At 43.4% G+C, this 284,319-nt stretch overlaps 10 protein-coding genes, 1 long non-coding RNA gene, 1 other non-coding gene and 1 pseudogene across 26 annotated transcripts; 7 read left to right on the top strand and 6 right to left on the bottom strand.

The window, feature by feature from the left end:
- Positions 1–46,547: 46,547 nt before the first annotated feature.
- SOD2 (superoxide dismutase 2) lies at positions 46,548–57,462 on the bottom strand. The gene is made up of 5 exons (XM_030022930.2): positions 57,330–57,462; positions 55,972–56,174; positions 51,553–51,669; positions 48,437–48,616; positions 46,548–47,059 (listed from the first exon to the last, which is right to left on the bottom strand). The coding sequence occupies exons 1-5, from the start codon at positions 57,356–57,358 to the stop codon at positions 46,914–46,916; spliced, it is 675 nt and encodes a 224-aa protein (XP_029878790.1). The 5' UTR covers positions 57,359–57,462; the 3' UTR covers positions 46,548–46,913.
- Positions 57,463–60,868: 3,406 nt separating this feature from the next.
- On the bottom strand, positions 60,869–90,742 carry LOC115344512 (WT1 associated protein). 2 transcript variants are annotated; one of them, XM_030021940.2, is made up of 8 exons: positions 90,479–90,733; positions 86,454–86,491; positions 86,316–86,371; positions 78,384–78,442; positions 76,489–76,616; positions 68,985–69,163; positions 64,004–64,158; positions 60,869–62,092 (listed from the first exon to the last, which is right to left on the bottom strand). In XM_030021940.2, the coding sequence occupies exons 2-8, from the start codon at positions 86,481–86,483 to the stop codon at positions 61,509–61,511; spliced, it is 1,191 nt and encodes a 396-aa protein (XP_029877800.1). In that variant the 5' UTR covers positions 86,484–86,491; positions 90,479–90,733; the 3' UTR covers positions 60,869–61,508. The 2 variants fall into 2 exon arrangements, with proteins under 2 accessions (XP_029877800.1, XP_040980978.1); XM_041125044.1 differs by lacking the exons at positions 60,869–62,092; positions 64,004–64,158 and adding an exon at positions 67,907–68,773 and having other exon boundaries at positions 90,479–90,742.
- Positions 90,743–90,746: 4 nt separating this feature from the next.
- Positions 90,747–94,543, top strand: LOC121233460. 2 transcript variants are annotated; one of them, XM_041125046.1, is made up of 3 exons: positions 90,747–91,942; positions 93,989–94,221; positions 94,534–94,543. In XM_041125046.1, exon 1 carries the CDS (start codon positions 90,759–90,761, stop codon positions 91,455–91,457), a length of 699 nt encoding a protein of 232 aa, XP_040980980.1. In that variant the 5' UTR covers positions 90,747–90,758; the 3' UTR covers positions 91,458–91,942; positions 93,989–94,221; positions 94,534–94,543. The 2 variants fall into 2 exon arrangements, with proteins under 2 accessions (XP_040980980.1, XP_040980979.1); XM_041125045.1 differs by lacking the exon at positions 94,534–94,543 and having other exon boundaries at positions 93,989–94,354.
- A 4,404-nt stretch (positions 94,544–98,947) lies between these two features.
- On the top strand, positions 98,948–107,415 carry ACAT2 (acetyl-CoA acetyltransferase 2). The gene is made up of 9 exons (XM_030021233.2): positions 98,948–99,087; positions 99,168–99,302; positions 100,567–100,748; positions 101,626–101,743; positions 102,518–102,661; positions 103,735–103,857; positions 104,583–104,737; positions 106,451–106,561; positions 107,170–107,415. Exons 1-9 carry the CDS (start codon positions 99,039–99,041, stop codon positions 107,335–107,337), a joined length of 1,185 nt encoding a protein of 394 aa, XP_029877093.1. The 5' UTR covers positions 98,948–99,038; the 3' UTR covers positions 107,338–107,415.
- A 185-nt stretch (positions 107,416–107,600) lies between these two features.
- On the bottom strand, positions 107,601–116,206 carry TCP1 (t-complex 1). 2 transcript variants are annotated; one of them, XM_030021232.2, is made up of 12 exons: positions 116,034–116,206; positions 114,396–114,481; positions 113,530–113,658; positions 113,139–113,236; positions 112,684–112,794; positions 111,802–111,983; positions 111,039–111,165; positions 110,533–110,708; positions 109,650–109,773; positions 108,616–108,808; positions 108,141–108,304; positions 107,601–107,902 (listed from the first exon to the last, which is right to left on the bottom strand). In XM_030021232.2, exons 1-12 carry the CDS (start codon positions 116,104–116,106, stop codon positions 107,689–107,691), a joined length of 1,677 nt encoding a protein of 558 aa, XP_029877092.1. In that variant the 5' UTR covers positions 116,107–116,206; the 3' UTR covers positions 107,601–107,688. The 2 variants fall into 2 exon arrangements, with proteins under 2 accessions (XP_029877092.1, XP_040981043.1); XM_041125109.1 differs by lacking the exons at positions 113,139–113,236; positions 113,530–113,658; positions 114,396–114,481; positions 116,034–116,206 and adding an exon at positions 113,098–113,116.
- LOC115345264 lies at positions 115,051–115,186 on the bottom strand. The gene has a single exon (XR_003924783.1). It is a non-coding gene; the product is annotated as a small nucleolar RNA SNORA29 (small nucleolar RNA).
- A 765-nt stretch (positions 116,207–116,971) lies between the features above and the next one.
- On the top strand, positions 116,972–119,774 carry MRPL18 (mitochondrial ribosomal protein L18). Of its 2 annotated transcripts, none has more exons than XM_030021235.2 (4): positions 116,972–117,140; positions 117,914–118,070; positions 119,079–119,313; positions 119,572–119,774. In XM_030021235.2, exons 1-4 carry the CDS (start codon positions 117,077–117,079, stop codon positions 119,641–119,643), a joined length of 528 nt encoding a protein of 175 aa, XP_029877095.1. In that variant the 5' UTR covers positions 116,972–117,076; the 3' UTR covers positions 119,644–119,774. The 2 variants fall into 2 exon arrangements, with proteins under 2 accessions (XP_029877095.1, XP_029877094.1); XM_030021234.2 differs by having other exon boundaries at positions 116,974–117,140; positions 117,890–118,070.
- Positions 119,775–120,155: 381 nt separating this feature from the next.
- PNLDC1 (PARN like ribonuclease domain containing exonuclease 1) lies at positions 120,156–135,301 on the top strand. 9 transcript variants are annotated; one of them, XM_030021226.2, is made up of 19 exons: positions 120,156–120,171; positions 121,139–121,196; positions 121,300–121,391; positions 122,358–122,391; positions 122,515–122,638; positions 123,352–123,440; positions 123,733–123,833; positions 125,151–125,227; positions 126,107–126,244; positions 127,179–127,248; positions 127,504–127,589; positions 127,817–127,872; positions 128,950–129,014; positions 129,882–129,935; positions 130,152–130,194; positions 130,767–130,866; positions 131,348–131,523; positions 131,696–131,794; positions 132,367–135,300. In XM_030021226.2, exons 2-19 carry the CDS (start codon positions 121,147–121,149, stop codon positions 132,437–132,439), a joined length of 1,527 nt encoding a protein of 508 aa, XP_029877086.1. In that variant the 5' UTR covers positions 120,156–120,171; positions 121,139–121,146; the 3' UTR covers positions 132,440–135,300. The 9 variants fall into 9 exon arrangements, with proteins under 9 accessions (XP_029877086.1, XP_029877087.1, XP_029877090.1 ...); XM_030021227.2 differs by lacking the exon at positions 120,156–120,171 and adding an exon at positions 120,262–120,299; XM_030021230.2 differs by lacking the exon at positions 120,156–120,171 and adding an exon at positions 120,283–120,299 and having other exon boundaries at positions 121,318–121,391; positions 132,367–135,299.
- A 20,556-nt stretch (positions 135,302–155,857) lies between these two features.
- Positions 155,858–158,860, top strand: MAS1 (MAS1 proto-oncogene, G protein-coupled receptor). The gene is made up of 2 exons (XM_030023027.1): positions 155,858–155,954; positions 157,686–158,860. The coding sequence occupies exon 2, from the start codon at positions 157,723–157,725 to the stop codon at positions 158,710–158,712; it is 990 nt and encodes a 329-aa protein (XP_029878887.1). The 5' UTR covers positions 155,858–155,954; positions 157,686–157,722; the 3' UTR covers positions 158,713–158,860.
- Positions 158,861–171,997: 13,137 nt separating this feature from the next.
- Positions 171,998–233,241, top strand: IGF2R (insulin like growth factor 2 receptor). Its single transcript, XM_030021887.2, has 48 exons — positions 171,998–172,257; positions 180,087–180,220; positions 186,170–186,294; positions 187,978–188,076; positions 188,480–188,609; positions 189,718–189,838; positions 191,732–191,846; positions 193,394–193,556; positions 193,711–193,891; positions 194,720–194,823; positions 195,240–195,404; positions 195,718–195,858; positions 196,241–196,387; positions 197,303–197,434; positions 197,844–197,991; positions 199,198–199,375; positions 199,960–200,075; positions 200,495–200,657; positions 202,217–202,396; positions 203,424–203,525; positions 204,261–204,362; positions 205,012–205,186; positions 206,552–206,719; positions 207,299–207,442; positions 208,149–208,327; positions 208,690–208,777; positions 210,252–210,458; positions 211,443–211,573; positions 212,280–212,377; positions 213,237–213,373; positions 214,001–214,191; positions 214,850–214,976; positions 215,358–215,480; positions 216,506–216,768; positions 219,014–219,226; positions 220,148–220,297; positions 221,369–221,530; positions 222,058–222,265; positions 222,667–222,813; positions 223,261–223,495; positions 224,494–224,630; positions 225,661–225,775; positions 226,702–226,848; positions 228,279–228,463; positions 228,964–229,150; positions 230,235–230,399; positions 231,023–231,092; positions 231,559–233,241. Exons 1-48 carry the CDS (start codon positions 172,091–172,093, stop codon positions 231,958–231,960), a joined length of 7,467 nt encoding a protein of 2,488 aa, XP_029877747.1. The 5' UTR covers positions 171,998–172,090; the 3' UTR covers positions 231,961–233,241.
- Positions 233,242–235,606: 2,365 nt separating this feature from the next.
- LOC115344489 lies at positions 235,607–236,510 on the bottom strand. Its single transcript, XR_003924535.2, has 2 exons — positions 236,278–236,510; positions 235,607–236,019 (listed from the first exon to the last, which is right to left on the bottom strand). It is a non-coding gene; the product is annotated as an uncharacterized LOC115344489 (long non-coding RNA).
- On the top strand, positions 235,760–246,530 carry LOC115344488 (solute carrier family 22 member 2-like). 3 transcript variants are annotated; one of them, XM_030021889.2, is made up of 11 exons: positions 235,760–236,170; positions 238,417–238,520; positions 239,610–239,764; positions 241,945–242,113; positions 243,043–243,157; positions 243,263–243,369; positions 243,486–243,700; positions 244,097–244,205; positions 244,583–244,695; positions 245,771–245,870; positions 246,381–246,530. In XM_030021889.2, the coding sequence occupies exons 1-11, from the start codon at positions 235,760–235,762 to the stop codon at positions 246,445–246,447; spliced, it is 1,665 nt and encodes a 554-aa protein (XP_029877749.1). In that variant the 3' UTR covers positions 246,448–246,530. The 3 variants fall into 3 exon arrangements, with proteins under 3 accessions (XP_029877749.1, XP_040981077.1, XP_040981076.1); XM_041125143.1 differs by lacking the exons at positions 245,771–245,870; positions 246,381–246,530 and having other exon boundaries at positions 244,409–244,610; XM_041125142.1 differs by lacking the exons at positions 245,771–245,870; positions 246,381–246,530 and having other exon boundaries at positions 244,544–244,590.
- Positions 246,531–252,138: 5,608 nt separating this feature from the next.
- LOC115344817 lies at positions 252,139–263,321 on the bottom strand (annotated as a pseudogene).
- Between the last annotated feature and the right edge of the window lie 20,998 nt (positions 263,322–284,319).

Here is a 284,319-nt window from a genome sequence, read left to right as displayed (position 1 = left end):
GGCCATCAGCCACCTAACGCAGCTTCCTCCCCACAAGCAATCAAGGACGTGAGCTGTCAGTCACAAAGACCATGACACGTCCTCCCTCCGGGGCAGCCCTCGCCAGGGTGGGCACCCCCTCGGGGGGCTCCCGTCAGCACCGTGGACCGGGGCTGCCCCGGGGCGGGGGTCGCTCCCTGTAAGGACACCGCAGGACCGGCTACCTCACCGCCGGCAGCGTGTCCCATCATCGCTGCGGGTGTACCTACATCAGACATCGGCCCGCAAAGACGGACGAGAGGCGGCAGAGCCAATTCTCGCTCTCAAAGACTTTGCCGCTGGGGCTGAGCGATCCCGGCTGGTCCCTCCGCAGAGGCGCAGCAAAGGAGCTGCGCTGCTGGGGCAGCTGGAGCCTGCTCCAGGGATGGAGCACTGTGCTGCCAGGTGGGCATTCTGCTGGCACGGTCAGCACCACCTGCCTAAAACTGTTGCTATATGGTGTGCTCCTTCCTCAAGGAGCACAGCCTCAACGTGGCTGTTCTGGCAGAGCTCCTCCGTGCAGGAGAGGCCAGAGTTTAACAGCCCATCCTGTCACATTCCCTACACCAGTCAGAACAGGATTTTATGCAGAGGTAATAGGTTCAATACCCTGGGGCAGCTCTTTCAAAATAAATCTACAGATCCTATCTGCAAACAATATCTTCCAGTGTATAGAGAGACAGAGAAGTCAATCAATCAGTCAATTAGTGTATCTATCTATCTCAATCAGCATCCCCCATCTTTTACCCTCTGCTCAAATGAATATTCATTTGCAGTCAGGTCAGTAAAGGGCAGTCTCTGCTGCAAGTCTACATCAGACTCACACCTCTGGATCTGCCACCATAATCGTGCTGCTATCACATCTGGCCAAGTGTGATTTTCTTCACACACACTCTGCCAGAAAGCATTGCTGCTACGGTCACCTAGGAAGGCAGCTCCTGCAGCAGAAAGACAAGAATTCAGCTGCCAAAGGAGTCATGCACAAAGAAATTTTCCCAGAAAACATATTTCCCAGCCCACATGTTGCATTATTTGAAAATTTGAAATTCATATAATCTTCAGAAATGGATAAAAGCGTGCCCTTTCCTAAATGGTAAGTGACTTCAGGGACAATCAGAAAACTAGCTTTCTATAGTGCAAGTTGCTTCTTTTCCTAAACTCCTGAACCATGAGGCTTTGCATCCAGTATCTATTTCATTTGCTAGCCTGCTCAAAGGTCTTTATTTTCTGTTAGATGTTAGAAAGACCTGCAGCTTGTTGAAATTATACTGTATCATAGTTGCTTGGAAATTCCTTGTGCCTTCCCTTGGCATTCAGTCAAATAAGCAAATGTGTGTATAACAACCTTTTCCTTCTTAACAAGAAATCTTGTAAACAATAGAAAAACAAATTACATCTCTGCAAGTACTAGATAAATAGAGCTAAGAGTTTGTACCTCCTGTAGGAAATGTTGTAAGCTGTTTACTCTGAAAAACAATTGATACCATTGACTCTTCAAGTCTTTCAGTAGGCTAACGTTATGGAAGAAAGCTGCAGCAGTGGAAACTGTTTCAAGGCACTTCTGTGACGTACATCAGCCTTGTTGAAGTATAAGCCACCCTACAGATGAACACAACAAACCTAGCAATGAACATCTCTGCCCATTCCGCTTTGGGTCTGCCTATAGGACCTGGGAACACAGGAAGGGTACCAGATAACACAATAGCTTCTGTTCTGTGGGCAACACTTGTAAGTAAGTGGGATGAAACCACAAAACCTTTAGACAACCACCAGTTGCTATTTTCCTTCATACTTAACTATGACCAAGCCTTCAGATCATGGTGGGTGATGCTATTTGGACCTGGTGGTTCTCCACTCATTATGCCCCATTTCCCAGGAAATCTGAGGGTTGGAGTCAGCCTGGGCAAACCTTCCTCTACAGAGGTGGCTGTAACACTGGTGAGGTGGGAGGTGTTTCGTCCTGGTCTTCCTCTGTCATAGCAGCTTCAGCTCCGATACGCTCAGGCCATTTCTTGCGATGAGGAAGGAGTGATGCCAGCCATGGATGTGGGAATGGGAGCAAGGCCACCCCTGCAGAGGAGGTCTGTAGAGGTAGCCCCATCACAATTACAGAGAGGGGGACCAAGGGAGGGTATGCTTATGAAGACTGAGGTTCATGAAGTAATTTTAAGAATATGAAACAGAACATCTCTAGAAGAAACAACTGACCGGCTGCTATTAGACACATGGTACAGCTCACCACCTGACGTCCCTGCATTAAGATACCAGCAGCTCTGTGAGGCTGATAGAGCAGTGATGACTTATACCTGCTGAAAGACTGGCACCTTTGTTTCGTCTCTGGAGCAGCTCAGATTCAGAGAGATCAAAAACATTGCAAGAAAAAGCCTGCATGTCCTTTTCCAGAGTGGTGCTGATATTTTTGATATTTTGCACTGATACAATGATATCTGACTGAAGGTTTCTTGCCTAGTCCTATCGACATTATAAATGTTCTGCAAGAGGAGTTCATCACTTTTGCCTCAAAAACATAGAAGTGGCCATAAATACATAGCAAAGAAGGGATCCACCCTGAAGTCTGTTTCCCTAATATGTGCTAGAAATATTTGGGCAGCTCTTGATGCAGTCCCATGGAGTTAAGTCATTATATGCTATTGACTTTGATGTAATAAATTTAGTATTATCTACTGTCACATTTTATGAAACTTCATACCCTGATTGACATAAACTGCTATAAAACCTCATATCTGAACTCAGATCAAAAGAGATTATGCACTAGCTCAGACAGATGCTTTTTATTCAGTTCTTTCAGAAATGCCTGGAATTTCTACTGCAAGCCTTCTCGGGACTTTCCGCAGATAGCTGGTCATCCACTGAGCAGCCTACAGATTTCCAGGAGTTGCTGCAGACCTTATGAGAGCTGGAAGAAAACTAATTTTCCATAGCTCAGGCCACATTTTTTCCCGGGGAACCCTGCATTCCACAGGTTTCACTGTCTGAATTTGATCTATGTGAAAGCCAAGCTTCTAAACATGTTCCCCATGAGAGATTTATTTTTTTGCTACCACAAATACTTTAAAGCAGGCATCACAGTAGAAAAATACTGGAGGAGGAGAAGTGTTAGAACAGACGATAGAAGGGCAAGGTAACAGTATCATAACTTCCCAAAGGCTGAGATACTCAAAGCAGTCTATACACGCTAGTCATTCATTAAGAAAGGAGGGTTCATGGGAGGTAAGTGCCAATTCTTTTGCTGGAACCTGAAAATCCCTACCCCTAGTGACCACCAGCTACCCCTGGCTTCAAGGCTTCACAAGGCGTGACACTCCTCCTTACACCAGAAAAACCTCTGTGTCAGGAGAGCGGACATGGTGTTTCTGACCATACTGACAATTTTGACATTTCCTGACAATACCAACAGTCACAGGAGGAGTTTCCCATGACCACAAGCAGCAAGTGCCCTGTATCATAAGCCTGGCACATGCAGTTATTTAGATCAAAAAAAGATCTTGCCCTCCCCTCTCCTACATACCAGTAAGACTGGGGTTGAGCACTGGGATTCTGAAGTGACCTTTTGTTTGACTTGTGCTCCTAAATCTCTACAGTCATTTGTAAAAGCCTGCTACCTCCATATCAGTGCTTACTGCAAGCATTGGTAAGATTCAGCAGCAAGAAACTGCTAAATGTAAAATGACAGTGCAAGTCAGCGTCTTGTTTTCTGCGCAACGCGTGCCTCTAAACTTGCCTTGCTGTGGGAATTCTGCGTGCAAAGCTCGGTGGGAGCATTTCTGAGTGGTCCAAGAGCAACAGAAGGGCCTTCCACCTCCTTGGTGGCCCCTCAGCTGGACCAAGGCAAACACACAATCCTGGAAAGATCCTCTTGCCAGACTAATGTTACCCACCATGTCCACAAATACCCTTATCTCACTGACCGTGTCGGTAAAGCTGGGAGGAAAAGCGCAGCTGTAGGAACGGTTACCTGAACTTGTCAAATGCTACGTGACAGCTGCCTCAGCTAACCCTTAACACCCGATGCCCTTCCCAAACGTGGTGCTCTGTCAGCATACAGCTGGAAGAGTGGGGACCCCGGGCTCTCCTGTGCCTGGCCCTGCCAGCGTGGAGGGAAGAGCCGTGCACAGGGGGAATAAGGTCGCCCAGGGCTTGGACTTGGTCATGATCCAGCCCCTCCCTGCACACAGACAAGGGCACTGAAATGGGCAGAAGAGCAGTTCTGCCTAAAACACACTTCTCCGCAGGCAGCAGCAGCGTGGAGAGTGGGCTAGACACATGATGTCATCCTTTTTATCATCCATAAATCTCCTGCTCTCCATACCCCTAGCCAGATCTATGACATGGTGGATCAAACTTTGCTAGAGAAGGACTAGGAGCCCACTTGTTATTTCTTATGCAATAACCTGTGGGTCTGCCACAAGGGATGTCAAACATTGTTTATCCAAATCTATAAATCTTTTAAGACTTAACATGGGGATTAGGCTGTACCTTCGGAGCAGCTCTGTTACATATTCTGTAAGAGAAACAACTTTGCCCTGAAGGGACAGCACTTGCAAGTCTTGAGAAACCACTGACGTGGAACATGCCCTTTCCTTCATATAAATACGGTCACTAAAGATTTGAGCTTTTAGCTCTGCTGAAACCATCAGACTAGCAAGTACCTGTTGTATCCAGATAAGCACGATGGGGATGGATGTGTCACCTTGAATTTTAGGGCTGGTTTCATGTAAATGCAGCAGTGTAGAGCAGATTAGAATAAAATGATTCAGGAGACATGTAGGAGGAAAAAGATAAGATATGTCCACAAATAAATATCTTTTTATCTAAGTATTTAGATCTTATAGGACACAGCAAAAATCCAGGTCTGGACAAGATCAAAGAGCAGTTGACCATTACATTAAAAAATATCACTCAAGAACACGTTCTTCTCCATTGCAATGTATTACCTCAGTTTGGAGAGTTAAAAGAAACATGTAACTTGTAATACGAATGCAAAAATGTGGATGAGCTGAGAGGCCTCAAACCCTCCAAAGCAAACATGACAACCCCTGACAGCAGTCCTAGCCCAAAGCATCCCCCCGCCAAAGGCACCGTCCTGGAGAGAGGTAGGCTTTTACCTGAGGCACAGCCTGGACCTACAGTCTCCAGCATTCCCTAAATACCTTTGTGCAGAAAAAAACAAGGGGCATTTTCAGACTTGAAATTGCTCTCAGAGCCATGCCCAACTCCATCTCTACTATCTGCAGCCCTCTGCCAAGTGCAGAGCAAGTGTCTCTGGAGGGTCCGAAGGAAACCAGCCAAGGAGACCACTTAACCTCCTGCCCAATATCCTCTTCACAGAAAACTGCCTCTCTGCCAGTGGCATCTTTGTCTTCCCCGGGGGAAAACACGGTGGAAAGGGAGCCTGGGGTACAGGTGGAAGTACAGCTGTATTTTCATGAGGAAGGGCTGGCCAGGTCCTCTGCCTTCTGAAGGCTACAGCATTTTTTACATTAAAAAACACAGGGGAATCAAGTACCTCCTAATACTGTATTGGAAAGAAATGGTGGTAAAAGGACTTTGAAAGGGCACTAATAGGATATGAGAGACAAGTCTGTAGTCAGTAGCTACAGCTAGATTTCTGTGCGTGGTGGAGCTCATAAAAGTATTAAATGAAGTGAACCATGAAATTTTTCTCCAGCCTTGTAGGTGCTCAAGATCACATCTTCACTCAGATGCTGTGTACACCCATTTTCAATTTTTCAATGTTTACTCATTGTAAAGATGAGCTCAACAGTTAATGCATAAAGCATCGTTCCGTGTAAGTATCTCCTAGGATCCTGAGAGCACTATGTATTCAAATATGGCCAGATTGCTCAGCCAAGGTTAAAATCCCAAGAAATTTTATGGGCTTTGTGTGAGCTGCAAAGATAATGAATTCCCAGGGAAGGAAGCATGGCTTTTTATTGTGTAATGTTGAAAGGGCACCTATACTTAGATAAAATCAGAAAATGCAACTGGCATTTAACTTAAGAGGACAGGAATTACTAGTAGGTCACAGTTTTGGCCTTGGCAGGACTAAGGCTGCAATGTTCATAAGGATGGCTTGAAGGAAACATTTGTTCATAGTAATAGGAGAAGAAACCATGTCTTAAACACCTTTTGAGACACAGTCATTTCTGAGCCAGCAACAAGAGTGTCTGAAAGAAAAATCACATAGCACAATGTTGTACTTGAAACCAGAAAAACCCCACTGTGGGGACTCACTGACAGTGCCCCCAACCCTACCTCCATTGCTGTGGTACCTTGTACTTGTGACTTTTGTACATTTACTAAGAGTTTGCCAAAAGCTATTGGAAAGTCCAGGAAGCAGTTGTGGGTGTGGGGTTGATGCATGTCAAGTGTGGGGCAGGAGGAACAAGTGTTCTGCAACCCTTTCCAGGCTGAAGCCTGATCCCTGCTGCTGGTCCTGTGCGACTGGGCTCCACCCCACCACTTCCAAACCTGCATTCTCCAACTAAAGAAGAAATTCAATTTTAGTATCCTTATTCACAATATATGTGAACTTAGCCATGGAGAAAGGTGCCATACAAAGTACCTGAGCCTGAAGGTGCACTTGTACGTTTAAGAAGTTGTTGAAGAATTGCTCATACTTATGAAACTATTACTGCTAAGGGCCTGCCAAAGTTATGGTTTGCACGGTTACCAACAACATAAGTGGCACTTGCATAAAGGAAATGTGACTTTGCAGCAGGACTGGCTGCCAGAGCTAACTCCTGTAAGCATTTTCTGACTCATTCGGTAGCCTTATCCTTGCCTGTCACCCTTGCCAGGCACAGTACATAACCAGCTTTCCATCTCCTGCAAAATCAGCAAAGTGATGAGACTGCAGGTGAGACAAACATTGGAAAGAACAGGTGTATCATTTGGCTTTTGCTGGGTTACATCAGTCCTGAGCTGGACTCTCACATACAGGAGCAATCTTGCCTTTGAGCCAAGAGATCTGTACATTAGTATGGACCGACATCTATACGTGAACGGTATTAGCAAAATCACATTCCCTTCCTCACTTCAGTTCGGCTTAGCGGTCTTCCCTTCCCTCCAGGACAGACACCTTTGATTCCCATTATGTTTAAAATCAGTGTGAAAATCTATAGTGTTTGTCCAGACTTTGCAGGAAAGGAATTTAGGGTCTTTTTTTCTGAAGAGCTGTGCAGAACATTTTTCGATACAATGAAGGAAAAAATCATCCTCCAGTTCCCTGCATGATCTCATGGCAGTTCTGCCTCCTGAACACTAAAATTAGGCTTCTCTTTAAAAAGTAACATAACATGGACAACTGAATCTTCAATGGGAAATGTGTATCAACCTTTCTTCCCCCGCAGCAAGGATGGAACAGGAGCTACCTATGTTGCATGACAAGGCAAACTCCGTCTCCTTACTACAGGGAAAACACTGAGGACCAAACCCGGGCATTCTGTGATCCACCAGCATCCCCATGCCTGATGTCTCCTCATGGCACACAGTCCTCGACAGGTCCCTGGTCTCCCCAGAGACCCCCAGGCCTTTCTGCTAACAGGTGGGATTTGCTGTACATGGCTCAGGGCTTGCATTAAGTAATTCAACCAACTGATTTAGTCACCTGCATCCCAGAGTATCCAGTTCTAAGAAAAATCTGGAATCTGCTGTGATCATGGCTACCAGCATGCATAAAGTATTTTTAAAGGAGTCTTTTTTGTGGAGGAAAAGCTACAACACTGTGCCACCATGGACAGGCAATGAATCTGTTCAGAGCTCAGGGAGCACAGTACAAAGGCACTGTCTTGCGTGGATGTGGAGTCCTTGTGTCCTATGCCTGTCCTTGTGTCCTACAGCCACCACCACGTTATGCCAGAGTAAATGCAGCACCAATGTAAGGGATACACGTGAGCATGTCTTGTGTGCAGGAGCCCATGCTGGGTGAGTCAGTGCAGAGGCAGGTGCTGACACTGCTCAGCCCTCTCCCTGTGTTTTGTTACAGCACCCTCTTCCCCTTTACCTCACCCCTTATCTCACCCAGTGTCAGTGGGTATCCAAAGCCATGTTCTTAGTAAGCATATGGTATTTAAGATCTGGATCACAGAATCTGTAACTATTTAGGCTGTTATTGTTGATATCTCTTAAACAGTGCATCTGGCTAATTCTCACGGCCTGTGAAGACTGGAGCTCTGCTATTTCTTACTTGGGATGTTTACATGAACATCAAACTTACTGGTTTGTGGCTTTTTTCAGAAGTATAGATTATTAGTATTTATTTATATCAAGGAAGTGCCTCGAAATTCAAGGCACGGACCAATGCTCAGCTTGGTAAGGTATTACCCAAACACATAATAAAATGACTCTCCACCCCTCTTCAAGTCCATGATCAAAGGAAAAGAGAAGAAAGAACAGGCACATATGGAGCATAAGGAAACAACATCTATGTATGACAAAAGTTTACTGTAAGAGTTGCTGGGTTTGATTGATTAAAGACTGTGAACGTAATTTTGAATGAAACATCAGAGTTAAACATAAGAATGGGGTCAGAACAGGCTGCTGAGCTTTTCCTCAGTCCCCTCCTCACCCTCATGCATGATCTCCTTGCTTTTCCAGGTCCAGGGTCAATGCCCCCTTGGATGCCTTTGCTGGACATCTCCATGGCAATGGCTGTTCATGCAAGAGTGACAGCACGTTCCCATCTATCTTTTGTGGCTAGTGCTCCACGTTCAGATAAAGTTCACCATGACTTAGACACCAACCCCAGAGGGAGCTCAGATCCACACACAGCTCCCAACCCCAGCACTTGGGAATTGCCCCTGACCTGACTGACTGCAACAGAGCCAGAATTTGATCAGTGTATTTTATATAAGCTGCACATCACACTCAGGAGACTATGGCATGCAACACTCTCCGAGGAATGTAGTCCTGTTACTTATTTACATAGCTGCTCTGCAAAAAAATGGCTTGCCTGCCTTCCTTCCTTCCTTCTTTCCTAGCCAAGCTGTGCTCAGTGAAACATCTTGCACCCATCTTTTGGCTCATCCACTTTAATCAGAGAATTTAAATATAGTAGAGGAAATGCAATTCCTGTAACAGTGTTCACTTCCATAAAGATACTCATGCATAAGAGATCCAGGTGTGCATTTCTGTCTATGTGTACACATCAGCTGCTCTTTCGGAGAAAGAATCCAACTTTTGTTCTTAGTTTTCCATTACTATTGCTTCCCCTCCCACTGGGTTTCAAAAGTTAATAGAGCTTCTTCAAAATGATGATATTGTTCCCTTTTCTTGAATACCAGGAAAATCTGATACTTGCAGTAATGATTTATTTGAAAAATCTTTCCACTCACCTACAGCTATGACTAATACTTAAACATACTGTAAGATCATCAGTCTGAGACATCTGAGGCCAAATTGCTCTTTCTGTGATATTTTGGTATGCAACTGAAGCTGATGGAGTTTAACAAAGACATTTATACAAAATGAGCAGTGTTGGAAGAGAGTGCAACAGCACTTCCCAGGTGCAAAATGTCTCTCACCTGGGCACCCCCTCAGCAGACACAGGTGGATGGCTCTGGGGATGGACATGCTTACAAACATGGATCTCACATCCTGCAAGTTTGAAAAAAAGTAGGGGTCCATCGCCTTCCTCTCAGGTTTTTTGTTTGTAGCTGTTCATTTCCTTTCTTTTCTTCTAAGTGCCTGAAATGACACATATAATCTGGAGTCAGAAGGAGTGTTTCCTGCCAAACTACGTGGAATTAGTTTGATTCTGCTTCATTGGGTGAGAAACAAAACTTCTTCCTTTTTACACTACTTCAATCCAAAGCCAAACCATTTTTTCCCTTCACCTGGGTGTTTAAACGAAATGCCTTGACATAACCTTACGAAGAACAAAAAGCACAGCCATGTCCCACACAACCATAAGCTCAAGTGCAAGAGGAGAGGCAGGAGATGAGCACAGCCCTCTTGACTTCTCTTGTCTCTGCAGAGGTGACAAGAGTGGACATAGTCTGTCCTGGTGCCCATATCTATGGCGAGTGCTGTTGTGCCAAATGCCGCTTGTCTTGGGCAAGATGGCTTTTCATCCTTAATTCAATGACGAACCTTTGCATGGTGTCTGCCGCTTTATGGGCACCTGGGGTGAGACAATGACTTGAAAGACAATCTCTTTTCAGATGTGCCAGAGATCAAAACAAAACTGGCCGACTGACTAAAATAATGAGGATCTTGGTAGTAGTTTCTGAGTTTCTTACATCTCAGTAGCTGCATAGTTTCTGTACCTTAGAGCTTGGCATTTAACCCCATCAATAGAGTTGTTTCCCCCTTACAGGTGAAAGACAGCAATCTCAAACTAAAAGGATGTTTGCCTCGCATAGTGGTGAGGGACATACATCTCACACAAACACATAGCACCATTTCTTGCTGCTCAGCAGGCATATGTGTCCCAATCCCCTCATGAGCTCCTGTGCCTTTCTGCCTGGGACAAGTTTTCATTAAACAAGCTAAATAAACAAGCGGCACAAAAAAAAACCCACCAAGACAAAACCCTGGCTGATGCAAGTTGGACAATAGTCATTGATGTAGCACCCAAAGGAAATTAAAAGGAAAAAGACAGGTCAAGACAGAGTTTAAGCCACTGAAACTGGAAATCCCATTCCTCTTCTGGACTGTTTTCAGGCAAATCTGGGCTAAGTGGAAGTATTTCTCAGTTGGCTAGATCACAGGTTGCTGCATTGGGAGGTTCAGGGATGCCAAGATGAATGACCTATCTACACTGTACTGGCCTTCAAGGACTGGTTTGAGGTTGGTGTGTGTTGGCTATTGGCCTCTGTAGGCTCCCCCAAATACTGTTGAGCCTCAGAAAAAAAGGTGCTCATAAAAGAGGAGTGCAGAATGTGGGTGTGAGGCCCCAAGAGCATCCTGGCCTGGACTTGCTGCCTGGCAGATTTGGGATGCTGTTCAGGGCATTGGTTTAGATCTACCACGTTTCGCGCTAAGGTTTACTACAAAGACTTCCTGGGCAACAGTGTCATCTTTGCAATCACCAGAATTACAGAGGAGAAGTTTCCACCTCTTGGTTTGTGGGTCTCCAGACACACGGAGAATCCTGTCTTTTCTTTCAGGCATTTGGAAAGAGGCTGGGACTAGTGGGTTATGGCTAGTTCAGCATAAACACTCATTTCTTGCTTCTTGGCTTTTTCCAGACAGCTTCCTCTGGAAAACAGCTTTTCTAACAGCCAGCATCCCTCCAGGCTGCCTGTTTGATGTCTGTAGATGCTGTCTTTTCATCCTTCTGATCCTAGCCTTGTCTCCTCTGCCGGCCCTCTTAAACAAACCTTTGCCACCATATGCTGAGGATGTGAGCATTGGATACTACCATGAGGAAATGGCATTCCCTGAATTAACCAGCTTTATATGAGCAGCGGTGCCTGGAGTTGTTTAACAATGGTGGTCCTTGCTCTGTGGTTCAAGTCTTAGTGTCTCCTCCAGCTTTGTCTCCCAGCAGCCTAGAAGACTGCCTTCAGTTTCTGGAGGGAATTTCGGATGTGGCAATTCAATTAATACACTACTGGGACAAATTTTGGTACAAGGTAAAAATCTCCTGTTAAATTCTGTAAAGCAACGAGAGTTTGCTAGTGCTGCTTTAAGATACCTGAACACACTGTGTGGCACAGGGCTGCTGTGAGCATCACTTCTGAATTTCCTTGGATTACATCAAGACTGACTTACTAGTTTCACCTGCAGCACTAGGCACATCTTTAGCTGTAACACCTCCTGACAATGTCCTAAAACATTCTCTCCGCAAAGATCCAGCTTTTGTTTTGCCTCTCTAGTCTTCATCTCTTAGGTAGAGTGGACAAGGTGCATGTATGCAGGACCTGCCTCTGCACTGTCCAGCCACCCCGGTGTGCAGGCAGAATAACCTCTACCACCATGAGCAGGAGAAACCACACCAGTAGTCACCTCATGGCAACCCTGTCCTGTGTTCCCCTTAGCTTGTGGGTGGCTCTGCCCTGGTACAGAGGCTGTGGTGTGGGCAGAAGGGAGTGGAGCTTCCCCCCAAGGGTAAAACAGCTGCTCCCTCTCTTGTGCTGAGCATCTATAAGCACCACTACAACTGCCCCAGCCAGCAATATAATCTCCTCCAGGCTGCTCAGGAGCAACACAGCCCTGTAGCCTGCACTTAAGTGCAGGCAGCTCACAAAGGGCAATAGCAATTTCCATGGCGGTAACAAGTCTCCTCTCTCTAGAGGAAATCCCCCCGAAAAGCTTGACTCAGGGTCTGAGTGCTTGGGGGTTTGGTTGAGGATGTGTAATTGCTACTGAAGAGCAAGATGGCCGGTGGCTCAGATGCTTGTGGCTAGAGGGGCAAATGGGTTGGCTGAGGCAATCCCCACTGTTTATAGAAGTCTCTGTAATTAGGAGGTTAACGCTGTCCCAGGAGACCAGAAAAGGAGCTGGTTTCCTCCAGGGGTCAGCAAGGAATTTTCCCCACCATCACCCGCCATGCAGCACTGCGCTGCCCGGGGGATGTCCCGGCAGACAGGCACCTACCCTCAGCCTTCACCCTTGTGACCTGATGGCCAGCAGGAAAGCACAGCAAATGACCAGTGCTCGCTCCAGCCCTCAAGGCGAACATTACAAACTCATGACCACCATGGAAGTGAGCCACTGGAAACTTTTGTCTTAGACCAGAAACCATGGCCGTGCCATTGCAGACCATTATCTGGACTGTTCCAGCAGTAACCACCCCAGCACCCTGCTGTGGCTCCCCGCATGGCCCAGCATTGCTTGGCTTGCGGTACAGCAGTGCTCAAGCCCTCTTGGCAAAGTCACTCCTGTTTACCCAGACAACAATTCCAGCAACCTCCTCTCCTTCTCTTCCCCTGGCCTGCAGCAAGGCGGCATTTGGGGAAAGTGCAGCTGAGGCAGGAGACATTTGTCCCACAGCTGCAGAGGCAAGTGACAGGCTTGGGCAATGAAGCCACAGGTCTTGTTCATGGCTCTCCACCTTATCCTAGTCCTTACCAAGACTTGGTTTTGAGGTGAGAGGTAACAGTGAGAGGGATGGGATGAGTTGTCTTTAGGACTTAGTAGTCAGGTATAGAGCTATAAAAACTGGCAGATAGACTTGATTATACAGAAATTATATACGTATGCATAAATATATCTATATGTACATAATTATATATGTGTGTATATATAGAAAAGATCTCTATACATGGCAAACCCATCAGTGAGCAGTGCTTATTCTTAAAGCATTTGCTGCCTCCCATGGGATACTGTTTAAGGACGAGCATGCTAAGACCTTGGCTCAGATCACATTATCTATAAAGAAGTTGAACATTATTTTTCCAGCCTGTAGGCCGAGGTGACTGGCTGTGTTTCCGCCTTCAGTGGAAGAACACTGAAATATTCAGAGGTCCCACATGAAGTATAAATATGCCAATTCCATTAACTTTCTTAATCATTACCACAGCATCAGCCTGAAAACACATTTGTCCAGAGGTGAATTTTTCCCTAATGGGATAAACAGAAATATCTGTAAGTGTCGTGCTTCTGCCTCCTCCCACAGAAAAGCTGCTTGAGAGCCCAGCGAGGACAGGACTCTGATGTCCTCAGAAGAGCCCAGTGACAAAAGCAAAGTGCTCTCTGCAGTGGCCAAGAGCCTGGACCCAACCAAAACCTGCCAGCTGTTCTGGTTTACTTTCAGCGAGAACATACCTGCCAGAGGTAAAAATGGAGAAACATCGTGGAAGTTGCTGCTTAGAGTTCAGGTCTTCCCTTCCCCACGCCCTCAGTTCCTTCGGGTCACACCGACAGAGCTTTTGCCTCTTCCTGCAAGCCACCATCAGGCTACATGAATAGATGACGACAACCAGCTCTCTGAATTAAAATGACAGGCAAAGACTTCTAACCAGCCTCATAAATGCCCTGTTTTCAGTGTAATGACCTCAATTTTTCTTATTAAATTATCTGTCCACTGCAGCTAATCAACCAGTAGAATTTCTCTCATTTCATGTTTTCTCAATGAGCCAGGCAAGAATTTGTTGTTGGTAACAATGAAACACAACAAACCCACATTTTGCCTTAGGTAATTCAAGATTGTACAGCCCAGTGCGTCAGTGAAATTTTCAACCTGCTTGACAGTTATGGTCCAAATCTTCAGCTGTGACTCTGTTAAAAGGTTGGAACAAAATTCCCCTCAGAAAACATCATCAACACACTATCTGCAGATACTAGATTTGAGACATGAAAACACCACGGGATTGCTGCAGTATAAATCTCTAAACAGCTAAGGAGAAAAAATAAGTTTAAATAAGTCGCTAAGAACCAATGGACACACTGTGAGATTTTCCCAGAAAAGACCTGACAAAAGGGCTTAGTAGGCATTGCAATAAATGTAGAGGCATGTAGAGAACATAATTCAGGAGTAGCAGACCTACAATAAATGCACGTGTTGAATACAATTAAATTGCAGGGTGGAAAGCGGTTGAAAAGCCAACACTTTAAAAAGCCACGTGGTCTCCAAGGGGAGGCAGGCAGAACAGGCTAATAACCAGACTTCAAGGTATCCGTATCAGGATTCCTTAGTATTCATGTTGATGTTTCTGAATTCCCACTTAAGCCACTGAGGATAGGTGTAAAATATCAGTCAGCAGATGCCGTAAGTCAAAAAATATGTCTTATTCCAACACTTTGGTAGTAAGTTACAAACAAATTTGTTGTGTAAATGACTTACATATATTTGTGTTCAAATGTTTTATTTAATTTAAAAATCATTTTTCACCCTCAAATAGGGATTAGAGTGTAAACACTTTTAAAATTCTGTAATAAAATCCTTTCCTCGAAGCACATTCATAAGTCCAGTGCCTGACTGAACTTTTAGCCAGGCTTCAGCCAACCCAATAAAAAAAGGTATTGGCCAAATGCTAATGATGAATAGTATTCTGTTGATAGAGAACATTTCAGGCAAAGCAGGTCCCGTTCACTAGATTGCAAAGAGAAAGCCCTAGAAGTCCAGTTGCTTGTTGAAGTGTTCACACCCTCATGCCGCTGCGCCTCTGGAGAGGACATCATCTGTTCAGAAGTGCCACGTTTTCAGCACTAGAGCTAAGAAACCTCTTAGGCTTTTTTAAGACTCTTATGTTTTGAAGCAACAGAAATAATTCTTTTTGGCAAGCATTCTCTCCAAAATGTGCAGATAATTCCTATACAGTAAAAATGAACGATAAAATTGCACTGTACCAAGAGGAAAACTTATAAAACAGACCTTCCTGAGAGGAGCCAAGCTAAACATGTCTAGCACTCTTCAGGAACCTGCCCTGCTTCAGCTCCTGTTGCCCAAACCACAGGGCGGTGCTGGGCTGGCAAAGCCCTGAATGTTTATGCTGACAACCTGGTGTTCCCAAGCGGCTGCACCCCTCCAGGTGCACCTGGTAGCCAACACCATTGCCTTTTCTACAACAGGGCCAGGGGCTGCCCCCATCACACAGCTTTGCCTGTAGAGCACCACCTCTATATATCTACAGGCTCATACTCTTTGTTTATTTCTAAAATCTCTAGTGTACTTTCTCTGAACAATTTCTTCCCTTGCCTGTTGCCCTGCCAGGTCTTCATAAGCCTGCACATAAAAAACCATCCTCAAGCTTATCCTTCTTCCTACTCCTCCAGTGAGTCTACACCTTCCCTTATTGCTTCTTTCACAGACCTCACATCCACTCTCCCGGTGACTGTATGAGCTCAAACATCTGCCCAGGTCTTAGATGCTCCACTGAAACACTTCATTATGCATGATCCCTTGTCTGGCCTCTGGCAAGCTTACGTCTTCCTGTTCTTACTGGGTGGCATGTGTCAAACCTGCCAAGGTGCATCCATCTGCTTTCATGAACCAGGTGAAACTGCGAGTTTCTCATCACTTTCTCGTGCAACCGGAACCAGTTTCTCTCACAACCAGGCTTGAGTTTATCCTAACCGTTCAAAGTAGAGCTTTTTGTGGAGTTAAACAAAGAAGGTGAAGAGTCTGAGGTCTGGAGTCCCCTTTCCAGATGTTTCCACTGTTGTAAAGAGGATGGAGGACATGCGGCTTGTTGCACAGCTGCAGCTCCGCTGAGGCCTGACCCACCTGCTGCTGCACTTCGTCTTTGCAGTCATTGCCGAGTTAATCTAAACCATCTGGCTGCTGCCATCTTCTAACAGCCGCGCGTTTCCTGCATATTTTCTTGTCATTGCCAGTGCTTTGTTCCGGTGTCTTTGAGAAAACATCTGCCCTGAGGATTCCCCCTTTTATAATCTCTTTAAAATATGTCACCATCTGCTTGCTCTTAAAACCTCTTCCTTGATCCCGTCACTAGTGACTGGCCCCTCAATGACCTCCCATTTCGTAGCAAGGCGCTTGAGCAGGGATGTTCATTCCTTTGCTTCACATCGTACAGTATTCTGTATCACGTTTTGATCCAGTGGTTTGTTCAGTGTATAGCAGAGAATGGCCTCTGCTTTAGCAAATGCTTCTTCTCTTGGCTGTTGAAGGCTCTCTGCTTCTTGGCATTTGTACAGTGTCAGAAAGCAGACCTCCACCCTGTCTCTCCCTGCACCAGCCCAGCTCCAGGCATACAGTCTTTGTGTTCTTGCATCCTAACAAACCATTTCCTTCACTGCCCCAAAGCCCATCCGCACCACACACCCGCACATAACCACTCCTGAATCTTCACTGGTTGCTTTTGCCCTTTGTCACCTTGTTTCTTTAACTCCTCTGCTGGGTGCATGCCACACTCCTTTGCCGCGCTCTCTGCGTGACACCTCACCACGTGCTGTCTCCATTTACTTTACCTGTTTTCAGCCTCATTTTGTTCAAAGCCAAAAGTGTTTCTTTTCAGCAGCAGCAGGATCCACAAGAAGTTCCTCTTCCCCTTTTGCCTTCTCCAGTCCAGACTCCCACCTTGCCTCTGCTCTCTAAAACCCTCATGAGATTCTTGCTTCAAGATTGCTTTCTCCTTTTGCATAACACATCTCCAGACAAACCCCTACTTCTGCAGTGACTCTGCCACTGATGTCACAATTTTTTTGACTGTCTTAGCTCTTCCTTTCCTCATGTCTGCCTGAGGTTCTGCTATTCCATAAACCAAAATGTCACTTCAGGTTTTCCCACATATACAAGAAACATAACAGCACTATAAGCTCCTATTGCTATAGTGGCCTTCATTTTTTAAAACCTTCCCAGATACTCCCCAGTTAACTTTATGGTCTTCAGCTTTAGTTGAATGCTATTATGCATTTCTCCCTTACATCAGTTTGCCAGTGTTTTTGTACTTCTGCAAATAGTGTCTCATTTGCTCATGCTTCTTAGCTCCTCTCTCCCTTCTTGTTATTTTTAATCACATTATTTTTTTTCACATGATTACTTTGCAGAATTTTGGACTCAAAGATTGGAGGGAATATTCTCTGTTAAATGTTAGTGACATCAAAAACAGGTCCAAAGAGAGCCAGGAGTGACCACTCCTGCCCTGCTTGCCCTGAGCAGCCCTGTCTGTGGAGGTGCCTTCTTGCTTCCAAGGGTTCTCTGAAAAATAATTTGGTTTTCAAGACAGGGACTGGGAAACAGAAATTCATATATTTTTCAGATCCACCTGAATGGAAAGCTGAGCTGAAACAGTCATAAGCGGAGGTAAATTGTCTGTGGTACTTGACACAGTGGTTATGATTAAAGCCAGTGTGTGGATGATGTAATATATGCTCCAAGAGTTACTCTGTAATAGGATTTTACTCCTTTGCTTTCCTCCATGCTAAGCAGCTCTCTCCTGATTGCCAAACATGGCTTTGAACATCCTGAGATTCTCTGATATAGGTTTGGGATCCCAGCAGGACCCTGGTAGGACCCCACTCTGTAGACCGCTCCTCTCCTCCATCTGTGCTTAGCATTTGTCTGGTCTTATCTTCACATGTCCTTCCAAATGCCTTCTTCCTAATTAGTGATGGACTGCTACACAAACACGTATCATCTGGTTATGCAGCAGTCATCTGTACTAGATTTTGTGCTGCTTGTGCTTGTGTGGGCAAGCAGCTTCGGTCTGATTTTGCATGAAGCACACAGCTGCTGTAACCATTGCATTGGGAACTTTGGCTGATTCAACAGGCACAACAGCACGTATATGTACCGGGTGATGATCCATTTCATACTACTGTTCTGGCAGCTCACATCAGTTCACAGCAGCAATGACAGTGTAAGTGCAGCCTAATCCCCACCAGGAGCAGGTAGGTCTGTACCCACCTCTGCTGGGGGATCCTCGAAGGAAACCAAGTTATGAGAGCTATTGTGCTAGCTTGTTCTTCTTCTGGGATCCTCAGCTCATAGCTGAACATAGCAGGAGCCATCTGTGCATGTATTTTAACCAGCAAAGGTAAGCACTGGAGAGATTAAATCTGACTCTAGCATTTCACAGTCTCAGGGTGTCTTGCAGATGGTGACCCAGCATCCCTGAACTCCTGCCTGTTGCATATGCCACCACAGAGGCACGCAGGTGGTACCCAGGCTAGCCAGAGCAAAGCATGCACAGTACCCACTCCCCTCCCACCTGCCTCCCTCCAGACCCCTGGCAAAATGCATGGTCTGATAAGTCCTTTGGACATCACAGAGTGCCTGATTCTTTGTACACCCCTGGGCATTTCATGCCACCAATAATTCCCTATACTGAAGAGAAAAAAATTATGAAAATTGATCGTGAGAGCCCAAAAGCTGTTTCCCCATGCACAATGTGCATGGTTCCCCATGTAACTGTTATGTTACAGCCAGTTCCTGATAAGAACAGTTAATACCTGCTTTAAGATGAAGAGAACTTATTCCCAGGCCTCCTCCACAGCTCATCTTTGATTTGGGATTTTCTTATGTCTCACAAAGCAAGCCAGCAGGACTGTCACAACTGCTAGGCAAACTGTTAGTATTTTGGCTCCAGACTACCAATATCAAGAAACACAATCTCTTTTTCCAAAGGTTTGAGAGGCATGGAAACCTGTCTTGCTACCACCTGAAGCAGGGAACCAGGAATAAACCTGCCCTTGCGTCTGCCAAAACACTCACTTTAGGAAGTGCTAAATGATCTGGTTTGCATGTAAATACAAGAACAGAAAAACAAGCTTTGATTTCCTCAAGAAAATCTATATACTAAGGCTGATTGGCTTAGTTAATTTGAAAATGTGAAGCACGGAAAGGGTAAAACAGTTCTGTAAGAACGTATCCCGGGTGAACAGCAGGGAGGAGAAGGAAGTGCCTGAAGAGAAAGATGTCGCTGACACTGGCACAAAGGGGCACAAACTGGACTGTAATACCATTAGGTTGCAAATTAGGAGAAATCCCTGGACCGGGGTGCCATAAGGATGCAGAAGAGCCCCCACACTCCGCTGGGACAAGCAGTCGACCAGGTGCAGGGTAGAGTCTTTTTGGCTCCCCAAAGGGTTTGTTGCACACCCCACTGCCCACAGTCCAGGGAGCTGGACTTGTCGTGCCAGAGCATCTCTCCCAGGCCTGTGCTCACCTCCAGCACACCGCCCAGCTTTCCTTCCTCCGCGGTTCAGCCTGCTCCCCTGGCGTCAGGACGATGGCTGTGGTCCATCTGCTCCACAGACAGGCTTCCCCCTTGGCAAGGAAGCGTGTGAGAAACCCCCCAGAGTTCGTCTTATTGCAGAAGCACCAAAGAGAGCACCACGTTGCTTTGGCCAGGGGTCTGCTCCGGCAGCTGTGGGCATACAGCTCCTTTGGTATCACTCAGCAGAGCCTGGGGCTGATTTGTGGCAGAAGAGGTGTCTTTCTCCACCTGGGAGCCCTACCCCAGCAAGCCAGCTGGCCCTGGTTAAGGAAAGCATTGCAGTATGTTAGAGATAATTTTTAACGTCTTAGAGACCCAGAGAAAGTTACTTCTGTCATTGGATGTTATTTTTGTTTGTTTGAATGCAGCATCCTAGAGCATTACTTGTGCGACTGTGAGGATCTGAAACTGGAATCTTTGAGATGAAAAGAAAAAAATCCGTTGGATTTTTTTCTTTTCTTTTTTTCCATTTGCTTTTAATTTATTCAAATACTTGTGAATCTGCCTGGAGATTCACCAGGAATAAATCCAGAGGGACTAATACTCATCACTTTTCTGAATCCAATTAAATCTAACATCCACTGCCCTCATCGCTAACATATGTTAAACAGAGCTAAATATATCATCTTATTGTAAATTGCATATAATTTGGCTTCTTTTGTTTTTCTTCTGTGGGCGCTGATACCTGTTTTCTGCTCTGAATTTGTCATCAATAAACCAGAACTCCTCCAGAGAGAGCAATTAACTGCTTGTATGAAATAATCTATCAGAAAACATTACCAAAGAATGTCAGCAGGTGGGTTCCATGGACATTACAAAGAGTTACAACCATTTCTAAAATGGGGAAAATGTTGCAATTCCTGCCACTGTTCACTGCACAACTTGGCTTCTAAGAACACTGGCAAACTGAAATTCGGCATTGCCAGCATTTGCAATTGTATCATGAGTTGCTGATACTGAACTTTTTAATGAAGTCCCCACTCCTGAAAGCATCTGGATTAGATGAAAATGTAAACTTCCATTTCTTATAAAAACACTGTCTTTCTAACCCACGTGCTTAGAAAAGCCTGGCAAAACATGGGTGTCATCTCATCTCATTTTACTGTCTGTAGCTTAGACACCTAGTGCAAGCAGGTCAATCTACTCTACTCTGCAGTCCCTGAAAGAAGCTGGTACCTCCAAGAGATTAACCCGCCCCCCTCTACTCACTGCCGACTCGAGCTGAGCCTGTATAATAGCTCACAGAGGTAAGGACAGGGCTGCTCCTCCTCGCCTGCGCCCGCACTCCTTCTTCTTTGACCCCCCCAGCAACTTGATTTAGCTCACAGTAACTTCGTTTCAGATGGAATCCAGCAGTGGAAACAAGAAGTTTTGGCCAAAGATCAGCCCAAAGAGCATAAAGTGAAGCGGTCTCAGGTGGTAACTCCTGGGGTGTCTGAGCTGCAGCCCTGCTGTGACAGCCATTTAGCCCAACACTGGGGAGAGTGACAAATCCAGGCGGCTCTGTGGCCCCACCAGCACCAGCACCCCACCATTACCTCTGGTCAGGTCTCGGCCTGAACCCCGAGATGGTGCTGGGTGCTGCCTAAGCCACAAAAAGCATCATCTGCACAGGCAGAAAGCTGTGAGCAAAGAAAGAGTATGGAGCTATGAAGACAGCAGAGCCAAACCAGTTTCACCGGTGCCAGATGATACAAAAGAGGGCAACGACCACAGATTGTGATTTAGGAGATTTCACTCAGCATCAGGAAAAAATCTTTTCCTTTGGAGGCACTGCAGCACTGGAGCAGGTCCCAGGTACGGGGGGACTTCCCGTGCTTCCCCGCCTTGGGGCTTACCCCAGGACTGACCTGTTTGTCAAGAGTGGGGCTGGACTAGGTGACCCTCAAGGGTGCCCTCCTACCTGGGTCTGGAAATTTTATGATATCCTCACCCAGAAGGAAGTGATTTTCCCATGAGTGGTTATTCCAGCCCTCACCACAGAGGACTCATGGCACACTCTTAGGAGTCAGCAGAGACCCTCTGTTTTTGAGAGGCATGGGTTGTGCCCCATGTGCTGATGCATGCTCCATTTCTTTTTCTAATACTCCACTTTTGTCTTCACTTTCTTACAGCAGCTGTGAAATAAGTTATAATGCTTTAAAAGCTTCCTTCAAAAAATGGTGGTGGCTTTTCTGTTTTCAAGAACCTTTTGAGTAAGTCAACAACATCCCCCAGTCCATCTGCCTTTCCCTCTTTTTCCATCTTTTTGTGAACATCTCCACTGTTTTTCCCTTCCCTTCCCTTCCCTTCCCTTCCCTTCCCTTCCCTTCCCTTCCCTTCCCTTCCCTTCTCTTTCCGTTCTGGTTTTCCATCCTCCAGAAGCCCAGGGAGGTTGCTCTTTCCTAACAAAACAGGGAAGTAGCTATACATAAGGCATTTTCAAAGGGCTAAGCGCTCTTTCCAATTCTTAGATGTGTCCAATATCCAACATGTTCTCCCTTTGCATCCCTGCTGATGGTGCTTACCCCTCCCTGAGCAGGGAAATCCCTGTGCTCATGATCTGGATGTAGTTCTTCCACCAAAGCTGTAAGTAGCTTCAGACTGGTGTCAAGCAGAACCAACACACCACCCAAATGGTAGTGATGTGTTTTGCAGCAGGAGGTGCTCATCCATTATGATCCCAGTACGAACGGCACTCATGCTCTGTAAGGTATCATTTAAAATGCTATTTGTTAGAGCTAATGCTATAAGAAGAGAATAGTATAGAAAGCCTTATGTCCCTTTTAGATGCTGGGAGCCCCAAGTGGTGTATCATTGAACATGACTCCAACCCATGCACTGCACGCTATATGCAGACCCCATCCACAGTAGAGACTCTCCCCTTTCAGTAATTTGAGCTATTATAGGATTTTCTTACAAGGAAACAGCTCTACAATGGTCTGTACAATGGTCTTCTGGTCAGGATCACACCATGTCAAGCGGAGTGCCGTATGCTAGTGAGAGAGACGTAAAACAAGAACCAGCACTCTGGCTAAAATGAGTGTTTAGCATGGTAGAGACTCAAAACCAATGAGCCAAATGGCAACAAGAGTTGCATAGATAGGATTAGAACTGTTTCTATCGCTGCCAAAAACTTTTATATCCCCAGAAGGCTTGTTAAAGGTGGGGGAAGTTTGATGTTGGCTGGAAATACTGTGTTAATAGAGGGAAATGCAAGTTCTGTAAAAGAAGATTACTATGCACTACACAAATTTAATAAAAGGCTATTTGGAAGACAAATACAGTAGTGTATCATGGGTAGAGTAAAAGTGACTTTGAAAGAAGTGATGGTTAAGAAAGCCCAGCACTTGCTCTCACTTTCTAAGACAGATTCAAAATAAGAAAACAGCGGACAAGCTGGAAAACATGTATGTGTTTCTATGTAAGAACTAGCTGGACATGGAAATTCCCAAAATATGTTGTTACTGGAGGAGTGGGAAATGCCATGGGAGGAAGAGGAAGAACAGAGTGATTTCACAGTTTGAAGCCCAAATGTCTATCTACATGGGGAATGCTTCCCCAGATATCTAAAAATCTGTCCATCCCACAACCCGTGCTGGTGGGCAATTATAGGGAACACTGGATTTCTGCTTCACGTAAACACTGGATGCTCAAAATACTGCATTTGAAGAAAAAAATGCGGAACAAGAAAAATGTCACCAGAATGCAGGTAGCAGGCAGCTATCTGGACACCAGAACTGGAAAGCAAACCAACCTTTCTTTGGGCTAGAAAAGCAGCCGCACTGGTTTTGGGGTCCAGCATTTGAAACACCATTAAGCATCTGCTGCAGAAAGGATGCAAGGCTAGGAGTAAGAGAAAGATTTTTTTTTTTTTTTTTAAGTCAGAAACTGGTAGGAAAAAGAAAAAAAAAGAATCCAATCAATTGCACTAAATCAACCAGCTTTCCTCAGAAACAAGAACTTGTTCTTTAGGAGCCCACTCAGCCGTGGTGTAATGGAAGGGCCAAGTGCGGCTGAGCGAGACTGCTTCACCGAAGAAGTGCCCAAAACCTCCCCTGGCCCAGCAGCCAGCGGCTGCCTCCCACGCTGCTGCACCTCGCTGCCTGGAGGGGCTCCTCGGCGTGGCAGGAGCCCGGCTCACCCGACCCCCTGTATTGGGGTGTGGGGCCCAGCAGCACCCTGCCGGGGCAGGAAGCCTGGAGAAGGGCTGAAGGGGCGAAGGCAAGGAGGAGCAAGGCTGTGGCACAGCTGAAGCAGGGTTATGGCACATCACTTCTCTTGGCCGTTGCGGTAAAGTCCCACCACCCTGTCTACAACCCGGGCCTCACTTTCAACTCACGCTTTTCTCCAGGTCCTCGCACCTAGGCCATCTGCATCTTGCACGTGCAGCATGCTGACCTGCACATCTGGACAAGTACCTGTAAAAGCGGTTTCTCACTGTCTCACATCTTAATTAATGCAGCGTTTTTTCCTCCAACCTGGACAAAAGCTGTTCTGATCCATCATTTCACACAGCTGTCCTTCTCTCAGCCCATCATTGTGTGGTCTTACCTCTCCCTTGGCATGTCCACAGCAGCATTCCCTCATCTTGGCTATTTTGGGTTGTCAGTTGGACTCAATGATCTTAAAGGTCTTTTCCAACCTAAATGATTCAATGATTCTGTGATTGGTTGCAGAAGGGCAGAGGCAGGAACGTGCTCCTGAGGGCACGTGCAGACTTACATTAAAGTGTACCTGCATCGTAGCCAGCAGCAAACAACCTCTGTCCATCTGAATTTGCTTTCAGTCGCCATGTGTCCAGCACGTGCTCCCCTGGGGAATCAACACAGTTAAGGGCAGAATGCACAGGAACAGGAGAAGTAGCAAGCACCAGTGCAGAATTCAGCCTTAATAATCTGGCTATTTTTCACAAACTTGAAACTGAGTTTGTAAATGCAGAGCTCCAACACCCCAACCTTAGCAGGAGTAGCAGGGTCTTGGTAGGACATCTTCACTCTGAAGGACGACTGTGCCGCTGAGCAAGTTTCTCCCGGCACCCAGCTATTGGACCTTAACTTAAAATGGCCGACACGATGTTAGGCCACCCTACCCTGCGCAGCCAGCCTTTTCCTTGTGGGGAAAGGTTACGAATCAAAATGATGACAGGACTTTTACGCTCCCAGGTTTGATCACTGCTCACAGCTATATTCTTTATAACACGGCTAACTACAGGAACTGAACAAAGCGGAGAACGGTGCGGGGCAAACGCACCGCGGGGCAGCGGGGGGCAAGGTGATGCCCAGGTGGGTGGCCGGGCGGGAAACGAGTTTCACCTTGCGTTCCTGCAGGCACAGCACTCGCATTTGCTCAGGAAATATTGCCAAGGAGGTCTAAAAGCCCTCCTGTAGTTCTGACGTTCATGAACCCGAGACTAAGAAACGGCAACGCTACCCGTCTTCGGCCGCAACAGGAGAGAGCTGCCCTGGCTGTAGGGGGGCCATTTCCCCCTTCTCAGAGGGATGGGGCAGAGAGACCCTCACAATACCCACATGGGGCTTTTGGCGGGGAGCCAGGAGAAGGGCCAGCCACTGCCGGACAACGAGCAAAGCGAAGAATGCTTTGAAGGGTATCTTCCTAATGTTTTTTACATTACTTTGCTGGCTGGACGGCAGCACAGAGCATCTGTTTCCAGCTACAGAACTGCTCATGGAAAATACTCTGGCGGCTGCAGAGGCTCCCTTCCCCCTCCCCGAGGCCTCCCCCCAAACCGCACCAGTGCTGGATTGCAGGCTCCATCGCTCGGGGCGTTTTGCCTGTAATCACTGGCAATAAATTTATACGTGGAGTCCAATTATGTCCTCAAATTTATGATTATAATGGAGCGATTTATACTGCAAACAAAAGAGCTAATGGGTCACAAGACTTATCTTCCTATGTTTCAGTCTATTTCCCTGATGTTTTTTTTTCTTCTTTCACTTTTGGGGAGTTGGGCTTTGGGTTTTTGTTGTTTTTCTTCTGCCAGAGAAGCTGCTTCCTCGTAGCTTGACTGTACAACAAGGCAAGAAGGAGGAGGCAGGCCAATAGGAAACAGTGACTCGCCGTGTCTTGTGCATTTAATTGTTTTTGATTTATGATGAGCTGTAGGCAGACGGTGACTGCAGTACATTAATGTTTCTTTAGGAAATAACACAAAGGTTTTTCCCTCCTGTCCCTGAAAATCTTGCATCCTGAATAAAAAGTGTGAGAGAGTGCAGCCCAGCATCAGCACTGGCGTAGCACCTGCATACAACTGATGAACCTTAGGCTCCCTTGTTGCTCAGGGCTTTCACTGCATGAAGGCAGCTACGGGAAAGTACAAGAGCTCCAATGAAATCAGAAAAACTGATGACAGCGGATGCTTGCTCTGAAGGCGTGCACTCCCTCTCACCCTGTGCAACACCATCTCCATATCCAATTGTGTTCCCTGAACTGGTGAGAAGCCTCAAAGGAGAAAGAACAAAGTAAAAAGAAACAGGATCTTGGAAGAGAAGAAGAGCTGCTGCTATGAATAAAGGACTCCAGATGGGAAAATCACCACACAGAAATGCAGTGTGAATCACTACAACAGGAATTATGGCTCTTTTGGTATACCTGGACCTCAGAAAGCAGACATAGCTGCAGACACTGTGTGTCAGAAGCCTGGCATATATTATTACTATTACTAAATATTTCATCTCAAGTCATTTGGAACATCTGGTTATAAAAAAAATCCCTGCAAGAAGATTGAGTAGCTCTCTGGATCTCACTGCTAACAACAGTGAAAAGACAGATAAAACCTTTAATTCTGTTCATGACATGAGGAATCCACCATCAATACCTTTCCACCCCAAATACGCTTGGCACAGGATGCTGCAGTTATAAAAGTCTACTTGGGTTCAAGGGACAACTTTACAGGTTCATGAACCAGAAATACATCAAGAGCTATTACATACAAAGGCACTCCTTTCTGGCTCAGACACAAGTTGCTGGAGGATGGGGGGGCTTCGCATTTGGCTCAGTCTTAATACCATTCCCTGACTTCCAGTATTAGCAATGGTAGGGCACAGCTTGCTGGGCTGGGTGAACCTCTTGGTCCTAACCCACTTAGTTGCTCTTATGTTCTTGTAGATGTATTTTATAGCAAGTCTAGTCAATTATTGGTAGATCATTCCCATACCTCCTCTAAGATCTTCCTTCCATGAAAGAGCATCTCAGGTCTTACCTACTCAGTAGTTTGCACTGGTGTAGCTATTAAGTGTTTTAATGAGTCTGCTTGAGCCAATGAGAGCTTATACACAGACACAGATTAAAAGAAATCAGAATAAGCCACTCTGAACCCCCAGTAGCCTACATCTACACTGTCCTGTCTAGCCACACCAGCTAAAATACACAATGATAATTAGTCCCTGGTATTTTGCACGTAAAACAGGCCTTTCTTGCAGCTCATTGGGGACACTTTGCTCAGCACCATGAAACTGCTGCTGCTGTAGACAGGACTTACTTTTTGAGAGAATATATAGAGGTGATGTAATGCTAGGGTCTAGCATGTCATTCTGCATGCCACCAGGGTGACAGCAACCCCTCCCTGGTCGTTCAGGAGTGAAATACTGCAGCATCGAAACTCGGCACTCGCGCCTCAGATTCGAGCCTTTGAGGAGGTGGAGAGCCATCTTTTCCCTGGAAAGGCTGCTTGGAGCAATAGGATGCCTTCGAGGCATCCAGGCCCAGTATGGGATGAGCACTTTGTTCCACTTCGTTAGGAAGAGCAAACTTAAACTTAGATTTTGGACTGTTTTGGAATACAAATATAAATAGGAATTATACCCAACACATACTTTGCACCTTGCAGTGACAGAATGTGCTCAGAATTGTTCTTTCCATTTGTGCGTCCCTGCTTCCAACAAAATGATTCAACCTTGCACACCATTCAGAGCTTGAACCTTGCGGGGGTTATTTTACATCCACATGTTTGCAGCGATGAGAAAGTCTTTTGGCCATAAGGCCATACTCAATGTTTAAAACAAAATCATATGGAAAATATATTGCAAAGAACCACATTGGGAATCTTGAACCTCTGAAAAGACAGTATTTAGAGCAGCTGACTTCTATTAAAGTAGAGTGCAGAAGAAGTTGGTAAAGACTCGTTGTATCCCAAACAAAGCTCCAAACTGAAGACAACCCCTTTCATAATCCCAGTTTGATGTTAACCAGCCTCCTAACACTACAAGCAATATACATATCCCAAGGTCAAGGCAACCAGCTTTCCCAGGTCAATCCGTTCACTCCACCCTTGCGCTCAAGAAAGGAAAGCATTGAAAGCCTCCCGGGCTGATCCCAAAGAGCAGGGCTGTGCCAGTCCACATCATTAAAAAAGAAGTGGAGCAGCAGCACGGTTTTTGTTGGCACCGCTTTGTGTAACTCACTCCTCAGCGTTCGCTGCTCTGGAGCGAGAGCACAGCCGTCGCGGGCAGGCCGCTGGGGAGCCGTCACGCAAGCCCACGCCAAACACACCGATGAGGGCTGGCGCTTTCGCCCATCGGTGGCATACCTCCATCCACGCCGTTGACACCTGCAGGTGGGACGGCTGCCTCGCCCTTCCCTGGGCCCACAGCTCTGGCGCAGCGGGGGAGAAGCCAGCGGAGGCTGAGCCACGTCCCTGCCCCGGGCACGGGGAGAAGGGAGCAGAGCCTGGGGGTCCCCTTCCCAAGGGCTGGCTTTCCGGGAGCAGCGCGGTCCCCGTCCGGCAGCTCCCGCCAGCACCGCTGTTTTCTGTCCCGGCTGCTCTTGGCTTCCTCCCGTGCAGCTGTGCTCTCCACATCAGAAGGGACTTTTCAGAGAAAAGTGAAATTAGTAAAAATAAAGATAATTGAACACATTTTGTTTTACCAGAGAGACTGTTTGTGGTTAGCAAATAGACATGAAATGTTATAAAATATTTTCTAACAGTACCCTATAGAGATGACTTGTCTGTAAAACATGAAATAAAACTGGCAGGAAACCACCACATTGACTTAATAAAACATAACATTAACTGACACCAAAAAGCAACCTATTTAAGAAGTAGAAAACTTTACAACCTCAGTTATTTGAAAAATACAGAGGTAGCCCAGCTATTAAATCAAAAGGGATCATTAGGGCAATTTGCACTATTTGGTTCACTGCTATTAAACATGATGCCATGAATGCATTGGGTTGGAATTTCTTTGACTCTATTATTCTCCTGACTACTCCTGCTTAAAAAAAAGTAAAAGACTAATTCCCATTTTAAAACCGTACAATGTTTTGCAACACTCATTTGGAAATATTTCTAGCTGAACCAATCAAGGCTTCAGAGTTTATGGAGCATATATCTTCCCGGTGCATACTGGTATGTACATTCTTGACATACTCCATGGCTCAAACCAGGTTACTAGAGGTACTGCCTGGGTCTAACCGAGGCCCTGGAAGCAGGTATTGTTAATCCTTTCTGTCTTTCAACTGGGATTTTGCAAGAACATCTGTGCACAGAAAAGGTGAAAACAAGAGTAGGATGCTAACCTAGAAGACAGTTGTTTGTTCACACCTATTTTTTTTGTATTGATGTAGTCCATAGGAACCCTGTGAATGAGCCAGGACTCCAGTATGGCTGGCACTACACAGGTGTGAGACAAATGCAGAGCCTGGGAACAGTCCCCTTGGCGTGCTGTGCTGAGCTCCTGCATCAGATGCATGAAAAAGAAAGGAAAAACAGCTGAAGATGTTCTTAGCCTTTTTTTAACTATTGTGGCCTTCTGGGCAATAGCTCTTGAGGCAGCCCTAAAGCACCTCTCAACACAAACAACAAAAACCTTAGTCCTGGCTTAACCCCTTGTGCCATGGGGCCCAGGAGAGCATCACTGTCTCTGCTGTTATGCATGTCATCAGCAGCTTTCTGGAAAACCTCAGGGTGTTCAAACAGCTGGTGAGGTGGGACCAACCTCTGTGAAATCACAGAGAGAGGTGAACATCGTTGCTTGTATTGCAAGCAAGCCCTTGTGATGCTGCAACTGTTCTTATTTTACTTGCAATACCGTGGTCCCATCTCTTGAGTCTTTGGGTTGGGAATTTAGGGTACCAGATCATCTTGATATGACTGGCAGCAAAAGGCTCCGTATAACCTTACCTGAGGTGGTGCATGATTCTAAAGCCTTGCTGAAAAGGCCTATCCCATAACTGGATGGGTCCTGACCCTATTCCTCTCTATTCTCCTCACTGTCTGAAGCATCTCCGTTTTATGATGTCTCTTCTAACAGCACAGTTAGTCATTTGTTCACTTTTAGATGTACAACTCCCCTGGGAGAGTCAGCAATTTCCCCATCTCTTTCTAAAGACAAGCACAGCACACGGCGGGATGTCAGGGATGCCTCCAGCTGCCTCTTCACCAGGCAGACACAATGCTTGAAAGACACCTCACATGCAACAACAAATACGGCTACCATAAACTTTTTTCCCAGTACCTTCTCAGCCACAGAAACAGAGAAAGGTGGGGGATTTTGTTGGTGGTGTGTGTTTTAAGAGTGTCTAGTACCATGGATTATAGCAAGTAACTAAGTCTCCTGACTGGTAAAATAATAGAAAGAGATTAATTAGGAGAACAAAGTAGTTATATGGAGTAAATGTATAAGAGCAATTGATTCAGCCATCTCCCTTAAATTCTAAACTGGTGTGCCATTGTTCTAAAAAGAGGACCCTGAATGCCAACATGCAAAGATTTAATATGCTCTTTCCCTTAGGCTAAACTAAAGAAAAATTGGCTGCACTTTCCTGGAGTTAACAGCAAACAGGTCACATTTATCATCCTGCCACTTATGTTCAAGAACTAGCAATTTAACTGTTCCTAAATGGGTTGGTTTGGCCCTCCTGAAACTGCAGATGGGTTGCGGTTTATGTGCAATCTTATCTGCTAGAAGTGACTAATATTAGAATAACATGGCACTGCAATCTTGGCATTCTGGAAAGCTGGTGAGATCCTAGCCCCAAATTCTCCTGCTTAAATGCTGCTGGTAATTTTAGCAGTGTTTGTGTTATTACTATGATTGATGTATATAGATCCCAGATAATTTACCCACGAAGGAAAAAATAATTGACAAATTCTCCACTAGTCTGAGTTGTTTTTTCCCCTCCTGGGATCAAAATTTCTTCAGAAAAAAGATTATTATTCTCTCCCCACAGCTATAAATTCTTCAGCCAGCTCCTCTGTTACCATGCAGTCTGCTGGGCATATTCCAGAATTATTTCTGAAGTTTTCTCAGACTTCCATATAAGTCCAAAAATTCCACAGTCCTGTTCTGTGCCAGTGTGACAGCCGACCCTTACTGCTTGGTATAAATTTTTGAAACACCCAGTTCTGCTGATGCTGACCAGCCAGTTACACTGATCGGTAAATTAAGGACATGAAATTCACGCAGGACTTTGGGCAAGCACTGCCACAGTAATCACACCCGTCTCTCCAGCAGCTGCAGTGCTTTGTAGCAAACCATCCTGCCCCAGAAACGATGGGGACAGGAAGCATCCAGCCATCCCCTCATGGTCCAGCATTGATCACCTCCAGAGAAAGCAGTGTTGTGAGCCAGTTATAAAAAAGAGGGGGGGGAAAACCCCAATATCTGTGCAAAAATACATGAACGGTACAAAACAAAATAACACTCCTCCATTGGAGACAAATACATTACTCCCAGGCTCCAAGTCAAGCATGGCTTGAAGCGCTTTGTGAAAATAGATGCAGTGGCCTCAGCGCGGTGCTGTTCACGGTGAGGGCTTCCTACAGGGACCTGGTGTCCCAAGCGTGGTGTGGCTTCCATGCCTGCCATGGGCTGGAGGTGCAAGAAGCATCTGCTCATGGCCTGTGCATCCCTGTTCCCTGCTAAAAGAGTGAATTAGCCAACAATAACAGTGTTTATTTTGTTGCCATCTCAGTAGACGCTCTAATAGAGCTAATAGGAAAAAGAAACCTCACCAGAGAAGGGAAAGGTCAGAAGGCTAATAAAATAAATGCAGCTATTGTGCATTCACTTGGCAATTCATAAGGGAGTGTGATTTTCTTTTCTTTTCTTTCTTTTTCAGTAGTGAGAGAGTACACTGACAAAGTCAAAATGAAATTTCAGCTTTCACATACGGTTTGTTACTGACAGCCATGTCATTGCAGTCAGGCACTTTACATAGGCTACAGATTTAGGTTTACACTTGCTAGACTCCCCCTTCATTTCATTTTGTTGTTTTTTGAGTTTTTCTTTCAATTAGTTCTGGCTATCAAAGAGAAGCAGTGTCATCGATGAGAAAATGTTGGCCAAAAAAGTAATTTTACACTGAGAACACTATAGTGTTCTTGAAGGGCACAGCTGGCCAGCTGCTGCCCTTTGCTAGTGTTTCCCAGCTAGGTAGTTCATGGTGTTTAAGCTTGCAAGGGTTCCTCTGCTTATAATCACACACCTGCTAAAGTGTTTGGCTGGACTGGGGCTTCGAGTTGACAAAACACGGTTTGATAAATGGTTTACTTCCGAGCACACTCCTCTCCAGCACTGTATTGACACCGTGGCACTGCTGGATTCAGCGACTCTCATTCCTGTGTGTCTAAGAGTACATGGACAACATGTATACATACACACATATCGCATGTATCCGAGAGTCACCAGGTACACACAGGGCTGGAATCGGATCCTCTTAACAGTAGCGAAATCACTACAGTGCTGGAAGAGACGTCCCCGTGGATAAGGGATTTAAATGCAGGTGCTGCCCCTCTCTGGGAAGGCTGCCCCTGCGCTCCCCTGCCTTCCAGCAAGGGTCAGGGCTCAGAAGCAGCAATGGCAGCCTGGGGCTGTGAACATGTGGGCACCTCAAGAGGACCTACCAGCACCCAGGCAGGACACATGACCGAGGCAACGTGTCCTCCTGCGCTGCCAGACCTTGGCTCTCTTCACAGTCAGTGGAGAGAGACAGAAATGACTCTGAAGCAAGGCGGCTGTTGTAAGGCATCTGAACGCAGGCCACGGTACTAGACATAGCTGATCACCAGCACAGCAGAAACTGGGGGAGAAAGTAGCCTGAAAGGCTGCAAAATAAGTTGCATGGCCACACTTAAGACTGCTAGTTTGTTCCCAGGAACCAAGGCAGAAAGTCACCTGCTGCAATGAAATTCTCACAGGTCTGCAGAAGGACACACTCGGGATGGATCCTGCCTTTCACGTCGGCCAGCACACTTCCTTGCTACGGACTCCTACACAGTCACCAGCTGAAACAGCAGCGTCTGCAACTTCCCTAATAGCCCAAAGAAAAAGCCTAATTTAAAAATCATGAGTTTAAAACACATGAGAAGGCTCCATCCTGACTTCTTGTAGAGCAGGCTGATGCAAGTAAACACCCAGACCTGTGCCCTGCGGTGGAAGAAGGGCAGTGTTTTGGTGGGATGCACTTCCCTTCCCAGCATACTAGAGAAGAAATACTAGAGAAGAAACTCACCATACTAGAGAAGAAAGAACATCTGTCATGCCAGCCATCCCTCTGCAGCAGTGGAGCTTTTTCCTAGGTGATAGGTTTGTTGTTTTAAAGGGTCCACTTTGGGGTTTTCATGTCAACCCTTACTGAAGTTATACCACGATCATGAAAAACTACTTTTGTACTCTATCTAGTATATATGTTTCATAGGTAACAATATATTCTGCCTCAACTTCTCTTAACTTTATTTCTCTAAAAAACTCAACTGCTTGAGATTCTCCACAGAGTTAATGGGATGCTGTGTTAAGTAGCCAGGGGATTAAGCATCACTCGCAGGTGCTTTTACTTTCTGCACACAGTACTGGTGAAGGCAGGACAAGGAGAGCTGTGAGTACCAGGCTGACAACGATGCGTACAAAGGGATGCTGGCAAACTGAAGCAGGCTCATAGATCAGCTACAAGAAAAATCTCATCTTTGGTTGGTGTCCATGTTCATGCAATTGGTGACAGACCATATAGGAGACGCCTTTTGGCAGCTCAGTTAAATAAAACAAAGCATGGGAACATGAAACTGGCTTGTGAACATCTTAAGTTTTTACTCTACAGAAAAAAACCCATTGCTCACCACATATAACCTAGCTTCTTGGCAAACTCAGTCTCCTGCCTACATTAGTACTATGGCTCCTTAGTTTTCCCATGAGAGTTTCCTATCCAAACTCCTCATTCTACTGGAAAATATAGATTATGTTACATCAGTGTGATTCAGATGGGGATTAGTTATTGCTGTCTCTAAAACAGAGGTAACCTTTTTTGAGGTTCTCTTGTATCATTTTTTTGAGTCTCTCTTGTATCATATGGGATTGTTTGGCCTTGGAAAACCTGGTTGTTCCATACACTTCAGTGCAGAGGCTCAGACTAGCCACAGGAATCCTACTAATCTACAGGGTTACACACATTAGTAAGAGTGAGGCAAGAATTTGATCTAAGGTCTCAACTTCTAGAGAGAGGAAGAACTCAACTTCTCATTGGGGAGAAAGACAAGGAGAGTAAAGCAAATGATGTGGGAATTGAGAAAGGCAAGAAAAATATATTAAATTTACGGGCTTTAAAACACAAAGAGACACTGTGATCATCCATTTCATATAAATTCCTGCATAAGCCAGGCCATGACATGATTGATTACCTCCAAACAAATACATGGTTAGTTCCTCTACAGCTGTAATTACAGGTATCTTCAGAAAAAGAGCATTTACTTGCATGTCAATATAGCAGTATTTTACCAGCATCACCTATTCACCTTTTGGGAATACATTCCTATACCCCTTGCCAGATGCTAGATGTGAATTCTTGTGTAAAAATACCTTGGACATGATCAATATATTCACTAGAGGACCTTAGAAGAATACAGGATGTCCCAGACCTCGTTATTAGAGAACACATATAGCTATTCAAACTTCTTCTAAGTCAACATCCGTCAGAGGAAGAACTGTCTCAGATTTTTCTGCAAGCTCTCATTACTACAGCGATATTTATGGCTGTACCTTAGGGGAGCAAGCAGACAGCCTAGTCCATCCTACGCACAGCCAGCGGTCCCTGGGCCTTACTTATACAGAGTGTTCTTTTAATACAAATTTCATCTCAGGCCAAGGGTTCAGGCAGCGACCTTCTAGACACCACCACAGCCCCAACAGTAATTGCTTGAACAGAATTTTACGCCACATTAAGTTTCTTGACCTTAATCTGTTAAATGGTACTGAAAGAAGAGCACACAGTCCATTTGCTCATACCTGTTCTAATCCAGCGTTATCAATCAGACATTCACAGACTGTCATCATGCTGGATGGGGCCCCCAAGGACTCTTTCAGTTCCCAGTGAAAAAATACAAAACACTTCTCAAGATATTCAAGCTGTCTCCAAATACGCACAAATCTGCTGTGTTTTCAGAAAGCAGCAGGAGCTGAAGCATTTTTCTGGTCTCTGTTGCTTGTGTTACTTCTGAAGTATAACAATATCCTGTCTCTTAAGGAAACTGCAACTGAAATTTCTCAGAGGACTCCTGAAAAATGAAAGTTTTACATGCTGGGGACACAGGACAAGACCAGCAGGCAGGACCTCATGGACTTCTGCAGCTTTAGAGAAGTGTTGAGGCTTGCCTGATATCACGATCACTGAAATACAGCCGACTTCTTACTCCATGACACTCCTGGCTATTAATACCACATGTCAACATTTTAACATAAATTGGAGGTAAATGTATTTGTTCAGAATTTAGACCTCTACATACTGACATCCCAAACTCACTGGTTTCCTGAATTCATTTTTTATCAAAAGTTTCGCTAGCTTCAGGAAATTTTCACCTGAATCTGGGTCAGTTTAAGTTTTTAATTGCAATGCCTTGTTTGGATTAGTTCCAAACCAAATTAAGTTTATTAATTATTCATTGTAAATAGGATCCACACAAAGCATGAAACTCAAAACCAATTTCAGAGAATAAAGGTGTCATGCCAAATTTGTAGAAAAAATTTCAACTGGCTCTTGGCAACAAAAATATTTTGCAAAGGAAAGATGACATACAGATCAATCATTTTAAATGCAAAATATATATTTCAGGGCAATTTTCTCATTGTTTTCTACATAATGCCATTTTCCCAAAAGTACCACATGATTATTTGCCAACTGTATCAAGCACCACTTCCATTCTGTACTATGTTGCAATACTTCATCCTACTAGGAAGAACACAAGAAACTTTTACGGTCAATTTTGTTTGCATTTTTGGCCACCTTGAATGATGGATGAAGCACAGTATTGTGAAACACCTACATGTCCTCATAAACCAGAGCATCCTGTTGGTTAATGGTAAAGTTGAATTTGATTTTTATTTGGTCCTGCTAAGAAGCAGAGTCCCAGTTAAAGGCATACGACAAAGAGCAGAAAATAGTGCACAGAAAGGCTATAGGGAAAGCAGTAGGTCTGCCTAAGTTCCTACCAGAGCAATGCAAGGCTAGACTCCAACAAGAATGAAATGAAAGCAGGTCACTTCAGCATGACAGCTCTTAGTTTTTTCGTGTATTTGAGTTGATAGTGTACCATGAACAACAGTGGGGAATTCCTGGGTAAAAAGATGAAGAAGATTTTTTGTTCAAAAACTGATTTTTTTAATTTGCATGGCACCATCTGCACAGTTTTAGACAGCACAAGAAGCAGCCAGGAGTTATTGTCCTGTTCCCTTCTCTCTTTTGCCACACGGCAAAGAAAGTGACGTAAAATGGATTTTTTTTTTCCTGTGGAAATAAATACCATCTCCTGCTGGAAGTGCTCTTCCCTGCCTATGTAGATCATGTCTCAACAGACAGCTGTCTGCTGGATTCATCCAGCTGCCTGCTTCGCCAGAATCACGGTGATCTGGAGTGTGCAACTGCCGTCAGTCAGGAAAGGTGGACGTTTGAATCTGGACTGTCTATACATCAGACAATAAACCCCAGAAGCAGCTACAGGCTCTTCTGGGAGCATTTTCTTTGGTGAGAAGGAGCAGCTGCCTCTAGGAGAGCAGAGAGTCCATGCATACGTTAATGCTGCTTAGTTTAATGTTAGTTCAAGTTGAGAACGAAGGTTATTGTGGCAATAGGATATTGTTTGGTGTAGGTGAGGCATGTCTTATCTGGCATATTCTTCTTAAAGATTAATGTTAGCAAGGCTGAGGCATTCTTGATTATCCTTGACTGCAAGCTGAGAACTTGACAGATGAGGTCAATGGAGATGACTGGTTGTTTCAGGTAGGTGGTGGTGATACTAACTCCTGTGGGCAGCTTTTAAACTTCACCAAAAAAATACCGTAACAGATAACCAAATAACTGGCTTTCTACAAGCACAGTTTTTTTGGTTTTGTTGTTTTCCAGTTACATGCTTTTTCTGATTCCTTGTTTTTTTCCAGAAATTTTTTACAAGTTTCTCACCATTGTCAAGACCAGCATACAAATTAGTACAAAAGAAAAAACAGAGGCTCTCTCCTCTCTCTGCCTCTTCCACTGCATTTGTTTTTCTGGTCAAGGTGAAGGATAAAACCTGATCATTTCTCCAAGAGAAGCTGAGGTTTTCTTGCTTTAAAAGAGAATGTGATTATCCCAATTTTCAGCCTATATTCTTTTTTTTGCTTTTCCCTGAGAAAAATAACATTAAAAACTGGCTCTGTGACTTTCCAATAACTCTCTCCTTTTGATCTGCAGTCTTACACGTAGTTCGTTCTTCTTTTTCACTTACTTTTCATGTTGCTGATTCCTACTTGGTGCTATATTTAATTTTGTGCTCATTAACATAACCCTAATGTCACTGCCAACTGCCACCACGACAGTCGTTCTGACTTGAGAAGAACAAATTCATTGTGAATTCCTTTGGAAAAAAAAAAAAAAACAAACACAAAAAAACACCACTCCACAGGCTAAATATCTGTAGAAGATGAAGTCTAAATTTTATCCTGACGAAAATCAGTAAATCAGAGTTCTTGTTTAGCTGCTGTTACATGTTCTCTGGCTCAGTCAATAAATTTATTTCATTCCTGTTCCCCTTTCAAGCCAATAGAAAACAGTTTCATGGAGCTGGAAAATGCTTTGGGCAAGACTGGGGGAAGCAAATAACTTATTTACTGAATACAGGGTGTTGACTGATTCAGAACGTCTTGCCAATTCATCCGAAGTCACCAAGCGCTTGGAGCCAGAAAGAGGATGTGGGGCTCAATTAGTGGAATAAGACTATGGTGAGGGCAGATGGCTCCCCTCGAGCAGTCAGGATACTGCCCACAGCATTTTTTGGAAATCCAGAGTCTCTCTTTTAGGTGAGCATCTCAGGCACTGGGCTGGAGGCGGTCACCTCTGCCTGACTATCCCAGCTAACGAGCATTTCAGTAATTTTGGCTGCAGGAACTGAAAATGCTCAAAAAACCCTCCAAAATGCTCCTGGCACAGCAGACAGGGCACTCCGGTGGGAGATATTCGTTCAGGTCCACTTGAGCAGAAGAAGAATTCAATGCTGCTTTCCTGCATTTTGGAGGAGTGTCCAAACTGCCCACTCAGAAAGCAAAGGCAAAGCTGCAGCACCCACCTCCTCCCTCCTTGCATGAACAGTGCTGTCATCCCACCCTTTTTCATTCATCCCAAAGTAAATCAAGGGGGACAGACGCAAGGTCTTATTTCCTTGGCAGGGGTGGGGGAACAAAACATATTTTTCCTGAATTTCAGCTCAGAGCCTAACAGGAAGCCTTCATTTTTTTATGACATTCATAGTGCAGGACTAGCATTTCACCTCTACGGTACATCTGGGTAACCACAAAAGCAGTTCCAGCCCATGCAATAGCTTTTTAAGGCCAAGGCTTTAGCGATGAAGCAATATGAGAATGATACACATATACAGCCACTTGGATTAACCTGTAAACAAGGTAATGTAAACAAGGTCTAATGGTGGACACCTTCTGTCCTTCCAACACATTGTCAGCTCGCACTCTGCCATGAGGGGCGAGTTCCTCTCCAGTGCTCGGCCGTAGCAGGGAATCAAAGCATGGAAACCACATGAGCAGAGATTACACAGCCTCTCAAGTCTGGCAGCCAGATGTCTATTTGCAACAGTGAGCATAACCAGATGGTTTTTCTGCCATTTTTTCTCCAAACACCCAGAAGAGGTTAACAGAATGACACACACAGAGATAAGCTCATGATCACATTTGTGTATTTAGACACATACACATATTAGCCTCTCCAAAACTGTAATCCCTAAGGATCCATCATTGGATGGCATGGCTAGGATTTTCAGATGTCAGGTCCAGCTCAGACTCTGCAAGAAGCTCCAAGTGAGTAACAGCCAGACTAGGACTTCTCCATGTTGCTGCCTTGATGCCAGCACCAGCCCAGGGGTGCCGTCCACAGAATCCCTCTGCAGCTGGCTCCAAGCGTGCTCCTGGGTGCAGCACATGGGGACGGGTTCTCAGCTGTTGTGGCCATGAACAGCTTTGCTCTTTTCTACCCATGCAAAACTGCCCTACAGCGAACTCTTCGGGAATTGAGTAACAAATACAGCAGGAAGGTCATTGCACTGTTGTGACGCACTGGCTGCTGATGCAAAGGTCTCAGGCAAAGGAAAGAGGGCTTTGATGGGATAGTCCTACATCCCAACATGAGTTAGCTCCTTGGATACTTCTCTGAGGCCACAGAAACAGGCTTCTTTCTAATGAAGCTGACATCAGAGCTCACTAGGGAGAAATCTGGGCAGGTCAGCCCAGAATCAGTAGATGCAGATGTTACTTTCAAGGACAAGTTTCAGGGCTGAACCCTCATCACCAGCCCACACCTGTATCTGTCCCACAGTGTCTATGCCAGACAGCCACATCCGGAACAAAAACATTTAGTTCCATTTAATATCCTGTGCTTTCTCCCATACAAAACATGGATTTGACACTCGCACACACAATGTGCGTTGCACAGTCCCACACCAGCTGGAGAGAATGCATTTAGGACAGCAATGAATATCAGCAGGTGGACAACAACCACCACTTAACTGCTGTGACTTACATTTAAGATAAAGCAAAATCCAGGAACAACTCCAATTCCCGGCTAGGTAATACAGAAAAGCAGCAGTTCTGGCTCTGAACTGTTTTTGACTGACCTGGATCTCATGAAGGCAAGGGGAAAACTCCCACTGGAGCTTTTGACACTCAAACAGGCTAATTCCAGTTGATTGTTCCCATTTTACTTAGTTATGCAAACAAGCACCAAGCCCTACACTTAAGATCTCATAAATAATACTCCTCCATCTGCAAAAAATTCTGGTGAGAGTTTTAGTTTTGTGATCCTTATTCTTTCATAAGAAAAATAAATAAGCAGAAATTCACAATCATTTCTTCCCTGTAAATACCCTACGGCTTATTGTAATTAAACCCAAGGACTTTTGAAATGGCCTGAAATCTTAAGCACAGGTAGGGGAGCCCAGATGGAAGAAAAGAGTAAAACTCATTCTGACACAAGTTTCTCTCAGCATCTTGGGAAATGAACTCAAACACTCAAAGCACCCAAGAGTCAAGCTCTTCTCCTGGCAGGCTGGCCGGGTTTGCGTGCATCTTTTACGGGAGGGGGAAGTCAAAGACAGTCTGATGATGCATCCTTTGAAAGCTTGCATTTCCCCTCCTCCCTACAGCCTCTTAACATGATTCTGCTTGAGGGCTAAGAGTGGCTGGAAATATCCCAGTGAAGCATTTGGTCAGAAGACAGATACATAGATACATAGATACAGAGAGGGAGAGCTTGCTTAAACGCTACCTTGGTGAGCCCAAAGTGCTTTGTTTGAAACAGCTCTGAGTGACCTTTGGAGAAGCCTAAGGCTTGAGGCCCATGACAGCTGCCCCGACAGACAAGAACATCAGACTTCCCCAACAGCTGTAGGGCCTGGGGAGCTTCTGGATTCCTGGAAATACTGACAAGTTTTCAATTCTGGCCAGTTTTCACCACAGCCAGATTTTAAAATGCCTGCACACTGGAAGCCCTTGCTTTTAGCTACCTCAGGTCTGTATTTCTAGAGGCATAACAGGGGTTGCAATATCACCCGTTCCTGTCAAGTCCAAATACTGAAATAGTACAAATCAGCCCTTCTCAGAATTGTGACATTACCTTCAAACCATTACACTTAAAATTAACAGATGTTCTTTCTCTTTACCTTCTGGTTTGCAGACCTCTGATGTGCCAGTGATAATTTTTGCAATAACAGTGTGAAAACTTTTAACCTTCTCTTAAAAAACAAGGAAAAACTGAAATTCTTGTGCAGTAGTCTTCTGGTACTGCCAGTGTTGCAAAACTAATGGATAAAAATAGCTGAATTACCATGCTACTTGCTTCTAGATCTGACTTTTTAGAGCTACAGCTCTATTGTCAGTAGCATGAAGGACAAGCCCGTAAGATGCAGGCACTATGGAGCAGCCGGTGGGAAGGAACACAGCTACAAGGAACAAAAGAACAGCAGAATTCACTCTGAGGTAGGGAGAAGCCAGGGAAACAGAGACTTGGTTCCTCCCCAGAAAGAAGGTGGCAAAACCAAGAAAGGACTAAGGAATTGTAGTCCAACTGAAGACAGACTGGGACTTTTCAAAAGTTTTTACCTTCCCTAGCAGGGCAAAACTCCCCCAGAGGAAGTCAGATTTTGGAAGCCCCCAGCCTGTCTGCAAATACCTAGTGCAGTAACCAGCAGCTTTTACATGTTTCCCCAGAGTTTTGGAGAAATTAATACTTTCAGAAAACTGTAATTTCTTCTGCAAATTTATGTGCAACAGGAGCCCACAACTATGGGACTGCCAGTCATTTCACATAGCCCTAACACCAAGACTTCCCAAGTGCTGTACTGTAGGGAGTTCTCTGCATTCCAGGTATTTGCCATCAACCCAGACGGATGCTTAAAAACACTGCAGTGGGACATGTCTGTCAGAGCTGCTTCAGTGCTGTCACAAGGCTATGTGGGTCCACCACCAGCTCTGGCAGGTCCAGGCAGCAGGTTTGCTGACTTGGCTCCGTGCTAATTTGTCCATCCATCTCTTCAGGTGAGAAGATCCAGTGAAAAGCTGGAGTTTCTCTGGGGCAGCAACAGCCCTATGAAGCAGCACAGTTGTAACTGTAAACCTCTGTGCCTCAGGTAGCCGGCCTGCAGTCTTGACTTAATTATAGCAATGTAACAGACTTCGTCCCCTGCAGTTAAATCTCTGGTCTCTGGGCTTGAAAGACCATTCCGGATATCATGGACATTGTGTGTCCCTACACAGACATAGTTAGAGCCTGATGAGGCAGCAAGGTGGGAACCCTAGAAGCATCTTCATTTTAATTAGAAGTACCTTCGTCTAGCCTCTGCCCATCTGGCTCTAGCTATAGTAAGACCTGTATTTGACTGTATGTATTAAAAGAAACTGTCTTCTCCACAGCAGCATTGCCTCCTCCCCACATACTGTTTACTGACAGGTAGCTTCATAGACAGGGGTTACCTTCATCATTTAGAAAGTGGAAGCCCAAACAGTTCCCCTCCTGTGCAGTGAGAACACACAAACTGCTTCTTAACCTGCCTCTTGCAAACTCAACGCAGAAGCCCTAGGGACAACCGAGTAAAGCAGATATACACCCCCACCTAGTGGGGAACGCACAGCTCTGGTTCTCCAGGACAGGAGCAGCTTCAGCTCTGCAGTTAAACATACACACCTATCACAGACCCCCAGAGCAGCTTTGCTTTTTGAATCAAAGGGGTAATAACAGCTATGATGAAATCTGAGGGCATTACTTTTAATCATTAAGCAGAAAGGACTGTGAGGAGAAGGCAGGTTAAGCCTACTGTTACCAGTATTTTACCTGCTCAATATTAGGCACGACTGCAAACACAAGTCTTTTGCTTTATACTAGTGTAATGATTAACTTCTGCAAGGTCAACGCAATAGGCATGTAAAATGTTAGCAGAATGGCATAGAAGCATTTTAAACCTATTTTGCTACACTAGAGAGAACTAAATTCTTGAATGCAAAGCAAAGACAAGTAAGTCTTCTGTAAATAAAGAGGTTTTAGTATGTCTGGAAGAGCCTAGCAGCTCACAAGCCGAGTCACTGACAGTATTTTCTGGAGACAGTCTGGGGTTTACTAGTTTGGGGGGGGGTGGGGGTGGTGTTAAATACATGCTCTAGATAAAGGCAAAATAAATTACTGTGAGGTGGAAAGTAGAAGCTGGAGGGAAAAAAAGCGTCTTTGATCTATTTCCGTTTCTGACTGCTCAGTAAAGACCTCGACAGACCCCTCCTGTCTGAAGAGCAGGATGAAGGCGCCATCCTCCGGGCTCGCTGGGACCGGCCACGGCAGCAGCCCGATTACCCACCACGGAGGAACAGCAGAAAGACTGCAAGAGTTTGGTTTGGCTGGCCTTAAATTACTTTAATCTTTTCTAGTACAGAATGAGACACACATGCTTTGCAATACGTATTAGCCTTCAAACGTCTTTTCACAGGTCAGAAAAAAAAAATCACGAACGTGCACTTGCATTTCGCAGCAGCATATTGTCCTTTGGGACGCAGTTGCGTCTGTTTCTGAGTAGAAGTTCAGCCACTGAAAACTGTTTGTAGTCTGCAAACCAAAGTCTCTACGCACAGCAGCTTTGCCACCCATAAGTATTGCTTATGGGATCACCCTGATGCACTTTGTTCTTCCAACTCATAATATGTAATCATTTCCAAGAGGATTTGGGTTAAATGCTGCACTTTGTTCCCCTCTTGAAAATGATTCCAAGTTCTCGTTTTAACATACCGTGGCCTACACACAAATTAACTGTGTATACATACACAGCAACTTCATAAGCAACACAGCTAAGCAAGGACTGACAAAAGCTAGGCTCAAGGGGACTGTCAGGATGCAATTCTTCTGCAACCTGTTTGGCCCAGGTCAAAGCCCAATTCAGCTAGCACTGAAGTTAGAAAACTCACTGTTCCTGTCATGCAGATCAAGCCCACAAGTAATTTCAGGCTTGTTGATGAGAGATACCCTGCACAGTTCAGGTTGGAGATGACTTTACACACACAGCTACTATTTTTACCATTAGGGTCAGGAAGCTCTAGGTAGAACAAACTGCATTAATAGTTTAGTTTGAGTAATGGGTCTTAGACCCGCCCATTCAGACAGGGCATTTGGCTGTAATGATTTACCTTTCCGTTTCTCAAGACACACCTGCCCACCTCCACAGCAACTTCTGTAACGCAAAGTGCTAGTTCTGAATAGCGCCAGCAGTTCCAAGTTTACTGCCTAACACAGATTAGCAAGAGGTTTATGCACTTTTGCTGCCCAGACAGCCGACAGCTTTGCTAGCAGACTTGCTAAATTACAGGCACGCACTCCAGCTCCTAGTGTCACAAGAACCACTAGGACTTTTTCCAGTTTTTGTAGAAGTTTGGAGTTAAGAAAGTTTGACCAAGCCTTTCCTTCAAATGAACCACACAACCAACCTTTGTTTGTCCTTCATAATTGTCCACCAGAACAAGTATGGAATCATTTTCATTGCTTCAGTGTTCCTACTACTTGCCTTCAACATTGAGTATGTTTTCATCTTCCTATTCCACATTCCTATTTGTACACAGCTTTGGACTTTCTAAATTGACTTATAGACAGGATACAAGGCAGCAGGATAAGCTCAACAGCTGACTGTAAGCAGGAGATGAGCAGAGATCCTTCTTAACCTGATGCACAGCAGAAATGGAGCCTTACCAGCACATGTTGCATCTCACACTACTGGCTTTAAAGCCCCAGCAAGACTGGTCCTGCTTGAGGAGCTCTCCGTGATTTACCTCCTCACTACCTGGAGTTAACTCAGGCTTCCTCCATAGCTTAAGCATTCCCTTCCAGAGCACCAGTGTATAGGCACATTTACCTCTCTGTTCTTTAAGAGCATGCAGTACCAAGAAGATGCCCAACATACACATTACAGCACTCGCCAACAAAGCCCTGCCTCAGCATTCACTCATTATGAGGACTCTGCTATATAGTATTTCACCATCTCATATAGTCTTGACTAAGGAAAGAAAAAAAAGACTGCTGTTTCCTTCATCTTCAGGCAGACTCCACTGTAAACACAACATGCCTCCTCTGTACTTTGAAGGTACTTCTGGAAAGTAAGAAACTAAGGATCTTCTTCATATCTGAAGTGCCTGTTCCTCTAAAAAAATGCCACTGCTTCACTCCCACTCAATCCACCTTATCTGCAGGATTTCAGTAAACTGAAGTCTGACAACTAAAACCGAACTAATAGCCTTTACTAATCCAGATACCAACCCAACTTGCTTAAATTAAGCTTTGTATCTATAGCTAGCTACACATGATTTAGAAGTTATGGTAAATACTGTTCCTTTCTCTCCCTAAGAACTATCAACAATATTAACACTAGTTACAGAGTTGATTAAGTCCTTAAAAAGGATTTGCCTCAATAGCCTTGCAACAGGAATATTGTGGGCTACACGATGTATTTTGCATTAATTTAAACATGCTGAAGTGCTTTGAAGGAAACACTCAAGGACAGAGGCTGGGAACATTAAGTTAGGAAGATGGGTTTCAAAATAAAACTGATCACCTCAGTAAATAATTACAGCAAAGATTTCATTTTGAATTGCTACCTAGGAAGTATAATTCTTTCTGCCAGAAGCTTCGGGGGGGGGGGGGGGGGGGGGGGGGAGGAATCTATGTGATACTAGTGTTTACTCATCAAGACCCAGGCTTCCTCTCCAAGAAGAAAAGCTGAGCATAGTTTGTGAGAGACTTTATTTACCAGCTCCCCACACCTGCAGAGGATTTTGCAGACAGCAGGAATATGGATGCTTCAGTAGGCTTTTTTTTTTTGAAATTCAAGTCAAAAGCTGTCAGACTGATTACCAATAATCTTATTTTTCTTCATCACTGCTCTCACCCCCTCAGAGGCAAACCACAGATATGAGGGAGGATGCTACAAGTTTTAAACAAGATTATGAAGCAATTCAGACGTAAGCAGAAGCTCAAGCTGCATATCCGAGATGAGAACTAGACCTAGAGAAAAAATATCCCACAGCAGAATAAAAAACCAAACACTTTAAATGTGAAATAAGCCACGTTTGCACAACTCGCTCTCATTCACAACATTCTCTCACCAGACGCAGCTTTGGTTAGTGACTAAAGACTTTTCCTATGGTGGTGGTAGTTTCTCTCCCTCCATTTGCTAAGGAAAGGCATTTCTTTCTTCTTCCTTCTCCCCTTAATCTTACTTAATACTAGAAAACAGCAGCCTAGCAGTACAGTAATGTAAGCCTATTCCTTGTTTCCCTGAGAATCCATCTTGAACTTAAAGAGGCATACTGAGAAAGCTCAAAGAAAACTTACGCACAAGGTACTATGTATACCCAGCCGCATCCAGTCTAAAATACTTGCAACAAAACTAGCAAAAAAACCAAAACACACCAACTATTTCTTGTATTTTTTAAGACCTTTTGGGCATGCTCCTTTATACCAAATAGTACTTCATTCCCGCCTCAAGCATTAAGTTTAACTTGTTACAACTGCTTCGGGAATACAGCTATGCAGAGACAATTTAGACTTGATATATGCATGTAATCAGTCCCTTAAGTTAAAGGATGTTTTAGGATATACTTGAATGGCTAGTATGAAATGAGTATCACATGCTCTCATTCAGTTCCTATACGAACAATTTAGCCTGACCCAGTACTGTAATCTCTTGCCCAAGGTAACACCTCAAAAGCTAGTGCATCAGTGCAATACATGAAAATCTTGCGTAAGAGATCCAGGAACAGGTAGGGATGACTGAAGACAGTCAAGTCAGGCAGGCACAGCAACGCCTATTTCCCATTTCACCCATCTTTTTAATATGTAAGAAGCTCCATAGCCTGTAATATAACAAATTAAAAAAGGTGTTTCTTTTCTCCATTCATTTTTAAATAAAGTAACTGGACCAGCTATTACTAAAAATCAGTCTCTTACAGACAGTTATAGAAGATTCTTGAGTTTTATTTGTTTATAGCAACATTAGTACATGTTTCCACTTAGGTATTTTAGTGCAACAAGGAAATCCATTACCTCATTAAGCTTCAGCAAGGTGATCTATGTTTCTACATGCAATGGAAACAATTAAAGTGTCTCCCTTTGTTGCACAACAGTTTAAAACTTCAAAAATCTAAGTAAATACCTCTCACAATTAAACAAGCAGACACTTTGCTTGATTATGAAATGCTTTGGTTGGATGAGCTAAGTGTTATCTGCAGTAGAGCAATTCATTTGTAAGCCACGGGCACTACTACAAGAGTGGTATCAGAGTAGAAGTGGTGACATTTTAGTAGTCTGTGCAAGAATTCCAGTCTACTTTTTGCAAGTTGCATATCTTGAAGATACATTCTCCCAGTTGATCACATTCCAGATGGCTTTCAAATAATCAGGTCGAACATTTTTGTACTGAAGATAATAAGCATGTTCCCATACATCAATTCCTAGCAAAGGAATGAGACCTGTAAAAAAAAAAAAAAAAAAAAAGACACAATAAATCTTGTAAATCTATGAAATCATGCTTTACATGTAAAGTCTTATATTGCATCCCCAAGTTGTACCCAATTTCTGAGTCTCTATCTGCAGGGAAATAAAAAGCTCTCCAGCACATAAGTGCTTATTGCAACATTTTACAGAACTTTTTGTTCTACACACACACACACAACTAGCTCTTTCAGTTTATGCAATAAGATAAACACCTATGAATACTCTAGAACTACCTTGAAGACATAACTGAAACCAGATACAGTCATTTTTGAAAAGTTTACATCTTTTGCACAGTTATGCAAACATTTTCATGAAATGTTACACCATGAAGGAGTCTCTTGCCATGCCAGTTTGCTTGCAATATTTTAATTACAAGTTATTCATTCTCTAATTACTTTCCTTGCTTTTGTGCTAAATATCCTTCTCACTGTCTTTTTAATGGGGAGTTTTCATGGGGGACAGGGGTAAAGTTTACCCCCATTATGCTCTAAGTCCCTATACTAAAATTATTTTTTTTCCCCCTACTGAGAAGCAATACAGGGACTGCTGACAATACATGAAATTCCTTGCCATTCTCTATGAATTCTACAGAACATCTTTTAAAGATAACTGCAATATGATTTGGATGAAGAGCCACTGCAGGCAGTATTCTTATTGGCCATGACCTCTTCCCTCTGTGGAGGGTGTCCAGCCTGACATCATCACTTCCATGTCTCTCTAAGCAAGTAAAAATATCTTTAAAAGTGATCATTGCTAGTATTATGCTCCTTGCCTAGCTGTAAGATTTATCCACATCCAAGGTTGATTTAACTGATACTCATTGCTTCCTTAATATTGGTGAAGAGTAGATTATAAACCTTCCCTTTCAAACCCAGCCTACATAGTAACAGGAGTTATTATGTACACCTTCCCCTCTCCTGTTGTCTAGCCTACACTGACAGTTCTGTGAATAGCCCCTCTGCCAGACAAAACAATCTAAAGGCAAGAAGCTTAATCTTCCTCGACACAGGCAAGCTACTCCAGTTTACTCAAAAATAATCCATAGGAGCCTAAGCTAAAACTATTGTCTAAGAGAGAGTGCTTTCACAATATGCCCCATCTATTTCCCCTTGGACTAGACAGACGTCAAACCCTACTGTTCCTCACAGTTTTTAAGTCGTGCTTTACTAATGCTGTTTTAAAAACTGCAACTGTTTTTCACTTCTGCTAGTAGTGATATTCAGTTTTCCAGCCCTATTTATCCACCAATTTCTTCTCAATTCAATTTGTCCACAAATCCCTTTTTCAGATCTCATACACTTGCCTATGGAATCTACAAAGAAAGAAGCAGAAGGGAAGGAAAGAAACCTGACCTGTTGTTCCTTGCAAAGGGTCCTGATTTGCACAAGCTGCTATTTGTAGGCGGCCCTGCTCTTTGTTATAGCCAAGCCACCCCCAGCCTGATCCTTGAACACCAACTGATACAGCTGTCAGCTTCTCCTTGAAACTTGCAAAGGAACCAAAGTCACGCTTGATGGCTTCCATCAATTCTCCTTTAAAAAAGCACAGAAAGATCACAGAATGTCAGGCACTTAACATCTTTCAATTTTCCAGATATCACCTGGAAATAGAAGGAAAGAGGATCAGAAGCATTTGGGCTCTATGCGAAGAAAGTATCTAGACAAACAGAGTAGTTGCATCATTAATTAACAGCTCTGTCCCAACCTGCTTCAGAGGGCAAACAGACTGGAAAGAAATTAGTGTAGTCATCAAACGTGCTGTCCTCAAAGACACAGTCAGGGTGCTATCAACTGGACATTCAGGAGTTGACATTCTTGTCTAAAAGCAAAGTGAACACCACAGAAGACTAGCAAAGAAGGTAAGAAGCTAGTCTGCATACCTAGAAGAACAACACTAAGTGGCTGTGGTTTCTTTGTCTTCATACAAAGAAATATTTAGACATCTTTGATATCACTATAATGAATCTACACATCCTAAGAGATATTTAAGCACTCCCCTCAGATTTTAGATTTACATCTGCTTCTACAGTTAGGTAGTCTATTTGATATGGGTAAATAGGCTCCATGATTAGATCCCTTTTTATTAAGATAAACTGTGCTGGGGCAAAGGGAACAGAAACTAGGATTGCTTAGTGTAACAATGCGCTGTCGAACTACTTCCTTTCCCCTACACCCTAGCACACTTGTAGTTTTCAGATACTTAAGTGTTTGCTCAAAACCTGAAGGTGTCTACGCTCCTTTCTAATTAGCATGTTGTGCTGGTTTTGGCTGGGATAGAGTTAATTTTCTTCATAGTGGCTAACATTGGGCTATGTTTTGGATTTGTGCTGAAATCAGTGTTGGTAACACAGGGATGTCTTTGTTACTGCTGAGCAGTGCTCACACAGAGCCAAGGGCTTTTCTGCTCCTCACCCCACCCCACCAGTGAGTAGGCTGGGGGGGCACAAGGAGTTGGGAGGGGACACAGCTGGGACAGCTGACCCCAACTGACACAAAGGATAGTCCAGACCATATGGCATCATGCTCAGCATATAAAATGGGGGGAAGGAGGAAGAAGGGGGGGGACATTCGGAGTAATGGCTTTTGTCTTCCCAAGTCACCGTTATATGTGATGGAGCCCTGCTTTCCTGGGGATGGCTAAACACCTGCCTGCCCATGGGAAGTGGTGAATTGTCGTGGTTTAACCCCAGCCAGCAACTAAGCACCACGCAGCCGCTCACTCACTCCCCCCCACCCAGTGGGATGGGGGAGAAAATCGGGAAAAAGAAGCAAAACCCACGGGTTGAGATAAGAACAGTTTAATAGAACAGAAAAGAAGAAACGGATAATGATAATGATAACACTAATAAAATGACAACAGCAATAATGAAAGGATTGGAATGTACAAATGATGCGCAGTGCAATTGCTCACCACCCGCCGACCGGCACCCAGCTAGTCCCCCGAGCGGCAATTCCCCGCTCCCACTTCCCAGTTCCTATACTAGATGGGACGTCATATGGTATGGAATACCCTGTTGGCCAGTTTGGGTCAGGTGCCCTGGCTGTGTCCTGTGCCAACTTCTTGTGCCCCTCCAGCTTTCTCGCTGGCTGGGCATGAGAAGCTGAAAAATCCTTGACATTAGTCTAAACACTACTAGCAGCAACTGAAAACATCAGTGTTATCAACATTCTTCTCATACTGAACTCAAAACATAGCACCGTACCAGCTACTAGGAAGACAGTTAACTCTATCCCAGCTGAAACTAGGACATGAATGAACTCCTTGTTTTGCTTTGCTTGCATGTGCAGGTTTTGCTTCATCTGTTAAACTGTCTTTATCTCAGCCCACGAGTTTTCTCACTTTTACCCTTCCGATTCTCTCCCCCATCCCACCAGGGGGGAGTGAGCGAGCGGCTGTGTGGGGCTTAGCTGCTGGCTGGGGTTAAACTACAAGACGTGTAAGAATACTTCATACAGTGCAATGCTGGAGAACTCTTCATTCCTTCCACCTTTGGACGGATGGTTTTGAAAATCTCTTGGCGAAAGGTGCAAGTGCATCTTAAGACAGGCTTTAGCAGGCTTCCTACAAAAGCCTTGAACCATTCAGTTGATACTGAAAGATGACATTTGAGACTTGCTGACTTTCACAGAAACTTCACAGAAATTGGGAAACAAAAATCAAGGCTTTAAAGCATCTTTTCTGAGAATGTTATCTGACAACAAGCTCTATCAGAAATGGACTGGTATCAGAACTGCTTGTTGAAATTTCAGCATCGAAGCTTCAAAACTTTATGCTCCATTCTTAACTAGATCATCTTCAGAGCATCTTTGTACTTCCATGGTAGAGTCAAAAGTCACAAGCAGATGTCACCTGTGAAGGCTGAACTGGAGTACAAAGCACCTGAAGCGCACCAATTTACAGACAGGCACATAAACCTCATTCAAAACCCCTCAAGTTTATCACAATAGCTTTTATGAGATCTGTACTATAGGGCCTTTACCTTTAATTGTAGGTCACTTGTAGATAATCACTACTCTATCCTCCCGAAGGGGATTTCTTCCTTTAGGCTCTAACTGCTATACTATCCCTATTCAAATTGCAGCATAAATCCAGCCACTAGGTTGGGTGGTCTGCAAGCACATTTCTTCCCTTCCTGTGAACCAAGTACATATGGTAACTTTATTAGCATAGCTGTGTACAACTGTTTTCTCTTATGAAGATGGAAAGGACAACATACAGCAGTAGCCAAGTATTTTGCAGCGTACACATAATCAGCTTTAGAAATTAAAAGTACTTAGCTAGCTTTTTACATTCTTGGCTTGCATCCAAAAAAACCTGAATTCCTGAGAATTGTGGTAACTGTCATATAGAAAGGCAAATTAACTCTGAAAAACAAAGATCCTTTAAGACTCTTTCAAAGACAGACAAGATCATCAGTTCTACTGGTCAGTTAAAACTGATGCAATAAATCACTGTAACAAGCACTTACCTTTAGGCTCTCCTCCTCCATTAGGAGAAAGGTTTGTCCAGAAGATGGTGTGATTGATATGACCCCCACCATTGAACTTCAGTGCAGGCTGAAGTGACACCTGAGCTGTAACATCACCTAAGGATGCAGAAGATAAAAGTACATAGATAAATGAAAACATCATCATCACCACAGTAGTCACTAAGTTGCCACTAGGCCTCCATCAATCTCCAAAATCTTTAAGTCTCACTAGCCTATAACATGTCTATGGAAAACATAACGCTTGTGACTGTTACCCACTTTTTAGATAGTCACTGACAAACTACATTAAAGATTTCTTTATCTCTGACCTTTTCTTATGCTGTGAAGATATGTGATCTGCCAATATTGCAACTATCAGGCAACCCATACTACACATATAAGATCTACTGCCATTCTACAGCAGAATAAAGCAACTAATACTGCCAGAACACTTCAAGGACCCAGCATGTGTAAATTGCTCAGTATTACCACTACAACACAAAACATTGTTCATCCATTAGCTCACTGATTTGCAAACTAAGAATTTTTAAACTTCTTAAACAATTTAGAGGGCTAACTGTGCTTGAGAGAAAGTTGATGAGTACAGTTAGCACATACACAAACAAGATGTTCTTCTCCCTCCCATTTTTTGTTTCATTTTGGTTTTTTTGGAGGGAGGTACTTGCAGGAAGAGATAGTGACCCAGATTTTACTCCACATGACAGAACCCTGCATCTCAAATCAAGATCAGACAGCCCTGTACTTCCTCCCGCTCCACAAAATGTCATATTTCTTAAAGAATTCACTGGTGCCTTGTGCCTCTGAATGGTGTTGCACCACTTCAACACAAGTGTTTTGAATGCTATTTTACCTTTTAAAAGAACTGAAACATCTCAAAGGTTTTTGAAGCTTTCTCCACCACTCCAATACATTCTCTAATAAAAAATCAGTGGGGGCAGCTGTTTCCTCCACAGTCTCTCAGGAATGAGTGGTAGAAATCTTCCTATAGCAATAATGAGTCATCTTAACACAGATGTTGAGGCAAACCACAAAGCAGTAGAACACCTGTTACTAAGGTTTTAATATAGGATTCCATGTTCTCAGCATCTCCTCATACACTTCAGAAACTACAGACAGGTACAGGACTGGAACAAAGCATCCAAAGCAGTTAGTAAAAACACTATTTGCTGAATTCAGGTAGCAGGTTAAGGATGAGACATCTCTTGTACCCACTCAAATGGCATCTTTGGGACATTTTCCTTGAATTTTGCATGTCTTAATGACACTTTTAAGTTCATCCAGAGCATACAGCATATCACAAGCCAGAAATCCAAAAATAACCCAGAATGTCTTTAATGTCTTCATCACTCTTTATTCCACTATTCCTTAGAGGAACCTATTCCTCAGGACCACTGAGAACCAGAGATGGCATTTGACCATTGTCCTTAAAACACAGTATTTGTGGTGCTGTCAGATCAGTCCTGCTGAACTTTGCACTGGAAAAGGCAATGGGAAAAAAAGTAACTTGCCCTTAAGTTACAGCGAAAGTATCCTTGAATTTATTTGTATACAGAGTCCCTGGCCTTTGCTCCAGCTTTCCACACTCCTCAACATAGCCACAGAGGACAATTCAGTAAACCAAGACAGGCAGCTTAGAGGTGCTCAAGAGACCAGTCAGCTCAGTTTCGCAGTCTGCAGAGTCCTTTGTTGCCTTCTAAGAGCAGTTAAGTAAAGCACCACAGGTCACATGACAGTCAGAAAAGAACAGGGAAAACTGTGGTAGGCACAAGTTTTCACTGAAAATAAGTTTCAAGTTTATATCCTTCAAGTAGCAAATCTTGCATGTTTTGATGGACCAGCAACCAGAACCAGGTTATGCTGAAACAAAGTCCTCTGCTGCACCCTATCACAGAAGTGCATACCCATTTTCAAATTAGCTGACAACATAAGCCAATGGGACTCACCTCAGGACAACTGTTACTTGAGTTTTCTAAGCAGATATAGATAGGTGAAGAACATGTTAAAGATAATCTGAAGAGAATACTTTACTTTCTATTGCTGAACAAAAGCCATTGAGAAGGTTCTGTTATCCAGAAGAGATATTAGATAGTGATCAGACACGCTATGTAACCCAACACTGAAATGCAGCACAAAAACATTTTTTATCATGCTCAGTTTTTAAGTATGGAAAAAGAATGACAATACTGAGAGAATGAGGTGGCAGTTCAGACTTTGCCCTTTCCTAAGGCCTGGTCTTAGAAGTTTTTCTAATGAGGGTCAAAATACTACACACAGTAAGCTGGGATACCAGTTAGAAAAAAAAAAACCAAAACCACACACTCACAAATACCTCAAGTAAGTATTTGTCTGCTTTGGTGTGCACAACCACCACCAATACATCATCCATTTGCAAAATAATGCCTACAAAATCCTTAAGGAAAGATTAACCTCTACTTCTAGATAGACGATTTCCAACAGCAAGCAACAAGATGCTATCAAAGGACAGTATTTTTAAAAAATACCTCAAAGGATCCACAACACTGCAGGTGTTTCTGCTAACCGGAAATTCCACCACCATTAGTGGCTGAAGCCTTGGTCATTAAACAGCATTAGTAACAGCAGCAACAGATACAGTTTTCTTAGAGTTCATGTTCCCTCCTCAGCTCTGTTTGCACTGATTAAATCACCGGAATACAACTTTCTTGGATCCACCACTGCAGGACAACAGCAGGCAATCATGATTGCCTGATTCTTAATCAAATGTCATTTTAGTTCATTAATTTAGACTGTAGAAGTTATTTTTAGGCTTACTTAGGCACTTGAAAATCTCTAAACTTTCATAGGTAATGAACATTCTCTATTCAAGCACACCGGCAATTATCAAGGGATACAGGGTTCAAGTTTACTCAGATACTGACAATTCTCACTTTCATCCATGGCCAAGCAGTTAAATTACACTGTGAAGCCATGTGGCAACCAGACAGAAGTGAGTCTATAGAGTAACTACTTCTCATAGGTAAATTGATACTCTTTAGAAAGATCATCACAACAGAAAAAAACTCAGAAAATAATTCCACCTTCTGTTGTGGTTTAACCATGCAGCTGCTCACTCACTCCCCCGCAGCCAGTGGGATGGGGGAAAGAATCGGAAGGAAAAGGGTAAAACTTGTAGGTTGAGATAAGAACAGTTTAATAGAACAGAAAGGAAGAAACTAATAATCATAACAATAATAAAAAAAGGATTGGAATATACAAAACAAGTGATGTACAATGCAATTGCCCACCACTCGACAACTGATGCCCAGTTAGCTCCTGAGCAGTGATCCCCCCAGGCTAACTCCCCCCAGTTTATATACTGGGCATAACATCACATGGTATGGAATACCCCTTTGGCCAGTTTGGGTCAGCTGTCCTGGCTGCATCCCCTCCCAACTTCTTGTGCCCCTCCAGCCTTCTTCCTGGCTGGGCATGAGAAGCTGAAAAATCCTTCACTCAGTAAAAGCACTACTTGGCAACAACTGAAAACATCAGTGTGTTATCAACATTCTTCTCATACTGAAGCCAAGACATAAGGCTATACCAGCTACTAGAAAGAAACTTAACTCTATCCCAGCCAAAACCAGGACACCTTCTTAAAAAGAAGTACATGTTATTTCACACATTTTCATCAGTCCAACTGAAAGATTTGAAAAAAAGTATTTTGTGTGTTTCAGTGTAGTCCTGCTACAACTGTAAAGTCTTCATAAAAGTCAGCATATCTCAGGATTCAATTTGAGATCTTAACAAAAAATTCCATGAGGGCTTACTACATATTTTAGTGTCTAACACTGGCATGTGACCTACATGACCCCTGAATCTGACCCAATGGCACAACTGACACCCAAACTCAGATCTCTTCACTGGGTGTTGTATACATTAACTGCACATTTGTCTTATCTCCATCTGTAGGCACTAAGATTATTTCTCAAGAATCAGCAGAGCATCTGATGTGAAAACCATCAAGGTGCACAAATTTTCCTTTATATAAGTTTGTTACTAACCTTTCATCACAAAGTATTTGTTTAGTAAAATGACTGCAATTTCGTATTGACTCAGTCTTTGGTTCAAGTTACCAATGTAAATAGCACTAAATCCACAACAACCAATGAATTTTCTTCCAGTTTTACAGTACTACAGAGAACAGAATTCATGCTTTTTAGTTATATCTAGTTTCCAATTATCAGCACCACTAAAGTTTACAATGAAAGCTTATTCCTAGTAATATTTCACTTTATTTAAAAAAAAAAAAGCTTGAATTACATAATCCGAAACTTTTAAAAGAAAATATTTCCCCTGAAAAGAAGGGCTATCTATTTTTTTCTCCTGTATCATATATGTCAACAAGCTTCCATCTCATCTGTTGACTGTGGATATACAAACCTTTTGCCAGTGCCTCTTTGTATTTCTCCTCTGCAACATTCAGGTTGTTCACGTAGGTGGCATGATGTTTGCTGTGGTGCAGCTGCATGATCTCTGCGTTAATATGAGGTTCCAGAGCACCATAGTCATACGGGAGGTCAGGAAGAGTGTGCTTTTGCCTAGAGACCAAGCATCCCAATGGTGCTGTCAACTTGGCACTGCTTCTAGAGAAGAAAAAACAGAAGGGAGTAGTCTTATTCAGTACTTCAGCTTTACCACTGAAGCAGACTGAAACCATGACTGTTATGATCAGCTGCTTTAAGTAAATGGGGTGATATCTTAGGTAAAGAAGTCAAATTTCCATTTTTCAAGAGCTCAAACCAAGCATACTCTGTAGCTTAATTGCAAAGATGAATTCACATAAAGGTCACAGATACATGGCTTCGCAAACCAAGCCCCCCAAGCCACTGTAAAGTCACATACCCTCCCATGCATGCAGGCAAGGCAAAGCTGCAGATAGGAATGGAAAGCCAGCGGGTTAACATGCTGACATTCAAAGCTTCACCTAATCTTTACTGATTAATAACAGAAGCCAAGATGTCCCTGAAGTATCCTTCCCTCACTATCCACAAGGTCTCTGTACAGAAAAATAAAAAGGCTGAAAAACACAGTCACCAGGTTCCCAGGCCTGAACCTCTCTAGCATTAACACCAACATGTGTGCTTCCCTGTCCCTACGGTGGGTACTGGAAAACCACACGCTGCGTGATGACAGCGCAGCCACAATGTCCGGAACAGAAAACCACACATGTTCTGGTTACCCTTCCCCATTTTAACATCTCGCACTTGTCACAAGACGTGACAATGACCACGATGAAAGGAGAATCACTGGGCTGGAGGGAAGGTCAACTCCTGAAGCCCTTTTACGTTTCGCTGGTGACCTTGGCGTAAACCAGGGACAAACCAAGAGCAAAACCCTCGGGGCCCTGAAAAGTAGCCGAGTACGGCGACCCTGCCTAGCAAAGCCAAGAGGATCTGGCAGCAGCATGTCAGGCGACAAAAGTCCCTCGGCGGAGGGTGAGGGCAGAGCCTGGGAGGGTGAGAAAGCACAACCGCCAGCAGCTCCCCGGCCGCGCCGCTGCCCGCACCGGCGCCGAGCCCTGCGGAGCAGTCGGCAGCAGCGCGACCGCCTTACTCCCGAAATGGCGGGGAGGCGCTGAGGGGCGAGGAGGGGGCGACCCCACCGCCGCCTCGTCCTCCTCCCCTCCCGCCCACCGCTCCGCCGCGGAGGGCGAGGGCGGTCCGCCCGCCCGCCCGCCTCACGCTGAGGGGCTCTGACCGACATTACGCTCCCCCACCCCTCCGCGGCGCAGCTCTCACCTGCCCGCCGAGGCAAAGCGGCACAACATGGCGGCTATCTCGCGGGCGGACGTTACACCGACGGCGCAACCGCGTCTTCGCCCGCCCGCCCCCCCTCCAGCGGAGCTGGGGCCGATGGCGGGGCGGGCGGTGCCGAGGGCGGGCAGCTGCGGAGGGCGGGCGGGCCCAGCTTCGCCGATTTGCAGTTGACGTAACGCTGCAGTCACCCTATTTCTTCAAATTGAGAGAAATACCTTTTTTTTTTAAACTATCTATGTAGCACAGTATTATAAACAGAACCACTCTATAAAGCCGTTATCATCTTAAAACTCAGGCCCTCAGTACTGCAAACCGAGGTGAAGTGCCGCTGAGGAGGACCAGCCTAAGAGGAGTCTCTACCAAGCAGAAAAATGCCTGCCAGGAGCTTCTGCCTGTAGTGTAGCTGTTGGGCACCAGAGGACAGGGCGGCACCAGGCAGCTGTATTAAGCTCTGAAAACCCGCCCGGCAAAGACATGTTTCTGTCAGTTTACTGACAGGACCAGCAGCACTAACAATTACTTTTTCAGCTATTTTGTCTGACTTACTTGTTTTGGTTCATTCCTGTTCTTTTCCTCATTTTTGTGCACGTCTTGTTTCCCAACATCTGTTTTCCTACTGGTAGCAATTCAACAGCCTTTAGTGCTGATGAAAATCCTTTGTTTGGGTACCTTAACCCCATCAGCTAAAATAATTGGTATAGTTAGTGCAAATGAGTTCAAAGACCCATTAAAAATTGGTTCTCCAGAAAGGTCAGTGAGGACAACTCTCCCCTCAGAGTTAGGAGGCACTGCAGACAAGACAAGCAATAGGTAAAACTTGAATTGTATGGAAATCATCTCTGCTACCACAAAACCCTCAATCTTTTGGGTTTTGTCTTTTTCAATAAATACTGATATTCTAAGATCTTACAGAACTCACATTTACCAGAGTATAAAAACACAAGTTACAAAAAATCAGTAGGGGTTAGGTCTGAACAACCTTGTTGAAAATAAATCACCTTATCTTGGAAATTGCCAGGAAATCCACCTGGAGAGACCCACACAGGCAATCTCAGCCCACAGAGAGGCACAGTACAGTAGCATGTGTCCATCCCCCTGCTTCTTGACAGACACTAGAAAACGACATTAATTTAATCTCGCCTATCAGTCAGCAATACTCTCTGGAAAACTGAGCAGTGAACTGCTTTATCAATAGATATGATAAAAGATGAATTGTTCAAAATCAACAGAAGGTTTGGAAACAAGATTTCCCCCCTGAATGCTGAAAATATATACAGCAAGATTTAAGCAGTATCTAATTTTAAAAAGGAATGTTGTATTTATTGGTGATCAATAAAATGTCATCTTTTGTTAAAATGAACCAACTACATTTAGGATTATTAAGTGTCATAATAGGCACTGACAGCCAGTCAAGCACATGAGTATTACAGGTTTTAGCATTTCTATATGTATTATTATACTGCAATTCACTAATGCTTTGGACTAAGTGTTCCATGAAAGCAAGTCAATTATATGATACATTTTGTTATTATGTTCCATGAAAGCAAGTCAATTATATGATGCATTTTGTTATTAACTGCTGCAGTTGCTGGGTTGCTTTCATTTTGAAAAAAATCAAACAAATAAAACACCCCAGCCTGCTTATTTAGAAGATACCCTCTAAGCACAGAATGCCAACAGGAATGGCTTACCTTGCCTTACAATTATTTTCTTTCAACAAGTTCAGGTAACTTCTAGTCTGAGGGTATAATTTGTATTCATAATTTTTTTTAGCTCTTCAGCTAAGCTTTGATTTTTTACCATTTAAAAATTAAGTACCACACACTCTTGAGAAAATTAAAATCTTTGTATGAGGTTTTAAGACACAAATGTCCTATAGTAACTAACAGATTTAAGTAGCAAGTTGTCACCACCTGAAAGCTATGCATTTTTTTTTTTTTTTTAACCTCAGCACAATTAATGGCAGTTACTATAACTCCAAAGATATTCTATATCCTCCTAATTCCTTACACTAGGCAAAAAGATGTCTACCATTTTCTTGGCATGAGTTGCTTTCGTATTTCAGACTGAGATTTGAACCACAACCACAGATTTCCCCACAAGGCTTTTCACCATCTGTATTACCAAATAAAGCCATTGTTAGAATCTATTATCAGCATTTTAAGCTTCTTACAAATATTATATTCTACTATGTACAGGATCTAGGATGTACATATACACACACTATGGATAATCAAGCAATACAATACCAACCCCAAATATAAACCACCAGCAACGACAGATATAGATCACAATCAGGGATTTTTGTAAACTTTGGGTGCCAGATGCTGGTACTTTTTTTGTACAGATACTTGTCACTTCCCTTTCATGCATTCAACTAATAGCTGCTATTTTTCAGGCAATGAGGGCTAAAGTAATTTTCAAAAAACAACGAGGTATTGCCAATGGAATTTACACTTCCAGTGACAACTACTAAGTGGTTTTAATACATTTAAATGAACCCTATGAAACTAAAATAGCAGTGGTACATGGACTAGCATGTCTCTAACACAGATGACAGCAGCTAGTAGTATTTTAATTACATCCATTTGTCTTGGACAATACTACTGCAGATGCTAATTCTCATACAATATGCCACTTAAAAATGGTACCACAGAAACCCTTCTATAATCCAGGAATTTATTCTATGTAAATTTGAAACAAATTCAAGTACATCCTAGAACTTTGGAGAAATACTACTTTCAAACCACCTCACTGTTTCCACAGTGAATTGCAAAGCTCTAAGCTATTTACTACTGTTCTACTGACTACATATGAGATAATTTTGTCAGTCCTCTGGTAATTAGAAGATTCACAGGTAGAAAAATGTTGAAACTGGACTTAAGTCTACCCAAAAGTATACTGCTAAGTACTTTTATTTTCCCTTTGAACAGTGCTTAAAAGCCAGTGCTTTTTCATCTCCTTGCTTATGTGGTACCATCACTAAACTAGTAGATAGAAAATAACCACCAGAAATTCAGGTTCTGATTGCTACTGAACAATAAAAGTATGCTTAATTGAAGGTAATTTTTTCATTTTCTGCTCATGTTAAGAAGTCAGTTCCCTCAGGTAGGCATTTAAAAACAATAGGAGTTACACCTGGTTTAAGAGGCTGAATTACTACCCCCTTAAAGTTTTGTAGTTTAATTTGTATATTTACCTGTTGGATACTTCTAGCTTTTGGGGTTTGGGGTTTTTTTTTTTTTAATCTTTATAAAAGCCAGGTTCCAACTCTAAGGTTTACTTTTACTAACTTTCTTTTTTTCCCTCTTGTCTGCCAATAAGGACAAAACCTGTAGAATAAGCACTCTCAGGCTGGCCTGAAATTAGTATGATAGTACACACCTGTAAACTTTGGGTATTTGGCATAAGCTGTATCAGATAGGATTGACACAGGAACAAATTCAATAAAAAAAGCAAGTACTGTAAATACACTGTGCATACAAGTAAGCCATGTAAGCCAATGCAGAACAATGAGGAAATTACATTATTAAAAGTTTTTATTTAGGTTTGGTCAGTACAGGTAAGATAATATTGGAGTCACAGAGCAATATGCATAAACAGGATACAACAGTTCTTAAAAACTGAGTAACTATGCACACAATTCATAAACATTCGGTCACCTAAGGAGAAAATGCACAGATGTATGGTGGGAAAAACTGTAATTAACACTGAAACTACTACAGGACTCCTTCAGTAAGTCCATCTTTTAGTGATAAAACTACTGTACTGGGCAAACTTGGCAGTCATAAACCCACAGCTATTATGACAAATCTTGAAGGTGGTGTAAGTATAACAGTATGAGTAAGAATGCCCTTACACAGCACAGGTTCTAGATATACACAGATTTGTACAGACATCATTTATGTTATACTTTATGGAAATAATTTCCATTTCAACTTCACATTAACTCATATAAAAATAACTTGAGCTACACAAACGTCCTTTTAGCAACATTCAACGTAATTAACTGTTAAAATTTCCAAAGTGGCAGAGGTATTGAAGCAAAAAGAAACCCACAAAAAGGCAAAATTGTGACAAGTATGCACTAATTTAAACGGCTTCTGGACAGTATCCTCTCCCAATTTAAATGACACTGTATAAAAATGTTGCAGAAAAATGTTACAAAACTGAACCCTGCACATTTACACTGGAGTCCAAACCATTCTGGACATGACGAGAACCCACAGTTCTGTTACCTTTCATGCTCACTGTTTTCTCCTCTTGAGGATCATGATTGGAGTCTGTGTCATTTGAGTGGTGAGTGAGAGAGTTTTCACTGCCAGTGGGAGAGTCTACACTTTCATACCCAGTACTGAGCTGGTTTATGTAGCTACCACTTCCTCTACCAGTTCTATCTTCAGAGTGGTTGGACAGCTTATTACCATTCCCTGGAGAAGCCGGGAAGTCATCTTCTGTGCCGCTACCCTCCCTATAAAATCCAGGCCCAGACGTCCGCTGGTGGGAGGAGCTACCATTGCTTGGTCCGTTTGCCAGACGGCTGCAGTCTTTACCGACAGCCTCTCCCTGGTCTGTGGGCTCAGAAGATGGAGTCCTGCTGGTACCTGGGTTGGAGGCCTGGGACTGCTGCTGCTGGTACTGCGCCAACTGCTGGCGAGTCTCCTTCAACTGCTGCTGAAGAACTAGAATGGTACTCTGCATACCCTCTACCTCCTCATCAAGCTGGATGATGAAGTCATTCAATTCTATGTAAAGAAAACACATTTGTTGCAAATACTTAATAGCCCATATATAGCTTGCATCTCAGACAAAAAATTAAAATCCTGTAACTCAACATTTTATGCCGAAATTTTTCAACAGACTATTTTTCAGCCATCAGGTATGCACTGGTTTTGATACTCTGCCTCTGAAGGAGGAAATGCTTATCATCTACATACTTTCTATACTGTTACTCAGAATATATGAGAAGAAATTAACTTCTCGGCAAGAAAGGAAGGTATCTGGAAAAGAGCTCAATTCTGGCAATTAATATTTTGCAAGTAGATCCTTGTGTATCTACTTTTAATCAAGTATAAAACCTTAGCAGAAATACTGTAAACCATGAACCACATCACATCTGTATGTAACAGAACTAATAATTACAAAAGCCTATTCAGTGAAAAAAGATTTTAGTCACATTTCAAGCAAGCTTCAGCTCTTACTGTTTTTAATCCTCTAAATCCTGCATAATGTGACACTAGAAGACTTTCTTACCAACAAAACTGTTAACTAATTCCACAGGGGTTTTTAGTACTTATGTACCAAGGATTTTACAATTAGGACTGCATTTTGGAGCAAAACAAATTTGACCCAAAACAGTAAAAGAAACACTGATTCCCTTAGTCTTCAATTCAACTGCACCAGTGATACTGACAAGGCAAATAAAATGCAAACTACTTATTACTGTAAAAAAATCATAAAATTAAAGTGTTCTTGCTGCTATGGAAAAAAATCATCATGAAAACTGCTATTGCAGGATTATCGTCATTGTTCATATGGGAAGAAGCAATAGGGGCTAAAGAACACATCTCAGTTCTGGAGCTTACTTTACTATACCACATTCAAAAGCGGAAATATTTAAAGAATGTCCACGTTTGCTTCAATTATGAACTTGATAAATTTAGATGAAGTGCATTATCTAAATAGCAGTTAAGAAGCAAAAGGGTAACTATTCCAAAAACATGTCATTACAGAAAGAATCATTTACCTTAAGAATTCTAGGTATGATAAAGTATTTTATACTGCTACTTTCTCAAAAATATGATCCTATGGGCAGAGGGGAAATCTATCCTTAAAAATACTGGATACGTCAGACTTAGATAATGCCTAATCAAGTCTATGCTATCTTACAGACTTCAGTTATAAAACAAACACATATCCAGGTTTGTGTGATGTCTAAATAGTTCATGTTCCAAGACTTACTGTAATAAGATAACCTACTTTGTAACATTCTACTAAAAAAAACACCAATTCTATGCAGAACTCGTAGCTGAAGATTGGTTAAATTTGCATTTTCCCCTCCATTTAAATTATACAAGAGGTCAGAGTTTATAGGTAATTCCAACTTAGGTTTACAATGCTGTACAATTTGGACTGTGAACACAATAATGAGATAGTTCATCTGAGTTACCTAAGCACAACCCCCCCAAGTCTCTTTTTCTTATTCTTAGGCATTGTTAAGAAGTTGATTTTTTTAAAAAAATAATTTCAAAATCAGAGTGAACAAGAAGCATTCTGTTCTCAGTGCATGCTTAGCTTCATGCAATGTTAACAGCTTTCATCTTACCAATTCACCAGTAATGTGTGCAGCCTAAACATGCCCTATTAAATAGCAATACCTACAGTATGAAATCTGGGAATTTCAAATTCAAACACTGCATTACTGGAGCTGCAAATCCCACCAGTCCCCCAAAGTTAAGTGTTGTTTGGGGTTTATTTTTTTTCTTTTTTTTTTTTTTTTTTTTTTTTTTAATTAATTCTACCAGTGAAGCAATTGTCATTTTACTTGATACTGCCCTTTCATTCTGGCAAAGATTGTTTTACAGTATGTGCATCATCAGGAAATTAAACTAGCAGAAGTGCAAGGCAACTTCCATTTTCTTAAAAAAATCCCTTACCATCCTGACTGCTTTTAAGTTCCTCACTATATTTCTTCTGTAAAGCCAACTCTGCCTCAAGCTGTGCAATACGTCCTTGGGACAGCTGCCTTCCAAGCTCTTGATTCTCCTGGATAAGCATTCGACACTTCGCCATTAACTTTTTGCCTGTTTGGCTGCAAAGGAAAGAGCCATCTATCACAAAATGAATATAAAACCTTCAGTTATCTTCCTCAATCACAATTACAAACAAAAAGGAGATGCAATTTCTGCATGTTACAATTCAAGGAACATTATGCCTCAACATAATTGTCATAGCAGAAAGTCTCCCTATAGTTACCACATGCTGTTCCAATGCCAGTTGATCTTCTGTCGCTGTCCCATAAAGTGGAAGACAAGTTTTATTACTGCAAATACGAATAAGCATATTGTTCTTTTTGGATATCAACATCTGGATTATCAGTATGCACAATCTTGCATGTGCTAATTCTCAATGGAGTTAAATATTTGATTAAAGATGTGCCTTGTAATTCAAAAGATCAAGTACTGCATAAAAATTACACATGTAAACTGAATTGTAAACAAAAACCTTCTTCATTTCTTGTACTAGCAAAATTTAATAATTAAATTTGGGTGAAGAGAAGAAAGTTGCTTGGGGGGAAATATAAAATTCCATGTTAATTTTTCATAGTGACATCCATTTTTCTTTAAGAGGCTTAGACATTCTTTTGAATGCTGTCCAGGTACTCTTCTTTAAAAAGTTAGATGTCTGTTTTTTCAACTCAATTTATATATTTGACAGTAATGTACACAGTCTGTTTCATGATTTCTATAGTCAGCATCTTGCATGGTGAGGATGAAGTAAAACGTAGTTAAAAATTGGCAGGAAATTAAGGAATCTACTTCCTTTAGAATGACAGAATTTGGATCATGAGTAATGATCATTAGGATGTCCAGTTTCTGAAAGAAATGGGAAACAGGCAGGAAAAAAAAATTTTGAACTGACAGGATTTTCTTTACTAAATGGGTAACATCACACATCTTTAATCTTCACGATAAAAATGGCATTGTAAAGCATTATAGGAAGTAGTATGCAAATTAATATATAGGCAATACAGCTGACTCCATAAAAGAGAAAAATTAAAGTTCTTTAAGATTCTTGGTCTGCCAAAGTCAGGATAGCAACCACAAACAGTTCTCCTTTTAATAGGCTCAGCAACATACTGTAGCTGTCCTCTTTTCTACAGAAGAGTAAGCTCTGCCAAAAAAAAAAAAAAAAGAAAAAAAGAAAAAAAAAAAAGAACCACCCAAACTTGAACAGGTTTATTGTGAATTCAATGGCAGGACTTGCATTACTTTTCAAGACCAAGAAGGTCATTTAATTTTTTGTTTGTTTGCTTTTAAACAAGTGACAAAGATTGAAAGAAATTTTGAGTATTAAAGAGGTAGAACAGGAAATTTCAGCTACAATTCACAGCCACGGTTCTCTCCTGCAACCAAAATACCCAACCAAAAGAATTTAAAATAATAATTTCCTTATCAGCTACCTTTTAAGCATTCAAGCCTTAGACAACTTTTAAGTTCTGCCAACTCTGCCCCATTTAACATTTTCCGACTGACTCTCCCAAATCTTTCAGATGGGCTGCTCCAGAAGGAATCTGGCTGTGTAAAGTCCTGGAAGCCTGAAACTGCTAAAGGCAGCAACCTGTTTTCTTTCTTGATGTGATGTCCAATGCCAGGTCCTTGAAGTTTAAATTGTGCTGACCTAATACAGTCCAAGTCGCACACTTAAGATGCAAGTTTCCTTAGAGATGTTCATTCTGTGTAAAGCAGGACCACTTTGGAGATAACCAATGTGACATATCCCAAAAGTTATTAGGCAGACATGCAATGATTTTTAGCCATTTGCAAATTCCTGTTACTGTATTCATCATCACTACAAGTTGAAGAAGTTCACAGTGCTTAAGTCATTTAATGCTTTTCTCTTCACAAAACAATGTCAACTGTAGTATTAGCAAGTACCAGTTACCTTGGAATTGGGACCATTTTAGAATCCCATTAATTTCTTCATATTAACTCCTGCCAAAATGTAAAATATTTATTACCTGTATAGAAATTTGCATAGTTACCTATAATGCTATTTCTTCCCATCAAAATTTTTCCAGATGTTCTGAACTAGTACGGCACCAAGTAACCTCCCCTTGCAATTTACAAAAAAGACAACACATGCAAGAATATAAAATCCAGTAACTATTAAAATAACTCCTATGAGCTGTAAAACTAAGTTTGGCATTGTTTTCACAAATCCTCTTGAACATACATGCAACAAAACCTGTAAGAATATAAGTGGTTAAATTTCAGAAGACTAGCGTTTGTTGTACTAGACTTACTGTAAATGACATTTCTACTACTTTTTAATCCAAGTGTATACTCTATGATTAATGATGGTTGAAATGGCTTAGCATAGCCATTTCTTTAATTACATGCCCTTTTATTTCTCCCTCCAGACATCAACAATGACTATGCTGTACACCCTTATCTATGGTTAAGGCCCAGAACTAACATCACTTAGGGTTGCAGTTAATATGTTACCCTAAGAACACAAGTTAGGGATCCAAATAGGAGCATCATCTCTTTCAAAAACTAGGTCAGATGCCATGAAGTAAGAGTAGTTGCATACAAGGATGGACAATTAACGCAATTAAAGCAGGGGGTTGGGGTGCAAAGAGAATGAAAAATCCTATAAATACTTTAATATCAGTCTTCATTTCTTTACCCTTCCAGAAATAAAAATCAATAAGATCTTAACCCAGTTAATGAAGACAGCCTCAATTATTTACCAGGAAATAACTGTAATTTTCTGTATTCCAGCTACTGCATATATGAATTATGCACATTCACACCACTGACTTAAAATTATATGATGCATATTAGGGTATGTTGTAGCTACAGAAATAACAAAATTTTCTTTTGATACTTTTGCTTGAAAGTAAGTGGCAAGTTACTTGGTCTCTCCTCAGCTGTACACACACATTTAGAGCCTGAGGACTTAAGGAAACAACCAGCCTGTGTCTAAATGTATTAAATAATTTTCTGAACTCCAAGTTAAACAAGCAATCTGCACGGCATGCCTCTATCCGCACATTATAGTGAGCTTTACAAATGGCTTGGTAACACGTTAACAATTTTTTAATGCAAGTCTTACCTCTGTTTTGATGCTAGATCATTAAAATCTTAGATACTGCTATAACAAAATCATTCCAGATGTATCACTTTTAAAAAGGTAAAGTTTTTCTGTAGGCTTTTCTTTTGCTGTTAAGTCATTACTCATGCAAAAAAAATAAACCTGCATAAATACACTACTCTTCAATCCCGTATTAATCATCTGAAGCACAAACAGTTAAAATACTTCCGACTTAAGGTACTTCCAAGTTAAAAATACGTAATGCCATCTTAATAAAAGACATCAAAACAGTTAGAATACATCACCTTCTGTGACAGCTGGATGCCTTTTTTTTTTTTAATTTAAAACTGAATTTTCTAGGAGCAGACTGAGTCATAAAATGTTGCCCAACTGTTTTGAAAATCAAAACCTCAGATTACTAAATAGAACTCAATTTTCTAAGGAAAAAAACAAACACACAAATGCTATACCAAATCTGCATTTCACTTTACACACCTCAGACATGCACTCCCAACTGTCCCGGATTGCTACTCTTACAAGTAACTTGGGACAACAGAACAGAGGCATCAATAGAGTAGCAAAGGCTCCTTCACTGATTCCACCAAGGAAAATGCATGCATTTAAGTATTTTTGCTTTGTTGAAATACTGACTTTGTTTTCAGAGAACGAGACAATGCAGAAATAACAACCTGTTCAATTCTCGTTCATCCCAGGAGTTTCACAATACAACAGATAACCAGTAGTGTTCCTTGAACTATATATTACAACTATTTCAAGGCACATTTTATATAGAAGTGCAATACAAAAAAAAACAGGTGTACAAACGAATAAAAACACCCCACCAACACTGAAGACAGTTGCCATTGTGTGCCTTCTGTATTGAGCATTTGAGATCAGTTCTTAGAAGATCGAAAAATTCTCATTTCTGCATGAAAACATGCAGTGAAATACTTATCACAACCAGTTTTTCTTATACATGCTAGTTGTGATCAAATGTGTATTGCTTCCAACAATTTTAAACCTGCAATTAGATAGAACGTACATTTTCGTACAGTCCTAATTTTGAGGCGTCCACAGTATTACCAACCATCCAGAAAACAGTTCATTATTTAGCAACATTGACTTAAGGCTCCATCAAGTGCTAGAGAGCCCAAAGGCTAAACAGTCAAATGTGTACACTACCACTGTTGTGATATCAAATAGCACTCTCGTGGCTATTCAAAACTGGTTAGCAAGTAAACTCTTTAATGCAAAATTCACCTCATTGAGTTTTGACCCAGCAGTTCAGTGAACAAGCAGGAAGTCCACAGTCTTATTGGCAAAACTGACTTACAGTGTCTCTAAGTCACTAGGCTCAAGGTTAAGAGCGAAGCATATTCCACTTCTACATTTTACGGGAATTTTACATGTTCAATTCATGATTTATAATCTCTAGGTTCTCTCTCCTCCAAACTGTCTGTAGACACAGTGTGCCACAGACTTAAGACTTCTGTTTCTCCCTCTATTTTCTTCAAATAGAACAATTTTGCAAATGTCTACATGTTCTAGAAAAGATTTTTTTTTCGAAGATGGCCATTTCTTCAGAATAGTCCGACGCCGTCAGGCCTCTGAAGCAAAGGGGGAGAAAAAAGCTGAAACACAAGGTTCATCTGGTAAGTTTTACATTAAGCATTACAAGCTGGACAGTATAAGAATGTGGCTTTTGCCTCAAAACGTCTGAGTCTTGGTGTGGAAACGAGTACTTGGCTGTCCCACCATAGCATTCTCGTAGTGGGACTGTCAGGGAAGTCTTGACTGGGGAGTATTTGTTTTGTTTACCTATCAGGCGTAAATTTCCAGGCACTCAGTTCATTTTGGGCTTGTTCCAGTTTGTCTTTAGTCTGTTCCAGTTCACCTTTCATTTTTAGGAAAAACAAGTTGATGGCTGGGTCCACCATTGTTGATCGCAGTTGGGCAACACTAGGCTGCTGGACTTGCTTGAGGTACTGAATCTGATTCTGCATAAAATAAGAAAAAAGACTGTTAGACATACAACATTAATTTTGAAGTCATTTAGATACAAATAAAAATAGTTATTCCAAAGATAACATCAAGGAAGCTTGCCTTCTTTCAACACTGTAACCTGAAAAAGGCAGGATAAACATCACTTTTGGCCACCTGTATCCTATCACTGTGCATATTTACCCAATCCCCCACCCCACCACCTGCCAAGCTCAAACTTTCAAGGCCTTTTTTTTTTTTTTTTTTTTTTTTAAACCCACTCCCTCCACTTCAAATTGTTTTCTACATGTCAGTTTGCCAAAGCAATGATCGGACCATTAGAATCCTCCCTTTCTTTTATATCTTTTATACCTGCCTGGACTCTTTTGGGAAAAAAAAAAAAGTATATGCAAAGAGTTATCTACTTAAAACAGATAGCTAGTTTCCATGTAACTTCAGTGAAAGTTATTATGGAATATTACAGCTAATATTGACAAATAATATTTTTTAAGCAACTACTAAAAAGGTTTTTACTAACTTCTAAGGTTTTTTTTGCAAATGTGATAATCACGATGCAAGTTTGCATATTTATTTTTTAAACAAAATAATTTAGAAATATTAACATCAATTAAACAGATTTTGGTTGCATTATATCAAATAAGTTTGCAATATACAAATATAGCATTCATTAGTCAAAATTGTATGTATTTAAATAGGATTAACTTTTTTGAAAGTTTCTTATATTTTAATCCCATCACAACAGACAATCTTAAAAGGTACTAAGCAGTACGTGTTTAGAATCCAGCTAATCACTAAAATCACATCAGCCTACACAGAGTGTTCATTCTTAAATTAAATTTATTATACTCCCTGTATCACACACATTTCTTCGTCAGCAAGACGTGAACAAAATTACATGAGATTAAAAAAAGAAACATTAATTGAAAGTCAGGGGTTTTGCCTCCCACTGCATGCACAAACTTGCAACCAGACTTGATAGCAACAGAGTTTCACTGACAAACAGTACAAGGCATCACCAGCAAAATGGAAGGGAAGAGAGTCTCCCTCCATACTTTGCTTTACTTGGAATAAGCAGCACAGTCAAAAGCACTGTCAGTTTAACGCCTTTCCTGTATATACAGTTACTTTGTTACGGGGTTCTTTCTCTTCACCGTTGCTGTGTAAGTACAAACATTTTATTTACCTTAAAAATGTGCAGTAGTGACCTCAGTCACCTCTTGACTGAGGACAATGCATGTTTTAATTTATATATTGTTAAGTAGCAAAAATTCTTGGATTTTATTTCAAGTGAGGGATTTCAAAGTTATTTCAATAACTGAAATACCTCCATTGACTTCTCATTAATTTGATATTATTAAAATAAAAATATTTAGTTACTTACAAAAAAAACCTGAAGTAACCATCATACTTTATGTTTTAAGTAGACAAAATTTTATGTGTCCAGAAAGAAATATAACGGGAATAAAACACTGCATAAAAATATTTTCAAGAATTAAAGCACTCAAGAACCCACCTACAACCACAACTTAGAAACAGGAAGTCCAAATAAAGATTATCCTAACATTTCTTGGATGGCATTTTACCCCCATGGCTCCTTTGCCTCACTAAATGCACAATATGTTGTTCACCGAATAAAGATCTATTTAATTTATTGTTACTGATATACCTTTTCTATCCATTCAACTTTGACGCTTGCACTACTGTAAGTATTTCAACAACCTGTCAATTCTTTGTAAGGGCTAGCACTAGTAGAGGGTAAAACAGCTAGTTTAACAGATGTCTGCACACATACAGACACTCCAGCTGGCAACGTATTCCAGGAATATAATTATGTTACAGCAACATGGTTCCCAACCTATTTTTAGACAGGCATCATTGAAGAAACAAAAGACCATGTTCCTTGTCTTACCTAGGCCCAGCTCCCTCCTCCTACTGCCAGCCTAAGAACTGTAACAGATTGCTTGGATCAGTAGCACAAAGAATTGCTGCCACCTGCTCCTCACTCATGCCAGAAATGTACTAGAACACTAAAGAGGACCCAGCTGATTCTGTCCAATGTCAGTTTTTTAACAGTCTCATTTGGGTATCTCTAGCTCATGTTCCTAGGCCAAGCAGAAAGCACTTGCATAGGCTCCACATAACACCTCAACTGTCATTCCTAAAACAGTAATGTAGAAAGAATTTATTTAAGCTGAACAACCCTTGCTTATTCCCTCCCAAAACCTGAAGACCATTTATTCCTCCAGTTTTTCCAACTCAATTTTTCTCCATCCTTCAACAAGCGCTTTCTCTAGTTGTAACTCGAGTTCTCACCTGCCAGTCTTTTCATCCACCCATACCTAAGCAACCTCCCCCCAATATTACCCACTCCCAAAGCAAGCCCATACCTCTTAAGCCTTCTGCCTACTTCCTTATTCCATTCTTCTTCCTGCTTAGCCAGTCCAAGTCTCCCACTCTTGCTCCCTCCAACCAGTCTCTAGTAAGTCTCTCCTCCCATTGATATTCTGGGCAGTAAGGAGTGCAGAGCAGAAGAGTTTGCCCGCATTCAGGACCAACTTCAGGCTAGAGCTGAATATACAGCAATAGTCATGTCCAATGCTAGACCCGAGGACATGCCTGCTCTAACACTTGAAATGCCTTCTGGCTGTTCATATTCCCAAACATGAAAGCACACTCTAGCTGGTATTTTTCAAAAGCCTGTCAGATGGACAAATAGGGATGAATTTTCACAAACAGAATAAAAACCTTGGTATTGGCTTTCTCTCTGCTCTCACCTAAGGCAGGAGAACACCAAAAGCAGTCTATTTAGAGGACATCAGGCTATGCAGGGTTTTGTTTGGGGGGAATTTTTTTGTTGTTATTGTTAAGACAATAACATTTTCAACCCCCTGCTTCTCACATTCTTGGAAAAAGCTGAATCCTTTCAGCTGAAGCTGTCCAAAGACATCCACAAAGAACAGACCCTCTGACATGAAGAATTTAACAAAACAGAACGCAGGTGCTTAACAGAAAATGTAAGCAATCTAAGTACAACTATATATCCTTCTTGTAAGGAAAGAGCAGGAGGGAAGAAACTGCATAACAAAGAAGAGAAAAAACACAACAGAGCTGTAACCTAAACCACAAGTAGGCTATTCAGAGTAATGGCTATCTAGGTACTGTATTCCAGCTGCACCCACAGGAAGCTTCCACTCATTGTTATCTGTTCCATGGAAAACCTATTTGAGAAGCAAATACTTCCAAATGCCTGTCCACTTACTGACCTACAGTAGCTGTGCAGCAGCTTGGGAGGGGGTTAAGACCTTTCCCTAAGTAGCAATAACTTCACCACCACCTCTGCCAGAAACAAAACTTTACGTAGAAACAGTAGCCAATACCTTACCCACACTTTGCTAAAAACAGCAACCTCTTTTAGGGGGGTTGTTCCTGCTAGGGGGAAGGTAACTCAAGGCTGCTGCTGACAATAGGGCACACGAGCTATTAAACACCTAAACTTCAATCAAGCCCTTTAGTTACCCACCCTAAACTACGCAGAGTAAGTTTGCAACACCGGTCAGACTCTCAGTAAGCTCCTAGCTCAAAAGAAACTCACATATTCTGCTGCTAGACTCTGCAAAGAGCATGAGAGAGAATGGAGCTATGCACTCAACTACCATCTTTGTTTCTTCAAAGAGAGTACTGAAATGGAATCAGGACAATGATTCTGCTACTGCTACTCCAACATGCACACCCACACTTTCAAAATGATGACAGGTGACTTTTATAAGCTGAAGTAGGTTTTGCTGCGTTTTATCTTTTTAAAAGAAGGGTACAAATTAAAACAGCAACCAAGACAAAGTCTATCACATCTTATTTTAAAACAGAGCTAGTATATTTTAACTAGCAAGGTGTTTTACATATTAGTAATCAGAGCATTCACTTATGTCTTTGTCAACTACTACCATTTTAATATGGTATGGTATTTTTAAGTTTTTATCAAATTACATTTGAATGTGACCTGAATGTGATAACTTTGTAAGTATAGAACATCCCGAAAATACATTAAGAGTAATATGAACAGTAAGCATTGGTAATATGGTAAATATTCATCTGTAGTTTTCAAAAAACTTGATGCCATAGATGCTCAGTCTTTCTAATTAAGATGTGACAGGAAACATTGAAGGCTTACATATAAATAACTGTCACTGGTATATTTTACATGTAAATATGTATTACAAAAAATGGTTAACTACGCTAAAAATAAATGTTATTTTATGGACTAAAAATTAGACATGTCAAATAACTTACCATATGGTGAACAGTTTTTGTTCATTTATGAAATGATTTAGCAACCCATAGCTTAGCTTTGCATCCCATCCAATGTGATTTATTTTGCTACTGTTACTTTACTGGAAAAAACACTATCTAATACAAAGCCGAGTAGTCCTCCAAAGCTTCTTGAAACTACACGCATTTAAACTTGAAAACACTTTAAGGTGCCGATGTCTCCATTATAGCTTTTACCCCGCTTCTTCAAGGGTGCACCTTCCTAACTCTATGCACTATGGAGGAGATTACATCCTTGATGTTATTCATGTGTCAATACCTAGAAAAATATAAGCCACTTGGGTGGGCGTGTTTGGGTTTTGTGTCTTTTTGGTGGGTTGTTCCCCTGGGTTTTTTTGTTTTGTTTAAGTACACTGAAATTAATAAAAGCTCTTCAGAAGTTCTAAACAGATGTTCTGGAATGCCTATACATCACAGCTATAAACATCTGTAAAGAAGTGCTGCCAAAAATCCTATGTCTTCACAATCTTGTCAAAATTCATAGCCTTAAATACTTGAAATTTTTGTCTAACTCATTCTTTTAGAAATAGGGAGGAAGAAAGGTGAAAATAGTACAAACAAATTCGGTTTTGGTGGAAAAACTTACATTTCTTTTAATTTTTTTAGTATTTATTGTTTCAGCTATGTGCTCAGAAGTTCAAAAGAAAAAAAAACTCTTATTACTGCTGTTCCTCATAGCAGAATTTATCAGTAAAACTAACAAGAGAAGCAGGATCAATATAGTAGTCTCACTACTAGGGAAGTGTTGTGGTATAGCACCAGAACAGATCTTCGTTAGCATCCTGGGCTGCATTAGGAGGACTGCTGCCAACAGGTCAAAGGAGGTGATCCTTCCTCTCCACTTGGCACTGGTGAGACATCTGGAGTAATGGGTCAGTTCTGGGCTCCCCAGTACAAGAGAGACATGGACATATTAGGGTGAGGCCAACAAAGGGCCATGAAGATGATTAAGGGGTTGGAGCATCTGACATACAAGCAGAGGCTCAGAACACTAGGGCTGTTCAGCCTGGAGAAGGCTCAGGGGGATCTTGTCAATGTGCATAAATACCTGATGGAGGGAGTTAAGGTGGCAGAGTGTCCTAGTTTCAGCTGGAATAGAGTTAATTGTCTTCCTAGTAGCTGGTACGGTGCTATGTTTTGAGTTCAGTATGAGAAGAATGTCGATAACACTGATGTTTTCAGTTGCTGCTAGTAGTGTTTAGACTAATGTCAAGGATTTTTCAGCTTCTCATGCCCAGCCAGCCAGAAAGCTGGAGGGGCACAAGAAGTTGGCACAGGACACAGCCAGGGCACCTGACCCAAACTGGCCAACAGGGTATTCCATACCATGTGACATCCCATCTAGTATAGGAACTGGGAAGTGGGGGGCAGGGAATCGCCGCTGGGGGACTAGCTGGGTGCCGGTCGGCGGGTGGTGAGCAATTGCACTGCGCATCATTTGTACATTCCAATCCTTTCATTATTGCTGTTGTCATTTTATTAGTGTCATCATTATCATTATTCGTTTCTTCTTTTCTGTTCTATTAAACTGTTCTTATCTCAACCCGTGGGTTTTGCTTCTTTTTCCCGATTTTCTCCCCCATCCCACTGGGTGGGGGGGAGTGAGTGAGCGGCTGCGTGGTGCTTAGCTGCTGGCTGGGGTTAAACCACGACACAAAGCCAGGCTCTTCTCAGTGGTGCCCACTGAAAGCACAGAAGGCAATGGGCACAAACTGAAACACAGGAAATTCCACTTAAACATAAGAAAATGCTTTTTGCTGTGACCGTGGTTGAACGCTGGCACAGGTCACCCAGAGAGGTTTTGGAGTCTCCATTCTAAGAGATGCTCAAAACCCGACTGCGCGCAGTCCTTAGTAACCTGGTCCAACTGACCCTGCTCTGAGCAGGCAAGGTTGGACTACACAAACTACAACCCTTCCAGCCTCAGTGATTCTGCGATTCATTTTTTGCCACTGCAAAGTAAGCTTTACCCCCTCTTTTTTTCTCTTTATACCAGTGCTTACTATGAACTAAAGTCATCTTATGTCTTAAGAGCAGTGAAAATAATGTGTACAGAGTTAAGTGTCACACTACTATACCTTGACAGCTCTGAACACCTACAGGAAAAAAGAAAGGAAGGCTAAAAGAAAGTAACAGAGGAAAGCTACAATACTAGTTATTAGTTTTGCACAGAGCTTGTATTTTTCATGAGAGAAGCTCTCAGGAGTATGTTACAGAAACTAGTAATAAGCAGCTTTCTACAATCTTCTCTCAGGAGCTGCCAAATTAAAGCAGCAGGTGAAAATTATGTTAAGGTAATCCGAAAAAGATCAATAGTCCAAAAGTGGTAGAAGATAGCTTCAAGAAACCAAAACTAAACACAGAAGAAAACAGCGTCACAGAAAACCCACAGAAATAAAGGAGAGAGAAACGTAAACAGTAACAAAAAAAGGTATTTAGTATAAAGAACATTAGAAACCCCCAAAAGCAGACCTGCCAAATTTTGAAAGAACTTCCTCTGAAAAAGTCAGTAGCTCTTTCCCCTACCTAGCCAAACAGATGCGGAAGCTTACAAATACCTTGTTATCCAAATCCAACTTAAATATCAGTCTAAAGCCTCCTAAATGAAACCCTGTAAACTCAATCCTATCCTTACACTTCAATTTGTTCCTGCATCCGATGATAGTCAGAAGTAACATTTTTGATAAATACACACAGTTGATAAATGTTAGATGAAAGTAAGCATGGCTTATGTAAGAACTACCTTGGTTCTGAAGCAAAAGTCCTTCCAAGCACAACTGCTGCTGAAAATCAACTGAAGTAACTAATACTAAAAAAAGCGAACTTTAAGAAGTGATGTTTACTAATTCAGTGAAAGTTTAAGTGCCCTGCCGTTTCTTTAAGCACAGAAAACGTGTTGCTATAGATAATACAAAAAACCTAGCACAAGGGTACTGGCTCAAAAGCTGATACTCTTGTAATAGTCTGAAAACACCTATCCCCTCCAAACACTTACAGTACACTCTTGCATCTCCTGTTCCTTAGTTGCCAGCCTCATCACCAGAATATTTTCTCTTCGGGCAGACTCTTGCTGTTGCTGTTTCAACTTCTCTTCAGATTCTCTCAATCCCGTCACATCATTAGCTAATATAAGTAATAACACACAAAAAGCATACATTTTATAGCATCCTCTCATGAACAGTTTTTAAAGATAGCTAAAATAATCTAAAAAACAAATTCATAAACAGCAAGAGAGTCATAAATAAGCATGACTATAATAAGCATAAATAAGAAAAAAATCAAAATATCATTATTAGAAAAGCTTGACAACAGTTGGTTTTAAATATCTCTTTCTGATCCTTCCTTAAGACTTACTAAACTTTTGAAAATGTTTTCATGTTTATATAGGCAATAACTTTTAAATTGCTTGTTTAACCAACTATTACTACAACTTGCAGTCTGAAACTCAGGAAGTTGGAACTATCCCGTTATCTATAAGAAATGTTGAGGCCAGAGTAGGGGATGGGGAAATCTACACTCTGGCAAAAAATTATCTGCAGTCTGTAAAACAGTGCTATTTGTGGTCAATCCTCAAACTGATCTCAACACTCCATGAGTAAACAGTAAGACACTGGAGAACTTCAGAAATGGCAGTTCAGTCACAACTAGAATTCTTCTGACCCATGAACATTTATGAAAGTTTATATACAAAATATGAGAAAAGGCAGCACAGCACATTTCCAAATTATTCAAACGGGAACACATGCAAGCAGCCTGATACAAACAGTATACATTCACTCTGCTACTTGCCATGTATAAAACAATGGAAAGTTGGAATAATTAAGATTTTTATTTTTTCTAATTACTTGAGAACGATTGGCTATAAATGTGAATTCAGAACATCACAAATTGCTTCAGGACAATTATTTCAAAGTAATTCTTTGCAGATAATTCAATAATACTGATTACTACAGCCTGTATTAGGGTTTCAAAAATTGAGAAACTGAAAATGTTAAAACAACTTATTTATCAATGTTAGGACAGTTTGAGACTAGAATAAAATCAACTGCTTCCATCTGCTATATTTTAGTCTCTCCAAAACTCAAACGTTATGGGGTGGCAGTAGAAGAGGGATGTAACAACAGAGAAAAGAGAGGACATCTGTTTGGGTTGACAGAAAAATATCCTTCAAACTCAGTGGTACTAAGTCTTTAAGTATTTAAACTGGAAATGTGAGTGGAAAATAGGAAAGAGCCTATCTCTACCTGCCAACACAATTTTTAAAAGTGACTTAGGATAGGTGATTCCGTCACTTCCAGAACGTGTTCAGCTTTTCCCATTTGAGAGTAGGATGTTTTTCCCATATTCTCTTTTGAAACACTGAACAGACCAAGTTTTAAAGACCACACAAGACCGACAATCAAATAGTTAATTCGCCTAATCAGATCAAACATTACTTGGGGATACATTTTAGACCTTCACCTCTACAAATCCTATATGATTTAGAATCCTGTGAGACTACTGAAGGCACAAACATTCATGGAGTATTTTGGTAGAGGATAACATTTCCTTTCTAATGGAAAAGTCCTGAAAATACACCTATTTGTGGGGTTATGTTTTGAGACTTCCCCCCTCCCTCCAGCAGTCTGGGTACAGATGGTCCTACAGATGCAAAAATAGACTTTTTAGATACTGTGTAAGATCTGCAAAGGAAAATAAGTGGCTGAGAAAGTTGGGAAAGGCTGAAAACTTACACTAGAAAAAACAGGGACTTTTTTTCCTGACAAATAACTTACATAGAGATTATTATCTCATTTCCAAGAGTTTTAGAAAGCACAGACATTACTCAAACATTCTGCTTTATACAAACATTCAGGTAACTCATACCATTTTGAAACTTAGCTAACTTACAATTAAGGTCTGTGTACTTGCCCTCCAGAGCTTGCACATATGCTTCATACTGTTTCCACCTATTGCAGAGACAAAGAGAAAAAAGAATTTTCTGAAGCTCAGTTTATTAAATCAAGGCATCTCATTCCTAAACTTTCAGAGTATACTTTCATACCATAATCAGAAAATGTCAAGAGGAAATCACACAGTTGCATAAAAGGCAATTCCAGTTTTAAAATAAGGGGCTTTAAATCATGGAAAAAGTTAAATCCACTTTGCATATCAAAAGGATAAAAAGGTAGCTGTGCATTACTCTTAAAATTGGTATCTTAAAACTTATTGTAATATTTTGGACAAACATTGGGATCAAACACTTAGTTATCTGTGTAAAGTACCTAAGGTTCATCTCATTCTCAAAGCAGAATAATTCAAACAGAATTCTGTAACAGAAACCATAATACACAGACAACATTAAGTCTGTTACCAAGCAGACGTATATTATAATACACTAGAATCAGCAGTCTAGATTAAGTAGTTATACCAGCTCATTCAAATCAAGACCATACTCTGATTATATTCATCAACCAGAAGCCAAACAGTTTAATAACTCTTTGAATGCATGTTATTTCAGCAATTCATACACAGTCAGAAAACCTCACACTTAAAAACAGTATTGCATTTGATACAAACTATCAAATCAGTAGCAAATAAAGTCTGCAGTCAAGCTTAGCATGACATGCCTTACCAACAAAGTTCACAGGATGGTGTTTTGGGTTTTTTGTTTGTTTGTTTTCAAATAAATACTTTGCTCCAAACTATGTGCCTTCCTCATGGTGGTACAATTCCACATCATGAAATAAATTCATCTAATAGCTTACCACTATAGAAGAGGAAGGTTTCTGCTCCCTCCTCCCAACTACCCCTTCTCCCTGACATCTATTTTATGCCAGACTCATCGTAACTGCTCTATTGTAACTCCCTAACCTACCAACATCACTATCTCAATCAAAACAATAAAATCTAACTCTAGACCATTTTTGACCATTTAGTGAATTCAAACAGCTTGTTAAAGGGTCTAAAAAGCATCAGGTCTGCAACAGCAAATGAGATCACATCATTGGGAAAAGCAAAAGTAAGCACAAGATCTCTTCCTTCTAGCAGCAACAAAATTTTACATCTTTTCAGCTGAACATGAAATGAGCATGAATGAACTCTCAAGCTCTGTAGAAGCAAGACCACTTAACCCTTATCTCTCTGCTCCAAAAAGAGCATCATTAGAAACACAAGTGTCACTGACCACTATGTCAGTGAAGTTCTATGTTAGTTCAGGAGATTTCAATCCCTCAAAAGTAAAACTGAAACAGTCTACTAAATAGCAAAACAGAAAGAACCTAATTTTTACATGAAAGAATTACATAAAATTAGAGTTGGTCTTCAAATACAGCTGCAGGATTACTTGACTTCTAAGCTACATCTTACAGACTGAAAACAGTAATTCTGTCAAGATCATAATACCACCCCACCCCCCTTCACCCCCCGGTAATAGAAGCTATACAAAGAGCAAGTGAAATGAAGACCTGAAACATTAGTTGACATGACAGACCACCACTGGAGGAAAAAGAAAAAAAAAAAAAAAAACCAAAAACACACAAACACCACCCTCCCCCCCCCCACCACACAGCCCATGGTCACCAAGAACATCAGAGATAATACCTCTAAGTCACCTCTCAACAACAACTAGTATTTAAGCAAAAACTGAATTCCTGGAAAAGAAAACCCAGCATGCACTAGGCCGTATGATGGATTTCTCAAGTCATGTGCCTGCCATCTCTTCTAGAAACATGACTCTTCAGACATAATGTTTTGTCAAAAGCCTGGTGAAGACCCTTGCAGTTCATCTTCAAGCAAGTTGTACTGGATCTAGCTGGCTGAGATGGAGTTAATTTTCCTCACAGCAGCCCTCATACTGCTGTGCTTTGCATCAGTGGCTAGAAAGGTGTTGATAACACAGCAGTGTTTTGGCCACTGCTGAGCAGTGCTCACACAGCATCAAGGCTGTCTCTCCCCAACATGACCCCCACAGCAGTAGGCTGCGGGTGGGTAAGATCTTGGGAGGGGACATCACCAGGACAGCAGAGCCAAACTGACCAAAGGGATATTCCATACCACATGATGTCTTCTCAGCAATAAAAGCTAAGAGAAAGGAGGAGGGAGGCAGGGCATTCATTATTACAATGTTTGTCTTCCAGAGCAACTGTTACACACACTGAAACCCTACTTCCTGGGAAATGGCTGGACATTGCCTGCTGATGTGAAGCAAAGAGAATAAATCTTTTGTTTTCCTTTGCTTCCATGCACAGCTTTTGTTTTATTAAGCTGCCTCTATCTTGACCCACAAGTTTTTTTCCATTTTATTTTCTCCCCCCAGTCCTGCTGAGGAGGGGAGTGACAGAGCAGCTTGGTGGGCACCTGGCATCCAGCCAAGGTCAACTCACCACACAAGTTTACGAAATTGTATGGAATAAACTTGTGACCACCACACTGACATAGTCAGAGAACTATTCAACAATCAAGCCATCAGTTTTAAAACTTGAACATTTTCTACCACAGTAGCTTTACTTTCACACACACGCACTGCGTCTCAATTTTGCTACAGCTACAGAAGATCTGGAGCAATTTTCTCTTCTAGCAATTGACCTGGTTTTCACCTCACTTCAGGCAAACCAGAAAGCTAGCAACTGGAGACAATTGCTTATTTCATGCAATAGATTTAAAAAAAAAAAAAAAAAATTAAAACAGACAATCAAATAGACTTAAAGCATCAAAACAAAAAGTAAAATAGTGAAAATTTAAAAACATTCACATTAATGAAGTAAACCATTCTTATAAATAACTTTGGCTCAAAAATAAACAAATACATTAGTAGGCCCTTACTGAAAAGGGACTGATTCCTTTTCAACTGAACTTGCAGTTGTGATTCTTCATCTGATGTGTATATATTTTCGTAGTGATCTCAGTAATCCTGAGGACTAACATGTCAAAATATTTACCAAATATATCAACAAAACAGTTTCTCAAAAACTTTCATGAAACCAAGTTAAAGGAAGAAAAACAAAGATCATCTTTTTTTTAATATATATATACACACACACTTTGACTAGTTTTAGGTATATTAAAAACAGTCTTGTGATGGCCCTGATAATTTCATTTTCACTTAAGTGTCTATTTCCTGACTTAAGACTTTAAACACCTTTTGAAATTTTTAAATTCTTAAGTCTCCTCTTGTAGTAACTTTTCTTGCTCAGTACCTTTAATAATCTATTCTCCTAGACACTGTCTTTTCCAGCTTATTTTGCTATAATCATTTTCCCTTGTTTACAGTAGTAGCACAGATCATTAACAAAGGGAATTAAAGTGGAATTCTGATCTTTGAAAATCTGAAGCTACAAAGTTGTAGCTTCTGAAGTTACACAAAACAAAATAAAAAGGAAGGAACTATGCCAGAACAAAGCTTTTTAAAAAAAACGAAGATGCTGAAGATCATTGACAATATTTTTGGTGCTCCAACTCTGAACACTGTTAACTTTTATCTGTTTACTCCTCCTTCTCTGTTTATTATGTCTACATTGGTAGAAAGGACCAGATGATACTACAAACAGGACAGGTGTAAAACTCGGTATTTCTAGGTCTCAAATGACTACATGAATGGTGTTTGAGTCTGTTAACACCATTCTCTAAATGAACTATTCTCACAAAAAATCTGTTTTTACCTGAACAATAAAAGGGCAGTATTTCCAGATGCACGACTTTGGTCTTACATTGTACAATTGAATCTCCATGCACAACAGTTTTGCTTCTATGCTTTTTTCAGTAATATGGACTCCTAGCTGCTGACATGCAAGGCTGAGGTGAGCCTGCATTCCCATTACATGAATCTCACATGCTAAGTTTTCACACAGAGCCTGAAAGAGGTGACAAGGACAGCAAGTTTGTGGAATGTTGAAATGATGCCTTTGCTCAGTGGTGGCATCTCAGCCATGTCATGTTGAAACTAGACAGCAGAAGCTGAGACTAGTCTAGCAGTGGATGTAGTAACACCTAGAAATCCCAGCTACCAAGCACAACTCCAGGACAGTCCAAGAGTTCAGAGCTACAAATTAACAAAAAACCCAACCAACCAAAAAAAAACACCCCACCACACAAAAAAAGGGCATAAAAGCAAGTATGATCTGAAGCCTCCATGAGGCCCTACTGCTATCAGGAAACAGAAGAAGTCAACTCACTGGTGTCACCATATGCCACAGGGTAGGGCTTTATTTCAGATCCAGTTAGAAACTTTAATGAAAACTGTATCCAGCAATACTGTAATCCTCTGCATAAAAACATGCAGCTTCCCCATAAGACACCAGAACACATTAAAAGACCTCTGATAAATTATGAAAGTTTCCATATAAATAGCATTCCTAAAAATTACATACTTCACACGTTTTCCAGCTAACTCACTTTACAGGCTCTTCAAGGAAAAGATTTTTGCCCCTAAATACCTTCTAAAGTTCAGTAAAAGAAATGCGTTCAAAAAAAATCAGTACCGATACAAACAAATATCTTTCTTTCTTCCCCCCTGCCCTTATGTCAGAATTAAAATGTCAAGATGGCTACTAGCACATCTTCAACTACAGGAGGAAAGCTTTCCCCTCTGGGAAACTGTTTTGCCTTACTTGAAGATGATATATCCCTTCTACCAGGTCTCATCTACACATAATACCTGCATTAGTTTAAACTTTTTTTAATAGACATAGATAAAATCAACACTTACAGTGACATAAAAATCCAGTTTTGGGTTAAACTATTTAAGAATTTCCACATAATTGCAAAAGCTTCTTTAAACCAACCAGTGATTTATAGGAACTCACTGGCCAGACCTTAAGCCTGAAGCCTTTCTTCCCAAGATCCAAGAAAGAGATGGCTGTCCTCTTCACACATGTAATCTAAGAGATGCACTGGTTTAAGCAAATGTGAGAGTTGCCTTAACCTACTTGTCCCATATTGCCCTTTCTGGTACATCTGCAGGCAACTCAGGCAGCTCATCAGTGAACTCAAGTGGGAAAAAAGACAAAGGCTAAAAGCCAGCTTTTTTTCCTGCAGTCAGTTTGGTTTCCACTCAATACTGGCTTCTTGATTTGTTTAGTAGTTCGTGTCAGTAATCTGATGGCTAAACATTGACAATCTGAAGAGCTTCACTAAAGTGCTACTTGCAAAGGCACTGAAGAACAGAAACAGAGCTGTACACAGAACTAGGAAGACAGTCCTGAATTCAATTTACATTCAAGGGGTCACTTACAGTCTCACAAGAACTGGAAGGTAATTGAGCAGCATTATGTAGGTTAGTTAATTCCCTCCATTCTCTAAAAATATTAAGCAGACTTTAAGACTCCAAGGTTTCAAAATACTTCTATAAATCCCCCTATTTTTCTTGGAGCACCCCTTTTTTATGCTGAGCTTTGGGGTTCACTTTTTCCAGGAATAAATGATAAGCACTTATGGGGTAGGGCACACCCAGCATTGCACCTAAGCCGTTCCAAAAGTGACTGGTTATATGTCCATGTTGATTGAAGTTCAGTAAAAGCACTGTATTTGCTCAGAACTGCTCATGTAAATCAGGGTGCTTCTGTGTTTTACAGACTAACCACTAGGCTAAACGATCAGGGCAATACTGATCAGATTTTTAGCTATGATCCACAGAGTGCTTTGTTATTGTGTTCATGGCTCTTCTTTCTCCACAGAAGCTCCTACACCTACACAGAAGCTAAGTAGCTACTGCATTAAAAAGGGGAGGGCAAAGATGAAGGACATGAGTCCACAGCAACAAGTAATGAGACAAGCAGAAATTCCCAAAAGGCCAGACTGAAAGGCATCTTGTTGATCCTGCTCACATTTAGTCAACAGAAGTTAAAATGAGTAAATCTAAATTATGTACTTCGTGAAGAAGAACAGTGAAATTGGGATTCATGGCACAGGAACTGATAAAAAATAATTAATACTTTCTATGTATGTATTTTATCAGGGCAATTGTACAGCAATGATGACATATTACCTAAAACCAAAAGCAGATGACACGTGCCTGTATCTTAAAAAGCATTTGCCCCACCAAAACATGGACCCCAAAAAAAAACGCATTCCAAATCCTAATTTAAGACAATCCAGTAGTGGCCAACACATGCTTTTCTAAGTTTGAAAGTAGTAGAGATGCCTTTGATTAAAACATGATATACCTATTATAGTGTTGTATTTTATTCCAAAATACAAACAAAGCCAGCAGTTAGTGTAGTAACTGCTAGTTTTATGTGAAATCACAATTAAAGGTGAACTTACTGTAAATCCATTAAATATGCACCCCATTCAAACAAAAAACAACAGTGTTCGTAGGACTGCGTAAGGCAAACATAAAATGGACATGGCCAGAATGGCATTTAAGTTTCCACTTCTGGGTATAATGGACAATTATTCCCCTTAAATCAACCTTTTCGCCACTTTGAGAGCAGAAGTTGCTTTGTCTACACTAAGAAGAAGATTCGATAGCAACACAGCTGTCATTGGCAAATTCCCTCCCATCTCTTCATTAACACAGTTTAGCTGCTGACATACTTTACCTCCTTGAGTGTATTCCATCACATTCCCACTTAAATATATACTGGACATGGATCTCTTCTATGGTAGCAACTAATCATCGCAAGTTACAGAAACTGGTTACAGTTGGAAGCCTTTTTTGTTTTCACACTATCAGTCAGAAAGCAAGTTGCACAAAATCTATGCTTCAATATTTTGACAGGAATTTTCTAGCTGGAAGTAAGGGCACAGCTTTACAGACTTAGGAGTTCACTCTTCCCAGGGATAATCTTGAGTACAGAAGCTTTCATAAGAAGGTTCACAAGGCCTAAAGCACTTAACATCAAAGAAGCATTTTTTTCCTACTGTTTAAATACATTATCCTTTACTACCCCAAAGAGTAGATACTTGGAGGAAGCCAGAAACCAGTTTTAAACATACGAAGCCAGACTATGTTGACTCCCCTGGAAAGAACTGTCATCTCAGAAGTAGCTGGCAGGATAGTTTGCCCAGAAGAGGGAGTAGCTGCTCATAAACATTAAGTGTTGCACTTGTAGCCTCACATTTCTACACAGTTTAGTCTTTGTTCTATGAAATAGCAGTTTTTAACTTGAGAGACCCCAATAATGCTAGTAACTTACAGTGTACAAAAAGCCAAGAACTAAAGTTTACCAAAATGCACACACAAACTACTCCAGCAGATAAACAGATGACCCACATATGCCTAGTTTAGTTAGCTCCTTTTTTACAAATCAGGAAATTCAGGTATACAGAGACAAGTGGCTTGTGTCCGTTTCTTTCAGCAGGTGGTCTGCGTGACAGGATTGCCTATTATTTTTTCTGTGGTGACACTAAGCTTTCTAAAAGGTGAAAAAGATGGCCAGGCTCTTCTTTATGCAAGTTCTAGGAGATGAAAACTTCATTTTAACATTTTACTGTTAATATCTGAACTTGCTGAGAAGACGACTGCACAGACTAAGAAAACCTAAAACTTATTGCAGGAGCAAGGAGTTGACATTTTTCTCATGTTTAAAAATAACTTGCCATCTAGCAAGGAACGTAAGCAACCGTATCTTCTAAAGTTACAAGTGAAGAAAAAAAATTCCTACTCAGGTATTACAAAATATCGTTCAGGATTTTATCTCTTTGGAAAAAGCATTTTTTCCCCCAAACTATACATAAAAATATTTCAGACAAGATTAGAACTTTACAAAAGAGACATACCATGAAAAGGATAAAACAGTTTTTCAGAACAAGGATGCAAAAAGCAATGGAAGAGAGAGGTCACACATCTTCCATTAAAAGTTCACCAAAATGCTGAAATGAAAAAACTGCGTTTTACTTTACCTTAGGATGAGCTCGTCTCTAGGTAAAACCTTAAAATCTGCTTCACTAAGGCGAACCTATGGAGCAAAAGGAAAAGCACACTTACCAAGCTGTCATGATTACCCAGGGGGATAATCTCACAAGTATTTTTAAACATACCTTCTTTGGGAGAGGTTCTTCATTCGTCATTGTGAACTCTGAAGGGGCAGAAAAAAAGGAGTTTTATTTAGTGTAGTTACTAGTGTATACAAGATACTGAACAAGTCAGAAACTTGTACTTCTAGCCTTTTTTTTTTTTTTTTTTTTTTTTTAATTTGCAGTATTACACTACTGAAATACTGGCTCCACACGATGCAGAGCCAGAGTACAAAACACTATGACAAGTTTGTTGCTGTAATCTAGATATAAAGCTAACAGACATTTTTTCTAAAAGTTCACAAAACTTCCTTTAGATGTCTAAAAAGCCTAACAGTAATCAATTCTTCCTATTTAACTACGCAAAACCACCCAACTTTGTCCATATACATTTAGATCAAACTGCTATTTCCTATGTGCCTGCATCTATTTAACATTGTATTTTATGAGGCAGAGGCTAATCAGGGTCTGAGGAAAGCAATCTATACTACTACTTTGGTATCTCTTTGGAAAAAATGTTGGTCATTTGTGAACATTACCACTAATGTTTGGGTTATGTCAAAATAACATGTTCTTCCGAGTACTAATTCTCTTACTTTTAAGATTCAGATACACAGGAAGTATTAAACAGTTATTTTAAAACGCTTATGAACATTTTTAAGAGAAGATGTCAAATAGATGGCTTGGATACACCATCAAATTCAATTCCTCTTGTGTGCATTTGGCATAATAGGATTGCATTGTGCTAGGTTAAATATTCATACTTCCTTGAATTACAGGACATGCTTCCTTACCTCAAAAGGATAATACATAGTATTTCCTGCAACTATGATTATATCAAAAATATCGAGTCCGCAAAGATTATAAGTATACAAGTAATGAATGCAAGGTTTGCTAGAGGAATGCATCTTTGCAACATGCTTTCCAAGAGAAAAGTTGCATATAATGTACGATTTATGTAAGATATATAAGATATATATATATATAAGATTCAACAAGCCTGTAAAACTGCTGCGATGCACATATACCAGGGAAAGGATGTGTCAGCTCCTTGGCCGTGAACGTTTAGCTTCACAAAAACAATGCTCTTAAGTAGTTAAAAAAAATATTTTATTTTCTCAAAAAGACTTTCACAGACTACCTTAGGTATTTTCACTATGACACCCAATGAACTAATTTAATTTTTCCAAATCCTACGACAAAGAAATCCTAAAATTGTTTGTCAGTAAGACAAACAAATACACACCAAATGAAGTAGAGCCTCTTCAGTCTACACTAACCATTGACAAATACACTTTACCGAACAAGGCCCTGGTTAAAAAATAAAAATAACAAAAAAACCAACTACCCAAAAAACCCTACCAAAAAAACACCACCCAAGTACAGTGCACAGATGAAACAAATTCTAAGTCATAAAATAAAAACTGACATTAGAACCCACAGAAAGGTTTCCAAAAACATTCAGTAGAAGCATCTCACTGATGAACAGCAGCTTCCTGTTCCTAGTCTTAGCAACACAGAGGCACTTAAGTGCTTCCCTAGCCTGAGTCCCCCCCACCCCCACCACCTTCCCTCTCACACACAAGAAGTTACTCAAGCATTTTGCTTTAACTTCTGGATGCATCTCCTTATTTGAGACTGTTATACTGAAAACATACCTTAAATATATTCAAGCAAAGAGGCTATCAATACAAACTGCTGGTGCCCAACTCAGTCATCCAAAATAACACAGAATAACTTGAGATCACAGGGGGAGTGCTTATGACGCCTGTATTTAGGTTGCCTACCTCTCTCGCTATAGTTTTCCTAAAGATTTTTAGAATCTTTTAACTCCTTCAGTGTTTGGAAGTAAGTCTTGAAGATCTCAGCAAGATTTAAGTCCTTGACGGACAGAAACACGCTTTTCAGACATCCCACAGAACTACAGCTAACACTGATTAAACTGTGCACAGAAGATGTTATTTGTGTGTTCCTCAGAAAAGTACCAGAAGCATACAAATACCAAAAAAGGTGAGTTTCCCCAAAGATTTGGCTTGTGAACCCTGCAGCAGCATAAAACAATGACAAACACTTAATTGCTGCCACAATCATGACTGAAAGAAATCAAAGGCTGATGCTCCATCTAAGGGTAGTCTACCTCTTATCGTCTGACTTTGTGCAAGGTTCCAGCACCCAGTTCTCTACAGCACCACCAAACCTACCTAACTCTAACCTACCTCTACACCCAGCACACCACCATTTACAAAGCCATCTCCTCCTTTCAGACAAGAGCACAAAAGTGCTGAAGACTGAGGTTACAGGCCAGTGCATTACAGAAGTTACTGTTATAGTAGGTGGCAGTAAGACTTGTAGTGATAAAACTGTACACTAAAAAAAAAAAAACCCGCTAACTAAAAATATTCTACACGTTATTTTAGAAAAGCTAGATAGATCACATCTACAGATAAACACTAGCACTCTTTCTGTATGCGTGAATTTCACCTCACTACTCCCATGCAACTGCTTTTTTGGCACCTACAGTAACCTACCAAAAGCTTACAAATTTATTACTGCTATGTATTTCTACCATTGTGCTCAGTGTTTTTCAGAAACATTAAGAGCATCAGTTGTCACTGTGATTTGCTTTAGGTTTCTGTTCATTAACACATGAATTTGTATGCTACAGGCAATAACATTACAACTGAAATGTTCATCCTTTGAATTTAACACAGTAACTTTCCAAGTACTGTGCAGCAAGAGGTGCTTCTCATCATTCCACTCTCCTCTAAAAGAGATGATCTCTCTCCTATGCAGATCAGAAATATTTTGCAAGGGCATGATGAAGTGATATTTTCTACAATAGAAAGAATCAACATAAACAACATTCCTGTATAACTGACTAGAATTAACACGATTATATTTTGCAATTTATATGATGAACAACTTAACGGTACTATCCTAACTAGGCACTTTCATGATTTTGGGGAAACGACAGCTGCTATGTGCCACTCCTTCCACGTATCTGCTCCTGGCAACGAGCAATATAAAAACCATATTCCATACTTAAAATAACATTGCCATGATCACTGGAAGAGTTTTTTATGTAATCTCATCATGTTTTAGGCTTTTATGGCACTTTAAACATGAAGAGAGGTGAAACGGGGAAAGTGCATTTTAATTTTTGGAACTCCAGTAGTCTGTATACCTTCTGCTACAATGTTTGGAAAACACAGAATTTAAGGATTAAAGAAACCCTAAGAAACAAAGTAATTAAATAATATCAGGTATGCTGCTTTACTAGTTACACCTGAAGTAACCGCCAGGTATTTTAACGATATGAAAAAGAGTTCCGTGGGGAAAACCCCGGCACAGGCTCCAGGCTCTCGAAATATGAAAAAAAAGCTTCAAAATAACACCCTGACTGGGCAGACCTCACACTCGCCTCAGCAACCGCGGTCTGAAGCCGGGTCCCGCGGCCGCCACCCCCCCTCCCCACACACACTCCCCCGCAGACGGCGAGGCCCCGCCACGCAGCCCCGCCTCCTGCGCGGAGACCCCGCCGGCGGCGGGCCAGGCGCAGCTGCAGGCCGCTGGCCGGCCGGCTCGCCGCAGGCGTTTGACAGACCCCGCGGCTGCTGCTGCCGCCGCCGCCAACCCCCCCCCCCCCCCAAACCCTCCCCCCGCCCCGCCAAGCTCAGGCACTGCCCGCCCCGCCGGGCTGCCCTCGCTCGTCTTCAACAAGAGAGAAACGCGTCTCCCGCGCCCGCGGGGGGCGGGGGGGGCGGCGGCCGTGCCCAGGCGTGGCGGCTGCCGAAGGGTGAGGGAAGAGGATCCCAGCCGAGCAGCCAGGCCGGGCTCGGGGCCTCGCACAAAATGGCTCTAAGTGCTTCCGCTCCTCCCCCCCGCGGGAGGTGAGGGACGGAGCCGCCGCTGCCGGGGTTTGGCGCCCCGGGACCGCGAGGTGCCCGGTCCCTCCCGCCGGCCCCGCTACCTCCCGCGAGGGGGGGGAAGACGGCGGTGCCAGGGGAGGGGGCTCGGCGGCGGGAAGGAGCGCTCGCGCGGCCACTCACCTCCCGCCCGCGGTGCCGAGGCCTCGCTCTCCCAGCACGCTAGTTGCCTGGGCCGCACCCGTCACATCGAGGGCGAAACGCCGCCACCGCTCGCGCCTGCCGCCACCGCTGCGACCGCAACCAGCTCTACGGGGACCGCCGCTCCGGAGCCGGGGACGACGTCGTCGTCGTCGCTGCCGCGCCGCGCGCCCCCCCCCGCCCGGGCTCCCTTTAGCGCGCCGCTCCCGCCCGCTCTTTATTTGCGGATTCTCTGCGCTACAAAATGGCGCCCAAGGAGGAAATGAGCGCCCGGCCGCCCCGCCCACGGGCCGCCCCCCACGTTAGGGGCGGGGGGCTGCGCGCGCAGCCAGCGCGGGGCGGCGGGAGCCGCCGCAGTGGGGCGACGGGCGAGGTACGGCACGGGCACCCCGGCAGCGGGCGGCTCGGCCCCGGCCCGCTTCTGGCTCTGCCCCCGGGGAGCTCGCCCCTCGCCCGCCCCGCCGGCCGGGCGGTGCCGGAGTGCCCCTGCCTGGCCGGTGCGGCGGTTTCCTGGCGTTGTCTGAACGTCGATTTAAAGCCTGTCAAACAGGCAGAGGGGCGGGGCGGGCAGCGAGACGCGGCGCATCCTGGGGCGGGCGGAAGGATACGGGCGCTGCGCGGCTACCTGCCGGCGGGAGCGGGAATCCCTCTGGGGCGGGCGAGCGGGCTGCGCTGCGGCTGCGCCGCCTCCGCCTCGAAACCCGCCGACGGGGAGCCGAGGCGGCGGGAGGGCTCCTGGGAAAGCTGCTTGGCGCCTTGTCGGGAGGCTGACGGAAAAGATGGCATCTTCGGCTGGGAAAACTGCGCGCAGCAGTTAATAGCCTGCAAGATGGGCGCCGGGCTTTTCGACGTGACTTCTGGAGCTTCCTGGCCGTCTGCCAGGCCGGGGAATGAACGTTTGCACTCTGGAGAACCGAGCTCGGCGGTGCCGGCGCAAGTCAGTGCCATCAAACAACCATGAAAGAAAAGGGAGTTAAATTCCACCTGCTTCTGAAGAAATGAAGCTTCAGTTTCACCATTTGGCAATAATAAAGAATAGAGCATAGCGTTTGCCCTTAATTGCAGTCTAGCACTGAGCTGCTACTTTAAAGTCAAATTTATCATCCTTACTATCTGTGATTTCTCAAGCAACGCTATTAGGACAAGTAAATACTTTTCCCCTCTTGCCAGCAAAGTCATAAAGCTTCTGTAGGCTAAGTTAGTCTGTCAGCTGGGTTGCACAGCTGTAATTGATTGTCACTCACTACATCACTGATGAAGATGCTCCAGAAATCTCTCATGACTCTCGCTGGTAGCAGAAATAATACATTCGCTACAGAATAGATTCTGATGTACTTGTCCCCACATCCATATATATATGAATACACAGATTTTTCAGTGAGAACTTGAACGATTTTGAAAACCAAGCCACCCTACAAGTGATTTGACATGGTTACCCATAAAAGGGTAAGGATTGTGTGATTAGTGACCGCGAGGACAGAGGGCTTGAATTAATTCCTTTGAAGACTTAGCTCATTTCTAAACTGAAAAAGATAAGCTTTGATTACTGTTTGGGGTTTCCTGCTCCTGCCTCTGCTTTCCTCCTCCTTGCAGGTATTTGTTTCAAGCATTCAAGATACTAATTAACAGATGAAGCCATCACAGGATATGGCAGCATAGAAGAGGCACTGAAATACCAAAGTAGTCCTTAATATGTACATTAATGTAGCAAATTGACTTGATTTCCCCATGTGCAAATGTAAACATTACAATACTAAAAATGCACATCAGCCAAGCAGGACAACAAATTTAAACTTTTTCCATGTAAAAGATGGCAGAGATATACTGTGCTGCTTCTATTCTGTGTATTTCTATTCTGTATATAAATTACCTAACATTTTCTGTATATCAGTGGCGATTTAAACACAAGATATCCCAATATTTGCCTGGGACTTGGCTATTTTTTGTTATGTTCAGATACTAGGCCTCCCTTATATCTTTTTAATAGTACAGATAAAGGTCTAGCTCAGATACACCGTAAGGTGTGGGACCGTAAACCTTCCACCAGTGCTTGTTGTTTGTGCTCATGAGCATGTAGAAAATATTCCTGCAGTTTTTACCCCCTGTCAGCACTTAGTTATTTTAAATTTATCTTTACATGTGTAGATTATATTTTGGGAAAAGTGCTAGCTGAGCAAGAGGCAGCCAGCCAGAGACATCTAGAGACAAGCAGAATCAGTCTGGAGAGTTTTATATTCTGGCCTGCCTTCCTTCTGTCCCTTCAAATTAACGTGTATTATCAGGCTACACTTAGAATTTTTGTTTGCGAAAATAAGAGCAGCAATTTGTTAACCAGTCCTCTGATACCTTTGGGAAGAGGACATTTAAGTGAAATAGTCTTTTATTCTCTTTGCACTTCACCTAATGCAATGAGAACTAACCTGGGACTTTTTGGTGCTACTGGAATAAACGTGTTGACACCTGCATTGGGTTGTGTTTACAGCATGATAACAGGAGTAAATTTGCTTTTCAAATTATAGGTGCTAGCATAACCCCCAGCAGCATCGTTTGTCCTCAGATGAGAGGACATGTAACGATCTGTCCAAGCACCAACAAAAAAGCAAACTGTCCTGGTTTCAGCTAGAATAGAGTTGATTGTCTTCCTAGTAGCTGGTGCAGTGCTATGTTTTGAGTTCAGTATGAGAAGAGTGTTGATAACACACTGATGTTTTCAGTTGTTGCTAAGTAATGTTTAGTCTAAAGTCAAGGATTTTTCAGCTTCTCACGCCCAGCCAGCGAGAAGGCTGGAAGGACACAAGAAGTTGGGACAGGACACAGCCAGGACAGCTGACCCAAACTGGCCAAAGGAGTATTCCATACCATGTGATGTCATGTCTAGTATATAAACTGGAGGGGCGGGGGGGGGGGATCGCAACTCAGGGACTAACTGGGCATCGATTGGTGGGTGGTGAGCAATCGCACTGTGCATCATTTGTATATTCCAATCCTTTTATTATTACTGCTGTCATTTTATTAGTGTTATCATTATCATTTTTAGTTTCTTCTTTTCTGTTGTATTAAACCGTTCTTATCTCAACCCACGAGTTTTACTTCTTTTCCCAATTTTCTCCCCCATCCCACTGGGGGGGGGGGTGTGTGAGTGAGCAGCTGCGTGGTGTTTAGTTGCTGGCTGGGGTTAAACCATGACACCCTTCTACGTTTGGCTTTGATGGAAAAGTTGATTAAAAAAGAGGAAGAATGTCCTGATGAGACCATCATTTGGCGTTAGAGTAAGGCCCCTGCACTCCTACACCACTGCCCACCCTCCTCCTAGCGCCACTTTCATGCCCAGGGCCTGCTCAGGGGATATTAATGGAAATGGTTCTCATTTTTGTCTTAAATCTGTTCATATTGTGTCTTGTTTTAGGCTCCTTGAATGACAGTGTGTCATTCATTAACTTAATTAACCATTAACTGGAAGGCTTGTAATTGTTCTTACCTGCTCAATTCCAGGTTTCAGGAACTAAAGAAAGGCTAATCAGCTCCTGCAAAGGTTCTTCTTGACTTGTAAGGACATGAGATGGAGGAAGGCAAAACCACAGTACATCTGCTGCTGGAGCAGATAATGAGCTCTTCGGGGGGGGGGGGGGCACTAGCAAAGGCTGCTGTACCCTACAGGTATGGGGGAAAGGTAAAATGTATGGATTGCTGTGTTGTGAAGAAAGTGATACAGAGAAGTCTTTCAGGTAACTACTAGGTAAAGATCTGGGCAGCAAAAAGCCCAAATTTGACATCCATGAACTCTCCTTCTCTTACAGAAGCTTCCTGAATACTAGGCTGCAGGCTTAATGCTTTCTTTATATCCCCTGATAAGATGTTTTTAAGGGTCTTAGTGGAATTATCACATATTTTTCTTCCATTTTTAAAGCAAGAAGTTACTAAACTCCTTCAGAAAGCTCTTATAAGGGCTTCTCTTTTAATTACCAGTAATTTTTACAATTTTACATATTATATGACTCTATGAAAGCATATACAATCAGCAGTATGATAATGTACAGCTCCACAGAGCCAATTTGATTTGCAACTCTTGTCTCCAAATGGCAGCACTTGCGATGCTACTGCACAGCTGTGAATTGGTGTGTGCAACACCATGGTCAGGAATTTTGTTTCTGTTAGGGGCTGACCACAGCGGTGAGTGAACTCCCGAGCCTCTCCTGAAGACATCCCCTGATTGATAATCAGTCAAGATACAATTACAGGCAAATGGTGACTCGAGTTAAATTCAGTTTTGGGTTGCTTGATAAATACTGCAAGCTTGCATTTGAAGTACGGGTGTGCATATAGTTGCTACAGATATAAACCCAGGTATTTACGTTTTTTTAAGCCATAGAAAGGCCAGGATGGTTTTAATAATGCAACGGTTCTTCAGTCTGAGGGGGAAGACAGCATTTTTTATTGAACACTGATTAGATTACGAGCTTTCCCTGACAAAAATAGATTCAAGGAAAACACAGATTGCTCTTAACACAGCCAAGAACATTTTTGCCCATCAGGAATTTGATTTCCAAGGACCCAATCAGTCAGGTTGAAGTTTGAGGTTGAGGAGTTTTAGAAAATGTAAATCTCATCCCTGCTGGGAAAAGTTTGTTCTTTGAGACATACTTTACATGCTGAGCCTACCCATAGACAAGTGAGTGTCAGTCCACTGGAAAGAAAACCTGGAAAAAGAAAGAATTGTCTTTCTAGACCTGAGAAAGGGCCTTAATGTACTAAAGGTGCCCAGCAAGCCTGAGTGCCCTATATATCCTGACATGATGTCACAGTATGTGGACAAAGGGAAAGGCTTCCTCAGATCTTTTCCACTTGAAAAAGGCTCTGGTTTTCAGGAAATTATGCTTGTTGTAGAGCTTACTTGTTTTGGCAGCTGATATTTAATTTTTTTAAGGAGAGAAAGAAAGGGTGACTTTGCTGTCCCTTTGTCAAAGAGCAAAAAGCTGGCTTTTTGCTTAGACCAATCAAAGAACAATTCCTATTCCCTATCAGGAATAAAAATAATCCCAAACACAGACAAAGCACAGAAAACCTGTATCTAAAGGGTGAATGCCTCTTAAATGCTTTCAGATGAGAACTATGGACCCCCAAAGTATCAAGAATTATGAGATGTCTTACATAATTACTGTGGCAAGGTTTGACTCTTCTCTTTGAAGATGCCGGTTTTTATGCACACTGCTGCAAAAGTAGTCACATGTGCTCCATGCTGCTGGCAAAGAATAAAAAACACAAGAGAAACAAGGAAAAACAGGATACTCTTATCAGTATTAGTAACATTTTGGTAACAACACTGATCTCTGTAAAGGTTAAATTTAGAAAACATTTTTTGTAGAAGAGTAAATTAGCGAACACTCAAGCGCTCTAAATTTTAGCCTATTTCTAATAAAACTGAGCCACTATTACCAAATGAAAATGCCAGAATCTGCACTTTGAGTATTTCACATAAGGCATGAGTCCATTTCATTGTGTTCATAGAAAGGTAATAAATAAACTTTGCGCAACATAGCCTTAGCCTTTTACTGATAGCAAGTAAGCTGTCTGTTCTGAATTGACGTCCTAATTTTTACTGACTTACTTAATTTCCCAGAGCTTAGATTTCCAAGAAGTGGTAAAATGTACCAGCACAGGGCAGTAGTTTGCTGTTGAGTATTATGCTGCTCATTGACTACACTGAATTTAAAAGCACAGCTGCCTAGTCACATTCAATAGGGTTTTTTTCTACATTTAAATAACTTTGATCTGTACCATACATGTTTCATAATTATTTGCCTTTGTGCAATTGCTAAGTTATTTTGTTCCTTTACATGTCCCTTTTATCCATTTGGATCTCAATCCTGGACATTGTCCAAAGAGAGTTAAATAGGATACTGCAAGTCTGATAAAGATAGCAAGATAAAACTCATTCATCTCTGTCATTCAGGGTGGCCCAACATTGCAGCCTGGTCCGTCACTCGTGTTGGGTTGCAAAACAGTCCCGCTGTTTGGGGCTGAGAGCAAAGGTGCAGCAGGTCGGCTCGTTGGGGTGACCTGGCCTGAAGTCCCTAGGGGTGCTTCACATTCACACTCTTTCTTGTCTGTTAGTGGATTAAAGGTGAAGTGTGGGGAGGGAAGGGGCTGAAGCCTCACTTTATGTTCTATTCAGTATTTATGGTGACTTTTGTAAAGTTTTAAATAGAAGGGCATCTGGTCCGTAAGCCTTACTTCAGGTGTAGTGTCATTATTGGACTTTGCATACCTGCTAACATTTAGTGTTAATCTGAGGTCATCTTACATTATTGATTCTGTATCTGCCTTGATGACCTTAAGTTGTAATCAGTCAAACGTTACATTAAGAATGACGTATTGGTATAGGGTACAGTTGATAAACTAGGTTACTTGGTGCTGCCCTCATACGTCTATATCACTCATTCTCTACTGAATTTTGAAAAGGTGCAGGGACTACATTCAGTCATATCAGGTTGCTCAGGAACTGTACAACATTTTTCTAAAACAATCACTCTGTATTTCTTAAAATCATATATTCCTGAGTTTTGCTTGTATGGTAGACCTACTAATTACTTACTGATGAGTCTTTTGAAAAGACACCAACCATGTTTTTCCCATCCAGATTTAATCTGAGGTTTTTGTTAGTGTTATCAGCTGCCCTGAGTGCACAGCATCATTAAAGAAAAGCTGTAGTGCATGCTTGTTGCCAATTAATGCATCCTTAGGAGACTGGTAGATCAGTCCACCCGAGCATTTGGCTGCCCATGGGATTTTCCAGAGGTTCCCTTTCCTGAAGATACCTGAGGGGATTCTTCTCTTGCTAAAAGCTGGAAACCCGAAAGTAACTGAAGAAATCTTATGGCACATGGTTCCCTCCTTTGGCCTTATCCTTCAGTCAGACTGAAATATCTGAAAGGAGAAACCTATTCCAAGTGCTGGAGTTACTCTGACCAGCGTGGTTTAACAGAGTTATCAGTGAAATCTAGGCGAACAGTCTTGCTTTCTGTAGCTGAAGTGGGTTTTTCTCCTATCTAGTAATGCTGTAGCTTTTTACGGTGTAAAGCAAGAATAGCGACTGACAGGAGCCAGAGGAATCCAACCTGTGTATTGTATTGCTCCTGTTGCTCAGTGTTTCCCCACAGAGGGTTCAGATACATTTTATGCATGCAGATTTAATACCACCAAGTTCAGATTAGCCAACATGCAGAATGTGATCACCAATGTATCGGTGCATAGAAGTCATTTAAGTTTGTCAGTGTTTGCCATCATGTCTTATGTGCTTTTCTAGGACTTAATTTGTCCTTCTTCCACCACCCAAAAGAGATCCTACTAAATTTTACTGCATGGATAAAAAAATGTATCTCCCAACTTCGTTGATACTCTAGCTAAGGTAGGAGTGACAGCACATTTTCTAACCATCTTATTGGCCTTCAGTTGCAACTTCAATGCGGTGCTTTGGCTGGCGCTTCTGTTTGTTAGGCTGAGTATCTGTTCTGGAGACAAGTTAGTACAGGACTCGGCACAGGAAGGAGTAGGGACTGAAGATCTAGTCTGTGAGATAGAGTGATTTCGCCCCATCAATCCTTTTTTTTTTTCCTGCTGTTACTTTCTTTGACTTACGCTCTTGGTTCCTCCCTTTACTCTGTCCCTTCTTCCTCCAAATACCTTAACATTGTTGCTCCCCACCCCACACCTCTAGGCTTCCCAGCAACACTTCCCCACAGAGAAGCACCTCTGCCTGCCCGCCCTGCTACGGATCGCGGCCATGGCTGCTGCCGCCTCCTCTCCTTCCAGCCTCTGCCTCCCTGGCTGCCGGGAAGCTCCAGCTCGGCCATGCTGCCTTTCCCCTCGCAGCATTCGCCTCCGGCCCGGGAGCAGCCCCCTCCTTGCCTCTTTGTGCGGGTCAGACAGGAACGGCTCTTGGGCCGACGGCACACCACCGCCTATGCTAAAAATTATATATATATATGTTAGGCTTCTGTTAAATTAAAAAAAAAAAAAAAAGTCCACGTTGGCTGTCGGTAGTCTCTGGGCGTCAGTAATGGTTGCCGAGCAGATCAGCGATAGGCAGTTTTGTATAGTTTGATTTAAATCATTATTATTCTGTTGGGTTTTCTTCTGCTCCCGTACATCCGACGAAACGCCACCGTGCAATGAACAAAGGGCCCTTAAAGCCGCCATCTGATAACGGAGCGTTCGATCTGCGCGTTTTATTTTGTAAAAAAGCTAAACCGAGTACGAGCGGGAGCTGGCAGAAGGCGCTGAAGAGACCCCGGGGGAAGGGCCCGAGCGCCCCGCCGGAGGGCCCAGCAGCCCCGGGCGCGGCCGCTCCTCCCGCCCTCACCCCTGCGCTCGCCCCCGCTGCCGGCAGCGGCCCGTCCCGCCCGCCGGCGGGCGAGGGGGCGGGGCCGGCAACACGCGAGGGGCGGCCCCGGCGCCGGCTCCGCTCTCCCTCTGGCTCCGGCCGCGGCCGCCGCTCCCGCTCCTGCTCCTCAGCGCCGGCTCCGCGCCCGCCACCGCTGCCGCCATGAGCGCGGACCCCGTCGTCTTCGTCTCCGCCGCCAGGACGGCCGTCGGTGAGGGGCCGGGCCGGGCCGTGCGGCGGGTGTTCCCGCCGGGGGCCGGTGCTGAGCTCTCTCCCTCTGTGTCCGCCCAGGCTCCTTCAACGGCGGCCTGTCGGCGCTGCCGGCGCACGAGCTGGGGGCCGCCGTCATCCGTGAGGTGCTGCGGCGGGCCGGGCTGGCCGCCGAGGAGGTGTCGGAGGTGATCCTGGGGCAGGTCCTCACGGCAGGTAGGGGGGCGGCGGCGGGGATCCCCCCTTCCCGCGGGCGGGGGGGGGGGGGGGGGCTCTTGCTCTCCACGGCCACATCCCTCCTTAGCTCCCCCGCGGAAAGAGCCCGTGGAGATGGCTCAGGACGCGATTGCTGGCCGTAAAGGGCGCGGCTCGGTGTTCACAAAGGGCTCGAGTGGCGGCGCGGCCGCTTCTCCGTGCGCGGCGGGTGACCAAAGCCGCTGCTGGGCTTTTGGGAAGGATGCGGCGGGGGGATAGTTCGGGGCGGGGGGTTAGATCCCCAGAGCAGCTTAACAGTCTACGTGTGAAGGTCGGTTTCTTCTCTGTGTTACAGCATCCCTTCTTTCGCGTTGGTCGTCTCCTCTCCTAAATTTAACAGCCTAAGCAGCGATAACGCTGAGGTGCGAGGCCTGCATTTGTGTTTATCCGCAAGACCGACCTGCCAGATCTGTGATGCCACTTGCTCCGAGACAAATGTTTTGATTTAAAGGAAATGCGGCTGATAGGGAATTGTTTGTTTTGAATGGTCCCCTGCTTTTGCCAGGGTAATGTTTAACCGGTAGAGTCATAGGGCAGGTTTGTATTTTTAAAGATGGTGGAAGAAAATAAAGGAAATAAATATTTTTGTCTTACTTAAAGCTGATCCAGATATTTTTAGCTCGCTGAATGATGTGCTCTCTTTATCTGTTTCTTTGCATACAAAGAGCTGGCATTACTTTGGCCTGGGGAGATGCAGATGAAGAATGTTTTCTTTGAATATAGCGCTCCTATTCTCTCCCATCAGTATTACAACAAAGAATGGAAGCTTTGGGGACTGTATTTGCATAATTGTGCCTTTGGTTTCTGTAGGAACTCTTAGGGAAAGTTGTCTGCTGGTGATGTACAGAAGATGTCAGAGAAACCCTTCAGCAAGTAGCAATTTAAATGAGCTCTCATTTTATACACATACAACAGGCTAGTGCTAATTTGAAGTTGGTGTTTCATCTGACCTGCCATCAAAAGCAGCGTTGCAGATATGAAACTATCAGTAGCAAGTCCCTGACCTTGCAGGTATTTTATTGATCAACAATATGCGTGAGTGAGGTAACTGAGCTCTTGTTTACAGATTACTGCTGGGAACTTTTCTCACCAACTTCTCTACCAACTGAAAATAGGAGCGAGCACTAAATTTTGGTGGAGTCAGGGTACCTGTTGTGAAAAGTGACAAGGCTGACATTTGTTTTGTTAAGAACAGACAAAGGAAAAATGCTGCCTGTTCCTGCAGGTGCTGGCCAGAACCCTGTCCGGCAGGCGAGTGTTGCTGCGGGAATCCCTTACTCTGTGCCTGCCTGGAGCTGCCAGATGATCTGCGGGTCAGGCTTGAAAGCAGTATGTCTGGCTGCTCAGTCCATACTGACAGGAGACTCCAGCATCGTGGTCGCAGGAGGCATGGAAAGTATGAGCAAGGTAAAGCAAACGATTGCACTCGCATTGCGCTGATGTGCTGGGAGCAAACAGCATTAAGCTGTGTTGAAACCCTATATTTCTAGGCTAACTCTCTGGAGGCAGATTGAAAGAGTAGCTTTAGTTTCTGTACTTGGGAATGAATTTACATGTGCAACAATTTACTTCAGTAGCTTTTTTTTTTTTTTTTTTAAAAAAAAAAGGCCTGATACTCTAGCTACTGAAAAGGCGCCATGCAAACACACACCACACATGGCATTTAGAATTCCATTTTAATTTCCATCTAGCCCTGTTGTGGTGGATAATTTGCTTGTGACAGCTGACAATAGACAGTTTTTTTGTGTTGCAAGAAACCCAAAGAAGGAATAAGTGGAAATGCTATTGTTCACCAAGCAATTTGTGAAAGGAAGCATAGGGCTTTCATTTCAAGGTTTTCAGCCCAAGGTCGTACCGAGGAATAGAGCTGGACTGGTGATCAGATGCCTTACAAGTGAGTGGCCTCTTCTGCCAGGGCTCGCTTGCTGCCTGCGCTGAGAACGATGTTGGTGTTGGCTGGCAGTGGAGTGCAATTGGGAACCACTTAGAGGTGACTGGTAGGATGGGGAACCCACGGCCATACGGCCCCAGGGATGATTGATTCGGCCTGTGGAGAGAAAACACTCGCTGCCTGGTGATCTGCTGCCGGGGAAATGCACAGGCCAGAGACCACACCAGCTGGCAGACTCCAGAGGGAGAGACAGAGCGGGCAGCCAGGGAGACTGCTGGGATTTGGGGTAGCTACCTGCAGCCGCATGGCAGGGGTCTGTCTCTTCAGCTCTCTGGCTGTATTGTGCACTGGAGATATAAAACATCTAACTCCTTTCACAATACCTTCTTGCAGGCACCTCATGTGATTCACATGCGAGCTGGGGTGAAAATGGGAGAGGCTTCCTTGCAGGACACTGTAATCCTTGATGGCCTTACAGATGCATTTTATCAGTATCATATGGGTATAACAGGTAAGTGGTGACAGTCCAGAAAATGAAATGATTAACTGGGAAGGGGGGAAGAATTCACTGACAGGAAATTTCAGAAATCTGAAGTTTCAGATAAGGTGTTTCAAGCTGCCCTTAAGTTGTAGTCATGAAAAAGAAAGAAATCCCTAATATTGAAAGGCATTGAAGGCATTTTCTGCTTTGTTTGTAAAGCTACTGGGTTTTTTTCTGTCTGAGCTAATCTCGATGCATCTCTTTTGCATCTGAGCAATTTATTTAATTTCAGCAAAAATAAGCAAAATAATCCCTGTATGTAACTGAAGCATTCAGCAGCACAGATTTACAGTCGGCAGGAATTGCGTAAAGTGTACTGTGGATACACATGGTTCTGCAACTTCAGATTATTGCATCCTGGATGGGATAGTCAGCCAACTGCTTTTTCAGACCCTGCTTATGAAACAGAGTAACTTCCAAACCATTCCCTCCTCTGAAGTAGCTGTAGAGAGACCTGAGCATAGTAGTCCAGAGAAACAATAAAATAGAAAAGCTTGTCTGCATTTGTATTTAACTTGAGATACCATCTGGGTGGGAGGAGATCCCACACAGAAATTTTTACCTTCCAAAGAAAATACAGTAGAGAATCATGAGCAAACAAAACGAGGAAATCAGAATGAAAACTGTTCAACAAGCTTGGCTGCTTGCTACAGTAAACATTAATGACTACCTTTTTGCTTACAATTTTACAACTTAAAATTTTAGCATTTCCTGATGGCAATTTGCATTTTGTTCCTATTTCAGCCGAAAATGTGGCCAATCAGTGGCAAGTCAGCAGAGGGGAACAAGACCAATTTGCTGTACAGTCACAAAACAGGGCAGAGGCAGCACAGAAAGCTGGCTATTTTACAAAAGAAATTGTTCCTGTTCTTGTACCTTCTAAAAAAGGTAGGTGCGAATGGATAATGATTTTACAGAAAAAAACCCTGTTTTCTACTATGTCTCCTATAAGCAGTGGATGGTTTCCCACTTACACAGCCTTTTCTGTAAGCTGTTCTGTAAGTGTGTAGCCTTTTGCTCTCTTTTTCACCTTTCAGTGGTTATTTTTTAGATAAGAGAGAAGCAACGCAAATGTGGAATATCTAAATGTAGCTCTCTGCAAATACTACTACTATGTTTTATTGGAGATGCAATTACTACCCAGGCAAACTGCTGACTTAACCTAGGCTTGGATGAGGTACAAAAATCAGTATTTTTCATTTCGTTAGAGTCCTGCTGCACCAAACTTAAAACAGTCACGTTGATCTGGCAAACCTTGCCACCTAGTAAAATACACAGAGACAATAATTAGGGTTACTAGTTAATTAACTAGGTCAAGTTACATATATTAGGTATGCTTCTCTGTAGGTCTGTTAGGGATATAAACAGACCTATTATGGTGCTTGAGCCAAAGGTCTGTTTCTAGAGCAGGGGAATTCCCCCAGCTGCTTGTGAGGTGGATGCAAAAACTGAATTTTCCAAACAGAAATCAAGAATCAGTTGTTCAACATTTACATTGAATAGACCCTGTGGGAAAAGTTCTGGCATTAGGCTGGTTACAAACGAATGAAGGGCTTTCCTGGTACCAGTTTAGATAATAATAATTAATGACACTTGACTACTCTTTGTGACAAGATTCCTACAAGTATCTTTTGGGAGATAGCCTTCTGCTTGGAAGAGAAGCTACTGGCTTAGGAACAGCAAGAATACGATCTGCTTTTGTACAACTAGACAGTATTTTAGTTGTTAGTGTTTGTCTCAGAAAACCCAGAGCTGTCTGTCCTGCTAGAAGCAGCTGGAGGGTTAGAGCAATTGGTTAAACTGCACTGAGTCAGAAGGTATCTCCGACACAAGGATGGCTTTTTGGTTAAAAGGAATATGGCATATATTCCCGATCAGCCTGTTGTTTGTGGTGGCTTTCTGTTCGAGACATGTGTCCGTGTGATTGGACCCTCCTGCAAGTATAACGCTCTGTTTTGCAGGTCCTATAGAAGTTAAAACGGATGAACACCCTCGACATGGGAGCAACTTGGAAACAATGGCAAAGTTAAAGCCCTGTTTCCTGACAGATGGAACTGGGACGGTAACAGCAGCTAATGCTTCAGGTTGGTCCATCTGGCTAAAACCAAAATGGAAAACAGTAGCTGCTTGTGGCTCAAGGCAGGGTCTCTGCGAGGGGTTAGGCTGCTGTGTGGTTACTGCTGAATATATCTTGCAGGAAATGGCAATGTGTTTGACAACGTAGATAGAACTTGAATATAACTGTGGTGGAGGAATTCTTTAACAATGAGTTGTCTTTTGCTTGCTTTCTATGAAGCAATACAAGTGTTTGGACAACAGCAGCAATATTTGGTAGGCTGAAACAAATAGAAACTACATCCTCTGTTTCTAAAACTAGCTGTCTAGTGGTTTCTAATACTGCAGGTCTGGACAAAGGAAAACTTAACAATTCACATTTGAAAAATGTTAGTCCTGTGGGACTAAGTCTTCTGCCTCAGGCAGCTTTGAAACTTCTTCCTTGGTCCTTATGCTGCCTCTTCCAAAGTCTACCTAATAAATCTGATGTGGTCCTTTTTCACATTTGCCTCAATTCTTACACCTGTTGGTTTCCAAAGAGAAATCACAAACGTCACATTTACGGCAGTATAGATATGTTACCGATTTTAAGTGTTTGTGTCAGAGGTCAGACTTGGCTGATCTGAACAATACTTAGCTAAACCAATAAAAGATTTGCGATTTTTGTTTTGTCTAGGATGTGAACAAGCAGGAAAAGGTGGTACAGTAAAAGCCATAAACCCAAACAAATGCATACAAGTTTGTCATTCCACAGGTATAAATGATGGAGCTGCAGCTGTAATTCTAATGAAGAAATCGGAAGCTGCTAGGAGAGGTCTTATGCCTTTGGCTCGGATTGTATCTTGGGCTCAGACAGGCATTGATCCATCTATAATGGGAGTAGGGCCCATTTCAGCAATAAAGCAAGCTGTAAGTAATTATCTATGTATCTATTATTTAAAAACTCTTGCTTGTAATTACTTTTCATTTCCTGGCCATGAGTTGTTTTTTCTATATTCTAAGGAAAATTCAGTAGAAAAAATAAACTAAGTGAAAACAAGACTTAAAATAGCGGAGCGAAAGTAAGATTAAGGGTTCTAGCGCTACCAGGCTAGTGCTTACTCACTGGAAAAAAAATAAATAAATGTATAGGTCTATGAATAGAGTTCAGAGCATAAACTAGGCGGGTTTGTGAAAGGCCACCTAGATAATCTGTGAGGCTAAAGATCAAGTCTCATGGATGTGTATGCTAACCTAATTTGGGGATGATTTGGTCCTGCCGTGATACGGTTCTGATGCTGTCTGGCTGGATTAATTTTCAGATCACTGCCTGGTTGTATTTGCAATAGTACAACACTGAGAGAAGGGTCAGTGAGTGCCTCTGCCTTAGCAAATGCGATGGTGCCCTTTGTGTTTTAGTTTGCCCTGTGAAAGGGTTGGAGCACGCAAATTGGACTCCTTTCAGATGAAACTAAACAAGAAGGTACACTCCAGAACCACATCTAACGTGCTCAGACCATTATTGCACCCACTGATGCGCTCTGTGTTCAGTCCACAGGACAAGGGTCTCAAATAAAATGCCCCACGTGAGCAGCCCCTATGGCACCACACTGCTTGCTAATATAGACGTAGCCCAGGGCAACCCCAGCTGATTATATTAAAACAGCTATGAAACTGAGCATGAAAAGAGCTCTTGTACAGCTGATAAGGATAGATTTGCTTTTAGTATTACTTCTTAGTTTTATTTATACTGTGAAGGCCTTATTTTGTTCATCTCTGAAATGTTCTGGCAACGTAGAAGCCTAACTTGAACTCGCCCAACCTCTGTGGCTTTTCATGAGAAAAACTGTAATGCTGAAGCTTTTTCTTACCAGATCTCAAACTGTTCTTTTACATCAAGAATGCTATAAACTTATACGTAATATACAGTTTTAGTTTAACTTGTAGAACAGACAACCTGTATTTAACAGTACCTATAATTTTATAGGTACTTTAAAAAAGGGCACACTACTTCATGATGTAAACTTTGTGTGTTATCAAACACTTCACACCCTCCATGTATTATCAGTATATCTCTTCAGAATTTCATAGTAGCACTTTACAGTGAAAGAATGACTAGGCCATGCGTTTTAGTGTTACAACAACACAGTAAATCTTGAAGACTTTTCCCAGAAGGTGAATGTTTCCATACTGTCCCTACGGGACAAACTACACTTGACACCCATCACTAATGGTCATTTCACTATTTCCTGTGTAAAAATCTGATGGAACCAGACTTACGTCCTGAAAAACTTGTTCTTATATCTGTTAAAACCTACTTTTGAAAACAGTGCTTGTTCTATTAAAGGCACTACATACAGTTTGATTCCCACAATTGCAGCACCACTATGTATGTAAAATGAATCAACATTTTTTAAGAGCAGCCAGCATTTTATAGCACACTGTACTGACTTCTGCCAACATTGAAATCTTGTCTGTTGTCTTCAAGAATTCTGTCATCAACCCTGGCTATAAAAAATGTGTTTCCTTCAACTTGTTAGAAGTGGTGGCTTCAAATCACCAAATTTGTTTTACAAAAAGCTTCCTCTGGTGCTGAGGAAGACCTAAAAGGTAATAAAGCCTCTATGTATTTTGTTTTCTCAGATTGACAAAGCCAGCTGGACTCTGGAACAAGTTGACCTGTTTGAAATTAATGAAGCCTTTGCATCGCTGTCTGTTGCAATAGCAAAAGAACTGAAAGTAAATCCAGAAAAGGTAACAAGTATGTTTGAGGCCATAATTAGTTTGCCTCCTGTAATTTGAAGTTGTTCCATTCTGTGTATCTGGATTGTATTCCAAAGAGGCGAGGAGGGTCCTCTTGCAATTGCTTTGCCATATGCAAAAAGGATGGGAATGCCAGTAGGCATTTCTCTACGCTACTCTGCTGTAGCCTGGCTTTGCTGGCAGGCACATCCTTTCCTAGCTGAACAGCCTACAACTGTGTTACAGTGCATTTGTATGCAAAGCCAGGTAACTGCCTGAGCACACTTGTAATTAACTTCAGCAGTTGAACTTGCTGCTGGAAGTGTATTTGCCACTGCATCCTTCCAGGGATGGCAAAAGGCGTGGGCATTACCCTCCCCTCCCTAAACACACCTCGATTATCACCTGAATTATCTTCAGAGAGTAAAGATGGGCCCCTTTCAGAAGAAATACTAACAGCTGTTGCATCCATGTCCAATTTCTCCTTGAAATGGTGGTAGCAGTTTCAGGCTTATTCACAATCAAGGACTATATCCAGTGAAGTCATTCACCTTGAAACCAAACTAAGCCAGTTAAATGATTTCTTAACTCAATATTCTGTATTGGCTTTTTTTTTTTAGATTAATATCCAAGGTGGAGCTATTGCTCTTGGCCACCCTCTTGGCGCCTCTGGTTGTCGCATCCTTGTTACTCTTCTACATGCCCTGGAACGAACAGGTGGAAAACGTGGTGTTGCTGCTCTCTGTATTGGAGGAGGAATGGGAATAGCCATGTGCGTCGAGAGATGAATGTTAATGAATGAATGAATAGCAAGTGTTAACTAGCTTTGAAACAGTTTACTAATAAACTTCTAATCAAGGCGCTTACAGCTGTTTGTTTTGCCTAAAATTAAACAATAAGCTTACTCCATTACTTTTTGCCACTCAATCACTGCCTTGACAAAATGGTTAGTGGCTACTGCAGGCACTCTAGTTATTAGCAGACGCTAAAGCTTAAATTATCAACGCAAGTACCAACCTCACTTCCAAAAATTAATTTGTTCACAAGAAAATAGCAGCAGCATTCAACCACTTGTTTTATTAACATCTTAGTTACAAGAGTGGGAAGTGTAAGTTAGACAAACATAAATAAAAGCTAAGTTATTCTTCAAGTGCTCCAGAGTGAACTGCATCCTCATAGCACCCTCTCTCTTCTTTAGTTTCAGGGTGCAGTTTAATAAGATCATCAATTCGAAGAATAGTAATTGCAGCTTCTGTTGCAAACTTCAGGCTCTTAGTTTTAACCATGGTTGGTTCAAAGACACCGGCTTGCTTGTTATCACGAGGTTTCCCATTGATCAAGTCAAGACCAATCCTGCAAATAAGAAATAGTCAGATGGAGAGGTAGAAGAAGCAGAAACACAGCTGGAGTATGCTTTCTAACTACTACTAGGTCCCAGTGACACATGCATAGGACTGAAGGACAGAGGGAGAAAAGTTCAGTGATAACCTACACCCTTTTTTTACATGCAAATCATGATTCAGTAAACAGGCAGAACAATTTTCCATCTAAGTCACCAACCCACTTGGCCTTCCTACAGACAGATACTTGCCATTTCAGATTTTTGCGATCTGGGTTAACTTGAGCCTCATTGTGGAACGCTCTCAACTTTGCAACAAGATCTGTCGCATCTTGAGCTGCATTTACTGCCAACGTGTTTGGAATTATTAAGAGGGATCTTGCAAATTCCGCTATTGCAAGTTGTTCACGTGATCCCTAGAAAGAGGAAAAAGTTTTTAAACCAATTGCTGCAACAAAAGAGGAAACAATACAGCCATGATCAAGAGTGTCAATAGCAGGTAGGGGTTTTGACATGCAAAACCTATTCTTTCGTCAAAGGAACATCTAGCCTAATTATCAGAGGAAGAATAACTCATCCTCCGTTTTAAAGCAGCAGCTTGCATTCTGTAAGATGATTAGGTTTTCATGAACCACAGAACCCACTTCTAGAAGAAAATAATTGCTTGAAAATTCACATTGTCCTAGTTTAACACATGCACACTGTTACTTCTTCGTGCAAGGCTTACCATGCTGGTTGCATAATTTTCAAGATATATTGAAAGTGCTGCCTCTACAGCACCACCACCTGGGACAACAGACTTGGATTCCAATACCCTTTTAACAACACAGAGAGCATCATGTATAGATCGTTCCATTTCATCGCACATGAAGTCATTAGCTCCTCGTAAGATAATTGATGCTGAAGTACGAGCCTTTGTACTAGGGGAAAAAAGGAATCAGAAGTTAGCTGTGTTGAACAGAATATAAACTAAACCTCTTCTTGCTACAATTTTTCTTCTAAAGCCAAGTTCAGTTGAGCCAGATTCTTTCAACGTTTAAAAGAAAATCTTAATATTGTTATGTACCCTTCCAGGATATGTACATTGTAACTTAGTATTTTAATTTCTAATACGCAAGAACCTAGTCTGAGTTTTAGTCTTAGAGAAAGCTACCTGACAGAAGTATGACAGACAAGACGTTTTCCCATCAAATAGGGGGGAAATGTAACTAGATACTAAAACTTCTCTTCTGCATAGCCATCAAGTGAGCTGATGACTGCCAACGTTACAGTATAAGCAGTCATGTAACTTCCACACAAGTTCCATGGTCAGATTATTTCATTCACACACAAATGAGAATACAGGAAGCTGAACACTGAGAAGGGATATTGAAGCCGTGGAATAGTTAAAATCCAAGCTATGTTCTTGTTAAACAAGCTGATACTCAAGTCTTCAGCTAGCAGACTGCAATGGCATACTAAAAACTTAAAGGGAAAATAGCATGTGTGTGGACAGTTAGCAATTGTTACTCTTCTTACCCATTAAAAAAACCCCAAAAACCAAAAAAACAAAATACCCTTTGATGAAACAGGTGTCCAGCCCCAGCAAAAGAGATTAAATACTGATACTTTCACCTCTAATCTGCAGTGGACTTGTATACTCTTTCCCATGCATATAACTACTCAAACCACTGAGATAGCGTGGAAGTAAATAAATGGGATTTTATCTCAAACATAGTAGAAAGTGTATACAAAACTGAGTATTTTAAAAAGGATCCTTACTTCTTGATTAGAATCAGCTCATCGTCACAGATTCTCTCTTGAATCACCTCTTCCGCCTGTCCCAGCATTAATGCCTCAAAACTCTCCTCACCTTCAAGGTTTGCAAGGGTCGAACATATGGTTGCTTTAACAAACAAAAAAGTGAAATTAGCATTCAATTCCAGCACATCCTTTGCCGACTTCCCAGAACAGGCACACAGGAAGAAAAGTAGGAATTGAAAACAGAAATAAAAGCAGCCTAAGCAGGTTTTTCTTAAATTCAACAGCACTTCTCAGCAATTCAATATTCCACAGTTTATAATCCATACTGCTCTTTTTGCCTAACTTCTACAGCATATAGTTTTCCACAGCTAGTACAAGCTCCTGTGCTTTACCGTAATGAAAATGCTTTCTTGCAAATTTAAGAATTGACAGATAAAATCTGTCAAGAACCAGAATTTTTTTCAATATGTATTTAATGATTACGTAGTTCAAGACAAATTAAGAACTCCTAAAACAATGTGCTTAACACAACTCTCCAAACAGAGGCTTATCAATGTGTGCTTAATAAAGACTCGTAAGTAACTACAGATTCTGGCTCCCATTTCCACAAGAGGACAGTCTTCCCAGTGCAAGGCATCATTTCCCCCCCCCCCCCACTGTAAATCTTCAGCAGTCAACTCTTACAGTACTCATCTACCTTGACAGAAGTCCCTTAAAAGCAACAGTGAAGTTAAAACCTTAGAAGAGTGGCTCAGCTCTACTCATCCTCCACTTGCATGGCTTGCATGTTAAAAAGCCAGATTTTGAAAATTAGTTACTAATACCCTAACAACAGCCTTTACTTAAAAAAAACCAAAAAAACACCAACAACCCAAAACCAGATATTTTTATATATACATACCTCCAGATGCCTTAGCAATCCGTTTAAGGTCCTTTTTTACAACTCTTCGTACTGCCATAGCACCAGCATCAACAAAATACTTCAGACACATATCATCAATACCTCCAGTGGTGAGAATAACATTGGCACCAGTGGCCAAAATCTTCTGGATCCTTTCTTTGGTAATGTCTGACTCTCTGAGAGGATAAAGTCAAATTTATAAAAATGTGTTTAAAAATCGACAATCACATTCTGTCAACCCATTTTCTGAAATCTTAACGCAGAGCTCTGCAAGAAGGGACCATTGCACAAACATACTTGGATTTCTTGAAAACTCACTTAATTCTAGTTCTGCCTCCAGAAATGAAGACTTCTACCATTAATGTTTGGTATTGTTGGGAAATGTTAACACTTAAGACATTTTTACCTCTTGCACTCAGCAAAAATTACATCAAGCCACCTCAACTGAAGAGACCAAAACAAGCCTGTGAAACCCCACTGTCTCAGTTACTCGAGCTTCCACACACCTCTGCCTTATCTGGTCCAGCTTCTCAGGGTCTGAGATAACAACCTGAACACCAAGCTTCATTTTGGCTTTCTGCAGGCTGAAATCAAGGCATGCAATCTTCGCATTAACTATTCTCTTGGTCATACCTGACGAGAGGAAACAAGAAAAAAAAAAAGGACTTTGTCAAATCAAGTTAACAGCACATAAAGTTAGCATTAGAGATTAAAACTAACGTTAATTTCACATTTCACATTTCTATTCAGTTTGCTTCTTCACTTCCAGTTCTGCCCTACAACAGAAAAATCCTAATAGACTTTCACAGAAAGGACTTTTTTTTTTTTTTTAAAAGCCTCTCCTGTAACCTCTGTTACCTTTTTACAGATGCTATCCCCAAAACGTGAATGACTGCAAAAAGCTAACAGCCTCGCATCCGTTAGGTTACCTGATCACAACACAGCTCTGCTAAACGTTAACCGTTCCCTACAAACTTGACATTGGCTCCCCACAAGGGAGGCATTTATGTTCCAGAAGATCACAGCATTACTATGCTGCTACTGAGCTAGGGAAACTACAGTCACTCACCAACACTTTGCAGATCACTACTAGCTGGCAGACCCTAGCCGAGAAACCACTGCTGAAGCAGTAAGGTGTTTTTGTTTAATTGTTCTGGAACTGAAAACCCACATGATTTGCTACTAATGCAGTCAGTAAGAAGATCCATGCAGAAACACTAAGAGGACTGAGTTCACATAAAAGCTTTATGAAACATAGCACGTTCTTACCCTGTGAGCCCACCACGCAGTTCAGAGCATAACCGTTCACAAGTATGCTCTCTTTTTGGCTGCGGCCATGTGCCTTCAAAACATTAACTGAGTTGATTGGATACCGAGCCTGACCTTTCTGGTCTGTATATTTAACTGCCAGTGCAGCATCCACCACCATATTAGCAAAGAAATCACCATCACTAAAATGCTGTTAAGGTTAAAACTGAAGAAGAAAACTAGTATTATGCTGAAGAAAAAAAAAAAAAAAAAAGTCACTGATAGTACCCAAACTAAGAGTAAAAAACTGTTTCCAAAAAACAAACTCCAGAAAGTCATGGAAGTGCTAGCTTTCTTTACCATTGCCTTAAATGAACGAGTAATTCTTAAAGCTGAAACACTGGTAAGAAAATTAGGACAGGCTAACGTGATGTTTGCATTTTACATGCCTTTTGTTCCTTAGCAAATATACCTATCCTATGGTCAGTCTGTATTCCCTTGTTAGTGCAAAAGCTAAAAGATGCAGGTTTTTCTGTGACTATCGAGTAAAATGCAACCTTCTTTCCTCTAGTTTCACTCACCAGGTACTTGACATTTGTAACAGCTTCTTCCATTCACGCAATTCCTTATCTAGTCTCACTAACACGCCATGTCGTAAGGAAACAATATACTGTTAAAGCTACTGTTACGTGCCTAACCAGGTTTAAATAAACTGGATGAGTCTGAACATGTTTTCCCATGCCACATAATAGTACCTGTGAAATATTTTTCACACCCCTGTTATAAAAACAACAGCTTGCATACTATACCCCATTCATAAAAACTGCTGTGAAGGAAACTAGCCTAGCTACTCAAGCTCTCCAATCCCTCTCACCTAACTAACTTGATCAAATTAAAGGATACATTCCTATAATTTTAGAGGACATTGATGTTTTAGCAGCATTAATTAGGCACTCCCTGCCCAATTCATCTGTGTTAATAATAAGATTTTCATTGATGTAGCGAACTGCTTCCCTGTAGAATAAAGACAAAAACTGGTAAAGAATTCCACCCCCACAAAAAGACAAAAATCTTACATGTTTTCAGCCCTTCTAAATGTTACCTCAAGGAACACAGGGATGAAATCAATTCAGGTTCTAGGATGGGAATATGACATTTTTATGGGATTACAGAAACACAAAATAGACACCCCCCCCCAAACCTAACAAACCAACACCCCCCCCCCAAAACAAAACACCATATCCACTTCGCACCAAGAAGCCTGTATTAACGCAGTCACAAATAGAGAAATAAACAAAAAGCATGCACTTATTGTACCTTAAAAAATGCAATGTACTTCAACTGTATTAGTTTCTTACTTGCAAGCAAGTCGGTATCCACCAATAATGGAGGTAGGATGAATTTTCTGTTTCACAAGCTCATCTGCATTTTTTAGAAGTTCTGCAGCAATAATCACCTGTTTGAAATACAAACACTAAACACATGTATTCCATACAAGCAAAATAACTATCTATTGCCATTAAGTGGAAAGTAGAATCACAAATAGTTGTCCAACATCTACTTGGCAGAAACAAGTACTTGCAACCTAGAATTATACCTGCTTATATTCAGTCAACTGCAAAGTTTTTTTATTCTGTATGTATAGTTGTTCGACACTGCATCAAGATTCGTAACAGATATATCAAAAGCGGCACCGTGATAATGAAACACTGACTTTTGGTGTACCTGCCTGTAAAACTTTCTACATACCACTGAGGTTGTCCCATCGCCAACTTCTTTGTCTTGCAGGTCTGCCAGCTCACAAAGAACTTTTGCAGCAGGATGTTCCACTTCTAGCAGCTTCAGAATGGTTGCACCATCATTAGTAATGGTTACATCCTAATTTTCAGAAATCAAATGTTAATACAAAGTATATTTCTATTATGTTTTGACTGATGTGTTTCATAACATTCATACAAACAAAAGTTAACTATTCTTCACAAATGTCCATAAAATAACTACTTATACCAAATGTTTACTAATTCTTTTTAAACAGGAGTCCTATTCCAACAACAGAAATGTTACCAGTGCAGAACCTGCACTTTCATTTTATCAGAAAAGTCTTTGTTACAGAAACTCATCAAACATTTTGCACGTACCCTCTAACACAGTATTTTGTTACAACAGCCTGTAAAATGGCAAACTTTCCTCATTTGCTTGAAATATTTTAAAATACGAAATACTGCTTTAAAATTGTTATAGGATTATTTTAATTCTTTAGTTATTCCTCCGAATGTGGAGACCAAGACATACAAGTCAACACCACCATAAGGCCTGACTTCAATGGTGATATTAATTCCTGTGAATTTGACCAATACTTGTAAGTGGTGACAAGAACTTACATGTAGAAAAGAGACAACTCTACCACATAAACTACAGTACCAGATTAAATTAAAATGATGTAGCACACATTACCCAATGCTCAATTTTACCACAGTTCTCCTCCTACCCTGTCTCAGAACCATGGAAAAAAAACCAGGCATGTGCACATTAAACCTATGAAGCACACTAAGCGGAAGCACTTTTACACAGGAATATAAGTCCTCCTGACACTTTCTTAAAGACAGCTTACTTACCCCAATATCATCCACCAACATCTTATCCAGACCAACTGGCCCAAGAGAACTCTTCACAATATTGGCAATAGCAGACGCAGCAGTAACTGAATAAATGAAAGAAAAAGTATTATCTTTCCAACTTGAAGGTGATTCAGGTTTACAAGAAAATATTCCAAGAACCTGCAATTCAGAAACTTGACATAAAGTGACCTAATTTACGATTAGGTTTCAGCCTAGCTAAGCTAGTAACAGTTTGCTGCTACTCAAAAATACAATAAGTGCCAAACCTCACTCTTCCCTCCAAGCTGGTTCAGCTAACTAACCTGGCAACGCTAACTTATCAGAAAAAAAGAATAGTTTTCTGCTGGCTTGGTGAGATGGAGGACACTACTGAGGTCAGAAGAGCAGTGGTGGTAGCTCAGTAGAGGTTGGTAGCACTGTTTCTTTTGGCAGCAGCAACTCATGGCATGAAACTTCACTCTCATTTACTCCTCAGTTCTAGGCAGATACAGAGCAATGGTATCACCATATATCAATTGGTAACATATCTTTTTGTCCCAACTAGGTCCGTGACTGAAACAAAACAATTCTTCTGTAACTAAGTTCAAGAAGTAAAAAATGACCTTCTAGTCACAACTAAAGTAACATGAAACGTCTAACACAGTGGCTTTTTTAAAGGATGTTCTGCCAATTTCATATAGGAAAAAGATACAATCAACCTTTTCCTTCAGACCATGGCAAGTTTTCCTTTATCCCACAAGCATAGCCACTTAATCTGGAAATTGAAAAAGTGGTAGTATAATGGGAATAGTTACCACTCAGACCCTCACTCTGAACTCCAAACAAAAGTAACTATTTCTTTGGCTTTGGAGAAGTAATGGCAGCTTTCTGAAAGAAATAACCGTTGTACCAAAGGTGCCATTATCAAGTAGAATCTCAACCGTAGGCTAAGGTAATTCTAATTCTAAGTGTTCCGTCTCAAGCATCATCAGAGCTACGCGACTGTCGTGATCATCAGGAAGCAGGTCTTCAGCTTCTTCCTTCGTCTTTCATCTACTCAAAACTGAGAACAGTCTCGGAATTTGCAGCCTTCCCCCGCGACTCAGCATAAAATCCTGAGAAACGTGGAATGTTTTTGAGAACTACAGTTAAAGACACCCACCTCGAGGACGGTCCCCACTTTCAGAAACAGATTATTTCCCTGTGCTGTTGACCAGTAAGCTTCCCCGGCCGCGCCTTCACCACCAAGCCTCCTCAACCAGTCTGCAGGCCTTGCCGGCTCAGGCCCTACGAGCTCGGGACAGAACCGAGCCGGCCTCTGGCCAGCTGCCGCCCCCCCTCCCGCTGGATGCTTCTCCCCAGGAAGGGAGGGGGGACGCGGGATCACTTCGCCACCGAGACGCTGGGGAGCGGCGCGGGATGGCGTAAGCCTCTCCTCTCCCCCGGGCGCTGCGGAGAAAGAGCAGTGCCACCCCCCCCCCCCCGGGCTCCTAGCGGCTCGGGGCTAAGGGAAGCCGGCGGCAGGCCGAGACCCTTCCCGGGTGGGGGCAGAGGCGGGTGAGCACATGGCGGCGGGAACGGCCGCGCCATGTTACCTCCTTGCCGCCCCTCCCTCCACCGGTCATCAAGCCCCCGCCGGCAGTTCGCGGCCGTTACCGTTTTGCGTGCGGATCGTGTCGCCGCTGGTCCGCTCGCCGAAGACAGCCAGGGGTCCCTCCATCGCCGCCATCTTCCCGCCCGGCCGCCGCGCCAAGCCCTGCGGGACGGCAGCGCGCGGAGCCACGGAATGGCCAGAGGCGCCGCAGGGAACGCTGGGTACACGCCGCCCCACCCCCCTCCACGCGGGAGCGGGTGGAGGGAGAGGGGAGGGCCCCGCCCGCGCGAGGGGCGGGGCCACGCCCTGCCCGCCCAATCCAGGCGCGCGGTGCGGCCCAGCCTCAAGCCGCGATTGGTGGGTGCGGTTGAACAAAGCCGTCACGCCCCGGTGGGGGGGGGAAGCAGGAAGGCTTCCAGCAGGTTCTAGAAGGTAGTGCGGGCTTGCGCGCATGCGCGTCGCATCTCTCCTCTTAGCGGAGCGGGCCGGGGCGGAGGAGGGCCGCCGCCTTCCCCTCGGCCGAGGGTGCCGGGCTTGTAAGCGGTCGGGATAACCCTGCAGCGGCCGGGGAAGGGGCAGCGGGCTGGGCGGCTCAGCGCCCGCCGCCGCTGTGGGGCTCGGCGGTATCACACGCCTCCCGGCGCTGCTTGTGCCCGAGGGAGTAGCGGTAGATCCCTAGTCTGCAGCGCAAAAGGCGCAGTTTTGCTTTTAATAACTGTAGGCAGTTTTTGTAGCGGCTCTGGTCTCTCATCCCGTGGCTTTTGAGAGGCGCCGGGGGCCCGCTGCAGGACACATTGCCCCGGTCTCTGCAGTTCGGTGTCTCCTCGCGCCCCTTTTCCAAGGGGAAAAATCAAATACCATTTCCGAGTCGGGAAAGAGTTTCCCGCTTTACTCCGTTAAACGCATCAGACACAACCAGACCCTTCCCCGGGCAGCTTGCCGAGGGAACGCTGGGCCGGCGGTTCTGCCTGACCTCATTGACTGCGGGCGGAAGTCCCTGAGGCCGGCTTCCGGGGGAAGTGCCGCCCTCGCCAAGATGGCGGCACTCAGCTGCCCGTGAGGGGAGGTGACTGCCGCCCGAGGCCGTGGCGGGCGCCGGCTCCCTATGGCGCTGAGCAGCCGCAGCCGCCTGCTGCTGGCGGCCGGCGGGCTCCAGGCGCGCAGAGCGGGTAAGCTCAGCCGCTCTGCGGCTCGCCATGCCGGCCCTTCCCGGCAGGGAGGCTCCGCGCCGCACCCCCCGCGCCGTGCTGCCGGCGGAGGGGTGATGCCGGGGTGATGCCGGGGTGATCCCAGGGCTGCTCCGCCGTGCGCAGGCCTCAGTCGGTGCCGGTCTCCCGCTTGTAATAGCCATTCGGGTTGCTGTGGGACTGGGCCGCTGCTGGGGCGTCTCCGGCCGGGGCGGGCGGTCTGACAAGGAGAGACACTGCCCGTCGCTCTGATGAGCGGTTCCCGCTGCTTCTCTGGACCGAAAAGTTGTGTAGCAGACTGAGTGTGCGAGCCTAACTCCAGATTCCTCTTTGTTAGGTTAATTAGTGACGATTAGGCTGACAGTATAGTGGATTTTTACCTTGTTATTTGGTAGCGCTGTTATTGGTTCTTTCTGTACTTCCAGTGTTTTGTAAAGCCTTAATCCTAGGGATCTTCTGGTCATGCATGAGTTTATACTTCATGCGTGAGTTTTGAACCAGTGTTAATATGGTTTTCATTTTTAGCTTACAGTTCACTTCATGAATTGCAGAAACAGGTTGAGCTCTGGTAATCTATCTATTAAGTGTTTAAAAAAAAAAAAAAAACAAAACCCCAGATTTTGCCCTGCTAACTCTTACAGGCTGCATCATTCTGTCTTGTATTCGTTCTACTGTCTGCATTATATTTTTTTTTTAAGTCTGGGGGATTTTATGTTCTGTTTTTCCCTAAGGTCTTCGTTTTGCATCAACTACAGCCACTCTCAAAACTGAGACCGAAGTGGACACGAATGAAAATGAGGTTGTTGCCCCAGACTTCACTAACAGAAATCCTCGGAACCTGGAGCAGTTGGCCCTGGCTAGGAAGGAGCGTGGCTGGAAGACAACATGGCCAAAGCGTGAATTCTGGCATAGGTGAGTCAGAAAGTCACCAGCAGAAACAAGGACTCCAAAAGAAAACAAACAAATAAACAAGACAAAGCCAAACCCCAGAAACCCACCAGGTGGAATGTCTACAGAGTGCACTTCTTGAGTTGTTGAATCAGTTGCCCCCTTAGTTGTTCTTAATCAACAGGTATCTTTTGTGCTCGGAGAACAGTAGGCTAGCATCATGTCAAAGTTAGCATACATGTTGAAGATCTTTCTGTCTATTGTTAAGGTAGCAGTAATATTGCTTCAGCAACTGCTGTTTAATTTAGGATTCTCCTAGTCCTGTGTTGACCATGCATCATTGTTTTATTTGAGGCACTGTAATAGTTTGGGGGTTTTTTTTTGTTTGCTTTTTTTTGCTTGTCATCTGGAAAATAAGTTCATTTTAAGCTGAGGATTCAAAATCATTATTTTGTTCTTGAGGGGAGAACCACATTCAGTTTGTTCATACCTGGAAGTCTGATTTTGTCTCAATGTGATAAGAAATAGTTGCTCCTAGTACTCTGTGGTTATGTGTTACGGCTTATGAAGTACTGCTTGACCACTTGCCGATCTTGACAAGTTGTTACCTGCTGTGTAAGCACAAGCCTTTCAGAGACTGCGTAGCGAACCTGAAGTTACATTTCTGCTGGAGCCGTTCCCCTGGTCTAGCTCATAAGCACCTGTACTGGACTGTGCAGGTGGACAGTGCTTGGTTTGGAGCGCGTGCTGGTGTGAGGCAGCGTAGGACTGTGCACCTGAGTAACTGGTGAAAAGTTGCTCTTGGAATTTCACTCTGCTGAACTGGTAATATGAGTCCTATTTTATGTCCTGACAAGTAAAACCCTAGATAATAAAAGCAATATCCAGATTTCATTATTATATTAATAGTTCTAGTACATTCAATTTTGTTTCACAAAGTGAGTTACTTACACATTTAAGCATTTGAATGTGTTCTCTCTGTACATCTGGAAAAGACATCATAATCCCGTGTTCATTCTTTCCTTCACTCAGATTACGGCTTGAGCGGACACAGCATTACGTAGAAGCCTTCGTTGAGCGCTGTAACGGGGATGTTGTGGTATCTGCCTCTACCCGAGAGTGGGCCATAAAGAGACATCTCTACAGTCCCAAGGGAGTAACAGCATGCAGAAACCTTGGCCGCGTAATGGCACAGCGCTGTTTGGAAGCAGGAATCAACTTTGTGAACTTTAAAGCTGTTATCCCCTGGGAATATCGTTGTGACTCGGCAAGTACCCATCTCCTTACGCTTATTTGGCCCTTTTTAAGCATAATTTTACTCCTCTTCACCATTAATTTTCTTATGTGGCTTGACAATCCCTTCTTGCAACACTCAAAAGGGTAGCTTTGACAAACTGCAGTTCCTGGCATTGTGCTTGAGTGAGGCTGTTAACCTCTGCCCCTCCACATAACGTGTCCCCACTGATACTTCGGTGCTGATGGCTTTTCTTTGTATTCATTCTTGTCTCTCTGTCTTTTAAACAAGATTCAGGAATTTGAAAAAGCTATGCAGGAGGGTGGTGTCATTCTGCGTGAGCCACGAAGAATCTATCAGTAAAATGGAGACCGTTGGGAAAACTTTCCAAGGCACGACGATTGCTTTTTTAGGTGTGTGTGCCGGCACAGTGAAGGTCCAGAGCTGGAAAAAGGTGGAACGTGGCATCTTACAATAAAATATTTTTAAATGGACAGAAGTGTGTCATATTCTTGATTCTAAAATTATCAACACCTTTAAGGCTAGAATAAATTGTTACCATAGTTCAGCCTGACAGGTTAACAGCATTTACTTCAAAATTCTGTAATTTTAGGGTATATTTTATTTTTAATATTTGGTTTTGTGTCTGTTCTAACCTGACCTCTGGAAATGCTTAGACATTTGATCCCTGTACACTGCCCGTCTAATTTAGCGAAGTGCAGTCATTAGGTGAATGTTTAGAACTGTAACAAAGTTACGCGCCAAACCTGGTAAAAATTAAATGCCCCGAACACACCTTTGCAGCTTTCGTGCAACCCTGACCTTCGAACTACTGCGCCCTCGCAGCTCTCGGAGGGAAGCCGCGCAACTGCCGGCGGCGGCAGGGACGAGGTGCCCCTTCCCCTCTTTCTGCCTCCGCCTGCTGCTTGTTCCCCGGCCGCAGCCGTGTGTCCGTCCGTCTGTCGGAGGGACGGGCAGAGCCCCGCGGTGCGCAGCGCCCGCAGCCCTTCCCGTTCCGGGTCCGAACCTCCGCGGCTTCCAGCTCGGCGTCCCCGCGCGCGGCCTGGCACTCCCCCCCTCCTCCCTTACGGTCAACCGCGGGTTCCCGTGCTGGGTTTTTTTTTCTTATTTTGCCTTTTTTTTCGTTAATTACGCCGGGGGGGTTTGTGTTTTTTTTAAAGCCGGGTGAAGACCCGCCGCCGGCGGCGCTGCGCGCAGGGCAGCGCGGAGGCCGGCGATGGAGGTGGGGGCGGCGGACTTCCAGCGGGGCCTGCCGCGCCTGCGGGGCCGCGTCCGCCGCGCCGCCTTCCTGGGTGAGCCCCGGCGGGGTGGGGGGCGGCCGGTGGTGGGTTGCGGGCCGTTAGCGCTGGCCCCGGCCCGCCCGCCCTGCGGTGGCTGAGGCGAGGCGGCGAGACCCTTGCCCGCTGAGGGGGCGAGGCGGCAGCGGGCGTTGAGGTGTGTTTTAGCAGGTGATGGCGCTGGCGCGCACCAGAAGAGCGAAGGCTGAGGCAGGACACGGGCGGCAGAGGGTTGGGAAGGGAGCCCTCGCTGCGGTGCTGGCCTCGGCTGGGCGGGCTGGGGGCTCTGGATGTTAGTTATGGGCCGGGGGGGCACGCACGTCCTGCAGAGGGCGAGTCGGGCCCCTCCCGGGGGGGTGTTTGGCATACCTCACCCTGCCACAGGGATGAGGGAGCAGGAGACTGCACAGCGGTCGGTTGCCTTTTCTCTTGAGCTTGCTGCCACTGGGTTTGACACAGAGGTTACGGTGGACAGAGGTGCTTTGGAAACCCTTGACCTGATGCCAGTGGAACGCATGCCTCATGTTTAAGTTTTTTTTGTGTTTTTTCCACCTCAACAGCCCTTGATATGGAGTTTACTGGCTTACATTCAACTTTCCCACAAAATAACCAGCCCAGGTAAAGCTGTTGGACTTGAAATGTGGGGGAGACTTGCTGCTCTAGCTCTGTGAGAACAACCTGTGCATTGCAAACCTTCTTGTTTCCATTCCCTTTCCCCCAGTTCTGGTTTTGTTCATAGCCTGTTTGATTCCCCTGCGGAGCGGTACCTGAAGGCCAGGCAGAGCGTCCAGCGCTTCACTGTTACTCAGCTTGGTAAGTGCTGTTATGACACAGAAAAAAATTTCCCAAGGTCCCAGTGGTAACTGGCCTTTTGCCAGCTGGTGAGCCCTGCGGGTAGCTCTGGCCTTGGTTCACTCATTACAGAGCCATTTGTTTGCTGTGGTAGTTTGTTTTTTTGTTGTTGGTTTTTGGTTTTTTCCCCCCTCTGAAGTATAATACTAACAACTTTTTAGTATTTTAAATAACTTAAAATCAGGTGGGCTGTATACTTTTTGCTGGTCTGAAATTGTTCATATTTAAAGATTGCAGCTACAAATACAGGGCTTTTAAAACAGAGGGTGCAAGCAAGAAATAGGTGCCAGCAGCTCCTATTCATGGCTGTGTCATTTGATACAGTGTATGAGTAAGGTGACTATCGGAGAGGAAAAGGCTAGCATTTCTGATATTCCAAAAATAATTTAAAAAATCAATGCAAGAACAGGCCTGTAGTGGTGGTGGAGGGCTATTGACAGTTAAGAACCAGTTAGAGGTCAAGAAACCAGCTCCAAAACTGTTTAAAATATTGTTCAAAGCCTTAGGCTTTTTAGGGATTAATAGGAAAAAAAGGAACCTAAGTAGTAAAAAACATGTTTCAGTCCTCTGTGGTGCCTAGCTCCTTCCAAATGCTTTTGGAGTGTAGTTGGACCCGCAGACCTGTGTATGCATAGTTGGAGATTTTCGTCACCAACTTGCCTCTTCTCACCTGTTGCTCAATCCATTTGCTATTTAATCAGGCTTGAGTCCTTTTCCCACCTGGCACTAGAAGCTTGTCCCTGTTCAGCTCTTGGGGAGCTGTGGAGTGGTCCAGCAGTTGCTGTTAAGATTTGCACTATGGCGTTAGTGAGTGGAAAACACATACTCCATCAGGGGATCCCCACATCCCTTACCTAATTTTCACAGTATCTGTAGATACCCAGCTAAACATTGCCATTTCAATGGAGGTTTCTCTCTGTCTTGCAGGGCTGGCAATATTCTCAAATGAAAATTCAAACAAGTAAGTAAAAAAGCAGTTTTCTGTTATAATGAAGACAGTGCAGTTGAGATTTTATGCAGAATTCTCTTGGGAGGAGCTATTTCTTGTAATTATCTTCTAGAGAGATTTTTCTTTTCATTGTAGGTATGTGGTGCATTCATACAACTTTTTCCTCTTTCCCTCAATGCTGGGAGTTACAGATGTCGAATTCACCCTTTCTGCATCTAGCATTCAGTTCCTGTCTCATTATGGCTTTGACTATAATAAGGTATATAATCTCTCTGCCAGAAATCTAGAACAGAGGAATTCTGTGCAATTACAGGAGAAATTAGAATTAGTATCCCTAAATGCTATGTTTCCAGGGTAAATAGCATCTTACTAAAGCATGAATGCATCATGTGGTTCATTATCAACAGGGAGAGCAAGTGCTGGTTTTTCTGAACAGCCGTAGAGGTGATAACCACATCTTTGTCAGTCTAAGACAGATTTCCCCACCTCAAAAAAAAGAAAACCTGTCTCTGGTGAGCTGAGGCATTACTAAACAGAACCCAGTGGGAGTCTTTATTAGCCATGAAGGTGGGGAAGTTTACCTGCAGCTTATGTATTGCCACATTTCCCATAAAATTCAGACTATGTCATTGCATGAGAGCACTGTTTAGCAATTTTGGACAGGAATTGTGATATCTTGACACTTGAAGTATATCATTAAAGGAAAGGTAAAAGCAGAGCAAAAAAACCTGATTACAGTTGACAAAAATCTTTTTCTTTCCTCCATACATAAACACGTCTTCCCTTATGTAAGAACGCATCTTGTGTTACCTACAATTTGTATTTTTGAAGAGGATATTCTGAGAATGAGGAACATCAGCATTTTCTAAGTATATGCCAGTTTTGAACCTGGCTGACCTGCTATTCCCTAATTTGCTGCAAGAAAGTCTAGAGGAGAGTAACTAACCTGGCATTTTCCCCCTCCCCCCTCAGTTCCTCAAAGATGGAATCCCATACATGAATGAGGTACAGGAGAAGATCCTTAGCCAGCATCTCTTGGAGGGTAGCTGGAAAGTCAGCAGGTAAGCGCTAGTCAGAGATGTGGATCCTCAGTACTGACTGTATTGACAGCTCATCTTCACTCAGATCACATTTTTTCGAAATATTAAAGCATATTGGTCTGAATGCCTCACCGCCAGCTGTTCCAGCATGCTGTGATCTGTCTGAAGGAAGACTGAGATCACAGGATACAATCTGGAGAGTTTGGTTAATGTTGGGAAGTGATGCTATTGCATTCCCACAGCAAGGCACAAGGCTGCATTTGTAAAGAGCTTTTTCTCACACTCTGCCTCGTTCCACCTGATCCTACTTTAGTGCCCTGGACAGGGATGTGCTGAAGAAGGCTATTGATGAAGTGACCCGTTGGATAGGTGCAGCAGAGGAAGAGGAGACTATGATTCTGCAGGATCTGAGTGGTATGAAACAGGGTGTCTCCCTTAGGCACCTTGTGCGCTCTGAGTGACTTCATCACTTCTCCTGAACCTCTGGGGCTGCTACTGTCCTTTGCTGCCTGTTCTGTTAAACTGCTCTGTTGAGAGTGAAACCATCTGTGCCCATCCTGCCTTTACAACTCTTTGCCCCTGTCTACGCCTCAGTTCCTGTCAGGCATTCATCTCTGGACTCTGCTTTGCTGCTCCATTGGGGTGGTGGGTCTTTCTGTAGTGGATGTCTAGGTGCTTGGAGCATGCTTTGTGGTAACTGACTTCCATTTTATGCTGCTTCAGAGCAGCAGCTGGAGAATTTGTAGTTACTCTGGATCAGGACAACTTTTGACTTGTTTTAAATCCTGGGTGATCTGTGTCTTGTTTTCTTCCCCTTGGAGAAGGGAAAGGTGGGTCTCCTTTCAGAGTTTGTTTCTTCTCATATGGTGCGACAAGGAGCCCCATGGAGACACATATATATGCCAGTGGGGATGAACAGGCCACTTACCACCTGTGTTAGCTTTTGGGAGCACTATAGAAGAGCTGAGGAATTTCTGTGCTTTTTTGGAGGAGTTGAGGGACAGGGAATTGTAGCAGAGAATAGTTTTTATGTTTGCTCACAGTAACCAAATCTTAATCCTCTAGGTCAGGGAGTAAAATACAGAGAAGGTTAGGAAGGACAGAAAGTATTTAAGGCTTTGTCTGTTGATGCTTTTTTGCAGAGTGTGAAATACAGGGGGTGGGGAGTGTGTTGTGTTTTGTATTTGCTACGTTAGCTGTAGTAGATATGATACTGATACTTTAACAGGGTTTGGCAATGGTTGAGCACCTGTGACAAGACAGACATTCATTTAAGTAAGCAATAAGACTGATTAAGGTGTCTTTTTTGAATGCTGTTCAGAAGAGGACTGGGTTAGTTCCTTATCAGCTGTGGGGGAAAATGCATTGGTACCTCTCCTGTACTTGGCTTCTGGGTGTGTTGCTCTGAAACCTTCCAAAACCACAGACAGTCTTTTTCATAGTAGCCTTCCTTCCTCTTCTTTTCAGTTAGTCTTTTCCTTTTTTCTGTGTCCTCACAAAAGCTCATTTGCCTGAAGTTCTCACTGTGACTTTTTTTTTTGTTTTGCCTTTTTTTTTTAATGTCATTGTGTATGGTAATGTACCAAGATCATACATTCAGGAGTATTTTCTGTACACTGGGGGATAAACATCTGGTCAATCCTTCTGTCTAGAAAAATATGTTTTTCTAAATAGGCTTGTCTGCACCTCTGAAGTTTTAACTTTTTTTTTTTTTCTTTTTTTTTTTCTCAGGCTCTCAGATATTTGAAGTTCAGCTGGTTCTGAGACAGGCTCTCCCAAATGTTTGGACACAGCCTCTTGGAGACAAGGTGAGATGGAAATGTGGACCTTTTGAAAAGAGAGTTTGTATCTAGACAGATAAGACTGGCATTCTTGCAGGGACTCTGAAATGTTGCTTGTACTTTCAATGATAGCGTCCTGGAGGAGGAGAAGACAATGACAAAGGAATGTTCTGGGAAGTGTTGATTGTGGGATCCCAAGAAAAGGGATCCAGAAAACAGTAACTTTGGTTTCTGTTTGTCCCGTAGCCACAAAATACCTTAAGCTGGAAGTGCTTGTCCTTGGGGCACTTCCCGAGGGGCGCTCTCTGCGTCTCCAGGCTTTTAGATCTCTCCTTCAATACTTCCACAAGAATGTACAGTTTTTAGCCTTTTTTGGTTTTTTTTTTTTTTGTGGTTGTCCTTTGCTGACTTTTGCCATGTAGTTGCTTTGAAGAATTTTACTCTGTCTGTTACATGGCTTGCTGTTTTGCTATTTGCTACTGCTGTTTTACATTTGGTGCAATATTTTCTGAATTAAATGTATTTACCCAGCCTTTTTACCTGAGGCATAGCCTTTGGGGACTCAGTTTGTGTGACTGCTGTTTGTTTCTGTTTTTTGGTGACATGAACTTAGCATATTGGTGTCAAGTTAAATTGAATTCTGTCCATCTGTGCTCCAAAAAAACCTGTGGTAGGAACCATCCTCTTAACAAGAGAAGCGTTAATAAGGCACCCTTAGAGCAGGTCTCTCTTGTTACTGGAGCACTGATCTCCATATGGAAGAGAAGTGAGACAGTCCTGATGCACTATTTCTCCATCCTTCATAGCCTAGAAGCTGAACATGTCCTCAGCATTACTGAACCCCAGTAAGCAATGTGCATACAACTAGCATGGGAGGCTGAGATACCCAATGACTGTTCTTTTCAGGTAATGGTGAAAAAAGTGAGTCCACAGCATCGTCAGCTTCTGGAGAACTCCCCTGACGACTGCTGCCAGAAGGAGCTCATTCTCCTGTCTGCCCGGGGCTTCACCAACCTCTTCCAGACACTTGTTAAAGCCAAGAAGGTAAAACGCCTCTTCCCTCCTCTCATTTTTCATCTCTTCTGGATTTGCTACACTGGATGTAGAGGGATAATAAAAGATAAAGTAGTAATTTGTATTAAATGATTTGACTCATTCAGTGGGATCATCCTGTTTGGTTGTCAGTAAAAATGAGATGAATTCTTAGATTGCAGTCATGGTTAGAAAAAATGAGTGTTAAACATTACGTCTTCTTACTGACCAGGTCCCAAAGCATGCTCAGAATTATGGATCCAAACACTAGATTTCCCTGTGTTACTTTTCTATTACTCCTACAAACCAAGTGCAGCCCGGGGAGAGGGAGCCAGAACCCATTCTGCAACGTGTTTCTTACGTCACTTGAGAAAATGCAGGAGTCTGCAATGTTGAAAATCCTTGTGTTACACAGCATAAGTCACCATCTAAGAAAGCTGAGCAGACTCTTGCCTTTTGGGCAAGTTATGCTTCTCAGCATATGACAGACCAGTTTATTGGACCATATGGACCATTGTTCTGATTATGTGTGGAAATTCCTATGTTCTGTGTGCAGATTATTGAATGAATTTCAGCTTCAGAAGACTATGGGTGATGTGCAGGCAAAGGCTGTCCCTCCCCTTGTGAGTTGTGCCTATAAATCTGATCGCTGGAAGATTTTACCAGTGTTCAGCTGAACTGAGAATCCACCTAGCTCCTTGAGTCCACTCAAACTAGAATGCTGCTGAAAAAATACCCTCCACAGAGAGTCCACAAGTCTGATTTTCTGAAAGAAGTAGTCCTCCTGTGAGCTTTGCAGCCTGAATGAGTTTTGGGTGAGCATGCATGAATGCTGTCCACCAGAGGAAAGGATTACAGCTGTTGAGCATGCCTAAAATTGGGTTATCTCTGAGCTCTCTTCAAAAATATGCTCCAATGGGCTGTTATGTTTATATTCTTCCCATAGCCCCTGGTGGGACACAACATGCTTATGGACCTTATGCATCTTCACGACAAGTTCTACAAGCCCCTTCCAGGTAATGCTGTACATAGCTGCTTTCCCCAGGCTGCTGCCTTTGCAGTGGGGTGGGACAGTAAGCACAGTGGTCATTTGCCACCCCAGCCACCCACAGTGCTTAGGCAAGCAGCAGTGCTGGTAGCCTCTTCTGAGCTCTAACTGCTGGAGTGGTGCATCGTTCTTCTGACTTCAACTGTCTTTCTTATTAATTTGAAATACCATTGGCTTTTCCTCAGTTTTATGATGTCTTTCTCCACATGTGTTTTGCTTTCAGAAAGCTATGAGGAATTTAAAAGGAACATTCACAACCTGTTTCCTGTCCTCATAGACACCAAGACTATAACAAAATCCATCTGGAAGGTGAGATGCAAAGGTCTTTCTGTTTGGAGTTAAGGCTTGTCTTTCACCCAGAAGAGAGGATGTCTTTTCTCAGTGCCCTGTGGTTACAGAACTGTGACCAGTTCTCAGTGTTGCCCTGAGACATTCTGATTTTAGATCTCATTTAATGGATCAGTAGTATCAGTAAATGAGCTCACTTACCAAGAGGTCTGGCTTGGTTGGTTCTCTAACATGTTTTTCTTTTATAGAAATGTCAGTTTCCTCCAGTATCTAATCTTTTGGAGGTATATGCAACTTTGTGCAGGTAAGTGGTGGGCTATAAAGCCTTCAGCAATCCTTTTGTTTTCTTGGGAAAGATATTTCAAAGTCAGTCACTTCTTATGTTCATACTTTCCCTCCTCCCAAATGTTTTCCAGCTGGTCTCTTGTCTTTCTAAATTTATGAGCAAAAGATTTGTTCATCTGTCTTATAAAGTAATTGTGCAGTAAATTATTTGTTCTAAGTCACTTCTCATATTGTACCACCATTACTTCACTGGTCACAAGTTTGGCTTGCAGACAGCCTTACATACAGCTTTAGAGTTGTATGTTGCTTATGTCGTGTTACTAAATGAGTTTCAGTTCTTAGTGAAAATATACCCTAACTTCAAATGCCGGCTCCCAAGAAAGAGCTGCATTGAGCCCAAAGCAGTAACTAAATAAAATGTGTAAATGGAGCACATGAGTAGATACCAAATCTCATGAGCTTAGCCATGATGTGGTAGAAGAGTTCTCTTTTTTTACACCTCTTCTGTGGATAAATTGTTTTCATGTCAATTTTGCTAAGAAAAGGAAAATTTCACCTCTTTCCCCTCACCCCCTGCTCCCAAGAAGGAGATGCAAAATCAGTGCTTATAAAAACTGTACTGGGATTCTGCTTTTTTTTTGTTTGGTTTAGCAGTTTCAGACTGGAGATTCTCACAAGTTTTTATACTTGTTTGTTCTGTCTTTTATTTCAGTCATTGCATGGGTATATGTTTATTAATCTGCCCTCCAGAGTTCCCCATTCAAATAGAACAATCTAGTCAACCCCTTTCCTTGGAGTTTTCCATTGAGTTTTAGTTCTGTTCGCATTTTTTGTGTGCATTTAGAGCAGACTTGCTGCTTAGAAGGTTTGATTGGGGGAAGAGACTGAGGAAGTATTTAGGAGTTAGTTTTCAGGAAGAAAACTGGTAGATACTATTCAGCTAAGTATCTTAGTGTTTTCATAGAATACTACCAAAGTTCCTTTTAAAGTCTTCAGTAGCTTTTTCTGAAATGAAGCCCCAGGTCACTAGAGAAGAGTAACTTGTCTCTAACGTAATGAGGAAAGACAAAAATCTTACACATCCACTTGTCTTCAGCAGCAAAGATCCCAAAGATCCAACGTGCCCCGTGATAGCTCTTGCAAGTGACTGCTCAAAATATGGTATGTTCTTAAGCAAATCTTCAAAGTCAGGTAGCTCAAAAGGGTTTTGTTTTACTCTGTGGATGTCCACATGCAAAGCTCGGATCAGTGCCAGTGGGTCTGCTGAATTTCCACTGAGCTGCCAATACACGTTTGTGTCCAGACCCAGAGCCTGGGCTCCCAAAACGTCATGCGTTCTGCATGTCCCTGGTAGCTGCCGAGGGTAATGCAGGGCAGGTTTGCATGAGGCTGCTAGCACAAATGACATTTAAGCTAAGTTGGGTTGAACTGAGCCTGACTTGGGGCTCTGAAGAGTCAGTAGCTCTTGGAAGGGGCAAGGGGAGGTGGGAAACAGTGGTCCTAGAATGGAAAATAGTGGGAACTAGTGGCAGTGACATCCCAGAAAGTAGCAGGAGCTCAGTGGCTTATGTGCAGGGTTAGTGGTGCTGTGTGTGCAGGAGGGTGTGTTCAGTACATGGTGCGATACTGGCTACAAGGCAGATGTTTCCTGGCTTCTGGCAGCATGGTGTCCTGCAGTGCAGGGCCTCCTGTGTTTTGAAATGGTTCCCATACCATCAATAATGTATACAACACAACTTGGCTTAGATCTTCATGAAAGTTAAAAGTTTTTAATGTGCATCTCACTAAGCTTTTCAGCCATCTGTTTAACTGCTGCCTTTTTGTTGGTATCGTTTTAAAGTGCATGGTAGAAACATAGACTTTCTGTGGGCTGTAAAGGTTTCAGGGTGAGGAAGGAAATAGAGCTGAGGGTGGGGGGAAAAAACTCCACAACAGTGGGTCTTATGAATGTTAGAGTTTTGCAGTGGAGCAGTTTCCACAGCGTGCTGAATGTATTTACTCCTTTTTGACTGTGTTGGACACTTACAGCTGAGAAGAAATCTCCTCATGAGGCAGGCTATGACGCATTTCTCTGTGGTTCAGGTAAAATGCTTCTTAAACACTTCTTCAGAGTTTGTGTTGGGACTTGGCAATTCTTCTCCTGCTCTGTAGCTCTATTTGATGTTAAGAAATATTTGTTTATATACAGTCTGTTGCTCTTAGTAACTTAGCTGCACTTTAGTGAGTTTTTGCTTTCCATTTGTTTAGTTACATTTCTTTAGCTTTGTTCTAATGCCACCTCATTATTCTTCCTTCTAGTTCTTCTGAAGTCAGCTCATTTGCTACTGTGCAGATTTACAGAGTGAGTGATGTTTAAATGTTTACTGAAAATTACATTACATAGATGGGTCCTACAGAAAACAGTCGTCAGTTTGCTCTGGGTGACTTTTTGTTTTGCAGGCTGGCCTTCCTTCTGGATAAGAGAAAGTGTTACTGGAAAGGTCACTGTTCTAATTAGATTTTTATTTTATAAATCTGAAAGTAGTAGCTTTATGTCAAAGCTGACATTTAAAAAAAAGAAATCAGGGGCCATGCGATGGCTCAGAGGTTGGGAAATGGCATTATGACTCCTTTATCCTTGAACAAGCTCTCTCAAGTTCAGTTCACTTGGGTAAGGGTCAAATCATTTTCCATTAGTTTCCATTTTTGAAATCTGTGTGATTCAGTGCCTTCAGTTAAGTTCCTAAGAGGCAACTGTTGAAATCCCTTCCCTTTGCTTGCAGCTTTTTGACTTCTGTAGAAGATACCAAGAGCTGAAATACCTATTTTGTCACTAGTTAAAGAGCTGCTTCAGGAGCTCTTGCTGCACAGACACTGTGCATCAGTGCAGCACTGGAGAAACAAAACTTTGTTCCATTTTGTTTTCTGATGTAGTGATGCAGCGGAGGCTGATCCTTCTTTCTCTCAGTATCTCACCGTGTTAGCCGAATATCTGAACAAAGTGAATTTCATCCGAGGTGGCGTTTCAAGCATTGTGCGTATGAATTGCAGGTCTGTGACCAGTTTGTGGGGTGCGTAGGTCAGTAGCCTAGTAGATGGCTTCACGAGAGGAGAAAAATCCACCAGTGCTTGAGCCCACCTTGGGAGAAGCTCATACAAATGGCACAACTGACCTTTCAAAATGGCAAATGAGTTGAATTTCTGCTTTGTGAAATGTTTTAATAGTATTATTCTGTAAGATGGCATTAGTCAGTTTACGTTGCCCTAATTTTCTCTGCTCTGTAAGAGAGCTTGCTATTTCTCTGGTGGTTTCTCCATGGTAGTCATGACAGTTTGCTTTTATGACTCATGTTTAGAAGAATCTTGGGTCAAAAGAAAAATAATTTTACACCAACAGCTGTGTTGTACAACCTGTCTTATTTACATGTTATGTTTTGCATATTTTCTGATTATATTAATAGTGCTTCTATAGTATTTCCGAACTCGGATATGTCTCGGTATTGTACATTTTCCAGAATTTTTCTGGGGAAGATGCTCCCTGCCGACATCCGCCTCTCTTGGTTGTCCATGTCCAAGGCTGGCCAGGGCTGAATGAAAGGCAGATTTACCAAGAGTTTAAAGCTCTTTGTCGCTTTGATGTCAGACGGCTTTCAAAGAACCAGTTCATTCTGCTGTCCAATAAATTTAAGCAGTAAGTCACCAGAAAGTCTTAATTTCCTGTCCCTTGATCCTCTTTGATCTAAGTCTTCATCCCATTCTCCCTCTGCTGTGACAACTCTTAGATAAAGAGATTCCTGTCCTGAGCTGTGGGATGCTATAAGCAGCCTGCAAGCCATGGCTTGTGATATCTGCTTTCATTACAGTGTCAGGCTTGTTCTGCGAGATTATAAGCATCACCCTCATCTGCGGATTTCTGTCTATCGCCACTGGAGACACTCTCCACTCGTGAACTGCCTGCTGCAGTGAGTTAGGGAAATCACAGGAATGGAGAGGGGGGGAAAAGCATTCCTTTCAGCGTGCCTGGCCCTGTCACAGTAGAGTCTGCTGCTCTTTTGCAATATTCTTCTGCCAGCCCTTCAGGACAGCAAGGGGTTCAGAAGCAGGTTCACTTGCCAACTGCTGGGTGGCTACTTGTGAGCTTTCAGCCCTGGGCAACTGGACTTTAATATTGATCCTGATTAACTGGGAAATGTTACCCCATCGATAGCACAAAACTATGTATGTGCTGTTATAACAGACAGAGGGTTATTTTAATGAGCTTTAATGCTAGCTTTAATAAGCTTGAGGAGAGAGAGGCAGAGTCTCCCAGGTGTGGGATGGATGTGTTTTTTCTACAGCAGAGTCAAAGGCTTGGTAGTAGGAGAGAATTCCAGATTCAAAGTGCACTCCTCTTGTGAGGTGGTGACAGCGATGCTCATGAAGGGTGAATTTCTGGCCTGACACAGTTTGGAAAAGAATCTCAGTGCTTAATAAGAACAAAATTAAGTCCTAAATATAAGTAGCCTAACTGCATTTTATTATGCTTGCTCTTTAGAGTCTCTAGTATTGTGGCACTGTGGTCTCTCTTGGCCTTTGTACTCGGAGGAGCTCCTTGCTGTTCATTCTAAAGGACTGCCTTACAGATGAGACATGAGGAATGCAGATCTTACTTTTTGTATTCGTCTGTGTTTTGTTTTGTTTCATTCAATAAATTGTGAGGAAAAAAAAAAAGCTATGAATAGTGTTTTTAATTGCTTTCTTGGAAATGTGTTTTTTTAAAGAGGATGTGTTGGTTTCCAATTTGTGGTGTTTTGTAATCTCTTCAAAGCATAGTCCCCTCCTGAAGAGGGAGAGATGGCTCTTTCAATGCCTAATTTACTTTGATCCTCTGTTGGTTCCTCACAGCTATTCATAATGCCCTGTTTGTTCCCAGTGCTTGTGCTGCTGCATAACACACATTTCTGATGAAGTTCGGGAAACTGTGAAATGAAAGAGGCTATTTTCAGCTTCAGTTGTAGAGCAGGGGAAACATCACTGCTTACCAAATGAAAATGGTAATGAGTTGATGGAGAAACCACTATTGGGGCTCATGAAGGATTCTGGGGAATAGTAAATAATTTGCAGTGCTATCAGTGTTGTGCAGTGGTATTTTCAGTGGCAGTGGAGCTGAGGATAGACACAGATAAGCAGAATTTATCAGCTTCCAATTTGTAGAATACACACAGGTCAGGTGAGTTGGCATGCATTTCTGTTTGCTTCTAGCGCACAGCATGTGAGCAGTCCTTTATCCAAAAATATCATGAGACATGCTTTGTTGATCAGTTTCTCTGATATAGCTAGAGTATTTGTCAGTCCAGGGACTGTGGTCTTCAGAAATTTTTCTTATTAAATTTCCTTCTCTTCTTAAAAACAGCCTGCTGATCCATGGTTTCCAAATAATGGTCCCTAGATTTCATCAGTCAGACCTAGTTGGATGGGGCCCATGATCATCTAATATGTAGAATCTGCCTTAAATGGGCTGTAAAATGGGAGTTGCTGCGGGGGACCTTAAAGCAGCAGCACAGTATTGCGTTGTGCCTGAAGATCACGTGCTCTCTGCTGCTAACGGTTTGCTGCTTTGCTGCTCTTTAGGAGAAAAGGGCAGTGTATCTTCAGATGTGGTTCTCGAGTTCTGTGCAGCTTGTGGTTAACAGCTCTTATTTCATAAGCCAGCTAAGTAACTGACTTCTTGATGATGGGGTTTTTTTTTTTGGTTGGGTTTTTTTTTTTTTTTTTTTTTTTTTGGTAACCCCTTCCAATGATGGGGTTCTGTGTCACAGTGTTGCTTCAAATACCAGTGTAACTATCTTCCTGTTTACTCTGTAATGTTTTTTTGTCTTTTAGCATCATTAGACACCCCCATTGTGTCAAGGAGAGCACAGGCTCTGTGTGTTGTGTAGATTGGGAAAATTTTCACTGGGTGTTACACGCAGTAGCATGCATTTTCCCATAAAAACCCTCTTTTTGGCTTATGACCTGGGAAACATAATACCCTTGTTCCCTGGGGTCCATATTCAGCTAGCAGCTTAAACGTGGGGAGGTGCAGCCTCACTTGCATCTAATCTTTACAGTCTGGGGATCATGAAGATACAGATGCTGTTACCTTTGAGAAGCACAGCAGTTTTTAAAGGAGCATGCACTTTGAAGGAGCCAAGAAATTGTTCTGTCTTTAAATTTTGCTCCCTTCCTCCCATTTTTTTCGAGTGGCACGCAGACAAATAATGAATTAATTCCCTGCAGTACTAGTCTCTCTCTTGGTTCATCCTCTAGAGAAAACCCTTCCCTGCGGAAGAAAGCAGAGATCCTTTCACCCCTTTTTGAGAAATATCCCATGGGTCTGACCATGCCTTCCCCCTTTCCAAGGGACAGACTTACCTCATGTAGCAACACAGTGTAGTGAATTGAGAGACTTGGCTTGCCTGCATTAGAGCTGGGAGAACTTATAAATAACAATTGCTGTAGATCTACTAGATATTCCTACTATAAATCAGGTAAGTTTACATGCAGAGTAAATACATGAAGAAGAAACGAGAGGGTTGAGTATATTCTGATCTCCCTCCTAGGGGAGAATTTACAGAAACAAGTTGCCTGCCTGTAATAACCTAGGGTCACTTGCTGCTCAGAGCCTTTTAAAGAGATCAATCAGATGTACTAGCAGTCAGTTCCCATGAAATGAGTTGGCTGGGGGCTAGTCTAACAAATCGGAGCAGCAACTTTTAGCTGTGGGAACAGATTTACAAGTCTTTCTGAGTGGCTGTAGATCAAGACAAAATCTCTCTGAACATGCCAATCTGGCCATTCTGACCTCAGCTGTTGCTTTTGCTCCAGACAAGGGAATTGTTATTAATTGAAGTTGGAAGGATCAAAAGTAGTTCAGGTTATGCCTGTTCCTGCCTGTCTTCTGCAAGGAGTGGGGGGTGCTTTTGATTCTTGTAAAGCCAATTCAGGGTGGTGCAACCTGCCTTGTAACTCTGGCTCTGAAGAGGTGCATGTCAAAGTTGCTGAGTGACTCTCAGGGCTGGCAGCTTAGAAAATCAAACCTGGCTCCCTAAGACAGTGATAAAACCACAGCGAAGTCCCTAGCAGCAGTTACAGCACACCTGCTTCTCAGCACTATGAGAAACTTGTACTTCAGCTGTAAGGCTTGAAAGGAGAGTTCCAACCCTCAATGAAACAAGATGTTAGAATTCAAGTTGTGAAGGTGTGCATTAAAGGTATAGCCCTGCAAACGAAGCATTGCAGATCAGAATATATCTATTTCCAAGAACAATTTGATTTTGATACATTGGCTTTTTTTTTTTTTTACATGTTCAAGATTAAATATGTGGGTTTTGAGATAACATCTCTACTCTGGTGGGAAGCCTCTCAGGGCACCTCCTGTTGCTGAACAGCCAGAGTGGAAGTCTTGCAATGGAGGAGCTCAGCATTGTCTCAGATTAAAAGAAATAATGTCATACCAGACTGTTGTTGAGAAATTTTATTTTTATCATTAATTTGGAAAAAAAAAAAAAAAAACCAAACCAAACCCAACAAACAACACTGTTCAATTATGCAAAAATATCTATGGATCTATACATGGAAAAGGCAAAATTGTCTCTAAATATTCCTTCAGATGTCATTCTTGCTGCTCGTGGCTTCAGTGGTGATATGCCAGATATAGTCTGGCGTTGGAGGAGGGCAGGATTTACCTCTCTTAAAAGGCAAGGTATTCTTTTTATATAGAAGAAAATTTTATATACTCCTGTGTTTTCTAATGGTGTGAATCAACGATTCCTCTTAATATTATGCATACATTCAAAATACATCATAGCTGAAAACCTTGGTACATCTTGGAGTGGTGAAGTTGCAAATGTTTTGCTGGACAAATCAAATGAAACAGCCTGGTGCAAAGTGCTGGCATCGCTCACCCCCTTGATGTGAGGTAGCCTAACAAGCCAGAATGGCTTTGGCTGTATTGCAGCACCACAGCTGGGTCAGAACTTTGTGTGCTGATAAAGCGACTGAGGAGATTTCCATATGCCTTTGACGTGGGAAAACCCTGCTGTAGAACTGCTCTGTTAACACATTTTTGTGGTGTTCTCCATATGCAGCAGCAGATCTGACTTTTGTTTTCTTGTTTTATCTCCCTTTTTTCCCATGGCTTTACACAACAGCCCTTCTCCAGTGGTTGCTGTAGGCTCTACCACTGGAGAACACCTGCCCAGAAGACTAACTGAGGGAGCAGTGCATGAAATGCTGTGGCCATATTTCTTCCAACAACCCTTACACTTAAGGGAAGGGGGTGATTATACCCAGTCTGACACAAGGGACCCTCAGAAGGGGAGTGTTGTGTTGGCCCAGTCGGCCCCAGTCTCTGTAAGGCAAGTACGTTAAGGAGATACAGACCAGCGATGCTGGGGAGGGCACAAATCTCTATCTCTTGGTTTGCTGGAGGAGCCCAAAAGCAATGGATTAGAGCTGTGCTGGAGGTGTGGCGTGTCTCGTGGTGGGGACAGCTGACAACTGAGATGGCTGGCTCGCAGAGCTGCTGCCTGGGCTAGCCCGCACATCCCTAGGAGGGCTGGTGGAGAGCCACCCGGGTGAGTATACGTAAGCACTGTGTATTTTGTTACAAAGGCTGTGGCTGAGCAGCAGGGAGGGAGGCGAGCTGCTTCCCAGTCCTGCCTGTGCCCCCCGAGACACGTGGAGCTGGTGGGGCAGAAGATGGTCAAGGGTGGCTGCAGGGCACAGGCTGGGGCAGGCAGAAAGGGCAGGTTCAGCAATGATGGAGACCATAGGCTGGCAGAGGGGATGGAAAGGAAGATTTTCTTCCGGAGGCCCCTGACAAGCTGTGAGTTTGTTGCAAGGCAGGAGGCCATGAAAAGTGGACAAGAGTCGCGCTGCCAGGATGTGTGGGGAGAGTTTATGCCCAGTGTCTCACCCAGCTCATCTATGCTGCTGCAGAAACTACCTTGTTCAAGTTTGTGGTTTTAATTGGTTTTAACAAAACCAGTACTTCAAGTATTGTGTGAGCACCTTCGGGCTCATCTTCAGGGAAAGAGCACGGGGCAGTCCCAGCTCTGAGGGATTCCTGGGCCAGGGTTGCTCACTTTTAAGTGCATGCAGAAGCGCTCCTGCCTGACCTTCAGACCCCTGTCCTGCAGCTTGGGCAGGGGAATGAGACCCGGATCCTCAGCATGGGGGGATTCAGATGTGCCTTTCGTGTTGGCATCCTAACAAACAGGCGAGTAGTCGAATCCTCTTGCAGCTTCTCCCCAGCCAGGTGAGCATATAGAGATGAAGAGACAGATATTTTACCAAAGGCAAGATGGAGATGGGGCTCCTGCATCCCCTTCTCCTCACGTAGGACAGCCAAGGACCCCCGCCGGACACAGGAGTGATTGATACTGGTTCTCCTGTTTCTGGAGCAAGTGTGTAAACCCACAGACCTATACAAGACCTTCTGCAGCCAAGATTTAAAAGAAAATGGCAACAGCAAGTCTGTTGGCAAAGAACCTAATGCCAGTTCTGTAAATTAGGCTTGCTTTTAAAATACCTGTGAGGTGGAAATCTGCAAGAGGTAATGGTTACGATGCAGGAGAAACGCATGGTGTCCTGGCAGAAACACATCCAGTTAAAAAAAAAAAGTGCTATTTATTTAAAACATGAAAATGGGTTATTCAACACCACCCAGGCACACACAAAATGAGGAAATCCTAAAGTAGTTCTAAGTCTGGACCCGGTCCAGCCCACTGACACCGCTGGAGTTCACCTGGGTTTCTAAGCAGTGGAAGAGTAATTGGCAATCCTCAGTCTGTATTTTGAAGTAATACAAACTATTTCTCCCATAAAACTTGGCACTAGTGATCGGACAGAGCTGTGGCATGTTCTGAACTCGCTCTAAAAGATGCTGCTAGAAGTTTCTGCTTTGCCTCCAGCTTTTGGTTACCAAAGGTCATGCTGTCTGTAATTTCTAATTTCTCATTGTCTAACAAGCTGTTTGCTTACAAGTGCAGCCAGCGTAACCGAAACAGGCAGTCGTTCACTCACCCACTGGAACTCATCTGTCCCGCGCATGAAATGCGTACAGCGGACTTTGCCATTCCTACATAAACACGAGGATTTGCAAACCCACAGGCTCCCACAGCTGCCCGCAGTGCTCAGGGCTTGCCCCCTCCCCTGGGATGTGGGACTGAAGCAGCTTGATGTAATTGTTCCGTAGGGGCGCTGGGTCATGGGAACCGATGCCACAGGAGACGTGCCGGGCTCCTGGGCCTCCCCTGCGGTCCCGCAGCCTCCAGCAGCTGGGCAGCCTCCAGGGCTGGGCTGGGGCTGGCCGCTCAGCGAGGGCTGCCCGGGGGCTGTCTGCAGCCAGAGGCATCCCTGGGGAGGGGGATGCTCTTGCTCCACAGCTTGCATTGATGAATATCCTACATGTGACTTAGCCCAAGAGAAAGGCACGGCGATGGGGGACAGAAATGCGACCGGAACGCTTCCTAATCCCACGGCACCTGTTGCCGTCTTTAGACTCCCAAATACTTGCACGGTCTGGCTGGCACCTCCGATTCCACAGCCGCTCCCTACAGAGCTTAGCCTCCTTTACCCGTGTGTTTGCAGTGGTGGTACTGCTGGAGGAGGCACCTGGAGGAACAAACCGTGTCTGTTGGTGGCTGCTGGCCCATGGTGGGTGGTGTCCGTGGAGCAGGAGGCAGGGCTGCTGCTGCACAAAGCGCTGCTCCGTCCCCTTGCTGCAGGCGGTTCCCAAGGAGGATGTGCTTGCCCGTCAGCTATTTTTATTAGCATTTGTGCTAGAGCAGTGGTCGTGAACTCCTGGCACACGTGCCAGGATTAGCAGCCTCGCTGCTGGCAAGTCAAGAGTACAAGAGGACCCTGGTCCCACACTTTCTTCCCAGTTGTTGGCCCCCAACAGGTCCCAGGGTCAGCAAGTGTAGGAGAGAGACGGGCTCTGCCTCTGCTCAGCAGGGGAGAGGAGCTGGGAGAAGAAGTTGGATTTGGAGAGGACTGAGAGCTGGAGGTGGTACAAAAGGGTTTGCTACTGCTCATCTGCAGGGTGAAACTGGGCTCCAGCCCAAGGCTGGAGATTTTGGCACCTTCACCTGCACATCACTTCCTCCTCGCTGAAGGTTACCACTTCTCTCAGGGTTTTGCACATTCACCCTCTAATCTGCCACATCAGCACGAAGCCCACGCAGCCCACCAGAGACGGGCAAGAGGGCTGGAGCAGCCGACGCGAGGAGCTGGCAACCTGCAGCAAGGGTCAGTGTTTCTTTCCTGCTACTCTCCTCCTCCAGCTCCGAAGTATAAAAATAAATGCAGCTTTCTTTATAAATATGGATTTCCCCCGCCTCCAACACTTTTTCTAGTACCGGGATGATGCTCCGGGCTGGTGCTCTGCTCTCTGTTCGCAGGTCTCTTATCCCCAGGCGGGTGTCCCAGGCCAGCTGAATACAGCCACGGTTGCCCCACTCTGCACCCAGCTCTCCATGGGCACCAGAGCCAGCCCGGACCCGTGCCAGTGCCCCGGTGCTGGGCAGCCTGCCTGTCCTCATCCCTCTGTGCTGGAGCTGGTTTCCCTGTCCCCTTTACTCTTCCTTCCTCAGTAATCTTGCGCAGTGACTCACTTGTTCGGTTGGGGGGCTGGGAGGAAATTTCCCTCGAAGCACTCTGGCAGGGACCCTGTGTGATTTTAATTTTCTAGCCAGGGGAAGGGTGGTTTGAGCGGTAGGGTGGTTTGAATGTTTTTTGCTTCCTTCACTCCTCGCCCCTGCAATACCTGAGTGGCAGCTTTCCGTCCTGTAGCCGCTTGCGTTGCATTTTTTGAGATGTGAAATGCTCTGTCTCATTAAAGTTTTGAGGATTTAGTGGGGTTTTTTTCAAGAAATCCCAAATTCACCTACAAATGGAGTTTTCACCACCAAAATGGGGCAATTTTTGGAAAACCAAATAATATGGAGAGTTCACTTTAACTTTTCAAAAACTGCTTTTCTTTGCCAATGGAAAAATATTTTGTTTTTGTCACACTGTGGGTCTGACAACACCACCCGCCGGTTGTTTCACCTCCCCTTCAAATCCGCTTGTGCTGAAGACGGCAAAGTCTTCCTCGGTAATCTCACGTAGTGACTCACTGTCTTTATAGTCTTCACAAGTCTGAAAAGCTTGTCCACCTGCAGAGTGCATCCCCTCGAGAGGATCTTGTGACTGAACTCCTGGGTTTCCAACCCGTCCTGGCTCTGTTTCTGCTCTCACCTTGCCGTCTCTGTCCCATCCTTTAAGGCTCTCCCAAGTGCTCTCTAAGTGGCTTCCCCGAGTCTCATTTTCCTCCACCCCTCGCCACAGAATGAGACCGGGGGGGGTTTGCACTGCTGTTGGTGATGTTGAATGAAGCAGAAATGTAAACGAGCCTGATCGGCAGCGATGTAGGAAGTCTGCGTTTCACAGTGCTTGCGAGTCTGACGCGCACGGCGAAGATGAGGAATGCCATGACGATGACAACGATGGGGACGTCAGGCCTCATTTGGGGGCCCTGCTGCGGAGGCCTCTTTTGGACAGTGATGAACAAGATCAAACCAGAGAGAACAACGAGAGGGGTAAAAATGAGGTAGTTAATGACAGAAGTGAAGATAGTTATTGCATTGGTGCTCCCAGAGCCCTCGGCGAGCAGAACTTGCGAGTCCTTCATTTGGTGCAATCCCCCGTGCCACTGAGCGGCAGGGCTCTGAAGGCTCCGAAGCAGAGCACACGCGTGGGGTGAGAGGGGCTCAGGCCGACTGCGCCGGTGCCGTGGCGGGGACAGGACCCTCGGGCACCGCGCTGCACTGCCAGCTGTCAAAAGGAAGGGACCAGCATTGCACCCAGCAGAGAAAACGATGCCCAGCATCAAGTCGAGAGAGCTGAGAAGCTCCCCTGAAACTGCGGGTGACTGCAGGTCAGTAGTGTTGGCATGGAGGTCACATCGGCGATGGCCAGGTTTAGGACGTACGCAGTCAATTTGCTTCTCTTCATCCTGGAGCACAGAAACCAGAGGATGATACCACTCCTGCTGAATCCCAAAGCGGCGGTGGGAAGTACTCACCTGACAAAGAATGCCTTCAGAAATAACATGCTGTCTTCTCAGCCCTTGGATTCTGTCTCCTTTGGCTTTGCTGGGTCTGTAAGGAGGGACGACATGGTGTTCGACTCTGTCATGGTGTCACTTGAGCCGAGAGCTGTTTTCTGTCTCGGCAAGTGGGACATGTTCTGCCATCAGTTTGTACTACTGAAGCTGATGGAAAAATATCATCATATTATTATCAAATAGTTTAAAAGTTCATAGGTATTATAATTCAGAGCGATTGCAAATAACTTAATTTCTCATGAGTCCAACGTATTAGGAACAGAATAGTCTCTGAATGTTACTTTAATTAAAAACTACTTCACCAAAAGAGCAATGGGTTTATCAAACACCTCCGGCTTAAAGCCAATACACATTTTGGACTGCATATTCTATCAATCACAGCTCTTTTACTGAGTGATTCCCAGTTCCCCGTTACAGCAAGGTTACAAAGATTTCAGCTCAGGCAGGAAAAGGGGAAGGTAAAAATAGTTTCTTGCAGAGAGAAAGCTGCTCGTTGGAGAGGACTTCTGCAAAGGTTAGAAATAAAATTCTGCAAGTTCTGCAAGCGTCCAAGGTGACAGTATTGAGCTAATGGCACAGCAGAGATTCTCTTTTAAATAGCACTGCATGCAAAGAAAGAACTAGAAAAAAATAAATATGATGTGGGCCTACGGATCTTACTTTTGTGGATGAGTATTAGGAATCCACGGCCGCAAAGCAATGAAGGATGCTTCTTCTCTTGTGATAAAGACCCAGCAAATGTGACCACGTTAGCAAATTATCTGTATTACAATGCGCTTCCTCAGCTACTAAGTACTTTTCATGGAAACCAATCTGATAAAATCATAACTATCACAAAGAAAAAAATCACCACAGCTAGATGAAGTCTTGTTTATGTAACCAAAAAGTTTGTAATTTTTTAGAGCACAAAGTCATTGATCAAAATTATTTATGTCCCTCTGTGTTAAAATGGCAATTAATGCATTGTGTTAATACCTAAATATACACAAGTATATATACGTAACTCACGGTATCATTCAATCTTGCACCTTTTGCTTTCTAGTGCAGTTTGTTCATATTTGTATAGGCTTGGGAAAAAAGTACCAAGTACAAAGTACCAAGCATCTTTTACCTCATTTATGGTAATAACAGCTGATAATGTTCCATGCTTTGTGGGACTAGGGCCTACATTTTTCACAAGTCATAAACTTTGTTGTAATTTGTCTCCAAGGATCTAACCAGGAGTGCAACACTGATCCCTCCAGCTCTGGTGTTCGCATTTCAATCGTTCTCCATATGCGACAGAAAATGGGGAGAGCTTGGCTGTGTCACAGGCTTGTGCTCCCTGAGGCTGAGTCTCCTGTCCCTGAGACACAGCCTCCGTACGGCCCTTGTGAGGAAGGGCTGGGTGCTCAGCTCTGCCACCGTGACCTACCCCAGCGTGTCCCGGGTTATCTCCTGTCAACAAAGGCGAAGCACCGCCTTATCGGTCTGCTTTTAGCGAGCTAACAAGGAATGCCCAGGGGCATTTTAAAAGTATATAAATAAGAATAAAACCCTACCATTGCTCTTTAAAAATGAGACTATGAAAACTGAAAAAAAAGAAGATAGATTTTAAGTTTGGGATGAAATCTTTATTCTGGTGCATTTGATCTCTGAGTTTTGAATGAAATGGCAAAAACCCTTTAGGCTGTTTAAATACTTCTTTGTATACCCCATTAATTAAAAAGACCCAGAAAAATTTGAGTACTAGATGGCACTGATTTAAAACAATAAGCCAACCAGTATTACAATTCAAATTGCTTTTCTTCTTTCGTAAGCAAAGTAGGCCAGGAGGCATTTGCTAAGACTCTTGTTTTACGCTTACAGCGCCCACACCTACCATCCCCATGTTGTCCTTGCTGGGGCAGAACGTGAGCCTTGTGGCAGCCTCACATGCTTTTTCGGCTCCCTTGAAGGAAGAACTGCAGGCACAAGGACGTATGCTTGCTATTGCAGTTGTTTAAAGCTGCTCTGGTCTCCAAGGAGTCGCAGGAGATGGCTGCCTTCTTTCTCAGACAACTGTCTTGCTTGCAAGACTTGCAAAACGAAGCAAGTGGGATGCTGAAGGCTCCACTGGTTGTACAGGAATGGAAAGTCCCAGACATACCCATGAACTAGATTAAAGCTAAATAAGCAGACTTTATTAGTACTACTGCTGCAGAAACAACGCTCGAATCCAGAATTCCCAAGAGCAGAACAGATGCAAAGGAGAATATACTGATTTTTTTTTGCACTAAACTGAAATGAGATCGTTAATGTGCTGAAGTAAGTGGGAATGCAGGACTAGAAGGGAGGTCTTACTTTCCAAAGCCCAATTTCTTTTTATTACCTAACAATAAAAATCCCATATTTAAGCTGATCATACTCCTTCCTAAAAGTATTCAGGATTTTCTGCCCATTCTTCTCCCAGCTTGTCCAGAAAATGTGGTACTCTGACGACCAGATCAGTTTCCAGCCCAGATGCACTATCATGCTAGAGGTGATATGATTTTGTCAGCCAGGCCAAGGCACTCTGACACTTTTAGATAATGTCTGACATAAGTAACCATGTCATTTCCTAACAGGAGGAAAAAAATGTGCTTCACAGGGAGTTTTCCTCAGTTTTTTATAACGAAAGTGTAAGTCAAGATTCAAGCAAGTTTCAGGCTGGGTCCTGTTCCCAGTTAAGCCAAGGGGTGTGCTTTGCTGGAGGTTTCAATGGGAGCTGCTGTGGTAATTAAAATATTTAAGACACATGCTTAAAAATAATTACTTTTATCTTGAATAATGCCAGCATGCTAATTTTTTGCAGAATATGGGTGGTTGTGCATGTGAAGAATTGCACACATTCAGTGGCAGCCACCATGCTCGTGGCGAGGGGAACTCTGGCTAATCCAGCTCATGACTTCTTCGCCAAGCAAGTTAGTGATGTCCCATGGTCTGTAGATGAGCCGTGTGGGAGGAAGAGCAAAAGGCAAAGCCAAAGCAGGTCACCGCGTGCGCTCGGACAAGCTCCAGGGTTGACGTCGTAACTGGAGGGACAGCACAAAGCCTCCAAAAAGGTAACACTTCCTCAATGCTCAGTGAATCTAAAGGGTTAAGATGAAAGAGAAGGTTTTCTTTTCTGCCTAAATTAGGAAAGCAAAGAAACTTCTGAGATTCCCTGTTTCATGTGTATGTCTGTGTCCTGGAAGACCTGTACCAAATAAAGACTTCATGTAAATAATCAGACGAAAATAAATCATCTGTCTGAGGTAGAAGGAGCACATTGTAAGAGGGGGTGAAGGTAGCCCCCTGGAGCCAGTGGGGGGCTCCAGGGAATGAGTGTGTAGTGAGGGAAGAGCTTTATTGCTGGTGGTGTGACAGGAGAAGGGCATGAAGCAGGTTATGATTAGACTGAGCATGGAGACCTGCTGGGTAGAAGTGCAATGATGGGATGTCGCAGGGAGATACTGAAGATGCGCCGTCTCCATAGTAGTTTTACTTGTGCCTTGAGGGTTCTGTCTGCACTGAAGTAAATGAAGAAGTCACGTGGCTTTTTTCCTTAGAGGTTTTTTCCTGTCCATCATTCTTCTCTTTTCATTTCCCGACCTCTCAAGCCTTGTCTGGCACTTAAAGTGGTCACAAGAAGGAAGTTAACATCTCAAGGGAAAGCTGCAGAGCACATAGGTGATGAGAGAAAGGGCAGACCAAAAAAAAAAAATATGAAGAAACAGGCATGAAGGAAGAAGAGAGGAAATAAAAAAAAGCAAGCTGTGGACAAAGGAGGCACAACAGTAATTTTAGCACTGCTTATTCTGCTCCTTTTGCTTGGTCCAATTCAGCACAGGGCTGAAAGTTTGAAGCCAATGCAATGGCAGAAATACTATTTTAAGGTCTGTTTGTTTTCAACTCAGCTGTCAAACAGACGATTTGGCAGCCCAGGCCTTTGCCTAGCCCCAGGAGGGCATCTCTGGCTTCTACATCCCTTAGATTGTGAAGTTATCCAAGAGTAAAAGCAACCAGGGCAGAGGCCCAAAAAGCAAATGCTTCCCCTCATTTCCCCAGAAGTGTTTCCAAATCCTCATCTGAAAGAAACAACTTGGCGTTGGCATATGAGAAAGAAATGACCCTAGAAGGGAGGGGCCACCTGTGCCTATTCCAGAAGAATTTTGACCCTTATGCAATGTTTTGTATGGAAAGGAAGGCTTTTCAAAGCACAAACGCATAATGGCTACAACAGCCATGTCCGAGAGCTATACAAGGGGCTAATCTGCTTGTGATACAAGTGTGTATTTGGGATAGCGAGGAACAAGTGAAAATATGTGTATTGCCACTCTGGAAGATCATCCCGGTTACTGCAGTCAGGGAGTGCTCTCGGCTGTGAATTAGGGCAGAGAATGTATCTCCTGTTGCATTAACATAAAGGCCTGTTCTTGGAGGCCAGAAGTTATAATTAGGCTTACTCAGTCACATGTTTCCACCGGGGAAGTCTGTTTCACCACTGACATAAGGGGATGAATGCTTGAAAAGCCTGGCCTTGTTTTGCCTGGCACGACATGCCTTCAGGAAACCTGCACCTACAGTTTAATGATCGTCACAAGGAAGATTTGCATTTGCAATTATGGGACAGACAGTGCCACCCCCTCAGCTGTTTCTTCCCAGCTGATGAAAATGTGAAGACTGAAGCATTTAAGCCTTGATCGAATAAAGTGCCTCAACACAGGCTTGAATTTAGGTGATGCGATTTAAGCCATGCGCTCACACCATGCTGAATTGAGCTTGCCTTTCGGAAGAGTTAGAGGTTTGTATATCATACAAAGCTTTCCTATTCAGAGGCTCCACCCTGATCCCATCCTCAGGTACACATACCAGTTTGCTTAAGTAGCTGAGAAGATGCAAGCATCCCCTGTAAAACTAGTTAGCTGGGATCAAGAAGCATCCTATAGCCTGTGGCTCATTCCCTGTTGTTAGGCTCACAAATTCTGTACTGTAGTTAAACTCTGCCAAAATAGGATTAGTAGATACACATGGAGACTATCACAGGTGACAGGAACAAAAAAATGCATGTTTACAGGTCCTGGCCAGCATCCTCCCATATTGCCTCCCCTGTCACAGCTCAGTCATCAAACCGATGGTCATGATCCAAGAGACACAGACTCCAGTGACTCGTCTGCCACGTGAGGGATGAACCCCACTGCCTCGTTGTCCTGACATGGTGCTACGTGTGGCTCTTGGGGAAACCGGCCACAGCCTACTGCGGCTCTCCTGGAGCTCCCCATCACGCACAGATCATCACCAGCACATGGAGGCAGGAGAGGATGAGTGCCGTGACCTTCCTCATCATCACTGTGCAGGGCTACAACCTGCACAGTCCCCGGCACCAAGGCAAGCCGTGGCGGTAGCAGGCAGGGCAGGCAGTGCACACCCAGGATGCCATGGCGGCTCTGCGCTGGTGCTGGACGTCTGCGCCTTGTCTGCAGGGCCAGTGAGGTGCTGCTCGTCCAGAACAGTGGTGACTTGCCAGGGGCTTACTGCTTGAAGACCATTTCCTTGCTCTGTACTTTTGCAGTTCTGCTCCTCCCCTATTAATTCTAGTATACCATTTATGTGAAAAGGAAGGGTCAGCCTGTTACCCCTCCGGCGCCTGTTTCAGGACTCTGTCTCTGGAGTCCCCTGGCAGCTCTGAAGGATGGCACTCAATCTCTACGCAGTGACAAAAGACAGCTCTGGTTTTGGTCTTCAGCCATCACAATGTCTCCAAAACTTCACAGTGAAAGAAAGAGATACAGTCCATCTAGTTATTTTACTAATCTCTTTACCTGCTTTTTTAATTGACTAATATGGTTTCTACACCATGAACTATATTTTAGTCTCTTACTGATTCTTTCCTCCCCATCACTGTCCCCCCCCCAAACCCACCAGAAACTAAGCCTTTCTTCACCAGGGAGAGTAGTAAGTTTAATTTTGGCAAGATATGTGTATATGTATAAATATTATGCATATTTTATGCTATACAGTCATCTGGAGTATTGGTACATTCAGCCTGATGAGGAGGCACTGTCTAGCTCTGTGACTGACACCTCGTTAACTCATTCCATCGATCCATATTTGGAGGAGTACTAAGGAAATAGCTTCGCTGAGAATGTATCTCAGATCAGAGTCTGATTTCTTTGTACCACGGCAGAACAGTCCACATGACAACGTAGGTGGAGAAAACTCAATCTGTTATGGGTATTAAGTGTGCTTTGAGTCGTGCTTGTAAACTCTGCTCCTAAATGAGAATGTATATTCCTATCAGCGGGAACGTGGGTGCATGTAAACCACAACAAGGCATTAAAAGATTAGGCCACGGAGAAAAAAATATAGGACAACGAGGCAGAGAAACAGGACAGATGATGCAGAGCTGCCAAGCTTCTAGCTTTTTAACCTAAGTGCCTCGTGAGCAGTTAAAGTGCAGTTAAGTGCTTCCTTGCCAGGGCTATATCCCGTGGTTTTTACTGGGACTGTGTTGGCTAGGAGGCTGGTGGTAACCTGAATGTTCTGTGCTACCCCGGCTCTCCTCTGCACAGCCAGCTCAGCCCCACTCCATCCCACCGTGGGTGCACAAGCAGACACGACTGCCCACCCCGGACATGCCCTGAAGCCCTTCCTGCTGCTGGCTCCACTATGGCCAGCAGCACATATTGCATGGCCAAGAGCCACACAGAAATGCTTGTGTGTTGCTCATAGGGCAAGAAAAATCGTGTGTCCTTGACATCAAAAGATAAAGGGAAAGCATGACAAGGAAGAAAAAACCCATAGTCTTAGGAAATTTGTTCAGCAGGAAATAGAGGCAGCAATAGTCCCTGGAGCATCTAAATTCTGGGGAAAATATTTTTTATTAACAAAATACTGAGACTTCAAGTGAGTCTGAACATATTTTAGTTGCTGGAAGTCCCTGTTAAGGGGAGGGAGAATGCAGTGGTGTCTTTAACCTTTCCACCTCAGAGGAAGAAGGAACCTGATGTTTTGATGCAGGAAGAAGTAGAATTCCTAAAAAATGCAGAATTTCAGTTTCTTTATCTCCAGCTGCAGTTCACTTGGCTGTTGTTCACTACCTAACTTATTTTGCATTATCTCAACTCTGCAGAGCAAATGCTGTTACCGAACCAACCTACAAATAGAAGAGGACAAGTCAATACTGTTTCTGGAAGCAAACTGATGACACAGCCAATATAAATGTTCATGCTGAAGCTTTGGCAAGATGTACCACCACATCGCTGTGGGAGCTAGAAATCCAGAACCTGGAGTCCTGAAGAACAGCTTTTGTTCATGTGCAGAGGCTGAATTGTTACCTGGTTTACTGGCACTGATTTCCATGGCTTTGTGATGACTTACCACAGCTGAGCATCTTGTCCCATTTCTGTTGGAGGTATAAAGGAGAAAGTTGGAAAAGGTGGAAAAATAAAAAAAGCCAAGACCACTTGTTTTTCCTGTAATAGAATCAAACTCTGTTCTTATTGTATTAGTAAGGTTGAAGTAGTAGGTGAATTCCTTGTATTTTTAATATTTATATTACTATGCTAGCTAAGCATCTCACAGATTTGAAGTTATCCTCCCAGTGCTCCCATGTTACTCCCATTTTGCAGAGGAGGAATTTTGATGAGGATAAGGAAGCCTGAGACAGAGTAAACACAGGCTTCATGATTTCTACCCTCAGAATCATTGTTTTGTACTCTTGCTACACTTCAGAAATATCCTTTTGCAGAAAATATAATGGCTTTTTTTGATATTTTAAGATTCTAGATCCACTCCAGGTATATATGCTTGATAGAAAAGACAGACAGTTCATTGTTTTCATTCAGTGACCTTGTCTGCATGAGCTTGTTTTGCACTTGTGTTCAAGCTGGGTCACCTTGAAAAATACAAATTATCTCTGAGTCTATATTTTGTCTTTGAAAAGAGACTAGTATTAGAAGCAGTTTAAAAATAATAGAAAAACTTGACTCAAAGGAAAATGTTTGGCTACTTGAGATTCTTCATTCTAAAAATTCAACATTTGGGAAAAATCCTAAAGTAGAAAGAAGTATTTCCCTTCTGAAATGATGTTTTGATGCAGTGTGCTCTGGTTCATCTCTGTCAGTCAGGCTCCCAATCGGACAGCAAGAGAAAAGAGGATTGTATTACAAAGCCCTATTCCATGGTGCACTGTGGGAGGTTCAGTCCAATAAAGAACAAATGAGACATGAGAAAACTGGGCTATAGTTTCCCTGCAGAACCCCAATGTGATATTCACAATGAAATTTTGATTTTAAAATACTGAATTAATCCATGGACTTTTAGACCGCTTTCACAGTTCAGATGGAAATTCCTTTATGAAATCCCAGCATCATATAGCAATACACAGCTCTTTCAGTCATGTCACTACAAAGCTCTCATTGTTTACTGCTTATTATCTAATTACATCCATACACAGAAGTTACATTTGCAAGCATGCCATTAGATGACTTGTAAAGGTGTTGCCCTAAGGAGTCACAGACTTATCCTGGCTGAGTCCAAAGACTGTTCAGAAAAGGCTGTCAACAATTCCTGTGTCATCTACCTTGATTTTTTGAAGTACTGGTGCCTCCATACAGCAGTTATCATCCTTTTAAATAATTTTCCAGTACAAGGGATCCTCAGCGCCATAGCTCTTTCTCCTGTGTGTAGGAGCAGAGTGGAGGGACATAGGTGGACCACCAGACTTCAGCTGAAAAATCATGAGTGTTCAGTGAACCCAACCAGAGAGTAAGGTTTCACAGTAACAGGCATCAAGGATTTTAGTTAACCACCTATTCCTGCAGTGCAGAGAGCAAATAAAGAATAATGGCTAACTTCTGTGATAGGTTGGAAATGCATGTAGATGATGAACATGTGATACAGAATAAAAATAAAAAGAGGGGTAAAAGAAAGAAGAGAGGCAGATTAGTACAATCAGGAGTAAAGATTACTTCAGGGCAGTCTTTCTTACTATGGCAGGCACTTCACATAACTTAGTCTGACCAGCAACTCTCGTTCTGAGAAGGATTTGGACATCTGTTGATGGGAACCTCCAGAAACAACACAGATTGAAAGATAGAGCACCATGGTGCCAGACCCTTCTTTCATTACTTTATCAGTAATACAAAATGTCTTAGTCTATATGAGGTAGCTGGCTATAACCACACCATCTTATCTCAACCTAAATGAAGTAAAAGCTGAGTTTACTGGCTACTTGTCACTCAAACTTTTTCTTCCAACCTTTTGTCATGGAAAGCTCTGACTCATCTCTGTCATGCGTCTCATATTTTCTAATCCTGTAACTTCTGCTTTGCACAACTAAAGCTAAAATGGTCTAAACTGCCTATACTAGTTAATCATAAATGCCAAGTTATTACTTCCATTCTTATCTTATTCTCTCCCCAGTGGTTTCCTGTATTGTCTTACATATATAAAATGGAAATGTAGACTGAAAATAGTTTCCTGTATTGTCTTACGCTACACAGCAGTGGTGGCCCTAATGCTTGGTAGCCGCTGGGGCTGCCAGCAGGCAGGTGCAGTGTATTTTCTCTTCTGATGTGCGATGATGCCGGGTTTGGTGCTAGTGTTTGTACCACCGGTGACTGGCCCAAGAGGCAGATAAGACTCAGAATGATTTTAGCAAGGGTGGATTCCTGCTGGGGGCAGACCCCACTGTCCCCAAGGTAAGAGCTGCCACCTGCGACGCATGTTAGGACTGAAGGACAGAGGAGACCTCCTCACATTCAGTGTGAAGATAGGAGCTCTCTGAATAAGCAAGGTTTTGTAAAGGACTCATGGCGATTCTCATGAAGAGGGAGATAGGGAACAAAATGTTAGTGAGGCTTTGCAGGGAACTGAATGCTAATGGCCAAAGACTCAGATAGGTGAAGCCTAACCAAGAGCAGATCAGAGTACAGAAAGAAGCGAGGCTGGTTTGTGAAGAAAGAGACAACTGCTCTGTACTTCATTAAGGCCCAGGTTCCCTCTCTCCACGACTTGGCAGTAGGCAGGCAGGGAGCGGGAACACATTACCACTTGTAAAGGACACTTCTTCTAAACCAACAGATAGAGAAATATGTTGTGGAGGTTCTTTGAGAGGTGAACACTTGTGGGTTTTAGTAAAGATATGTATTCTTTTCCTCACACAGGAATACTTTTTCTGTTAATTTTTTATAACTTTTAAAATTTTGTATTTTTTCCTTTCCCCCCAAAAAACACAGAAAGATGGGCAATAGAAAACCCTGTTATTTTATATTAGTTTCTCCCAAGCTCACAGCATCACTAAGAGCTCCTCTCTTCCTGGTACCCTCCCTCCGCTCCCCACCCCTCTGATTTGGGAAACCCCCTGCAATTGCCCTCCGGCTGCCTCCTCACCAGCACTGTGACAGGACACAGAGGTACGAGCTCAGATGCAGAGCACCACCTCTGCCCCAGCCAGGCGGGTAAACGCGGCCACCTGGCATCGTATGAATGGGTCTGCACGGCCTCTGTCCCCAAACCGGCCAATTTCCCCCTCCGGTTGTGGGGTATCGTGGTTTAACCCCAGCCAGCAACTAAGCACCACGCAGCCGCTCACTCACTCCCCCCCACCCAGTGGGATGGGGGAGAAAATCGGGAAAAAGAAGTAAAACTCGTGGGTTGAGGTAAGAACAGTTTAATAGAACAGAAAAGAAGAAACTAATAATGATAATGATAACACTAATAAAATGACAACAGCAATAATGAAAGGATTGGAATGTACAAATGATGCGCAGTGCAATTGCTCATCACCCGCCGACCGGCACCCAGCTAGTCCCCGAGCGGCGATCCCCCGCCCCCACTCCCCCCAGTTTATACACTAGATGGGACGTCACACGGTATGGAATACCGCTTTGGCCAGTTTGGGTCAGCTGCCCTGGCTGTGTCCTGTGCCAACTTCTTGTGCCCCTCCAGCTTTCTCGCTGGCTGGGCATGAGAAGCTGAAAAATCCTTGACATTAGTCTAAACACTACTAGCAGCAACTGAAAACATCAGTGTTATCGACATTCTTCTCATACTGAACTCAAAACATAGCACCGTACCAGCTCCTAGGAAGACAGTTAACTCCATCCCAGCTGAAACCAGGACATGGGGTTACACAAGCGGAGCCGGCCTGGAGTCGCCCAGCCCCGGCAGAAGCACGGCCGGGCAGCTCACACCTCGCTGCTCTGCTCCTCCTGCCGCCTGGCATGCCCCGGCGCGCTGGGCCCTGGCGTGCCACCCGCAGCCGTGCGGGCGGGGAACACGAAGGTGCAGCTCAAGCCAGGAGAGGGAACGCCTCCGAAGCCTCCCATGCTCACAGGACAGTCAGTCCGTGAAGTTACCTGTAAACAATTCCTCTAACCTGCCACCAGTCTGGGCAACGGGGTAATGGGCCAGGCATCTCACTTTGCGCCCGCAGGTTTCCAGAGCCCTGCACACCGGTTGTGGGCCCATCTACCCCTAGCTTTCTGTCTGCTGTTAACTACCCTTCTCTCATCAGCCATTTCAGAGCAGAACCTAAAATGCATGAATCATCCAAAACCATCTATGACAAAGAATAGAAAAGTAATCTGAAAATGGCTTTACCAAACTATTTTAGGGGCCTGTATGGTCCCAACAGTAACCATAAACTGCCCATGTCTCACTGGCTGCCTTATTCTTACCTCAGGTAAGGTTCTTCACAGGTTCTCAGAGCACACCTAGTTTTCAGGCCCTCTGCCACAGGCCCTAAATCCACTTTCATAAACAACATGCAGCAGGTCTTAACCACCCAGAAAAAAATACCACTAAATCACCTCTACCAACTTTAGTTGTCAAAATCTCTTGGTAGGATTTCAAGATTATGCAGCAATCCTTGCTCTTGGAGCCTGCTATTCCATACTGTTCTCATCAAAACATTAACAGGATTCTACAACTGGCCTTACAACAACTGAGCAGCCGCCAAGGAGTCTTCATCCTAACCCTGATTCTGGACTTAGTCTTCTTAGTCTTTATCTTCTGTTTTCTTGAATCTTAACTCCTACCATAACCTTACTTTTAACTATGAACAGATGATCCCTGCTGGCCTCAAAACTAGCTGGTGACATGTACTTTCACCTTGCTTTGCAGAAGCCAACAATAAATCCAGCTCTTATGCCTGTTGCCTATAAAAAAAAATCCCCCAGTTACCGCCCTTTAGGGAACTGGGCATACACTAGGATCATGGCTGATATGAGTCAGGTAAAAATGTCTAGCAAGTTCTGTGGTCGGTTTTGGGTTAGGGTAACCTTAACCCTAAGGTTTACCCTAAGCCTAACTCCTACTTTAACGATATTCTCATATCACCTATTGAGGAGTAACCATAAGTCATTCTGGTTCTTCTAGTATCTGTGAGCCTTAATGGATCTCAAGACACCTGTGACCCATGCATTTGTCCCCAGTGTGCCCCAGCGTCCTCTGTTTGCTCTCCATGGCACCCTAGAGCCCTCCGGTTGGGCTTTGGTCATCTTACAAGCCCTCTGTTTTTCAGCGTGCCACTCAGCCCACTGTTAGTTGCTTGAGCCCAGCTCTTCAGTCCACACTCCTCTGAAACCTAAGCGCAACTCCTAACCTTTGTTTGAGCTGAATAATTATGGAATGAATTTCAGCTGGAAAGCAGTAATGACTGAATGACCATTAGGAAAAATGGCACTGCCTGAAAGTGCTGCCAAAGCTCATCCCTTAGGGGTTTTTGTTATGACTTGTGTAAGTATATAATTAGGCTATCTGACTCCCAGGTACACAGAGGCTCTTTTATATACTGGCACCTGTATTGACCACATAAACCCCTCTAATTTGGTTTATAAATCCTAGGTTGTTGGGTTGTGTTTAAAGAATGAATTGTGAGTTCTTTTCAGGTTCCCTTCTACTTCCAGGAACTGGAGATATAAGAACATGAAATTATTCAAAGGCTCAAAGCAAAATAATAACAAGGTAACACTGCTAGCTTCGTACATACAGGATATTTGAAAGTGTTAGCACATTCAATTTACATCCACTGCAAAGCTGCTCTATCCCACCAGGTTAGTGTCAGAGAGAAAAGTTCTAGGATAAATTATCATTCATGTCACATCTTGCTGTATATTCAGTTCAGACTGAAATTAAGAGAGTATCCATATTGTCCATCACATCTTTATTGTTGATACTGACTTCTAGTCCCAAGATCTGTTGGGGTTCCATGCTTTGTTATTGTAGCCCACTTGTTCAAGGTCTTAATAGTTAAACCAATTCAGAAATAGCCACTCATCTCCTGGCAGCATCTGATATAAACACTCTAACGGTCAGCAGGTGTGGGATCACCCTGTGTTATTCAACCTTCCTGTTACTCCTGAAGTCACCAAGGATAAGCTGTGTTTGTGACATATTCCCCTCAAGACCAGGTTTTACTCTGCTGCACTGGCCATGTAGGTGATGACTGACGGTGCCCCAGGGACCAGTCATGAAGGAGGTGCTGTGTGCGTGGGAGAAAGTTGTCACAAACCACCCGCTCCATGGAGACATGGAGGCCAGGGCTTCCCTGATTTTGGATTGTGTTTGCGCAACAAATTGAGTGGGCTACGAACCCACGTACCTGGTCAATCTTGAAATGTTAATGTATTCCTGCAATGACTCTTCTCCTTTACTTGTATGCATATTTCATTTTATGGGAAGGGAACAGGTTTTTTTTCTTTTTCAGAGGTAGCTTGAAATTTTTGGTCCCATAGCTGTTGAATGTAGGTAGATTACAACTTCAGCCAACAAAAAGCAATTAGAAGTTGTTTTATTTCACTCTGTTTCTTTCCTAACTTTATTCTGACCCTCCCTTTGGGGTCATTTATTTCTCACATTAGTTAGTAGTTTTTCCCATTTGGGGATTTGGTAGTTTTAGTGAAACATCTAAAGGAGAAGACCAAGTAAACTCTCTCCTTTTTTGGCTAAGAATGTTAGTTCTGCTAATATCTGAATATAAAAACAACCTAATACTTGGGGCAAAAGCAGGGGACATCCTCAGGGGACTTTTCAAAGAGTTTATCTGCTCCTAGGCCTGTTTGAACTTTTCAGGGGAGACTGTTTAAATCTCAAGAACAGATTTTTGGTTCACATTGCTGGATTTTTTTCGGTAGAGTAATCTCAAGATATGGTTTTTACCAAGAGGAATGGATGTACGAGACTAACACAATAATGTGGATATTTTCTTTGCTCTGTGGTTTCTTTCTTTCTGTCCATTTTCTTCATTCTGTGAATTAGTTTTCTTTTCTTCCTTCCTTTCTTCCTCCCTCTTTCCCTCCCTCCCTTCTTCTCTTTCTTTTCTTTCTCTCTTTCCTTCTCTTTCTTTTTTCTCACCTTCTATCTTTTCTCTTTCTTTCTTTCCTTTCTTTCTTTCCTTCTTTCCTTCTTATCTTTCACTCTCCCTCTCTGTCCTTCTCACTTTCTTGTTTTCTCATTTTAACAAATGTAAGAAAAATTTACGAATCAACTTGCATTATTTTAGATGGCATGTGGTAGCACAGTTCTAAATTGAGATTTTTCCTTCAGATCTTATCATCTGCAAATAGATTTCCTACTCACTTCACATTTGTTTGTTTAAACTATGTCTCTTGGTATTGTAGCAGCTCAGGACAACTTTCCATATACTGCCATTCAGTTCCCACAAGAGTTAACTCCCAGGCTTTCAGCTAGATGACTTGCCAGTTACTGAGTGATGCCATTTGAAGCACAGCCTCAGATGATGAGCCTGGGGCCCTTTATTTGGCATGCCTCAGACATCTGGAGCAATGGGAGAATTGCACACTTCTTTTTGAGGGAGTCATGGTCAGAGTCACTATTTGCTCCCCCTCTTACCAAAGGCAAATGGTTGGAGAAGGTAACCTTCAGCTTCTTCAAGGAAGTTCTTCAACGACTTCAGGGAAATCTGAACAGACCATGGATGTATCTGGAAGAAGAGGATTCTTTCCATTCTCATCTCTGAATGCTCTCATGTGGGAATGACCTTAGTAAGTCCAAAACTTTTTCCTCTTTGTTTTACTCTCCAGAGAGAAATACTCCATTTATACAGAGATACAAATCAAGAACTTTCTTGAGTCTTTTCATACTTTGAGTCCTTTTTTCCTACTTGAGTCTTTTCATTCTTTTTTTCCCTTACTATTTGTTTTAACTCTTGAAGTAGATAGCTTCTACTCTCCTTTTCTCCTGCAAAGCTTTACTACACTTCCACCAGCACAGTGTTTGAGCACCTTCTCTCTGCAGTTTTTGCAGAACACTGCTTTTGGGAGGCTTGCCACTCATTCTGGTCACTGCATTTACTTGTTGCATTCACACGCACTTCTCTACCACATTTCCAGCTATGTTGTTTGTTCCCTCCAACTGCGTCTCAGACGGTGGCATGGTCAACATGCAGGTGGGATCATCATTAACATCTTTGTGCAGGTTCAAATGCCAGCAAGCCCTGAGGCTTCCCAGGTTGTTTACTGAATGCTGTTTTTTAGACTGTGATGTCCTGTCTTAAGAAGCTGTTTTGAACCCAGGAAACCCAGGGCTCATGAGAGGAAATTTATGACTGGGGTGAATGGCTCTGTTTAAGTCATCATTGCAAAAGTTGCCCTAGTAAAACTTCTTTACCTTGCATTTGACTTTGTTAACTGCTTGAGCATATGGGTAAATTCTCATTATGGCATGTTAATGAACAAGGCTGCTTATATGGATGAACCAAGTCAGCTGGGCAAGCTTATTGTCAACAGTCCCTGTTAACATCAGTAAATCAGCAAGGGTCCTGACTCTGTATCATCACAGGGGCAGCTGGGAAGTAAACAGGGAAGGGGGCATGAAATATTCCTGTGAAAATCAGCTGAAGCCAATGCTGCTAATTCTCTGTTATGAGATAAAAGGAGACATACAAAAGGAGAACTCGTTCCATAACTCAGCAAAACAACGGTTAAAACCATTATAACAATGGCAGGGGACCTGAACATCTACTCCTTGCGATGGGTTGGATTTGTAATGTTTGCAGGATATTTGCAGTTGTGCTAAGTGTTCAGAGTGTGTAACCATGGTTAAATTATATTACGCTATGATAAATGACACTTAAAGCTGGTAAAAAATGACTGTCTCAAAACAGTGGCATTTCGCCTTCCCTCCACCTCTGTACTTGGAGGGAATACAGTGCTGAGTAACTACATATTATTTTTACTTACTTAATTAAAGCCCTTCCTGCAAAAGTGATGTTGGTATCAATTTTTTTTAAAAACAAAAAACTTATAAGCCAAATTCATTTGAAATATATATGTTTAACTTAGAATTCATTAGCTTCATTACTCACTAGCTTCAGGGGGAGCTGAACAGACCTGTCTGGGATCAATATAGGGCTCTAACAAGAACCACCAATGCTATCTGTGACCACTACATCATGAAACTTTGCAATGTGATGGAGACATTGCTTGTCCAAGAGCTCTTTGAGAGTACCTCTTTAGCTGCGGTTTAGCACTTACATGCTGAACCCCATAGAGAAGAAAGCCCAGGATTACTGCTAGCATGATGGGCTTAGCAATCTTTAACACTGCCAAGAGTAGTCACAACTGGGTTTCAGCTTGCATCAGTATATCAAAGCTGGTTTTCCTTTTGCTAAGACTTTCAGATATGGCCAGAAATTGAGGGTCCACAAAACAGAAAGAAAAGGGGGAGGGGAGGAGCACACAATGCTCACAGTATATTTTTATACATATTTACAGAAGGAAGAGCTGTGCTATCCAAACTTGAGCTTTCCCCATGGATGAGTCAAACATAACGTTTCATCCCAGCGAAGGCACAGAGAACATCTCAATGCACAGAAACATTTCTACACAGGAAAGGGTCTGGGAGATATTGACCCCACTTTGGGTAATTATGATCATCTCCTTCCTGGGTTTTTGTGAAAATGGAATTGTCCTCTGGTGCCTCTGCTTCCAGATCAAAAGAAACCCGTTCACTGCGTACATCACACACCTGTCCATTGCTGATCTCTCCTTACTGCTTTGTACATTTATTCTGTCAATTGAGTACATTGCTGGTTTTGGATTCGCATACGGTTTTTACTATTATATAACCACCACACTATCTATTGTCTTCCTTCTTGGATATAATACTGGTCTCTATCTCCTGACAGCCATCAGTATTGAGAGGTGTCTGTCTATTGTTTACCCCATCTGGTACCGATGCCACCGGTCACAGCACCAATCGGCAATTGTGTGTGCAATTCTGTGGACTCTGTCTTTTCTGATGACAGTAGCCGAATACTTAACATGCAAAGATGATTCAACGAAGGAACAATTCGACGACGGTAACCATTGCCAAGCACTGCTTATCTTCACATGGATCCTGACTTTCATGATCTTCATTCCTCTAATGATTCTGTCCAGCCTGATCTTGGTTATCAGGATTCATCGTAACTCCCTGAGACCTCATTCGTCAAAGCTCTACATCATCATTGTGGCCACAGTCATTGTCTTCCTCATCTTTGCCATGCCTATGAGGCTGTTGTATCTTCTGAATTACCACCACTGGTCATCTTTGCTCAGCCAGCAGAACCACGTCACCGTTGTTCTCTCCACTGTTAACAGTAGCATCAACCCCCTTGTTTACTTCTTCGTAGGAAGCAGCAAGAAGAAGAGGTTCAAGGAAAGCCTCAAAGTGGTTCTTAGTAGAGCACTCGCTGATGGGTTGCGGCCGAGAAGCCAGGAAGTTGGCATGAGTTTGGATATAGCTGAAACAATTTTCTAAAGGTTAGGGGGGAAACTCTAGGGGCAAATAATTGGACTTGGAAGGTTTAATAAACCACTGCAAAACTAAAATCATTTTTCTTCCACAGAATGTAAAAAGCAGTGGTGAAATGGTACTGTTATCTTTGGTGGTTGAGCAATGGAAAAATATGGACTAGAATAAAGATAACTTTTATTTGTATTTTCTTAATTATTCAAACACATGCTACATCCTGATGTGACTATGTCAGTCAAAGATACCACAGTGGAAAAGAGACAGGCCAACAGAGAATATAAAAAAAGGACACAGAAATATGTTATAAATAGTGTGACATTTATACAAGCACTGAGCACCCATAAATGCTATTGAAGTCATCAGGGCCTGTGTGTATTTGCATTTTTAAAAGTCAAACCCACTAAACGCAGGACTCGTGTTACATACTGGGATTTAGTTTCAACTGTTTCCAGCTTGTTTAAGTGCGCAAAAGAGCTGCTCCCTGGGGGAAACAGAGGAAGAAATCCACGTATGAGAGTAAGTCTCCATACATATCCAAAACCATATGGTGTAGCTTTGGTCTAGCAAGACATTTAAGTGTATATAAAATGGTCAAGTTCTTCTGTTGTTAACGGGCTACTTCAGAGTCTGTTTTCAAAGTATATGTTGCGTAATTTGCAGTGACATCAACATTTCTCTGGGTCCTTGGATAATTCGGTACCTGACACACAGGAGTAGCTGGCAGCATAGGGATGTTGTCAACTCACAGAGGGCTTTTGCCCTAATTATGAAGGGTGGGGCTGGCTCATCCCCAAAATGTCAGTGTTCCTGTAGGTTTAGTTATTCAAGGAGTCTATGAGAAACTCAGTCCCAACACTTGCTGTCCCAGCCACTTCCTTATTATTTACCTGTTCTTTGGAGAACATATATTCCCCATGTGGTCTCTCTGTTTTATAGCAACCAGTTTTGGACAAACAGAAAAAAAGAAAGGTGCCTCACACAATGCACGACTGGGGCTACACCCCAGCCACCCTGTTCCAACGGACTCCCTCCTTTTGTGGTATGCCAGGGTACCGGGGCTGTTATTTTGTGCAGTTTAATTCCCAGGACCACTTGCCCAACTATAACCAAGCTGCAGACCACAGAGGAAGACAACAGCAAGGAGGGGATGGGGCTAGGTCAGGTATCACACAGACACAGAATATGGGAGGTCAGGGCAGTCAGAGAGCTGTGGCACTTTCAAAGAGATGTCTGGGAGATGCATTTGCCTCTGGCCCCCATGGAGCTCCAAATTCAGCAGGAACTGAGACCTCCTGCCACAGGCAGAAGCAGCATCTTCAGCTTCCCGCCAAGTTTCCATTGGCACACTTAATAGCTAACTGGGGAAAGAAAAATACAACGTACCCCTCCTTTGTTGAAAGATTGCCAGTCCTGGAATAAGGAATATGGTAGGTTATGACTGAGGATTGGATGGGAATTCACATAGAGAAGAGATCTCAGAAGGATAAATATTCCTTCCACACATGTGCCCCTTTCTCCTTACATTAAATTGTTGCAGTGTGTCACTGCAGAAAACACTCAGGAACAGGTTACCCTTTTATCTTCCTAATTACCTCACTCCATCAAAACCTTTATTGATGACAGCCCCTCTACTTGTCCCAGTTTTTGTCTTTGTAGCTCCAGTCCCAGGCTAGTCACCTCTATTGATTCAGGTGGTAGATGAGTGCAGTCTGCTTCTGTCTTAGGGCAGTGATCTACTGTACTGCTGGAATGACAAATCAGCAGAGCAGCTCCCCATTATTGATGGTGAGTGGAGGATATGGCAAGCAGGTCTGTGGACACCCTGGGATGGTCAGGGGGAATGAGCGTGTGTGATGTCCACATACGTGTGGCACGTGTGTGCATGCACCCACTGGGGGCTGGGGAGCTGACGGGGAATTTGTCAACACTGATAAATGCCATAAACTTGAATACTAGAGTAGATAATAGCCCAGAAAAACCCCAGACTCTTCTCTAAAGCCACTCCCTACCCCTACCTCAAGATCCTTTACAATAATCACATGGAGAACCAGAGAGAGGGGCAAAGTTGCAGGAAGCATGTTCAAAACATGCTTCCACTGTAACCATGCATGTAACCCAGTTCTTTCAAAGTGATACAGGTGAGACAAGGCATATTATTTACAGTGCTTAAACATGTCCAGATTATTATGACAGGTTTGGGTTAAGGATCATTATGCATGCAGCCAGGGCAGTAGATCTGAAGAGGCAATAATATGCAGCACAGCAATTTGGATGCTCGTGAGCTGAATAGGTGCTCTAGGACTTTTAGCTTCTTACCCCTTTTCACCTGTGTCTGGCTGTGCCCTCAAATGTTTCAGAATTTGGACAACTGTCCATAAATCAGTTCACAGAGCAGACCAAATTAACATTCAGCCTGAGATGAACATCCAGAAGGATGAATAAGAATGAGCAGCTAGCAGTTGAAAAATGATTAATCTTTCCCAGTCCACAGATAAAAATATCTTAGGGATGTTCTTTCTTCTTTATCACAGCACCTGATGACTCTTCTCTGTGCAGAGAGGCTGCAGTACAAGGGGAACTGATAAGCACATTATTCCACGATTTAAAAAAAAACAGGAAAAATGTGACACTCCATTTGTTGCACAACAAGAATGTGATTCTTCACCAGCTTGCATTTTTAAAAATTATTTGCATCTGTGGGAGAGGGTGAAATAACCATGTGCAGATCAGATGGTGTTAATAAGCACTTTATAGTGGTGCAGAACAGGAAAGATTGTCATGTGGGTAAAGTACTAGCCATGGGGTTTAGAGATGAGGGTTCTGTTTTAATGCAGTCTTGGCATCTAATTTTTCTGTCCTTCCCTTTCCTTCCTATAAAATGAGGATTATTTTATTTTGTTTCCAGTGTTGTGCCTTCACATTTACACTATAGACACTTCAGAACAGCAGCTCTCTCTTGGTTATCTCTTGTAATGTCCAGGGCAATAAGGACTCAGTTTTGCTGTGCAGTCAAGAAAAGGAATTATTCGGGGAAGAAATGCCCAGTATAGTGCTTACTTTATTAAAACACTCTTTACCACACTTCTGATCTACTTGATATTAATGAATGTTGTGGGATATAAAAGTGTGCTCAGAAATGCACAAAGGGAAGTCACTTCCCTTGGCACTGCACAGAGGTTTTTTGCTGTTGTAGCTACCCCCTGGGTAGGTTGCTGTACAGATTCAGGTCCAAAATGATGCAATGAGTTTAGGCAGCAGCTTTCCTCTATAACTCATAGACTTTGTGAATGATCCTTGTAACAGCAAGGGCAGAGGGTTGAGGAAGAACATACGACCCAGTTTTACTTCTAGCCTGGAGCTTAGCCTGGGAAATCCTCTAAGGGAAGCTGAGATACTTCCCAGTTGTACTGTTTGCTGACGTAGAAGAAAACCTCCCCTTGCTCCCTTTCCTAGCATGAGAACAATCTACAAGTGCACAGCATTTCCTGGTATAATGTCTCAGGTCGCTTTCTGAGGGGAGGATAGAAGGGACAGTTCAGTTGCAGGGTCCTCCAAAAAATCCTAGATAGATCTCCAGCAAGGTCCTAGGTAATTTCATCCTCCGTGAGCCTGTGATGCTCAGCTCTGTGTGCATCTGGGAAAGACTCCTTCCCAAGTCCTCCCGCTGTGCCAGTCTCAGGGGGAAGGTGATCCACACGCTGGCTTTTGTGAACAGAGAGGTTCAGTACGAGGGATCATACATGACTCCTTGAGTTCCCCGCATCATGTATGCCTGATGAGATGGCACCCAGAGAGACGGTTTGAATCCTTAGCTGACTTTCATCCTCTACATTCTGCAATTCTTCCCCTGCGCTGCTTTCTTGACCTGCAAATACCCACAGCCCTTAGCCTCTTATGCTAGACCTGGACTGCGTACTCCAGCCCTGGTGGTGGGGTGTGCACCCCTCTGGTACCCCCAGAGGGTATCAGGGTGAAACCTAGCTGTGTGCCCACCTCTCCTTCCCCAGCACTGTCTGGTTTGCAGCAGAAAGGACAGCTGCTGCCTGCAGCTTTCAGTTACTCCTTTAGCTCGAGCAGCAGCATTCACGGCCTGCTGATGTTGCGGTGATGATACTGGTCAGCAGAGGATATTCTCTGACGGTACCTCGGTCAAGGGAAAGCACAAAATCAGTGTGAGCTTGTGTGTAGCTGCCACAATATGCTGCCTGCCATGTGTGTACTTTGCTGCTTCTCTTCCTAACTCTGTGCAGAAATCATTTATTAAAATCCACTACTCGGGGCTTCTAGATACCTATGCAACAGGAAGGTGAGTTTGCTTGCCATTTGATTGCCCAGGCACTTATGTGATGTCCACATGGAATTATTTTGCTCTTCCAGTTGAGTCCTACAAGCCTAAAAGATAAAGCACCAGGATCCACATTCAAAGAAAAGTATTGTAGGTGCAAAACTCCGAATTCACAGAAGAGGTACTGAGATGAGGTAGCCACCATGATTCTAATACTTCTGCCTTGCATATAATCATTCAATTTTTAATTATATGATTACAACCTATTTTTTTCCAAACTGGACTCTTGCCTCATTAAATACACAGTCTGGACCTGCTGCTGGTATAGTAGGTATCTCTTGAATCCTTGCCTCAGTTGTTTCAGAAATACAGAGGGTAGGAAAGGAGAGGGAGTGGACGTGGCAGTGTCCACCTGGCCCCAAATCCTACCTCCAGCAGTGGTCACAAGCAGATGCCTACAGAGGAGAAGAAACAGGGCAAATACGTATCACACTTCCTTCTCATCCTCTCCGAGCCTTCAACAGTTATCAGCTCAGGAACTTCCTGGTCTAGAAATCTTTGTATTTGGTAACTTTCAATGGATTTCTCTTCAACAAATACATATGACCTCCACTGGAGGCCACACAAGTTTTTTATGTCTTTGACACTGTTTCACAGCTTAATTAAATATTTCCTGAAAAATATCCTCCTTTAGGTTGTTTTGAGCTGCCACGTTCTAGATCTTTTAATGCCCCTAATTCCTATATTGGAAAAAAACCATGAACAATCTGCTCCAACCAGCCTGTCTGTGCCACTTGTGATTGAACAGATTTCTGTTGTACCTCCTAACAGCTATTTCCCCTTCAACTTCTTTCTTTAAAAAAAAAAAAAACCTCCTCACTGTTACTCCCGCAAGGATCTGGATATATTATAGTAGCTACTGCGCAGCAATGTTTTGACAGTGGCATTTTGAACCAGGTCCTATATGCTACTTAGTCAAGTCAGGGGATGCTTTTCTCCTCACCAGGAGTGTTGACCATCTGAAACAGTTGCCTTTGCCCCATGCTCTGACATGACAGTCACTCTCCCATGGGGTAGCCCCCGCCTCACACTGCTGCCCTGTGCTCTGCCTTCACAGCATCTCTGACCTCCCTCAGCACCTCAGCTAGGCAGGCAGGGATATAGAAAACAGAAAAAATGTATGTTTCCTATTCCAACTGGAATTTTAGTCCATAGGTTTGAAATCTAGACTAACATGTTAATTCATTACAGTGATTTTTATCCTAAACTTTCTCCAATTTGCTGTAATTATTTCACCACTAACACTATCTTTCCTCTATAGTTTGTATCTTAGTATTTAATAGTCACTCCGAACGATTGTCCTCAAGGGTAGGAGAACTAAATTCTTACTTTAATTCTATCATTCTAACATCACTAAGCATGAAGTGACACTAAGGAACTAATTTTGGTTTGGTTTTTTTTTTTTTTTAGAGCTGGACACAAAGTGTCTCTGGAACAGGAGTATCTTTAAATTAAGTATTTATTTATCCCATTAAGAATTTACTTTAAGACAAGTATGGGCCTTGACAATTGGACATTATAGCAAATAAACAGTAATTTTAATGATAAAAGGTAAGAGACTGTTGAGGTAAAGAATAAATTAAAATATTTACAGAAGCAAGTATTTTTATGTATAAAGAGTCTACAAAGAGACGTAAAACTTTTAACAGCTATGTGCAGAAGATGGAGTGAACACCCTGGTGTCACCGTTCTATCTCAGAAGAAAAACCCATTTGCTTAAATGCACTGGAGGAGGGTGTTTTATGTTCTGTGTTGTCTTTGGTCTATCTGGATTTATTTTTTGACTCAAAGAGGGACATATGTGCTTCAGATATAACTTTTTAATATTATTTATAGGAAAAAAGTTCTCTTTATTACAAGCAAAGATTTTCAGATGAACACATACTCTAAGCTCACTGAAGATACTCAGTTACATACTACAGCAAAGTGTAATTATTTTTGTGAAAATAAATATATACAACCAGCAATCTTTGTTTTGGCTAATTTTGATAATTTTTAACCTGGGCTTGGCCTGGAAGGCACCCACCCCCAGCCAGGGGACAGGCTGGGCCAGTGAGGCCAGTGTTGGAGCAATGAATGACGTCTCTGTTGCTAACCTTGGCATGGCTGAGGTCCTCTGTAAATATAGCTCTATTCACTAACTATATTCTTCATTATCAGCTCTCTTTTGGTTCATTTACCTGTTAGCATGTATCTTTTTGAGCACAACACTAGCCTCTGTTTCTTAGCAGTCTTCAGTGTTGAGAAAATTGTATCTGTACTTTTACCCATCTGGATTTGATGTCACCTCCCAAAGCATCATTCCATGTTGATCTGATGCATATTTCTCAGTACATTCACTATTTTATTTACATGTGTTCTGTTTATTTAACTCAGGTTCTGACTGAAAAAAGGTAAGGAAAATCTGGATTACTTCCACTGACTCAGGTGGAGATATTATAGATTCAAAACTGTGCAGTTTGGAGATCTCTTTCTTGTCTTGTGATCTACATGTGCAATCTATTATTATAATCTAATGCGACTCTTTAATTGAACCATTTATACAATATTGTTATTTGGCGTTAATCCTGTAATGGCTTAACTGGGCCTTCATATATACATTGCTATTGATACTTATTTTTCTCTACACTATCTCCTCCAACAACTTGTGAATATAAAATATACAGGGAAATCTGGTATCTATTATCAAAGAAACAGATTGTTACTTCTAAATGAGTTTATATGTAACCTTATTTCTTATTCTTCTACTTCAGATATCTTAAAATGTTTTACAGACATATGTAATGGAAATAAAATGCTTATCTAGAAGACATCTAATATAGGCCTAAACATATTTATGAATGTGGCTATGAAAACAAATGTGTATACATGGACAGAATATATATATTCTCAGAATATATAAATATATTCTAGCAAGACAGGGTGATAGAAGAATCAACTGAATAAAGTATACCACATATTGTAGAGGATTATGAAGAAAGAAAATGTAGGTTGAGCCTTGATGCTTTAAACAAAACTGATTTGGTCATTCCTCTGCTGTGTATGAAATTTGTCAGTTTTTAAGTGTGATGCTGAAGATGGCATTCTCATTTTAGTGTCCTTCAGTTACAAGGGAAAGAAGTCACACTACACAGAGCCAGGAAAAATGAAGCAAAACAGAAATTTATCAGTTACCTTGTGACAAACAAGATGGAACAGATGACAACTTATTGCCATACATAGTACTCATGAATTAGGTGAAATAACTCCTGAATTATAAAAAGTTGCTTATTGTCTCAGAATAAAAATACAACATGATGGAGCAGTAAGTCTTCCAGACGTAAGAAGTTTCACTTATTCACTTCAGCTCCACAAGAGATACCTGCAGGTTTTTGCCATGGCAAGTGGTCTTCATGTATCTCGTACTAGCTTGCACTTCTCACAGCAGATGAACCACAACCGTTTTCAGCGACTGTAGGTGAGGGAGTAGGAGGTTATCTTTTCCCATTATCACATCCTTCTGTGCTGAGCTGCAACTTACATTGCGATAATTATGTTACAGATGAGGTCCCAGATGCAGGGAAGAGAAACACTTCATCTCCAGAAGTTAAAAAGTGATTGGAAAAATCAAGTTACTGGAGAGTAAAACATGATAGATTATCATATTTGGAAACAGCTGGTGATATTTTTGGAGTACATGGTTAATGACAACAGATAACAGCCTGGGAGATTGCTGACAAATGTAAGTCAGGAGGGGTATAGAGGGAACTGTCAGAAAATAATTCCGAAATAACAAATACATTTGGGGACATTTTCATTTCCAAAGCCTGCCTTGCAAGTGGGGGCCGTGTTTGCTACCACCACACTTACATCTGCTCATCTGACAGAACGCTCTCTGGGAACACAGCGAGGTCAGCAAGAGCAGGTTCATGTTGGATGCCCGTCCGGCATCAGCATAGGTCACAGAACCAAAGGATGGTGGCTAGCTCAAAGATGGCTGTCAACAAGAGACCACAGAGACAAAAGCTCCTGGGGGAAGAACAGACCAAAGTGTGAAGAATGACACTGAAGTAAAAGCGCCCAGGACTGGGTAACAAGGTTTAAAACACTGAAGTCTTTCACTCCACATTTACTGCCTTGGTAAGGTGCTTTGAGGTTAAATCATTTGTGATAAATTTCTAGTAGGTGCTTCAAATGAAACAGGATTAGCAGAGAAATCAAATCATATTCCTCTGACATCAAAAACTTGTGCTAGTAAAATTTCATTTACTACCAATGAAAGTACCATTGGTTTACTCTGGTGAAGTGGTTTGTATTTTACAGTTCTTGCTCTACTTGGTGCAAGTCCACCAAGTAACCTAGACCCTAGCTGGTGAATCTGATCATTCACCATTATAAAATATTGAGTTCTGACCCAAGCATAAATAGTCAAGAGTCATATTCCTTGAAAACTAGACCAAAGATGTGAAAAGAAATGGAGAAATACAGAAAAGCTGCTATAGACTTGCTCAGGCAATGACTCAGGAACGGCCTTGACTAGGGCCGTCTTCTAATCTTCTAAGCCACAGTACAAAACAGTGCCCTTTTCAGTGCATACACTGAGTACAGCATGTAAGGACTTCCCCAACAAGACAAAGATTTCAAATAAGCTCAATGTGTTTAGACAAAGTTGATATTCTTTTACAGTTTCATTGAACAATATCAGCTAGATTAGGAAGTGTCATTATATCTCTAACTGCATTGGGAAGCCTAAACCTAAGTCTGCAAAACAAGGTCAGCAGGCACTGTTTTCCTCAACAGTCTTATTTTAAATTGTTATAAAGCAGGATAACTCATCATAACAAATCAGGAGGTAGCTCTTATCAAGAGCTTGCCTTTGAAAAACACTAGAAAGAAACAGGGAAGAGTAGAAGCAGAACAGAAAAGGAAGGAAAAGGAGCAGAAAGAATTAGAGAAATGGTGAAAGACTGAATGAGCAGCAAAAAGATCAAGGAGCATTCACAAATAATGGCAATGGGTGTAAGATTAGGAAGACTAAAGTTTAGGTGTAGTGAGCAAGAAAAAGGGAAAGAAGAGAGAACAACCCGGTGAACAGTGCCTCTGTGCTTTCTGAAGAACAGCACGGCTCCATGGAAGAGCCCTATGAAGTTTTCATGAAGTATAATTATTTTATTATAGTGCAGCTTACAGACAGCTAGAAATAAACTGTCCAAATCTCACTGGACAAAGAATTTCCCACAATCAAATGTAAAACCAGCTCTGGATTCTGAAAGAGTTTTTGTTCCTATTTATTGAAAAGACGGAGATCAGATATGAGTGTTAAGGGAACTGAGACAATAACAGTAGAAACAAGCTGCCTCTCAGCCAGCCTGTACTGCACAGCTGATACTGGCCACATGAAGCAAGACTGTGAATCAGAAGAACATGAAATGATGTGACATTTGACACCTGGCAAGCTGCAAGGAAGAATCTTAGAGGACCTATGTATTCATTACCTATTCATGATACCCTGCCTACTGAAAACCATCCCTAACTTGGAAGTTTCAGCATGAGTTTCAGGTATACTGGGATTTACTGCAACATAACTAGCAGTCATCATGCTGAGCCTCTCCTGAGGAAAAGGAAAAGGTAAGATTATGAGATTACATTTCAGAATATTTTAACACTGTCCCACAGTATCCGGCTAGCTGAGATGCTGATATCATTAAACATGGGTGGTAAATATTTAAATTATTATTTATAAACGATATTCAGAATGAAATTCCTTCCTGCCTATTTGCAAAACATAATTTAGGATACAAAAATGACTGACAGATAGCTCCTGACATTTTTAATGCATGTACTTAGCTTTAAACATGGAAGAAATTCCATGGATCTTGAGATAACCACTGGATCCCCCAGATTACAAAAATTAAGGAAAATATATAGGAAATGGAAACAGTCATAGGATTGGAATCTGCATGCTTTGCACAGGATTGGAATCTGCAAACTTTTATTTTATAATTTTATTTTAAAGGTATTTGTATTTACAATGTATATTTCAGTATTTATGCAGCTCCATAGCTATCCTTGCTGTGTTACAACTTTGATTCATTATTAGATTGATGCATATGTATTGATACTGCAGATGAAAGTAGAATTTCTGGGTTTTTCCCCTTTCTAACTGGGATTATTTTTCTCATGTTTCAATTTCTTTATTTCTTGTTAGGTAGCTGTTCACTTACTTTTCTCTGCATGCAAAGAAACTGCTCTGAAGTCTCTGAGCCTTGTGCATATATAGGGGCCTATGCATACAAAGCAGTATGCAGAATGAAGAATGTAACTTCTTCATTCTTTTGTCAGTAAACAACTTTGAATTAGCTCCTATCAGATAACTGAAATTAACTGTTTCTACACTGCCAGGCCCCAACACTGCAGATCTTTATATGCATTCTTAATGTCAGCAAGGTAAGCAGTCACATTTTCTTCAGTGGAGTCACTCACATGCTTAAATCTACACAAAGATAATTTCTGGAATAAAGCCCTACTTGCAGAAAGTCAGGCAGCTAATAAGATCAGAAGCTACAGTATGTCTGCTTGCAGTGCTGTCTGCAGTGAATTTCCTGGTCAATACATTTTTAATTCAACTTGGTAAGCAGAGACAGAACTTACCAGTAAGTCTTACGTATTTGCACTGCTCCGTCTACAGTGAGTGATGCTGGCACTGCCAGCAGAGCAGCAAAGTTTAAGAAACATAACCACAGAAATAATAAACTTGGTATTCATTTAGTCTACTGCTTTTGTCTTCTTTTGAGCCGTTGAGTTCATGCCATCAAGCTTGTCTTTAAACTACAGAGGCTAGAGTCTTAAAAGCAGACAACAGGGATTCTTGGGTAATCGGATTTGGAGCTTTAAGGAATCCACTAAAAGAGCAAGAGTTGGCAATAATCCATCATATAGTAACAGAAAACTGCTAAGGATAAAGCATTCACCCAGTCCTTTTAATTATTTTTTTTTCCTTTGGTTCTGTGCAAAGTTAGATCGATAATTGTTTCATGTCACAACTTTCTTTCCAGCACAAAGATTGAAGGTCTTCCTCTCTTCATCAGCTGAGGACATTGCTATTGGGTTAGGCTGTGATAACTCTAAAACCTAAGCTGCTACCACAGCTGAACAGACCAACCGGTGCAGTCATCTTTCTGCTTTACTTTCCTCTTGATCCTCTGCCCTTGTACCAGGATTCATCACTGCACAAGGCTGCTACAACTGCTGAGCCAGCAGAAATCTATTCCCTTTTTTTTCAGAAGGTGATTTTTTTCTGTTGGACTAATGAGTTGAATTGAATTGAGGGGCTTTACACAAGTCCCTACATTGTGTGCAAGCAGACAGGCAGAGGGGACCAGGGACTGAGGCCGTGCGTGGCAGTGGGGAGCCATTGGCTGGACTTGAGCTGTAACTTCTGGCTTCCCTGGTCAGGTTAAATTTCACAGCAGCTAAAGCTGATCTTATCTGGGGCCTCCTCCTTCCACAGCACCAGCTATGCCTTCCTTTCCCCCTTCTTGAGCTCATGTCGGTGTTTGTGCAAACGTGCAGTGAGCCAAGTAAGTCAGGCAACTCATACCACTGAAAACTTACCCAGAACAATCAAAATAGTATGTTAGTTGTCAGACAGATCAGCATCTATAACCAGCTGACTGCCCTGTTGCAGAAGAACTAATGCTACTTAAAAGGAGGGAAGTAGAACATATAACTGAGAGAAAGGAAGAGGAAAGGAGTAGATCACAGCAGCCTGGAGTCAGGTTAAACTGCCATAGAGGCACATCTTCAGTGCTGTCTTGTTCCTTTGGATGTCACGGAATGGGGCAAGAGAAATAGAGACTACTTCAGTTGTAGGCCTTTTGCATTTCTTTGTGCAAATGACTTTTGGAAAGCATTCATAATTAGTGAACAGAACTTCTTCACACAAGTAAGACAGCTGTCTGTTTAATGAGTCTAATTTTTATTTTTCTTTCACTCTGGCCACCTTTATGCCTCTTCCCACTCTCAAAGGTGCCTTGCTTCTTAGCTGCAGTTTCATAAAAATTAAATGCCAAGTCCCTCTTTTGAATCTTAAGCACTCGACTTAAAATTTGCGGAATCCTGGAAGTCATCTGTTGTACAAGCTCTGGGCCGGCTGGCTCTTCTCAGTAGTCTAGGAGGCTGAGGTGGTAAGACAGTATCTGTTCCACTACCCCCTGATGAGGCTGCTGCCTTCTGCAAGCATCCCCTCCTGCCCGCCGTTTGAAACGGGATAATTTCCACACCACGCCAGCTTCCCTGCTGTAGTAGCAATACTCGCGATACAACCAACCACGTTGCGGCCATCGCCTCCTCAGCCTCCATCCCTAACGGGTTTAGTTTTCTGGTCTCTCCCAAGACTTCACAGCACACTTCTGAGTGACTTATTTAAAACGCCCTTTAACTTTTTCCAAACAGCGTCTCTCTGACTTCAGCCGCTGTGCCACTCATAGTGCGTTTCACAGGGCGAGCCTCCGCACAGCGCAAGGCCTGGCGCCAGCGCACAGCGGGGCAGGCAGTCCGCCCCTCCGGAGGCCGGCGCTCCCGAAGCGGGATGACCCGTCCCCAGAGCTGCCCCTGCGGCAGCTGAAGCAGGCAGCCGCCCTGCCCCGCGCACCCACACACCGCACCGCGCACCCGCCCCGGCCCTGACGGACAGACAGACGGACTGACTGACTGACTGACTGACAGACTGCCCGCGCCGCCTAACCGCCACCCTCCCGCGCGCGCGCGGACGGGCGGCCTCGTGGGGCGGTGTCACGCGGTCAGTGGGCGCGCCCAGCACGTGCACGGCCGTGAGGTGGGGGGGGTGGGCGGCAGCGGGAGGCTCCACCCACTCCGCGGCAGGGGAAGGGGCGCATCACGTGAGCGCCGCGCCCGCACATGACGGTGGTCACATGACCGGGGAATGGGCGGACGGGGGTCACATGACGTGCCGCTGGTCGCCGGTGCCGCCTGACGTCCCGGGGCAGCCGCGTCCGTCCGCCCGGCCCGGCCCGGCCCGGCCCGGCCCGACCCGCGCCCATGGCACCCACGGCACCCGCCGCCCCCCGCGTGGCGCCGTTCCGGCCCCGCGCCGCCGCGCTGGCCCCGCTCCTCCTCGTCCTCCTGTGGCTGCCCCTGCGGCCGGGGGGCGGCGGCGGCGGCGGGGCCGCCGCGGCCCTGAGCGACTTTTACCAGGACCTGTGCAGGTGGGCAGCGGCGGGCGGCCGGTGGGACGGGACGGGAGTAGGCGGCGGCTGGAGAGGGCCTTCCCGCGGGGAAGGGCTGTAATCGGCGGAGCAGCGGGGCGAGAGGGGTCTGCCGGTGCCCGTTCTCGCTCCTGCCCTCCGCGGGGCCGCGTGTGAACGAGCGGGAAGTGGGGGAGCTCAGCCCGGGGGCTCGCCGGGGCGGGCCTCGTCCCCGCGGCGGCCCGAGCAGGCAGGGCTTTTGGTCGCCCGTACCGGTGAGGGTCAGGCCGGGAGGCGTCGGGGGAAGCGGGTGTTCTGGGCTTAAGACCGAGCTCGGTCTGTGTCCGCTGGAGGCGAGCGAAGCTGCGTGAGTCTCTTCAGAGGGTGGACCGAGGGGTGTCAGCGGAGGGGTGGCGTGGAGCTGTCCCCTGTGGGACCCCGCCGCGTGACTGCGGTCGTAGGAAGTTTGCAGGTGGGAAGATGAGGGGACATGGCTCTGTTCGAGTTGCCTCTGGTCAGAACGGTGAAAAAAGCCAAAGCGGTTTGCAAGGGGCATCACTTGATACCCTTCTTTGTACTAAGGGTATCACCAAATGCCATTAAGTAACTTGCAGGTGAGTTAAGAAAACTTTGAGAAGTGAGAACTGCTATGTTGAGATGGCACTGTTCTTCATGTTTTGGCATGTTCCTACTCTGAATTCAGTCATGGATTTAGTCTGGCAACAATATCTTGCTAGTCTTGGTTTTTGTATCATTTAGCCAGAATATACAGTGGGACTTACAGGAATACGTTATCTCAATCAACAGCACTGGGCAGACACCAATGTAACACAGTGAATGTAGCCCTGAGGGCAGAGGATGGCTCACTGGAGGGAATGGGCTCTCCTCCTGGTGGGATCTGGGGAATAATACTGTTAAATGATGAAAAAGGGAAAAAGTAGGTTTGCTTGCAAGATTAACCCATGAGGATGGCAAAAAATGGTTTTGTCAGATGACCACCCTAATTGTAGAATTGAGACAGAAATGAGAAACTATTGTGTGGCTTCTGGAGGGAACATCTCTGACTAACAATTTTTTACAAAAAAAAAAATCTACCCTAAATGACTTGATTCTCAAGCAGTTCCTGTTTTGAGACTAGCATTAAGTCTTATGAATGTCTCTTGGTTTTGTTGTATGTCTGCGACTAGAGGAATATTTGGGAATGCCATTGAGAGACATGCAGTCCCTTTGGGGATGCAAATTACTTAAGCTAGTTTCCTTTTGTTACTGGTAAGTGAAAAATAAATTGTGAATAGATAGCATAATTGGCAGTTTTCCTTCTAAGATGGCCTGCTTCAAAAACATGTGCTTAATGTTGTGCCATGGTGGGAAAAACTGCTTTGAAGGACCTATGCCTGATAATCTAGAATGGGTAAAGGAAAAAACCAAGAATTTGCAGTCTGACAGGTGGGAAGATCCCATGGAAATCGGTGGTGAAGTGTCATCTCAGGCACAGTTGCAGAAAAGCTACCAAGTGAGGGATGATGCAGTTAGCTAACACAAACGCTTACACGACTGGCTCATGTCTCAGCCAAAAGATACAATATGGGTGTGCAGGACAAGTCCCTGACCAACCTGTTTTTGCACTGCCTTGAGACAAGGTTTTGATTTGTTTTACAACTGTTAAGAAAACAGTGTTCTGACTTTTGCATGGCCTAATGGACCTGGTGAAACTGCAGTAGCCTCTGTGGCTGATATGTGAATGTCAAAAGGTGGGCAAGGAAGGAAAATTTTGGGGATTAGAAGAGGCACTGACTGCCCTTTAAATAAAGGTAGAGTGATACCCAGGTTAGGACAGCTGTCTTGCAGGGAGGAGGAAAGGTGTCAGAACTGTTTCGTGCAAGAACTGTGGCATGAGGCTACTTAAACTTGAGTTAGTGGTTTTCACTGCTTGTTTCACGTAGCCTTACTGCTTTTATGCTTGGACAGTCTGGGGAAAGAAGAAAAGCTTTCCTTCTCTGAAACTTTGTCAAATGTGATGGCTTGTAGTGACTGGTTTTGTCATGCTTTCTCCTTTGTTCCTGTGCGCTCTGACAGCTGACTGTGCTGTCGGGTGACTTGCAATTGGAATTCTCTTTTTATCTTCTGTGTTGAGGTGTCTCCAGGATTGCCGCAGTATGAGCACCTGGCAAAGAATACAGGGAACTGGTTGCATATAGGAAGTTACTCGCCATTTCGGTCTCTTTCCCCTCACATCTTTCATGTGACAACACAGGAGAAAGAAATTCTGGAGTTAGAGTTAATTTTGTGAACTGTTCTTTAAATCCATCTACTATAAAAATGAAAGAAAGCTTGACAGTTTGGGTTCACCTTCCATGTAACATCAGGGAAGTTACTGTAAAACTTCCCTTCCTCTCTAAAAATATTGCAGGAAATGTTTCAAGTGTGATGGCAGAGCAGCAAATACAAACTGCCTCCTCTGCCTCCTGTTTTGCCTGATAATCAGTCCTGGATGAGAGATGAGTTGATGACAGGTAATGTTTTTGTCTGCTGTGCAAGGATAGGAGTTGGAGCATAACTTCTGTAACTTTTGGACTCCTGAGTGGAAGGAAAACTCTTTAAACTGCTGTACATCATAGGATTGCTATTATGCAGAATTTCCAATTTTGGGGTTGTAAGTCAAATCTACTTTACATTTACTGTTGCTGTTTTTAACAACACAACTCCTACAGTTGACTGTACGAACGGTTTTGTTCATTCAAACACTGTCTTTTCAGCCTTTGTTGTGAAACCACAACTGTGCTCTTGTGTGCTGCTGGAAACCCTGGGTTTAGCGTTCAGCAGAGCTTTGGTGAAGAAGCATGTGCTGAGTACAGAGAGGTGACCCTTTGGTGAACTTGCTCAGCTCTGTTAAGTGCTTTGACATGTTTAAGTGGGAGATGTCATAAATAAGTCATTACTGGACTTATTTGCATATTCTCATGGTTGCTTCACATGCCTGGGAAGCTGCCATTATAATGGCTTAAACGTGATTTCTCAGCCCATAAGCTTCCTACAGCTCTTGCGTACTTGAACTTCGAATTGCTATCCCTTTTCTTACGCATTCTGTAAGATGATGTAGTAGACGTCTTTCATGCTACGCTGTAAACCACCAAATGTCTTTCGGATGGAGAAAGCTGAACAGCTTGTGGTGTAACTGTAAGGCTATTACGGATGATACATATGCAAGAAAACTTGCCTGAAGACATGCACTGTGCATGATGGTTGGAAAAAGTGACGGGTAAGCTGGAGCAGAGCTAAGCATGAGTAGGGCATTAAAAAACTCTTGAAGCATAGCATTGGCTTTGTACCTTCTGCCATTCAAGCTCTCATTGTCTGTAAGGAGAACTTGCTTTGACATAGAAGTTTCTTTACCATACATATTTGTGCTAAAATACTAGCCACATCTAGTAGTGATTTTTGTGGCGACTAGTGGAACTGAGCTGCCAGCTTCACATTTGAAGTGGTCATCCTGGAAATCATTCCTGATCTTGTCCATCTGTGATCATGCTGGTTGAACCTACTTGTAAAGACCTTCAGGTGTTAGTTTCATCTCTGCAGTGTTCTGATAGCTGAGGAGCTGCTGGGCACAAAATTATGTGGATGCACATATGGATCCACTTTCCAGCTCTGTGGTTGTAGGTTGCCTTGTCTCTGTGCCGGGTTGTCCATGTATCACCCCTTCAGCAAAACGAGCCACTTCAGTGCATTCCCCAGAGAGTAAATGCATGTTTCTTTGCAACTATGCTTTGCAGCTGTTTGGAGTAGGGTGTACTCTTCTTCCTAGCAGTCATCCCTCGGGTAAGAGTTTGAGAATCAAAAACTTGAGCATGGTGATGAGAATGGTAGCAATAGTGTTTCGGGTGCTCTGTTGCATTTGAAGTGGTTCACTAGTGCTCAAACCTCAAAGTGGCTCTGGTGTGGGGACGCACGTGCTGTGACGGCCGTTAGCCATCTGCACCTTGTCTGACTTCGGTGCCTGAGCTACTGATTTGCAAGGTAAACTAGACTCACTAATGCTCATATCCCTTTTCCCTTTCTCATGTTCTTTTTTCCATGAGTTCCTTCTTTGCTTTGTCAAAAAAACGCAGAGCGCTCTTTTGATCTTATGACTTGCTGAAAAGTAGTTTAATTTTCTTTTTCATGCTGTCGCTTCAGTGTCTCAAAAACAAAGGTAGATAGCCGGAAAGGCTGACCTGCAGGCAAGGTTATTCCCAGTAACTCATGTGGACCTTGCTTGCACAACTGCTTTCGACCGTGGCCTCCCTCCCTCCCTGCTGCCGCTGGTGCGTGGCCAGAAACCACTGTGAGCCAGACCAGGAACCGGCCGGGCTCAATCCCCTCTCCACACACATGCGCAGGCACCTGCTGTTTTTGCTGAGTTAATTTTGAGAGGGCAGTCCCCTGGTCTGGCTTGTGTCAGGTGCTGAGGCCAGCAACACACAGGGGAGGGGAGAGGAGAGGAGGAGAGCTGCCCTGGGGGGATTGACGTGGGTGTATGTTTCAGGCCTCTAACTGTGGGATAGTCCATGTTTGGGTTTATCTGGAAACGGGCTGTGATTTCAGCAAAAATAACTGTTTGACAGTTTTAATCAAGGCATCGCCCCCCACCCCATGACCAAGGCTGTCGCTTTTTAAAGCTGTTGGTATAACAGCTCCCTAAACTAGCTCAGTTGCATGGAATCTGGGACTGGGAAGGGCTTGTTAAGCCCTTCAAACGAGATAACGTCGTCTGGCCCTGCCAAGGGGGTAGTTCCATGAGGCATCAGTGCTGGTGGAGGTGAGTGCTGAGCAGCTGGAGGAAGCTGGTCTGTGTGCCTCAGCCATGGTCAGGGTGGGTGATGTGATTGCCAACAGATTGTTTCCATTACGGGATGCGGCGGAGACATCAGCCTGTATCTTATTTGAAAGTAGAGCACATGCAACTTGAAACTATTCCCAGGCACTGACTTAATGCCAGGAGTCTTACTTGTGAGAGAAATAATTCTTACTTTTACTGTGAAAGTGTATTTTGCATCTCTCTGATGAGAACAGCTGCTTAGGCTACATCCAGCCTGCTGTTACTCCCAGTGGATAAATCCTGCCCTGCTCCTCCCACCTATCAAAAAAAAAAAAAAAAAGTGCCTTGCACTTCCTTGAAAGTAATACTACTCTGAAACTGCATTAGATTTTCATTTTTGTGTGCCACTGCAGTTGTGGTTTGGAACATGATTAAATGTGGGATTTCATATTTCCTTTCTGTGGACTGTTTTGAAGTATTCCTCAGCCTTCGCTGTCCAGGCAGGGGCCTGTGAAAGGGTGGAGGGAAGGGCTAGCTTCAGTGTCTGCTTTGCTTCTGTTCTGTAAGCTGTTCATCTTGTTTCCCTCTTGCTTCTGGCATGTGGGTGAACTGAATTCAAGATGTTGGTTTCCTCTGTTTCACAACATGTAACTGGGAAAGAAAAACCCTTAATCTCTCATAGAATGATAATTCTGTTGTGTGAAGGACTTAGATACTTGTTCAGTTCACAAACCGATTTTAATTTGCAAGTTCTCTTAAAAAAAAGAACATACTGAAGAACACTCTAGCTTGATCAAAAACTTCATGTCATAGTATTATATGTTAACTTTTTGTTGTCTTACAAAACCAGTCAAAAAAGGGTACTGGAACTCTTGGGAATTTTTCAGTGAAATGCTAATAACTTTCTGCGGCTTCATTGTGAAGAAATTGTATTTTGATTGAAATGCATTTTCTCCTGGAGGTAAAAATGGCTTTAGTCTTAATCTCCTGCTGTTTTCAGAGCCCTTGAAGGTAGAGTCAGGTTCTTCTAAATTTGTGTGTGTGTGTGTGTGATTGTGTGTTGTCAAGCTGTCTTGCATTCCTGAACTTTGGTTATTCTGTACTGTAGCTTAATTCTCATCATCATCATGCATTGTGATTGTCTTTATCCACTTCAGAAATGCAAGAAACTGGCTCAGTGCACTAATCAGTATGATGGTAAAATGTCAGCTCTGTCTGCTTATGAGGAGAGAGTAATGGCAAGTATTTGTCTAGGATTGAGACACAATCCTTGAATCTGATTAAAAAGTAATTTCGTTGGTATTTTAGGTATGACTCAGTACCTGGTAAGTTATTTTTTGAGCCTTCTATTATTATAGTTGAGCCTTTATATCCCAATATAATTAGGGTATAACTTTTTTTTTCAGTTTGCAGGGAGAACTCTTGTAGTTGTCCCGAACTTGTTCCAGCCATTAGTAGACTGAAATTAAGGCTGCTGTAGTACAGGGAAGCCAAGAACCCTGTAGTCAGTAATTAAATGGAAAAGTATGTGGTATCTTACTGCTGGCTCTTTGATTAGAGATCAGCTGCACTGGATTTGAGAGAAGTTCTCGGAGGACTCAGTCTGAAGTAAAATAGCTGAACTGCTGTTGTCTCTTCCTCTCCAAAGGATTTGGCTTCAGAAGTGGAAAAAGAATGGGTTCTCCTCCTGGTGGGGATCTGGGGTATGATAACGTCAAGTGGTGCAACACCTGTGAGCTAGAGATTAAGGCAAACAAACCTTATGGGCGAAGCTTCTGGTCAACTTTTAATTTTTTGATAGCTGAGAGAGCAGAGTTGAACTCCCTCGCTGGATTTGGTACTAATCTGTAGATGAAGACAAATGCTTCTATGGGTCAGATGCATTAAACCCTGTGTGAGTTGTAAATAACTGGAATACCTAATAAAGGCACTGTGCTGTCCTCAGTTTTCTGATGTGATGACTCTGTATTAAATCGTACTGAAGCTTCCACTTGCGATAGAAGGGAATCTTATCTTGCAAAACTCAATACCATCCAGAGGATGCAGGCTGCCAGCACCAGAAGAGGTGTGGCTGAGCCAAGCTGACGGCAAATGTTTACTGAGCTGTGCCTTTTTAACAGAGCTTGGCCAGAGCACCGTGCTAGTAAGCCAGGCTGTCTAAAGAGCTCCTGACTCCAAAGTAGCTGACCTGGGCCTGCCTCGGAACTGCGTGGTGCTGTGTCATGCGGCTGACCACATCTCGCTGCACGAATCCTTGCTCTACCTCAGAACTACACTGCATTTGATTTTTTTTTTTCTTCTGTTACTCTGATTTATTCCCCATTGTATTTAACCAGAGCTTCATGTTCCATTATCAGTGTTTAGACAGCTGAGTTTCTGATATGGCTGTGGCAAGCTGGTGTCACTGAGTTCCTTGTGGATAGCTCTGCTTGCTTTCCACCTTCTGACATCACCCTTCAGAAACTGTCCTTTCAATACTGAAACATATAAAAAAAGCATAAAGGTGCAGCTAGGCCCTAGTAAGCGTTATTAGCATCTTTCTGTCTGAATGCTGCAAGAATCTCAACCCCAATTTTGACCCTGAAGCTGCGTGGCTCTGCTGCTGGCAGGCAGGATGAGACTGGCTGCTCTCTTCCACTTAGACTTAGCACTTCTGCCACTGTTACTGCTGGGTATTCCTAAAGTGCAGTAGTGTGCAGCCTGCTAAAGATGTTTGAAAAGTTTATCAGGCTCTCAAGGGAAAAGGTTCACCACCTGTGATATACCTAGAGTGGCCTTCACAGAGATCTGATGGGGAAGAACAGGTGGTTGGGTGTTCAAGAAAGGCAAAAATGGACCCGATATATGCTCCTGAAGTGGTTAAATCTGTTTTGTTCTTGGCCCTGACACAATAATTATTTGTGGTATTTACAGCTGTAGAACACGAATACGAAACTCAAGTTAGTGGTGCTCTTAGCTTTATAACTTTGTTATTTCAGGGACTGGTGTCTAGAAGATGGCAGCGCAGACAATACGAATACCAACTGACAACCTTTTTTTTTTTTCTTTTCAGTTACACATGGGAAGCAATTGATGCGGACAGACATGTGCTTTATAAAATAAACTTGTGTTTTGGCATTGAAGAGTGTGGAAGATCAAGTGCAGTCTGTGCATACGACATCAATAAGAACGCCTATCTGTCTGTAGGTATGTAAACAAGTGTCTTTCCTCATAAGTAGTTCAGAGACATGTTAATGGATGGTCTTATAACTATTGCAAACATGTTAGCAAAGATTTTTTTTCTCAGAACAGTGTAAAACTTCTTCCTGTTGTGGATTTACTGGGGAGATTTGGGAAAACATGATCTGATTGCAGCTAATCACTTCACAGGACAGTGAAACTTATCTTATGGTTTAGTTAACTGTAATGTAGTGTGAAACTTTGCAAGGCTATCTCAAGTAGAAATAAGTGCAGGTACCTGTGGCAGGATATGCACTGTGCACAGCCTTGTTTGAAGCTTGGTACTGAACACAGGATAAAGCTTAAGTTACAGCTCTAAACGATACCACAACCTAGCCTGATGTAACATCAGCTGTTTGTTCAGAGTCAGGTTACTCTCTGTAATGCAATCTTGGAGTATTGCTAAGCTTCTAGGATGTTGTCTTTAAGTTGTTACACACAGAAAGGAAGTCAATTACATGCAGTCCTCTGTTTTCAGTTACACTTGTCAAATCTGGCGGATGCTTCAGTAGTTCACAGATGTCCTTGGCATTCTGAGGAGTGGTGGACTTGTGCATGCTGTTCTAAATATGAAACTGGCATATTCCTATACACATGCTTGCACATGATTTCATCAGTCAGAAGCACCTTGTGCTCTGAACAGTATTTATTTGTGTGCTTATTTTCATGGATGCTTGTCACTTTCAAGGTTGCTTCTGTGCTTCAGCTAATGAAACAATAATGTAGGAATACTGATTAAGAAGTTTTCTGATAGCTGACTGACTTCTAATAGAATAAAGGAATAGCCTTCTGAAAGGTAGTATCTCTTCAGACTGACTCTTAGTACCTGCAGATCTGAAGTTTGAATTTAACATGCTTGCCAATCTTTCCTTCCATTGGCAGACAGCTCTTATCAGAAGCTATGAGTCTTCAGTAAAAGTGTTTGAGCTTGAACTGCTGGAAAATGGTGAGGAGGAAGGTGATTCTCGCCTGTATGCAGATGCACAGCAGCTAGTCAGACTCTGTTCTCTCCAACCCTCTCCATTAACTGTAGATTCAGACTGTGGTCAATCAGTGCTTTTGAAACAAACTGCTAGTGTTGTGACCCAGGCTTATAAAATCACTGTGTGCATGAATAAAAGCGTATCTCTGTTCACGGGTGCATGTGTCTTTTTTATGTAGTGCAGTATATCCAAGCTCCAGAGTTTGCTAGGATGACTGGTTACGTTGCATTTGAGTTCAGACTGCAATTGCATGTAGTAGCATCCTCTACTCTGAGGAGCGTGACATCTCGGACCACTTGATGCTGTTAATGTGTTTTATTTCTAAAATGTACAGCAAGAATTTTGTTTCGTGCTGATGTGCATCTCAACTCATGCATTTGAGGCTTCAGTTGCCTGTGGATTAGAAAAGGAAGTAGTATCTGGGCATCTGTTTTAACATGCTTTTTTGAGTGAGACTGGAATGTGGCAGGTTGAGTGAGCTTGAGGAAGCCTGTTCTCTTAAGGGACGTGTGAGACCTAGAGGCGTGTGTAGGTTTTGTTCCACGCTTCTTGTGGAAAGAGGAAGGGAGAACAGAGCTGGGTGATGACCATGAGCAGTATCAAGTATTCTGGTGTATGTAAACCTTGAGTGTTTTGTTGCCTGACTGCTACTGGGTGGAAAGAGGATTTAGCAACAATCATAACTTGGTCTTGCAGAGACTGTTTGAACTGACTCTCAAGGGTTAAGCCACAAATCCTGTTCAAGTAAGATATGTTTTTAACCACCCTGCAATAAATTAAGAAATCAAGGCAGTGCAGTTAACATCAACATTGAATTTTGCTTTGTTTTATTGGTCAAATTTTTCTAAGTTTTGTACTTGTTCTTGGTTAGTCTGAGACTTACGAGTGATGCCTGCCGTGCTTCATTGTACTGCCTCTAGTTTCATTGGAGCTTCGGTACCATCACACTGAGTTGAGATAATGCTAATGGGTTATCAAGCTTCTTGCTTGTCAAAACAACAACAACAAAAAAAAAAATCACTCTTAATGAGAAAAGAAGAATCTCTTTGATCCAGGCCTAGGTGGCTGTAGACTCCCAGTGTAGATTCCAGTAACCTAAAACAGCTAAGCCGCATACTTGTCTTCAAGCAATCCAGCTGATATGAGATTACCTGTATGCCAAAGCTGAGTGCAGCTGAAGGGCTTTGATTAGCACGGAAGAAGGGCAACTTGCCAGCTGATAAAATTTGCTAAGTTGTAAGCTTTCTTCAAATATGGGCTTAATCAGATCTCTTCTTTCATTCTTTCAGAAAAAAAAAATAATTGCAAACAATAGTTTTATTTTTAAATATCAGCTATGCAAGGGGTGACAGCTGTAGGATTGGTTCTGCTTGTTGCTCCCAGCTTTGATAGCTGGTAAGGCTGTATGCTCTGTGGCAGTAATCAGTCTGTATCCAAGGGAAGCCTGGCAGCTAATGTTAACTGTGTGTCAGTGTGATGTACCAGGGTTGGCGTTGGGACCCCAAAGGCCTCTCCTAGAAAAAGCTCTTCAGCTTTATTGATTGACCTTAGAAGTTTTCAGGGTGGAGGCAAATGCTTATTCTTGAACATCAGCGAAGATGGAAATGACGTGGTACTTATTTAACTTGGTGTGACACCTAGTGACTTGTGTGCCATTTAGCTGGACTACTACTAAAATTAAAAGCAGAAATATTACTCTAACTGTTTGTTAACCTGAGTGGTGAAATGTACACTTTGTCCAGCTGCAGTAGAAGAACTGGACATGAAATTATAGCTGCCACCTAAATGCCCCCTTCTTCTGGACAACTGATTGGATGTCTTCCATAATTGCCTTTCTCCTTCCAAACAGCTGAACAGATGGAGTCAATGAGCAAAAGGTGTTGTGGACAGTGCCTTTGATACAGATTTAGTACAGCTGTGTAATATGAAGTATCTGATGCTGATTTTTGTGAGCTGTACTAACTGATTTGTAGTGTGTTAGTTTGTGGAAGGAACACATCTCTAAAGTCATGAAGAAATGTGAGTGATCATTGAAGAGGGAGCTTGATGTTACGGTAAAGGTGGTTGCAGAACTGGTGCTCTGGAAGGAAACTCATGGGAAACTGATGGCTCATGAGACTACTTGCTCTCTGAGCAGGGATGGGACAAGTCATGTGCCACTGAAGAGGTTCTTGCTAAAACTTCTAGCAAGTTCCCTAACTAGTTCTAAGCATGCAAGGGGGAAGAGAGCTTGCATATTGGCCTGTAGTAAACAAGATGTACTGTCTTGATTTTTCTTGAGTATCACTTTAACTGAGGAAATTGGAGTCATCTCACAAGTGCCTTTAGTGCAATGTAGTGTGTTCTTAGAGTTGAGAGAAAACTACTGCTTACGGAGCATTGAGGTGAGTCGTCAGATGGTGCTGCCATAAGTTCTCTGCTAAGTTGGGGCTTGTAACTGTATACATTTATAACTGGAGAGTTTTTAATCATGTGTGCCTATTGTTACTATACACAGCTCTTGCCTAGAAAGTTGTGTTGGTTTCTTTCTCCTAAGCTAGGGAAGAAAAGAGGACATTTTGCCAGCATCTTCTAAGCAATGATGTGATAAGTAGCACTCTTGCTCTCAAAGTAGTATGTAGCTCTTGGGTTTAAGAGACCTGCATGGCACCTTTCCCAGCATCAGTGCTGGAAGTCTTAAAACCTGAAGATAGCCTTTAGATAAGACTGTCAGGAAATATAAAAGCCAGAAACCACTGACAGCCTCCAGGTGCCTGGAAGGTGGCACTGAACCACAGCGGTGGTAATGTGCTTCACTGTTGCAGGTTCTCAGCCTGGCACATACCCTGCACATATGCGTGCTGACATGTCTCCAGCCTTACCTTCCCTTGAGAAGGCAGAAGGTTATTGAATGGTCTGTAATATTTGTTGCCCTGGTTATACAGGGGATGCTGTGAATGGCTGCTTAGGTATGAGCATCTTAATGTACCTTCCTGTAACACAGTTAGTGTGAGCACATGCAGGATGAATACAAGAGCCCTGAGCTACTGAGGGGATGCTGTGTGCATTAGCATCTAGTTTCCATTCTGATTGCCACTGTTTCAGCTTTACCTGCAAGTTTGGTGGCTATAGTTGCTTTCTCTCTGCTGCATTTCAACAGTATATTTTTGAGGTTCTTGTACCTTCTTCATGCCCAGTTTGCTCACTTCTGCTCCTTTTGCTCTAAAGACTGTATTATTTGGGTGTAGTGTAGTTTTGCTTGCCTTGAGTGAGGAGATAACAGGCAGGGCAAAGTTCCAGCAAGTGTGTTTTTAAGATGAAACAACATTTGGCCTAGGTGCAAAGTTGCTATCTGCAGTGATTACAGATTTGACTTGCTTTCTCCCTAGTGTAGACATCAACAAAGGGGAAAGGGGGAAGCTGATCAATACTCGCATTTTATAGCATTCTCTATAGTTCAACCCCAACTCTTTGCAGAAAGAAAACCTACCTATCAAAAATGGACAGGCTGGGCTTAGCATGCTGGATCTAAAAGGGCTTGGTGTTTAACGCTAACCAAAATAGGTTTGAGCAGGAACATTTCAGTGGCTTGAGCTGGTGCTCATCATGACTTGAAATGTGCTCCCCTTTCCCGTTTGCCTCAGGTGCTGGGGAGGAGAGGGATGCGCAGTGACGCAGCGCTGACCCCAGCTTTCATGCAGCACGTGAGCTGTGCTACAGGGGGTGGGAGATGCAGCGGGACGTGCGCTGAGGCAGTGGATCTGTGCTGGGTTTGTCTGCAGGCAGCACCAGTGGAGTAGCTGTGCCCAGGCACCAGTGAGTTCTTCATTAAGTAGTCCTAAGGTTAAGTAGAGCTGGCAATGTGTGTGCTCGCAGCCCAGAAGGCCAACCATATCTGGGCTGCATCAAAGGAAGTGTGACCAGCAGGTCGAGGGAGGTGATTCTCCCCCTGCTCCGCTCTCGTGAGACCCCACCTGCAGTACTGCGTCCAGCTCTGGGGCCCCCAATGTAAGATGGACATGGACCTGTTGGAATGGGTCCAGAGCAGGGCCACAAAGATGATCAGAGGGATGGAGTACCTTTCCTATGAGGACAGGCTGAGGGAGTTGGTGTTTTTCAGCCCAGAGAAGAGAAGGCTCCAGGGAGACCTTATTGCAGCCTTCTGGTACTTAAAGGGGGCCTACAGGAAAGATGGGGACAAACTTTCTAGCAGGGCCTGTTGCGATAGGACAAGGGGTAATGGTTTTAAACTAAATGAGGGTAGATTTAGACTAGATGTAAGGAAGAAATTTTTATGATGAGGGTGGTGAGGCACTGGCAAGGTTGCCTAGAGAGGCAGTGAATGCCCCATCCCTGGAAACATTCAGGGCCAGGTTGGATGGGGCTCTGAGCAACCTGATCTAGTGGAAGGTGTCCCTGCTCATGGCAGGGGGGTTGGACTAGATGAGCTTTGAAGGTCCCTTCCAACCCAAACTATTCTATGATTCTGTGATAGAGACTCTCTCGTATTGTGCTGACGCTATTTGTAGAATGGCATAATGGCTGAGAAGCTGGTAAATAGAAGCTGGTGGGAGGAAGGAATGAATTGTGGTACTTGAAACTAGTTGGTAACAGTTTTCTGATGGAGTCCTTTAGCTCTCATTCCTAAAGCAGTGACTAGTTTGTAGTGGCACCTGCTGTTGGGCTTCCTAAGATTCAGTGTTTGCTAAAAACCTTTGAGAAAGTGGAAGTGTGATTAGAGATGTCGAACACTATCTTAACTTGGATCTAGTCTTCCAAATCACAGGAACCACGAGGAAGGTCTTCAGTGGTACTCTGTTCAAAGACTGTCTTCAAGTGGACTGATGTGTCTTGTGCCACTCGGTGTTTGAAATTAGAGCCTGTTTGTTGAGCTTATGTGAAGGTGCTGTGTTATGATAACCCCCCCCCCTTTTTTTTTTTTTTAAAACCCTAGGTGACTTAGGCTTGCAAAAAGTTTCTAAAACTCTTCTGGAACTCAACACTACACGTAACTGCTTGCAGCAAGGCAGTCAGCACCAAATTCAAAGCAACATTAACTTCCTGTGTGGGAAAACACTGGTAAGTCTAAATCGCGTGTTCTTATCTTCAATGGAAATGGCATGTACTTCTAACTTGCTTTTTAAGGAGACTTGCTGTACTCATGTACTAATTACCAAACTTCATAGCTTAAGGAAGAGCCAGTTATGTTTTAGAAGGGTCATGATCTACTGTGGCTTTAAAAATTCAGTTCCCAGTAGAAAATAATTGCAGATCTGCAGCTTAGCTCTGATCGTGGGCTCTTCTGGGTCTTTAATGTTTTTACATGGATTGCACTGTAGTATTTTAATAGCGTAATAAAGAGGAATGAGTCAACAGTGTACAGGGTGCTGTAATAATGAGAGCTGTTGTTTAAATGTTGGCTGTGCCCAAGCTGTGGACCTAGGATGGCTGTTTAATAGAACAGCATTGAAGCAAAGTGACTGACCTCTATTATGGGTCAGCATAGCTGACAACAGTAAGCATTGGGTTTTGTCTGCACATCACTGAACTAACAGTGCTTACACATCCAGCTGGGTTTCCGGAGGAGTAGTTGTTCATGAGAATCTGCTCAAAGTGTGACTGGAGATCCTCCAAAAGTTCCTAGGGGCATGTGTGTCTGCAGTTCACTTCCAGGTGCTTTTGGAGTTACACCTTCCACATGCTTAACTGATACCACAGCTTGCTCTTTTGTACAGACTGTGATCAGTTTCTCTGATACACAAATATGTAAGTACTTATCAGTGCCACTGTTGGCACTGATGATGCTGTTGCACACTCCCTCTTGGAAATCTAGCCTATTCAAACAAAGTGCCAGTGCAGCAGAGATTTAAATGCTTCCTGTTCTGTTTCAGCAGATGAGTCTTTAAATTAAAAATTGTTGCTCAACTCCAGCTGTAACACCAGATCATAATGATCTTCAAACTTCTTCTAGTTAATGTAGTTCTACCACCTATTCTTCATGTGACCTGGTAAAAGGATTTTGTAATAGCGTCTGGAACAACTTGTTCCCAACACTTTTTTTTATGGCAGGGTTAAATGGGGGAGGGGAATCAGTTTAAGTACACTAAAGTGCTTCTAGCTGAGGTAATGGAGGGAGAATGGAAAAATCTGATTGTTGTCTTTCTCTAAGTAGAGACATTCAGTTGAACATCCAGCCCTGAACTGTAGTAGAACCCCCATCTTGAAATAGATACAAATGTGTATAACGTGAACCTGTAAAAATAAGTAGCTGAGATCAGAGGTGTTCTTTTTATGTAGCAGAAGAGATTGCTAATCAGTCTTGTTGTAGGATAAAAGACAGGGAACTGGTAAACCATGCTTTGCCTTGCTGTTCACCTATTTATATACATTTGTATTGGTGTTTTCCTTTCTGGTAACTAGATGTGACTGGTGTTTGTGCTGATATCAGTTGGCATAGTGAGTGCTTCTAAAAGTTACAGTATGATTACTGCATGTTAGGACTGGCACACGTTAATTTGAGAATTGGTGCATATGCAGTCTGGGAAGGATTTGGCACCCTGCATCTTCCCGAGTTCACCAACAAAGCTGTTAAATAACAAACTTGTTGTTAACATGTGCTATATTAAGAAATTGTATGCCCTTGTTCTGTGACATGCTGTATTCTGTTTTTCTTAATCTCTTGTATGAACTTCTTGCTGTCTGCAGATGTAAAATAAAACTGAAGTCTGTTTTTCAAAGAATTATTTTTTCTCCTTTAAATAGGGTACCCCTGAGTTTGTAACAGCAACAGAGTGTGTGCACTATTTTGAATGGAGGACCTTTGTGGCTTGCAAGAAAGACTTGTTTAAACCTGTGAAAGAGGTAATCTATGTACTCTCCATGCAGAAGCTGCTCTTCACACATCTGGCTGTTTTACTCTAACCACTTGCCCCCACCCCAAATGAATCTTAGCAACCTCTATAAACCTAACTTTTTCATAGGCTTATAAAGCATCTGTTGGAAGTTGGTGGAGCTGAGAATTTTAAATAACTCTTCAACTTTTTTTGTGATCTGAATGGTTGTTTATAGTAAAACTCTTCTAAAAGCTAGAGCAGAACAGTAACTTTGGATGCCTCATTTTAGTCAGCATATCTGGCTTTAAGTATTTGAGCTTCAAGAAGTAAAAACCTTTTCCACATGTTAACTTGGCTTTACATATGCCTGTTCATAACTTCTCCCTACTTGTATAGCATGGATTGTGTGTAATTTTTTGTTGTTGTTCTAGGTCCCTTGCTATGTGTTTGATGAAGATTTGAAGAAACATGACTTGAATCCTCTCATCCAAGTTTCAGGACACTACCTGGTGGATGATTCTGATGATGATTCCTTGTTCATAAACATCTGCAGGGACTTAGGTGTGAACGCTTGCTTGTTGTCACCTGTCAGTGTATAAATTTCTAGTAGTGTGGTTCTTTTCCAGTGCCTCAGTTGAGGTTGTCCTATGATCAAAGATCAGTATTTTAGGACTTGCACTATTGTTTTAAGCTACTTTTGATTATCTGAAGGCTGCTTTCTGTGAAGTCAAGTCTTACTCTCCAACTATTGAGCTGTTCAGAGATATGCCTCTTCTGGATGGGCAAGTACTGTTAGAAAAGTTGACTTAAACTGGACTGAATGGAAAAGCTCAGCTTGTCTTGTAGCTGCTTCTGTTTGCTGCCAAATAGGACCAAGATGGTTCATAGCACTTCATGTGCTCTAAATTTATTACTTTGGGCTCCAGTTCAGGCTGTTGCTTAGTTCCAAGTGAATGTCCTGAAATGCATCTAAAATAGTGTTTAGGTGCTTGGGTAAGTAATGGTGCATCGCTAGCACTTTCATGTCAGTTGGGAGCTATATATGTAAGGAATTAAACCAGCAAAATCACTCATTTGAAACTTGCTGAAAGGCTGGTTTAGCTGTATACTCCCACTGTAGTTTTTTACTCTGCAGTTAAATATGTATTGTGTGCCCCTGTTAAGGGCTTAATGCTTCTAGTTTTAGTGGGAGGTCTATTCTTTTAAAAATCCCACTAGTCTGAAACTTTTTGTTGACAGCTTTGAATAAGATGGTTTATAAGAAACAATGGAGGGGAAAAAAACCTTCCCGGTGAGGAGGGGTTACCCACTAGTTGGTATCATTTTGGTGTTGTGGAAAAAAAAAAAATAAAAATACTTGGCACAGTTCTAGAAGTTCTCAAAGCCCTACACATCCAGCAGCTGTACTAGCAACTGGTAACTAGCTGCAGTTACTTTGGCAGGAAGGATGGATTTGCTGTTCAAAACCAGGGCAGCATGAACTATCACAAGTACTTCGGGTTTTGTCTTGTCAGATCCACACTTTACCTTTAAAACAGGTTACATTATTTTTAGAAAAGGTGAAAGCAATCAATAGTAAGTGAGCCCACAGATAAAATGGCAAGATACTTCAGGTAGAGCAGGGCTTAGAAACTGAGTCCTATATTCTGTTTTCTGTATTCTATAACAGGAAGTTCAAGTGGAGAGACAAGAAACTGCCCTGCTGGCAGTGCTGCTTGCTTGTTACACGAAGGTCAGGCATATGATGTCGGCCATCCACAGGAACAGCTGAAACTTCATGACAAAGACAGGTATGTGATTTTTGTGGTGATACTTCTGTGAACACTTCTCAGTCATCGGGGCTGGAAAAAGCAGTCTTGGTAATGGATGAGCCTTCCAGAACTTAACATCAATAACACTTCAATTTTGAAGCATTGGCAGAAAAAATTTCTTCAAATACTGGCAGGGCAGAGTTGTTTTCAGGCATCCTGCCATAGCAGATCAAATTTTCTTTTTCATTGTGAGACACTCCTTTTTACAGAGTTGCAGAACTCTCAGAAGCGAGGGATGATTGGTGCTCTCTGCCCACAAGCAGAAGAGTGAGATTTGACCCCATCTCCCCACTGCCTGAGGGCCCACAGGGTAAATGCACTTGGTTCTCTGTGGGTTTACGCACTGTATTTGGCTCACTACTGCCCAGGAGTACAAGTTGAGAATAGGGCCAGATGTTGCCCTTCTGTATTTTTTGTGTTAATGAGTTATTAATAGAAGAAATAGCTAAGCAATGCAAGGCTTATTGTTCCTGGTGGTGGCAGAACTGGGACTAGGAGAAACTGTTTCCTTGGTGCTGCCTCTGTTTTGTTTGCTGCCTTTTGTGCTGGAAGTATAGCTTGAAAGAAAAAACAAACAAAAAACCCCAACCAAACAAAAACCCAAACCAAACAAATGAGCCAACCCACCAAAAAAACACCCAAACAACCCAATGTGGCTTAGGGGACTTGCTGATCTTTCTGAGCTTCAGGTCATCTGAGCCTGCTTACCTTGTCTGTAGGGTCAATAGTACCCTGTTGACTTCTGCAGTGCTCTTTTTCTCTCAGATGCAAGCTGAAGAAAATGAGCAGAATAAACCAGGTTAATAACAGAGAGGCCAAAGGTTCTGGCCTATCAGTGATAAGGTTGAGGGTTTTCTTTTAGTTTACAAATGAAGTTGTTAGTCCTTTGTTGCAGGGCTTTTCCCCCAGGATGAAGCAAGTGGCTGAGGTGTTCTGTACCAAGGCAGAAGCTTACATCTGAGGAAGCACAAGCTTGTTCTCATATTGAAGTGCAACTAGTAGTCTACAGAAGTGCTCGGCAAGAAAGCTTTATCTGATTCCTGCTAGGACTGAAGAGCTTCTCATTGCTTGAGGAAAATTCATTGTATGTGCTCAGTCAGGCTTGGGTGGCCTGAGCAGGGAGTAAGATGATTGTATACCTGTGCCCTAAGATGTTGAGCAGGCAGTTAGAGGGGTGGCTAACCTGAAGCCAGGCTGTTACCCCTCTGCGAGCTGTTGTCTTCTGCCTCTTAGACTGCATAGAACAGTAATGCTTAGTTGGGAAGTTGTGTTGATTTCCTTGTTCTCTCATCCAAGTCATCTTGCCATTGGTCTCTCCCTGTCAGAGAGTTACCACGTTTCATTCTCCTACTCCTGCCTCATCTGATCTGTACCAGTTGCCTTGCTCCTGTCAATTTGCTGAGTTCATCTTACACTTAATTCTGCGGGCAGAATGGAAAGAGATTATATGTACAGAGGTGGTAAAATACAGGCATGTGGTAAAACATGAGTCCTTATTACTTCCAGAAGTTGTGAGAGTGTTTATCATGTCTTCTCTCCAGCAGTTTGAGAGCAAAGCTGAGAGTGTTCTTGTGACTATCAGCCAAGTTCTTGCTGCAATATGGGTTACAAGGCATTCAGCATAGTCTTAACTGGGGTGCAAGAGGATGCTGTATTAAGTAATTTTGCTGGACTGTTTTAATCTTTATTTTGGCTAACTGTGAGACTAAAGGAATAAAGACCTCCATAAAAGTCACTTTCAGGAGCAGGGCTACTTTGGTATATTCTGCCTGGGTATCCAGCAAAAAGTGGATGTTCCTTCAAGAATATCCTTCCTCTTTAAAGTGCACAGTGTCTTAATTGTATTTTTGGTTTGCCATTTTCTGTTTCTAGGTTGGTATTGAGTTATGAGAGAATATATAGTGGTGAAGAAAAGCCAGACTTCTGCCTAGGCCATAACCCAGCAGTGACGATCACTTTTGTTTGCCCATCAAAGAGGGGAGAAGAGGTAACTTTGCTGTTTTAGTTTGTGTTAAATGGTTTGTCTAAACTTCTGTGTGCGTTATCTTTCATTTTTATTCAGGGCTGAAAAGAACAGAAATTTTCCTGGTGTGCAGCTTGTGAAGAGTGCGAGATCCTAAATATACTTTTCAAAAAGTCTTCTAGAACTTAGGAAACAAAGAAGAACTTGAATAAAATTTCCCCAGGGGTTTGTTCTTTCTTGTCTTGGTGAATTTGGTTGTCCTTTTCTGAGTTCAAAGCTTTCCTCTGAAAATAGGATGGCGTTAGTATAGTGTTAATCCTTGGCACAGAGCTTTGCTTGCTAATGAGCACTCTTCCATCATCAGTTGGGCTGGGCATGCTTATAGCTGTTGTCTGTAACTTGTTTCTTTATTAATCTGGCCTTCCTCAGAGGAAAAAAAAAAAAAAAAAAAACTAGCAGGTGTCATTGCATGGCAAACGTCTGTCACTTACTAAGCAGGCTCCTGAACTCAGTTTAACTTAAAGTAAAATCTTTAGTGTTAAGCAGCAGCTCGGTTTTTGCAGGACACTGTTTTAGCCTTGCTTCAATGCAATATAATGATCATTTTGATGTGATGCTGGCTAATGTCAGCAACCCACGCCCCTTGAATTGGGCCAGACTGGCTGTTGCTAATGCTTTGCCATTTCATATTGTGGTGCTTTTGGTTGCAGTTTAGTGAAGGAGACACTCTTGTCTGGCTAATTTTTGGTTTAATGTTTTGGCCTGCATCTGACCTAGATAGGTACCGTACTTTACCCTCATTGCTGCGGGAACAAACCATAGGCCTTTGTCTGCTGTCGCTTTGTAATACCTCACCGCAGCTATGCACACTTGTGGTATTCCTAATGTTACTTGTGCCTGTAACTTATCTGATACTTACCTGGGTATCTGCCTGTTGTTTTAGTGGATGGCAGAAATACAGATTTATGAAACAAAGTGAATTTATAAATGTTTCACTTTAAAGTGAGGAAAACCAGGACTACCCCTTCTCCCAGAGGTGCCAAAATATTTCACTACAGAAAACACATCTGACGGAAGTGTTGCCTAAAGAATTCTCAAACATCTTTCAGTCTTGATTTGGACTGAGGGAATCAAAGTTGCTAAAAGACCTGTGTCTAAGAGGCTGCTTTGCCTTCAGAGAACACTTGATCTCTGCTCCCCTCTTTGAGGACTCCTCTGAGGCAAACACAATCCAAGCTGTGCTTAGCAACTTGGGCTCACATATCTCTACTTTTGCCAACATCTTAAGGATAAGTGCTTTTTAAAGTACTGTTCCTTCTGTTGTCCTTCTGCTAATGCAGATCACTTTACCTCTGTTTAGGCTTCTAATAGTTTGCCACTCAATAAGAGCTGTTTTATTTCTTCTCAACACCTGTTTCTGAGAGGCCAGAGACAATGTTTGCACCTCTTAAGCAATTTACAGGTGAAGTTAGTCATTACTGACCCTAAAGGAATGTGATACTGTTGCTTTAAAGATTGCATTTCAAGTAAGTCTCTACTTGTAATTTAAATTCTTTTTACTTACGAATCAGAGTGCAGGTCCCAAACTCACAGCAAAAACAAATTGCCGGTATGAAATTGAGTGGGTTACTGAGTATGCCTGTCACAGGGATTACCTGGAAAGCAAGACCTGTCTTCTGACTAATGAGCAACATGATATCTCCATTGATTTAAGACCGCTTACTCAGCTTCCAGGTAAGCTCACTATTTTTCTTTTGTGTTTGTGTTGTTACTAGCCAGTTTTCCAGTTCCATGTTTGGAGACAGGAAAAATATTCTTTGTAGATATTTGGGTTTTTACGTCTGTTCTGCTGTGTGTTAAAACACTTTTCCTTTTGTTATTCATTCAGATTATGTCACGCCATATTTAGCCAAAGATGACAAAGAGGAGTATTACTATTACTTGAATGTATGTGGGAAAACCACTGCAGGTAACTGCAAGGACAGCACGGTATATACTTCATCTTGCCAAGTAAAATCTTCGAATAACCAGCAAAAAGTGGCAGGAAGATTTGAGAATCAAACCCTGAGGTGTGTAAAAGGCTCTTTGTCCTTATTTGTCATGTAAGCAATATTTGATACAAAATCCAAGTATTTTTGCTCAGTTTTTTTATAGAAAAACTTTAACAGTATACCAGGATAACGTTAGCAAACAGAGGAGCAGATGAGGTTGGTAGAGGCCATTGCCTAGACAGGGAAGAAACTTTCACTGACTTTGGTGTCAGAATTGCAAATTGTGCTGTGCTGCTTCTTGCCCTTCTTGAGTTTTGCATGTAAAGTGGCATAAGGATCAGATATTTTAGAAGCTGTCCTCAACCAGAGGGCATCTCTGCTTCCTTTGCAAGAACATGCATTAATCATATCCAAGACTACTGACGTCCAGGATTTTGTGATTTTTTTTTTTTTTTTTTTAAGAACTTCAGGATTCCCAAGTGGCATATGGGGGACAATAGTTTGCATGAGACAGCAAAGCAGAGATTATTCACTTAGATATGATCTTCCATTCTGTCTGTAAGCATGTGACAGACTTGTCAGAGTGATCTTCCAGGAAGTATGACTTCTTCCACCTGCAAAAATAGCCATGCAATAAACTAATGGGAACAGATATTCCACCACAGCTGGAATAGCTTTAGAGCATTCTTTAAACTCTGTACAAACTCATGAAAAGTAACCAGAAAAATCAGTGGATGCAAGCCTCTGTTGCAGTAGAAATGTCAGTATTAATGTTGAACAAGCATTTGTTTTCCCTTTGAGTGAGACAATTAATAAAGAAACAAGAGTGTGGCTTCTGTTATGTGAAGAACACTGTGTGATTGTGTCTGATCCCATGTTTCTATCTAAAACTGGCTTTTTACTCAGATACTCTGATGGGGATCTCACTTTAATTTATCCAAATGGGGATGCATGTAGTTCCGGCTTTCAGAGAATGACTGTCATAAACTTTGAGTGCAATGAAACAGCAGGTGAGTTTAACAAGCTGTGATGACTCTGCTCAGGATTTGACTTCTGTGCTTGCTAGTAGACCTTATGTTCAAAGGAATGCATGCTTTGAGCCACAGCTAACACAAGGAATAAATATTGTTAAAGTAAGCACTAATTTCTATGGCTGGCAGGATTGTTTTGTGCTGTGTAGTAGCACTGCTATTCTGAATTTACACTGATGATCAAGAATATTGAGATATAAAAGAGCCTCATTTCTTAGCCAGCAGTAAAAAAACCCCAACAAACCCCCCAAAACCCCATCAAGCCACAAATACAAGTCCTGTGCAGCAAAAGGGTTTTTATCTCCCTTGCTCATTGCTAGTCCTCAAGTCTCCTTGCTTTTTTTCCCTTCCCCTAGTGGAAACCTAATGTCTGTTTATCCATCTTCAATGTTAAGGTAACGATGGTAGAGGAACTCCAGTATTTACTGGTGAAGTGGACTGCACTTATTTTTTTACTTGGGATACAAAATATGCATGTGTTAAAGAGAAAGAAGATCTCCTTTGCAGAGTTGCTGATAAGAGAAAACACTATGACTTGTCACCTCTGATCCGCAGTTCAGGTATGGCAATGAAAACTAGCTTTCAGTTACTTTTTTCCCCGAATTTACCTGCCATCTCTAGTGCAGTTCTTTAGCTGGATATCAATCAGCTTTTGCTTTTTTTGGTGATCTTCTGGGGTACTGGCGTTCACTTTCCTTGTCACAAAAGGAGTGAGTGCCTTATGAAAGTAGCTGTATCTATGACTGCCATGGTTGCTGTCATCTTAAGTGGTTTTAAACGTGGATCCTTTTTTGTGATAAAAGGCATTTTGGCATGGATAGGCTAGAACAATTAAGCCAGATGACTTGTTCTTAACAATCCCCTGTATTTCAGAGTTAGCCCAGAACTGGGAAGCTGTGGACAGTAGCTTTTCGGAGGTAGGGAGGAAGCATTATTATATCAACGTCTGCCATAAAGTGTGGAAGAGAGGAGGAGCTTCCAGCTGTCCAGATGATGCTGCTGTTTGCTCTGTAGGTGAGTGTTTTGGGGGTTTTTGATGGTTGATTTTTGCGTGAGCGGGTTTTTTGGGGGTTTTTTTTGTTTTGTTTTTTTTTTAAGGCTCTGAAGGCTTGGCACTTCCTCTGCAAATGGAGTAGGCTGCCCTGAGTGCCTTCAGTTATTTCAAGTTAGGAGCACGTTTCTCTTATGCTCCCAAAGACCCTAGGAGAAATGATGCAAGTAGCGTTTTCTAACTAAAGAACTTCAGGCTTTGTAGCATGGTTTTGGTGAGGTAAAAACAAACTCCTAATGATCTGCTTTCTTAAGACTTTCCATTTGGCTAGTTAATATTATCTTAATAGTGTAAAATTCATTTCTTTCCAGAGAAACAAAAGTGATGTGTTTACTGTCTTTACAGATAAACAAAACAAGAGTAAGAATCTTGGAACATTTGTATCTTCTCCTAAAAAGGTTGGAGAAAATATTCAACTTACTTATTCAAATGGAGACAGCTGTGGTGTTAACAAAAAAATCAAAACTGTCATCACTCTAGTGTGCAGACCAGGTGAGAATATCCACACCCTGTTCTCTGATCCAGTTAAAAACTGGAGGTCACTTAATGTGCCCAGGCATGAGTGCTAAATATTAGCATGTGCCTTTGTCTTTTATTTCCTTCTATGCACAAGGTGAAGCATTGCGGTTTGTTTACTAGGATGATAACAATGTAATTGCAGGTATTTAGCTGTCTTCACCTTTCATACAAGTACTCTTTAAAGACCCTTGAGTAAGTCTCTCAAACTAAGACTCTCTTAAACATGATGAAAGTATGTTTAAGTGTTTAAAGCTCCATAAATACCTGGAAGCTATACAAAGTACTTTATTTCCCTAGATTGTCTTGATGGGAAAGACTGGTTCTGAACTGAGATCAGATACTTTAACCTTCTCTTCCAATAAGTATGTTTTGTCGAAACTGCTTGCAGTTTACAAAAAGCAGAAGCATTTGCAGAAGTTGTTAATGTTGTTCATCTCCATATAATAGCCCACTAGTTTAACCATCTCCCAGGGTAACAGAAAACCTGTATTCCTCTACCTCAGCCTGAGGAAGCTGAATCCTCCAAGTGTGCTGGCTGTTAGGATCAGGTTATGCACTCCTTCCTAATAAAGCTGTTGTAGCAAAACACCAGGTTTTTGTATCAAAGCAAACTTTTTTTTTTCCCCCAAAGAGTGCGATAGTACTGAGGAACAGACCGAGCAGTGCATCTTTACTTCTGGGCTAAACTTTAATTCTGGGGAAGAAGATGCAAAGAATTTGTGCAAGGAATTTTTGGTTCTATTTAGTCCTCACTTTCAGAGGAGAGGTACTTCGACAGTTAATCTTGGTCTGCTGTTGGAGAGGAGCTAGTGTTCCTAGGCTTAAATTCCTAGTTCTTTTGGCAGCCTGACTGTCTGTATGTGTAACACATTGCTCTTGTGATACCAGGTGATCTAGAGAGTGCTCCGATCTTGATGTCTGAGGGTGTATGTTCATATGCATTTGATTGGTATACTGCTGCTGCGTGTGTCCTGTCTAAAACTGAAGGAGATAACTGTCAAGTCTCTGATCCTCAGGCAGGTATGTATTTATGCTCAGCAAATTGAAAGTTGCGAGGGGTAGAACTTGTGTTGCAACACTGAGTCCTTTTGATGCGCAAGAACAGAGCGAGTTTAGCCTAAGTCTAAGCACACACAACGTTAGAGCACAGTAGTTTTAAGCACATGCATATGGAAGATCAGAACAGCACAAGCGTAATATTCCCCTATTGTGTGTGGAGGAAAATAGATGTAATGTGTATTTTACTGTAGTAAATACCTCTGTATAAGAAAACATGCTTTTAGTATGTCCATATTGCTTCTGAACAATAATTATGTGGAAGGAGACTTATTTGGGGGGAAGTGAACTAGCTGTGTGACTGGTAGAATCAAAACCTGTGAGAGGTGACAAGAAAAAATTAAACTGATCAAGTTTATTATTTCCCAATTAGGCTTCTCTTTTGATTTATCACCTCTGGCCAAGAAAAATGGGCACTATATAGTTAATACTACTGAATACTTGTTTTACATAAACATCTGTGGCAGTGTGCCGGATGAGTTGTGTCACACAAAATCAGCAGCATGCCAAGTAACACAAAGGTGAGTAACTCTAGTTCTGTTGTCTGTAATAAAAGATCTCTTGTTGCATGGTGTGTTGTCTGTGTGTAACAGCAAACAATTCTCATGTAAAATAATTGCTGTGCTGCCTGTAATAGATTGAGGTGATGTGCATGTAAAATATTGTTTGGTAGTGCAGTAATTACGCTGCCAGCTCTTTCAAGCAAAGTGCACACACCTGTAATCTTGTTTACAGCTAGCTTTTGAGATTGAATGAGTGTGTCCATTGCTCCCCCTTATGTTTCCCATAGGGACTGTAACATAGGGACAGATTAACTGCTGCAGCTGTATTAAGCCAACCCACAATTTGGATTCAGGGTCAGCTGGATTCCAAGAGCTGGCTTAAGGAAGAACTGCTGTGCTCAGGATGAGTAGTGGCTGCCTTATGCAGACGTGGAGCCTAGAGCTTGGGTGTTGCACTGTATTTCCATCACTGAAAGTGCTGCGCAGGCACAGTCCCAGTGTGTACTGCTGCTCTGACAGCATCATTGCTGTTAGCTTCTGCAAGCTATGTCTGAGATTAGTATCTGTATGATTCAGGTTCCAGGTTGGCCTGTTGCCAGAGATGTGGTACACTGCAAACACATGCAGCTGTACTTGAGTTGGCTTTATCTGAGTTACTCTCCAGCCAAGGAGACTTCACTGCAGACGCTAAAAACATTCTTTAGGGGAAGATGGTCAGGCTAGATCTGGTAGAGCCACTGTTAAGTCAGAGTAAAGAAACCCTCCTAAACCAAAGCTAGGAGCATGTGAAGGCAGTTTTCTTCCCTGAGTGAGAAGACTTGCTGTTGTGCAGTGCTAGGTCTTCACTGTCCGTGTGTATTTGCATGGAACCAGTTTGAGCCCAGCATTAGGGTGTCTGCAGTTCGAGTTCTAGTCTGGAGTGCGGGAACTGGATATTTCTGTCACGCTTCTAGAGAAGGGAGTGTTAAAGTTTTCTAGATATCTAAGCAAGGTACAACTTCTGTTCCTTTTCAAAGAAGAACACCTGCTCATGTTTTAAGTCTCCTTTTGCAGAATTCTATTCATCTAGCTCACTTATGTCTAGTCAGCCTTATTTAATTCTTTTGTCTTATTATGGTGTCTTCTATAAACTTACCTGTGTGCTTACTACTTGTAAGACTTCTCTTAAAGAGAGAATTAATTTTGCATTCTTTTCAGTCTCAAAGCCCACTTTTTCTTTTCTAGTAAGGATCAGTTCTGGAGTCTTGGACTGCCCAGTTCCAAACTTTCCTATTATGATGGTCTGATTCAGTTGACCTACAAAAATGGTACAGCATACAATGATGAGAAGAAGACACAGAGATCTACCCTTATAACTTTTCTGTGTGACCGTCAGGCTGGAATAGGTCAGCCTGAATATCAGGTAAGGAGTTCTATATGAAGAAGGGAAGGACCTCCATCCCAAAATCCTGACAATAATTGCTGATAGGCCAGTGCAAGCAGAGATTGACAGATGGAAATATCCAGTATCTATAAAGCAGACTAAGAGAAATAGTTATTTCTCTTGGTATATCTGCCTCTTGCTGCAGCCATAAAGCTTGTCTTGACCACTGAGCAGTAAGCTGTTCACCTGGATCCAGGTTCTTACTTCATTCTTCTCTAGTCTCAGGGCCATGTAATTACTAGTGCTTTTGATCATCTTGTATTTCTAGCTGAAAAAGCCAAAACTAGCTGAGAAGTAACAAGCGGCAGGACTGTGTGTCCTGTAACACAGCAGACAGCAGTTATATTGCTCTAGTTGCTCTGGTTGTGTTATTTTTGGAAAGAGTATTTTTGGTGACACAGCAAATGACAAGATCTACAACAAAACAGACCTACACAAATCAATCTGAGAAGGTATATCCCAAAACCAAGGGGAAATAACAAGCTTAACATAAAAAGGAGTAGCTGTGAGTCCTGAAGTATTCTGTGTGGAAAGCCTCACTGACTTATTTTGCTGTTTTTTAGATAGAAGATAACTATACCTACAACTTCAGGTGGTACACTGAACACGCTTGTCCTGAAATGCCACTGGAATGTGTTGTGACTGATCCCAACACCATGGACCAATATGACTTGTCAAGGTGGGAAAGTAACATATACAACATAACTTGGCTATTCTAGTTTAGTATTCTGGCTGATAGCTTAGTACTGGATGAAGCTGGTTTCCTGTGTAGACAGCACTGGAAACTTCATCTATTGTGACAATCTGAACTGCAAGTACCTTGAAATGAAGACAGCATTTCCCTCTAGTATGTTGACTTGTCTCCTAAGAAGTAAGTTGACTTTTGGGGATGGTTTTGCTTAATAAAAACTTACTACTTTGTCAACTGTGCTTTACTTCTTAGGAGTACTCTTTTTATCTCTAACGCTTAAAAATGAGGGGAAGAAGTTATTCTGGAATGCCTTACAGTTGCTCTGTTTCTTGAGACTGACAGAGAAAGCTAGAGAGAATCTATGAAGAATGTGTATTCTTAGTATAGAACTTTCTCTTCCTGCTCAGCTTAGCAAAATCTGAGAAGAGAGGTGAAAACTGGTATGCCATGGATAATTCAAGACCAAGTGAGCGAAAGAAGTACTACATAAACGTCTGTCGACCACTGATTGCTGTCCCAGGATGCGACCGGCGAGCATCTGTCTGTCAGATGGAATATCGGCATGATCATGTGAGTAGGCTTTCCTTCCCAGCTCAGAGCTGGTTTGCCAAGTGAGTGAGATTAAGGGGTATGCCAGATAGGTACATGACTTCTGGCTTCTTTGTGCAAAATACAGTTGTATTCTGTGTTGGCATAATCACTGCAGAATGGTAGACCTCCTGTCCACCTCTTCAAAGACCAAAGCTTTAATTTTTACAAATGTATCAATGTCACGTTTGACATGCATGATTCTTTTGTCCTGTGTTGCAGAGGCGGACAAACTGCATCTCTTCTGTGTAAACAGCCGCGGTCTCCGAGACTGCTAGCATTGCTTTAGGAACAGGTTGCTCTCCTGGATATTCTGTTTTGCTTCTGACTTGTTTTAGATTGAACTGTGGGAGAAATGCATTTAAAGATTCTTTGTCACCCCTCTCTGATCTCTCTTTGGCTTTGAGGAGTAGATTAGGCAGAAGTTGCCAAGCCAGGAAAAAAAAAAAAGGCGGTGGTGGTGGTTATGGGCTTCTACTTCTGTACTTCCCTGAAGTGTAACAATTTATCATGGGACTGTTTGTGCTGACAGGCTGGATGGACGCTTTGCCCCAGGCCTGGCTTCTGTGCTACTCAAAGCTGTAGGGAATGTTGAACTAGAGGCTCACCAATCTGTCCTAATTCCTTCTGTAAAATGGAGAGAACACCTTCTCTCCATACTGTTGAAGAGGTTGCCTGAATGACCGAATCTGTACGTCACCATCATGGCACTTGAGCTCAATATTACTAGTTCCCTATGGTTGCGTTAGTCCTTCTTGTGTAAGACTATTTTACACATGGAGACACATTAGGGCTTCATTACTTCTTGCTGAAGACACTGCAATAAAAAGTGACCACACTGTATCAACCTAAATGCAGAGTTGTTTAAAAAAAAAGGGGGGGGGGGGGGGGGGGGGGGGGGGGCAAAAAAACCCCAGAAGTCCTTGTGGACAGAGCTGCTTTGGAGGTGTATTCTTCTGTTTTGTTGTTGTTGCTAACTTAAAATAGTTTCTTAAAAATAGGAAACACCAGTTATGTTGCAGAAGTGAAGACTAATTTGGACCTTGGTAGTAGCAGCACCTACTGTTGTTCTAATGCTCAGTTTCTGCTAGTGCTTTTTAGGCTTTGCTAAGTATGGCAGATCCCTGATGTCAATTCTAAGAATGCCTGGAGGCTTCCACATACTGTGTTTTAAAGAGCTGTACAAATTAAATCCTACTTACTGCACGTGAGGCACAGGCCTCCCTAAATTCCTAAGATGAGTAGCTGGTGAGATAAGGATGGCTGTTGTGAGGCACTACAGGCACCTTATTGTACTAAAAATAAAAACCACAAAAAACCAAACCATGCCTGCTTATGGAGCTTGTGTGTTAAATATGTGAAACTTAAGTACATAATGGGGAAGATACATAAGGTGATCTCTACACCTTTGTTATCTTCAAAACTCTCAAGATAACCTTCTGTACACAAGATTATTGTGTTAGGTATTTTCTTCTTTTTGACTGTATCTATAACTGCTCACTTCAGTTTAGAAATGCTGACATGCTTTTCTTTATTTCTAGGTTTCTTACTCTGAAGTCACCTCTATTAGTAATCTTGGAGTTGCCAGCAAAGAACTAGTAGTTGAAAGACCTGGACGCATTATTCTAACCTATGCAAATGGCTCTGTGTGCATTGATGCTGATGGAAAGAAAACTACTTACACCACCACCATCCACTTCATCTGTTCCAGGGGCACTCTTGTAAGGATAAATGATCTTTCAGTTGTTGCTTTGTCATAGCAGGTTTTCCATCATATAACTTGAAGCTACATGAAGATGTATAGTGTATAGGAGATTCATGACAAGGGAGACTTCTTGAGGACTTACAAAGCTGACTTAGATGCTAAAGAAGCATGTGTCTTAGACTGGGTATTTTATCGTAAGCAAGAAATAGTTAAAAACCAACAGCCTCAGTGGACAGTGATATTTCAGACTAGTCTAATTAGCATGAAAAATACATGGGGACTTAAGACTGAGGAGTTGTACATGCAAACCTTGCAGACCCCCTTAAGAGGAAGAATATTGTAAAGTGCATCTTCAAGCTTAGGTTCTGCATCCTCTGTTGCTTATTGATTCTAGATGAGTTCTTAAATCTATAAAGCTTTTGCTGATACAACTCCACATACTGAAGTTTAGACAGAGGGGATTGTTAGACTGAAGCTTGCCAAGACTTGTTCTTGCTGGTTTGTGAATCTGCAGGTCTTACTCCACTCACTCATTTGATCTTCAGCCCAAGAGGTATGGTCAAAATCTGTGACTTGGAGCAGTTATGAACTGCTTTGCTTTTGCCTGAAAACACTGAAATGAAGTGCGTATAATTAATACTCCTGTTACCTTGTTACCTCAGCTAACAGAGTTCTGTGTTGTTTGATTTTCACTTTTTTTTTATAGTGGACTGTGCATTATACCCCAAAACTCCTCAAAGCTTAGACTGAGGCAAGGTCTGATTATGCATGTCTAGATTCATTATTGGATTTAATCTGAATTTTTGGATGTCTGATTCAGTTCTTCGCTAAAGCTTAATGACATGCTAAGTGTTTAGCTAGACAAAGTTTTCAGTGGTGACCTTCAAAATAAATAGGGGAGAGGGAAGCGGGTGGGAATTGTGTGCATTTGTAGTGAAGTCTTTTAGAAGAACGTGACAGTTTCTCATAAAGCGGAGTCTCAAGTGTGAGAAGGTGTTGGCTGTTACACTTACTCTGGTCTTCTCTCTGCAATCTGTTTCCAGAGTAGCAGCCCACGGTTTATAGCTATTCAGGAATGTGTGGCCACGTTCTTATGGGAAACTGAGGCTGCTTGTCCAATCAAGGAGACAAAAGATGATTCTCAGGTGAGAAAGGGGGTGATAATTGTATTCATACTCTCAACATACTATTTTTTTTTTTCTAGCACTCCTCATTGCTGTGTTTAAATGACTCTTGAAGAAAACTAACTACAGTGAAGTCTGAAGTTGATCATAGTGGAGTCTTGTGATATCTTATTGCTTTCTTGAAGTGTTCCTGAAATGCGTAACTTCTGACCAAAGTATTCAAGTGCTCTCTCTTGAGAACAACGTACTTGCTGTGGCACTGAATGTTTCATTCCCTTACAAGGTTGCTAGTAAAACTGAGTTTATATGTAAGGATATATATTGTCCTTGTTTGTGTACAGATCATCAAATGGAGGTGGTTTTTTTTGTTGTTGTTTTGTTTTTTGGTTTTTTTTGTTTTTTTTTTTTAACACTGAGCTACTCAGTTGCTTCTACTTTACAGGTCTCAACATAAACACATTAGTGTGAAAACAACCCTCACTTAAAATTTCCTTGCTCTTAGCTGACCTGATAAATGTCATCTGTTAAATTGCTTTGATATGTTGGTATGTGGCTGACGTCAACGGACAACTGTGCAAAAGAATTGGATGAACTGTTGCTACTGCCAGAGCTGTATTCTAGTTGTCCAAATTAAGTTGCAGGCTAGGAGTACATGTAAATGATTCCTTTACCTCTAACTTGTTTAGGGAGCCAAAACTTAAACAGAAGAAACGCAGAAGGAGAAAATAATGCTGTCGTAATTTTTTTTTTTTTCAGTCCTGCTCTGTGCGAGATCCAAACACTGGCTTTCTGTTTAATCTGCAGCCATTAGCTTCTGGAAAAGGCTATATGGCTACTGGCATTGGGAGGAGGTTCTTGGTAAGAATTCTGACTACAATCTGTTGCTTATGGTTGCTGTTGTTGCATTTTTCCAGTCTTAGTGAGTAAGTGGAGTTTTAACTCAGTCCTCTTAGGAAATTTGAGTTGGTGGGAAAGTACTGTGCTTGAGGGGAGGAATGGAGGATAACTTGATTCATCTCAGATCATCTTAAAAGCATCAAGCTTCTGGTTCTTAGCAAACATAAGGTAGCCACACTTTCGAGGCTATGCAGGGTTTCCCAGTTATGGACGTAATACCAGTTTATCTGCTGGTGCAGAAGAAATGGACAGTGGAAGCCTAGGAAGGGATTAATCTGTTGCTATCAGTGTTCTTAATGTGATCTGCGTGTATCAGTAGTCCTAGGCTGTCCACAGATACTACCATAGTGTTTTTTAGTCTAAGAATAAACTTGCTAAACCACATCCTGTACCGCTAATGGGGAGAATTTGTGGACCTTGAAGCTGAAGATTGAGGATATTGTTCCAGTATTAGTATAGTTGGTTGTCTTGCAGTCTAGAAATGACAGACATTTCATGCTGTTTGAAGTACTTGACAAGTGAGTTCTACTGATGTAGAAATGGCTATATGGACATAATTTTTCTGATGCAGTTAATACTGTGTATACCCACATGTTTTCAAAACTTCTAGCTAAACATTTGTGGACCCATGCCAGATTGTGGTAAAATCAATGGCAAAATAGCTGCTGGATGTGAAGCAGAAAATCTGACGTCGGTGAGGCTGGTGGAATTAGATAAAACCCTGTATCTGTCTGGTGAAGGGTTTCTGACTCTTACCTACAGAGGTCCTCTTCGTGTGCAGTCAGGTGAGTTCAGGAAATACACAGTGGAGATGGATGCTGATATTCTACAAACTTTCTGTGAATGGTCTTCGTTCCTCCCTTTGTTCATGTACTAAAACCTACTGGGCTTGGTGTTAGTCACTTAAACAAGCTAGTTCATATGAAAATTTTAGGAAGAAATCAGATCGTGCAGAATGGTAATGGCTCAGTTTTCAGTAATACATGTGCATTTCAAAACTCCTGGAAACAGACCAAATAGAGTACAGGATTTTTTTTTTCTTACTGAGTAGATGAAAAATACTGTTCCTCGCATGGAGAAATGGATAGTCAAATTGGGAAAACAAGCCAAATGAACTCTGGCTCTTTTTCTAAGTGAAGTCCTTGCTTTAAGCTTCAGTTTCATGTATAATGCTCTCTAAAGTTGTTTCATACCTGAAAGGTCATTTTTCAGTAAGCTTATACTCTCTTAAATTTAATTTCTTGAATAAATGTGCTCTAGTACCACATGTACACGTACTTCATTAATTTAAGTCTGTTTCACAGATAAGGCTAATGAAAAACGTGTATCTAACTTGGATTTTACATACTCTCCAACTGTACTGAAACTGAGTTTTCGTAGAAAGGCATATGACACCTTAACAACAAAAGGTTTTTAGGAAAACAGGATCTTGGATTCGGGAGCCTCAGATGCTTCTGAATCTTAGTCCTCTGTACAAATTGCTATGGTGATATCTCTTATTTTCCCAGTTGTGATGTTTTCGTACCTAATACACAATGGGAAACAAGTCATTGAGCTCTCATGTATTTTGCTTTGAGAGCTTCTACCATTTTGATAACACTAGGATACATTGATGGCAAATACTCTTCACCCTCATAATTCTACCATTTCTTGTGGGCTGTGGAAGGGAGGACTAAACAGAACTGAACATATGCTGCTTAAATAGCATCAGTATTATGTGTTCTGCAGTCATTACACTGAACTTCTTACAAACAAACAAAACACCTGACCCCAAAACTTCGTGTGATGTAATTTAGAGGTTGCTGGTACAGCAGACTTGATGTTTTATAAGTCTTCTGTTTCTTCAGATGTATCATGTCAAAAGACCTAGGAAGCACAGTTCAGTGAAGGTAATTCTGCTCTTGAAATGTGTCAAGGCATTCTGGTCTCCCATTTGGAGAGACAGTTGCAGCTGTTAGGCGATTTAGCACAGGTCTCTAAAGAAGGCTTGTGTATTTACAGTTAAAAAAACCATAAACAATAAGCTAGTGTTTTCCTTGAAGCAGTTAGCAGTAAGAAACTGTTAGAAAATTTTAAAGTCAAGTATTAGCTTGAACTTAAATTCAAATATTCCTGAGTGAACCAGCAGCAGATAAGTGTTTGTTTTACAGGAACATCAGACACGTTCACAGTGACTTTTATTTGTAATGATTCATATCCTGGAGAGCTTAAGTTTGTTCGTGAAGAGATAAACAGTGTGCTGAACATCCATGACACTTTCTTTGAGTTTCACACAGCTCTGGCCTGTGCTCCTGCTCCTGTAGACTGCCAGGTTACAGGTAAGTACCTGGAATTTGGGTGGGCTCTGTCCAACAAATGTTGGAAGGATTAACTGAACAGCAAAATTCTGTGAAGGAGGGCCTTAGGAATACCTGTTGTGAAGACATTTTTAAGACTTGAAGTCTTCATAGAAGTTGTGGAGAGGGAGAGGAGGTAAGTTGTTTGGAGCAGGCTTAACTTATGAAGACAGGCAAGAAGCTAATGGAGAGCATAGTGGTATACACAAGAGAGCTGATAATTACTTTGAATCTTTAATCCTTATCATGACTGGGTGCTGCTTCATCCCAACTCTGAAGAAAATGGGCTAATTTAGTGTTGGCCTCTGGAAAAATGCACCTGTGAATTGTGGAGTAGTTATGTGTGAGAAGTAACTGTCGAGGGAACTCTTCTACCTTTGGTGTAGTGACATTTTTTTGTGGAAGCAGTCCCTTCTCTCAGTGGATATCTAGTGTGATTCTGAAAATTACTTTGAATTATGTGTATTCATCAGTGAAACTTGTATCATTTCAAACCCAATACTGCTGCAAGTATCTAATAGGTCATCTTTCAGCTTACTGTATGTACCGCATATCTTTCAGATGCTGCTGGTAATGAGTATGACTTAAGTGACTTGAGCAAAGAGGGTGAACCATGGGTTGCTATAGACACTTCAAAAGAAGCAAAGAAGCGCACATTTTTCTTGAATGTCTGCAAGCCTTTGCCCTATGTGCCTGGATGCCCTGGTAAGCCAAGTGACAAGCATTTCTTAACTTGTGACTTCTGATGCAGGATCATGTATGCAGAATGACATCCCTGGTTATTTTAGTAGGATTTCTTGAATCCTGCCCATTCAGTCGCTGAACTTGCATAGACCTGGGTGAGGTATGTCAAGGGTATAATAAACAGACTTTCTCAAGCTGAGGGCAGTCTTGATGCTCATCAGGACTTTTGCATCAAGATGTGTGGGAATGCATTTGGGAAAAACACACGGAGGGCAGTATTTGCCAGTATCCTTTTTTTTTTTTTTTTTAATTAATTATTCTTTTAAAGAAGAAGGGAAAGTTAAATGTTGTTGAAGCCTCTTAACTGAATGAGGCTAGAATGAGAAACTTATGCCATGTCTTATTGCACCTTTAGCCAGTTTGATTTATTTAACCTGTTGCTGTAGTCTTCTATCAGTCTGTGGGAGCAGATAAACTAGTGCAGTTTTAAAGATTTCGGTGAATGCAGGACAGTAACTTATTCTATTCCTCAAAGGCTTTAGGCACATAATGTCTCTAACTGTATTTATGAAAACACTTCTGTTGCGTTCTGCTTTGGGAGTTTGAGACAGTCTGCTTTAATGCTCAAAGCTCTTTTAAAGCCACTCCATTATGTTATTTTACAATAAAGTTAACTCTAGTTGTTAAAGCTTCGAACTAAAATACAGGCTTTTTCTTTTTCCTGTAGGTGGTGCCATAGGATCTTGTGTGAAATACACTGATAAAAGCAAGAACCTTGGAGTCATTCAGATAAACCCACAGGCTGCTACTGATGGGTCATTAAGCATTATTTACTTGAATGGTGACACATGCAAAGATAAGCAACGTTATTCTACACGTATAATCTTCCAGTGCGATCAAACAATGGTAATTTTCTGTGACAGTTGCTATTAATGAGGATTTTGGAGCTTGGACTTACTATAACAAAATAGACAATGTTAATTCCTCTTGGAATGGAGAGGCTGGTTCTAAAAAGTAATATCTTGTATACAGGCTTTTCCCTTGTCTCTCCTTACAACTGCTCTCCTGAGCCCATAGAACACAACAGTGAACTCTATCGTGGAATCCTGTGAGCCACCAAAAGCAGCTCTTTGCTGAAAATGAGTACTGAAATTTGATAATAGAGATCATAGACTGTGCAATTGCAATACAAAAGGATTCTGCATGTACGTTTTGAGACTTGCAGTGTAATCATTAGTAAGGCTCTTTCATATGACTCTTTTCTGTAGGGATCGCCGGTGTTTGAGCAAGAGGGTGACTGTGAGTTTGTATTTGTTTGGAGAACCTTGGCAGCATGTCCTATTCACAAAGCAGAAGGTAAGTGTAGTTATTTGAACTTTAAATATCAAAACAAATCTGTACAAGAAGTAAATACTTAGTGAAGCTGTGTTTGTTTCATGCCCTGTGAATCTTTCTGGCTTGTGGAGGGTTGTCTCTTCTGAGCTTTAAGCCAATTAAGAGTCACATCTAACATTAAAAGTACAATTTAGGATGACAGGCAAAGGTACTTCCCTAACTAGGGAAAGAAAATAAAGTAATAATGCTGTCTTGGACAAATCATAGTACTACCTTGTTAAATCACTGGCAGACTTGCTAGTGTCTTGTAAATCTTAAAGCATCAGTTTTCATGAGAATGTGGTTGATCCTATGCCTGGCAAGTCATTCCCTGTCTCCCATTAAAGACTGGAAACTATACTGTAAACTTGACCCTTGACAATGGGGGACAGTCTAGCCGGCAAGTATCAGAGTTTACAGTTGACTCCAGGACATGCAAGAAGGAGTCACACGTTCTAGTTCTGATACTCGGTTGTCTCTTAGATGGGAAGTTGAATGTGCAGGTCTCTTCTCTGCCCTTGCAGGCTTTGTTTTGTAACTTGTAGATAATGCCTTATAAAACATCCAGACTTCCCGTAAAGGATGTATTGCAACAGTCCTAGACATTATTCAAACTGCCAGTGATCTCATGCGGCACAAGAGGAATGCTTACAAGCTACTGCTCTGTAGCCCACAATTACTTTGCAGGATGCTGGTGACAAGAATTGTGGTTTTGAAGGGAGGGAAACTGATGTCTTGTCTTGAACTTGGTACCAACTTGTTGGATGACTGAAGTAAGCGTAATAATCATATGATGCAACCTGATTTTTTTTAAAAGCTTCAAAATATTGAGCAAAGGGTCACTTTGCTGCTGATCAAGTCCTCAGTTTTAAAGTTACTGATGTATATCAGCTGATTAGACTCATGAAAGTAGAATTTTCCCAAACCTTTTTTGTATACATCTTGGTAGACACGTAAGCTGTAGCTAATATTTCCTGTGGTCAATTATTTCCTAACTCGGCAAATTTTATAGCTGTTAAAAGAAGATGCAAGACTAACATCTAGGACAACTTTTGCTTCGGCCTTGTAACCTCACTGTTCTTTCCAGATAATTAAGCAAGTGCTGGACTTGGTGTCTCTGGTTCTGTACTTAACCTTCAGCGTGGCTGAAGGAAGAACCTGTGAGGCCACTTTGAGGTAGTTTTTCAACCACAGTGTGACTTTGCATCTTGCTTTAGTGGTAGTTATAAAAGAAATGTTCCATTTGTCGCTTCGTCTCATAGTTCTAGATATTGGTGACTTCCTGAAACGACCTGCTTAGCTGGACTAAAATGGTCCTTCAGTGTCACTACCCTAAAGTGCCAGGTACTCATTTTTGTGGTCTTACTTGTGCCAGTAAGCCTTAATTGTCCTAAGTGTATTTGGCATGGCTCATAGATATTAAATTATATTTTAAATTCTGAACTTTTCTCTAAAGGAGAGGATTGCCAGGTGAAAGATCCGAGGTATGGTCATGTTTATAACCTGAAGCCACTTTCCAATAAAGACATAAAAGTGAGTACAGATGAATATGACTACTACTTCAGAGTTTGTGGAGAAATAACAGAACCTTGCAAACCAGAGGCTCACACTGTGTCATCATGCCAAGTAAAGAAGACGGACAATACTTTCAGAAAAGTAGCAGGTATAGCACTTGATTGGAAGGAACTTAGAGAATGGGAAGATTAACCAGGGTGTAATTGAAGCTACTGTGTGATTGTCGTGGTTTAACCCCAGCCAGCAACTAAGCACCATGCAGCTGCTCACTCACTCCCCCTCACCCAGTGGGTTGGGGGAGAGAATCGGGAAAAGAAGTAAAACTTGTGGGTTGAGATAAGAACAGTTTAATAGAACAGAAAAGAAGAAACTAATAATGATAATGATAACACTAATGAAATGACAACAGCAATAATGAAAGGATTGGAATGTACAAATGATGCACAATGCAATTGCTCACGACCCGCCGATCAACACCCAGCTAGTCCCCGAGCGGCGATCACCCGCCCCCACTCCCCCCAGTTTCTATACTAGATGGGATGTCACACGGTATGGAATACCGCTTTGGCCAGTTTGCGTCAGGTGCCCTGGCTGTGTCCTGTGCCAACTTCTTGTGCCCCTCCAGCTTTCTCGCTGGCTGGGCATGAGAAGCTGAAAAATCCTTGACTTTAGTCTAAACGCTACTTAGCAACAACTGAAAACATCAGTGTTATCAACATTCTTCTCATACTGAACTCAAAACATAGCACTGTACCTAGCAACTAAAACATAGCTACTAGAAGGACAGTTAACTCTATCCCAGCTGAAACCAGGACAGTGATACAAGAGGGGTTCTTGCTAATCTTGTACATCTTATGAGATAAAGCACCCTACCTCTTTTGCTTGATGTGCAACTAAAATGTCATGTATTTAGTTATCTTGACACACAATTAGGAATGAGCTCAACCTTACTGTACTGGAGTAGTACTCATTCAATAACTAGGTCACAAGTTTTAGAGGAAGGTTGAGGTCTTTCTATCAGTACTTTATTATGCATGTTATTGCTGTCTATGTAACCCAGTTGCCAGAGGCATTACTGCAGTCGTGTATTCACTGGACTAGGTGCTTACTTTTCTCAACTCTTTGCTTCTAGGCTTGCTTACAGAAAAGCTGACTTTCAAAAATGGTTTAATAATGATTAATTACACCAGTGGAGAAAAATGTCATAAAATATATGAAAGATCAACTGCCATATTATTCTATTGTGACAAGACTACATCTGAGGTTAGTTTCAAAACATATGCTTCCTGACGTACTGTCTCCCAGAATTGCCCTCTTAATGTGTGGGATGGTAAGGTGAAGAACATGAACTAGCTTCCTTCAGGGACTGCCTAATCATTTACAGATTAGGCAGGAGATTGAAAGGTCCTGTGAGGGAATAAAAGATGAGGAATGTTTTGGATTTCCTATTTAAGGAAGGTACCTTTGTCATGCCCAGGAAAGTCAGGGCATGTTGTTCCTTTTAAGGGATGCCTGCCATTAGCAAAGCTTTTGGAGATGTTGGGAAGGGATGTTCTCCCAGAAATAATGGCAGTTTCTTTGTAAGAAATAAAAGGTAGGAGAATGAATCTGCAGGAAAGCAGGTATTACATGGCCACACCAAAATAAGCTGGTTACTTGCTTTTAGTATCTCTCTCTGCACTTGTGCTTTCCTTCCTGTTTTTAAACAATGGTGCCTAAAGTTAATTTTGCTCTTCCCTTTATTTCATGGAAGAGGCAGAAGCACCTAATGGCTGCCCTTTTATCAGAAGTGTGCAAGTGGATAAACTCAGGTTTGGGAGAAGTCATGCTTTTCAGAGGCATAGTGTGGCTCTGAGATAATATGTAAATAACAGGTTCTTGGATCTTCTTGAAGCAAGACTGAGATGTTTTGGTAGCTTTGGTGTGTCTAGATGAGAAAATAAATTCCCTTTGTATTTTGTTCTTTCAGCCTGTATTTTTGAAGGAGACTCCAGATTGCACCTACATGTTTGAATGGCATACTCAGTATGCTTGCCCACCTGTTAAATCTACTGAGTGCTCCTACAAGTAAGTTGTTTCCTCAAACTTGAAATGGAGCTGTATGATGACAGAAACAAATACAGCCTTACTGCAACTCAGTGCAATACTGCCACTTTAGCTATTGTGTTTTGACTTAATCAGTTACCAGCCAATGTGGCATTCAATGCCACAGTGTATTTTAAGTAACTTCTGCAATTTGTACTTCCTAAAACTAATTTCACTAATTTCACCGAAGAAAAATACTTCCTTTTGAGCCTCTTCTGGGGAATAAGCTTAGTATCAAAGTAAACCGTTGGGTACGCAGTTATTGATGATTGAACTCTGAGTATGTTAGGTTGTTACAAGTGTCTAGTTATTATTTAACTACAGCTAATTCAAGCAAAAATACAACTGGAACTTCCACCAAACAAAGTTCCAGGAAAAATATAATCTATTTCTGTCACAACCAAGTATTAGCTGATTAAAATTTGGTAAGTGGGGTCAGATGTGGCTAGTAATTGGCCCAGAGTTTTAACATCTGGCATCATGATAAGTTTCTACCCTAAGGTAAAAATGATCCACTGTAACTGTGCATTTGTGCTTGCCATGCACTGAAAGCCTGCATTCTTCAATGAAAAGTTAGAATTAGTCTTGCATTGGCTGAGGGCTGTGTGCATGTGGACAGTTACTGCGGGGATGGCTGGTGCAGTGATATATCTCTGTACTGAATTTGAGGTTTGTAGGGAGTGATGAGTCTGGTGCAGATTTCTTTTCCAGCATGATACTCTGCTTATGGAGTTATTAGGTTAAAAGTTATTGTAGTAACTTAAGAATTGTAACTTAGAATTACTTGATTTTTTTTTTTTTTTAAATGCCTCTTAATTTGAATCCTTTGTGTTTCTTACAGGGATGATGAAGGAAACTTCTATGACTTTTCATCTCTGACCCGGCATAGAGAGAATTGGGAGGCAATTGCTTTATCTGCTTCTGCACAGAAATACTATATTAATGTCTGCAAGCCCTTGGTACCATATGGTGCTGCACGTAAGAGCAAAATAAAAACATATTCTCACTGTAGCTAGGGGAGGCGAGTGGTAGGCCAGTAATGCTGGCTGTTGTTCAGAGTGAAAAAAATCACAAAGCAAAGTATTTGGAGACAGTGGTGTAATTTCAGCACCAGAGGGAAAGGTAGATTGTGGGCCTTATTGTCATCCGCTTGGCAGATGAGATTCACTAGAAGCTCTTATCTTCTCTTGGTAACTTCAGCACTCTAGCTCTTCCATTGTTATCCAAAGTCTCCTATAGCTCTTAAAGATTAAAGTAATCTTTTGGTGCAAGATGTTAACTTCAGAATTTTCTCTGTGGCACCTTCTGACTGACTCCATGTTTTGTGGAAGACCAGGTCACAGACTCTAGCCTTTCACTCTGTGTAGTAGTCTGCTTCCCCAGTAGCGGCTGGCACTTACTCTGCATGACCTTGAGTGAAGTGAGGTGGTTGCTGCTCCTTGTGATTTTTGGGGGAAAAACCACCCCAATGAGTATGTTTTGGACAGTGGCTTGGAGATAGATCAGCCATGACATACCTGAAAGTAGAGTAGTGGAGTTTTATTCTAGGCAAGTAAGCCTTAATAACATTTGGAGTAATAACGCAGTTTTTGTTCATCTGTATAGGTTCCTGTCCTTCTGATGCTGCTGCTTCCCTCATGGAGGGTGCAAAATGTACAAGTCTTGGGGAAGTGGCTGATGGCCCACGGTGGGAAAACGGTATTTCTATTCTGAAATATATTAATGGGGAGCAGTGTCCAGATAAAATTCGCAAGAAAACAACAATATTGCGCCTCAAGTGTGATGAGAGCAAAATTGTAAGTGAGCCCCTTCTGGCGGGGTTTTATGTTTTCATGAGTTGTTCATACCACTGTATGTGTAGGGAGTATGGTGGGCAGTTCTTATCCATTCCCTAATTGTCTGTAGTTGGATGGAAGCCAGTCTTGTAAGCAGACTGGCTTATAAGTACTTGAACTTTAGATGCTGAGCAGTTTTTAAGTGATCTTTTTGTACACTTTGCTAGCACAGATTTTGTCATCTGTAGTAGCTTCACATTGTCTGTTTGCGTCTTGAAGGTGAATGTATTGCAGGTTGGGAAGTCTCTCAAGTAGGAAATAATGCTATTGGCTGTGTAGTTCTTAACTCTTGCACATCTGTATGCCTTGCCACAAGTACTCTTCTATTTGGTGAGATGTCTTACCCTCACCTTCTGCATTTTCTGTTGCCCAGCTAGGCTGCCTTTAGCTCTCCTCTCATCAGTTTTATTGCTCCTGATAATGTACTGTTGTGTATTTGAAATAGTCACAGTTAAATACTCTATCCTTGCGTTTATTCATTGGACCATGATGGTCTGTTAAGTCTTAGAACTGGCACTCAAATTGAGCTAAGCTACAGGCTTCAGAGATAACCCTGTGGCATGAAATCTTACAGTATCACTCTGTAGAGATGTCGCTCTCTCCACTGTTTCATGTTTAGGAATCAAAGCCAGAACTTATAACGGCCATTGAAGATTGTGAATATACCTTCTTATGGTTCACTGCTGCTGCGTGTCCTCTTAAAAGCAATGTGCAAAATGACTGCCGGGTAACCAATCCTGCAACAGGTAAGGACAAGGCCTCAGGATTTTGTATGTGGAAGAGGCTGCTGGAAGTGGCACTACTGTCTTTGTGTTCTTGAGGGACTTCATTAGAAAAGGGCAGTCTGACGCATCCTCTGGATAGTGACTAACAAGTTTATTGGTGGGTAGAAATATCTTGTAAGCTACTGCAATGTCCCTTGGAACATAAACAGTGTATAGTTCTGCAACTAGTTTTACCTCTAATTATTAATATGAATTAGTAACTGTTTGCCTTTCTAAGCTAGCAGGCAAGTAGAGGCTGGTTGACCTTCCTACTACATTAAGTTACTGAAAGCTTGTAGTAGAAAGAAATGTCTCGATTTTGAATCTGAAAAAAAATTAAATTATTCCCTGATCTGCCTACAGGCCACCTCTTCGATTTGACGTCGCTAAAGCGAGAGTCTGGCTATACCATCAGTGATTCACACAACAGAAAAATTGAGTTGAACGTTTGCGCTGAAGCTAAAAGTTCATGTGCTAATGGAGCTGGTAAGCATTTTATCCCCTCTGATATTGTAATTGCGGACTATAGAATACCCAAAGGAAATAACTTATGCTCAAGTTTACAATAAAACGCGAGGGGCAGGTTTTACTGCAAATGTGGAAAGAGTGAAGAGCACAGCTGTGTGACTGAATTGGCTGGAAAAAGATCCTAAAACTGTTCTAGGAAATGAAGTGACGTATTCCTATCAAACTCCATTCCTAAACTTACATGGGCTCACTTCCAGTCCAATCCCTCTAGGTCCGAATGGGTGGGTATTCTTTTGGACATGAGGGCAGGAGTGTAGATGCTTCTACTGCACCTCTTGACTGTTGTGAAAAGGAAGAAGTTGCAAGCTTCCAGCGAGAGTGAGCTGAGCACAAAAATTGCTCTGTGGTGATGTATTGCTGTAATGCATCTGCACTGAGCCTTTGCTCTGCACTTCAAACCCTTGCCAATCCTGTTTCTAGCTTTCTGTTCTGTTTTGGATGCTTCTGAAACATCAGTAGAAGTTACCTTGTATTTTAAGCTGCTTACCAGCAGGCTGAATTGCTAGCTCTTCTGTCAAACTGAATATGAGATGATATTTAAGCATCTTAAATACTAAAATAGGAGTATCGCTTGTGAATTAAAAATTATTTTTGTGTAGTTAGAAGAAAATACTGGATTGATTTGGTACTTAAGAGGCATCTTAATAAAATTATATATAATCTGGCTGACATTTTGCGTTAATCTCTTGGTTTTCAGAGAAGTGGTAACCAAACACCGTGCTTTGTGATTGCTTAAATGTGTATAGATGCAGTACATTCTGCTGGTTAATGAAGTATTAAAGACAATATTTGGTCTTTGTTTCACTGCAGTTCAGCTCAGTTTAATGGCAACTCCGGATGGTGTGAAAAAGCCTATCTTTCATAGGAAAATTAAAGTGAGACTAAAATATTAAGTTTCCTGCTGTTCATGTTGTAAAGCACAATTTTGAAGGGCAATTACATCAGACTTGATCTGGTTTGTTAATTTTTCTTTTTTACTTTAGCTGTCTGCATCACTGGTGGTCCAAAACCAATTAATGCTGGAAAACTGAGTAAAACTTTAACTTATGAAGATCAAGTATTAAAGCTTGTCTATGAAGATGGAGATCCTTGCCCCACAGACCCTGACCTGAAACATAAAAGTTATTTTAGCTTTGTATGCAAGTCTGATGCTGGAGATGACAGCTGGCCTGTTTTTCTGTCTTTTGACGAGCAGACATGCACTAGTTACTTCTCTTGGCATACTTCTTTGGCTTGTGAGGAAGAGGTAAGAATTACTTCTACAGAAAACACTTGTAGGACTAAATTTCAGCGGGGGTGTTGCGGTTTAACCCCAGCTGGCAGCTCAGCCCCACTGAGCTGCTTGCTCACTCTCCCCACAGTGGGATGGGGGCGAGAATCAGAAAAGTGAGAAAACTCATGGGCTGAGATAAGGACAGTTTAATAGGTAAAGCAAATGTCGCACAGAAGCAAAGCAGAACAAGGAATTCATTCCCTGCTTCCCATGGGCAGGCAGGTGTTCAGCCATCTCCAGGAAAGCAGGGCTCCATCATGCATAATGATGACTTGGGAAGACAAACGCCATCACCCCAAATGTCCCCCCCTTCCTTCTTCTTCCCCCAGCTTTACATGCTGAGCATGATGCCATATGGTCTGGACTATCCCTTGGGTCAGTTGGGGTCAGCTGTCCCAGCTGTGTCCCCTCCCAGCTCGTTGTGCCCCCCCCCCCCCCCCCCCCCCCCCCCCCCCCCCCCAGCCCACTCCCTGGTGGGGGGGGGTGAGAAGCAGAAAAGCCCTTGGCTCTGTGTGAGCACTGCTCAGCAAGAACGAAAACATCCTTGTGTTACCAGCACTGATTTCAGCACAAATCCAAAACATAGCCCAATACTAGCCACTATGAAGAAAATTAACTCTATCCCAGCCAAAACCAGCACAGGGTGTTAGGCATAGTAGTAGTGTATGTTTTAAATTCCTTGAGGGAAGGGTGTCTTCCTGTAGTACAGAACCCAAGTTCATATAGAAGTCCTCAAATACTTTTCTTACTGACTTTTTCAGCAGTGATGAAAAATACTTGGCAAACTTCTGGTCTGCATTGTGAGCCAAGTTAAAACTTTAACACTTCAGAATAACCCCTCTGTGGTACCTACTTGGCTGCTTTTCTGTACAGCTCAAATGGAAGCCATAAGTCATCATCTTGGGAATTGATGGTGAAGATCCTCCAACACAACAGGCCAACAGAGCTTAGGTTGAATTCAGGACAGCAGCATCTCTGTGCATGGGGATAGTCTTTGTTTCTAAGCAAGTGACTAGAGGCTAGGCAAATGTATGATCAGTTTGCTCAGTGCAAAAACTGATAGCATGAATTTAGGATCTGCCTCTGCTGTATAACACATACTGTAATAATGTGATTTGGTCAACTCTAGATGAACTGGTGTTCCGGACAATACTTTGAGCAAGTCTGACTTTAGTTAATTTTAGCCAGTTAAATTGTGACCAGTAGTGGGTGCACAGAGTAAAAGCCAGCAATAGGAATAGAAAGCTAAATGAGCTATAGAGTGAATTCACATCTTTTCTTAACACCTGAACATTACCTTTTGTGAATCTGCCTAATCATTCTTTTCGCTGCCTTGATTACTTCTAGTGTGACCATCATTCTCTGTGACAAGTTGTTTTTCCTCCTCATCACTGTCTTAATACTACCATAGCTCTCGCTTCCATTTAGAAAAAAACATTTTCCAGTTCTCCTTTCCCCTGACAGGAACTGTCACATGTCCCCTCCTTCTTTTCTAAGATTTCTGCTACACATAGCTCTGGTTTCTTCTTCAGTAGTATGTACCATACTGCAATACAAATCAACAGCCCCTAAAAACATGGTTTTCTAGCCTCATTTGTGCATTTCTGATCACTTTTCACAGGGTATCTATCCACAGTGACCCTTGCTATTTCAGTGTGGTGATAGCTAGGTAGCAGTGATGATTATTTGTCCTGAAATTAAATGGTAATTTTGTTAGCTGCTCCTTATCTAATATCTAAACAATAGACTTCCCAGATTCCAGGTAGGCTGTCAGTAAGCTTATGTGCTTTAAGAATGCATGAAATTAGGTTCTGAGGAAACACAGTGCTCAAGCCATCAACTTGCAATACAATAACTTTACATTGTTATAACCAAGCTTGTTTATCGGAGTTGGTCGAATGATCTGTGGGAGATGGGGAGAGGAAAGGACTGTAGGATCTGCTGATCTTTTGAAGACACATTGATTATGTATGCTGGAGTATGCATGCCAGAGCTTTACATCTTGGTATTGTTCTGATATGGATTCTATTCCATAAGAATGTTTAAATGATTGAGGTTTTTCATATGCAGCTTTTAGGTGCTTAACAAATGCCACTTTACTTAAGTTTGAAACATTTAAATGTAGCCACACTTCCGGCCCTACAAAGGACAGGATGTTTGTCAATAAATCAAAGCAAGTAATAAAAGAGTAAGAGCAATAAAATGTACTTTTTTTTAGGTGAAGTGCTCAGTATTGAACGGCAGTTCCGTTATCGACCTGTCTCCTCTGATCCATCGCACTGGGTATTACGAGGCGTTTGTGGATGAAGATATAACAGATGTTTCTCCAGACTTCTACATCAACATTTGTGAGCCTCTCAATCCTATCAAAGATGTCAATTGCCCACCTGGAGCAGCTGTTTGCATGGTTCCTGTTAATGAATCACCAATAGTAAGTACTGTGCCTGGAATCACTGAAACTTGCTTTTCCCTGCTAGTTTAAATTGGTATCCCTGCCTAGAGACTTGGTTTGCACCAGAGGCTTGACAATGGGTTAAAGAAATGGTATACAAAACTAAAATCTACCCTGCAAAACTCCCTTTCATCCCTTTTTCCCTACAAAGAAGTATTTTCCTACACTGAACCCCAGTGATTTTTTTGGGTGTCAGAAGATTCCATACCATGACAAATATGAAAAATTACTACAGAGAATTTTTTCGTGTAGTGCTGCGTGCCAAATACGGAGACTGGGAAGCAGGATGCCTTAGTCTGCCATTCTGTGGCATAGAAATAGCATGCTTGATCGCATGATAGCCTGTTGCAATATGAAGCAGGATATGTCCTAGCATGCTCCAAAATGCATTTAGTACTTTCATGAAAGAACTTGACAGCTGCATGAATAGCAAGCCTGTGACAGAATGTTGGTTAACTTGTCTGTGTTAATACCTTGAGAGTTGGAGGCTCCTACCTTTTGAGGTCTTGTCTGTGAGCTGTAGAAGATGAACATAAAAAGTTGAGATTGTTTTCCATGATCTTCCATGTTGATCTAGGGACCTCACTCCATTGTTAATACTACGCTATTTTTAGGTGATGTGTTGGTATTTTGGCACAATGATTTAAAGAATAGTCTACCTGTAAGATGCAGAACCTCCCTGGCTTTTGTCAAGCTTACTCAAAGAGTGTTTTGAGCTGCTCAACTTGTGTTTTGTTAGGATTGAAGTATAACAACTATTCTTTGAGTATAGAATGCAGTTTTCAAAAGTGCAATAGTTGAGTTCCCATGTAAACCAAACAGATGAATCTGGATCTCTGGGCTGATCTGAAATCTAGGTGTGTCCCATATGTCTCTTAATACATATTTTTGCTTGTGTAGGATATTGGTCGTGTTACTGAACCTCCCAGGTTAAATGAGGCAGTAAATGAAGTTTACATCACTTACAACAGCACTACTCCTTGTCAGATAAACAACAAATTGAACTATACTTCTCTTATTGTATTTCACTGCAGCCAAGGAACTAGTCTGGTAAGACATCTATTAAACTTATGTTGATATTGGAATGCAATGAGAAGTGGATAGTAACCAGTGTTAGCTTTGTTTAAAACTAAATCAAGGATTTGTTTCTAGCTTGTAAGGATGGACTTGTTTCAACAAGGAATATACTTAATATTTGTATTCTTAACCAGGTAAAATTTCATAGAGTGCATGAACTTTAAGCTTGAGAGCAGCAGGTTCTGATGGTTTCAAGGATCAGATTCCACTGAAGTAATGTAGCGATAACTTATTGCTGGCGTTAAACTTAATGCTGTATTGCACCTTGTCTAGGTCCAGAAGCTTGTACTTGTACCACAAGCTAACACAAGAACCAGTGTAACTGTTTGTAAAGCTATTACAGTGAAATGTTTCCCCTGTGTTGTAAACCTTTCCATAATCATACACAGCTTTAAAAATTTGCATTTAGATACTTACGTTTTTATTTTGTGTTGACACATGAACACTAAATTGAGGTTGTATGGTGGTGTGAATCTAACACTTCTTGAATTTTTTGGATGCTTTAACAAACTGTAGAGAAACACTTAAGTATGATGTTTGACAAACTAGAGCTTGTTGAAGATGCTCAGTGGAACCTTTTTCCATCAACATGGGGCATGAGCTGAAACTCTGGGCAGCTCTGAATATTATACAGGCCATACTCATATTTTTATTTAAAATATGACAAAGGAAGCAGCATTCTTTCTAAACCTTAACTCAGTGAACTTTCTTAATGTTCTCTACTGTGGAGAAATACAGCACTCTCACACTTTTGTTGCTGCTTGCAACTAAGCTGAACATCGAAATCTTGACCCTAGTTAATAGGAAAGCTTGTATACTTCAATTACTGCTTTGACTGTGTTCTGGAGCTAGGTAGAACATACTTCACTTGTAGCTTTTTTGGTACTGGTTTTAATATGAAGGCATGATGTGTGTCCTACAGCCCATAAAGTCTAGCCTTGGTAATAACTGAGGCTCACTGTTGAGGTGGGGGGGAATGCAGAAAGAACAACACACTCTCCAAAAATTAAACCTAATGTATCTTGCTGTGTTCTTTGGTAACAGGGCAAGCCAAAGATGATAAGGAAACTTGACTGCAGTTTTGTGTTTGAGTGGGAAACTCCGGTTGTGTGTCCTGATAAAGTTAAAACTTTAGGATGCTCTGTGACTGATGAACAGCTACACTATACTTTTAACCTGACGAGCCTTTCTGGAAGATCATTCGAGGTAATGCCTTCTGGTGGTGTGATTTTTTTTTTTTATTTTTTTTTTTTTAATTGCTTATTGCTATCAACATTTTAAAACTGAAGCAGAGGTTTCTTTTAAGCATCCTGGGGTGCGAGACAAGACTGAAGCATGTACTGCAGCTGTGGTCAGTGTTGATATTTGTTTGGCCTCTGACAGAGGGAATAATATTAGAGGGAATAACATTAAAAACCTAATGTTTTTGAGAGGGAAATTCATGGATATACTGTTTGGGAATGGCAGGAGAAATCTTTACCTGTGGCAGAATCCTGAACATGAAAACAAGTCTGCTGAACAGACTATAACCTTGGTCCTATGAGTGTACTTTATCTGCAATTTTGCCATATTAAGGAAGGCCAGACGTGCAGAATTAGTTCTCTTATTTTCCTCCTGCATTATGCAAGTACTGCATGAGACTTGGTTTATAAAGCACTCATGTGGTTCTTTGTAAGTATTGACTCTAAGCTCTGAGGCAGCCTTGTTTGTGATGCTTCTGGATGTCCACACAGGTATTTTCTGGATCCAACAGTTACCATGTTGGTGTGTGCAGTAAGGCAGCAGACTTGCCCCAGGGAAAATGCAAAGATGGGGCAGTGTGTCTGATATCTGAAAGTGGTGTGTCATCTTTTGGAAACATAAAGGAAATGAAAATGGACTATAGCCACCAGGATGAAACAGTCATCTTGCAGTATACAGGAGGTGATCGGTGCCCTCCAGGTGAGACTGAAGCAGACCCATTCTTTATGTAAAAACTTGTCAGCTTTTTTTACCCTTAAAATATGAGGTTTTGTTATGATAGGAGGGAAGCAACATCGGTTTTGCATACGTTAATAGAAACATGTAGTTTTGTTAAATCACATGCACCATGCTAACCTGCAACATCAACACGTATCTCCTAGAAAAGAGAATGCGACTTTTCTATAGGGATGATTGTAGCTAATTGTACACTACATCCTAGTTTTCTAATTGGGTTTAGACTCAATGTTCCAGTATTTCTGTTGTCTGCCTCTGCCTATGACTTTTATTTAGTATTGAAGTACAGGCTTTGGATATTGTCCTGAATATGGATATGCCTGCTATTCTACTGCGTGTTAAGAGGATATACCTTTCCTTCTCAGTGACTGAAAAGGGAGAGCTTTGTGTGTTCCCCTTCAAGTACAAAGGGAAGACCTATGAGGAATGTATTACAGAAGAAAAGAATAGACCATGGTGTGCTACAACTGAAAACTACCAGGGAGATAGAAAGTGGGGATTTTGTGGTAATGGTAAGAACTTCCTATACTTCATGTGCAAAGATCTGAGCTAACACTGGGAGTTAGCCTTTATGATGCCAGGCAAAAGACCTCTGGTGCAATAGAGTGGAAGCAGAGGGGTAGGAGTGGGCAAGACAAGGAATCTATGGGACAAACCTGACTTTACTCAAGTGAGTGAGCAAAATATTTCTGAAAGAAGAAGTTCAAGTCATAAGCGATGACTCTGCTTTGATGGAGATCAGTCATTTTGGAAGGAACACTACTTTCTAAAAAGCATGAAAGCTAACATAGGGAATAAAATTGCTAGGTGGAGCGTTTGTGCCTCTTTGCTATCTGAAACAATACCTGATTAAAATTTTTGTTGATACTGCACAATTGCTACACTAAAATCCATACATGCCTGAAAGCCTCTTGCAAAGTATTTTTTTTTTTTTTCCCCCCAACCTTCCTCCCTTATAGCAACTGCAAGAAGGGAATCTACAATTATCTTCACATGTGATGAAAACGCTGGTGTTGGGAGACCGCGCCTTCTGAGTGAGACACTTGGCTGTGCTGTGACATTTGAATGGAAGACTCAGACTGTTTGTCCTCCCAAGAAGATGGAGTGCAAGTTTGTCCAAAAACACAGAACTTATGACTTGAGAATGCTCTCTTCCTTGACGGGCTCATGGATCTTTTTCCACAATGGGAACTCGTGAGTAATGAGCAACTCCCAGGGAGCAGCTTGCTAATCAATACAGTTGAAGTTGTAATATGGCATAGTACTTCTTTTTGGTCCCTGTTCATAGTCTGTTTAAATTGCTGACAGTGTCTTAAAACTGTCAACGCTTAACACCGCATGTAGACAAAAAACCAGAAAGGAACCCATTTTATCTGAAGAGGATGAATAATTACTGCCTGCATCCTCACTGCTTCCCTCTATTGGTAACCCTTTTTAAAGGATGAATAAGTCTAAACTAAAAGCTTTTTAAAGGCTTTCTATTTAAACTGCTGTCTTAAAGTAATTTTGTAGGTTAAATGCAATTTTTTTTTTATTCTAATCGCATTGAACAAAAATCTTAATGACTTAGTTGCTGTCTTTTGAGTCAAGTGTGTAACTTTTTGTCTAAAGTTTAAGCAGAGCTTTCCCCCCTGCCATTCCTCTAAGTATCAACTTAGAGGAAAATATGAATGGCAGGAAGTCATCAACCTCTCCAGCCTCCCCACTCCAGCTAGCAAATAGAAATGAACTGGCAAGGATGAGAGCATCTAATTCTAAACTTATGATAAACCATGGGGTAGCAAAACTGTTTCATTCACTGCCTTGCTACTACTTCCTCTGTTCTAATAAAACTTAACTGGTATAGCTCTGAAGAGATGCTGAATTTAGGATAGTACTATAACCTTCATAGCTGAAAAAACTTTTGGGCATTTCTTGACTCAGTTCCAATTTCTTGTTTTGACCTAGGTCAAAACTAACTAGTGAACTAATCTGGTAAATGATCAATTTTTTTGCACAGAGTCACTTACTTGAAAATGATGGTTAGAAGTAATCTGCTAAACCTTAGTACATGCTTTATTCTGTCAGCTAATTAGAGTATTTAATTTCTTTGAACATGGCTAGCTTCCCATGAGGATTCTAAAGTTTGTCTCACTATGTCAATTTAGCCTAAATTAATTTTAAAGAAGTTTTGTCTACCATGTTCTCTATAGGTACTATGTGAATCTCTGTCAGAGGGTACATGAAGGACCCACAGGCTGCTCGGAAAGAGCCAGTATTTGCAGGAAAAGCAACAATGGAGATGTTCAAGTTCTTGGACTTGTTCATACACAGAAGCTGAATGTGACAGGTAGAGTTAATTTTTTGTTCCTGTATAGAGCTAGAGATGGTTAAATCTTACAATCTAGCTATAGTGGTTCTTAAATTATGGTGAAGCCTTTATTTTGAAATATCTTTACCAGTGAATATTCTGTTTAAAAACAAAACCAGTAAATGCTACTACTCAAACTTAAAAGTGGTGTTAAGCCATAAGACGACATTGGATTAAATAAACAGTGTTGTCATTAAAGCTGTAAGAAGTGAATTGTCCATCTGAACATGAAGAAATACTTTTTTACTGTGAGGGTGATCGAGCACTGGCACAGGTTGCCCAAGGAGATTGTGGAGTCTCCATCCTTGGAAATATTCAAAAGCTATCTGGATATGGTCCTGGGCAGCTGACTCCAGGTGACCCTGCTTGATAAGGGGGGTTGGACCAGATATGACCTTCAGAGGTGCCTTCCAACCTCAACCAGTCTGAGATTCTGTAATTGTGGGAGGGGGAGTTATATTTGTTCATCCTGTTTTGAAAGACTTGTTCTATGTCCACTAACTTCTTCAATTAAAGCAGCATGTGAAAGATGACTAATTGGCTTCACTCTTGAGGAATAAAAAAAATCTCAACCTTACTCAAGTTTTCAGTTTAAAGAATATTTTTTTTAAATTGCTGCTGAGTCTGTGAAATTGAGAGAAATTTTCGATCCAGCTACAAAAACAATGGGATGTATTACATGTGTTTATTACCTGAGTTTGTTTATAAATGGGTATTTCCTCTTATGTTTAAAAAATGTTGTCTTAAATGTAAACTTTCATTATGGCAATACTGGTGACCTGAACACAGGGTACGATGTAAATAAAAAGGTGTTTGAGGAGTGATTTTTAAATGATCATCAGTGTGAAGGCCTCAAATTACTGAAGTGCTGTAATTGATATAGGGTCTATGGGGGGGGGGGGGAAATCCTAGAAGGTAATCTAAAATAATGAAGTCTGGAGAATGAGCAAAGGGAATTTCTGACAGTTGCTTACAAAAACCTTGAGTGTCACTATTTTTTCTCTTCTAGGTGATACAGTGTATATTAGTTATTCCAGTGGGCAGGAATGTAGGAAAAACAAGAAAGTAACAACAATTATAGAACTGAAGTGTGCAAAAACAGTTGGCATGCCCATGCTGCAGAGGTGAGTTACAAGTTAACATACCACTGATCTTCATGGTTTATTCCTTTGTACCTCTCTAGTAAACTGTAAGTCTCAAGACAGTGACTGTCTGTTCTGTTGGACAGTCCCTAAGATAATCCTTGGTCTGTACTTGTAAGACATGGATCTTCTGGAGTTTCTGCACCTGTTCCCTTCCATAAATAATTGTATTCTGTATTTATCTTAATTTCTGGGCAAAAAAATTAAGCATTGTACTTCCAAATTAGATCTGACAATGGCTGGGATGTTGTTTTCAATGTCAGTTGTAATACAACCACTCTTTGCTCAAAATCAGTTTAGTAGAGAACACTTACTGTAGGTAAGTGATTGAGCTAATAAAATATGGTTTATTGTTGCCTCAATACAGATTATTTAACTAGAAGTTGTCCAAGGTGAGGTATATATGCACGATCACAAATACTAAGAAAGCTTGATGGCTTTTTGCTCAGTCTTGTTTTGGTTAACTGTATGTTGCTTGTAGAATTCTGAAACTGAGCAAGATGCTCTGTATGAAAGAAAAGAACTAGGCAGCAAAATCTGACTAGTTTATACTCCTTGTCCTAGTTAAACGATGTGCAGCACATTAAACCTGCCAAGAGCAGCCTGACATGTTTGTTAGCTAAAATATTCTGATAAAACCCTCTGATACACTGTGTGACTTCTGGAAATTTTGAAGTAGGAAGTTCAAGTGCAGCCAGGTCTTTTTAGGTCTTGGAACTGCAAAAAAGTGCAGTGCAACTCAAGTAGCTTTTTGAGTGCTACTTGACAATTTCAGCTTACTTTTGGCATGATGCTTAGACAGCACATTCCCACACAGGGGTTAGCAGCGATGTGTCTTCCCTTTCTCAAGATACTAAGCACTTTTTACTGTTCCCTAGAATCATGAGTTGTGTCTGTTTATTTGGTAGGATTGATGAAGAAAACTGTGCTTACTACATCACTTGGGATACACGTGCAGCTTGTGCTGTGAAGCAGCAGGAGGTGGAGGTGCTGAATGGAACAGTTGTTAATCCTGCAACTGGGAAAAACTTCTCTTTAGGGGATGTTTATTACAAGTAAGTAAAAAAAAAAAAAAACCAAACACCACCCCCAACGAAAACAACAAAACCCCAACAACAACCAAAAACCACAATACCATAGAACTATACTGCAAAAAAAGAAATTCACTGGTGTGAATATTCTGTTGCCTTAACAGTTCTTAGCTGTCAAGTGGAAATAGCACTAATTCACCTTGGACCAATGACCGACTTAAAGGCCTGATTAATAGTGCAGCTCACAGCTGGGCCTATAGCTTTGAGCGTGTCCACGTGTACTCAAGACTAGTTTAAAGCCTGTGCATACTCACCTTGATGTTAGATCTCTTTATTGTGGGTTATTGATCTTTTCCATAGTGCGTAGACATTAGTTCAGTGCCACAGAACTTGATTGAGATTGAGAGGCTAGAGTACTCCTTGGCTTTTTACATAACACCTCTTTTCCTGCTCAGACAATCTATATGAAAGTAGGAACCCATGCTTCAGAAGCCTTAGAAGGACAGCTCTGGAGGAATCATAGAATGATCAAGCATGACTGAACTCAGGAAAGGGAGGGGAAGACCAGCAGTTACATTGACTGTGCTACACATTGCACATAACTCTGGTCCAGAATGTCTTATAAACTACTATATTTAATGTCAGTGCTAGTGTTATGGAGGGAAATCTGCCCATACTAGTGTTATGGGAAGAATAAACTCTGCTTGCAGGGCACAAACTATTAGCGTGCAGGATTGGAGTACCTGTGTAGAAGTGTTGTGAATAAACCTGCTGTGCGAACATTGTGATAGCATTGCAAGCATACAGAAAAAACAAAAATCAAACAGGCCTGGATGAAGGGGGAGAGGAAGTCAGGACAAAAACTTGGTGTAATGCGAGATTAAAGGCAAGTCATATTTGAGCAAGCTCAGCCTTCAAGCAGGTGGCTAGAACAAATAGCTCTGAATCTCAGAGCATTCTCACTCTGACCAGCAGTGTGAAGGGATACAATTGTAAATAGTACTTAGGTAACACTTAAGGTAGAACTAGTTACCCTTCTGGAGAAGACAGCTAAGCTATGCTATTTATCATAGCTACAGAGCACACAATATGGTTCTTATGGTCAGTAGGCTAGCTTGTATATGAGCTGCTGAATCATGCTTTTGTCTCCAGTTTATCTTAATCCTTTGGAAGTATTTACATGTTCATACACCCATTGAGGGCAATATAACTAGAAAAGTTTGCTTTTTGTGCTTTCTTAGAAAGATTATGTTTATGCTAAATGTAATCCTCATTTGTAACGTTCAGGAAGGAAGCCTCAGTGCTGCCTCTTTTTGGTTGCTGAATCAGTCACTCTAACTTGCTCTGGAATCAACCAGTGGTAGCAACTACGACTGTTGCTGGTCTTATGTTTTGGGAATAACCTAAATATGTGAATTTAGACTTAAGGATAGATGTGCCCTCTGTTTCTTCAGGTTGTACACAGCTTCTGGTGACATACGGACAAATGGTGATAAATATGTATATGAAATTCAACTTTCTGGTATAAGAAACTCAAGTTTCCCAGAATGCTCTGGAGCAAACATCTGCCAGGTTAAAACTAATGAACGTCGCTTTCGGAGAATTGGTTCTGCTAGAAAAGCTAAATATTATGTTGAGGGTAAGTACTTGCTCACTAGCCAGAATTCCTTGATGCTCTGTGTGAATTGCTTCATCAGAAAATGGTTCTTATTTCACAACATCTGTGCTAATCCCTTTCTGTAAAGGTATCCAGAGTCAGTCTAGCAGAATTTAGGTGGTTTTTTTTTCTCATTGTGCAAGCTCAATTGCAGATGTGGCTTTAATAGGGTTAGGGCTTGACACTTTTTGAAAGAGTTTGGTAGAAACAGTGCAAGATAGAAGACTTGGTTTTCTGTTTTCCTCTGTGCCTGTGCTGCATAAGCAATGATTTCTTTTATCTAGCTACTTTTTCTTGTGGAGAGCTTAGCCCACTCTTCCATAGCAACTGATGGGATCAGCTACATAAAAGTATAAAGTCACCTGCAGATACTGCAAAGTGTAAGCTGTTACTATAGAACAAATATGTAACTTTCCAGGGTCTAGTGTTAATAGAGTGTTCTCAAGGAAGTAGTAAACTATAAGGTTTTCTTCTCGTTGTAGATGATGACTTGGATGTCATATTTTCATCAGACTCCAGATGTGGTAAAGATAAATCCAAGTTTGTGTCTTCAACCATTTTCTTCCACTGCAGTCCACAAGTAAAGGAAGGCATCCCTGAATTCCTTCATGAGACAGCAGATTGCCAGTATTTATTTACCTGGTACACATCTGCTGTGTGTCCATTAATGTGAGTAGTTAACTGTTTTCTGAAAGCAGCTGTTGTCAGCACTTCTCAGCTAAAGGCTTGTTTGTATTTGTTCATCACAGTGATTGTGAAAGAGACTCACAGATAGATGGAATTGATGTTCATGTATGTAATGTTTCCCACATGATCACTAAGTAAAAGCTTGCTGAGTTGATCTGGACCTAAAGCTGCTTGTTTGCATGGGAAATGGAGAGGCATGGTGGAATCAATATCGTTGTTCTCACTAAGTAAAACCTACTGTAGGTAACAGATCGTGGTGTCTCATGTTACCGAGAGGAGTAACCAGTATTTGAGTAAGGTTTTTTTGTCCTCCTTGCCTTACTGTCTGGAAAACTTTAAAGCCATGGCAAAGACGGGCCTTCCCCTCTATCTGCCTACTTCTTTAGGCTGGAGTGAAAATCATTACAGGTCTTAGAGGAGTAATGAGGTATTTCTGCAATTAATTATGCTCAGCTTATCTAGAGATCCAAAAAGGAGTAATGAGGTGACAGTGTAAAAAGCAGAGTGACTGTATGTAGGTGCTTTCTGGCATTCTTGACACATGGGCAGCCTCACTGCAAAGAATGGAGTGACTACTTCTAGGACTGTTTGCTTTCTGGCTGCTAGCTTGAAAACACAGGGAAACTGTTTGTTTATACTGGTTTAAACAGGCAATTAGCTGTTGAGGTCTGTGTAGTGCTGTAGTCAGTTGAAAGATAAATAATCGCTGTAGCTTTTGCAGCTTGCTCAGGTGCAGGTTTGGTTCTAAAATAGCAGCTTTGTGTGGATAGCTGCTGCTGTGTAAACTCTAGAGTGCCTAATCATGCACTTCAGCCTTGACTGTAATCGGTTTTATGCACTGTTGGAAGGCATACCAGCATGTAGGCACAGTATATACGTTTTTTTTTTTCCAGTGGTTTTTATTTAGAATGAAATGCCCTGAATTCAATTCTTTATAGCTGTTAGTTAGGACTGACAGGATGGTGTAGCGTGTTTAATTTCTTTGAATCTGCTGTTCCTAATCCAGTTTGATGCAACTGATCAATAGATCTTACCTGTCATTTTCTTCCCAATTTTATGTTATTAGATTAACCGATGATCCAGGAAGCAATGAGCACCAGACTGATCAGGAGGCCCAAGTACATAAAGGCCTTTCAAGGAGAAGTCAGGCTGTTGGTGCTGTGCTGAGTGTCCTCCTAGTTGTTCTCACTGCATGCCTAATAATCTTGCTGTTCTACAAAAAAGAGAGGAGGTAAGAAATGATTGGGAGGCTTTAGAAGTGTCTCTGGTGGGACTTGGTTTCCTCAGTGAAAGGGAAGTAGTGAACTTTAGAGATTTAAGTTCTGTTTTTCCATTGGCAGCATCAACTGTCAAACCGCTGGGTTTTTTTTTCTAATTCCTCATTACTGTCTGAAGATCCATGTAAAGAGTGCTGGAGTACACAGTTGAATTGGGCTAGTCTCCATTGTGGACAATGGCTAATTAAGGAGGATAAAACAATGTGACAAAGTTGTTAGTATTTGATATCCCTCTCCTTTCACGGTGTCAAACTGGAAACGTACAACAGCAGCAAGGAACAAGTACAAGTCCTGCTGATCCTCTGCTTTCCAGACAAGTTTGGGTTTTTTTTCCCTTAGATATAAAGGCCAGAGGTGTTTCAGAACAGTCACCCTGAAGCTGTGATAAGGGGGAAGATGTACATCATTATGGACTGAATTTTGTCAATTTGAGTGGTTCAGGGTCAAGTGTCACTGCAATAGTTTGCAGCTTGCTTGGTGAAATGCTTTATGTTGATGGTAAAGATCCAGTGAAGAAAAGTGATGTCTAATAAGGGGAATACAGTCTCCCTAATGCAGTATTCTTCCTCTTCTTTAGGGAAATCGTAATAAACAAGATAACGAACTGCTGCAGAAGAACTTCTGGTGTTTCCTACAAATACACAAAGGTAATGCAGTGGCAAAATCAGAGGTTTTGTTTCTTGTCAAGTTTTCTTAATATGAAGCTTTTATTACTAAATAAATAACTCCCCTTAATTCCTAGTTCCTCCAGTGCATGGAAACCATACTGTGTGGCTTCAGGAAAGCCATGTAGCTGAGATGTCTACATTTATATTGTGAAATGGGAAAGGAAGATAGAGCTGAGGAAATGAAGAACAGTCCATAAATAGCCAAATAACACATAAATGTACAGGAAGAGAAAAAAGTGTTTTGGACATAGTGAAAAGCAGTAGTAACAGGATGCTATTGCAGCATTACTATCTCAGGACTAAGTTAAACCCAAGGCCATGTGTGCTGTGGGGTCTGACAGTTGGGGAGATCAGCGTGTGGCAGAGTCTAGAGTGGTATACACAGTCTCCTCTTGCTCTTCATTTTTTTTTTTTTTTTTTTTTTTTTTTTTTCCTCTCCTTGCAGATAAACAGTGAAGAAGAAGCTAATGAGAATGAAACAGAGTGGCTTATGGAGGAAATTGCAGCACCAAATCAACGAACAACAAAAGGAGGGCAGGAGAATGGTCACATTACTACCAAGTCTGTTACATCTGAAGCCTTTACCTCTCTCCATGTGGATGACCTGGACAGTGAGGATGAAGTGTTAACCATTCCAGATGTAAAGATTCAGACAGGAAGAGGACTAGACAAGAGCAAGCACCCACAAAAGAAGCCACTCAGTCTTGGAAGTGATGACAAAGCTTATTTGCTGAATGGGGGAAAGGAAAAGAAAGCAAAAGCCAAGCCAGGCCAGCAGCAGGCACAGAACTCTACAAATACAGTATCGTTTCATGATGATAGTGATGAGGACTTGTTGAATGTTTAATAACCCCTCTTGTGCCTAATCAAATATATATAGAGAGATTATATATAACGGGACAACATTTCCAACCAAATATGAGGACTTCAGCCTGAAAAGATTTTTCTGAATTTTGCCTTTAACAAGAAACCATTGAAAAGGGAAGAAGAGAAAGATTTCTTGGTTGTTTACAATGATCTGTTCAGTAATGGCTGGATTTCTAACATCCAGTTGGCTGAGTTATGTTGACTCTCTCTAGCCAGGACACTTTTTATTTTTTAAGCCTCAGCATAGATGTTAAATGCTTGCTTGAAAAAGAGAAACCTTTGAAGGGAGATGGTTAAGGCTCAATGAAGCCCCTGGCTCCTGAGACTCAAGTTATCTGACTACTAGCATTTTAACTCCTTGTATTTATTGATCCTCACTACTCAGGTTTGCTTAATAGCAACATGTTCTTCCTGCCGGCAGGGTATTATTCTATGGGTTCACCCATCGTAAGACAAGGAAAAATATAAGTTGTGTGTGTTGGGATGATTTGATGTAAATTTTGGAACTGGTATAATTTATCCTGTAAATTTGAATATCCATTCTAATTTAAACAGATCATTGGTTCAAAGGTATTGACTGAAAGGTACAACTCTGTATAGCTTTAGCCTGAAATGGTTGCTGTTCTTTGCATGATATTTTTTTGGTACTGGTCATATGACTGACTTCATCAGTATTTGCCTAAGCAGCTGACAAGCACCCAAAGATTTTCTTTTCTTCTAGATTATGGCTGGACTAGGCTGACTGCACAGAGAACCAGAGTTTTCAAGGACGTAGAGGCAGAATTCCTACAATACAACCTGCACTGCCCAGTTTGTCATCACCAAGAAAAAAGTGCAACAAATAGAGGAGCCCTAGTTGGCACAATTCCTCTCTCTGTTATTAATTACAAGAAAAAAAATTGGGCCAATGTTTTCTGATAGCCTAAGTTCTAGCTCTTATGCTACGGTCCTGGCCACGGTCACTGATGTGAAATGTTGCTGGCAATGAATGCAAGTCAGATTTCCTCTAGCAGTCTTGCTCTTCTCTAGGTGTTTCCTAAATTAACTTATGGGCAATGACAGGGTTTCAAAGCATCGTACAAGTACATGCGTTGGTCAGAACTTTTTGAAACTTTTCATTGTTCCTTTTGGCTGGCTTATTCAGTTTCAACAATGGTTTCTTTTTATAAAAACTCCATTTTGAATCAAAATAGTGTAATATAAAGTATTCAGCAATTTCAATAAAAGATACGAAGTGGGTATTCCAAATCCCACATCTCAAGTCTGGAATCCTCCTTATACTAGCCTGTAATGCTGCTCATCAGCCTGGTGATACCCTTTTTTGCTGTGATAGCTACTATCGTAATTGCATCACTCAAAATGAGAACTGATATTTGATGACAAAGATCAGGATATATAGGTAAGCCCCAGTGGTCTGTTCTTTCTTTTATCAGACTTGGGTTTTCTTCCTCCTTGTATTGCAACCAGTGAAGCTGTGAATCAGTTTGGCTAAAGCTGCATCGTCATACCTAAAACAAAAGCAGCATTTTTCGTATTTAGCATTAGGTTAATTTGGGGAATGAGAGGCTTGACAGTGTATTTTTAATAGTGTCAGTTACCATTGCGACAGTTCTCTCAATGGATTTTGAAGAATGCTGCTTCCCTTCCCCAAGTCTTCAAGGCTGGCACCTTGGAGTTGTTTGATCCATGAACCGCTGCATGAAATGACTTCCCATGTATTAAGGCATAACACCACATGGTCTCTTCATTGTGACTGTGCATAACGAGGCTTAGGTAGAACAGAGCTGCTCTGCCTGGGGGTGCTTATCTGAGCAATATCGATGATGTATTTCTAATATGCAGCTGACAGCAGTGAGCAACTTCAGTGCCTAGTCTTGGAAGTATTGCTCACTTTTTGTCTAGGCTTTTGTAGGTAGGCTGACTGAATCTTATCTTGTTCAGAGCTGGATGCATGGCTTGCTTCACCAGGCTATTTTTCCAGTAGAATACCCTGCTTAACCATAGGGAGGCAAGTGTTAGGAGAATAGTGGGGACCAGACGAGTAAGTACAAAGAGCTGAGCCAGGAGCAGAAACCCTGCCAGTCAACAGCGTGTTTCCCTGGGCAGCGAGCCTCTAAGACACCCACCCGCGTGGCACAGTGCCACCCAACCCCTGTCTGGACTGCAGAGAGAGTGGTGGGAAATCAGGGAAAAAGGCCCACTCTGTATCTAACTTTTTTAGTTCACGTGGAACGTAGGCACACCATTACCAACTGGTTAAACAAAACCGCTAGGAAAGAAGCAACGCGAGGGTTTTTTGGGTGTGTTTTTTAAGATGCAGGCTTTGATTTCGGTTTCCTTGGCCTCAGCCGACTGCGCGCATCCTCCTGCTGAGGGAGGCTGGGGGGGCTGGCTGCGAGCGTGCCGGCTGCTGTGCGCTTGGGTGTCCCTGTCCCCGTCCCCAGCCCCACACGGAGCCTTTGCAGCCACGGAGGCGAAAGTCTGGTGTGGGCTGATGCTGTGCTGGGCTCAGGGTAACAGAGCCGTCAGTGGCTGCGGGAGAGGAGTTCTTGATACCTCGCTTCAGCCGTTCCTGCCTGAGAAGAGGGGTTTGGAGAGGAGGGCGCACAGCGGTGGGATGCAGGGAATGGAGTGCTGGTCCACAAAGCAGCTTTCACAGCTGGTTAGGTCACTGTTGCTCTGCTGGGCAGTGAGACCAGCTGAAGAACTGGTTCTGTTTCTGTCCCTGGGCCAGAAGTGCCTTTTAACTGGTTTATTTTTTTGGAGTGTATTGAGAGGAGGTCTTCTAATTTTTTTTTTGCCTGGTTGCCTAAACTGTGCAAGTCACTTTCCAGACCACTTTTCACATTTTTTCCATCTTTAAAATGTTACATTCACTTATGTTTTTCTTTCTGATGGAAGCAGCTGTTGTCAGCAAAAGGGGTTGGAGTAGCAAGTGTCTATCCACAGACAGTATGAAGTATCATTGGAGCCTGATATAACTGCATTTTTTTGGGGGTGCCCCACAATGAATTCTACCGAAGGTCTTACAGGTGTTCTGCGATAAGAAATAGCTGCTTTGGCCATAAGTGTTTTGTATTATGGCTTTCCAAAGCTATTCCCAGTGTGTAATTCCTTAGTGAATGCTCTTTATCTTTCCTATCACTGCAGAAATGTGGTCAGCTGAAAATTGTGTTCCCTGCTGTAGGTGGGAGAGGTTTTCCTTGGAAATGAAGGAGTGTGGAGAGTGAGGGTGGCTGGGGGGGGTGAGACATACATGATACTGGATTTTGTGGGGAAAGCTGTTCCTTTACCGTCATGTGGCTCAATGTGGAGACACTTCTGTTTCACCGTGTACTTACCTATTCTTTATGGAACCTGGCTGATAAGCTTTGTTCACATGTGGTGCCCAGCAACTGCTACACTGAACTTTTCATTTACTCGCATGTTGGTGGACTTTTCCATCCTCACTTGCCCCTTAAAATGCTGCTTCTTTGAGGAGCTGGTTTGGCTAATAAAGAAACCCCCAAATGCTGTGGGTGTTAGGGGCTTTTCTGGAGAAACGGAACGTATGTGCTCTGATTAGGGGTTAAATGCAAATTCTCCCTGGGTGAATTAAGGTCTGATTTCAAATGAGACCTAAAAAATAAAGCTTGCAACATGTAGTTTAATAATTTATGGAGTTAGTCTTGACTTTTGGTCAAATGTCTTTGTTACTTAAATAGCTTTGCTGCCAACTAAATGTATCAGTGCTGCAGAGAAGACCTAGATGAAGTTTTTGGCGGGGTTTTGATGCCAAAATGCCAACCCTAGATGACATTTTGGAGAACGTTGGAGAATTTGACAGGTTCCAGAAGCAAACCTTCTTTGTCCTGTGTTTGCTTTCTGCTGCCTTCACCCCGGTGTATGTGGGTGTCGTCTTCTTCGGGTTCACCCCTGAGCATCGCTGCTTCAGTCCCGGGGTGGCCGAGCTGAGCCAGCGGTGTGGCTGGAGCCTGGATGAGCAGCTGAATCGCACGGTTCCCGAGTGGGGCGGCCACGGGGCCGGTTTCGGCAGCCGCTGCAGGAGGTACGAGGTGGACTGGAACGCGACGGGCGTCAGCTGCACCGACCCCCTCGGCAGCCTTGTGGGCAACCGGAGCAGCGTCCCCCTCGGTCCCTGCCGGGACGGCTGGGTCTACGACTCCCCGGGGACCTCTCTCGTGACCGAGGTAAAAACAAATACCGTCCTTCCCTTGGCCCTGCAGTTACAGACATGCTGAGGGACGCGGGAGAGGATTGGTGTAGCCTAGGCTGGGTTAAAAGGACGCCTGCTTACCTGGGCGAGGGATCCTCTTGCTGCGAACTTGTGCGGGGTGCTTTGCAAGCTGTTTTCCCTCTGTCTTTCCTGTGGCGTGTTGCCTTGGCTGCTCAGGAGGCTCCTCTCTCCAGCTGGGCAGCAAAGCATATTTCAGCAAATAAATCCCCAGGTAGATAAAGTCCAGTTCTGAACGCAACTCCCGTCACACGAGAGGTCCCATTGGTGGAGGTGTGTAAACAGTGTCTGTGAGGGAGTAGCGGCTCGCGGTGCTGCGAACAAAACCTGCCGATCCCCGAGCAGGCACGCTGCGCAGACCGCCCGGTCTTCCTGGGATCCGTGCCCAGATGTGAAGGTCTTGATTTCTTTTTCTTTTTTTTAAATGAAGAAAGTCTTTCGAAGTTTGTTTCAAGTATGATTGAATGACTATGGGTGGGGGAAAAGGTAATCACCTCTTACAATTAAACAGCTTAACCCAGGAATAAATTGCAGAAAATCTGATGGCTGTTTTGTGTTCTCAGAAGATGTGTGAATAAACTGAAAATGGTATTTAAGCTACTTGGGGTACTCTGGGGTTTTAGGTGCCTTAACTTTAAACACAAATCAGTATGTGGGATGACAAACTTGATCTTGTGATAGAAAGTTCCACCAAATTTTTAAAGATGGCGGAAGTCAGGATTCTTTCCCCCGTATACCTAACACAAACACAGGTAAATTCTGTGCCCTAGCAACTTCAGCATTTATAGTTTTGTAGGAGGTTGGAGCTAGATTTTAGGCGATGTACTGTAAGTGTACTTCTTTAAGCAGTGTATGGACTATGTGATATTGAAGTGAGGAAGTGAAACGCCTCAAATGGAGCGTGAGCCAGGACTTCTACAAAGCAACAGCACAGCCGGCACATCTCGCTGCAAAAGGCTTGAGCGGATGCTGTGGTCCAGATTCCCCCCGCCATGATCTCTTGAAACTGTGGGAAGCTGAAGACTTGCAGTCTGTGTGGACACGTGCAGCCACGCTCTCACATCAGTGGTCTTCCCTTTTCTTCCGAAGGTGGTGCAAGGCCAGGCCTGCAGGCTGCTTATTCCACAGGATAACCAGAAATGTCATGTGCCTCTGTGCATTTTGGCAACGTGTTTTGCTTCTGGATGTGACTGTTTCCGTGAAGGCTCTCAGGCTCTGTTATGTTGTCCCTTGCTCTGGCAGCTAAGCAAGGGAAAGGATATAGTGCTGAGTAAAGCACGTTACTTTGCTCGAAGGAAAAATTTACATGTGGAAGAACATCCTCATGGGAAGCCCCACAGAGCATCAGGAGGAATATCTGGTTTTATGTTGATTAAAGATGCATAGCTTTAAATAAATCCAGCTACCAGTAGGATGGGAAGGGATTCTCAGTCATGTTAGGACTGCTTTTTGAAATAACTTATTCTCCACTAGCTTTTATGTTTATCTACTTAAGTAAGATAAGAGAACTAAGGCCAGGTGGCAACTTGTATGTATGTACCCATGTGGCATAAAGCTTGGCCCTGGATACAAAATACCCGGTCTCCAGAGTCGTTAGGCTGTAGGACAATTTGGTTGAGCAAAAGGCCAGCATAGAGAGAAAATGCTGTGGCCTCGGGGCCAGATGCAAATATCTCCTCCCACGCTCCTTCAGGGAGCCAGCGCTCCATGGGAAGCAGGGTGAGGCAGGCTTCTGCAAGCATCTAGGATACCTTTAGTGAAGGCATCACCCTTAGTCCTCAGGGGTCTGCAGGGGCTACTGTGACATGTGAGGGTATGAGGCAACCAGAACTGCTTAGAAACATTCACTACCAGCCACAAAACAAGCTGTTTGAAAAGCCCAGGGTCATCATCAGGTCCATGCTGATTTGATCAACAAGGCCTAACACAAATTAGGGTCCGGATCTTGACAGGTAGTAACTCAGTTATGTTCTTTCCAGTAATGAGAGATGAGGCACGAATGAGAAATACCAGGAAACTGCTCAAGGGCTTGATCCCGTTTTTAATGTTGGCCACTTAATTAAGTCAGTAGGGTTTCTGGGTGCTGATAAAACAGGCATTGACCCAGACCCAAGTTTAAAATGTTAACTGAAGTGAAAACTTGTGGATGTGAGCCAGCTCCTCATTTCACTCTTTTGCTTCTAACTGTGGTTGCTCTTTTAGTTTAACCTGGTGTGTGAGGACTCCTGGAAGCTGGACCTCTTCCAGTCTTCTGTGAATGCTGGGTTTTTTATTGGCTCCATAAACATCGGCTACATAGCAGACAGGTATGTACGTGTGGGCTGACCGTAAACCCCTCTGACCTCCCTTATCAGTGTTCAGCAGCTGAGAGTGGGTAAAGGTAGAGAAAAGTTGTGCAACTGGTATCATCTGTGCTCTTCTCAAAATAAGCTCAATCACCTAGATGTTCAGGCGCAGTATTAGGAGCCGAGTACTCTGTCTCTTGGGTCATACCTGGTGATTTGCATGAATCTCTCCCGCTCTGCGAGTCCTGCAGAGCCTGCGAGGACTATTTTAGGACTATACGACCAGAACTCCCTACTGTGCCACACCAGAGCCTGGGGGTGTTAATCAAAGACAGGAAATACTGGTTTGGAGCTTGGCAACCTCTTGCTTCCTCTGGAGAAACTTTGGCATCGTAGCCGCAGAGACTGCCAGGGAGATACAGCAGGAGTGCTGGTTTGGAAATCCCCGTGTCCTGGCATCCTTATCACCCCTGTTCAGAGCCAGCAGAGACAGCCGCCCTTGCCCGGGTGGCCAGAGTTAAAACAAGAAAAAAATGCTGATATTTGAAAGCCCTTTTTCTGCCTTGTTCCCCTCTTGCCTGGGGAGCATTGGTACAGCAGGCTCTGAGCTGGTCCAGCTGTGAAATGCAGCCTGCTCCCAGCAAGATCCATACATATAAGACTTCTGGGGATTAAGATTGGGGTATATAAATCTCTTACCCTGGTGCATGCAGACATAGCAGAATCATAATATTAACCCATACTTATCTTTTACTCCATTATAAAAAACAAATTACTAAGCTGCCTATTCTGAAATTCAGAGCCAACAGTCACAGCCCAAATACATGTAAATATGGGACTACTGCTGCTTTTTAACTTGGGAAATTTTTCTTACTCCAAGAAGCCTGAAAGCCTTTGTGGAATTGCAGAGCAATTAGCACAGTAATTTTTCAGAGAATTGGAAAGCAGAAAAGTGAGTAATGGGCTAAGAATAAAAGTCAGTATGCATCCCTTGTATAGCACAGTTGCATTTTTTTTTTTTCCCAACGATGCAGAAGGCTCTTCCTACTTTAAAAAGCCTGTCTTTTCATGACCAGTGTTTTGCTTTACTCATATTATCTTCCAATCCAGGTTTGGCCGTAGATTTTGCCTCTTAAATACAATTCTTGCAAATGTCGTCTGTGGAATCCTTCTGGTCTTTGTGCCCACCTACCTGTGGATAGTCATCCTCCGCTTCTTGCAAGGGCTGGTCAGCAAGGGCTGCTGGACCGCAGGCTACATCCTGGGTGAGTTCAGACCTTTTCCCAGGAGCGAGTCTGGCTGCAGAAGATGAAGAGAAAAAAAACCCAAAAAACCACCAACAAAACAATGAACAAAAGCCATTTAAAAAATGCCTCCCGTGGTGTTTTACCAAGGAGTTTTCTCCCTCTTTGACGTCATGGGGTTTTTTTAAAACAACTGTTGCTTCTCCCTAATGACAGCAGCCTTCAAAGCTCAAGCAGGTGGTGGTATATTAGGGCTGTTATCTCAAGATAGGCTTTCCCCTATGGTGCAGCTCCCCTTTGCAGATCTGGGCTCCTGGGCTCCTCTCCGTCCTCTTGGGCATCGGCTGGGGAAGGTGACAAACCCGGGGCAGACCGCAGCTGCTCCAGCCCGGTCGCAGACAGGGTGATGACAGAGGAGGCCATTAAAGAAGCAGGCAGAGGGTGGGGAAAATTGGAAGCATTTTTATGACACAAAGAGCATTAAAGGGCAAACAGAGGCTTTACAGCCTAAAAATAACCAAAGAACAGCATGTGCTTGCTGAGAAAAAGACAAGCTGTTTGGGTATCTGTGCACTTGTCTGAGAGGAGGCCAACCCGGGGAACTGCAGAGCAATGCGAGGAGCCAGGCTATGCTGGTGCTTCTCCCAGCACCTCGCACTGATCGTGTCTGGCGGCGAAGCACGGCTGCGTGGCAGCAGGTTTGGGGCCAGCTCAGCTTTCTGGTGCATGGTAGAGCTGCCTGGGACTTCTGGGGTGGAGTTCAGGCTCTTGTCAAAAAAACCCACCCCAATACCAAGCAATCACCGAAGCAGCAAATTAAGTATCTTAAATGCTGCCCAACAGAGTCTTATCTGGAGTAGGATGTCGGCTGGCCCTACAGAGTAGCTCCGAGTGATCCAGTTTACTGTGATGGTGATAAAAATATAAATGTCAATGCTCTAAAATGTTAAGTCTTTTAGTGGAGACATATTGCTAATGCAGTTATCCACATATCTGATATAAATAAAATAAAAGCATCTAGACCACAGTCCAGGCCATCTTCTGCCAAGACACAATTGTTCTCTTCTGTGCATATTCTAGACGCTTGCTTGGCCTCTTAAATATTTTCCTGGCACAAATGAAATCTTCATCACCTCTTCTGGGGAACTTTATGCCATTTTAGAGCATAAAATCCCTATCAGGATAATGACTTGTCCTATCCTGATATTTTCCCTCAGCTACACCTTGTTACTTCTGGATTCTCCTTGAAACTCTCATGAGAGAGAAGTCACCCAGAATCAGCCCCAAAGCTCCTTTAAACTTGTATCTTCTCCCTAAGGCTGGCCAATACTGAATGCTTGGGGAAGGAGCTTTGGGGAGAGGAGAGCTTTTGAGAAGGACAGAGCAACCTTCTTGTTGCACTCTTCTGGGACACTTGTCTATCCTTCAGCTGGTTTTGGCTCAGTACTGCTGAGATGTCTTTGTGCATCGTTTGGCCAAGCAGTATTGGCTAATCCAAGGCTCCAAAACGCAGCACTTCCTTCAGTTGCTAAATAACTGTCTTCTGTTCTTTTTCTACTTGATTTGCTTCCTTGGAATCACAAAACCAGATGCAAAATTGTGAGTATGCTCATGCCTGCCTGCTGAAATAGTTACTTTTAGCTCCGTATTAACAAAACTTAACCTGTGGGTCTATCCTGCGATGTGCAGTTGCAAAGTGCAGATGAGTCGTGAAGCCATCCTGACGAGGAAGCTGCATGCCATCCTGTTGTACAAGCATCTCTTATACACATGGAGTGAGATGCAGGCTGAAAGGCTGCACTTAGAAAACAAAATATGATGTTTTATTATTGGGTTGGAGACGTTATGTAGGTTGGTGTTAGATTTTACAACAAAGTCTACCTGTGCATTTTGAGGAATGTTTGATTTACTCAGATTTCCATGACAGAGGACAGTACTGGATGCCTTAGGCCAGTGTAAGAGCAGGAAGAGCGTTTTCGCCTCTGCTGAGAGTTCGGGTGGCAGAAGAACAAACCTTCCTCTGTGAGCACCAGGGCATTTGCGTCAGGAGGCTTTCTGCTGGGAAGCCCAGGGTTACCAAGACAGTTTCTTCAGGGTGCTAATGCAGCTTTGGTCTTCCAGCGTCCCCGCAGAGCAAATTACTGCTGCGCTGAGCGGTCATGGCTGAGCTGTCATTCACCCGTCTCTGTGTGTGTTTGCAGTGACAGAAGTCGTTGGTCCGAGGTACCGGAGGACGGTGGGCATCCTCTACCAGACGGCCTTCTCCGTTGGGCTCCTGGTCTTTGATGCCGTCGCTTACGCCATCCCTCACTGGCGGTGGCTGCAGCTCACTGTCACCCTGCCGAGCTGCTTCTTCCTGCTCTACTACTGGTAAACGAGCTTTCATTGTACCGCTGCCCACGACCTAAAAACCAGCTTCTCCTGCTTCTTGAGGCTTGATAGTGAGGGAGATTTGGCACTGCTTTTCGTTTGTGTGTACCTCTTAGTGCAGAAAGGAGGTACACAGCAAAAAGGAGAGGGAAATAGGAAGCTGACTTCTGTTTAAAAGAAAGACCACTTTGAAAAACACTGAGAGTGAGTGGTTTAATATCATATATTATCTTCATGAAGTATTTCATAAAGGAAAAATAACACCTCAACATAATTTAGTGGATCCTACACTGACAAGATGGTTATTGAGAGATTGTTGAATGCTAACATAACTGTAACGGGTTGTTTACGTGTTCTTTTAAGGAAAAAAGTTGCAGCTTTCTGTGGTCCGACCAAAAGAAGGCACGTGGGTTCACCTTTATTTTGGATTCTCTCCTCTCTTTTTGATTGATATTTTTCAGTTTGAGTGCTTTGGATTTGAGAAATTGTCTGGATGAGTCGAGAAGTTAGGAACAGTAGAAAGAGATTTTTCCATATTTGTGAATTGGTAAGCCAATTCTACCTTGTTTACTACTTCTTAACCTGTGATGGCACAATTGGAAAATGGCTCCGTAAGAGGAGCCAGTTTGTGGTCAACAGGCTGAATAAGATGATAGCACTACTCTCGCTCAAATCCCTTCCCTGATTTCTCTTTAGCAAACTCATCTCCAACTAAAGCCGCTACCACAACTGCTCCTCTTCCCATTTTGGCAGTGGGATATACTATTTTTCCTGATGGGGTGGGGGGTGGAAAACACAAAACCCAACCAACCAACCAAAAAACCCACCTGCCTTTATTCAACCAAAGCACTCTCTCCACAGTCTCCATACATGGGAGCACTATGTGGGCTTTATGTTTTGGTATATAATAGCATCCACTTATGTTGTAGGTGCCTTCCAGAGTCTCCCAGGTGGCTGATATCTCAAGGAAAAAATGACAAAGCTATGAAAATTGTCAGCGATATGGCTAAAAAAAATCGGAAAAAGATGTCTTCCCATTTTGAGGTGAGCTCAGGGTTTGCTTGTCCGTGTAAGTAAGCATCATGACAGCCCGTTCCATCAGTTCCTCCCAGTAGACACTTACTGTACTTTGTACTGGCTCTTCCACAGGACATTAAATTAGAAGAGGAAGATGGTGGAAAGCAGAGTCCTTCACTCATTGACCTTGTCAGGACACCACAGATGAGAAAAAACACGTTCATTTTGATGTACAACTGGTAAGAAGATAATGTTGGAGGGCTGTTTTTGAAGCTCTGGTTTTGAAGGCTCCAGCAGGACACAGACCTCTGTTCTCCGACTGACTAACAAAGCCAGGATGCTCTCCTCTGCCTAGGTTCACAAGCTCTGTCCTCTACCAGGGGCTCATCATGCACATGGGAGTAGCTGCTGGGAACATGTACCTGGATTTCCTGTATTCTGCGCTTGTTGAGTTCCCGGCCGCCTTCATCATCATCGTCACCATCGACCGCGTCGGGCGGCGCTACCCCTGGGCTGCGGCAAACCTGGTGGCTGGGGCCGCCTGCCTTGTCACAGCCCTGATCCCAGAGGGTGAGTCGCCTGGGAGCAGCACCCACCTCTCCCTCCCTTCCCCTGAGGTCCAGCCCCAAAGGTCCGCAAACCCACGGCTGCTGTCGGGTCCTGCCTCCCTGACTTTTAGCGGTGCTCCTCGTGCTGCAGAAGTGAGATGAGGTCGATTTGTAGGACTGCTCATCATAAATCTGAAAGCACCTGGGTCCCCCGTGCAGCTTTGGGAGGGTCCCTGTGCCACAGCTCATGCCGAGCTGACTGTTCCCGTTCCCTCATTCACACAGGAGAAACTAGGCCCCTTAAAAATTTCAAGTGATACGGGATCAGAGGTCCCCCTAAAATAACATGGGTTTATTAATTGACACCTGCTAAATCACTGGGATACTTTTAAATGCATTGAATGTATTTTGTCTGCAGACATACATTGGCTAAAAGTCATTGCTGCTTGCATTGGGAGAATGGGAATCACAATGGCTTTTGAAATGGTTTGCTTTGTGAACACTGAACTGTATCCAACATACATCAGGTACGTGCATCCTCCTACCCATTGCTATTTGGCCTGGAAACAAATAGTTGAGGCCAACGTGTATGTTATGTGTTATGCTAAATTAAGGTAGCCTCAAATGCTTCAGAGCTACACAAGTACCACTGAACATAAAGTAGGTGGAGCACAATTAAAATGCTTTACAAAGGTAGCTTAATAAAGAAAACAAATGTACTTTAAGGCAGGTGAAAACTCATGTGACTGAAATAAAGGGAAATGTGGAGACAACCCGGGTGGACGAGGGGTCTGAAGTCCCACACAGTGCTTGAATTTGTCCTGCATAAGGGTCAGAGTTGTGATCCGTCCCCTTCCCCCTGCAGTACTCTGTTGCTAACGTGATCACTTTGCTGTTCAACCAGGAACCTCGGGGTGATGGTCTGCTCCTCCTTGTGTGATGTGGGCGGAGTCATCGTCCCATTTATTGTCTACAGACTGGTGGAAGTCTGGCACGATCTGCCGCTGGTAGTCTTCAGTAAGTGCCACCTTACCTCCTTGCTGGCTGTTCCTGGGGTGCAGCAGTGGGGCCCAAGTTCCAAAGGGAGGGAAAAGGCACGGAGGCAGTTGCTCCAAGTTCAGCAGAAGCCCTTTCCTGTCTATAAAAGCCATAGCCTTCAGTTTATAACAACCTGGTGCTTGTTTATGCATTCATGTCTCCTTTGCCCTTATTATTGTTCCTTGCATTTTAAAGGAAGTTAGAGGTGAATACCGGTTTGACACATGGCAAAGAGATGAGAAACACTTTGAGATTAATATTTGATGGATTAAGATCTGATGAATTACTGCTCTTCTGTGAGGTATATTGTCTCAGTCCAGGAGCCAAAACCTAGAATTTCACGTAACTGCCTATTTAATGGAGTACAAGCGTGGCTGTTACACTTCAGCTTTTCTGACAGTCTGTTAACTGGCTATTCTCCAGCTGTTTGGAAAGGGGTTGGTAAATAAATGCAAGATGAGTGTTTGCAGACTAGTGACCTGAACTCCCAGGGCAGAGTCTGCAAAACTTTTCTGAATCTTTAGATCAGCACACTATTTATAGAAAAATATCTTGAATGGCAATATGCAGTTTTTAACAGACAGGACATTTAGGAGGGTGCTTAGTAGATTTAAAATATAGATGCCAAACATGTGCGAAGGGGGTAAAAGAAATTATCAGTGGAGAAGTTAATCACATTGTCTAAAAGATAATACATTCTGTATGTGTTTTCTAATCTTATGACTAGCAGAAAAACTAAACACTTTTCCTGGCATGCTCTCACACTAGAAAAGGTTCTTTTCTCTATAAAGGAAGGATTGTCTGTCTAGTCTGAGATGCCCTAGTTCAGTACATAACTCACAACTGAACTTGGCTTATTGCTGTCTCCACATGGCAGCCACGTCCTCCTGAGGTGGCATGACAGTTTTATATAGAGCCTTGATGTGCACATCCTGTATGAGGAATGAAATAAAATGCCATTTATGAGTCCTATGTGTCAGGCAGTAGAAAGTGATGTATATGCTGGAAATTGGTATATGCTAACAAGCTCTTTGTGCATCTGTTTGATTTGAAGCTGTTCTTGGTTTGGTTGCGGGTGGACTGGTGTTGTTTCTACCTGAAACTAAAGGAAGAGTTTTGCCTGAGACTGTTGAAGATGTTGAAAACTTTCATGGGTGAGTCAGGATGATGAACTCTTAGCAGCTTTCACTTGAAATTGTGCAAAATCCCTGCCCAGAGCAACTTGGGGAAGCCCAGGGGTTACTTGGCTGCCTCCTATGCCTCCAAGAAGTTGCTAGTTAATTCTTAGACTCTAGCTGGAGAGATTTTGGACTCTCTTTTTACCACTTGTCTACCTAGGCATCTGAAAATAAGCAGCATAGGCCTTTACTAGCCTATGAATAACTGCACTAGTCTCTCAAACTTGCAGCAATGCTATTATAAATGTTATTTGTTCTTAAAAAGAACTAACTGTGGAACAGAAAAAGGGCACTCTTCATACTAGCTACTCATGTGGTGAGTGAAGCACCAGTATGTACTGAGGAGCCAGAGCAAACCTAGAGGATTTGAGGATTAGATGCTCATTTTCTCTGGGGGAGAGGCAGAGTAAATGAAGAACTTGAAGTTAGCTGCCCACTGAACACCTTCATTCCTGGTTTGCTGCTCACATCTTGCTATTCTTACAGGCACAGTGCTCCAAAGGCCAAAAAAATCTATCTCCACGTCCAAACACCAGAAGCAGCACGTGACTGAAGAAGGCAGAACTCTTTCTGGACAATCTGTTTTAGGGGACTAGCATGGAAAGGCAAATTGGAATAAACATTCTCTTAAAAGTCTTGACTGTTTGGGGTTTTCTGATGGGATTGTCCCTATTACTGCATAGCTGCTTCCCTCTCTGTACACTATAAGATAAATATATTTTAGGGCTGGGAAATCTTCGTACCAGGTGCGTGGACCTCATCATGGGGACAGACCTTAACTTGAGGATGGTGGGGTCCATCCCAACAAAACTTTATAAGCCTCCATGAAGTCTGACTCTGTTGTTTTGTCTTATGAAGGGGCAGCATAATATAACAGAGATTTACCTCTGCTGTGGAACCGAGGTGACTACAAACCTTATACAATCTTGTTACAACTTGCAATAGATTTGTGCGGACTTTTTTTTTTTTTGGCTAGCCCCTATGTGTTATGGTGTTCATGTGAGTCCATATGCCTATGCAGTAGCCCTCACTGGGGATTTTGTTGGCTATTCCCAGGCTCACAAGAATGGGCATGTGGCAACTCCAGAGCAGGAAAAGGGGTGCATGGGAGAAACCTTATGAAGGGCTATGAGTCTAATAGCCTTGTTCCATCTTCAATGTGTAACCACTAAATTTTCTTGTCTTGTTAAATATCGTCTTCATAGTGGATAATCTGTGCTCTTTTTCTGTGCAAAACTGGTTTCCTAAGCCTCCATAGCATTAAAAATGTGTGCATACACAGACATGCAGAACTTTATTAAAAAGAGTATGTTGAGACTCCAGTCAGGGGAAAAGCATTACAGCTGCCAGGAGAGGGACTGAGAGAGCCCACCCGACTCCTGCTCTACTGGAGACTTAGGATGGAAGCGGGACCTGGACAGAGCTGTATCTCTTACGTGTTTGGAGGGAGCAGCCCTGCAGGGACACCCCTTTGGAGTGAGCCGGGCTCAGGCTTGGGGACCTGCAGGACTCTGACCAGGGATTTGGCCAGAGGTCCTGTGCCTCAGGGAGCATTAGGGACAACGCTGCCGGGAAATACCCAGCACCTTTCACAAATTTCTTAGTCCATCCCATTGAGCAACTGTAACAGAGCTGTGGTTGCAGAGGAAAATGGGCAAAACAGTACTGTGGCTCCCCTTTACTCTGTTGCTGCTGTTTTTCAGTAAGGATGCTGTAAGCAGGGCACAAGATACTGCTGCCATTTAATGAATATCTCCAGGGAGAAAGCTCTCAGCTGAGCAAAGTGTTGCCAGGCTCTTGCAGGCACGGTGAAGTTCTCCTGGGATTGCTTCCCACTGTGGTAGTACGGTGACCTTGCCCTTGCTTTCAACTGGCCTGAGCCCCAGTTAATGTTCAGTGTCACTGTGAGGGCCTCAAAGGCAGGGAAGCATGTTGTCCAGCGAAGCAGGTCCCTGGCAAGGTTGCTCTGAGAAGAGTAGGGACAAATCGGGAATGACATGACCATGGCCCGGGCAGTTGCAAAACTAGTATTTGCTTCAGGGTCAGAGGGAACGAGTTGGTCCTGAGATGGGCAAGAGGGACAACGGGGGTGTAATTATGTGTCCTGTGGAGCTGGTGTCCTCCTGTGGTTGCAGAGATGTCTATGTTCTGCAACAAAAGAAATCTGTCAGGACAGCTGTCAATCTTTCATTGATCTGAAACCTGTCGAAAACTCTGCAAAAAGAAAATGGAGGAAGTGGCAAGAAGTCAAGCAAAGCAAATACTGGGATGAATAAATGAGTAACTACAGAAGCTGACTCTCCGGACCGTTACCCAATCACGCTGGCATTTCTTTCCATAAGCACTGCTACTGCCACAGCAGGAGCTGCGGAGGTGGCAGGCTCTGCTGTGCCTTCGCTTTGCAGTCGCCTACAAGTTATATCGGCATTGGCTTCTGGTGGCACCTTAATGAGCAAAAGGGCAAATGTGCTTTATTGATTTCCTCACTGGTGACCTCATCTGTTCCTGGAGTTGGGAAGTCAATGAAACATGTCAAATCTGGTCCAGCTGCCCATGGTTGCTCTCAAAGCGCAGAAAGCTTTTGTGTCCTGGGTGTGTGGTAGGAGTGGATCTCCTCCAGGTTGTGAGACAAGCTGCCTAAGATAAAACAACAGTTTTCCAGCTCCCCTTCCCCTTAATAGCAGCTGAAGCTTGTGTGCTCCTGGGGCTGCTGGAGTGTAACCAGCTCAGTGGCAGGGCTGTCCCTGGAGTGTGGGAAGGAACACTTCAGGCCCCAACCTGGGCTGGCCCAGGCAGCACCTGGACAAGGTTGTGTCCAGGTTAATGAAAATGAGACTGGCCCTTTAAGAAGACCCTGTCCCCCACCCATCTACTAAAAAACTGGGCTGTATAAGGACGGTACCTAAAGAGAACATAAACTCTCCACGTTTCAGGGTACCCATCAACCTTCAGTAACTGGGCTTTGGAAAGAATTGCTCTTTACTTTTACAAAGTTGCTGGTGTTCTCCCTGGCATCATCTGATGGACAGCCTGGCTGCAGTAGTGGTCCAGGGCAGCACTTTCTAAGCACTGTTCTTGTCCTCTGCTGTTGCTGTCAGCACCCACATCCAAACACCACCGTGCCAGCATAGCTGCTATTTGGAGACTCCAGTGCTAATTTTATCCCATCAAACGTGGCCACAGGCTCTGTGGTGTATCAAAGACTCATTAACGCTTCTTGTCTGCAAGCTGTAATCTTAACATGGTTGTTTTGTCAAGGTGTTCTTGTATGCATGTGTTAATGAATTGGCAGAAAATGACGTCCTGCAGGCCAGTACAAAGCTCATGTCCTCTCCAGCTCCCCTGGAAACAGTTAATGGTTAGACTTGCCTTTGTGTATTGTGTGAACAAAACAATGTATGTGCTAGATTTTTTTGCAATTTGCTCTAATCCCATCCCTACTGTATGGGACTGTGTCATCCTACATTCTGTAAATGTTTTAAAATATGAAGAAATGTGCCCTTTTCCAGAACTGGGACTGGTCAGGAAAAAACCCAAATCCAGAGAGTATACACAAGTTGATGAATATGATGTGAATCACATTTTAAGTGCTTCTCAGGGCCGTAGAGAAGACCCTTCAACCTTCAAAAGCACTACAGTAGTGGTTTTCCAGCATGTTATTAAGGGAGATCTACTTCAAAAGCCATATCCTTTTTTTGGCCCCTTCCGTCTGCCTCAGTCCTTATGCCTTACAGCTGTTTTGGAGTTTGGCCATGCAAAAAACTAAACTCATGCATAAACACAAACATGAATATGCTTTAATATGCAGGGCATGGTGTCCTTTTATTGTTCGTGCCACTCCCAGTGGGTGGCCCCCATGGGGCTTTCTCGCCCCATCACTGATCCCTAATGATGTTTTAGTTGCACACAGCCTCCCGCGTCCTGAGGCTTCGCTGCCTCCAGCTCCTCTTTGCCTTCCTTTTTTTTTTCCAGCTTGCCTAATATGCAGTCAAATTCTGGGATGCCAAAGCTTAAAAGCCACTTTGGCCTTAGAAGTGCTTATTTTTTGTACTTATTTCTTGTACTTATTTCTCTGGAAGAAAGGAGTAAACTGGGAGGGAAGAGGGGCTTTTGGATGCGCCGGGCTCCTGAGGCGGGCTCTGGGCAGCAGGAGCTGTCTCACAAAGCCGATCTGCTGGCCATCAGGAGCCATAGACTGACCAACAGTACCAAGATTTTAATGGGTGTAGGGGGAATTGTGACAGTAAATCAGTTACTGTCTACACGCTTGCTTTCATGCAGAGTTACACATAACTTGGAGAAGGTGAGCTGGGCTCATGAATGCACTCCCACTCAGTACAGAAATGAGCTGTGAGTGAGAGCCCAAAGAGATTTTTAGTTTTATAACAAGCATTCCTTCATGAATTTCCCACTCACGCCGTATGCGTCGCTGCTGCCAGATGCCCTGGGATGCCAGAAGCATGAATGTGTTCAGAAGGCAAATAGAAAAATTTGTGGAAGGGCAGTCCGCGAGGGACTGAAGCAGAAATACAGGCAGATGACCTCTGGCTTTGGAAGTCCCCAAGCCACAGAGTGCTGGCAGCTGGGAGAGTGCAACAGGGAAAAGATCACGTTGGCCTGCCTCATCCCCTGCATGTGGGGTCAAGGGCTGGGCTTGCTATGGCTGCTCCGCCAGCTCCCTTCTACCTCCCTGCCCCAAAAAAGGCAGATCCGGGGCAAAACGGGTCCTTGAGGTGCTGGAGCACGTCCAAAGAAGGGCAACGAAGCTGGTGAGCAGTCTAGAGCACAAGTCTTATGAGGAGCGGCTGAGGGAACTGGGGTTGTTTAGTCTGGAGAAAAGGAGGCTGAGGGGAGACCTTATCAGCCTCTACAACTACCTGAAAGGAGGTTGTAGCGAGGTGGGGGTTGGTCTCTTCTCCCAAGTAACAAGTGACAGGACAAGAGGAAACAGCCTCCAGTTGTGCCAGGGGAGGTTTAGATTGGATATTAGGAAAAACTTCTTCACCAAAAAGGGTTGTCAAGCACTGGAACAGGCTGCCCAGGGAAGCGGTGGAGTCACCATCCCTGGAGGTATTTAAAAGACGTGTAGATGTGGTGCTTAGGGACATGGTTTACTGGTGGACTTGGCAGTGCTAGGTTTGCTGTTGGACTCGATGATCTTAAAGGTCTTTTCCAACCTAAACAATTCTATGATTCTATGATTTTTACTTCGGGGTAGCTTCGGAATTCAGAACATGGAGATAAATAATTTTTTCTTTGCTTCTCTCTTGCCTGAGGAAGGAAAGGGGAAAAGGCAGATGATGCTCCTGGTGGCTAACAGCATTATCCACCAAATAATCCATATGCTTACATTCACTGAAAACTAGGTTGAATGGATGTCTCATCACTGGCAATTTTTGAAATGAAGGTAGATTATTTTGAAGAGCAGCAGAATAAGGAGTAAGTTGGAGACTTTCTGTGGCCTCATTACAGATTTGCTGCTGTCTGGAAATCCTATCACAACAGTAGCATTAGTAACTTTAACTCTGGCATTTCCTACTGTAAAAACTGTTATTCCAGGTGGTTTCTAAAGTAATGTCTGGGTGTGTGGTTGCACGTATGGACTTCCTAACTTTTCGGAGAGGCAACCTCTCCATGCTCTACCCTGTGCTATGTTGCCATCCCTTTCTGGCCAGGCTGGGTCCTTTTCCTACCACACCCAATTTTTTACCAGGCCACGTGTCTTTTGGCTCCACATCAGCTTCAGTAAATCCAAGTGGCTCCTTCAGTGCCCATGGAGCTCTACCCTCACCCTGGGAGCTGCTACAGCAGGTGAGAGTCATGCCAGGAGGAGAAAGCACTAAAACCACAGGACATTCCTTGCATTGCTTCCCCAAATTTAAAACCACACCTCAGCTAGCTTTGTCCCTGTCGGGTGTGAGCATCTCCAGGGACATCAGCGGTACCCTCACCGGCACAGCCTCATATGGGAGGTGAGACCAGGGTGGTGAGCACCCCTGGGTGCATGCAGGGTGCAGCTGGCAGCCATAGATGCTTAGACAGGAACGCTAAGTTTTTGGGAGGATGATGTGACGGAGGGTTGTGTTCCCCGGCTTTACTTTGCACAGGTACAACAGCCAGCTCGAGTAGGGTTTCCGTGCCATCAACCTGCTTGCCTTTCCCCAGGGAGCTGTGCCTTCGCCTCGCTGCCACACCCTCCCTGGGCAGGTAGGATGGCTGTGCGAGCTGCCAAAATCTCCCGCTGCTATGCCAAGGTGCTCTCCTGCTCAAAAGCCACCTTCAGGTGCTGGCGGCAGCCGGCCGTGGCAGGGAGGACGCGTTTCCCTGTGCTGACAGTCGCCTCTTAAGGTAGAGCGACTTTCACAGCTGGAGCTACCAATTTCTGCTGCAAATAAATTAATACCCCAGCCCTGCGTGTAGAGTCAGTCCAGGACACTTTTGCGTGCCATATGGGCTTTCATATCCCAAACTGACCTTGGATCGTGGCTTCAGCTGTTTTAGCTGTTAGTGCACACACGGAGCATTGAGCTTTTCCCTCATTTAGCCAGCTGAGGGATGCATCAAGCCCAGGGTAGTATTTTACTGACCCATAGCTGCCAGTGAACCCTGCTGGCAGAGCCTCTGCAGAGCTGAGACACTAGCCGCTGCTGCATGTGGTTTACAGCAATTGCAGCTGTGGGAGTCCGGGGCCATCCCTGCCTCCCAGCCGGGGCTCTGCCTGCCCCGCTGCCCCTGCAGAGCCGGCCTGGGTGAAAAACAACCCTTTTGGGGAGGGTTGGACTTTGGGTTTCGAAGGTGGCTCGGCTCGAGCGTGGCGGTGCCCACGCGGGCAAGCGGGGAAGGCTGGGGTCTCTGTTGGTAGGTGCTGCCGCCGAGCCTGGCGGGGCATTAAACCAGGGGCTGAGCAGGGTTGGCAGCAGCGTCTTCACCAGCCGTGCCTGTCCCCGGTGCACGGCACTCACCCGGGCACTGCTGTTCCCCGTGCCCTGGCACAGGCAGCAGCTGCGGGGCCGTAGGACTCCCACCCCTGTGCTCCCCCGGCAAAGCCCAGAGGTCCCTTGCACAGCCCCTGGGCTCCCCAGTCGCTTGTTAAAATGAGTTTCAATTGTTTGGATGCTTTGTGATTGTTGCCTATGACATTTTTCCGTAACATTTTGTGGTTTTATCTTTGTCCCCCCATGAACTGATAGCTGTTTGGCAGTGTTATGTCTGTGGTTTCAGTCTAGCTGTATTCCACAAAGAAAAAGGAAAAATGTTTCATTCGGTGGCCCTTAAGGGACACATTGCTTTGAGACTTATGGCCCTGGAGAGAATGCTTAGCTAAACAAAAGCCAAGTGCCTGTCACTGTGGTTGCTCAACACCCTACATTTATGGTAGCAGCACTGTTGATGTGCAGATGCAGAAAGCACTTACTGTACCCAGATGGTGTGTAAGTGTGTGCACGTGCCCATACATTTTTCCTTTTCAGAAACAGAAACCATGGGGATTTTTGGATGAAAAGCCTGGATTATGCATTCAAATCCAAATTTTAGGCCAGACAAAAATTGTGGACTTAACATGGCATGTCTCATGATCTAGTGCCTGCAGACTTGCCATCTGATTTGATGCCATTTTGGAAATTTAATTCACCCCATTTCTCCAGCCTCTCATTAGCTACTATAAATGCTGATGGTGGGATATACATTAGCTTTTATGGTATTTGTCTTCACTGGATCACAATACTGACATGGACCAGGTTAGCAAGGATTGTTTTCCATTTTCCATGGCAATATCCAAGAGACAGGGAGAGAGTTCATTGACAGAGGAGGTTTGCATGACTCACTGCTTGGGACTAATGCCGTAACGAGACAAGCACCACTTGCCATCACGTTTGCTGCAGCCCAGGGGTAGTGATGGCCAATGCAATCCAGTGTTAGCATGAGGATGAAGGCGGCTGGGAACTCGACAAGAGCAGAATAGAGGAAATCCAGATACATGCTCCCAGCAGCTATTCTCATGTGCATGATGAGGCCCAGGTAGAGGATGGAGCTTGTGAACCTGGGCAGAGAACAGGGTGCAAATGAAGCCAAACCCTTTGAGAGAGAGTTTATGCAAAGAACTGAGATTTGCAGCTGGTCAGGAGCAAAACAGGCTTAAATCAATGGCAACAATTTAGGGCACTGAGTCACACACCTCCATTTGAGCTGCAAAAGCCTTCCCTTACCAACTGTACACCAAATGAAAGTGTGTTTTCTGATCTGAGGTGTCCAGTCCAGGTCTAGAAATGAAGGTTTCAGCTTTTCTCCATACACATCTTCAGAGTTGAGATTCTGGGAGCACAAGTGACAGAGAGACAAGAGATTACAGTGGGCAGGGGAGAAGGTGGTGAGCACTGCAATGAATATTTTCCTTTGGATTAATGGGAGGATGAGGGCTTTCATTTGCCAGTTCAGTAAGTGAGGGCAAAATAACTCCTCCAGATGTTTTGGAGAAAGGAAACATGAAAATTTATATAGACAGTTTTCATATCTGTGCAGCCGTGTCTATGAGGCTGTTGCATGGCATGAAGCAGCATTTAAAAAAATAATGAATAAGGATGTTCTGGAATTTTCAGTCATGACATTTGGGGAGTTTACTGTTGATTGATACTACTTAAAGGAAGAATTTTTCTTGTCTGCTGGCTATTTTTGCAAGCTTCTTTCCCCAAATATGCTCTGTGAGGGTCCTGGGCAGTCAAAGAGAAGAAAACTCACTTGCATTTCCTTTAGGGAACTGCAGTGCTTTTGGTCGCAAGCTGCTCCCTACTCTAAACCCCAAACAATCCTAAACGCATAACATTATTTGCCCCAAGGTTTGCATATATGCAGCAAATGCAGCGTAGTCACCTGGAAAGAGAATGGTAGCTTCTTCTTATTTCCCTTGGCAATGTGCTTAATAATTTCCATAACTTTGTCATTTTGCTTTTGAGCTATGAGCCACCTGGGGGACTTGGGCAGACACCTGCAACACATCTAAGCATGACAGCTACAGGGAAGGAAAATGCATATTACTGGTACACAGAAAATGAAAATGGAACTGAGTTTCTCAGGCTAGGATCCTATGGTGTATTGAATATCCAAGGGTGGTATTGAACTTACTGGTAGCTGTGTCTGTCAGCGATTGCACTCTAATTTGTGCTCCACTTGAATGACAACATAGCCCCCCCCCTTTTTTTTTTTGAGGCTAAAACCAGTTTATTATCATTTGGAAACATTAGTCTGAGATAAATTCTGTTCACATGTTTTAGAAATGGCTAATAGTCTGTAGATATAAAAGAGAACAGCTGTAAACCTGATCCTTCAGCTTCTCCATGTTGAAAATAAACTTTCCAAAAAAATACAAACAAAAACCCCATCCCAAATCTGTTCCCTGATCTGGTAATGGAATTTTCTAAGGAGCATTATCACTCAATTTTTTTGCAAATAGTCAACAGAAGTCTGTTGACTGCATTAAAAAGAAAGCAATTTTAATCAATGATTAGAAAAAGGTCACTTCTCACAGTAGCTCAAGTACTGTTCAAGAAATAACGACTTAGTAGTTTGTGATGGGTGGCAAGGACTCCAAACACAGAAGTGCTACGACATGTTGCAGGAACTCCCTTACTCTTAGGTGATTCAGACTAAACCTCTGGGCAGGCAGAACAGGACAACAGAAAAATGCCAGACCTGATCTGATGTTGTCTTTGAAATCCTATGTGTAGCACTACGGCCAAGCCCTACAGAGAAGCTTCAACTCCCAGTTACGGGCCCCAGTTTTAGGCTCGGTGTTGCTGGGAGCTGTAAGAGCAGGCACTTACCAATAGTAGAGCAGAAGAAGAAATTGGGCAGTGTGACCATGAGCTGGAGCCACCTCCAGTGTGGAAGGGCATAAGCCAGGGCGGTGAGGATGAGGAGTCCCAGGCTGAAGGCAAGCCGGTAAGTGATGCCTGCTGCCCTCCTGTAGTTTGAGCCAACAGACTCTGCAACTGCAAAGAGAAGTCATATGAGCAAAAATAAATCGGTTTGGAGAGCTGGGGGAACGTAACGCCTGCCAGCTAGAACCACGTGGAGCCCCTGTGCGTAGCTGTGCTCTTGTGCGCTGTGCGGGCGTGGGTTTGGCTGGGAAAGCAGAGCAGGTCTGGGTCCCCGGTGTAAATCACAGGACAAGTCCTGACCCTTCCTCCTCTGATGGTCAGCTGGGGTCCCTGCCTTTGAGGGTGTCAGGCCCTCACCCATTAACACAGGGCAAACATTGCTTTCTTCATCCCACTCCTTCTAGCTAACAACTATGTGGGAAAATAAAATAGACAGCTGGTACTTGCTTGCCTCCATCTCCCTCCTCCCGTACAGCTTGGGAACAGAGCCTCCCTACCCACCAAGCATGTGAAACAGCACAGCAAAAAGCATTTTGGTACCAAGGCTCTGCAGCACAAGTGTTATCTCTCCCAGCACCCATTTGCTGCCTCTCCCAGAAAAGTAGCATACATGTTTGTACCGTTTTCAATTAGTTCTTGTCTTTAGACCTTATTCTTCATTTTGGCACGTGCCTCTCCAGGTATGAACACTGCCTAGTTTTCAGAGCTGCCTCCTAATTACTCCATTTATGTCTATGAGCTGGTGCAAGGTTGAGTCATAAACATCTGCATTTAAGCAAAGAGGTGCAGTTTGGCAGTAAATAGCACAGTGTCACTGTGCTCGTTACACACAGTTCCTTAAAAATCGGATGGCACCAGCGGGGGGTCAGCCCTGCTGCTAAACAGGGTGCTCCTGCCCAGAAAGTGTAATTGCAAGCTGGTGGAACTGAGGAGGTAGCCTGTCAGCCAGCTCCCCCCCTTGCTGACCAGCCCCTGTATCAGACGGAAGATCATTGTCCAGGTGTACCTCGGGGCAAAGGCCATGAGAACCCCGAGACCCCATTGACGAGGACTGTGACCAGGAGGCAGAGTTTGCAGCCAAACCTGCAGAGGGAAAGAAGAAAAGAGAAGAAAGAAGCTCAGCTGCTGGGAGGGTAGGGTGGCAAACCAAAGGATTTGAAGAGACTGGAGATGGTTCCTGTTCCCCTCTTCTCTGTTCATTTTGAGTAGGAGCCTCTATCTGCATCTGCTCTTCCCTTTGCAAAATTTTTCATCTCAATGGAAGCTCAGAGGACTGCCCTGTCCTGTGTTTTCAGGTCATTGCTCACTTCTGGTTAATGACTTAGCTAATGAGTTCAAAAAATGCTCTGATATGGCTCTTCAGTCCATCTTTCAAAGCTGCAATAGCTTTTTAATGGAGATCTTGTTTAAGAACTGTGATCTTTACCTATTTTCTCATCAACCTTGGCTGACTATTGAGCTCTTCTTGAAGAGGGTTTTGTACATCTCTGTTTGTCATTCCCTGTATCACTGTGACTCACTGATAGTCAGAAATAAATTGCTTCCAAAAGAAACAAGCTTACTGGAACACTGGAAAGGCATTAGTTTTCTAGCTGACAGAGATAGATATTCAGTTAGAAGTATGATTTATAAAACCCATTAAATTATTCAATGCCCACTAACAAAAATAGCATGATAATAAATGCCAGCCAAAAGAAATGTCTTCTGTTCTCCACAATAACATCAGCAGATCCCATCGCTCAAACTTTCCTCCTGTCATAAGCCTGAGATACAGACATTTTTGACTTGCCTTAAAGTCCAGCCCAAGAGAGGCTCATCAGACCATGAGAGGAGCCCTCTCCCGCAAAGGTCCTTTCCCAGTGCCCCAGGTCTGAATGGCAGAGGCGTGATGCTGCATGTTAGCACTGACCTTGGGAGCTCTCTAGGGACACAGGGGTGCCATTTCCAAGACACCTCTGACTCTTGAATGTCAAAGTCAGTGCCTGGATGTGTGCCCAGAGACCGATCAAACAAATGAGTAGGTCTAATCCCTCAGAGAGAAGCACATTTAGAAAGAGCTTATGAAACCTCCCCTGAAGCACCTGAAATGTTTGCAGGAGTTGTCCTGACTACAGCAGGTTGCAGCAATCTCATGCATGGGAAAACTAGCACTCCAGCTGTGCTCAGGCTGTCTGACGAGAAGAGGATGGCTATCATCTCAAATCCAGTAAACAGAGAATTCATGGGCCTTTTTTCCATTCCCTCTACTAAATTTGAGGCTTCTGGGTTTGTTTTTGCCCTGAGCTCAACACTCTCTGGGTATGTATAACGGGTCTGCATGGCAAAGTTTTGGTAGCAGGATGGTTACAGTGGTGGCTTCTGTGAGAAGCTGCTAGAAGCTTCCCCTATGACCGACAGAGCCAATGCCAGCCGGCTCCAAGACAGACCCGCCGCTGGCCAAGGCTGAGGCCATCAGCGACGGTGGTAGTGCCTCTGGGAGAACATCTTTAAGTAGGGAAAAAATGTTGCTGGGGCACAGAAACTGCAGCCAGAGAGAGGAGTGAGATGTGAGAGAAACAGCCCTGCAGACCCCCAGGTCAGTGCAGAAGGAGGGGAGGAGATGCTCCAGGCACCGGAGCAGAGATTCCCCTGCAGCCCGTGGGGAAGACCACGGTGAGGAAGGCTGTCCCCCTGCAGCCCATGGAGGTCCACGGTGGAGCAGATATCCACCTGCAGCCCGGGGAGGACCCCACGCCGGAGCAGGTGGGTGCCTGAAGGAGGCTGTGACCCCGTGGGAAGCCCGCGCTGGAGCAGGCTCCTGGCAGGACCTGCGGACCCGTGGAGAGAGGAGCCCACGCTGGAGCAGGTTTTCTGGCAGGACTTGTGACCCCATGGGGGACCCACGCTGGAGCAGTGTGTGCCTGAAGGACTGCACACTGTGGAAGGGACCCACGCTGGAGCAGTTTGTGAAGAACTGCAGCCCGTGGGAGGGACTCATGTTGGAGAAGTTCATAGAGGACTGTCCCCTGTGGGAGGGACCCCACGGTGGAGCAGGGGAAGAGTGTGAGGAGTTCTGCCCTTGAGGAGGAAGGATTGGCAGAGACAAGGTGTGATGAACTGACTGTAACCCCCATTCCCCGTCCCCCTGCACTGCTGTGGGGAGGAGGTGGAGAAATTGGGAGTGAAGCTGTGCCTGGGAAGAAGGGAGAAGTGGGGGGAAGGTGTTTTAAGATTTGGGTTTTTTTCTCATTACCCTACTCTGATTTGATTGGTAATAAATTAAGTTAATTTTCCCCAAGTCGAGTCTGTTTTGCCCATGATGGTAATTGGTGAGTGATCTCTCCCTGTCCTTATCTCGACCCACGAACCTTTCGTTATATTTTCTCTCCCCTGTCCAGCTGAGGGGGTGAGTGATAGAGCAGCTTTGGTGGGCACCTGGCATCCAGCCAGGGTCAACCCGGCACAGTATGAGATTTTGTATTGCTCTTGGGTGCCTGCAGTGCAGGGACCGCGGTGAACTGGGGCAGGATGGCAGTGAGCAGAGCAGTAGAAAACCTCTCGTTGCTATGACATGCATGTGCTTTATCTTAGCAGCAGTGATATCCTACTCCCTCCTGTCTTTTCATACTTTTGCTTGATAATAAGCCTTGGTAAAAAGATCCTTCAGTATTTTGACACAGAGAGAGAGCATTTAAGATATAACTGGCTGTGGCTTTGGGAGCTCCGGTTTCTATTGGCTCGCACAGCCATATGCTGCCAAGAAATGCCTTTGCTAGTGAACATGATTGCTTAATCCACCTCTGTGCTGAAAAGGTGATCTGCAGAGTGGTGCCTCTGACGATCACAGGATCTGCTCGCTGCTGTTTCATGTCCTGTCATGCCTGGATGAGCAGCTGCTACATACCCCCTCCTTTGCTTCCATAAGCTGTGCACCATTATCTGAGCATCAGTTATGGGAACAAGGATGGAATACTTTCAAATTTACTAGAAGATTGGCCAGAAAACAAGAATTTGGGTTTAAGGGAAAGAGAGGATGGGGGCCTGACATATGTTTCCGATGCAAAAAAGAAACCAACATCTTTCAAAATGCATGTGAAGAAACACAAAAATTGGCATAAACGTGTCAACCTGTGTCTTTCATATCAAACAGGGGACTCCAGACCAGGACTGAAGACTGAATGTAGGATCTTTGCAGTACTGCTGTAGCCATTTGATGTCTTTCACCTGAGAAAGCTTTTTGCCAAAGGTGTAGCCGCATGCAAGATATGGCCAGAAAGAGTTACTTTGATAAATCACTGTCTTCTGATGCAAAATCTGTTTAAGCAGAAAGCATAAAAAGACCATGGTCTGGTTCACTGGCAGTAAGATAATGGTTTACTGAGGACTGGAAAGCAGTCTGTCCAATCTGTGTGTAGGTGAGCTTCTTCACAAGCAGGTTTGGCCGTGTGGAGGGACAGGTTGGGGTTAGCTAGGACTGTGGTGGCCGCTTTCCCCACAAAGGTGGTGTGCACAACCTAACCGATGCTGTGTTTGCCTGTAATGAAATGGGAGCAGCGACCAGAGAGACAAACACAGTCCCATCCTTATTTTGTGACACTGCAGAATTACTGTGGGGGACGGCTGTGCCCCCTCCTGTAGACCTTCCCCTTGGAGGAGAGGGAAAGTGAAATGAAGGGACCGGTAGTAATATCTGTCCAACAGAGATGATTTGGGGACCTGAGCAGCATGGGAGGAAAAGGCTATTGCTCATTGTGCTCTCCTGTGTTCTCAGAATACAAAGAAAAAAAAATTTATGCAAGACAGACTGACTCTACAGAAGGATTGTTCACCCCATGTTACCTTCACCTCTTCAAATTCCGGTCTCAGCCTCTTTTCCCATTTTACTGAAAAATTTGGTAAACATGCCAGGAAGGTCAGCTACAAAGCATTAAATTTGTTCAGAGTCTAACCTAAAAAAACCCCAAGCCACTGGGAAGATACATGGCACAATGATATTTGTGATGGAAAAGAGGAGATGAGGGATAATAATGTCTAGATCCGGCTACATACAAAGCCAAATGAGAAAAAGAGGTACTGAAGAAAATTTAGGAAGGAACAGCTTCTTCTATTTCTGTATCTGAGAAAAACTGTCCTATTTTGAAAGTGATTTATGGCCATCTGAACACTGTTAAAATTAATGTGAAACAAATTTATCACAAAGATGGGCAAATAGTTCTTGGTGTGTGAGTTGAAATTTCATCTCAAACTCTTGAGCTCGGATTGCAGTTTGCCACTGTGAAAGAAAACAAAATCTCTTCACTTGTGAATATGCAAGTTCCTCATGGAGCCACTGAGAGGCTGCAAAAGTGGAGCAACACCATAGCATTTCTGTGGACTCCTTGGGTCACAACCGCCTTTGAAAGCAGGGGCTTAGGAACCACCATCCACCCCTTTGTAAGTGACACATGGGCCTTTTGAATCAAGTTTTAATTGCATTCATTGCCTCTTTGAATCGTGAACGTTGTTCAGCAACATGCAGCAAGCAGATAACCAGAAGAAACAGGTCATCTCACACCTGTCTACATACTACATACCTGTCTGCTATGTAGCCAACGCTCTGGGAGCCAAGAAAATCCCAGCGTTCACACATGACTGGAAGAGGTCCAGCTTCCAGGAGTCCTCACACACCAGGTTAAACTGCAAGGTCAACCACAGTGAGAAGTGCAGGAACATTCAACACAAACCATGGCTGTTTGAGGAGGAAGGAAACCAATGACACACAACTAGAAAGCAGGCTCCAGAAAAGAAACCCTCTAATCTCTTAAACTGACATCTGCGATACATCTTGTCCAGATTTTCCCAAACCTTGTGGAAAAGTTACACCCTGGAAAATGATTGCACAATGACACATAGGGAGAGTGAGAAAGGGAGAGAAACTTTGAATGAACAAATTTAAAAGTTCAGACGAATCTCACCCTCTCCTCCCCACCCATCTGCTTGAAATTTGGAGGATACTTGGAAAATCGTTTCCTTCCCAGATGCCAAGGTCTCTCTCTAACCGGGTATTATCTCGCTGTGTGAAATCAGTGCAGGGCGTGAGAGGTGGCAGGTCTGCTATGAGCCAAGAGACGGCTGTCCTGCTCCTCATTAGCACTGGCAAAACGCCCAGGATTTGGTTGACTTTTCTCTGCAGTGAACCGGTACTCTCTAACTTGCTTTTGATTTACAATTAACAGGTTACCAACCCGCACCCAGCGAGGAGGGGAGGGCAAACTGGTGTTAACTTCGCTACAGCTGAAAATACTCATTCAGGTGTAACCAGACTTCAGACCTGAAAGCAGCATGAATGTCTTTGGCTGCTTATTTAATCTCTTTCTAACCCAGCCAAGTTTGCTGGGGTGGTACCAAACAGCTCAGATTGGTTTCCCTGGCTCAACTGACGCAGAGGATGGCTGGGAGTGCTCTTCACTGCCCCAACCCATCTGTCCCAAGGGAACATGAGGTGGTGTTGCTTTGTAATGGTGATGATAGCGAAGCAAAGGAATATGAATAGCCTGCCTGAGGAAGCTGTGAAGTATCCAGCATTGCAGTTTTTTAAGGACAGGTTACAGAAACACCTGCTAGGCATGGTTTAGGTATAGTTAATACAGATTTGGAACTGGAGGAGAAGTAGAAGAAATCTCTCTTGAGGCCCTTCCTATGCTTCAGGTCTCTACATGGCTTTTAGACAGTACTGGTTTGCACAGTTTTTCACTTTCTAAACTATCTGGTTTAGACAGTGTAAGTTGGAAGAAAAGAACGCTGCTGTTGCTAACTTGTTATCTGACAAATTTAGCCCCATCTTCTACTTCTTCTTCATTGTACATGAGTATCTGTTTGGATTATCACCCATATGTGCAATTCCTCAGTTTGGGCTATGGGGTGCTGCCCTCAGTTTGGTGACTGAAATACTGAATTATGAGAATAGCCATTGTCTGATTGATGACAAGCTTGCAGCATTATCTTCAAGGAAAAGCAATCATTTCCCATTATTTATCCATACAAATCTTTGCTCGAAGTCCCTAGCAAGTCCTGATAGTCACTAGCAGTCAGGCTCAGGCTGTGCACCAAAAGCGAACTTTACCAATTCAGCATCTTCTAGGTTCAAGTTGTGCAGGCAAGAGTGATTTTGCTGGACAAACTGTGTCTTACCTCAGTCACAAGTGAGGTCCCCAGGGAGTTGTAGTCCCAGCTGTCCCGGCAGGGACCAAGGGGCACACTGCTCCAGTTGCCTACAAGGCTGCCGAGGGGGTCGGTGCGGCTGATGCCCTTTGCGTTCCAGTTCACCTCGTACCTCCAGAGGCTGCCGAAACTGGCCCCGTGGCCACCCCACTCAGGAACAGTGTGATTCAGCTGCTCCTCCAGGCTCCAGCCACACCGCTGGCTCAGCTCAGCCACCCCGGGACTGAAGCAGTGATGCTCAGGGGTGAATCCCAGCAAAAAAAAAAATCCCCATGTAAGTGGGAGCACAGGTAGCAGAAAGCAGGCATAAGAGGGCTTGTTTCTGCAAGAAGTCAAATTCTCAGATCTGCTCTAAAATGTCACCTAGGGTTGGCATCTTCGTATGTTGCAACTCATTAAAATTTCTAACTCAGCTACTTTCCAGGGCTTTGCCCTTCTCTGCATGCTTAAATAACAGCTGAAGTGTTTGCTCAAAACTCACAAACAAATAATTAATTAACTTTGTCAATTGTCAAGCCATGTATCACCACCTTTGTTTCCCAAATGCCATTTCTAAACAAACTTTGACTCTCTTGTTTTGGCCTCTGTTGGTATTTTGTTTTGTCTATGAGATGTTTGAAACAGGAGAGCTGATGTCTTAGATTAGGACCCTTTTAGTCTGTCACTGAGAGTCTGTCAGTGCACAGTATGGGATAGGTGATAATTCCTTTGTCCGGTATTTTCAGAGGCCATAAATATGAAAGAAATGTTGTCCTCTCCCTTGTATATAGAAAACTGAAGAACTTTATACTCAAAATTACACTGGAAACAGATGACCACTTGGTTGCTGCTTTGTGGGTATACAAGAAGACACCATAGAGAAGACACAATAGGGCAGATTTCTTTTAGGTACCTAATAGCTAGAGAATAGTGTTGTGCCCCAAATAGGAAGCAGACCAGCTGCCGCAGTACAAGTTGGCACTTCCAGGTCAGAGGTGCCCAGACCGAATTTGCAGGGGTTCACACGTGGCTGCCCTGCACCCGAGGACCTGAGAGTGGCCCCGAGACCCGTCACCAGCCCTCGCGTGCCCACCCTGCCCTCTGCCTCCTGCCCTGCGCCCTGGGGAGGCGGCGGGCAAAGGCTGCCATAAACCACGGCCCCATCTCGCAAACACTTTACAGCTCGCTCTTTCGTGTGAATTTATTAGGCAATGCTAATATGTAAATGTGTGCTTAAGCAATGGAGACATCCTCAGCCTCTTTTACTGAGGGGGATGATTTATATCGCCTGCCCACAGCCGTGGTTGCATAAGGTCCTTTCATGTTGTTGCCTATTTGCCTGCCCTGTGAACAATTAGCTTGTGTCAAATAATGTAAGCAATGATGGAGGACTGGAAGATGTTCAGTGCAGCTGAACATCAAAAGTGTGGATTTGAACAAAACACATCTATGAGCAAAGATTTCTGCCTGCAAATTTTCTGCAGACAGGTTTTACTACCCCTCTTTCTAAGCCAGACTGTAATGACTTTGTAGCTTCTTTAGTGCTTCTGAAGGGAAACCCTGAGCAAGCTGCTGTCACTAAGTTAATTTCTCCCTGAGGACCACTCGGTGACCTCTCTGAGTTTCATGAAGCACAAAACTAAGCGATGAACATTGGAGGAAAACAGAGGTGATCAGTAACATGATATTTTAAAGCGCTATTAATAACAAGCCCTGTTGAGTTACAACAACTGGCATACCTAGGAACCGTCACGAATCACAAATGGGACTGCTACTTTGCAATAAACATCTTTCAGCTAAGAAAAGACCAGAACTTTGACCATTTACAACTAAACTGTTTACCTATCTCTGTTCAGGTCTGTTTCACATCAGAAGCAGGGAATGGGCTATTCCCCCTGTTAATGCTCAAGGAGCTCACTGCACTAGCAGCTTTTAAACTTTGCACCCACCTCCACACAGACTGCTCAGCAGAGCACATATTTGATGCATTTGTTAACAGCTAAAACCTGGGTCAGTCAAAACTGAATTAAAGGCAACAAGAATCTGCTTGACTCCCTTTCCTGATTCTGCCTAGTGTAGTTTCATGGTGGGGAGAGCGAGAAGGAAGACCGATGCAAGTACTGGGTTCATACGCCAGTTATGCTAGCAGAAAGTTGTATCTCTGCTCTTGAGGCAAATTGATGTTATTTCTTTCAGAAAACCTCCAGTGTCACTTGAGTATGCTCTTGTATTGCCAGTAAGCGAAATACTGTCTTAAAGTGGGAGTGACCACTGAGTAGCTTCACCTACTGCGTGATGTCCAGAGGTTTTTGTTATTGACATCCGAGCTGCCCTCGAACATCCTGACAAGCCTCCCTCCTGTGTGCGGTGACACCAGTCTTTGGGGAACTGAGCGGTCCATCCTACCAAGGTAAGGGCATGTGACTCTTGTCACCTGGACACACCTGAGGGCATTCGTGTGATCTCTTTAAGATGTTTTGCAGCAGGGTTTGGGTTTTTTTTCCATTTCACTGGGGGCAGAGCAGGGAGTAAGCATGCATGCAGTTCTGCTGGTGGATCTGAGCACACGTGAATGGAGGCAGTGTGACAGCTTGCCAGGGTGACATCTGCACTGAGAAACTAAACGGGACTGCGTATGGGCTCAAGCACTGTCCCATACCCATACTGCTTAATCTTTACCACACTCCCCAGTACTGTTTTGCCTGATTCCTGTTAGAACAGTCCTCACAACGCCCAGGCAGGTTTGGGGTGGTGATGCCAGACAGGCTGTTTCTGGTAGGCAGGACAGGAAAGATCACCCTGACTGGGGATGGTGTATACAGATGTAAGCCATGCCATGCCCCATGCCTCCAGCAATAAAAAAAAATGAGCCTGCCCATTTTATTTATTAGCACGGATGCAGCATGACATCAGTCAGCATATAACACTGTAGGCAGCCAGCGGAGCAAAATAAACAAAGCTGGAGTGCCTCTGTTAGCAGAAGGCATCTCTGCCTCCGACAAAAGACCCATATTGCACTGCAGTGGCAGGTTCATGAAACAGTGTCAGCTGTGACAGGTTTACTGCATGTAATCAGTAATCCTTTCAGTTTACAGTAGTGAAGCATTACCATGCCTACTTTAAAACATGTCAGCCTTCCAAAAGCTGGGATAATGTTCCTGTACTCTGACCTTCCTGAGCTTTAGATGTATGCTTACAGGGTTGGGTCAAAGGTGAACAAAGTGAACCTAAAACACTGCTGTAAAAAAATTACAGATGCAAGACAGATCTAACCCATCCATAAAAACAATGCATACCCGTAATGATAGTATATATAACTTTTGGCTGTCAAACAATAGCCCTGATTCAAAGATCTGAAAGTATCTCCTCATGAAATCACTCCTGAAGACCAAGGAATTGAGGCAGAGAGATCTAACAGGCTAGCTCTTCAGAGATACTGGTTTTCATGTCTTTGAGAGTTTAGGCTAAAATGATTTACTAGAGGTGCCTCAGACAGACATTTCCATTCAGGCTCCTACAAGCCTTCTTGCCTGAGTAAATATTTGTGCATTGATTTCCTTCTAGCGAGTCATTCTTTCATCCATGCCGTTTAGTAAAGGTTTTGGTTAGGTGCTTCCCTATGTATTTGGACCTTATCATAGCTCTGTTTCCTGTGAGTATAACAAGAGCATAGATGTTGTACAGGGGGCTTTGAGCATGATGCCATCTGCCGTAATCATGTTCTACCATGGACCTGAGCAGGACATACTAGGTTCAGAGGAATGTGATGGAGAATCACTGGATACATCCAAAAAACAGCAAGTTGGGCTCCCACTGGGGGGCACTGCCTGCGCATTGGGGTGCAGGTACATGAGACAGGCTGAGGCAGTCCAGTTTCTTGGTGTGAAGGTCCTGCTCCCCACCCTCTTTCCTACAGCCTGTTCTGGCACCTGTTGGTCCTGTACTCCATAAATTGAGTCAACTTGCTAAGTAGGCAGAGGCTGATCCTAGCAAATATCTGGGTAGATTTATCCTGCAGTAGTCAGTTGCCGGGGCTCAGTGAAGGGATGAGAAAGAATCAGCATGAGGGAAGGGACAGGACCGCATGGCCGGGAGAGGGAAGCTGGAAAAGAGAGGGAAGAAGCAGGATGTCCTCCTTGTGGTGATGGGGAGACCAGCTGTCTTGTAGCTTTTGGTAGGGCTAATGTCAGCCATGTAAAAGCCGAGCATCTAGACTGAGCTAGCTGTCTACACCTGTTCTCCAGGCCTGTCCAGTCAATAGAGAAGGACGGGTACCTCCAGATGCATATCCACATATATAGCAGGAGCCTGCAGTGGTGGTTAATAGCAGATCTGTGCGCTCAGAGCTGTTAATAGCAGTTGGAGCAGCCCACAGTACACAGCTAGTCTGGGCAAGGCGTTGACACATAGGGACATTTCTGACAAATTAACCAGGGCATAAAGTGCTGAGCTCACGGTGGGGCTGACTGCAGGTGGCCAGAGAACACCCGATCTCACGTGAATCCTGCTGGGAGAAAGGTGCCGGTCAAAAAATGTTTAAGCAAATTTGGACTGCCAAAGAGTCCGTGATACACCAGTGCTTTGCATCATGGGATCTCAGCTCTTCAGGTCAGCACTGAGATCTAGGTATCTAAGAGCTGACTATAGAGGGAGCCTACACACCTTGTTTTTAGGCTGCTTATGTTACTTCAGACAACACGTGTTTGCACTTGATATGTATTTGCACCATGAGAACGTATTTTATAACTGCGAGAAACAAAGTGTACTTTGTGGTTGGCTCCCATACTACTAACACATTTTTCTTAGATGATAATCACACTATATTTGGCAAAACCCTCTAGTTTTTGATTATTTGCGTCTAGATCCAAAAGTCACAGCTTGAGCTCATTTCCTCATTGAACACTAATTACAACTTAATATTGTGCAACCTGGGAATATCTCACTTGATGACAAAGACAGCTCAGTGCACAGTCCTCACTCCTCAGCTTTTGCCGTGGCATAGAGCATGACATGTTGCTGGAGCTTGTTCTCTGAAAGTTTAATTTCTGCAGCTGTGAGGTGGCATGGCTTTTGCCAAGGGTGGGAGCACTGCTGAGCTGCTGTGCCAATGTCATCCGGGTCCACAAGCTGCCAGAGTGCTCTGTGAGCTGCTGCTTGGGCTGGGATGAGGGATGCTTGCACTGCCTAGGGAAAAGGAATTGGCCCTGGGGCAGCTTGGCTTGTTGTGAACCTGTGCCATGGTCCCCAGGGTCCTGCTGCTTTGCTCTGACTTCCCAAGGAGATGGCAAGGTCACCTTGAAATGCGCCTGGGGTTTGCACAGCTGCTTTTATCAAAGGGGGCAGCGATAACAGGTTACCAAGGGGAGCAAAGGAGTACAGGCAGCCCTGTAACTACCGGCACAGAGCCTGGAGGGTGTGCTAGGCATTTCAGGAAAAACACACAGGTTTTTTTAAATGCCAATTGGAGATTTTTCCCCAGCCCACCCACCCGTCCAGTTCACAAAACTCCTCCCAGAGCTGCCTGGAGGGGGTGACTACTTCCAGCATCAGAGCCAAGGCTGGACCTGGCCAGACCGGCCTTCCCAGCTCTGGGGAGGTCCAGCACAGGTCCAGCACAGCCCATCCGCAGTTATCCTCATGTCTCAACCCAGCCTGCTGTCACAGCCACCAAGGTGACTGGGGAGCACACGGGTCCCAGGGCTTCAGCTTCCTGGTGAGGAGCCATGTATGGCTGAAAGAACAAGCCTCTTCGCCAAAGGACTCGCAGTCCAAGTCTTAGGTTTGTTATTTCTTTTGCGTAGTTGAACCGCTGATACCTGCTCTAAGAGTAGCAGGACTTGACGTGAGACAAGCAGTGCAAACAGAACAGGTATTACAAGGCTAGATCCTACACAAGGGACTTGATAAACAAACAAGTGAGGATGGAGTGAACTGGGGGACTGAGGCTGCAGCATAACATACATTTCTGCCGGTGGCAAAGGTAGGTTTCGCTGTCACGATGTACTGGGTAACTGCACCCACAGTTATCTGGCAAGGGCTGAGGTGGTATCTATTTCACCATTCTCAGCCTGGGCATAGTCACTCCTGGCGTGGTTTAAACACATTGACTCCTGTCTCATGTATAGATGTTCATTTTTGTTGCAAAATGAGTGGTTTCGACCACTTAAAGAATCACCATCAAGGATATTAGCAAAAATGATTTAGTAGGAATTTATAAAAAGTGCGACTTCACAAAGTTTGATGGCAAGGTTCACTCTATTACTTAATACATGGATGAAACGTACAAAGAAAATCAAGTTAGAATCAAACTAGAATGATTTATACAGAGACCAAAGAAAAGGCAATATTTATACTATACTTGCTATAGGATACCCAGGCTAATTCACATACATATGCACACAGACACTAAGAGAGAGGGAGAGACAGAGATAAGAAAAGGTATACTTGTTAAAAATTCCCCTCAAGTTCAGTGAAAATATTCACGTCAAATGTCTCTGCATTTCTTTCAATGGGTGAAGGCTTGAGCCTCAAGGAGAGAAGGGTATCAGCCCAGGTCCAGTCGTCAGCTTTTAGCAACGGTCCTCTGATTTTCACAAACTGGAGGTTTTGTGAGGTCTGAGAGGCGTCCCCCTCAGTGGGAGATGCTGGTCGCAGCCTGCTGCGGTCCAGGAGAGCTCAAAGAACCTCACTTAGTACCGCTGTTTATAGGTTTGCAAGACGATTGGCTTTAGTCATCAGCAAATTACTGGGATTCCGGTAGCACTGGTACTGTTTTCACAGGAGCTGTGATTCAGATAAGGGAGGTTCCAAGGCTGTCAGGGAATGACGAATACTGCTCCCGTTCCCCGCCTTTGCCAGGCAACTGGAGTCCTTGGTACGGTCAGCGCTGCTCCCCGCCTTAGCCACGCAAGAGTTCCTGGTGTGGTCAAGGGACGCTTAACCGCCCAACTCATTACACAAATGCTAAGGCCTAACGGGAACTCCTGAGATCACAGAGTGGCCCAGGGCGGGGGGGATGCATCACCACACTTTTGAACCAGCAGCCCTGCAGGAGCGGGAGCTGCTCCGTGCCTTGCATAAGTGGGAAGAGGCGAGTTAAGTAGGTTTCAGGAGAAGCACAGCTCAAAGAAAGCCTGTGAATTTGAAAGGGAAGAAAAAAAAAAAAACCAGCATAAAAGAAAGCAAACTGGTCAGTAGCAAGCAGGTTTGCTGTCAGGACAGCCAAAAGACACTGACGTTTCTACAAAGGCCGAGAAATGGCTCTGTTTAGCAAGACTTTAATACATAGTTAATTGCAAGCGTTTAATATTGCAGTAAGGTCTTGGTAGTGTGATTGCCTAATTAATTCCTAGGTTGCACATATTAATCATGTACTTACTGCTGTGCTCAGACAGGGCATCCCAGCTGCACAGCAGGATGTGAGGGAGGCATGGAGCCACCCCCAGCACCTCGCCCCAGCTCAGCGCAGGGGCAAAAGCGGTGGCAGGGCGTGAGGCTGCCCTGCCTGCAGGGAACAGAGCAGGGGATGCCTCCTCCCCGCCTCTGCCCTGGGCAGTCTGGGAGGAGAGCGAAGGTGACAAGGGAGCAGCACATCCCACCACTATTTCCAGCTTCAGGGGGCCCCAGAAATCTCGGAAATCTCTGCTTTCTGGAGCTCTGCCGTGGCCTGTGCCTTTCTCCACCTCTACACAGTGGGGACAACACCTACCCAGTGGGGTCCCACTGAAAGGGGGAGAAGGGGGTGCTTCTCTGAGGGATGGGTGGCTGTGTGGAGGACAGGGTGACCCTCTGTCTCCTCAGACAAGACTGCACTGTGGCAAAGTGTCCTGACCCCATGAAGATGGAGAGGAACAGGAGGGCAGGGGGAGAGACTGCTCTTGTCCTTCAAGACCAATTGGTCCTCTTCGAAGACCCCAAGCTCACCTCTCTGCCCTGCCTCAACCTGCAGCAAACCCCCCTGACTCCTCCTGCAGCCCCTGTCCTTGGCCTGATCCCTGCTGAAATCCCATTTGATCCCTGAGGCAGCAAAATGCCGTTACCTGGGGCGCTGGGTTGTCTCAAGCCAGCCCTGATAGAATAAAAAGTGGCATAACATGAGACCTGATTTTCTGAATTTCTGACAGCCCTGCTCCTTGTGTACCCCCATGCAGCTATTAGGATGCTGGTGTGAATGCCACCTAATGAGAGACAGGCAAGTACAGAATCCCCCACCTATACCATGCCAGAAGACTTCAGCCTTGATGTCATTATGCAGATTATTCTTGGATTTTCTGTACAGTCCTAAGTTAAAGCACCATTTTAGCACTTCTGTGAAATGAGTAAACACACCCATCTCTTCTGGCTTGGTTATACATTGCTTTTCACATTGCAGAAGGCCTGGAATCAGACACACAGCACTTACTAGAAAGAGCAGTGAAGCAGTTAGTTAAAACTGACCTAGAAAAATGGTTATTGGGGGACAATCAGAGCAACAGATTTAGTGAAAGACTTTTTGCCTCTGAGTATATTTTTTCCGGGTGCAAAAAGACTTCAGATATATTCTGCAAGCTTGAATCTTTGGGGAGTTAAGTACCATATGCACACAGCTGTGATGCAGTTGTCAGTGTTTGTTTACACAATTCTTATTAGCCCTGATATTTATACTTCTAAAAGGGCTTTCTGCTCAGCAGGGGATGAAGCTATTGCTTCTGTTCAAATTACTTGTAAAACCAGTCCTTTTGTAGCTGAGAAACGGCACATTTGTCTGCGAGCTTCTGTGTTCAGGCCTGCTGCCTCTGACCCTGTACAGGTGCAAGTGAGGTGCTGCCCCAGTAAAGAGGAGGTATCCAACACTACTTGTCACGGTAGGTGCTCTTAAGTCTTCCCTTCTGGAGAAGCTGAAAGCTCCCGGTCTTAAGTTTTATTTCCATATCTTAGCTTGTGTTGTAAATTTTTGAGTTTTGATATCTTGTAATTTGGTTTTATGGCTATTTGTGCATCTGTTTACACTTATGGGAGATAACGAAACATACTGATGGCACAAATCCAGTTGCAGCTACAAATGAGATGACGCAAACACAATCTCTCAGGGTCTGCAAGGATAAAGCAAGCTGCCAAGGAGCAATGGCAAGAAGGCATCAGTAGTTTAAGCCCAAAGGGAACATACAGACCCAACATTCATGGACAAGCAGATGGCCTTTGGTAGAGAATTGGGGCTGAATGCTGCGGACCATCCTGACTGCAGGCGGCCCTGCCTCACTTTATCCCCAGGACTGCTGAAATTTCAGTGGGACTAACTACACTGAAAGAGGCTCATCAGAGAAGTAAGGGGAGTCAGATTGAAGGGCAAGGAAACTAGCTAGCAGGCATGGTTGAAGCCAAACATATACCATGTGGAATAGGACTTAGGAAATAGAGATAGATGTTTTCTGGTGAGTCTTCCCCCACAATGGCTAACTGTCTTGCTGTGCTGCCCAGCAGGCTTCAGCACTCCCCTCCCTGCTGCAGTGGGTGCCTTGATAACTGCCTCCAGTGTAAGAAATGAGGTAACGGGTGGATATTGGTGGTGGAAGAAGTGATGAGCCAGTGATGGTCACCATTAGATATCCAGTTTGGGGCAGTGGTAGGTGAGAAGATGTTGCCCACGTGCTTCAGTGAGATCATGCTGTTACCCTTGAGCATCCATAGGGTTGGTCCCCTGCTGAACAACCAGCTTTTGTAGTGAAACAGCCATGGGAAAGCCCAGCCACTTTACAGCTAAGGGAGTGGGTGGAACAAGATTACTGGACTTGGCACTTTGTACTGATGAACCATAAATCCAGCATGGGGATAACTGTTGGCCTGCAGCAAGTCAGCTCTTGAGCTGGGAGGAATTGGCTAAGTGAAGGCAGGGGAGCTACCTGCAGAAGACCTGTTCTCAGTGGACTGAAACTAAGGCATTGAGTCAAGCACGTTAACTAAGTGACTGCAGAAGCTCAGCCTCTAAGTCAAATAAAGATAAAAACAAGGACAAAGTGCAGGAAGCATTCACAGAAGGAGCCACAAATTCAAGTACAGGAACAGCAGCGTGTCCCTGTGTGTGCGTACATGGGGGCAGTGCATTTGCAGGGAGGGTCTTGTGTTACTCACCAGGTGATGGACAAACAGCTGCCCCACAACCTGCATGGCCAGCCGTGCAAACAGCGCTGGTCCCACTGTTTTCCTGAGACGGGAGGTGGCGGAGCCAGCAGCACAGGTAGTTTTACAGTGCACAGGCTGTTCTCCAGGGACGTATTTCGGACTGAGTGACCTTGTAAAAATGTATGTCCTGACTCTCCTATGGAGCAAGCTGCCCATTCAATACAAGAGGTTCCCCATAACTTCTGAATTAGCAGGCTGCTCCCATAATTACAAGAGTAAATGTACTATGAGTGTACCAGGAAACTGTGAGACTAAATCATCGTTAACTATATCTCCATGAGTCCCTAAGAGTGGAAGTGGGTGAGCAGGGTGGTTAGTCATACCTGTGGGGAGCATCCAGGTGAGTGACTATTCTTAGCCATACGTGCAATAAAGTATGTGCTATTACGTACATTTTTGGGCCAGGCCATAGCTACATCACTGCAACATTAATATTTAACTTCATCTGCCCCACAGTTGCAGCAGAAGATGCGGTGATCTCAGCTTTTCCACCTGATTTCAGAGTACGTCTCCACTGTGACCTGCAGCAGAATTGTCCCACACCAGTAACACCAGTGCTGGTTCCCAGGTCACACAGCACACAAAGCTGACCTGAATCACCTGGAGGCAAACACATGTTTCTGTTGAATTAGTGCACATGACATAGGGTCTATGCCAACTTTATGCTCTTACATCCGTTTCAAGGCCAGCCCCCAGATGACAGGTGATACCCAAGCCAACAGACAGTGAGGGACCTCAGCCAGCACAGATACTGCTAGAAGGTCTCTTCAATACTTTCTGGACAAACCATCATCAGCTGAGCATGTTCATGCCAGCTCAGTGTTTTGCATAATTTTTACCCAGCATGAGGAGTCTTACAGCCACACTGACCACAGCCTCCATGCCTGCCATTGCTCCTGGTAGTGCATGGACAGTCCTGTGCATCAGGCACATCTGATGTCTGGGATATGTGTGGCTTTACTTCTTGAGAAACATTGTTTTCTTGAACTCCACAGGCACAAGGGGAATAGTAGATAGAAATACAGCTATTGAGGACCATACCCAGCAGGAGAGAGCATGTGCTTCAATGAGTTTGGGCAGGGTAGGTCCGGCTGGGTATGTAGACCTCAGCAGAGACTCCTTTTCCAGGCTGGTCCCGGAGTGGATGTTCTTTGCGGTGGTTCACACATAGGTGCTCTGCTGGGCTGATCCAAGCTGCCAACAGACTGCAAAGCCATACCCAATGCAAAACAAATCCGACAGTTACCAGGCAGGGAGAAAATACGCTGCAGACTCCCAAACTCGGATCTTATCAAGAACATCCTGTAACACTTGTGTGTGCTCTTAGGTAATTACAGGTGGCAACTGTTACGAGAAAAGCTTTTAAGTCAGATGATAGCATGCAAGAACTTTGTTTCAACTTCTGTCTCTGTTGTGGTTATCTTGGGGTTTCCAGGCACAGTGAATTCTATGAAAAAGTAATCTTAAAAAAATAGCCTCTAGATCTGCTAAATAAAACTGCTGCATACCAAGTGAGAAGCTGAAAAACATCTGAAAAGTTTCGGAAGCTCCAAAGAAACGAGCCAAGGTTTTCTAAGCAGGCGCTGGGAGTGATCGGTGACGCAGGCTGAGTGCGAGGGCGTGGGAATGCCACATCCCCACGGACACCCTATGGAGGTGGTGGCAGTACTAGTTCTCCGTTAACAGTCAACGATGCTGATTTTCAGCATTGCTAATCTCTACCTGAGAGTGACAGCCACTGGATGAGCAGGTGAGCTTCCCCTCACTCCTGCAACCGCTTTTGGTCCCCTCCCGGGGATAAGACCTCCCTGCTCCCATAGCATGGCAGCTGGCAGAAGCCCGCACCCGGGTGGTACCCACAGCACCATGGTGACACCCGGTGATGCAAACACCTGCTCTTGCCCTCGCAGTTCCCTGTGAGTTCAGAGCGTGACGTAGTGAAGGTTTTGCTGTTAGAAAGACATGACTTGGTGCTAGCTGGGCTGACGCCCACATGGGCAGGACCCCCCCGCAGGGTCCTGCCATCCCTGCATGTTCTCATTTTGCTCCTTGATCCTGGGGTCACACTGCCCATGTGTCGTGTCCTCATTCAAGCTCAGTGCCTTGCAATCCTCCTTCTTCTGCAAACACTCCTCATGATCGAGTTTTTCTAGCCAGGGACCTTTGTCTCAGGCCTCATCTTGCTTCAGGCCTCCGCGCACAAACCCTCGCCTTGGCTGCCCCTCGGGAGCAGCCTGTGCCACTTTGCCGTGACCTGGCCTGGCCACAGCCTGCTGCCACCACCAGCCAACACTGTGGGGCCACTGAACCTCGGCCAAAGGCACATGCACACACACACGCAAACGTGTACACGTACACACAGAATGTTAGTTTATTCCTCTGAGAAAATTGAGTGGTGAAGGGAAACCCACTTCCACCAGGACAGCACCAGCTGCATGCTTGACTTCAGCCACCATCTCTCGGACACTGCAGCAGCAGATAGTAAGGGCTGTTAAACCATGACAACCAGCTAACCTGTTCCCTCTCCTCTCCCTCTGTGCCTGCTTTGCACACCTTTCCGTTTGCCCAGCTCACATGAGTAACAGTGTTTTAAACGGATCTTTGCTCCACAAGTTGCCCTTTGCTCTCAGCAAAGCATCTGATGGCTGAACCCACCTGCAGGCAGGGAGAGAGGCCGAGGCAGCAGCAAATACCAGCCTGCGACAAGAAGAAACTGAGGAGAACTGGTGAGGGTGAGCGGAGACAGCCAGCCCGCACCAGAGCAAACAATGCCATTCTCCTCCCCAACTCTTTCCCATTACCATCCTCATCCCCTCCCAAACAGACTGCCCCATTTGCTCTTAACCCCCTGCCCCCAGTTTGGCTGGTTTTACAGTGTTATCTAGTATCTGTGGTATGATAGCCTCCATATTTTCTACCTGGGTCAGCAATTCCTTTAAGCTACTGCTTCCCTTTCATCATACACTTAATGCTGCTCTTTTCTGGCATTTCTCATGTTGTTACCTTATAATTTCTCATGCAGTTATTTTGTTTGTGTAGGTACAGGTCAAGGCTGGCTGTTTGCCTGCATGCCTCAACAGAGCAAGACAGCCGTGACAGCCTGGAAGTGAGCGTGGGTTTGTCTAGCTCAGGTATCGTTAGGGTAACCATCTCTGTGGGCAGCGTGGGGTTAGACCCAAGGCCTGGTGAACAAAACTGGCTTGGCACCACCAGAGCATGCAACTGACAGGAATCATTTTGTTATTTGGCACTACTGTAGTTTTTTGCATGCTGTGTTCTGACAAAAGCGTAAGAAAGCAGAGCTGAAGTTAAGCAAATTGAGCTTGACTTTGTTTCCCAGCAACAGTGAGGGGAAATGGCTTAGCACAGGTAAGGTAGGCTGTGGTCGCTTGGAGCTTTGCAGGGAAAAGGAAACACAGAATCACCACAGACTGGTTGAGGTTGGAAAGCACCTCTGATGGTCATGTTGCCCAACCCCCCTGCTCAAGCAGGGCCACCTGGAACAGGTTGCCTAGGACCATGTCCAGATGGCTTTTGAATATCTCCAGGGATGAAGACTCCACAACCCCTTTGGGCAGTCTGTGCCAGTGCTCGGTCACCCTCACAGTAAAAAAGTGTTTCCTGATGTTCAGAGGGAACCTCCTGTGTTTCAGTTTGTGCCCATTGCCTCTTAAAACATCCTTCTTAAGAACGTGCTTTATTCCCCTCCTGGTAAAAATTCTTCAGCTTCTGTACACAGAAGGCTGGACACAGCCTGAGTCAATGAATCTCTAAAAAACCAATATGAACTAACAAGGATCACAGCTGGGACTGTGGTTGCCAGGTCCTAGGTCTCCTTATGTAGGTCACAAGGCCAGTGTTTCCCTCCGGACTGATGGCTTTATGGAACAGGGTTGTAACAGGAGGAAGGATTTCTCATATTGTACACAGTGTTTTTCAAGTTTGATTTGTCAAGGAGAAGACTGGAATTGCCTGAAAGGTTCATCCCCAGAGGAGGAAAAATTGAGGTGGAACAGAATAAAATGAGAATAAAGCATGATGTGATGGGAAAACCAAGGGAGAAACTTCCCTGAATATAGAAAAATCAGCGAAGGATTAGCTGGGAAGACCACGGACTTCCAGAAGATAAACAAGCGGCTTCCTTGCTGAAAGTTGACATATTGCTTAGCTAGTGCCACCCTCTGAGCAAAAGCTGTTACCAGGAAAAAAGTGAAAGAGGTATTCCTGGTGTTTTAGAATAAATTGCCATTTTAATCATATTGCTGAAAGAAAGGATGAGAGAGAGAGAGAGTTTTTCCCATATTAGTTGCACCAAGTGTTACAAAATTGTGTTACAAAATTGCCAGCCATCCCTTTGGAAAATGATTGTGAAGAGGTTGGAGGGTGATGAAGATGCCATTAACTCCCTACCAAGCTGGGATGAGAGCTGGGAGGGTGAAAGCCAGGACCTACAAAGCATGAAGTGTGTGAGAGATAGCCTTCCTCGGGTGCACAAACCGCTCTGACACGTGCATCACCTTGCACCCCTGCTCTGCCAGCCTATGCCAGATGGGCCGCGGGGCTGGGATGGGCTCTGCTCCCCCTCACCCCCATAGGAAGGTGGTGAAGCCCGCAGCCCTGCTGAAGATGAGGAGAGGATGAAGTCCATCCTCATGCCTGCTCGCTGTGCAGGAGCATAAACATCTCCTTGGCTCCACTGGCCCAGGCGTGGTTTGTTGTTGTACACAGCGCTGGAGGGGAGTAGTTACGTGAGGGGTCAGGACGGTGCCAGCAGCTGTGCTGATGCATATATGGAAATGATACGGTAACGCTGCTGTTTTCATTTATTAAAGAAACCCAAAGTAAATCCCTTTTGCTTTTCTTCAGCTATCATTTTGCTAAAAATACCATATGAACTAATCCTCTAAATAACCTTTTCATAAAGCTCATCTTTGGATTAGTATCCTAAATCTAAGTTTCAAGGAGCTGGCAGTTAGTCCAGTAACTGCTTGTTCACTGAAACCGGTCCATTCCCCATCTCCTCATCTCAGCGTGGAGGAGCAGGTAGGTGGGACTGGAAGTACTGGCTGCCCCAGAGGACTGATGGTGGCTTGCCCTCAGGGAAGGCCACCCACCATGGCAGTGGATGGCACTGCCCCAGACTTTCCAAGACCTCCCCAATTCCCTATTCCACTGCAGCTGGCCAGCATGGAGCTGGGGAGGGAGCTGTGGTCCCATCCCTTGTCTGTGGTTGATGATGTCCCTTCATCATTCAGTAGCCCCAGCTCTTGGCTACTGCATGGCTACAAGGGCTGAGTCAAGGGTTGCACCCCTTCTGCTGAGACCGGCTGCGAAGGGGAGCAACCTCAGGGTAGGAAGAACAGTCTTTTGCAGATGATGCCTTCCAGTTCCTGGTGGCCAGGGCTTTCCACCTGCTGCCATATTTTGCATATTTTGTCTGGTCCAGCTTCCCAAGATGCAGGTGTTAGACTTTCCATGCAGTCTCTGCAGGATTGTTTCATGGGGAAATGGATACGAATGATGCAACCTTTTCAGAAACACTCAGCTTGAACTGTCCTTTGTTTCAGCTCATCTGGTTGCTCAGGATTTCAGGATCTCTGACCAATGTAAACAATTCCTTGATTTTTGAATGTTTGTTGAATCATTCTTGCTTTGCATCTCGACGTCAGATATTTACATCTTTGTATTTTTTTCTTAAATACACTCAGGAACATTTACTAGGGAAGGGAAAATACAACAAATCCTGCGTAATAAATATATTGACATTTAAAAGCAAATAGAGGTTAAAACAACTGAAAGTACTGAGCGATTGAAGTACCTTGTGGTAGGTCCACATATCCAAAAATGCCCATTTTAAGTACTGTGCTAGGCACTGGATCGTGAACAGCGAGTGTGTACGCCCAACTAAGCGGCCTGATGAAAGTGTCCTGGTCCCTCTTCGTATTAATAAAGCATGTTAATCAAGCAAGAGGTGAGAACCCAACTGTAAATAATTCCTTTGAGTTGGTATTGTGCAGTTAGGACAAAGGACACAATGTTATAGCAGAGATAAACTACAAAAACAGAGTCAACTATAAATAGATTGTCACCACTAAGGTCTTCCAAAAACAACTACAGGAGATTAGAGAAAGGCACTGAGGAATTACTCGTTCCCATCGATCCTTCCAGGATGACTCAAACTTTTGCTGGTGGATTTTGGTCTCTGCTGCTGTTCTGAATTTATCCCGCTCCTGCAGCCTTTTGTGTTTTCTGCAGAGCCGTATCTCGGTTCTTTTTCAGTGGTGGTAAAAAAAAATAAAAAAATTGTTATTATCTTGGAAAGCCAGAAACAGGAATTTGCTGAGACTAAATAGTTTTTCACATAAATATGAAATGTATATTAATTCCCCCACATGGAGTTTGATCAGCTAGGTATTCAGGCTCATGGGGTATTTTGAACCTGAATTATCTTCTATACCAAGTCATACTGCTTCTACCCAAAGCTGGCCATAAGATGGACAGTGATGGCCTAGGAGAACTGCTCTACTACCTTCTTCTCATATGTATGAATGCTAACATTTTTGTTACACTGACCAGCTTAGTGGTCTTCAAAGTTCCTGAGAGTTCTCAGCAATAAAAATTATGCAATAGGAAGGCCACAAAAAAGGCTTGTTGGGAATATTTGATATAACAGCAAACTGAGAAATGGTATGAAAGTAGATAAAAAAGATTCACGTAAGAAACTCTGCAAGGGGTTTTGTGGTCTTTTTTTTTTTCTTTTTTTTTAACGAAAGTCCCACTTCAGAAGCACCTAGGGAAGCAGACAGCTAGTGAGTGGCTCCCCCAGGAAGTCTTCACTGCACTGACACCCTTCTTGATATGGTTTAAAAGTTTCACCTTTATTCTCACAAAACAGGGCTGGAGACTTTCATGCAAAGCCCTTTTCTTAGTATTTAGAGACGTTTGCTTCCAAACTTGATGGAAACCGAGTCACAGGGGAGGGATGTGCAATCCTGAGAAATCACAAACAAAACTGATGTTATTTCCCCCCTGTCCTTCCAGGCCAGACTTGAGGCAGGTGTGGGTGAGAGAGAAAGCAAGCTTGTGATTTACAGCTGTCTGGTAACATGGTGGGGGCACAACCATTTTTGTTTTATCAGGAATTTACACCCATCTCTGGAAATATTCATTGTTCATTCCATTGTATGAAATAGCCTTTGGTGAACTTGTCTTATCTTACGGCCGAAATGCTTGGTTATTCGGTCATTAGCAAGGATCCTGACGAATGCACTGTGGGATTATGGTATATTTATCTGATCAGGAAGGCAAAGCCTGGTGCAGCCCCTCTACTGGCTCGCAGAGTGACCGGGTGAAGAGGAAAAGGATGAGGGAAGCCACATACGGACTATAAAAATGTGTGTAGGAACCCCTTTTCCTCTGGCTGCCCTTCCTTCAGCTGGCCTTGGAAAAGCTGGTGAGCCCTTCTGGTTCCTCTGTCTCTCTCAGATACTGAGCTGAAATCCTGACGAGCAGGTGTTCCCAGACGTGCTTGGGGAGCCACTGGTTTCTGCTGCTTTCCCTGAGTAGGGTTAAAGTCAGCGGGGAGCAGACACAGGCTATCCACAGGCACCCAACTGTGTGGCACCTGATCTTCTCCAACAGGCAAAGAGGAATAGTGTGCAAGCCCCATGGTGGTGAAACAGCACTGTGTTTGGGTAAGAAAACACAGACCCCCCAGGATCCCATTTGCCTTGCGGCAGAGGATGCTTTGCCCCCAGAAAGAGGGGGCAAAGAGAGGTTTGGGGCAGCGGGGAAGGAGCCCTCGCTGCTGGCTGCGGTGGGGATGCGCCTGTGGGAGCCCCAGGGGCTGTGAGAACCTAAACCTCGTGTGCCTCCCACCCTCTGCACTGGGACAGCAGGACGAAAAGCCGAGGGTGTGAGAAGAAGCATGGGCTGTGGGTGGAGGATGGCTTCCTCCCCTACTGTAAGTTTTTTACCTACATGTGCTCAAAATGACATAGATATGGGCTGTCTCTGGTGCAGTCACTACTGGTCTGGTTTGGGTCTTCTTTTCCTCTCCTGTGAGGAGAGAAACAGGAGCCTTTTTGCTCCTGTTTTGCTTTTCCTTTCACTCTCCACTTTTTTCCTCACTTGGATTTTCCCTTCTCTCCCCGTGTCCCCATTTTCCTCTGCTGTTTCAGCTGCTGTCCTAGTGATGAGTACAGATCCCCCTGGTTGTTGTACTCTACAGTTCCTAGAACTACATTTATTTATATTTGTTCTTGGAACCAAGATGGTAAAAATAGCCTAAAGGCCGTGGAAATAGTGAGGGAGGGGAGTATAATGCATTGTGCATTGCTTTCATGGATTGCCAAAAGGTGGAAACCCTGTTGATTGGAATTGACTTTTCCCATGTCTCAAAGTCAGCCTGCAGCTCACTAAGTTGATCTGGAGGCCTGGGAAAGGACATACTCCATTGAGTAGAGTTGCCACCTTTTGGGAAGAAAAAGAGGAAATCTGGAAGAAGAAGAAGGGCAGGATAAAAGAAGATGAAAGTGGGTGGTGGGAGGAAGAAGAAAGATTAATAAAGTGAAGGGAAAAAACCAACAGCAACAAAACCCAAAACACAAGAACTGTCAGGAAAAAAGCTGTATGTAATTTAGTGTGCTGACTTGGAATGTGATTGTATCATGCGTGGGAGAGGGAAGTGTAAATATCTCTAATTGCCCCATGAAGAGGTCTTGCTCTGATCTCAAAAAATCCACTATTTATTTAATCTCCGAAACTGAGCTCCTATATCTTTTTCAGAGTGGCTTCTTAACGAGAGATGTTGTAACAATATGAGCCCTATGAACATGCAGTATTTCTGGAGCTGGCATCAGGCTTCTGCCCTCCATCATGGAAGAGCAATGGTTTTTGCACCGGAGAACCAAACCCACAGGATGCAGCTGGAAGATGCATGAAAGGTGACGTGAGCAGTGAAGAATGATGAAGGGCCTTGCCATCTTCTGCTGCGAACCAAGCTTTGCCATTAAGATCTGTGCAACATACTTTGAGCTAGTACTGCCTGGTTCCTCATGGCAGTCTCTGCTGTGGGGTCACCAGTTAGCAGAGGAACAGATACTCCCCAAATGCAGGGCTGTAGAGATCTCTGCCCCTTCTCCTGGCACGGAGGGCGGGAGAAAAGACTGGTGTAGGCAGTCTCCTGGCCCTAGGATGATGTGATGCTGACTGGTTTGCACCCCTGCTGCTTAGGGCTATCAAATCTGTAGCAGATTTGTCTGGGGGAGGAATATTTGGTGCAATATGAAGCTGCATCAAGCAGTGAGATAACAGGCAGGGTTGGTGATTGCTGCGCAAGCCTGTTCCTAGGCCCTCTTTTATTTAGCAAGAGGCACGTGTCTGTAGAAGACCAAAACCTAGGTCATGCTTTTCTGCATAAATTCATCATGAAAACAGTGCTGTTACGTCAGATGGTGCCCTTAGGTGTCTGCAAACTGGCTGATGTCACTGCCCCACTGTTTATAGTGTTCTAAAGAAGGACTTTGAGGTTTTGAAGGGGTTGTCTGAAGCACTGGCAAAGGTTATCCAAGGTGTTGCAGTAAAGTTGTAACTTTCCAGGATTCAGAGTAGCTATTGATCCAAATGTCTCATGCTGTTACCCAGGCAGGTATAAATGGTAGTCTAGTGCCATGAGTGTACAGGGAGTGTATGTGCTTTCCCCTCTAGACTAAATAGTTTTCATTCTGTTTCCAAAATAGCTGTGACATTTGGGCTTCTAAACAGAGCTCCAACTGAAGATGCTCATGATTGTAATGTAGTTGTACTTCTGTATCTCTTTCTCCTCTGCTCCCCTTTCATCACCACTTCTGCCTCTGCTCTTTCCCTGGCTTGCTGCCTTCCCACTCTTCCCCCTCCCTCTTTCTGTTTTCTTCTCTGCATCTATTTTTACTGCTTCTGCCTTCTTCATCAGTCAACATCTCCCCTGGCTCTTTCTTCCCTTCCTTCTTTCCCAGTATCAAAGAGCATCAGTTTTTACTGTATGTATAGGATAAAATGTTTAAAATGCTGGTTTGACCCTGAGATCTGTCCTCAAAGATTTAAAGGCATTCTTTCAAGAGGTTACAGTTGCAGGCTTTGTATACAAACCCATTGTCTTCCCATCCTTAGCTGTGTTCAGCTCTCGCAGCATGCGGAACTGAAGTTCCAGGAAAACCTCAGGGAAGCTGGGAACTGCTAACTGCTTGCTGTAGAATACATGCACTAATGCACACTCTCATGCATCTGTCACTGGGATGTTTTAGATTTCTTTGACAAACTGGAGTCTTGCAGCACACTGATAGGGTGGCAAATATTGACAAGCCATGTTTGGACAAAGAAATGAAAACATGGGTGAACGCTGAGGAACGAAGGTCACTTTGACATCACCTATGCCAGACAGTTGAACTGATTTTACTGAATGACTATTCATGTGTATGACCAGCAGTGTAACTGAGGGGAATGTTAGGAAGACTCCCAGATGTCTGCTGCTGTGACATTAGCACTCATCTCTCCCAGCTGCTAGGTTTTCTGGCTTCAGGTCTGGCAGACTGCGATGCACATGCTGTGCATGACAAGAGCATAATGGATGAAATATGTGAAATTTTGACAACCAGCTACTAGACCATGCTTTCTTTTGGGAAAGAAAGTAGCTCCAGAAGCAATGTTACAATAGTGGACTGATGTCTCACTCAACCGAATCTGGTCTAGCTCCACTGATTAGCTAAAAGGTGGCAGTGGTAGTTGCACCAACGGGTTTCTGAAGCAGGTAAAATGCTGAGCACAGCTACATTGGTGCATGGCTTACAGGGGACTAACCCTTATGATTCACAATTGAACTAATACCCAACAGGGATAAAAGCAACATTTTTTATTGGGCTAAGTCTTGAGGAGCAATGGAGGTTTAATACACCTTCGAGCAGAGCTGTGAGAGCAGTGCATATGCTGATTATCAGGCTCTGTCCCCATTTATTTGTCTTTGTGGTGGTCCTTACAGAGACAATCTCCTCCCCAGTTGCTGGAAGCTGTCAGGCAGGATAAACCATCTCACCTTTGACATCTCAGCATGATTGACCCCCCAGTTAGCCCTGTTGGGATAAAAGAGCTTCTCTTGTTTGAAACCAGCCATCAGACAGTGCTCCGTCTCCTCAGACACAGACCTGGACCCAAAGGTGATGTGTTCATGGCCTCTGAGCTTGATTATTGCAAAACAGGGTAAC

This window comes from Aquila chrysaetos, chromosome 8 (genome assembly GCF_900496995.4).
Source record: "Aquila chrysaetos chrysaetos chromosome 8, bAquChr1.4, whole genome shotgun sequence".
In the NCBI taxonomy this organism is placed as follows: domain Eukaryota; kingdom Metazoa; phylum Chordata; class Aves; order Accipitriformes; family Accipitridae; genus Aquila; species Aquila chrysaetos.
The sequence above is the reverse complement of the archived record's forward strand: the minus strand, read 5'-3'. Positions and strand labels throughout refer to the sequence as shown.

What these genes read in the sequence shown, in the direction of transcription:
- SOD2 (XM_030022930.2), bottom strand. Translation starts at nt 57,358, where the DNA reads ATGTTGTGCCGCTTTGCCTCGGCGGGCAG. An exon ending in CAAAGAGGCACTGGCAAAAG is followed by an intron (nt 51,670 to 55,971) that starts GTTTGTATATCC and finishes CTGCATCCTTAG; the next exon opens with GTGATGTTACAGCTCAGGTG. An exon ending in CCCTTTGCAAGGAACAACAG is followed by an intron (nt 47,060 to 48,436) that starts GTCAGGTTTCTT and finishes TTTTTTTTACAG; the next exon opens with GTCTCATTCCTTTGCTAGGA.
- LOC115344512 (XM_030021940.2), bottom strand. Translation starts at nt 86,483, where the DNA reads ATGACGAATGAAGAACCTCTCCCAAAGAAG. An exon ending in AAGAACCTCTCCCAAAGAAG is followed by an intron (nt 86,372 to 86,453) that starts GTATGTTTAAAA and finishes TTTGCTCCATAG; the next exon opens with GTTCGCCTTAGTGAAGCAGA. An exon ending in ACTTAAAAGCAGTCAGGATG is followed by an intron (nt 62,093 to 64,003) that starts GTAAGGGATTTT and finishes TTCTTTACATAG; the next exon opens with AATTGAATGACTTCATCATC.
- LOC121233460 (XM_041125046.1), top strand. Translation starts at nt 90,759, where the DNA reads ATGAGCGCCCGGCCGCCCCGCCCACGGGCCGCCCCCCACGTTAGGGGC.
- ACAT2 (XM_030021233.2), top strand. Translation starts at nt 99,039, where the DNA reads ATGAGCGCGGACCCCGTCGTCTTCGTCTCCGCCGCCAGGACGGCCGTC. An exon ending in TTTCAGCAATAAAGCAAGCT is followed by an intron (nt 104,738 to 106,450) that starts GTAAGTAATTAT and finishes TTGTTTTCTCAG; the next exon opens with ATTGACAAAGCCAGCTGGAC. An exon ending in TGAAAGTAAATCCAGAAAAG is followed by an intron (nt 106,562 to 107,169) that starts GTAACAAGTATG and finishes TTTTTTTTTTAG; the next exon opens with ATTAATATCCAAGGTGGAGC.
- TCP1 (XM_030021232.2), bottom strand. Translation starts at nt 116,106, where the DNA reads ATGGCGGCGATGGAGGGACCCCTGGCTGTCTTCGGCGAGCGGACCAGC. An exon ending in GGATACCGACTTGCTTGCAA is followed by an intron (nt 112,795 to 113,138) that starts GTAAGAAACTAA and finishes TTTATTCTACAG; the next exon opens with GGAAGCAGTTCGCTACATCA. An exon ending in CTGGACCAGATAAGGCAGAG is followed by an intron (nt 110,709 to 111,038) that starts GTGTGTGGAAGC and finishes TTATCCTCTCAG; the next exon opens with AGAGTCAGACATTACCAAAG.
- MRPL18 (XM_030021234.2), top strand. Translation starts at nt 117,077, where the DNA reads ATGGCGCTGAGCAGCCGCAGCCGCCTGCTGCTGGCGGCCGGCGGGCTC. An exon ending in GCTCCAGGCGCGCAGAGCGG is followed by an intron (nt 117,141 to 117,889) that starts GTAAGCTCAGCC and finishes TTTTTCCCTAAG; the next exon opens with GTCTTCGTTTTGCATCAACT. An exon ending in GGGAATATCGTTGTGACTCG is followed by an intron (nt 119,314 to 119,571) that starts GCAAGTACCCAT and finishes CTTTTAAACAAG; the next exon opens with ATTCAGGAATTTGAAAAAGC.
- PNLDC1 (XM_041125110.1), top strand. Translation starts at nt 120,869, where the DNA reads ATGTTAGTTATGGGCCGGGGGGGCACGCACGTCCTGCAGAGGGCGAGT. An exon ending in TCAAATGAAAATTCAAACAA is followed by an intron (nt 122,392 to 122,514) that starts GTAAGTAAAAAA and finishes TTTTCATTGTAG; the next exon opens with GTATGTGGTGCATTCATACA. An exon ending in GTATATGCAACTTTGTGCAG is followed by an intron (nt 127,873 to 128,949) that starts GTAAGTGGTGGG and finishes ACTTGTCTTCAG; the next exon opens with CAGCAAAGATCCCAAAGATC.
- MAS1 (XM_030023027.1), top strand. Translation starts at nt 157,723, where the DNA reads ATGGATGAGTCAAACATAACGTTTCATCCCAGCGAAGGCACAGAGAAC.
- IGF2R (XM_030021887.2), top strand. Translation starts at nt 172,091, where the DNA reads ATGGCACCCACGGCACCCGCCGCCCCCCGCGTGGCGCCGTTCCGGCCC. An exon ending in GAACGCCTATCTGTCTGTAG is followed by an intron (nt 180,221 to 186,169) that starts GTATGTAAACAA and finishes TTAAAACCCTAG; the next exon opens with GTGACTTAGGCTTGCAAAAA. An exon ending in AGTCTCTGATCCTCAGGCAG is followed by an intron (nt 197,435 to 197,843) that starts GTATGTATTTAT and finishes TTTCCCAATTAG; the next exon opens with GCTTCTCTTTTGATTTATCA.
- LOC115344488 (XM_030021889.2), top strand. Translation starts at nt 235,760, where the DNA reads ATGCCAACCCTAGATGACATTTTGGAGAACGTTGGAGAATTTGACAGG. An exon ending in ATCGGCTACATAGCAGACAG is followed by an intron (nt 238,521 to 239,609) that starts GTATGTACGTGT and finishes CTTCCAATCCAG; the next exon opens with GTTTGGCCGTAGATTTTGCC. An exon ending in AGATGTCTTCCCATTTTGAG is followed by an intron (nt 243,158 to 243,262) that starts GTGAGCTCAGGG and finishes GCTCTTCCACAG; the next exon opens with GACATTAAATTAGAAGAGGA.